The sequence below is a fragment of the Labeo rohita genome, chromosome 11, assembly GCF_022985175.1.
Source record: "Labeo rohita strain BAU-BD-2019 chromosome 11, IGBB_LRoh.1.0, whole genome shotgun sequence".
NCBI lineage: Eukaryota > Metazoa > Chordata > Actinopteri > Cypriniformes > Cyprinidae > Labeo > Labeo rohita.
In genome coordinates, this window is record NC_066879.1 from 10,939,346 (window position 1) to 11,227,703 (window position 288,358).

Below are 288,358 nucleotides of genomic sequence, written 5' to 3' on the forward strand. Positions count from 1 at the left end.
CTAAACTTAACAGATGGGTAAGTAACCCAGCTGCCTTAAAATTTGAAGTTGATTCAACTCAAATATCTAAGCTGTCACTTAGTATAAGTTAACATTTCAAGTTGAATAAACTTTTTTTGAGTTGACTGAACTCAAAATTTTAAGGCAGCCAGGTTACAAATTATTTTAAGTTGACTCAACAAATTGTTTTTTTACAGTGTACACTGAGATGGTACACTGAGACAAGTGGCAAAATAGAGACTGTTTCATAGTTCAAGCACAGTTTTATGGAGGAATTAATATAAATGTTTAAACCAAATTATGAACTGCACATTAACATCTCTGGAATGACTTTGTCTGTAAGCGTAGCGCTGTTTAATGTGGTGTTACCAGTAAACTGACTAGCACAAACCTTAGTAAATCATCTAGTGTGACTGATTTAAATACTCTACTCCCATTAATTTTCTTCAATTATTGCATTTTTTTTAGTGTGGTGAATGTGACTAGTGTCAGCTCAGAGACATCTTTTTAAGGCAGCAGCTCCAGATCTTAATGTGTAATGTCTAATGCTGCCTTCACGTCATGTCGTAATTACCGTAATTCCGAGATGACAGCACGTGACATTTTACTCAGAGCTTTCCATGTTGTCGGACTCAGAGATAGCACCTAAGTAGTGCCAAAATGAGCCTGGTGGTGGTCACGTGGTACATCTGTCACTGGTCCAAGTCGTAACTCTCAGAACATTCTGAGTTTACAAGTTAAAGGGCGTGAGGGCTTTGGCATTGATAGTGTTGCCATGGAAACTCATAATTCAGATTAGAATGTCACGTGTTTTCATCTCGGAATTACGAGATGGCGTGAATGCAGCATTATGCCATGAGCGGTACAGTTTTAAAGGAGAAGTCCACTTCCAGAACAACTATTTACAGATAATGTACTCACCACCTTCTTTAGTCGTAAAGAAAATATGTTTTTTGAGGAAAACATTTCAGGATTTTTCTCCACTGATATGGTGCCCCGAGTTTGAACTTTCAAAATGCAGTTTAAATGCGGCTTCAAATGATCCCAAATGCGGTTGTAAATGATCCCAGCCGAGGAAGAAGAGTCTTATCTAGCGAAACGATCGGTTATTTTCATAAAAATAATACAATTTATACTTTTTAATGTCAAACACTCGTCTTATCTTGCTCTTCCCGACCTCTGTTTTATTTTTCCGGTTCATGACAGTTAGGGTATGTCGAAAAACTCCAATCAAATGTTCTCCCTCAACTTCAAAATCATCCTATATCGCTGTTTTACTGTTTTTTTTTCTGTTAAGGATGTTTGATGATCTTTGCGTGTTCACTTTGCCAAGACTGGGTCGGAACTTCCGCAGTGATGTAGGATGATTTTGAAATGATTTTTGAAGTTGAGGGAGAAAATACGATCTGAGTTTTTCGACATACCCTAACTGTCTTGAGCCAGAATACACAGAGTTTAGGGAGAGAAAGGCAATTGTATTTTTTTAGATGAAAATAACCAGCCGTTTCACTAGTTCCTCGGCTGGGATCATTTGAAGCCGCATTTAAACTGCATTTTGGAGGTTCAAACTCGGGGCACCATAGCAGTCCATTATATGGAGCAAAATCCTGAAATGTTTTCCTCAAAAAACAAAATTTCTTTACGACCGAAGAAAGACCGACATGAACATCTTGGATGACAAGGGGGTGAGTCCATTATCTGTAAAAAATTTTTCTGGAAGTGGACTTCTCCTTTAAATGGGTCATCGGATGCCCATTTTCCACAAGTTGATATGATTGCTTAGGGTCTTAATGAAAAGTCTATAATATACTTTGGTTAAAAATTCTCAGTGGTAGTGTAAAACAACACCCTTTTTACCATATCAAAATAAGCTCTGCAAAAATCAACCCATTCTGAGGGGATTGTTCCTTTAAATGCAAATGATCTTTGCTCGACCCGCCCTTCTCTTCTCTCTGTGGAGTGACGAGCCTGTTTACTTTAGCCGCATTTAGCGCATTTAGTGCGTTTAGCCGCGAAACTTGCTAACTAGTACGTTATTAGGAAAGGTGATTGCAGAAAATCATAAAAAAAAACCTTATACTCACTTCTGCTGTAGGTGAAGCTGGATCACGAATGATTTGTGCGAACATAGACGCATTTATGTAGATCGGGAGGCGTATTCCCTTCGCAAACAAATGTAATCCACTGCATTTTCAGCTGCTCAGATGTCGGGAGTAAATGACGACCACTATGTATTATTACATCCAGCAACATAAGACCTCAATCGCTCTATGGGATATATTCTTGTCTAACTTACATCCTTGCTCCGGCATCGAAACAATGGAGGTCGGACTGTTACTGCTATTGTAGGACGGGTCTGAGGTAAGATGCTCATGTCAATCAACTATCGTGGGAGCGATAGGCCTCTGAGAATGGCTCGATTTGAAAAAGGTGATATTATTTTTGCAGATTAATTAAAAACCACTGCATGGATTTTTATCATTATAGGGTAGATTTGTACATACATTAATGTTCAAACAACATGTAAAAGTGAACTTTCCATCTGAGTGCAAGACACAGTGCCAAGTTCAAAACAGTTCAACCTTTACAAACTTGTCTGCAAGTGATACATACAGTACGCTGGTTTGGGAAACTCTAATTATTAAACACACAACAGCCAGTTAAACATATTTGACCATTTTTATAGGGTTGTTTTCAAAAACGTGTCTCTGCTGGGATGTGTCCCATGTTTACTTTCGATACTACGTCCTACTATGTGGCCACACTTACAGCCAGAGTGTTTGAGACAGGGTTCACAGCATTACTGGAATAATTTCTGAGCCTGTATGTGAAACAGTGCGAGCTGTAGATTAACACCTGCTTCACCTCCCAAAACAACTGCAGCTTTAATTCCTCCACACACAGTTCAGTGAGCGCATTCCATGACGGATTGAGAGCATTCTGACGCCACAGACCTGGCCTGCTCATTAACTCCACCATTACATTATGTTGCATTCAACTGTTATGTTATTGTTTTTGTACTGATTGTTCATTTTGTCTGATATTTTGTCCACTGTAATCAACATTTAGTTTTTAGTGGGATACAATGACATGAAATGAATAGCAATGTTGATGAAGAGCCAAAGTTAGTTATTGTTTAGTCAGTGATTGCTTGTTCACACAAGAGCATCAGCTTTGCGTTAATTTTCATATTTTATGCATTTTTTAATTTTTTTTTTTTTTTAAATGTTGGCATTATCAAACTGATTTGTTGCATTCCTGAAGGATGATATAATTAAAAATTAACTATTATTTATTTTATTTATTTATTGGTAGCTAAAAGGATTTCACAAAAGACTAACAGGATGAAAAAAAAAATATATATATTAAGATGAAAATTATATAAGCATGCTATATGTCACGTAACTGATCAGTCAGTCATTAAATACAACAGACGGGAAAATATTAGCACATTTTGACACCTTTAAAGCAACTGTATGTAGTTTTGTGTATTTTTATGACTTAGGAACACCCTACAACACTGTAAAACTATTTGTTGAGTCAACTTAAAATTTTAAGGCAGCTGGGTAACAAGCCCAGCTTTTAAGTTTAACAAACCAAAGTTTAGTTTAGTCTAAGTGACTTAGTAGAACTTAACATTTCAAGTTGACTAAATTTATTTGAGCTTACTTAACTTAAAATTTTAAGGCAACAGGGTAACAAATTATTTTAATTTGACTAAACAAATTGGGTTTCTATTTTTTTTTTTTTTTTTTTTTTTTTTTATTATTAAGTGAGTGTAATTCACTGTCATACATTTACCACAGCATTTGTTCATGCTGTAAAGAAACAAAAGCCATTGGCCTAAAAATAAATGATTTTGAACCTGATATTTCAAGGGAACTCCAAAATAATTAGTCACTGGTAAAACATGAATGATATACTTAAAAATAAAATACTTGATTGGAATATTTATATATAACTACAACAATAATTTAAAGAATTTACATTTAAATGATTTAAAATTCACCAGTATGTTCACAACATGTTAGTTGTGATTAAAGTATCCATGTGATTTTAATATATTATCCAATATGCAGTGTTGTGTAGTAACTGATTACATGTAATCTGAGTTACGTAATCAGATTCCAAAAATTAAGTACTTGTAATTACATTATATTACATTATAATATAATGTAAATACTTGTAATCAGACTACCGTTACTTTTTATTGATTACATGATTACATATTATTCACTCTTTACGTCTTTAAAAGGCTTTTACTTTTTAAACACATTAAAATGTAATAACTCATGTTATTTCTTATTTACAGGTAATGCAGGGATTCCCAAACTTTTGTTGTCAGCTGAACCTTTATCTTTTAATGTAACTTAAAGTACTCTTGAGATTTTAAGATAATAAATTAATAGTATATTTTAATGTTCACAGTTCTCTGACACTGGTTAATTATTACACAACATGCAGGTAAACATATAAAATATTACCTCTTTTTTTGTATTTTAAAATGTTTAATTTTACATTTTTATATTTAAATTAATTAGCTTTTCATAACTCACAAACCCCCTGCAATTCCTTCATGAACCCAAATGTTGAAAAAAATATAGTGTTAAGTGCACTTAATATTGTTAATAACAACAGACGGAATTAATTTGTCTTCTCTTTGTATTACTATATCAATATGGTACTATATTATGCTATTTAAAGGGGTCCTATTATGCTCTTTTACAACGTCTTGATTTTGTTTTGGAGGTGTACTACACTGTAAAAAACAATTTGTTGAGTCAACTTAAAATAATTTGTAACCTGGCTGCCTTAAAATTTTAAGTTCAGTCAACTCCAAAAAGTTTATTCAACTTGAAGTGTTAAATTATACTAAGTGACATCTTAGATATTTGAGTTGAATCAACTTAAAATGTTAAGGCAGCTGGGTTACTTACCAGTGATGCGCGGGTCAATGTATAAACAACCTGAACCCGACCGCCGTTTTCAACTAACCCGCCCGCAGCTCGGACCGCAAAAAAAAAAAAAAAAAAAAAAAATATTGTACCCGACCCGCTTCCTGACCCGCATTTTTTTTCAAATGGTGCGCTCGCTGACGTGGTGCGCTCAGAGGTGCGGTGGCGAGAGCAGGCAGTTCTTGAGGCGACCCATTACGACGGCGTTTTAGTGCCACCTTAAAAAAGAAAGAAAAAAAAAATCTAAGATTACGAGATTAAACTCGTAATATTTCGAGAATAAACTCGAAACAACGAGAATAAAGTCGAAATGTTAAGAGAATAAAGTCGAAAGTTTACGAGAATAAAATCGAAATGTTACGAGAAAAAAAGTCGAAATATTTCGAGAAGTCAAAATATTTCGAGAATAAAGTCGAAATGTTACGAGAATAAAGTCGAAATGTTATGAGAATAAAGTCGAAATGTTACAAGAAAAAAGTCGAAATATTTCGAGAAAAATCACAGAATTGCGAGAAACTATGGATGTGGAGGATCTGGTTAAATCCTACTTTAGGTTAGGATTTAGCAATAAGGAAATTCTTTATAAAAACGTATAAAAAATAAAATAAAGATGGCGACGACAGGTATAAGGTTACCAACAAATGCTGAGGGGATATGCATGCCAACGGAGACGGACAGCGTTCTAAGAACCGTTCGGTACGACAGTGGAAAAGCGGCTTATGAGGATGATGATCAAATAAAGCAATCGATCCTGAAGGAGTTGAACACCGGCACGCTCGACGTCTCCGACGTCGCCAGTACTTCAGCCGGGTTCCCAACGCATTGTGGCACACGGATTCATATGATAAACTCAAGCCGTACGGCATTGCAATTAATGGTTGCATTGACAGCTTGTCGGTTTGTGTTGTGGATGGAAGCGTACAATACATTCACGTAAAAATTCGACTTTATTTTCGTAATTTTGACTTTTTTTTTTTTTTCAAAATACTACGATTTTAATCTCGTATTACTACGACTTTATTCTCGTAACATTTCGACTTTATTCTCGTAACATTTCGACTTTATTCTCGTAACATTTCGACTTTATTCTCGTAAGCTTTCGACTTTATCCTCGTAGTTTCGAGTTTATTCTCGAAATATTATGAGTTTAATCTCGTAATCTTAGTTTTTTTTTTTTTTTTTTTTTTTTAAGGTGGCACTAAAACGCCATCGTAACCCATCATTTTCCATTTCAGCTGTCTAGATACTGATGAATGCCAGCTATCAAATGTGTAAATAGCATCACAAGAAGTACACATGACAAAGCCAGCACTTTGGTCATCATCTTTCATTATTTCGGCAAATGTCTCCCACACTTTGCTCTTTCTATTTGTGTATTTGCGGAGCTTCCACTCCCCAGTCTTCACCTTTTCTCTTGCCGCCTCCATCTCTACATGCAGACTGAGCTTGTGCGTCATCTTCGTGCCAGTAATATAGCCAATAAAGTGCAGGCCTATGTATTTCATAGAAAATTGTGTCTAGTACTATATAAATTACAAAGGTTTAATTGGCATCTTTATTTCAAACGACCCGACCGACCGCGACCCGAATATCATTAAAAATATTTTTGGATGACTCGTAACCGCGGGTGACCGCGGGTACCCGCTCATTTTGGATCAACCCGCGCATCACTGTTACTTACCCATCTGTTAAGTTTAGCAAACACAAATATCTAAGTTGTTATTTAGTACAACTTAACATTTCAAGCGATTGGCGAACAGCTTAGATGGTGTTTCAGTACTGCCACACCCCTTGTCAAAGAAGCAAGTTCTGTGTACAACTGTTAGCGCAAGCTAGATTAAAGGGATTCTTACATTTTAAATATGGATATTTTTCTTACAAAAACACATCGTTTCGCTACAGGAGGCCTTTATTAACCCCTGGAGCCGTGTGAGGCACTTTTTTATTATGGATGGATGCATATTATTGGACTTGTTTTGGACTGATGAGGAGAAACACTCGTCTATGCCATTCTAAAGCTTGGGGGTGCCAGGATAAATTTTAATATAACTCCGATTGCATTCGTCTGAAAGAAGGAAGTCATATATACCTAGGATGCATGGAGGGTGAGTAAATAATACGCTACAGTAGTGTTGGGTCCTATTGTCAGCCTGCGAGATCGCCAATACATTATATTATCGTGCTAATGTATTTAATTATTTACATACTTAGTTTCATTGCCGAAACCAGCTCCAGCATAAGGCTAAAAGCAGCCTAACATTACCAAAGAACATCATCACTGATTAGCCTAGCCTATTCTAGTGCAAGTTTATGCATTTAAAAAAAACACTTATAAGTGAAGCTATCTACACTGTATGATTAATAAATCTCTTACCACACACTGCACATGTCTGCGGCACGTCACAGCTCTCAAGTTTCCACTCTAGTCAATGCTCGTGTTAAATACCCGCCGCGCTGCGGCTCCTTGAAGCGGTTCTCCGTGCTGAATTGCTAAAGTTAGGCTAATCCCCCACCTCGTCCCTACCCACCTCCCAACAATTCGAATTTCCGTAGGCGGGACTTAATTTAATGGTATTCTAATGGGCCGCATTGTGACATCACTGCATGCGGAAAACAAACGTTGTAGTCCAAAGGAGCTGTTCGTTGTAGTTCTTGAAAAGGGACTTTTTAAAAACGAAAAATCTCCTTTTGGAGTTGACTTTGAGATTTGTAACTTTGTAGATCTTTTTTATGCCCAAAGATACACACCACACACTGACTAAAGTTCAAAAAGTGAAAAAGCATAAAAGCACCCCTTTAAATCAAAACGAGCTAAACCACAAGTAATCTAAAAGTATTCAAAAAGTAATCCGATTATAGTAGCCTACCTAAAATGACTAATGTAACGGATTACATTGGAGCTACATTTTTTTGTCATGTAGGAATCAGTAACCAACTACAGTTCATAAGTAATTTATCCAGCTCTGCCAATATGTTACATGATGGGGACAAACAAGTTGACTACTTGAGTTTAGTTAAAATCACAACGGTTTGCGCTCAAATAGCGCACTGTTGCTATGGTTACCTGTTCAGATTACCGCTAAAGACACGAACATCTAACTCTAGCAGTTAGCGAAACGTTGTCTAATACGTGGAAATCATCGTGTAACTAATATGCAAATCCTAACACGTTTAGCGCGCACCTTTTAGGACAGCAATAGTTTTTCTCTTTAGGTGTTTTAGGAGGGAGTGGGTGCAATTCACACTGCTCACAGATGAAGGGCATTTGTCTCTGTGAATGAATGAAAACTTCGCCATGTGTAGTGAGAGCTGCTTGCTTTCCCCCTCGGGGTAACATATAAGAGACGTAATGGAAAAATCTCAGTCACTTCAATCTACTCTCAGCCCCCGGATCTCCAGCAAACTCAATGCGCTGGAGCTCCAAACACACGCCAGAGGACCAAACGAGGTAAGTTTATATGGCTTTACCGCAACCGACGCGTAATTCTCGCTGCTGCGATCATATAATTGTTGACAGCATTGGCGTAATGCTGAGAAACACTGATGCTCCTCTGAGAGAGAAGGAGAGAGCGCGCGCAAGGTGATCGAGCATCATAAGAGACGAATACAAACCCTCACGAGTACATCAAGAGACAGAAAATAACTGTTCGAGGCTAAATATAAGTTGAGACGGCTGAAGTTTACGTTCAATGAATGAAGTCAGCAATACAGTATGTAAATAACTACAGACGAGCCACACTATGACTAAGTTTATGGTTTAATCTGTTTTCATGGCAGTGTTTGTTGTGTTTTCGTTGTGGGAATGAGAACAACATTGCGGATGTTTCACATTGGTTCTCGGGTTCTCGACGAAACAGTGTATTAAAATCAACATAATATATTTATCATAAATCAAGCTGGCTCTAATATGTCATTTTTTTTTACTGATGTGATGAGATGATGGAGGGCTTCCACTCTTTCTGAGAGTTGATGACAGTTGCATGCATGAGCTGCTCTGTTTCATTTTATTTCTTAAATGGTCCACCTATTAGGCTACATCTGTTAAGATATATTGTCCCATATTTTGGGTCGACGTATAGGTATGAAACAAGCAGTGACGTTTTAGAAGAGTGAATAGGCTTGTATATTAGGTGAAATTTCTCTTTGTGATTTTGCATGTTCTTTAAACTGAAAGAGAGAGAGAGTGCTAAAAGTTTCAACAGTGGTGTTTTCAGGACAATATTATTTAATAAATATCAGAACATTTGGCAGACATTCTTATCAAAAAGCAACTTGCGTTGCATTTCCTGGTATAGGTGCATTTTATCAGTTCATAGATTTTCTGGGAACTCAACCCATGACCTTGGTGTTGCAACTTGCTCTACTGTTTGGGCTGCAGGAACACTGCTGTAGTGCACAAAAATAATATTTCTGCTACTTACAAAACATCAAAACATTGTTTTGCCACCTGGATAACTGCTAACTTTTTGCAATTTTTGCGGTCATGAATTATTGCATTTCATAGTTGATTTGCTCATTCATTTTAAAAGCCTGTAATAGTTTATTCAATGGCATGTTGTCATTGTGGGCTGTATAGAGTGACAGCATGACCTGCTGTTGGATCAAGATGTGATTACAGAAATTATGCTGACTTTCATAAAGAAACCCACTCTCAGAAATACTGCGTAATGTGCTCAGGTTTGCTCTGTAGCACAGCATTAAAAGTACTTGTACATGTCCAAACAACCATGGCATTTCTAGAATATTCTAGAAAGTGTCTAGAATATTCTATTGGTGTAGTTTAGGCTTATTAAATATTTAGATCTGGAAGCTTGTTGTCCTCTTGAAATGGAGTGCTTGTTTTCATAATGCATAATGGAGTGAACCATGTCTTAATTTGACATGATGAACACGTCCTTTAAATGCACTGCTTCATCTTTATTGGCAGTACAGCACGGTGTTCTGCTAGGTTATATTTAATATTACCAAGAGAGTCATTCAGCTGTTCCTTTGTGTCATGTAGCCAAATGTAATCAAAGCAGAATTCATTTAAATTCCAAATGATTAGTATGCATTAGTGTGATTCACACTATACTGTATTTGAGCAATCAGGCTGATTTTGCTCATTTGTTGGCAGTGTACTTTTCAGGTGTACTTTGGTGTATTAGCATTACATTTACATTAAACCTAAAAGTCCTTAATTATTAATGATGGTTGTTTCAGCATAACATTATAAAACAAGAGCCAGAATTACAATTCATCAAAAGTACACTGGATCATTTTGATGTATTTCGACTCAAGAAGTGGAAGTAGAAAGAGTGAATATTGATGGGAAACACTCACAGTTTGAAGTAGATAAGCACACTTGTGTTTAAAATTTTGTTCCAACTTTATATTAGGCAACCTGTAGTAGGGTGACTTCAGCTACATTTCTGCAAAACTCCAAAAGTGTACCTATATATACAATTTACTGCAGTTTCCAGCTGAAATGCACACTAGTGGCTGTAAAACACCAACAACTTTTGTTCCTTTTCACAAGACATGATTAAAGGGGCAGATTATTGATTAATAAAAACTTATTTTCATAGGTTCTTGCACAATACGTTTTTATGAGCTCAAAAAGTTATCATAGGGCTGGGAATTGCACTTTTGGGAAAACACAAATTTCACGATTCGATTCAATTTCCATTCACAAACTTGTCATTTGAGTCAGATTTCAAATTGATTAGATTCAGTATTGATTGTTTTGGATTGATATCAGTAGGGCTGCAACGATTCCTCAATTCTATTTGAGTATTCGATTAAAAAAAAAAAAAAAATCCTCAATTGCATTTTGCCCGTGACGAGCAATCGGCAAAATACTGGAAGTGGGGCATTCCACACATTAAACCCATTTAAAAATCATAATAAAGCATAATGCTATTAAGAATTCACAATCGCTACGATTCCATTAAATAACTATATGCGACGCAGTCAATATATGCGCTTTATTTACATGCGTCGTGTAGGTTATGCACTTGCATCAGAGGGCTCCATTCACAGTAAATGCTGCTACACAAACTGTTATCATTTACATGTGTGGAGCTCTCAAACTCCATCTCTGTATGTTGCTGTGAGTTTGGGTTTATTATATTATAACATTAATCTGGAACACAACATGCGCTATTTCATCAAATTTGTAAGGTAAATCATTTATAAACCTAAGCAGACACAGGAGAATACATCAGTAGCTTTCTTAAAATGCTAACTGTTCATTGCAATTTCAAAATAAAAGTTTACACGTTCTGATGTCTAAATATTCAAGAAATTACTGAATTAAATTGCGCGGTAAAGCGTAAAAAACAATTGTCAGACCGTTGGCACCATCTGCAGGAACTTGTTATAATGCGTAATGTACATTGCCTCTATTGTTTATAATACATTATGTATTTTAACAGTTTTGTTCAATAAAACCATATGATTACTTGCTTTTAATACTTTATTTTAACTAATTATTATTGCCTCATTGCTATTATATATGTATTTTAAGTCATTTTAAAGGCTATTGTTCACTTAGGTCTATTTTTATTACTACAAATATATATATATATATATATGATTACGCAATTAATTGTCAGAATAATCAGTACTCGATTACCAAAATAATCGTTAGTGACAGCCCTACACTCTTAAAAATAAAGGTGCTTCACAATGCCATAGAATAACTTTTTTTGTGTAAATGGTTCCATAAAGAACCTTTAACCTCTGAAGAACCTTTCTGTTTCACAAAAGGTTCTTTGTCGTGAAAGAAGGTTCTTCAGATTATAAAAAGGTAAAAAAAGTGATGGTTCTTTAAAGAACCTTTAACTGAATGTTTTTTTTTTTTTTTTTTTTTTGTGGAACCAAAAATGGTTCTTTTATGCCATCACTGTGAAGAACCTTTTAAACCACCTTTATTTTTAAGAGTGTAGATATCAGGTACAGTACATGGAAACAAAATCTCTCAACTAATGCTGTAAAATATACGTGAGATTCAGCTGGTACTATAATATTGTTAAAATTAAACGTTAATTAAATATAAAAACAGTAAACTATAAAATGAATATGTTATATGACACATATATTTAGCAAATTCTCCTCTCTAGAGTTCATTTTTTTCTAGCTAACCAATGAGTTTATGGTTACTGAATATGCTTTTTTTTTAAAGGTAAATGTGACATTGTTTAAAAATGAGAATCAATTTAAATTGAGAAATCAGTATTTCTTACCCAGCCCTAGTGCATCTTATAACCAGCTCCATATGTTTGACTTTTCTGACAAAGTAAACTTGCTCAGTAGCATACCTGGTACAGCATTACACTTTGGATGAGAAGCACTCGGATATGAGTCCTGGGTCACAGTAAAAGAGCTCAAAGATTTATAGAAGCAAAAATGACATGGCTGTTTCAGTAATTCGTTTTTTATTCCATGATTGTTTTTGTTAACATCTTTCCTTGACAATGACATAAGTTTCCAGCTTTCCATGTTTTCACTGTTATACAGTAGGAGGCGCTGTTACACATCTTCTGTCTGAGTGCTTTAATGTCTGGATCAAATCAGTAAAGACGAATGAACTTTTGGCAACTTTTTTAACAATGCTGGCAAGGAAAGAGTTAACTATAGATTTTGTGTAGGGTTTATTGTAGGTGCTACATTATTTTGAAACATGATAGAGTTTTAACTAAACTGACATTTTGTTGCAAATATGCTGTGATGCGTACAAACACCAAAGCAATAAAACATTCCCAGATTTTTTTAAATCGGTTTCCTAGAAATTGAATGCATTTTTAGTGCCACTTACTGGACAATTTACTATGAAAGTAACAAAAACTTACAAGAACCACAGTAATGTCATTTTGCAGAAGTGTTGACACTGACACATTTTATTTATCTAATGTTGTGTAGTATTTCATACTACTCTTCTGCAGTTGAGACCAAGAGATAAGTCGGTTTATGGTTGGGCTACATTCAATGTAATTACGTGCAGAAAATGTACACAAAATAAATATTTTATCAGTTTTTATGCAAGTAAACAGTAGTGACAGACACCTCATATAATGGTTCCAAACGCTGAGTGCTTGTTGCTGAATAATCCCATATTCATGAAGATGGTGTGGTTGTACAAACACAGCAGAAATGAGCCATACTATGAAAAATAAGCAGAGATTTTCCAGAGCTCTTGAGTGGATGTATGAAATCCCAAGGACAAACAACAATAATCAGCCTTTTCCCACAATGTTTACACATGATCTCTATGACCCAACATCCATACACAACTGAGTGCTGGACATACACAGCACTTCTGCACTGCACATCACATCGCAGGAACACAACGCTTGTGCGTCAATCCAGATAAAGTCAGTACACTGTATCTGTGTGATTTCACTCATATCCCACACCATCAAAATGTCTCACAGGATACTAGTGCATTACCCAAGACTGAACCTTTGTGGATAAACACAAAATGTTTTATAACTTCTGCCTTGATGTACAGGCTATAGAGTGCAACACTCTGGTTCCGGAAGTAAAACTCAGAATTGCTGACTTTTTTTAAAAAAAATACAATTTTGATGTTTCTTCTCGCGATTGTGAGCTTATATCTCATAATTCTGACTTTTTTTCCTCAGAATTGTATATGAACTCGCAATTCTAACTTTTTTCTTTTGTCAATTTATATCTCATAATTCTGACTTTTTTTTTAAATTGTGAGGTATAAACTTGCAATTGTCTAATTCTGAACAAGTAAAAAGACTGATACTTTATCAGAATTGCAAGTTTATCTCACAATTCTGACTTAATAACTTGCAATTATGTTATAAAGTCAGAATTGTGAGATATAAATGTGTCAGGGCCTGTATTTATCAAGTTTCTCACAGTGCCATTTTAGTCTTAAGTGCTGAGAATTCATGAAATTTACTCCTACTTCCAAACTTAAGTATAAAAGCAAGTTATTAAATTTCTTAAAGCTAAGAATCACTCTTACTCTCCCAGTTATTTAAGACAGCTCCAGAGGTCTCTCAAGTGGTTAGGAGTTTCCAGTAGGGGTTTGTGACGGCACTGAGGAGACAGAGACGTGTGTGAATCTTTCAGGAGGTTTTTGAAATGTTTTACCACGAGCAGTTAATCAAACGGTTATATTTCCTCAGTAATTCAAAATGAGCAAAGAACGCCATAACAGACTTAAGTCTAGCGCGAGTATTATGCCCTTTAAAAACACTCCCGTTATAATCAGTGAAGCTATCTGCACTGTATGATGAATAAATGTTTACCCCTTATTTACACTGCTCACGTCTGTAGCGCGTCTTATAGCTCCGACACAGCAGCCGGAGCAGATTGCAGCCACACTAGTGCCACGGCATAGTTTCTGAAACGACTCTCTGCGCTGTATCAGTAAAGATATTCACCTATGCTCTTTTTTTGACGGCTAATAATAATGATAATGGTCTTGCTGTCGTCAAAGGCATCACCAACAGGCAATATCTCTGCCTATCATCAATACACAATAATATAGTTTGTCGGCACAAGCCTAAATTGAAGGTTGTGATGACGGTTTGTTTCCTTGCCGTAATTCTCTTGAAAATTCTTTATTGTCAAACGTGTGTTGAATGTGAACCATTCAATGTGAATTTATCTGTGAATATTCTTAAATAAGGAAATCTATTCAGTGATTGGGCCGTGTGTATTTCGTCATCCAAAATCCCATTTGTGGAACAACAAAGTGTCTTGAATAATCTTTAAGACTGACACTTAATATTTAGTCTTACACTTCACTTAAATTACGACTGAGATGCTTGATAACTAACTTTTAAATGCAGCTTTGAGCCAAGATTTGTTTACAGTTAAGTCAATTCTTAACAGAATTCTTGAGAGTTATTCTTAGAGGCTTGATAAATACGGGCCCAGAATTGCAAGTTTTTATCTCGCAATTCTGACTTTTTAACTTGCAATTGCAAATTTGTATCACCCAGTTCTGAGAAAAAAATCACAATTACCTTTTTAAATTTTTTACTCAGTGGCGAAAACACCTTTGCAGTCATTCGTGGGATTGTAATTTTTTTTCCCATATTAAAGTACACAGTCTTGTACTTTGTCTTTTTGTCCAAGTTTCAGATATGTGTTTTTTTTTTTTTTTTGTAGCACTGTAACATTGTTGTAACATTGTAACATTTGAAATGCCAGACTGATTTGTCTTTGTGTGATTTGTTTTTATCTCATCATTTAATTCCAAGAGATTTCCCAGTTGTTTCCCTGTTTGTGTGTTCAAATATATATTATGTCTACAGTAAACTACACTGTTCTGTCTATTGAATCAGAACATCAGTGACCTTTATAATTTATGCTGAGGTTTTGTGATGAAGATGTAGTTATATAAAGTGTAGAGATATATTCTGGGACTGGAGAGTCTGTCAGCAATCAGAAGATTTTGTATTGCCTCAAAAATGACAGCATGTTGAACTGAGTTAAATCATGTATCACCAATAATCACCAGCGTTAGTCGCAACTGCACAGTCCTGGAGAGCAATGCTTTATGAAACACCTGATCTGGCATTCGAAAGCAGATGATATATTCAGGCCCACACACAAGCTCAAAACAATACAGATATCATCCACTGACAGCTGCTGAAGCTACAGGAGCATACAGTAGAAAATCACTTATTATGAAAGATTATGAAACACATTGGTCTATTCTTGCTTTAACTGTATTTTTGCATGGGTTTGAGTGTGTTTACATGCATGATCTTACAATGAATTACCTGATTCCAGACCAGACAACGGGTGAGGTCTCAGCTCATTTTTGCTGAAGTCTGTCTAATGAAGCACATAAATGACTTGTCCACTCGCTTTAATCTAATGTATATGTTTGACAGTCATTACTGTCCCGGGACTTTATTCTGTGAACTGTCTCTGCAACTGTAAATAACTCAGTATCTATGTGACGTTACACTGGCCATGTATGATTTTGTAAAATGTACAGTATAAATGTCATCTGGTTTTCTCAGTGTCTGAGACTGTGAGAGTCATCGACTTATGACATATCATCACTGATTACTCACTAAGCGATCACTTCCTGTCCACACATTGTGGACTCACCATCCTCTTCCTGTCTGACCACAGCCACCAAACAGAAACGGCTGCATTCACACCACCATCACTGATTCCTGAATACAGAACTGAACAATAAAACCTTAATGTATGAAAGAATTATTCTGCATGAATGTGTTCAATGTGTTCAGAGCTCCTTTTTGTTTAACAACACCTTCATGTAGAAAAACAATGTGTAAAATATAATTTCTACTATTAAATACTGACAAATCAAGTGTTTAATAATCAATAACAGACAATACACTTTTAAAGCATGAATGAACTGAGAGGCCAGAATGCTTTTAAACCACATTTTGGCTCCACTAAAACAGATTAAAATAGCTGATATTAATGCAAAAAGTCAGATACGATTACTTCATACATATAATTGTGGGAGGGACTTTAGCTTCTTTATTTTACCGTTGGGAGATATTAACTTAATTTCAAATAATTTTTGATGGGACCCGAAGATTAAGATGAAATAGGGTTGCATTAATGATTAATCATCATATATAAACATAGTTATAATCTGTTGATATTATAATATCATGAATCAAGGCATCACTCATATCAGTTCTGATCATTCACATAAATCATGACACTTTTTGTTGGTTCATTCTAGCCAAATGTGTACAGATGTGAGCTAAGATATGGAAAGCAACAAGTACCATTGTAAAATGTCTAGGAGATGTTAGTCTGTTCATTTCCCTGCTGACTGAAGCTCTGCGAGTTTCCCACGATGCATTGTTCTGTAAGTCAATGGTTTCCATTGGAATGACCTCTTGAGCACTGGAAAATGAGCACGTTTGGCACAGTCATACAAAGATGCGACACAATGAGTCATGACATGTCAGCCAACAGAGCGCGATACAGGCCGATGAACAATAGCTGAAACTCTATCGCGATCACGCTGATCCTGTTCTGCTATTGGCTGCGTCCTCATCATGAATTATCTAATGCATTTGTTCTCTAACCTCAGGCCAATATCACATCTGATCACATCATAATTTGAATTAAATCTATCTATCTGTCTGTCTGTTTGTTTAGTTGCTTCAGAGACTCTACACTGTTGATAAGTCTATATAATTATTTCGATTTTAAATAACCAAACTAGATATGACAGAGTTTGATATGGCAGTAATCTCAGTGTTGTCAATGCTAATGACTTTAAGCTTACTTTATTCTTGAAATAGTTTGGTTGTTTGGTGAGAAATGAATGACCTCTAATTAAAAACCGCCAAACAATATCAGCAAGGGAGATATTGCAATTATACATATTGATTTGTTTCTCAGAATGATTTCCCTCCAATCTGTTTAGGGACCAAACAAGTGGTGCTTGCTTTCAAAAGGCCATCAGCTTCCTCTCATTGATTCAGTTATTCAGACCCAAATATTTCTGCACGCTTTAGTGGAAAAACATGGATTTTCTTTAGGCAAAGCCTGGCATGTTTGCACTGTGGCCTATTGGTATTCATGGCCTTTATGGATGTGGTAGAGTTGAATAATGCCTAGTCTTGTTAAAATAGATTTTTCTCAAGCATCAGCAGTTTTTTGCTGGTTTTATGATGTTTGGATGGGTCAACAATGATCTTTAGTGGAGGCTGACATACAGTTTTATGCAAAAGTTTGGGAACCCCTTGCAGAATCTGTGAAACATTTTAACAAAATAGGAGAGATCATACAAATATATTTGAACCCTTTCCAGCAGTGACTGTATGATTTTGACATCCATCTTTTCATACTGAGGACAATTAAACACAACTATTAAAAAAGGGTTCAAACTTTTATTGGGGGGGTGAAAACTTTTTGAATTTGAAGATCAAGGTAAATTGTACTTAATTTGTCTTCCAGGAAACATGCAAGTATCTAATCAGTACTAAAAGGGAAAAATATATATATATTTCAACAAAGTAAGAAAATTTTGAACATCTTCATTCTGTTCAAAAGTTTTCACCCCCTGGAGCACCGTGTTTCCTTCTGGAGCACCAGTGAGTGTTTGAAACTTTTTTAATAGTTGTGTTTGAGTCCTTCAATTGTCCTCAGATCTCAAAATCATACAGTCACTGATAGAAAGGGTTAAAATATGTAAAAAGATGCTGGAAAACTAAAGAATCTGCAAGACGTGGAGGATTTTTCTGAAGAACAGTGCTCAGTTTAACTGTTCAGAACAAACAAGGGACTCATGAACAACCATCACAAAACAAACAAACAAACAAACAAAAAAAAAAACAGTCGTAGATCATCCAGGTAACCACACACAGTGGTAATAAACCAAGGGTTCCCAAACTTTTGCAGGGGGTTATTTTAATAATTTCAGCTGTTTCTTTTTGTCTTGTGGACTATATGTAAACATCTTTTATGTAAAATATCTTACTCAGCACAGTACTAAATAAAAAAATAACATGCATTTTGTATGATCTCTCTTATTTTGTTAAAATTATTCACATTTTCATAGATTCTGCAAGGGGTTTCCAAACTTTTGCATAAAGCTGTACTGTACATGGTCATTGTACACATACATGTACTGTTAATGATTTAATTCTTCCATTGTGCAACTAACAAAAACGTTCAACAGAATGAAATGAGACATCATGTTCAGCATCAAGCAAACATCAGCTCTGAAAGGTCCTTTAACTGAACCACATGCATCGTGGTACTCTCATGAACACACAGTGGAGTAGTTATTTTTGGTTTCTTTCCGCACAAAAAGTATTCTCGTAGCTTCATGAATTAAGGTTGAACCATTGTCACATGGACTATTTTAACGATGTCCTTACCACCTTTCTGGGCCTTGAACGTGGTAGTTGCATTGCTGTCTATGCAGGGTCAGAAAGCTCTCGGATTTCATCAAAAACATCTTAATTTGTGTTCCAAAGATGAACGAAGATCTTACAGGAGTGAAATTTAAGGAGATTATTCCAATCAGACAAAGGGCACATCTCTGTGCTTTATCTGTGATTCTATCTTTATTTAGACTCACACTTAGAGGCTGTAGAGAGAGAGAATATTTCATCCAACAATTGTTTTAGACAAGAATGCTGAAAAAAGAGCTCATTCAAACTACAGTAAGTCCTGTGCTGCTGTATGCAAATATTATATGGCACACTGTAGGACTACAAATTAGCATGCTTCACAAATCATAAACCCAGGAGATTGAAAAAGGTCTGGGAAAGCAGTGTCTCAGAACCTAGTAAGCATCCTACCTAGACATAATTCTGGGTGTGTTTAACCTGAAAAGCTTAGAGAGCTGCCTAGTGTGTCCAAACATTTGAATCTCAAAATACAGTCAGCGTCCCAACACACCAGGGCCGGATTTATGCATAGGTGTTCTAAGCACGTGCCTATGCTTGCACGTTCAGGGGGAGGCCAATTTAGTAGGTAATATATTTGAAAAACATGTCTGCAACATTGGGAGCTTGTAAAAGGAAAAAAGAGAATATTAGAACATGACAAAGAAAAGCCATAGGGCAGTTTGTTTCATCATGGAAAAAAGATGAAAATAACAATGAAGAAGAACTCATTACGGTTGATTCGACGTCACCTGCTCAGCCCATCATGTCCATACCAGAAGTGTCAGAAGCTGATGTTAGCATTCCACGCGAACAAAGATCAAAAGCTACACCGACAGGCACTGAAAGCTTGGTAAGTTATTCATCTGACCCTGCAGAATGGCCAGCGAATGAACATGTTCAGGATTATTTTTGCTTCAACAAACCTGATTAAAATATCGGAGACTTCTCTGCGTCAGTTCGGAAATATGGATCTGTCAGCAAGAGTTTAACAAGGGAGCACTTCTACAGACAGATGACAAATGGAGAGGTTTATCTAAGGGAATGGTTAGTGTACTCCCCTTCAAACAGATCTGTCTTCTGCTGCTGTAAACTGTTTTCAAAAAAGAGACAGCATTTACTTCAGGATACAATGACTGGAAGAATATATAAAGTTGCTTATCAGTGCAGTACTAGCTTGTTCAGCACACGGGACTGTTGATTCTCGAATTGTCTCCAGTCTTGCAAAGGACGTCCTTGCGCAACAGACATACTGGCGTAATATACTAAAGCACATAATTGTCACAGTAAAATGTCTAGCCTCTTGCGGACTGCCTTTTTGTGGTGAGAATAAACAGCACGACTCACCTAGAAATTATAATTTTTTGGGATGCCTCAAGTTGATCAGCCAATTTGACCCCCTTTTATCTGAACATCTTACCAAGTATGGACACAAAGGTAGTGGAATTACAAATCTGTCTTCTACAATGTGCGATATGACTTTATTCGTGTCATGGCTGAAATGAAGTTTTGCAAGTTATTTTGGGTGAAGCACAAAGTATTTCTCTCTAGCTATGTTTCCATCTCTCGGTTTTAATGTGCATTTTTAAGTATCGCATCAGAAATGAGGGATAGAAATGCCAAATTTTTAATAAAAATCCCTTAATTTGCAAAAACGTTTTTTTGCTGGCTTGAGGTGGTTTTTGACTTATGCAAAAAAGGCTTAATGCTAATAATGGAACATGGAAACGCAATTGCCAAATAAATTCCTTCTATGCACATCGAAAAAGTCATGTGACTTATAGAACGGCAAAACCTGACTAACCAGTGGACCAATCTCATTCCAAATGATGAAATTCCAATTTTCTGCCTAAGTTAAATTCACAACTTTAGATGGAAACCCAGCTTGTGATTGCTGATTCTACTCTAGACATCACCCGCAACGATCAACTAACTCTAATCATTCGCTACATCAAACAGGACAGTGACAAACCTCTGGAACATTTTCTGCAGTTCATTCCAAAACACAGCCATACTGCAGAACGCATGACAAACGTGCTTATGTTGGCCATAAAAGAACATAACATTGAGTTGATGGATTGTCGCGGCCAAAGCTACGACAATGCTAATAACATGGCTGGCAGATATTCTGGACTTCAGGCCAGAATTAAAGACGCAAATCCGCTTGTGGAGTATGTCCCATGTTCGGCCCATTCTTTGAATTTGGTTGGATCGTATGCTGTGGAGTGCTGCACTGAAGCAGCATCATTTTTTGGATTTGTTCAAATGCTGTACAATTTCTTTTCAGCATCAACTAAACAATGGGAAATGATCATATCTTACCTTGTGAAGTGTGAAGAACTGACTCTGAAAAGCTTATCTGCCACTAGATGGTCAGTGAGAGCTGATGCAACTAGAGCTCTCAGAGTTGGATACGGAGCAATCAAAGAAGCTCTGGAGAGTATCCATGATGATCAAGAATTCCAAAAATGACACAATATGAAGCAGGACAGCTTTGTGCAATTATGGATAACCTGGAAATGGCAATTTTAACAGTTGTTTGGGAGGAAGTGCTTAAGATGGCCAATAAAGTAAGCGAAGCACTTCAGCAGGTTGACCTGGACCTGTGCACTGTCATCTGTGAAGTCAGGGAAATTGATATTTGATGAGTCTCAAGTGGCTAGTGAAGCTATGAATCGCACAGGGTGCGAGACATTTTTGATTGAAACCCATTACACCATATGCAACTGTCTTGTTGCTGAGCTGCATCGGTGTAATGAAGCTTATACATTATTGGACGGAAAATTCATATTTTTGTCAAAACTTCAGTCAATGAGCAAAAATTACATTCGCATGGCTGCAGATAATTTGAGAAGGCACTATCCTCGTGACCTGGATGAGAACTTTGGTGATGAATTCTGCCATTTTACCACTTTCATGCCCAGTGCAGGCTTTGGGACATCACCTGTACACTGTAAAAAATAAAATCAATTTGTTGAGTCAGCTTAAAATAATTTGTTACCCTGCTGCCTTAAAATTTTAAGTTCAGTCAACTAAAATAAGTTTATTCAACTTCAAGTTTATTCAAGTTGTACTAAGTAACAACTTAGATATTTGTGTTTGCTAAACTTAACAGATGGGTAAGTAACCCAGCTGCCTTCAAATTTTAAGTTGATTCAACTCAAATATTTAAGTTGTCACTTAGTATAATTTAATATTTCAAGTTGAATGAACTTTTTTTGAGTTGACTGAGCTTAAAATTTTAAGGCAGCCAAGTTACAAATTATTTTAAGTTGACTCAACAAATTGTTTTTTACAGTGTAGCAATGCTGAAAAAACTTGGTGTCCTGAAGGACACCTTCCCCAATGTGTACATTTGCCTACGACTGTATCTGACTCTACCCATTTCAAACTGGTCAGGAGAACAGTCTTTTTCTGTTCTCAAGCGAGTGAAAAACTACATTCGCTCTTCAGTGACTGAACGCATGCTGAACGACATTGCGCTGCTTGCCATAGAGAACACTTCCATGGATTACGAGGAAGAGGCAACTTTGAGTAAGTCTGAAACTTTTATTTATTAAACGTGTCATTGTTTAGCACCACACTACAATACAGATGAGCTGCAACCCAGCAGACTTTAGTGAGGTGGCTCTTTCTGGCCGCCGGACACTGTCTCCTGTGATGTATGAAAGTGTTTTTGGAGCAGGCAGCCGTAGGACCGCCGTGCTGCAGTCAGGAGCCTCTCTCATGGGGAGCGTTTGATTCCGGCTAATTAAATGAGCATCTGAGGGCCAATATTGATGTAGCAGGTGGTTGGACTCTGTTATAATGACTCGTTCCTGAGACAGCTGCAGCACCCCTGCACCTAATGAATAGTCAAAGTTAGACAGGAGTTTGTTTGTACAGAAGCGTCCAGATGTCGTCGAGCAGCCCTAGCCAAAGCAGCTGCCAGTACTCCCTGTCCAGGACATCACTAACCTGAGGTATTGGAGAAGACCCTTGTACTCACACTGCCATCCTGACCCAGACCAGAATGTGTGTGAACACTGAGCCTCCCTCAGTCTCATATGTTTTCTTGTTTGTCTCGTTTCTCGCTAAGTAGACTTTTCCCCCAATGTTAATGCCTTTAGAAACCTGCTGAGAGTTAATATCAAGAGCCAACAGGAGTCCGTTAAAGTTGTAGCCCACTAATGGTCCATTACAGAGTGCACAGGAGTGTGGGTTTATGGGTAAGGACATTCAGAAGGGGGCAGTGTGAATCTACAGGCGTCTCAGAAGATCTTCTCTGTTCAGGGGTTCTCAACTGGTGATCACAGGTCTGACCTGGTCTGGGATGCGTTTCCCGTACAACGACGTAACTCACTGATTAATCTCCGTAGTACGATGCATTGTTGTGGAGACGAACTAGCTAGTCACGACTGTTTACAGAACACGATCGCATCTCCGTCGTTTGAACCACATTAGTTCAACAGCATAGGGCCTTTGTTAATGACATCGCCGAGTAATAACGTCTGCTAGTTAACTGATTAGAGATCTCTAAATTGTAGCTATATTGAACATGGCACCTGATGACTAATTTACTATTTTTTTGTTTCCTGTCATTTCACTTTATTTGATGTTTGATTCATTGTGGGTTCCCTTTTACGTCATACTCCGGGTTTCCCTTAGGCAAGTATGCACATGCGCACTATTCAAAAACTGTGCTTACAGAGGATGTGCAAAAATATATCATTAAAATGCATTTATGTTTAGATAGAATGGAGGATATAGATTGCACTGCATGCTATCTTGCTTACTATGCCCAAGAGCATAATTTATTGAACCTATATGTCTTACTAACATGGAATTATGCTTCTAACCACAGGTTGAGAGCTGTAGTTCCAACCACGTAAGTTTGTGAAGCTGTTTGCAAATGTTCGTTTGAACTATGGTTTCGGGAAACACCGAAATGTTGAGCTATGTTGGTAATGATGGAACTTGCAACCATAGTTGGCTAACGATGCTTTTGGGAAATGCACCCCAGGTCGGAGACAACCAGAAAAAGACAATACTAAATGCATATGGGTTATTGATGTGACATGGCATTTTCATTGTCCCACAAGATAATATTGTTGTTATTTAAAATGCAGTAAATCGTTAAACATTTCTTTGTCCTACATGGACCTGTTGTTATAAAAGTGGCAGTGTTATTCGATGTTTTTTACATTTTTGAGCCAAATCTCAAAATTGTCCTATGGTGTGACTGTCTCAAGCATGGTTCAATAAATTACAACTTTTATAAATTAAAAAGAAAAGCTTAAAAATGTTACTAAATACCTCCGGCATAATTGTACAAGTGTCTGTTTCAGTAAATGGCAATACTGTTATTCATCCATATATTTCTGAAAGCATAGGAACTTGATTAGAAAATGTCATATGGTGTGACACCGTATCATCATTTTGAATCAGTCAATTCCAGAGAAAACTTTAATTACTTGAAGGACCCCATTCATGATCATGTTACTGAAGCCCCCTGTCAAGCCATGTGCACATGGACAGTTTTTTTCTCAGAATTGTTTAAATATTTAACTTTTATATTTTAACTTTTTTGGAACCACTAGAAAAGTATTACATTTTGTTGTCCTTTGGTGTGACACCCCTAAATTTTATTTTTTAATTAAAAACTGTATGTTAAACTACATAGTCATGGAAAATTATGCAAATGTGTCTTGCTAACCACTAATGACAGGTCAGCTTGGAATAGCAAGGTTATTAATTGACATTAAAAAGGCTGAAACATGCTATGGTGTGACAGATAACACCTGCATTGTCACACCACATGACAAAGATGTCACACTAGAGGACAAGGTTTCTTTAAGAATAATTTTAAATGAATAAATAAGATTTGTTTAGCAGGGGGGCTGGAGGAGTTTCAGTAACATATTGATTGACTAAGAGACAGAATTTTGTTGATGAATTTTTTTGTTTTGTTTTGTTTTGTTTAAAAAACATGTTGATATTGTTTGTGTCAAAATTAAACTGTCTTTCTTCTTTGGCATGTCGAAATTAAATAGAAATACTTTATTAACTACCATTTCTGTCCTTTAGTGTGACGTAATGTCCTATGGTGTGACACACATAAAAGAACCACAGATTTGTTTTTATCTCAAAATATCTTTAAAAAAAGGTTGAGTATTGCAATAGGGGAGATATAAATATCACTCATCATAAATTGGTATAATTTTAAGGGAGATAGAAGCCAACATGGACAGGCTATCCTGAAAACCTGATTTTTTGCAATCAATTAGGGTATGGCAGAGAAAACCAGGGTTTGCCAACTATTACACTCTGCCACATGCAAATGCTGCTGATTGCAGTTCAGATTTGTATGATTAACAGTTTTTGGTTGTTGGTTGTGTTGGATTGCCACATGATATCCAAAGTAAATCTGGGCCCTGAAGCAAAACTAGTTCCAAACACTGTTTACAGTCGTCTAAGAGGTGAACACAACTGATTCCAGGCCACTTGTTACAGATTTTTTTTTTTTTTTTTTTACTTCAGTTGTGTGAAGTAAAATTGATTAGGGTGATTAGGAATCCTTGTTTTAACCCTTTAACTGGATTGAAGGGTTAACAATTTGCATGCTCAAACTGCATGCAAATTGCAATGACACTAAAGGAGACAAAATTGTATTTTGTCAATAGTTATGAAAGTTAGTGTATAAATACAGATGGAATAATTCTGTATACTATACCTAATATTTTCTTTTTAAGGTCTTTGTTGAGTATTAGTGTGTTTCATCTGCTGTGCCATAACGGGACGCCTGTATCTGTGGGAAGTGTCAGAATGTCACAACACATTTGCATTGGCATGATGACTGATGTTTGTTTGATTGTCTGTGCTGGTTTAGTGTGTGGTGAGCAGATGCAGCTGACTGCATTATATCACTGTCTCACACACGTCTGTCTTCCTATCATTTATTCAGTGGCACATGAACAAGCACCTCACTTTGCCAAGGTCAGTGTCATGTGTTGAGACAGGAGCGTTCACTTCAGTTATGAGCTGTTAAACAACACATTTATTTAACTTTTGGTTTAATAATAATACATGTGCTTTCACAGTGACCTTTCAGATTTGCATGAGAGATTATGCAAGGTGATTTACTCAGCAAACACACAAGTCATATTTGCTATCTAAACAGATCAACACTAGTGCTGACAAACCCTGACCTGATCTTCTGCTGCCTAACACTTGCTAGTGTCCAATTCTGTCATTTATTATTTTTATGTTGTTTCAAGCACACATAATAATATTTGAAGGGTTTAACAGTCTTTTGAGGATCAGGCTCAGTTAAGTCATTAACTGCATCCCTATTTGCATTTTATCCATCCCAAATATGTGAGATTAGGATTAGTGTGTCCCAGTCATACTACGCTGAAAATAATAAGCCACTTTTCCCTGGATGCTATACTGTCAGAATTTTCTGAGCTTAGAAATCATATGTACATGCTTTGCACATGTGCAAAGTTGGCTGATACAATTGCAATTAATTCATAATGAACAATTACGTGTTTTTAATATACATATTTACATGTGAGTTGTTATTTTAAATGTACCAAGTAGAATCAAAGGGTTTTAAAGCCTGGATGTGACCCTGAAAATAACAATCTCTCTCTCCTTCGGCTTGCTCTTTTGATCAGGGGTCACCACAGCGGAGTGATCCGCACAGACGATTTGGCACGTTTTACACCAAATGCCCTTCTTGCACCCTGAAAATAACAATAATGAGCTGAAATATTATTATAATTCTACCTTAGGTTTAGATATACACCAGTGGAAACTGCGTTTTGGTATTAAATTAGTACTGTCAGGATTTACTAAAGACACAGTTAAGAATTAGCTTTGAAAAGGTTTGGGGACCGTTATTTTTGCACCTGACCTTGTTGAATATTCATTTGAAGGAGTTTCCCTTCTAGACGCAAACTTTATGGGAAGAGAGTATTAAAATGAATCATGCAACATGATTTACTAACGTTTGCGCTCGTCAAATAATAATAATGATGACATCATTATTCACTTGGAGCAGTTGATTGGTTCTTTTTCACATCAGCAGCCAATAAGCTTGCTGCTCAGCATTCAAATACTCAGCTAGCGCTTGTTGTGGCAGATTCAGCGTGTTTCAGAAACCCTCCACCGTCCCCAGCTCCACCTGTATAGATCTGCTATGGGGTGATTTCATGTATGTTATATATGAGAGTTATTTCATTTATGTTATATGTGCCACAGCAGTATTTCCTACACACGTCTTGGTACCAGCGTAGCAGGTCTATTCCACCAAGACTAAACACATTAACATTGTCATGTGCATTACCATGCTGATCGCTCTGAGAGTTGTCATGACAGAAATCATGTTTTTAAAATTAATGTATGGGTAGTTGACAAATATGCAGTAAAAAATGTAAAAAAAACATTTTTGAAAAAGAAATGCATATATTTATGTAGTATGAAGTCTGATCTTTGAGAAAATATATAGGGTCCTTAACTTTGTCAATTTTTTTTTTTTTACTGAACTGTACCATAAATTTGTCCTATGGTGTGACATAGCAAAAAAAAAAAAAAAAAAAAAAAAAAAAAAAAACTTAATAATATACAAATAGCATGAGAGAGATTTATCTTCATTGTTAGACACTTATTTTCATATAGTGTTATTTATTTAAAGGGGTCAACGGATGCAAACTTCACTTTTACATGTTGTTTGAACATTAATGTGTGTTGTCAGTGTATGTACAAATCTACCCTATAATGATACAAATCCATGCAGTGGTTTTTAATTAATCTGTAAAAATAATATCCCCTTTTTCAAATCGAGCCATTCTCATATGCCTGTCGGTGTGGCGTCACACCGACAGAGGCCGCTCTCATCAGTGGCGGCTACTGGTCTGTCAAATAGGGGAAGCTCATTTTCGGCCTACATCGTAAAATTGTCTATTTATTTATTCACAAGAATGTGCCTTATTGTCATAAGTAAGTCACAATGCAAACAATCGTAAAAAAAAAAAAAGCTTAGTTTTATTATGCAAAATATGATGTATTTTTTCTTTTAGTCAGATGCTACTATATAGTATAAATATTTTGCAATTTAAATAAGGTTATTATGGAGATTTATTTATTTATTTATTTCTAAAGTATTTTAATAGAAATATAAGGTTTCATTATGTTATGTTAAAATTTTTCAAGATTACTATATATATATATATATATATATATATTAATTTATAGTCATCCTCCATGTTAATATTTAATGTAGTAATCTATATATATATATTGATTACTACATTAAATATTAACATGAATGAATGAATGAACGATCTAAAAAAAATATTAAACTCTGTAAAAGTGAAACAAGGAATGTGGTGTATAATTGTGTGAAATGTATGATGAAAATCAAGCAATTTCGCCAAGCAAATATAAAAAAATAGGTTGCAGCAGTTTTATTTCGACTGAACTTGAGAAATCCACGATGGGACTGAGCGCGAATAGCTTCAGCGATTCCTTATAGTACAAAATCGCTGTCAGTCAAAAGGAGATGCAATCTTTCGACAGACCCTCCAATCATCATGCAGAAGCTCGGAGTCCAGGCCAGCCCACTCCTCATTTGCTCCTCATTCACCCCCAGAGACGCTGAGCGTCCGTGGGCGGGACATAATCGCAGCGTTTATCCAATGACCGTCTAGTTTCAAAGCACTGAAAAAAAAACGTTCAAAGCAGCCCCATTGAAGTCAATGGACGCTGGGCTTCAACGGGGGAAATGCACTGTGACGCTACGGGAATGTATGAGAAGAAAATCAAGTCAGCCGACCTGCTATATCTAACTGATTCTGAACGAACTCGTCTTTGAGATGAACGTTTTCTAACGCATTTTTAGTCAATAAAATGTTAATACAATAGTACATAATTTGACCATTAATTTTGTGACATTATAGGGGAAGCTGAGCTTCCCTTGCAGTCTTAAAGAAATCGCCACTGGCTCTCATGATAGTTGATTGACATGAGCGTCTTACCTCAGACCTGCCGTAAATCAGCTGTAACAGTCCGACTTCGATTGTTTCAATGCTGGAGCAGGGATGCAAGTTAGACAAGAATATCTCCGATTGAGCGAGGTGTTGTGTTGCTGGACGTAATAATGCACATAGTAGTCATCATTTACTCCCGACATGTGAGCTGCTGAAGATGCAGTGGATTATGTTTGTTTGTGAAGGGAATGTGCCTCCTGATCTACATAAATGCATCTATGTTTGCGCAAATCATTCATGATCCAGCTTCACCTACAGTAGAAGTGAGTATAAGGTTTTTTTTTTAATGAATCTCTGCAAACACCTTTCCTAATAATGTGCTAGTTAGCAAGTTCCGCAGCTAAATGCGCTAAATGTGGCTAAGGTAAACAATCTCTCAGAGCACAGCTCATCACTCTAGGGCTGGGAATCGATTCCAAAAAGAATCGATTCCTCAGTTCCAAGGTGTTGGGAATCGAGAGTCGATTCCGAAGGTTGGAATCCCATCAAGGGGAATCGACTCCCCATTCAGAGCCATTTTCAGTTCAGCAGAACTTATCTATGTGCGCTTCTCAAACGAAAGGCTGCATCATACGTAGGCTGCATATCTCGGCTGCTGTTATCAAACATCGCTGAACGTTAATTCGTGAAAATAAACTTAATGAAAAGAGTCAGTACTGAGCTCGTCTGAGTTTGAGAATGCACCCTTCCGTCGAGCATCCATTAATTTGTCTCTTGCTCGCTAATAGTGATTAGAAGTCTGATTCGTTTCCACGAAAAGGTTCTTTCGGATAGATCGTTTTAATGAACCAGTTCAAAAACGATTTAGAAGTTATCTTACGGTGGAACTGGCTTATATTGTTCCCAAATTCCAGCGCTGCACGACAGAATAGATCATGACGTACTGGAGGGTACTGATCCTATTTCCATCTTTAAAATAAAAAAAGCTATTTCTTAACTTTTCTATCAGCCAATCGTAATTCTGAAAGAAAACATTGAGAGCCTTGTGGCCGAGAGCACATCTGATTGACAGATAAACCTCAAACTCTTATATCTATGTTGTTGTTAATGTTCTGGTTTTGTTTGTGTACAGGAATCTATTCCTATCGATTCCAGAACCAGGAATCGGAATCAGACTCGATTCCAAAATTTTCGGAATCGAACAGCCCTACATCACTCCACAGAGAGAAGAGAGGGGCGGGGTGAGCAGAGCTCATTTGCATTTAAAGGAACAATCCATCAGAATGGGTTGAATTTTGCAGAGCTCATTTTGACAAGGTAAAAAGGGTGTTGTTTTACACTACCATTGACAATTTTTATCCAAAGTATGTTATAGACTTTTCATTAAGACCCTAAAGAATCATATCAACTTGTGGAAAATCAGCGTCCAATGAGTCCTTTAATATGAAATTATAATTAATATAATTTTCCCCATTACTTGTTGGACAATTTCAAGACAAACTGTGACAACAAGACAAACTTTGCTGTCATCTGCTCAAAACTGCTGAAAATTATACCATTTTAAGATGAGTGATATTTCTATCTCCCCTATTGTAGTACTCTGTTTTTTCACAAGTTCACGCTTACATATAATTAGCCGGAGTATAGTAATGCATATTGGGCGTGCTGTCCGGGGAAGGGCTCCAAGGTTGGGAACGGCCCGAACCCAGAGAACCCCCCCTAGGTGTAGTGAGAACTCGGAGTGAGGAGATGGAGTGGAGGAGGGATGCTGATAAACCGTCAAAAGGATAGAGGTAAGTCAGCTGTATTTGAATCTATAGCGTTGATTAACTCCTGTTGTGTTAATTAGGCTAGGTATCTGACGCGCTCCTCCCGAACCTTGTTAATAAAACATCATTTTGAGATACTGTGAGATAAAAACAAATCTGTCGTTCTTTTGTATGTGTCACACCATAGGACATTAGGTCACACTAAAGGACAGAAATGGTAACTAATAAAGTATTCCTTTTTAATTCTGAACGTCAAAGGAGAAAGAAAGTTTAATTTTGATACAAACAATATCAACATATTTTTTAAACAAAACAAAATAATTTTCATCAACAAAATTCAGTCTCTTAGTCAATCAGTATGTTACTAAAACTCTTCTAGCCCCCTCCACAGCATGTGCACAGATAAATATGATTGATATTCAAACTTTATTCATTAAGTTGTGAATTATTTTTTTTAAAACTGTATGGCCACTCTTTTTAGGGCATCATTTTGTTTCTATTTACTTTCTGCATTGCTCTCTTTGGCTCCCCTCCCTTCTGGTGGATCCCTGTAAATTTTCTGTCTATATTTCATGTCCTCGTTCTTCCAGTAATTTCTCTCCCTCAATTCTTTCTGTTTCAAAAACAAAGTATCACATTTTATACTTATTTTTATGACACTTTATAACAGTACAAGTTTTTTGCAAAAACATAAGAAAATAGTTTCATGAATGTAATTATTGCATTTAAGAACACTTAAAATGATCAAAAAAAGAATAAAAAGGAGTTAAATCTTATTTAATTATTTAAAATGCTTCTTAAAGAGACCTTGTCCTCTGGTGTGACATCTTTGCATCTTTGTTCTGTGGTGTGACAGTACATGTGTCACACTGGTGGACATTTTCAACTTTTTGTGTAAATGAATGACCTTAACCTAACCTGTCATTAGTAGATAGTAAGACACATTTGCTGATTTCCCATATACGTATGTAATTTACAACAAAACATAATACTTTTGTAGTGGTTCCAAAAAAGTTAAATATTTGGACAATTCTGAGACAAAAATTTACCAAGTGCACGTCATGAGCTTTACAGGGGGCTTCAGTAACATGATCATGAATGAGGTTTTCTCTGGAATTGGCTGATTTAAAGTCAGGACATGGTGTCACACCAGAGGACATGGTTTTCAGAGACAAAATGTATTAAGTTCCTACACTTTCAGAAATATATGGATGAAAAAAATGATTGCCGTTTACTAAAATAGACACTTGTACAATTATGCTGGAGGTATTTCTTAACATTTTTATGCTTTTGTTTTTAATTTATAAAAGTTGTATTTTACTGAACTATGCTTGAGACAGTCACACCATAGGACAAATTTAAGATTTGGTTCAAAATATTTAAAAAAATCGAATAGCACTGCAGCTTTTATAACAACAGGTCAACGTAGGACAATGAAATGTTTAACAATTTAATGCAATTAAAAAAAGACTATTAATTATATTGAATAATATGACTATTAGTATTAATTATATTCCTTTTTATCTTGTGGGACAGTGAAAACGCCATGTCACGTCAACAACCCATATGCTAATGCTGACCTGCAGACAGTTCCGCTCAGTGCTATCATGTAGCATCATGCTCTAATACATATTCTAAAGTATATACTTTCCCATCAGCAGAGGAGTACGTGTTTGTACGTGAACTGGGATGCAGCCATGACCATAAAGACACTTATTGAAGCACACTTAAGTTCCAGTGTTTATTCAGTGTATGCGATTGTGGGAAACGGTGTGTGGCTTTGCTTTTACTATAAAAGTAGATGGAGTCAGCGAGTGAGGAATTTGGGCTTATACAGACAGAAGTTCGGCCATGAGGAGGTCCTGGGTTTGTGTTTGCTCATGGTGAGCTCTGGACAGCACATGTAGCTTACTAATAATATCTGTGGAGGGAAGGCATGCTATTTAAAGCTGGCCTGGCCTGTGGGAGATGTCCAGCTCCAGCCCAAAGGGCATGGGAAGCCCAGTCCTACAGCTGCCTTCACATGTCTTCTCCATCAAGACCTCAGGACCTCACCGTAGGATGCTTTGTTTGAAACCTCCAGATCCAAGAAGAGCATGTCGTTAGGTTAAATACCTCAGGAATTTAGGAAGCCTCATATGATAGGTTTCTTGAAGATCTTGTACTGGGGAATCTCACAAAGAAATGTGTCACCAAAAAAATCTAATTGAAAAAAAATATATATATATATAAAATTATATTTTGAATGAATGAATGATTAAATAAACAACAACAAAAAAAAACAACAAAAAACTGTTATCTTGAAACTCAATCTATTCACATCATTTTAGAAAGAAGAAGGGTAATATGTGTCACAAACATCTCAGCAAGTCCTTCAATGAGAACACGCAGTTAAACAGAAAGAATGTGACATTTGTTATGCTGATAAACATTAAAACAGCTGAGCTTTTTTATGCCAATTACCCCCTTGACTCAAATAAGCTTTCGTGAATCCCTGGGATCCTTCTAAACAACCTGGACCTTTCCATATGATAGAGGACATCCTTCAGCGAGCGGGAGAGCGGGATTAGTTCTGAATAACCTTTTGCTCAATAGTTATGGCGTAATGACTTTTGAGGCACAGATTATGCAGGATTTGCGGGGATAATGCGGAGTCGTGTTTGCCAATGCAGACCCAGACGCTTTGATACACACTCTCCTGAGAGAAAACACCATCAGCCGTCACCTGCCAACCGACGGACGGATCCACACACAGCTGTTACTCCTGCTTGACCTCACATGATCTGAATGGACGTCTCTGGCTGAGTTCATCACTTCAGTCGTAATGTCACGGGCTGATGTCTGCTTGGGTCTTCCCAATGTGCCGCTCTCATGACAAATCCATTGGCTGCATGGAAAAGTGCAAACTGGCCCAGCCGCTCTATTTTTAGTCCTGCAGCCACAGGATGTTCATGTAAATGACATTATGGCTCTCAGATGTTCTAAAGTAAGTGCTTTTCTCACTTTCATGCTTTCTAGAAATAAGTTAGTTTGTTCTTGTTTGTAAGTTTAGGTTGATGAGAAGTTTAAAGAAGTGTGATCTTTTCCTTAATATCAGTGTTTGAGGATCAGTGTGTTAGTCAAAGATACAACAGCAAGCTCTGATCACACTGATGTCTTGTTAGAAAGCTAAATGATGAAATAGTGTTTGGTGCTGTTTTGTAGCTTCATGCTTAGCATACAGAGTTTTGATAACCCTGAGATAAGAAGATGTGCTCTTGTACAGTAAGACTATAGAATTTGAGAACTCTTTGTCTCAGGAGAAACATGAGAAGCAGGCGACTTTAAGTATCTCACTCTCTATTTAATCTCATTCGCAGATCATATATCTGTATGTGCTCCTGTGGTTTTATTTGCCTCCGTGTTCACGGATGCAAATACGTTTAGACTGCTGATTTAAGCAGCTCTAAATTCTTGTGGGCTCATGAAGAATCTTTTGGGAATCTAGAAATGTTTGGGATTGCGTAAGACATGCAGATTCACCAGTACAATTTCATAATGCCATTAAAATGAAAGCTTTGAGAGGTATGTGCTGTTTCCAAAGGTTGTGTGTCAGTCTCTGTGAGATGTTAGTTAGACGAGTAATCCACCACTAATACACTGTGTGTATGTCTGTGAATATGAGTCTGGACATCCTCTGGTGGAACTAGCACACCTTCCGAACGCAAACCCTAAATCTGACATTGTTTTATGCTGCTTTGGTAAATCAAAAGTAGTTTAATGCATTTTGTCTTTGCCAAAGGAAAAACAAATGTAAAGTAGAATTCCTGAAAACATGAATCTGACTGACCCCAAACAATGGGGGTGCTGAGGGATCCTAAGTATTTTTATAACCAAGAGCCATTGAAAAGACTGAGGCTGTCATCTGCCTCATTTTCATCCATTTATAGGCCCTAATTCAGTATGGTGTCTACCCTGACTAAGATCTACTGTATACAGACACCAACAGCAATCTGTAGTATATTTATTGTGATAAGGCCAGTTAACAATTGCTTTAAATAGCCATTTTTACACATTATTGTAGTTACATTATTACACTGTCATACTGTATTCTGTAGATATTTTTGAGCACTTAAAGGAGAAGTCTGGAACAAAAATGTACAGATAATGTACTCACCCCCTTGTCATCCAAGATGTTCATGTCTTTCTTTCTTCAGTCGTGAAGAAATGATGTTTTTTAAGGAAAACATTTCAGGATTTTTATCCATATAATGGACTGCTATGGTGCCCTGAGTTTGAACTTCCAAAATGTTGTTTAAATGCAGCTTCAAACAATCCCAAATGCGGTTGTAAACGATCCCAGCCGAGGAAGAAGGGTCATATCTAGCAAAACAATTGGTTATTTTCATTAAAAAAATACAGTTGAATACTTTTTAATCACCAGTGCTCGTCTTGTCTTTCTCTGCCTGAACTCTGTGTATTCTGGTTCAAGACAGCTAGGGTATGTTGTATTTTCTCCCTCAACTTCAAAAATAATTTCAAAATTATCCTACATCGCTGCAGAAGTACCGACCCAGTCTTTGCAAAGTGAACATGCAAAGAAGATCAAACACCCTTAACAAAAAAGGTAAAATAGCGATACAGGGTGATTTTGAAGTTGAGGGGGAACATGAGGTGGGGTTTTTCGACATACCCTAAGTGTCATGAACCGGAAAAAAACAGAGTTCAGGCAGAGTAAGACAACACGAGCGTTTGGCATCTTAAAAAAGTATTTCAATTTGATTATTTTTATGAAAATAACCGATCGTTTCACTAAATAAGACCCTTCTTCCTCGGCTGGGATTGTTTCTGCATTTGGGATTGTTTGAAGCCACTTTTAAACTGCATTTTGGAAGTTCAAACTCGGGGCACCATAGAAGTCCACTATATGGAGAAAAATGTTGAAATGTTTTCCTCAAAACACTATTTATTTACGACTGAAGAAAGAAAGACATGAACATCTTGGATGACAAAAGGGTGAGTACATTATCTGTACATTTTTGTTCTGGAAATGGACTTCTCCTTTAACTCAGGAATTGGAGTGAATGATATACTCACTGAGTCTCGTTTCGACGTCTGCTCTCTCCAGAGGTCACATATGGCAGTGGTAACAGTTTTTATTCCTTGTAAGAAATAAATGATTGTATTTTTTGAAATGTAATGGTTACTTTTCTGAAATGAAGCAGCCTGACTTATGTGGCCGACAGGTGTGACTTCCAAAATGTGCAGCCTTCAAAATGAGACACAGCAAGAAGTCAAACATTTGACAACTGAGGTTATGTTAACGTAACATTATAGTTCAGCGTTGTTGCGAACATTTATCATTTGCTTGCGTTTTACACTTTAAACACTCACACAACTTTTCTCGCACACTGTCTCAAGTCAATAGAAACATTTCTGAACACACACAGCCAAAGAATGGATTCAGAACACCACCTGTCACACAGCATATGAGCACACAGCTTTCATGTTTCCCAGAAGACAAAAGAAGTTAAATTTACCCTGATTTTCAAATTCAAAATGTTTTCACCCCCTGGCTCTTAATGCACTGTAGCATTAAGAAGCATCTTCTGAAGCATCAGTGAGCGTTTGAACCTTCTGTAATAGTTGCATATGAGTCCCTCAGTTGTCCTCAGTGTGAAAAGATGGATCTTCAAATCATACAGTCATTGTTGGAAAGGGTTCAAATACAGGACAGAATTAAGATTAAAGCATATGTAAACTTTTGAACGACGTATATGTAAACATCTTTTATGTAAAATATCTAATTCGTCAGTACTAAATAAAAAAATAACATGCATTTTGCATGATCTCTGTTTTTAATTAAACAGAGTATGTAAACTTTCAACCTGTATATTTTTTATTTATGAACTGATGTTCAGCTGTTCTTTTTCATAATAAACTTATTTTTGGATAAACAGTCATCAGAGCTCAGTAAAGAGTAAAGGGTACACAGAGATGTACCCTGAATTTCAACAAGCTGATTGCTCACTAAAAAACCCTGCAGATCATTTTTTCAGGCCATTTGAAGTTTGATTTTGACGTTTTTTTTTTCGTCATCATAATCACCATTATATTTTCCATTCAAACCGGTTTGCGAACGCAGAACACGCCTGAACACTAGAGGCAGGATTTGTCGTATGAACCAATCTTAGCCAATCATAACCAGTCATATCCAATCATATCGGATGGAGGCATTGCCTCCTCTCTCGTGACTTTCCCCCATTCATTCTCAGTTACCCCCCACCAAACTCACTGCACGCTTTAGGGGGTCTGTTAAAACTCAATAGACTTATGCGAGATGAGAGAGACAGTTGAATAGTTTTAGTTTAGAACAGCAAGTGATTTGTAAGCTTTTAATCTCATATTTTGTAATATTTGTGGTTTTATTTTTATACTATGACTTTTTCTCATTTAATTTCTTGAGGAGACACTGTCTTCCTTGCCTTGTTTTGGAGATTAATAGACAAATATTTATGATTACAATAACCATTTCTTCAACCATGTAATATAGTTCATTATCATAACTGTAGTCTTTTGTCATGCAGTGCATCAACCACAGAATTAATTGTGTTCAGATCAACTGTGATGTGCATTACAGGTGTGTGTTTATTGAGCTGTACTACTCTTAAACACCCCTGAGACTCGTGAACACACTGACTGAGAATGATCGTCAGCTGTAATATGAGCGTTGGGCAGAGAAACCTCTTTCAGCATGGCTGTGATCAAGCCAACATGAGAGGTTAGCGGAGGTTTGGTCAATATTTTCCTCCCTAGTGTGTGAAGGTGAATGGATCTGTTATGACATGACTAACCCCTCTGATGAGATCCAAGCGTCTGCGGTCTCAGCAGTCACACCTGTGTCAGAGGTCAACATCTGATCTTACTGATGACAGTACTGGTCTCACAGCAGTCGGTTGTACTGTCCCAGTCTGGAAAATAAAAATTGTACTTGAGTAATGGCAAGTATTCCAGAGTTTAAAGGGGTCATCAGATGCCCGTTATCCACAAGTTGATATTATTCTTTAGGGTCTTTATGAAAAGTCTATAATATACTTTGGTTAAAAATTCTCAGTGGTTGTGTAAAACAACACCCTTTTTACCTTGTCAAAATGAGCTCTGCAAAAAATCATCCCATTCTGAGGGATTGTTCCTTTAAATGCAAATGAGCTCTGCTCGCCCGCCCCTCTCTTCTCTCTGTGGAGTGACGAGCCTGTTTACTTTAGCCACATTTAGCGCGTTTAGCCGCTAAACTTGCTAACTAGCACATTATTAGGAAAGGAGATTGCAGAGATTCATAAAAAAACCCTTATATTCACTTCTGCTGTAGGTGAAGCTGGATCACGAATGATATGCGCGAACATAGACGCATGTAGAACGGGAGGCGCATTCCCTTCACAAACAAATGTAATCCACTGCATCTTCAGCAGCTCAGATGTCGGGAGTAAATGATGACCACTATGTTCATTATTACATCCAGCAACAGAACACCTCAATCATGGGCAGCACTTGACTCTTGAGTCGGGGGGGCAAGAAAAAAAATGGGGGGGGGGGGATTCGGGCCAGTTTGCATGTCATAGTTCAGACGCGGGACGGTCTTTGAGCCTGTTTTAGGCTGCTTCTTATTTTAGTGCACACAAATAAAAGTAGACCCTTTACAGTTTGGAATGATGTATTATTCTTTTAGCAGCAAAATTACAGAATATTTAAAGTGGTTTCCACTGAAAAAAGTTAGCAAGTTATGGCGCTGGCGCCTCCATGTTTAGCTTCCACTCTCCGCACAAATGACTGGTTATGCGCCTAATAGCACACATTTAACTAGGTTTAACGTTTAAACTAACATTGTTTTATATTTGAACTGTTTTATATCTATAGATATTTTATTTTAGGCAAGTCGTGATAATTTGAGAATGCAAAATTGATCAAACAGACTATGATCAGTCTTCCGCTGGCCACTTTCAGCATATAATCCATCATAAATACGCAGATGTCATCCTGAAACCTTGCACCGTATAAAAGGAATGTTTCATACAAATTCTGAACGGATTATAGCCTAGAAAGTGCGCAAAGCTCGCTCACTTTATTATCACGTAAAAGTGCCACTCATCTCAGTTCATCGTGATCTCACAAGTTCTGTTATAATCAATGAAGCTCTCTAAACTACACAGTCAATCCCTTATTTACATTGCATCTGCGCTTAGTTAGTCATGAGATGATTCACGAGCGCGCAAAACTGCACTTGAAAAAAAAAACGATCTGGCGCTTTCAGAGGCGAGTGAATTCTGACAAACTAAAACGTTTCTCATTGGCCATTGCATTCAAGAAATCAGCAAATTTGTCTGCATTCCTCAGTGCTGCAAAAACACGTTGCATAGTTTGTCAGATCTTCAGTTGCTTTTGCTTTCGTTTGAGGGTATTTAGCACCGTCTAGTACCTCCCTACAACCGGGCCTTGACATAGCAAACCGCTCCAACTGCACTGTGTCTGACAACGGGGATGACTAACCATCTGGGGGGGCAACTGCCCCCCCTTGCCCCCCCCCTAATGTCGCCCATGGCCTCAATCACTCAATCTGAGATATTCTTGTCTAACTTACATCCCTGGACTGTGACAGCTGATCTGAGGTAAGACGCTCATGTCAATCAACTATCATGGGAGCGGCCTCTGTCGGTGTGACGCCACATCTGAGAATGGCTCGATTTGAAAAAAGGATATTATTTTTATAGATTAATTAAAAAACACTGCATGGATTTTTATCATTATAGGGTACATTTGTACACACACTGCCAGCACACATTAATGTTCAAACAACATGTAAAAGTGAACTTTGCATCCGATGACCCCTTTATTGTTTCCCAATGGTAATGCTATGGTCATTCGATTATTTTCTTTGGCCCTCTAGTGGTTGAGGTGTAAAACTTACCAATGTAAGTTGTGCTTCTACTGTAAAGATGATGTAAAAACACTCTTTTACAGAGCTGTCAGCATTTTTGAAGAGCCAGTCTGATGTTGATATGATTTGTCACAGCCTCTTTCCCCTTTTCCCCTTTGTGATGACGTTGCAGGATGTTCAGAATGAACACATTTTGTCACGTGAAGTGAAATGTAACATATATCCCATGTTGAGCAGTGAACACTGTGTAGGGACCCTGTCAGTTGGAACACAGCTAGTGTGTGTGTGTTATGGACACACAGTGATCATCACATGACCTGTGTGCTGTGTGCTGGTTGGTGGCTCTGGGCTGTGTTAACATGCCTCCAGCACAGAATCACTCAATGCCAACACAACCATGGCAGCCGGAAGCTGTTCACACTTCCCAGGGCTAGAATATGTTTGGACAATACTGGTGCATTTCTTTATCCTGAAAATAGTCATTTTAAATATAACTAAAATCTGTTATATGTGGGTGATTCTTCACATGTGGGCACTTTTGGCTCTGTAGACATTTAAATATTAAATTCAGTTTAAAGCAGTAGTTCACTTCCAGAACCATCCAGGATGTCCATGTCTTTCTTGCTTTAGTCGTAAAGACATTTTTTTTGTTTGTTTTTTGTGGAAAACATTTCAGGAATTATCTCCATATAGTGGTCATCTATGGTGCTAGAGAGAACTTCCAAAATGCAGTTTAAATGCAGCTTCAAATGGCTCTAAACAATCCCAGCTGAGGAAGAAGTGTCTTATCAAGTAATTAATCAATGTAATTTTTTTTTAACGTCAGTTGCTCCTCTTGTCGTGCTCTGCCATGTGCACATGTGCTCTGTGTAATCCAGGTCAATACAGTTAGGGTATGTCAAAAAACTCTCATCTCATTTTCTCCTCCAACTTCAATCGTCCTACATCACTGCAGAAGTAGAGCCCTTTGAAACTGCATTTTGGAAGTTCAAACTCACGGGCACCATAGAAGTCCACTATATGGAGAAATATCCTGAAATGTTTTCCTCTAAAAACATAATTTCTTTACGACTGAAGAAAGAAAGGCATGAACATCATGACAAGGGGGTGAGTACATTAACTGTAAATCTTTGTTCTGGAAGTGTCCTACTCCTTTAACATCCTCACTATTTAGTCCGTCCAACAGTTTGTAGACAGGCATTACAGGACAATTTAGGCATTTTCCTCAGTAAGTTAAGTTCATAGTTATAATTTGATCTATCATATATACAGATATGTTAGCATCATTGCACAGTGCTTTTTAATTGAAAACCATACACAATAGGAAATTATATTATTATATATTAATAAAACTTTATTAGAGGCACAGTTGTTGGTCATGGTTTATTGACACTACAACTGTGGGTCATAATTTGTGTATATAATATTATTACATTTGACAATAAATTTTGATATAGTTTAGTCATATGATTTTGGTTATTTGTTTTTCAAAGTGCATTTTTGTACACTAAAAAATGATTTAAAATCATAAACAAAACAAAGATAAGAGTATGTTTTACAAGAAAATATTATTAAAAGCCTTATTAAATGTCTTGTTTTCATTCTCTTTGTGTGAAATTTTCTAGCAATTTCTGAGGGAAAATAGTTTCTACACCATTTTTTTCTAGCATAGTTTATTATTGAACTCTGTGCAGTTCTTACAAAGGCTCTGGCACATTTTTGCGCATGGAGTTGAAGAAATTTGTTGAGCAAATCTGAAGAAGCCTCATCAGATTATCATGCATTTCATGCTAAAGATGTTGGTGTAGCATGCGTTCATTGAATCAGGACAGGCGCCAGGCGCTGGATGCATAGTCTACAGTGTAGAGAATAATGGAAAATCACAGCTAGCGCTTTCTGACATTCAGAGCAATGGAAAATGCAGGCCAGTGGAAAGAGGCTCTGAGAATAAATAACTTGATAATGTTAATGGCCGACTCCACAGAACCGCTCAGAAAGCCTCTAAAGTGCCACGCTAGATGCTATCGACACATAGCCAGCAGACAGGACATGGACACGGGACTAACCAATGCACAACTGGACAGAGGAGGGCTACCTCCTAAAAATAGGACACAACTTGCGCTCTCTCGGGGTTACTCGGTTCAATTAGGCTGTTTAATTAATTGCCTGTTATAATAATTACATAAGTAGTGAAGTGGCGCTCCTGGGAGACTGAGAGCCGCATCCTGCAATATCATTTTGTGGTCCTATGGGGATGACTTTAATCATTATGATGAATACTCACTTCATTTGACATGTTGGGTTGTGTTAGGGCTTTTATGTTCATTTCTGATGCACCACAATTTAATTTAAATGCAGTGAGATATCGCAGTAACAACTAGCAATATTTATTATACAGTAGAAAGGTTATATTTTTACTAAGACATTTTAAAGTGATTTAAAGAGTTGCTCTTTCCAACACAAAGATACAATTTAAAGGAAGCATTATTATTGATTATGGACTTTGGAGTTTGAAGACATTGAAAACGTCTTAATGATCGATTCATTTCTTACTAATATTCAGGTTTTGGCTTCTCGAGACATTAACTGATGGACAGGAGTGGTGTTGATTACTTGTGGATTATTGTAATGTTTTTATCAGCTGTTTGGACTCTTATTCTGATGGCACCCATTCAGTGCAGAGGATCCTTTGGTGATGGAATGCTGTTCATTGTTAGCTTATGTCAACTAATGTACTTTAAAGGGTATTAAGACTTGTATGGCTTAATATAACATGATAATAAATTATGTCTATTACTGAAATATGTAGTAGAAAACCCATTAAAGATTATTAACATTTTCACAGATTCTGCAAGGGGTTCCCAAACTTTTGCGTAAAACTGTATGTGGGGGTGTTTAGACTCCTTGTGGGGAAAAACTGATGGTACAGCATTTGGTTCAAGTCTATGTTTATATCCATCGCCATCTGTAAGCTCTTTCAGTAGCTGTGGTTATCATATAAGTATTTTATTTTCCAAGTTGTGTTGCGGTAAAAATAGCAAGAGGTAGTGCCAGTAGCACACCGAGTGCAACCATTTCATGTTATAAAAATAAATGTGCCCCCAATAGTCCATAATATGTACAAAAAAATGTGGATGTTTTAAATAACGTAAATCTTTTCTACTACATATTCATTAAGAGACGTTTAGTCTTCATAACAGGGGTTCCCTTTAACTAATGTTACCAAATTCAAACCTTTTATTAAGTTTTACCAGGGTTCATTAAAATGATTCATTTGGTTAATTTGATATTATCAACCAAATAACAGTGAATGCATTAGCAATATTCTCTGGGCAGCTCCACTTGTAAGTGATGTGAAACCCATCTTTCTTCAGTCACTTCCTCTTCCTCACACCTGTAACGTTCACGTGCCGTTGTGCCTTTTGAGAATTACATGGATTGAGTGGGCACTGCATTGGAAACTAGCACCAGCCATTTATTTCAATTAAAAAGCATGCACCCTGACGTCTCAAATGTAGTGGGCATGAAACAAGCATAATTACATTTATTTGGCTTCTAAACACCCAGAGGGAGCCATTAAGTCCAGAAGACTGGATGCTCCGCTTGGTAGTAATAACTCTAAAAGGCGTTTGTGCTGAGAAGTGCCCTTAATTTTGCGATGACACTGCGGTTTTTAAAGTAAGGAACGCTTTCCCCTGCGTCTTGTCTTGAACACGCTGGCCCTCGCCTTACAGACACTGTGCAGCTTCCTCAAGGGGCCCCGTGGCCTGAAGGGGCCCTCCGGCGCTCATTGTGAAATTACATTTTCCAGTAAACTGTTTTTAGTGAGCATGTCCTGATTTGTAGCTGAAGACCTCTTAAGTGCTAGAGACATGGAAACAATTTGCAGTGTACAACATAAAGCCTGCACACTGCAGCTCATGTTGACATGGCACAGGCTGTTTGTTCTAATGCACATACTGTGCTGGAGGAAAGACAAGTAAACTTACTGGAGCAGAGCTGAATTGTAATGTGAATTATGTTTACTAGTCATGTGAATTTGTACCTCAATTTTGCATTTGGCCCCTGGTTAAGTATTAGAACACATAAATGCTAGACAGCCATCTTAAATAATGTTCTGTAATGTGGATGATCTCTGTCTGGATGGGTTTGTCTGAGATCACATAATAAAATTAGTGAGAGTGAATTTTAAAAAGACCAGACTTAGCCATTGAATTAGACCACAACAGAGATCAGCCAATTTTTATTTATTTTTATTATTATTTTTTTTTATAACCGATACAGATACTGATTAATTGTAGGTTTGTATGTTCGATAACCAATATGCAGAACCCATATTGATTTAATGGTTTATGTTTTTGTTCAATTTCATCTTCGTATTAACAAAAGGGATCTTTTTTTCCAAATGTAAATTTTTACTTCAGTGGTATCGCAATCAGTCATTTTAATTTCTACAGAGCTGTAAGTACATAGAAGCTGATTAATACTGAAATACTGCAAATAATAAATCTTAATATAATTTAGCATTTTTACACAAGTGGATCTTGTTTAAAGCTAGTTAGTACCATTCTGTTGAACATCCCTGAACATCATCATGGTGAACAGCAGCTTTATGAGACATAGGCAATAATTATGTAACATATCTCATGTGAGCATGAATGCCTGTTATGTTGGATACATTTTATTAAAGGAGAAGTCCACTTCCAGAACAAAGATTTACAGATAATGTACTTACCCCCTTGTCATCCAAGATGCTTGTTTCTTTCTTTCTTCAATCACAAATAAATTATGTTTTTTGAGGAAAACATTTTAGCATTTTTCTCCATATTACGGACTTCTATGGTGTCCCGAGTTTAAACTTCCAAAATGCAGTTTAAATGCAGCTCCAAACAATCCCAAATGCGGTTGTAAATGATCCCAGGCGAGGAAGAAGGGTCTTATCTAGCAAAACGATCAGTTATTTTCATAAAAATAATACAATTTATATACTTTTTAACGTCAAACTCTCATCTTGTCTTACTCTCCCTGAGCTCTGTTTTTTTCTGGTTCATGACAGTTAGCATATGTCGAAAAACTCCTATCTCATGTTCTCCCTCAATTTCAAAATCATCCTATATCGCTGTTTTACCTTTTTTCTTAAGGATGTTTGATCTTCTTTGCATGTTCACTTCTGCAGCAATGTAGGATGATTTTAAAATGATGTTCCAAGTTGAGGGAGAAAATACGATTGGATTTTTTCGACATACCCTAACTGTCTTGAGCCAGAATACACAGAGCTCAGGCAGCACAAGATAAGACGAACGTTTGAGATTAAGTATTTAAATTGTATTTTTTTAATGAAAATAACCAATTGTTTCGCTAGATAAGACCCTTCTTCCTCGGCTGGGATTGTTTACAACCACATTTGGGATCGTTTGAAGCCGCATTTAAACTGCATTTTCGAAGTTCAAACTCGGGGCACCATAGCAGTCCATTATATGGATTAAAAAATCTGAAATGTTTTCCTCAAAAAACATAATTTCTTTACGACTGAAGAAAGAAAGAACATGAACATGAACATCTTGGATGACAGGGGGGTGAGTACATTATCTGTATATTTTTGTTCTGGAAGTGGAGTTATCCTTTAAATAAAGCAAAGCAAGTTACTGTGCCTGTAAACACCCACCAGAAGGTGCCAATTATGGATGGTTCAGAATGTTTGAATATTGGTAAAACCGATTATCGGTTGATCTCTACCGCACAACCTTTTCTAAAGACCCCACCCTGACAATGTGATTGACATGCAGAAAACATTTCTGATGAGCTAAAATAGTGCGAGCAGAGATTTGGTTTTAAAATGTAAACAGTGGGTATGTTTCACATAACACAGGTGATTTGCGAAAGGCCAGTTTTATTAGGCAGATTTGCTAAACAGTCACACATGTGGCACAAGTGCTAGATAGTTTGTAAGTGGCTCCAGCATTTCAAGCGCCAGTGTGCTGAAATGCTCTAATTTGTATTATGTTTTAAACGGAGTGTCATGTAATGTGTGTGGATTGAGAGCTTATGTGGAGGTGTTGTAAGTAGGTCAGGGACATTGTGCATTTCGACTGCTCTCCAAACAAGAGCTCACTGTATGAACTACTCATATTCACATGTGGGGGAGGCTAATTTGCTCATTATTATACTATCAGATTATTACAAACAATAAATGTATCAAGTAGAACAATAGCAAAATAAAATCAATTAGCATAATTAGTCTAAGTCGTACCAGTAGTTCTGCCTGCAGTCGTGCTGGAAAGCAGTTTCCCCATCGCAGATCTGCGCTCAACATGACAGTCCTTAAGTATATTGAGAATTCTTTCAGTTTCACTTGTACATTTTCATACACATAACATGACCATATGACAGCTTAAAATGTTGTCGGATCTAATGAAAAAAATATACAAGACAAACTAAAATATTTTGTTAATAAAATAAAATTCTCAACTTTTTAAAGTAAAATAATGCATTATTTTTGAAAGTATTAAAATAGAATTTGGAGTTTGACAATGAACACATTGCAACCATGCTTTGGACGGCCCTGATCGCAAGACAAAACAATGTGCGCAAATGAAGAAACACATTCAGACATTCAGAAAAACACTTCCTTTCCTTCCACACACAACTCTCATAGAACACGAGACGCAAAAAAGAGCCAAAATGCTTTACATTTCTTGAAATAATAATTTCTGAACATTAAACACCAATTGTCAGTCTGTATTTACCTGTTTCTTGTGGTTTCTCATTAAGTAAGTAAGTAAGTAAGTAATGCTTTATTTTTATAGCGCCTTTCAAAAACCCAAGGACACTTTACATAAGGTTGATAGATAACATGAACAAAATACAAATGTACATGAACATAAATATACAATCATATGATCAAACAAATAAAGCAGACAAAGATCAACTTGTGCAACCGAAGATTAATGCGAGCAAGCAGGGAAATGAAAGTGAGGCAGACAGTCAATTAACAAAGCATATTTTAAATAAGTTTAAAGTGAAAATAAAAAATGAGTTTTGGGATCAGATTTAAAGGTCTGGAGTGAAGAGACAGTACGAAGGTTTTGAGGAAGTTTGTTCCAGAGCTTGGGTTCTGAAATGCTGAAAGCCCTGCCACCCACAGTAGACAGTCTATACTTGGGTACCGTAAGCAAATTGCCAGAACTCGATCTTAGAGTACGCGTAGGGACATAAGGGTGAACTAATTCTGAAAGGTACAAAGGTGTGGAACCATGACAAGCTTTGAAAACTAGGATGAGTATCTTAAACTGAATGTGATAGATAATGGGGAGCCAATGTAATTGCTGTAAAAGGAGTGATATGGGCAGATTTTTTGGTATATGTAAGGGCACGAGCAGCTGCATTTTGAATTAACTGTAGGTGATTAAGGGCTTTGTTAGGTAGGCCATATAACAAAGAGTTACAATAGTCTAGGCGCGAAGTTATAAAAGCATGAATAACAGTTTTGGCATCCTTGAAATTTAGTGATCGTCGTAAACGGACAATATTGCGAATGTGATAAAAACAGGACTTGATATGGGGTTCGAAGCCTGGTGAAGAATCACATAATACACCAAGATTACGTACAGCGGGGGATGGATGTACTATAACTCTATCAATATTAATAGAAAAGTCATGATGAGAGGAGACAAAGGATTTTGGGTGAACTGACAGAATCTCTGTTTTTTCAGTATTCAATTTTAAGAAATTCTGATCCATCCATACTTTCAGATCATGTAGGCAAGATATTAAAGAAGAGGGAGGAAAAACGGAGTTGGGCTGTGAAGTAAAATAAATTTGTGCAATCAGCATAACTGTGGTAATTTAGACCATGTCGTTTGATGATCTGACCCAGAGGAAGCATGTAGATTAAAAACAGAAGTGGACCAAGAACAGATCCTTGAGGCACTCCACGAGAGGAAGTGACAGAACGAGACTTGTGTTTATCAGTGCTAATGAACTGTTGCCTGTCTGAGAGATATGAACTTAGCCACTGCAGGACAGTTCCTGTAATGCCAACCGCAGAAAAACGAGACAGGAGTATAGAATGGCAAAAAGTATCAAAAGCTGCATTCAGGTCCAAAAGGACTAGGAGACTGACAACACCTGCATCAGAGGCAAGGAGAAGGTCATTCACTACTCTTAGAAGTGCAGTCTCTGTACTGTGGAGAGAACGGAATCCAGACTGAAAGGGATCATACAAATAATTTGTCTAGATGAGTCTGAAGTTGTGTGGCAACCACTTTTTCTAAGACCTTAGACACAAAGGGGAGGGTTGGAGATTGGTCTAAAATTACCCAGGCCAGTTTCATCAAGGCCAGGTTTTTTGAGTACCGGGGTTAATTAAAACTCATTAAAGTAAATAGTGTACATTACATTGCTAATGTCATAGTATAGCATAGTTTAATAAAACACAGTGTTACAACATTCCCCATCTGTGCAACTGGAATTTAAAACCGGTTAGTGTCTCCTGCTATTTAGCAAAGCATTAAAGAAAAAAAAAACTATCTAAACTGATAAATAACAGATGGAGATTAAAATAATAGCAGATTTGTCTCATTTTAAATGAATGCTAAAAACTGAGGTGAAAGAATTACTTCAGCCAGAAATTTACTTTCAGCAATATCTTCAAAAGAACAAGAACAGGAAACATAACCAAATAAGCAAACACAGGAACTAAACAGGAACATACATGTGACAGTTTTGAAAACATTTTTAAAGACGAGATATTTTTAAACATTGCCAGAACGTTAACCAAAGTTCTGAGATTGTTCCCTCTTAGCTGGATTGTTATTATGCAGTACACTAGCTATGTTTCCATTACCCTTCAAATTGCGCAAATTAATATTTCGAATTGAAAATCCACCCAATGGAAACATGGCAGCAGTGTTAGTTATAGTGACTACACTGACCAAAATTAAAAACACAACACTTGTGGTTTTTCCCCAAATTTTTCATGAGCCGAACTCAAATATCTCAGACTTTTTCTGTGTACACAAAAGGCCTATTTCTCTCAAATATTGTTCACAAGTCTGTCTAAATCTGTGTTAGTGAGCACTTCTCCTTTGCTGAGATAATCCATCCACCTCGCAGGTGTGGCATATCAAGATGCTGATTAGACAGCATGATTATTGCACAGGTGTGCCTGACCACCATTTGCCTCACGCAGTGCAACACATCTCCTTTACATAGAGTTGATCAGGTTGTTGATTGTGGCCTGTGGAATGTTGGTCCACTCCTCTTCAATGGCTGTGCGAAGTTGCTGGATATTGTCAGGAACTGGAACACGCTGTCACATAAGCTGATCCAGAGCATCACAAACATGCTCAATGGGTGACATGCCCGGTGAGTATGCTGGCCATGCAAGAACTGGGATGTTTTCAGCTTCCAGGAATTGTGTACAGATCCTTGCAACATGCATTATCATGCTGCAACATGAGGTGATGGTCGTGGATGAATGGCACAACACTGGGTCTCAGGATCTTGTCACGGTATCTCTGTGCATTCAAAATGCCATCAATAAAATGCACCTGTGTTCGTTGTCCATAACCTGTGTAGCCTGCCCATACCATAACCCCACCGCCAACATGGGAAACCGCTCACCCACACAACGCCATACACGCTGTCTGCCATCTAACCCCTCTACAGTGAAAACCAGAATTTATCAGTGAAGAGAACACCTCTCCAAAGTGCCAGACGCCATCGAATGTGAGCATTTGCCCACTCAAGTCGGTTATGATGACGAACTGCAGTCAGGTCGAGACCCTGATGAGGACGACGAGCATGCAGATGAGCTTCCCTGAGATGGTTTCTGACAATTTGTGCAGAAATTCTTTGGTTATGCAAATCGATTGTTGCAGCAGCTGTCTCGGTGGCTGGTCTCAGACGATCTTGGAGGTGAAGATACTGTGGAGGTCCTGGGCTGGTGTGGTTACATGTGGTCTGCAGTTGTGAGGCTGGATGTGCTGCCAAATTCTCTGAAATGCCTTTGGAGATGGCTTATGGTAGATAATTGAACATTGAATTCAAGGGCAGCAGCTCTGGTGGACATTCCTGCAGTCAGCATGCCAACTGCACTCTCCCTCAAAACTTGTGACATCTGTGGCATTGTGCTGTGTGATAAAGCTGCACATTTTAGAGTGGCCTTTTATTGTGGCCAGCCTAAGGCACACCTGTGCAATAATCATGCTGTCTAATCAGCATCTTGATATGCCACACCTGTGAGGTGGATGGATTATCCCAGCAAAGAAGAAGTGCTCACTAACACAAATTTAGACAGATTTGTGAACAATATTTAAGAGAGATATACCTTTTGTGTATATAGAAAAAGTCTTAGATCGTTGAGTTCAGCTCATGAAAGATGGGGGCAAAAGCAAAAGTGTTGCGTTTATAATTTTGGTCAGTGTTGTTACTTCTCACAAATAGTAACTGAGTTAGTAACTGAGTTACATCATTATAAAAGTAACTAATTACCAGGGAAAGTAACTATTGTGTAAATATGTGCCTCACAGACATGAGAAATATATGGATAGAAAGCTTAAGTCTAAAAGTCATGTCGAAAACAAATATTATCTGATGAAGTAATCCGTATGATACCAACACAAGCTCCAGTTTTTACAATCTAAACTCATCTCTAATGTAATCGCCCCCACGAGCGGCTCCACATTTCAAACAACCACGTGAGACACGCGGACATGTAGGTAAACCCTCATCACCTCCGTAAACAAACATGAACATTCATCAAGTTAATCTCGGCTACTTTTTTCTCACTTCCAGGTCACCTGGAATACGTAAAAGTCATATGAATATTCTTTAATGTATTATAGCCTCCAAGAAACACCTCATATGTAGCCGCTCTCAAGTATAAGGGGCTTTCCTTGCCATTAATGCTTGGATAACCCATTATTTAGCAGTACACACATCTCCGGCGAATTACAGCTCCGATCTGGCCACCGGTCTCTAGTCTACTTGTTTTTATACCAGCCGCTCTGAGGCTTTCCATGCTGCTTCGCTAAAGATACATCTCCTTCAATTAAAGATAATAGCTAGCGCTGTGGCTGCCATATGCATAAACCCAACATCCATCACCATGACTTATTGCGAGAGAAAACAAAAATGTAGTCGATAACATTGGTTAATGGAAACGGTGTCATTTCGCAATAGTTTTTTATCAACTTTTATAAAATATCACAACATTTTTGCGCAAATCAGTAATGGAAATGCAGCTAATCTTTCATTGACTTTCATTTACTAAATTTAAGCAATCATTTAGACCAGTTTGCAAACTGATTCAAACAGTTCAACTTAAAAGAACAATCGTTGGATAGAACTATATTGTATGACTTTACTTTTATGCCCTTTTTGAAGTTTCAGTTTTCATTTCTGTTTTCAGTTTTGTGCTTTCTGTTTTAATTGTAATAGCATGAAAAATAGTGACCAGCACAATTCTTTCACAATTCAGTTTGGAATGACACATTTCATTTTAGGTCGAACTTCTCTTTATCACTTTTTCACCAAACTATGGTTAGTATAAACAGCACTAATTAGCACACAGCTATCAACCAGCAATATAACACTTTTATATATAACCTGTCAGGATTTTTTATAAAAAACAAATGACGCACAAGAGACACTGAAGACAATGGATCCCTAATTAGACGGTCTAATTAGAACGGGGACGCAATGACAGATAAATATTAAAATTCATGTTAATTAAACTTGAACTTCTACAGAGACGCATGGACCCGCACTGACAGTCAACTCGTGAGCTGATATTATGGCAACTTGCTTACACAGGCACTTCCGAACGCTACTTATATGTGAGAAAGTTGCGACGGCCTTCAGTCATTACCCACCCACGCGAGCTCAGCACGCAGACCTTAGATCAGTGTATGCGGCTCTCAGACTCTTTCACATGCAGCGCGGCACCTTTGCCCAGTCTCTCTCTCTTTAATCACACGCTCCATTGTCATTTGGGCCGCAGCGCTGCGCTTTTTGGACCCAGCCAGACAGCATGAATGACGAATGCTTTTATGCCACAACTCTATGAAGATGGAGATCAGCACTTGCACTCTGTCTGCTCAGTGTGCCATTTTTAAGAGTACTTGAAAACAGTTAGGGTTGTATACATAATGCAGTAGATATAAATATAGCAAGACTTTGGAGGTTTTATCAGCCATGACACTTATGCAAAAAGAAAAATTATTAGTGGTCTTTGAGAACTGCAGTAATGTACAGAGTAGTTTTACAGCTAATTTATTTTTTTTTTTCTGTCTTAGATTCTCCAAACTTTATTTAATTAATTCCTGATTTATTTATTATTATGAAAGGTCATTTCCACCCCAGAATTAAATAAATAAATAAATAAATAGCATAAAAAAGGTAATTGTGAATTTGTATCTTTTTTTCCCTAATTGCAATTGTAAGTTAACATCTCAAAATTATTACAATTGTCTTACAATTCTGAGTTTAAAGGGTTAGTTCACCCAAAAATGAAAATACTGTCATTAATTACTCATGTCGTTCCAAACTCTTAAGACCTTCATTCTGTCACGGTCCACTGCTGGAAAGGCACGGAGACACAGAGAAACATTTAACAGTCTTTAATGGTACAAACACGGGTTAATCCACAACAGGAATGAGGAGAAGCACACAAACACATCAAGTAGACCCAACAAACATGAACTGAACAGACTGGGGCTTATAAACACCAGATAATTGGAACAGAGATGAGACACACCTGAAACATATGAATTAATATAGAGAAACTGGGTAATGGAGCACATGGGGATCAAAACACAACACAAAAACAGTCCGTAGTCCCAACATATTGCCCCACTCCCAGAAGGTATGTCCTCGCGCCGTAGAAACAACAGAGGGAGGCATGGGTGGGAACTTGGGAGGAGGCTCGGGAGGAGGACGATGGAGGAAGGAGCCAGGGAGATGACAGGAGGGACTTGGAGCAAGAGGAGCCAGGTGGGACGATGGCCCACGGTGGAGCCGATGGAGGGAGGAGCCATGGAGGAGGAATGGCCGCCAACTCCAGGGGGCTGACCAACGGCAGCAGAGCAGGTGGTGGAGGAGAGGCAGGGGGCTGCTGAGGATCCAGGAGGGCAGGGTGGAGCCGAGGGCTCTGGCGGCTGAGGTGGAGGGACGAGAGAACCTGGTGGAGCTGGTGGATTGACAGTGGAGGCGAGGGAGCTAGGAGCCGGTGGGTCTACGGGCTGAGGCGGAGTCCGGGCCAATGGAGGCTGGAGGTGGAAGTGAAGGATACTCCAGCAACAGCGACGATGGAGGATGGCAGACCCACAGGGCTGCCAGACGACAGAGGTGGAGGAGGGCGGAGCGGGCAGGTGGGTGAGCATTCGTGAGCCTTCTGGCTCACAGGTCTGCCCTCTGCAATCAGAGCCCACTCCTGCCTATACGTGGGAACAGGGGACGAAGGAGGGCTGGACGGGACCAGCAGGGACGAAGGAGAGAGGGCAAGTCTGCCTCCAGATCTGTTTCCCAGTCTATAAGGTCCCCCTCGAAGTCCCAAATGTATAATTAGCTCACCCTCAGCCGCGGTGCAGGGAGCGGAGCTTTACTCCGCACTCACACCGTCCACGGCTTGCTCCCTCGTGGCATGCATGGTCACCGGCTCTTGCACCTGGTCTGACGTGGGCTCTGCTTCCGGGGCAATCCTCCGCTCAATCGTTCGGCATTGCGCTGACTTGTTGATTGCGGCGGGAATGGGCTCTCTGTCATCGGTGGGCTCGGGCTTTAGCTCTGCACAGTGGGGAGATTTCGGGGTTGGGCTCTGGGTCGGGAGTGGACCTGGCGAGATCCTCCTCAGGACTGTTGGTGAACAGAGATCTGTTTATTGCCAGAGTCCACTCCACGAAGGCAGCGAAACTCTCCCGAGGACCATCTTTGGACGACGGCGCTCTGCAGGTGGTGGTGTTGTCCAGGCAGCTGGTGCAATTAGCTACTGCCAGAAACAGTTTTGCATGGTCCTCGAGAGATCTTTCCCCCTGCTCCAGCAGGAGAAGGAGGAATGTGGGAGGAATGAGGGGATCCATGAGGAGGAAACAAAAACGGGGTGCAAACATGGAGATATCTGTTTTTGGTCGGGTCTTCTGTTACGGTACACTGCTGGAAAGGATGCTGGAGACGAGGATAAATGTTTAATAGTCTTTAATGGTACAAACACGGGTTAATCCACAACAGGAACGAGAAGAAGAACACAAACACATCAAGTAGACCCGACAAACACGAACTGAACAGACTGGGGCTTATAAACAAGATAATTGGAACAGAGACGAGACATACCTGAAACATGAATTAATAACGAGAGGGAGAAACTGGGTCATAGAGCACATGGGGATCAAAACACAACACAAAAACAGTCCATAGTCCTGACACATTCATCTTCAGAACACAAATTAAGATATTTTTTATGAAATCCTAGAGCTTTCTGACCCTGCTGCATAGACAGCAACATAATTGACACATTCAAGGCCCAGAAAGGTAGTAAGGAATGTGCATCGAGGACTGACATGTAAGAGAAAAAAAAATGTTGAATAAAGTCATTATTTTTGTTTTCTTTGAACACAAAATGTATTCTCATAGCTTCGTAACATTATGGTTGAACCACTGATGTCACATGGACTATTTTAACAAAGTCCTTACTACCTTTCTGGGCCTTGAATGTGTCAGTTGTGTTGCTATCTACACGTTGTGTAAACTGTGTGGTTGCTGTGCAGTGAACATCTGTTAAATGCCTCCTTGTGAACAGACTCAGTTTACTCAGTCATGCAAAGAAAACAGTAGTTCTGCATCGGCAGATGTCCTTGACATGGGTTTCCCTCAAAGATGATCTGTTTTCACTGCAGTCGGGGCTTAAAGAGGAACTAGGTAGTTTAACATGCTGATGAAATTACTAAATCAATGAACAGATACAGATTTCAGACTAAAGTACTGACCATGTCAAATGCATAACTCTGTATGTGGATATTTGAAGCTAATCACATTTCCGTCAAAATGTAACATGTCAGTGAAGTGTAACTGTGATGACAGATGCTGTATTTACAGCCTCACGCAGTGACACAGTCAGTGATGGCAGGAGCTATTTCCATCTGTAAGGCAGATTCACTGACTGAAAGCCCCTGTCCCTGCACAGCTGTACTGTACATACAATGTATGTACATGTCTAGATGCAGATGTACAGTATGCTTGTGTATACGATTATTAGCTTTATGTGTTGCTGCTGTAAAGAGCCCCAGTTGAAATGTTCTCGAGCTGTGCCATGAGCATCATTCACTGTGCCGGCCTGGATGGTTGCTTAGCAACTGGATTTTGTTTTTTTTCATGACTCTGAACCTTTTCACCAGTGGAATGTGTCAAACCCATGAATATAAGTTGGATGAAAATCCCGCTGAGGACATTAGCTGTACATCTGTTATATGCTACATCAGTGCACCAATCATCATGTTACATTCATACAAGCGCTTATTGTTCCAAACTTTGCAGGCTGGGGCTTGGGTGACTTCTATTTCTTTAGAAGGAAACTCAGCTCTTACATTTACACATTTGACAGACACTTTCATCCAAAGCAACTTACATTGCATTCAATGTACACATTTGATCAGGGGGCCACAACATTGCATAAACTTAACTTAGCCTCTATAGAGTCTGTGTCTTAAGAACTAGTTTAGTTTACTAGTTTAAGACTAGTCCAAGCATTTTATGCAACTGTTGCAAAATGCTACAGGAAGGCATCGCCTTATTTCTTTGTTAGCTACTAGTAGATGTCAAAAGCACTGGCATTAAAATTACTCTTCAGCTTACATGAATAATTACTTTAATGAATTGCCTTGAAATGCTCAGTGTGATTTAATGTGTTGATGTAATTTCAGCTAAATAAGTGACCAATTTTAGACACAGCTTCAGCTTTTATTTATAGTGTAGGGGCGGGGCTCTATGGATTCTAGAAAGTATTTGATTGGACAGAAAATCTGATAAGAAGCTGTAGTGATGTCATCAAAATCGCTGATCCATACTGGTGGAAGTGAGAGACTGTAAGTCCTAAATGCTTATATCTACTAAATGTGAATTCTCTCATTGTTTCAGAGCACACTAGCTTATAGATAACCTTAAGGGTAACATTTTAATACTAAAAGCCAAAAAAACTTTTATTTAGGTTTCATGGGGACTTTAATTACTTGCAGCTTAATTGAGAAATACTTCAAGTAGTTATGTGTATATCGAGGGGTGAGAACCAGAAAGGCATAAGTGACATTTTACCAACTTTACAGGAGGGCCAAAACAAAAATTTATCATAGTTTGATCTGACCTTGTGTACTGATTTCAGTCATTTATAATAAAAATGTGTACACTCATGGATGACAGTATACTTTTGCCAGTAGAAAGAGCTCATCAAGAGCTTTCATTTGATATATATCTCCATTTCACCCAAAATGTCACTTACGCCCTTCTGGTTCTCACCTTTCAATATACAGTAGTTGGATCCATCACGATTTCTCTATTTTTAGTCATTTTTTTGCCTTGACTGGTTTGTTTGAGATAGTCCTATGGTGTGACAAATTAATTTTTAATAGTATCCCATCCAGTTTATGATTGAGCTTGTAAAACCTTTTTGCATAAACATGCCAAAACGATCAGTATGATGTCGTTTAGCATATCACGATGCAGGCCATGCCAACCCACTGGCATTCATATTTAACTGAGATGAAAATTGGTATTGAGTGAGATTTCACTGGTATTGTTATTAATTTATGTTTATATGAGCGGAAAATATTTGATTGAAAGTATTTGAAGGTTTTTGAAAGTTTCTGGTTATTCTGGTTATTTTCAGGATTTGATTCAGTCATTTCAGAGGAGTTTCCTGATCTTAACTGTTTAAAACTCATCTCATGCTGTCACGTGAGAGACTTGCGGGATCAGACTGATCAAAACATTCCTTTAGTTTTTTTTTTTTTTTTACTCGGTCTTGAACCGAGGCAGTTTAAAGAGATTAAGACTTGTATGGCTTAATATAACATAAATGATGTCTCGTACTGAAATATGTAGCAGAAAACCGATGAAAGATTTACGCTATTTAAAAAATACACATCGTTTTACACATATTTTGGACTATGGGGATGTGAAATGGCTGCACTCTGTGAACTACTGGCACTACCTGTTGTGATCTTTACCGCAACACAACTTGGAAAATAAAATACTGATGCAATATTTTTGGTTGTAAGTTTCAGTCGAAGGGCAGCAAGAGAAGCGATGCAAGTATTCACTGCTTTCCTACCGATAAGAAGAGGAGAAAAGAATGGGAAGATGCCTGTGGATGAATAAAACTTCCTAAGGACCTGTGTCTATGTTCTCTCCACTTTAGACCCAATGTCTTTAAGGTTGTTAGTGGACCACAGCTACTGAAAGAGCTTATTAACAGAAGAGACAAGAAATGCTAGATGCCATTCTGGCAGGATGTAAACATGCTGACGCTTGTTATGACCCCGCAGCTGCTGAAGGAGTTTCTCAGCAATGATTTCACATGATATCTGGGTGCGTTTAGACTCCTTGTGGGGAAAATCGATGGTACACCATTTGGTTTTAGCCTACGCTTATATCCTTTGCCACCTGTAAGCTCTTTCAGTAGCTGTGGTCATCGTATCAGTATTTTACTTTCAGAGTTGTGTATTCTGAGATGTGTTGCAGTAAAAATAACAACAGGTAGCGCCAGTTCACTCAGCGCATCCATTTAACATCATAATGGCACCCTGTTGCCAACCTTTAAAAAAAAAAAAAAAAAAAAAAAAAAAAATAGCTAAAAGTAGCTAGATGATGTCATGCGCTAATTATCATATTCATTATGTCATTCTGTTGTATTGCCTTTTACTTTTGTTTGCCTCTCTGTGCTGTTGCCAGCTCTCCCTTCCAAGATGTTAATCTGCACAAAAATCCTGATTTATAATTGAGCCATTGTCTGATTAATTCAAATACACATAAGATAAAGACAATGCCTGTGCTGTTAGCATGTAAAATTAGAGTTAGAAGCAACAAAATATCTAATTTATCTGAAAGCACTGCTCCTCTCAGCCACTCACTGAACAGATCAGACGCAGAGAGAAGTGTGTGTGTGCACAAGGAAAGCAAGACCTGACGCTCATGCAGCAGTACTGGCGAGTCCAGCACTATCTCATGATCAATTCGTACATATTTTACGAGGCGGCAAATTAGCCACTTCGTAAAATATGCACAAATTGCCATGAGATTGGGTTGGTGAGACGCAGAAACTAAATAAGCTTTGTCCAAGAAGTTGCTAGATTTGTCACTAGGCACTTTTTTGGAAAAAAGATGCTAAAGTGGTCTGAAAAGTCACCAAGTTGGCAACACTGCCCCCATAGTCCAAAATATGTATAAAATGATGTGGATTGTTAAAATAACGTAAATCTTTCATGGGTTTTCTACTACATATTTGAATAAGATACATAATTTATGTTACATTAAGCCATACAAATCTTAATACCCGGGGTTCCCTGTAAATCTGCAAAGTGTCATTTTTTGTGCCATTTGCAACTCCAAATGAAATGGCAGTCACACAGCAACACTGACTCAACCAATGATGTGAATGTAGGGTGGAACCGTTTGCGGTTCACAGAAATGACACAGAGCAGCTATAAATCCATCAGGATTGTGATGAATTGTGGATCACCTCTGCTTGGGATTGACCCTGTGAACTCTGACATGCCAGGACCTTCAGCAGTTGCTACCATCACCACAGAATGTACAAGTGTAGAAGAATTTCAAGCCCATAATCACTGGTTTTATTTCAATTCCCAGCAGTGGTCTGTACGTTATATGCTCACTTGCAATCACTGGATGCTTGAGAATTTCATTAATTTATGAGTGATTCTATAACCATGGGTAAATGTTTGTATTGTCTTTAAGAATAGCTAAATAATGCACTGGGTTTTAGTGCAATAATTCAAGATTTTTAAGCTATTTCATGGGTAAAATTCTACTACTTCTTCTTCCTCTACTTCTTTTTTTTATGTTCTTCTTCATACACACACACACCCATATATATATCAGTGGCGGCTACTGGTCTGTCAAATAGGGGAAGCTCATTTTCGGCCTACATCATAAAATTGTCTATTTATTTATTCACAAGAATGTGCCTTATTGTCATAAGTAAGTCACAATGCAAACAATCGTAAAAAAAAAAAGCTTTAGTTTTATTATGCAAAATAGGATGTATTTTTCTTTTAGTCAAATGCTACTATATAGTATAAATATTTTGCAATTTAAATAAGGTTATTATGGAGATTTATTTATTTATAAAGTATTTTAATAGAAATATAAGGTTTCATTATGTTATGTTAAAATTTTTCAAGATTACTATATATATATATATATATATATTAATTTATAGTCATCCTCCATGTTAATATTTAATGTAGTAATCTATATATATATACTGATTACTACATTAAATATTAACATGAATGAATGAATGAACGATCTAAAAAAAATATTAAACTCTGTAAAAGTGAAACAAGGAATGTGGTGTATAATTGTGTGATATGTATGATGAAAATCAAGCAATTTCGCCAAGCAAATATAAAGAAATAGGTTGCAGCAGTTTTTATTTCGACTCAACTTGAGAAATCCGCGATGGGACTGAGCGCGAATAGCTTCAGCGATTCCTTATAGTACAAAATCGCTGTCAGTCAAAAGGAGATGCAATCTTTCGACAGACCCTCCAATCATCACGCAGAAGCTCGGAGTCCAGGCCAGCCCACTCCTCATTTGCTCCTCATTCACCCCCAGAGACGCTGAGCGTCCGTGGGCGGGACATAATCGCAGCGTTTATCCAATGACCGTCTAGTTTCAAAGCACTGAAAAAAAACGTTCAAAGCAGCCGCATTGAAGTCAATGGACGCTGGGCTTCAACGGGGAAATGCACTGTGACGCTACGGGAATGTATGAGAAGAAAATCAAGTCAGCCGACCTGCTATATCTAACTGATTCTGAACGAACTCGTCTTTGAGATGAACGTTTTCTAACGCATTTTTAGTCAATAAAATGTTAATACAATAGTACATAATTTGACCATTAATTTTGTGACATTATAGGGGAAGCTGAGCTTCCCTTGCAGTCTTAAAGAAATCGCCACTGATATATATATATATATATATATATATATACACACACAGGGGTGCACATAAGTGGTCCACAGGTCCGCATGCACGACCAAAATAAGAAAATGCGCTGTGTAAATAAGTTCAGAGCGCGTACCGACATGGTTGACAGCTGGAAGGTAGTGCTGAAGTGCTGAACCCGATTGTAACACAGAAGAAGGAGGCGGGAACCGGTGAACATTTAAAGACTTTAATAATAAAATAAACAAACACAAAAGTAAAGCGACAGCCCCTCACAGATGACTGCCACACACAAAACACAAAATGAAGTCCAGGCCTGGGCCTCTCTCCTCTTCCACTGTCGTCACTCCTCCTTTAATCCTTCCAGAGCTCCTCCGTGGGACTCGAGACCGGAGAGTGGCACAGGTGTCGCTCATTATCATTAAACTCCACCGGCCTCGCCCCACTCCCATGGCTCTCGGCCCCACCGAGACAAAATAAAAGCTTGCTAGTTTTAGGTTAAAAAATTATGGAAATTCATATAAAAAATAAATAAATATCATTTTATTTTTAAAAGTACTATAAAATAATTGTATTTTTATTTAATACTCCCTTTTTATTTTAAAATATAATAGCATTACCACACTTTATTATTTTGTTTGTTATTTTATTTGAAAAAAAAACAAACAACAACAAAATAAATAAAGTCCAATGACATTATTATCACTATTATTAATTTATTTTTTTAGAGTTATATTTAGAGTTATATTTAATAGGTCACACTATTTGCAGTGTGCCCAACCGAATCTCCAGGTACTCCAGGTATGAGAACCAGGATAAAAAACATATGTGCATCCCTATATACATATATATATAATTGCAGCAACATGTTCGTCAATGTTAAAAGACATTCAATTCAGTTTAATTAAGCCAGCTACAAATTGTCAATGCAGCATCAACATACAATTTCGACCTTCAAAATCTTTTTACAGCGTTAATGAATTGTTGGAAACATATAATCCAGCATCTTTAGAAGGGTTAACCCTTGCCCCTTTTGGCTGTCATTAGCAGGGTCTCATTTCACTGGATCAGTGTAGTCCCTAAATGTTTCTTAATCAATACAAAATAAACGAGTTAATAGCGGATCAATAGTTTTTCTGTGTGACCTCTGAGTGGACCACATGTTCCCAACAGGAACTCTGAAATTTAATCCCAGGATAACAGCTGCTGGCTCCAGAATTCCTGGAGTGTGTGCGGCACAGCGAGGGTTAAAGCCAAAAATGCGCTCTCACTGGAGCCGCTTACAGTGCTTTTGATCTACACAACACCAGTCACATACACAACCATCAATACACATTTTTGATTTTATATACATGCTAATTTTATGCCATTTCTGATCCTGCTGTATTGACTAAAGGAGCTCTGGGACTGCTAATATAATCAGACTTAAAACGTTTCTAAATGCCAAATAACCCAAACATCACCGCATCTCTGTGTCAGTACTCACCAGACACGTTCAGATGTGTTGTGTGCATGTCATGGCTGACAGATACTCTATGTTTGCTTTTCCTGACATACGGCCATCAGTAAACACTTTCTGTCTGACATGCCGAGAGCTCAAATCCAGTGACTGGAGACAGTCCAGGCCAGTACGGGTGGGCTGACGGCAGTTTCTCTATCAATCGTGGCATGCAGCACTATTAAGCGGATTATTTTTAGCATATTGTTTACCGTCTAGATCTAAATCTACCCTAAGACTGCCTCGCAGCAGATACCTCTATATTTCGCCGCTATCCTCCACGTAAAGCGCTTGTCAGCGTGTAGGCGTGCAAACATTTTATAGTTTTACCGTGTGATTAGGACGTTCCTGTGTGCTCGGAGCGAGCGGGAGGGAGGCTGTTCTGGTCATTCGTCAGATACTGAATGTGACACAATTAGCCTCACAAATGCAGCAGAATCTAATGCCTGTACTTTGGCTGCCAAGATGTACCCAGCCGTCTGCATTTTGATCATTACAAATAATAGGCTCTCCTCAGGGTGAAATTAGCCTCACTGACAGGTTTGCAGAGATCTTGGGAAATGAGGCGTGCTAAAAGACTAATAGGTAGACGTCTGTGGAGCTGAAATTCACTGTTCTTTGTCTCTTAAGCTGTAGTTTTTCTACTAAGAGCATCTGCGTAGTGCTTCATTACAGGTTTGTGGGAATAGCTGTGGTATTTTAAGGTTTATTTGAGGGCTGACACTGGGTGTGGAAAAGGACTTTGGGAATCTGGTCATGGTCAAATGCAGTGAGGACAGTCTGTGGTTGATGTGGGGAAAAAGTGCCAGCATTGTTTGCATGAACTTTATGTATGTATGTGTATATATGTATATATATATATATATATATAGATCCGCATACCAAAACAAAATGCAAAGTTCAAGGTCCTTTGAACAAAAATGTATTACTTATTACTGAAGATTTACATAAAGGTGACAACAAAAACTAAAGTGCACAAACAAAAAAGTCTTTTCTTTTTTTTTTTCCTTTTCTTCAATTAATTGATCTAAAAGTTCATGCTTTTATATATTACATACTTTTTTCCTTGAAGTTAAGATTATTGGAGTACATTTTCAAGAAAATGTTATTGTAAAATACTATTTCAGTGTTTTTTCTTCAAAATTTCAAATTTCATTGAATGTGTTACCTGCTGTTTCTTTGTAATTATTTGTGAAATTTAAAATTTTGTGGTCATTGTACATTGGTTCTTGACCACATAAATGTATAATTAGTATTGTTACAGTACCTACATTTCTGTATTCAGTACCAGTACCAATAAAATCCCAAGGTTCTTTGTACCAATTCCAGTACTATAGCTAAAACTATTGTAATATTAATAATTATAAGTAAATATGTTAAAACATTAGCATGTGGCCTTCAAATATTGTTCAGTTATGTAAACATTATATTAAAAAGATCAAATGATAATAAAATAATATAATAAAATGATAAAGAAACATGTTACAGGTTGCAGGACAAGTGGGCAGTCTATTGCATTTACACTGCAAGAATTAAACGGATAGTTCACCTAAAAATGGAACTTACCCTATGATTTTCTCAAGCCATCCTAGATGTATATGACTTTCTTCTTTTTGTTGAATACAGTCGGAATTATATTAAAAAATGTCCTGGCTCTTCCAAGCTTCATAATGGCAGTGAATGGCTGTTGAGATTTTGAAGTCCAATAAAGCGCATCCATCCATTATAAAAAGTACTCCACACAGCTCAGTTAATAAGGGCATTCTGAAGCAAATCAATGTGACAAATATATAAAATTTTACAAAAAGCAGAAGCTAGAGATTACAGTTTATAAAGTTAAAAAAACTGATATTTTTCTTACTAAAAAGCATAAATTTTTGGGTGAACTATCCCTTTAAATGCACAGATCTAATCTGACACATCAGACTTGTTTTGTTTGTTATGCTGCTTTTTAATACAGTAGTCACTTCTGAAATTGGCAGTGTGTGCATATCAGCGTAAAAAATGAAACTCCTATCTTTTATTTATATTGTGTTTATATTTAGTGAAAGTATTTGCGAGAGTGCTGAACGAACTTTGGCGATTCTGAATTACACATCTCTGATTGGTCATTGCATTCACATGCTCAACAAACATATCTGCGATTGGCTACAATGCTCAGCGCTGCTGTAAATTGAAACCTTCGACACTCTTCACAGACACAAATACGGAGCATTTGAAAGCAGCTGGCTGTCAGTGGGTCAGTACTCGATATATGGGTACTGTGGAAAGGCTGGTATTGTTACATTTTAAAAATTTAGGTACTGACTTGGTGCCAGTACTTTTGACACTAGCTGTAATAAGCACAGAATGATTCTGCCAGTAGCCAAAACTATACAGGACAGACTGTGTTGTAGAGCATGAATAATTCCCAGTCTCATGCACCTAATGGTGAGAACTGGCACACTTGATTATTAATGTAACCACAGAGCTATGTGATGACAGGACGAATCAGCACAGACCCTTTGCTAAAAAAATCATTTGGCTCTATTAATAATGATTTGGTTCTTCTGCAGTTATTTCAGTTGCACACATTTTGTAAAGCACAAGCTGTTTTTAGTGCTCAATGGCTCATTTGGTCTTATGTGGAGCATGAGTTGAGCACATTGGGTGGTCTCACAGTGTCGAGAAAAGACACGGGTCATTATTGCTTTGCAAGTGAACCGTATGTTAAGCAATAACTATTAGCTTGATGCTGGCCGTAAAGCAAATACACTGCTCAGGATGATGAGTGATTAACATATTTGCCTGTATCCCAGCATCCGTGACTGAGACAATAAGCATGTCAGATGTTTCAGAGAGCTAGCTAACTACACATTTACAGCAAGAGTGAAATGATGACGCAGTCTGGTAATTCACATGCTTTAGATACGGCCGCTTGACCTGCTCTCGTTCTGTCGTTTGTCATCCTCTGGTGTGAACAGATCCATATGGACGCATTGCTTCAATTCAAAGTTCACAGCCAGTATTTGCTTTCGGTATGAATATTTTATGGTTTGCTAAGTCACAAGTTCTCAGAATTACATCTGAGCTTGTGTTAACAGGGTGGTGAGATCATGATGGGATGGAACGGAGGGAAGTGTCTATGATTTGTCTGTGTCACTGTCACATAGAGCATGCCAAGATTCAAAGTGCTGTGCTGGGCTTTAGTAAGTTTGGTGTCTTTTCCGATAAGTGACAAGTCAGCAAAATAAATGCAGCTTGTCCAGTGATTTTGCACAATTCAGCATTCAGGAAGAGACTGTCAGAGATGAACGGCACACATGTGAATGTCTGGACAGCCTCCAGTGTATTCTTGAAAGCTGTGATCACACTAGGACAACTATTTAAATTATCAGTTCATCTGTTATTAACTTCTGTCCAATAATTGGCAATTCTACATCTTAGCCAGCACTCTCCTTCAAAAACTGATATCTGTATAATACTGTAGATGCAAAAATGCTAACTAAAAGTCACACTATAAAGTTATTTCATGAGATCACCTGCTCACCCAGTCCTGATGGTTAATGGTAACCGAACTTGGCTTGCTGTCCTCAATGGTGGCACGAACCCGAGGCTCGGCTTGAGCTCAATAAAGGCCTCCTGTAGTGAATCGATGCATTTTTGTAAGAAAATTATCCATTTTTAATATGTAAGAATCACTTTAATCTAGCTTGCACTAACATTTGAACACGGAACTTGCTGCTTTGGCAAGGGGCGTGGCAGTACTAAAACACCGTCTAAGCTGTTTGCCAATCACAACGCACTGGGACAGGTAACCAATCACAACACATTTCGTTTTTTGGAAGGCGGGCCTTCATCAAGCCCGGAACTAATCGAGCCATTTGTGCCAGGCTGTGCCAGTGTTAAGTACTACTGTAACCCTGCCAGGTTTAAATGTTTGAAAATGATTATCAGTAGAAAACATTTGTTAGAAACTTAGAAAAGTAATTAAAGTAATTAAAATAGGTATATTACTTATTACATTTTAAATATGGTAACTTGTAATCTATAACCTATTACATTTCCAAAGTAATCTTCCCAACACAGTGTATCTGTTCTCAGTCTAAGGAAAACTGGTAACTCAGTTTAATTGAAACTGTTCTAAATCCCAGTACAACTGAACATTAATCACTATCAAGTCTCAAACACAATCAAAGAACAAAATCAAGTTTCCCCCTTTTCTCATCTTGCTTGAAAACACATGAAATGATACTTAATTTCAACATTTTTACTCTCCCACTTCAGTCCCATGCTAAGCATGGTAGGAACTACAGTTTTAGTAGTGAAAATTAATCTTTTATTATTTGGTTGGTCCACATTTGCCCTGCTTAGGTTTAGAAAAGAGACAATTTTGTTTTGCAGATCACAAATAATATGAGCAAAACAGGCAATCAGTGTTTACTGTTGAGTGCAGTATTATAATTTGATTTGCAAGTTTTCAGATTCTAAATATGGTTAAAAGTGCACTAAGCGATTTTTGCCTAACGATGTTGATATTTAAAAGCACCAAAACAAATCAAAACAAACACGCCCATACCATTTTGATATCTCCACCCCACACGTACGTATACAACCCTGGCATAATGACGAACACAGATAAGTTGTGTGAAGCAATGCAAAATCAACATTATTCACCAATCAAAAAGAAACAACACAACCTCAGCATCTGATTTCAGGCCTTCCCGCTCTTTAAATTCTCTCCACTGCGGGAAAGTCGCTCCGATATTTACGCGGGTCCTACCTCTTGCCTGATCGTAACCCTCCTTTTTAATGTTTTGTTCCTCCTGTAATTTTTTTTTATCTTCCATTTCTTTCCATCTATAGTCGATCTGCTAATAACCATCAAACTGAGAGCTCTCTTCTCTCAATCCTTACAAGACACGCCCCTTACTGCTGATTGGCTACAAGTGTGTTTTGGGACTCGGTCCGACACTGTGGTCAAACACGTGTTTTAAAAATTCCTTAGAGCACCTTTAAATCAAAACTTACATTGCACGTTTAACAAATGTTATTTGCATGTAAACAATTCTATGCATACTTTATGAAGTATTTGAAATTTATTAACAATAGCAATATTTAGTTGCTTGTTAGCTGTTAGGACATGCTTTTTTTCCCAACAATTTGAAGTGGCATCACTGACTACAGTTCAGAGATATCAGTAATTTAGTGCTAGATACTTTTTTTATGATGGATTTGCTGAATAGTTGTTGCAGTGTCAGTCGCAGATGAAGTTCTGCACATCTCAATTTAGTTCTTTAGAACGATAGTCCACAGTCTTCTCAGACCAGACAGAAGAAAGTTCACACCCTGCCGATTTTTAACAAGCATCCGCATGTCACTCAAAGATAAAAGTTAGCAACCCCGTCTCCATCACATTGTTACAAGGGATGATGGTTTGACTAGTGTGTGAAGTTGGCAGACGTGTGTGTGACTGCAGGCTGTCTCTGTGATCTGTTGAGATGAGCTTTCTGTCATTCTCCAGTGCAGATTTCTTTATCATTTGGCTGACAGTTTCCCTTGAGACCACAGATAAAGTGGGCAATAGCGGCGGTACTCATTTCCTCCTGCCCTACAGTATCACCGTCTTCAGCTGCAAGGTCACAGGAAGTGCTGCAGAGAAAGAGAGAGAGGGAGAGAGCGAGAGATTCTCTGAGCGGGTCATTACACATTGATCACTGTGCTGTTTGGCATAAGCAACGCACCTGCAGCAAAAGCCTCCTGATTTTACACACGTGTTTCTTAATAATGCAATACAGTACATGAACCTGCACTTCAGTACAGAACAGATTGTTTATTTGCCACAAGCCCAGGGCCGAGGGAAATTGTTTCCACTGCTTACAGTTTCCGTACACTGTACTGTAAACAACATGTTACCATAGCACAACACCATCTTAAGTTACCGGGACAGTCCCCGTGGTGTAATCTGAGGTTAAGTGTCTTACTCAAGGGCATGATGCTGATAGCTGTCACAACATCCCAATTTCAGTAGCCAATAACAATAGGAGAGACAATTCATTGTTCTCCATGCAGATTCATGTGTAGATTTACAAACTCATGTGCAACTGAATACATTATTTAAAACGGTTAAATTTAATTATGGTATGATGACTCATCAACTGTGTTTACATTCTGACCAAGGCCTTTTTCACACTAATACCGTTTAGTTTGAAAACACACATTTTCCTCTCCATTTTAGCTTTGTTTTCACACTGAGATGGCATTTTTGTTGACAAAAATGAAGCCTTTTGAAAACACTAAAGTGGATACATTTAAAAATTCCATTTTTGTAGTGTGGACTTTGAAAACGAAGGTATTCGAAAGGCAGCGGTTATTTGCACTTACTGCAAATAACAATAGATGTTATTTACACTAAGTGCAAATAGCAAATAGAATTAGATGCTATTTCACTAAGTAAAAATAGCATATTTTCTTAGCGATAGATGCTATAGTGCAAATAGCAATGGATTCTATTTACACTAAGTGAAAACAGCACTATTTTTTTTTAGCAATATGCTATGTACACTAAGTGCAGATAATGGTAGATTATATTTACACTATGTAAAAATAGCAGTATTTTCTTTGCAATAATATTAGTTAGATGCTATTTTTGCTACTTAGTGCAATTAGTGGCAGATATTTGTACCTCAGTATTGTAGTACACTATAAAACACTATGCAGTTATAACCTATTGAGTGTGATCATTTTTATTAAAATTATTAAATGAATGCTGCCTTATTGGGACAATAAAGCCCTCCCTACACCTACTCCTAACCCTAACTGTTAAACAGCAATGAGGCACTTTATTTTTCACTTTTTGATTATTTTCTTCATTTTATTGAAAATAAATGCCTTTCTGATCTGATATGTGATGGGTTTGGATCAAACATATGGGTTGTTGATGTGACATGGCATTTTCACTGTCCCACAAGAAAAAATGAATATAATTAATATTGTCAATATTTAAAATGCCGTAAATCATTAAACACTTTTTTTGTCCTACATGGAACGTTTTTTTTTTTTTAACATTTTTGAGCCAAATATCAAAATTGTCCTATGGTATGACTGTGACATAAAAATGTTAATAAATACCTCTGGCATAATTGTACAAGTGTCTATTTTAGTAAATTTTTTTTATCTATATATTTCTGAAAGTGTAGGAACTTGATACATTTTGTCTCTGAAAACCATGTCCTCCGGTGTGACACTATATCCTGATTTTAAATTGACCAATTCCAGAAAAAAACTTTTAATAGTTTAAGGACTCCATTCATGGTAGTGTTACTGAAGGCCCCTGTGAAGCCCATGACATTTACACATGGTAATGACACCCCTAAATTATATATATATATATATATATATATATGAATAGTTCAGATGCAAAACCAGCTAAAAGTCATCTCGGTCAAAAATGAGATAATGATACTGAGTGAATGCTCCTGACACATAGTATACGTCCATCAAATACTTTTAACTCGCTAAATTCCAGCCTCAGCCCAATCAGAAGTACCAGTATTTAAACCTAAACCTATACAAAGTAGTCAGAAAGAAATGCTTATTTTAAAGAAATACATTAGATGGATTTAGAGGCTTTTGCATCTGAACTCTTCACATATATATATATATATATATATATATATATATATATATATATATATATTTAAAATGCCGTAAATCATTAAACACTTTTTTTGTCCTACATGGAACGTTTTTTTTTTTTTTTTTTTTTTTTTTTTTTTTTTTACATTTTTGAGCCAAATATCAAAATTGTCCTATGGTGTGACATAAAAATGTTAATAAATACCTCTGGCATAATTGTACAAGTGTCTATTTTAGTAAATGGCAATCTTTTTTTTTTTTTTTATCTATATATTTCTGAAAGTGTAGGAACTTGATACATTTTGTCTCTGAAAACCATGTCCTCTGGTGTGACACTATATCCTGATTATATGTATATATATATATAATATATATATATATATATATATATATATTTTTTTTTTTTTAATTAAAAACTGTATGTTAAAGTACGTAATAATGGAAAATTATGCAAATGTGTCTTGCAAACCACTAATGACAGTTTAGTTCGGAATAGCTGGACACAAAAGGCTGAAACGTCTTATGGTTTGATAGAAAATGTCCTCTGGTGTGAAGCCTGTACTGTCACACCATAGGACAAAAAATAAAAAATAAAAATGCCACACCAGAGGACAAGGTCTTTTTAAGAAACATTTTTTAAATAACTCCTTTTTATTCTTTTTTTTTTTTTTTGATTGTTTTCAGTGTTCTTAAATGCAATAATTACATGAAAATTATCTTGTTGTCAAAGTTTGTCTTGAAATTATGCAACAAATCATGGGGAAAAATGATGCTAGTTATAAAATCATATTAAATAAATAACACAATATGAAAATAAGTGTCTAAAAATGAAGATAAATCTATTTTGTGCCATTTGTATATTATTAAGAGTTTTTTTTTTCAGATTTTTTTTTATATGTCACATCATAGGATAAATTTATTGTGCAGTTCAGTTAAAACGTTAAAATAAATAAATAAATAAATAAATAAATAAAAAGTAAAAGAATTGATGAAGTTAGTGACCCTTTATATTTTCTCAAAGATCAGACTTCACACTACATAAATAGTCAACTAAAATAAGTTTAGTCAACTTGAAATGTTAAGTTGTACTAAGTAACTATTATTTGTGATAACTAGATATTTGTGTTTGATAAACTTAACAGATGGGTAAGTAACCCAGCTCCTTAAAATTTTGATTCAACTCAAATATCTAAGTTGTCACTTAGTATAATTTAACATTTCAAGATGAATAAACTTTTTTTGACTTGACTGAACTTAAAATTTTAAGGCAGCCAGGTTACAAATTATTTTAAGTTGACTCAACAAATTGTTTTTACAGTGTATACATGCAAATATGCATATGAGCTTTGAACAACAGCTGCCTGTCAATCAGACATCAATCAGACATCACTTTTTAAAGCAAAGCTACTAATTTGTACTGTGTTTCTACTGTATTTTGTACCTTAAAAATTTACCAATTAAGTGGTGCTTTTGTCATCTCTAGTTGGATCTTACAGGGTTTGAGCATTCTGCCTTTTGGTTATCAGCATAAAATTTCAACCACTAGATTCATGATTAGCCGATTTCATTAGTCAACTCAATCACTTAGTCACCTTTCAAGAAAAGTTTAGACTTCACTCATGGATGATAGGTCAGAAAATCCATGGGAAAAAATCTATTGCAACAGTCGGTTAAGGTTAGGGACAGTAAGGTTAGCGTGATTGCATCATGATTGACATGACCAGTGAAATCTTTACAGTCGGCTGTAGTGAGTTTGTGCTTAACTGGTTTGGAAAAACCTGCTTACTCTGAATGCTCAACTCCACTGTTATTTATGTATTCTGGGTACATTCAAGGTCAGGGTGGACTATGTATTGAACCGACTGTGGCTGAAAGCAAAATTGTGAAGGACAGACTTACAGTCTTTACAATGGTTCTAGATCATGTTTTCACAACTCACAACTTTGAAACTGTTTTATGGAGTTTTTGTCTACTGGAAAGATGTTAGATCATCTGAACAGTCAATATGTTATTAAACAACAGTACAATCCATTGAACACACTGTGCGTTCTGTCCCTAAAACCAACACTGTTGCTGCAGAAATCATTTAGTTTGATTACATTCTACCACAAGCAGCTGTATCAGTTTTCAACACAATGATTCTTCAAGCAGTGCAGTTTTGTTTCAGTTGTGAATTGCTCATAGTGAGGTCTACTGTGGTTTGAGTGTGAAATGAGCAATTGTATCTTTTCCCAGAGTAGAGGTGTCTGTGTTTGAACCATCTTCAAACTCAAGTAGATTTTGACAAAGCACTGCCAAGATCGTTTTTTAACCAGTCCTCTGTTTCCAACGAGAGACTGCAGGATGATGATTACATTTACATAGAGAGCGAGAGAGAGAAATTCATCTGTGTTGTGTTGACAAACTGATCGTTTGGTGAAATTTTAAGGACAGTCCTTAAGTTTACCCTCAAAGAATTTTGATATGTTGATGTTGTGATGTTAAAGCTTTGAGAAGCTCTTCTCTGAGTAATACTTAATGTAGCTGAATCTGTTGACACTGGAAGTTGCAGTGGTGTGTGTGTTTTCCTCTCAGGGTCTTTACTGTGCTAAAGGTGAAATCATACTCATAATCTCTCTGGACACCCGCCATGCTTACCCAACACACTGCATTACAGCAGGTTGACGTAACTACATTCATCTGTTCTAAAATTTTTAAAATTCACATTGTTTGATTAAGATTTGGAATTAATATGAGACTCTCTAATATTAGTTTTATTACTATGTTTTAGTTGCTCAATCAATTGAAAGCCCAATGAAATTGAAGTACAACATGTCCACAAGCTCTAATGCGACACACTAATCCAGAGCCCAGGGGTACGAGAGATTAGCTCGGATTTACCGTTTTCATGAAGGCAAAAATGACATTATGAATAGAAATTCATTGGCTAGATCAGCGTGCCAGGGGGAGGATGGTGCAGCCGTGCTGTGTTTCTATATTCCTTGCTTTTAATGTTTTGCACTTTGATGAACCTACAGACAGTTTGAACCTGATGAATCTATCTCTGGTTTTCTGAAGTGATGTCGGATGGAGTAAAGGTACACACGCTCCTGTAAGCTCTTTAAAAATACTGGAATTATGAAAGTATTAGAGCCAACTCGACAAAACAATGCAATGACATCTGCGCTGCACTTCGTTAGATGAAAACAATAATCACACAACAGTGCCACTGGTGAATGAAGAACCTGAAACATGTTTTTTACTCAAGGCTGTATGTAATTTGTAGTATATGAGAGCACTTGAATAGTGCCGGTTCAGTCAAAGGTCATTTGTTATGCAATTGCGGTGGCATTTGTAACCTGTCCATCTGTAACGACTGGCCAGAATTCAAGTGGACGCAGAAGCATCCGAGGGCCAAAGCATTGTTTAATAGAAGAAGCACTGAGAGCCCATAACCCTGTCACATGATGGCTATTACTTTCGACAAGCTGTTAAGCAAAAGTGTTCAGTAAATCGGCCTTATGCCTTTCCTGGAAGCCCCAAAGGAGCAGACGCACTGAAAGTAGCTTTTGTACCTGCTAGCAGTGTGATTAAAGGCATTTTTTTCAGAGGTCAGATTTAAAAATATTTCAGTTATGTCATTAATGGGTGGAGTCTGGGACTAATACACAAATACAGGAGCTCTTTAGCTCCTATTATATGAATAATCCTCTGAAGTTATGAGTTTGCACTTTAAGGCAATAGCACAATGACACATGATTAAAGCAGCACATATAACGTGCCATATTTACATATATATAATAAAGTATTGTAATTATGTACACGCCACAGGGATATTCTGTTGGTTGATTGCATGATTGCATTAATAACTCTCATAATTCCTTGTTTAATGTATATAGGAGTACCTTTATAAGTCATTATTGTCTGAATGTTTGCAATCATGAGGGATAACTAAGAGCTAATGAAGATTTTCAGAATTAAGATAATTAAGATTTTTAATAACTCTCATTCTGTTCCTCACACAAAACTGTTATATGAACTACTGATACGGTGGTTATCATATTTTTTATTTAGAAGCTGACAGCTCCAACTGTGTGAAAAAGAAGTATGCTTATTATGGAAATAACACACTTAAAAATACTTAAGTGTGAACTGAATGTAAAGTTTTTTGACACTTAAATGCATGTTTATTAAAAGGAAATGAAAATGTATTATACTTTAAAAAAACATATAGTAATATCTTTGTGTAATTTCATAATTACTTCTGTTGTCTTTGAAATATCATTAAGGTGTACTGCTGAATGTACAAGCATTTATGGTAAACTAAAACACTTTAATTTCTATCAAACTTGTGTTTGTAATTACACATTTGTAATAATAAAGTTGCAGCTTATTACATTTAAAATATATTAACTTCAAATGTAATATCAAATAACAAAATGATAATCAAGTACTTTACATGTGCTTTAGATGTACGTTCTTTAACATAAAGCTTTAGAATGTACCTTTTAGTTCATTAATATTATATATTATATGTATACAAGTAGGTTTTGTTTATATGTGACCCTGGACCACAAAACCAGTCATAAGGGTCAATTTTGTTAGGATAGGACAATATTTAGGCAAGATACAAAGTTGAAAATTTGGAATCTGAGGGTGCAAACAAATCAAAATATTGAGAAAATATTCATAGCAATGCATATTACTAATCAGAAATCACGTTATGGTAGAACATTTACTAAATATCTTCATTAAAACATGATCTTTATTTAATATCCTAATGATTTTTGGCATAAAGGAAAAATGAATCATTTTGACCCATACAATGTATTTTTGGCTATTGCTACAAATATACCCGTGCTACTTAAGACTGGTTTTGTGGTTCAGGGTCACATATGTACTTTTAAAATTTGAAGTACACTACAAGTACACATTCAATACTTCTTTTTTACAAGACTTCGTCTTGAATGTCACGGAAAAAAGCGTATAACAAACCCCTGTCTGGTTTGTTCGAAAATAAATAATGAGAAATCAGTTACTTTAATAAAATAATTGAAATAGTTTCACTGCTTATTGCATTTCAAATATCCTAACTTGTAATCTGTAGCCTATTACATTTCCAAAGTAACCTTCCCAGCACTGGCTACTAACATACCTAAGCTTTGAGAAAGCTGTTGTTCGGAAATGTCTCCAGAAGGGGTCAAGGCAACTGTATGAAGTAACATTGCATTTTAAACTGTCCTTGTGAGCAAAATGAAGCTATCCATCTTGCGGTCATGTTTCTGGTGTCCTTGAAAGGCAGGATGGGGCTCCTCCAGTCTGAATTACACTGGTCAGAGGTCAAGTGCTACCAAAGTAAATGCTGCTGATTGTTTGAGATATTTTTGTGTTTACAACCCTGACCCTCATCGATGCAATTTATCACAGCAATAAACCTGTCTTCACAGCACAGGAGCGTGAATATTAATTACTTTCTCAAATCAGGGAGGGATAGAAAATCATACCGTATTGATGGTTTTGTCAACAGCAGATGTGTTTTAAGTATTATTAGTGAGGATGAAATAATCTGTGTCTTAATGAATATGTGCCATATGTTCATATCTTAAGGTATGTATGGCAAACCAACAGTTTAATTACTTTCATCATCTCTCAATAATGCTCATCCAAGATGACCACAAAAAGAAAAATCGTTTTTAAATGAAGCACAGAGGCAGAATAAATGTGTTTAAACACCATCATAATGATGGGAAACTTTCTTAAATGTGGATTGTTGATTTTTGTGCAAAGTCAACAGAAAACAACAGATGTTGATTAACTGCAGAGAGAAAACACAGACGCTCTGACTTTGGAAAAAGCCACTCCTTGCTTCAGACAAAAATCACACAACTCCACTCCACTTTCACTCACGCCACTTACATACTCTGATCTGGACCGGCACAAACATGGACATGTAGATTGTGAAATGTCCCACTGGTGTTGTGCTAAATCATGCAGAATATCTGTAAAAGCGTTAGTCTCAAGCTCAGTGGTTTCTAGTGCTTAAATGTGCCATATGTGGACAAGTGTAATCTTTAGGACTCTCTCCAATTATCTAAAACACACTAGTGCTGCATGTCATCATATAATGTACTCTGGAGATGCGGTTGAGCTTGCTGTGTGTAAAAGGTTAATGCTGGTCATGACCCTGTGTGGTGACTCTAGTGTGAATCTAGTGTTAATATCTCAGTGCATGAAAATGAGTATGGGCTATTTCTGTGGAAGCCAAACGGAATTTTTAATAGGAAACAGTATGTGATTGATTAGTGATCAATGACGATTCCTCTTTCACAAGAACATCCCCGTGTGTGTGTGTGTGAGCAATGCTTCTTAATGTTTCATTACATATGGGTGGTTGACATATAAGCCTGAAAAAAGTAAAAAAATAAAAAATAAAAATAAATAAAAAAAGAACATCAAATATTAGCCATAAAAAATATTAAATTGTGTTCTACTGACTCTTACATTTAATAAAATATATGGTCTTTTAGATGAAATTGGAATTTTTCACTTTTCAATTTGCTGAAACTTTCAACTTTGACTCTTGCTGATAATATTTCTCTTTTGTTCCATTGACTTTTCCATTGAACTAAAAAAGTATTTATTGTCACAATTCTGATTGTCACACCAAATTATATAGTGTCACACTGTATTATGAACTGCACCACACCACTTTGTCAGTGCAAAAAAAGTGTATTTCATATGCATTAAACATTCAATTAATTCAATTAACATTAATAAGAATAAAAATAATCAAACATGCTAACATTGTTTCAAAACTTTTAACATTTTATATATGAAACACTTTGAAATGTGAGTAAATTAAACATCATCTCACATCAAGAACCTTCAACATGAACATTTTAAAATTAGATTGAAAATTCATAGACATTTATAGTATTAGTAATAACGCATACCCATGGGATCTTTAAACATCAGTGAAAACTGAAGAGCCGAAAGACGAAAACGTCTTCACTCAGTAATGCTTCAACAAATGGAGGGGTCAGGTTCATAATGGCATTCACTTTTTTTTTCTTTTTCTGTATTTCTTTTGTGCATTTCTCCACATTTCTCTCATTTTCTCTTGTCTTGAAGGAGAAAGGGAGTGCACGCTGCCTTGAGTTGTCCTCTTCGTTTCTTCTCTTTATACCTGTTAATGAAAAAATATATAATGATTAAGCTTTTTTAACCATTCATTTCAGCTTCACCATGTTGATAATAGTATCCTGTGTTGAAGGATACATCATAATGATGTCCAAATCATAATGATGTCCAAATCTTTGCCCATTCAAAATATAGAATGTAATGTCACACCATATGATGCCCATTTTACGGACAAAATGTATTTGGCCAGAACGTGCTTTAAAATCATGCACAGACGTCAACGCTTTTTGGTGTCCATTAAAAATGCCTAATTCTGTTACTTAAACTGTAAATCTATCAATTATTTATACTTCGCTGAGATATACTGTCATATTAGTAAGGTCACACATAGCCCGGACAGTCACACCATGTGACAATTTTGATGTTTAGATAAAAATTTTGAAGTAGAGGTCTTTATACACCAACTAAAGCTATAATATGCTATAATAATACCTTGTCAGAGGCGCAACATATAGATTTATATATTTAACAAATTCCTATTTTTATTAGTATATGACATTATGGACAGGTAGAATTACATGTCATGTCATCCACCCATATATTTTTACTAAAACATACGTTTGTAGCATTTTACATGTTTTAAATGTTAAAGCTTGCATGCTGGGACTTGTTTGAGTTTTGAGCCAATGAACTGAAGTGTATCAAATATTAATAATAATCACACATAGAATAGATGCAAAAATGTTCTATGCATTGTTGTGCTTGTATGATTATTATTAATATTTTCTCTAACTGTTATTGGAGTCGGATGTGTGTGGTCTCTCCTGTGTTAACATGAATAGCATTATTGTGTGTGGTGTAGCTGTCTGTTAGGATGCTATCATTAGAAAGCAGCTGTCTATGTAGGCAGTAGAGGCAGCTGACGTGGTTTTTGAATTTGAGTTTCTATTTGAGCTTTTCTATTGCATTATATCAGTCATCAATCACACTGCTCTCTTTAGATTGACATCAGCCATTGAAAAACCCATATCTGCTAACTGCTTAGGCGTTAGTGGTTTGGGATTAGTTGTCATATGCTCTATATTTCAGTAACTATAAGGTTTTTACTCACATGTCCAATCTAATGACATCATGCAAAAGGTCAGTGTGTGTGCTATACACTTTCTGTAGTGTTTATCAAGTTGAGTGTTTTCTTGGTGAACAGACACACAAATAGTCCTGAAAATTAAGCGCTGAGTATTTTTTGTGCATCGGCTGGGATCATACTTGAGCACATCTGGCTTGTCAGTGACCTTGGATTGAGCGTTTCTTGTGTTCAGCACATAGCACACATCTCTGAAGCCTTCACATGTGGGTGTGTAGAACAGGAAGATGTGAAGCTGAGCTTCCTAATTTAGCCCAGCGCTGTATGATTCAGCTGAAATGCGTGCGGAGTGTCGAGGAGCAGCTGAAATCAGGCTCACGATAAATAAAATACACCTCGCTCTCCAATAATAGCCTGTGACATGAGGAATATGTGTCGTTGTTGAAGCTAGAGGCCGTGGAACAAAGATAATTTGGATTAGTGGATTTATAATTATTTTCCTATTGTGCTGTCAGAGAGCTAAATGATTTAATGCTAATGCCAGTCCATTGATAACCTGCATTTAACATAACATAATTAGCTGACTGATGTGTGCTAACGCTGCATCTTGCAGCGGGTGAGGAGGTGAAACAGGTGATGACTCACAGTGGGAGGAGGTGTGTGGGATTGTGGGACGGAGATGACGGGGCGGGTGAATGGACCCCTGGGCTTGATGACATCATTGGACTGACATACATTATGTGTGTGTGTGTGTTTGTGTGAAAGCATGTTATTTCAAACTCATACAGTATTGTTCTTTGGCTGCTCTTTTTCATACAGTAAAAGATTTGGATGGTTATTTTCACTGCAGAATCTCTCCATCCATCCACAGACTTATAAGTGTTGGGAACTTTGGCTTAGTGGTAAACACACGTACCGACACATAAACTGCGGTTCTGACGCTAGCGACATGGGTTTGGGTCTGTCCTGTTGTCTGTGTGCTGTGGGGTTTGGTGCACTGCAGCCCTGTGGTGCAGCATTGATATGCGGGGGCCGTCCCAATTCACAGGCACACACTCCATCTGTCCTGCAGCAGAACTCACACACACTCACACTGATCCCGTATGTGGTGAGGGGTCATGAGAACATGATTAATTTGTTATGATGCTCAGACACACGTGTTGTAGAGCACTGCATTCTGGACCTTGACCTGTGTAGTGTTTGGGCCAATCAGACACACAATTGTCCATAAATCAATTATTCATTAAATTAACAAATAATTACAGACTCCCTCACCCAATCCACAACACTGGCTGCCAGGACGTCTCGATGACCCACCAGGCCCCTGGTTACCATGGCAACCAGGATACCTCGGCCAGATCAGATAAACTTTACAACCTACAAGTATGTAGAGAGAATCTTCCCCTACTTAATTCTCTCTAAAACAGAAACATACTGCTATAGGAAATGACTTATGATTTATCTCTAGTGTAGTATAACTCACCTATGCCATGTTTGGTCTCTTTGAATTCATATTTTGATTATCTAAAAGATGGTGTATATTATATGTTGATACCTATGCAACATATTATTGTTTTAAAAATCCTTTTATAGTTTTTGCATTAACACCCAATCGAATTACATATGCAAAATACTATGCTCACAGACAAAAGTCTGTGTCGTAAACTTTTCCACCAAAAGTGAAAGTCACCATTGGCTCGTGGACTTCCTGGAGGTGTAGCCTCCAGAGACCTTAAAGGCATCACACGAGTGATCGCCCCTCTCTCTTCGGCAAAATCTTCCGATTGATGCCTGTGTGAGGGCCCCAACATATAGAGCTGTGGCTTTCGACCACAGAGAGTCAGACATTTTCACTCAACCCCAGAATTCATCTTCATGGAAATGCCCTTGAACAGACATGTCTCTCTTCAGCGTTTTTTTTTTTTTGTGTGTTTTCTTCACTCGTCTCACATGACTGAGTCACCTCAGTCAGTCAGGGGTTCTTTTAGAACCTAAGAGGATGAGGAGGATGAGCTAGAATTCTTCTGGACTTCTTTAAGTTGCACCAGGCCTTGTGGCCTTGTCTTTCCATTCCCCAAAGATCATAGAATTTCAGCTGGGTATCCCTCTCTCAGCTCTTGGTTCTTCTTCATTTTACACATGGGAAGAAACTTCCAGTCAGAACATCCTTGAAATTCATCACTCTTCAGACGTGGAAGAACGTGATTGCGATTCCAAAACCACTGCTCCAAACCATCAAGACTTTCACCTGAGACTGCATTCGGATGCTTGTTCAATGACCAAGGCAATGCAAGTATTGTACATGTAACTAAACAAAACAGAGGTTTAGTATAAGCTGTAGACGGCACTGATGGTTTCACTTAGGTGGTTAACTGACTCTTTTCATAGCTAAATTTTCTTGTCTCTCTAACTGCTTCTCACTTGCCCTTCTCCCATGTATGAGTGATTGTATGTTTGTTTGTTTAGATTAGTTATGTGTTAGTCCTTAGTTAATAAAACTCTTTTGCAAAATTACTTGAGTTTGATTCTGATTCTGCCTTGTAAAATTAATGTCCCTTTACGATTCCGATTCAAGCTACATGCTCTAATGCAATAGTACTTTAAGAAAATTAGTTTCTGTGGCCAAGAAAATATAATTTCTTAGAGTTTATAGAAAATTATACTGAATGTTCGCTGGACGAACAGATTAGTTGATGGAAAATTAATTCTGCTACTGTTACTACTGGCAGCTGATATAAATAATTGTAATTAATCACAATTAATTGTAATTATTTATATACATTTCCCTTTTGAGCTAATTCGCAACACCTGATGAAGGCTCTCTGAATGATACACTACCGGACTGTCCATTAAAAAAAAAACCTCAGCACAGGATACCAGCGATACCAGGATAATAGCACACGTAAGATTGGAACCTACCCAGCTTCCCATGTAAGCCCAATAGTCCTTCATACCATTAAAGGGACCAAATGGACAAAATATATAACATGGGGGCAGTCGTAGGCGTATTTCCTTCCCCTGTCTCTCTCACTTTCTCTTTATATATTATGAAAGCGTGTTTCTACAGCCAAGACCAGCAGATTTACACTGGGGAAGTGTGCCTAAGCCCAAGCGAGAAAGGGATAAACCTCTGCGGTAGGTACTACCTGAGGAGGGATGGAACTACTACAAATGCAAAGACTGGACAGAAGAGATTCTTTAACTAGCGGTAAACTGTATGTATGGTGGAAAAATAAAGATTTGGAATTTCCAGCAGGGAATCACTACGTCTCCACCACTGAGTCCGACTGCAGTGTGCCTGTGATTTAGTGTCCACCACCACCAGTTTTAGATCACTTAGGTCCTCCATGTGTTGGTCCAGACAGAGAGCACTGGGAAGGTTGCATACATCAACCACCAAGGCTGTGTACACTCATGTTGCTTGTCGCAACTCTCCCGCCATCAGCACTGGCACACAGTTGACTCTGTTTAAGGTTTAGGGAGGACAAGGAGCAGGTCTCACTGGTTCTGCCAAAGTGGCCCACCCGGACCTGGTTCACAGACCTCATGCTCCTTGCAACAGCCACTTAATGGCAGATCCCCTTAAGGAAGGACCTTCTTTCTCGGGGACTAGGCACCACCTGGCACCATGTCCAGACCTCTGAGACCACCACGTGTGGCACCTGGACAGGACGTGGGTGCCAGGTGGTGCCTAGTCCTTGAGAAAGAAGGTCCTTCCTTAGGGAGATGCCAGGAAGTGGCTGTTGCAAGAAGCATGAGGAAAGAAGACCTGAGAAAGAAGGCATTCGTGCTGATGACGGGAGAGTTGTGTCAAGCAACACAAGCGTACACGGCCTTGGTGGTTGATGTATGCAACCTTCACAGTGCTCTCTGTCTGGATCAACACATGCTTGCCCTGACGCAGTGGTCGAAACTGGCGAGAGCAAGCAGCACTTCTAGCAACTCCAGGCAACTGATATGCCATTGCAGTCAAAGTCTTGTCCAGGTGCCTGAAGCTGTGTGCTCTTTGTATACAGCGCCCCAGCCAGATCTGGAGGCATCTGTTGAAACAACAATGTGCATAGACACTTGTTCTAAGGGCCCTTCTGCCATAGAAGGGCAAGGTTTGACCACAGGGTGAAAGTCTGGTGACAGATTGGTGCGATCTCTATCTCTAGGAATCTCATATGGGACTAGTTAGAGTCACGTGAAGAAGCAACACATTTTTGGAACGCAAGCTCTTCATCTGTGGCAAAAGGGGGAGATCAGACTGGGTGTGAGGAAGAACAGCATTGCTGCATATTGCTGGCCCTTAAGCCAGCAGTAGAATTGAAACAAACAAAAACAAAAGATTTTCCGCCTAGTCCTCCTCCAGGGGAAGGTGCGATGCAGTCACCAGCTCCTGAGAAACAGTAGTTCTCTCTATCTCTGGTTTGCTTGTCTCAGGTCTGCTTCACTGTCTGTTTGCCAGCTTTGCCAGCCTGGGGGACAGGATGTGTCGTTTTCATGCTGGAAGCTCAACATTGTAGCTGAGGTTTTGTTAAGCAAATATGTAAGCAAATATGGTAATGAGTAGCAATGTTCCAAGCAGGGCAGAGGCTTCCACTCAAGCCTGGTGTTCCTGGCTGCCCGGGAAAGCATGGCTGTCAACTCAGAGTCGGACTCTGATTTAGCAGTCACCCCAGAAGGGGGAAATTCTAACCTGCCCTCTGATGCAACTATTTAGAGTTGGGGTACTTGGTCTCGGGACTTGGGACATAGCTGCAATTATGATTGAACTCAGACGTGGACAGTCCATAAGAAAACCAGAGTGTTGCCAGTCCCAGTGTGTAAGTGATCACATATACAATCCAACTGTAGCAATAATTCTGTGAGGACTGACCTAGCAGATGAGCTCCCACTGTAGCCCCCGGTTCTCTCCGAGCACTAACCACTAGGTCTGTGTGATGCAGAGGCACCGAGCTGAGTAGTAGCAGCAGAGGGGACCCCACCCCTCATGAGGAAGGTGAGCTGCAATCACTGCTTTGCTATGATCATATTCTTCCAATGAGGACATAAACCATCCCCAAAACACTTATCTTAGTCTGGTGATTAGAAGAGTGCCTGTGCAAACACACACACAACCACTTGACTCTGAGACAAAAATCTGAATGAGTGGAGCATGCTGGCCATCTTATATACCCATATGTCTGGGGGAGTCATTCTCATTTGCCGTTCACATACAATTCAGAGGTGATTGGGGATCCCAAGTGACCCCTAATGTTATTCGACATAACATCGAAAGTGAACGTGAGAAAGGGAACATTCTAACAAGCAATTCTTGCTGATTATTATCAATGTTGTGCTGCGGAATATTGGAAACCATGGAACATAGAAACATCTTGTAACATAAATGTCTTTACTGTCACTTTTGAGCTATTTAATGCATTTTTTTCTGAATAAAAATATCAATTTATCATCAGCATAAGCCTATCGCTGGTCAGCATCGGTCTACTTGTTTTTCACACACATCTTCGTGACTCTCACTGGCAGGCGAATCAGCTGTAAATTCAACTGACCCGGGTAACATGACGTCAGACACCTGTAATTGATTGTGCAGGATTGGCTCATCCAGCACTTGCGTCCCATGAGGATGCATGGTGTGCATGTGCTCCAAAACATCTGTGAGTATGAATGAAGTTGTGTGTGTGTGTGAACCAACTAAAATATATTGTAGTGATACATTTGTACCCAGAAGTGACCTAAATATCTGAAAAAATATATAAAACATAAAACAGTATAAGCTGTTATTTATTCATTTTTTTTTTTTTTTTAATAATTCTAAAAATGCAGATACTTTTTTTTTAGTCTTTTAGTATTTATAATAACTAGCTGTATATAAAAGCAAGAGAAGTCTATAGAATGTCCCTATAGAGACAGGAACCAGTTGTGTGTGTGTGTTATATAGAGGCATATCAGAAGTGTGCTCTGGGTAGGTTTATCTGTTTGTCTGAATGGAGTCTTGCTGCTGCTGTCTCTCTGTCTCCAGGGATGTGCTCAGTCACCAGAGAGAGAGACAGACAGTGAGGGAGGGGCACAGAGCAGCAAGATTAAAGATTCAAGTCTCTTTAAAGGGAACCCTGTGTATTAAGACTTGTATGGCTTAATATAACATAAATTATGTCTTTTACTGAAATATGTAGTAGAAAACCCATGAAAAATTTACGTTATTTAAAAAAATCCACATTGTTATATACAAAAATTACAACCGAAACGCAAAACGTCGTATCTGTATTTTATTTTCCAAGTTGTGTATTCCGAGTTGTGTTGCGGTAGAATTAGCAACAAATAGCATCAACAAGAGAGTGATGTAAGTTTTCACTGCATTCCTAGCAGTAAGAAGAGGAGAAGAGAATGAGAAGATGCCTGTGGACGAATAAAACTTCCTGAAGACCCACATCTTTGTTCTCTCCACTTTAGCTCTGATGCCTTTGAGGCTTTTTATGGACCACATCTACTGAAAGAGCTTACAAACAATGTAAACATGCCGATGCTTGTCATGGCGCCGCAGCCACTGAAGGAGTTTCTCACTGCAGATTTCACTCAATATCTGGCTTAAGTCTTTAATGGGTTTTCTACTACATATTTTAGTAAAAGACATCATTTATGTTATGCCATACATAACGTAAAACCTTAATACACAGGGTTCTCTTTAGATAACATTTAGTATATCTACAGTATTTTGTTGTTGTGTTTTCTAAGTAAGGTTTCTTACTGCAGATCAATCTATACATCCATCCGTCTGTGTGAACTATAGGGACCAAATTATTGGAACACACTTCTTAATTATTGAATTCAGGAGTTGAAATCAGACCCATCACCACAGGTTAGGGCAGGGATCTCCAACCCTGCTCCTGGAGAGCTACCATCCTGCAGACTTGATGACAGAATGTCTGGGAACTTTGGCCACTTTGAATGGCCAAGGTCCGCCCAAGAGGCCATATGGCTGACAGGTACAGCAACCAATCAGGTTTCCTTTTGTGGTGTGTCATGTTTAGGGGCGTGGAAATGTCAGCACAATAACAGACCGCTGTGTAAAACTATTTTGCGAACTTTACATTTTTTACGTACTTTTGAAAATTCAGCGTTTAGTTGATCATGATAAATGCCTGTTGTCACAATTGTAAAGATGACAACTTTCCTCTTTTGTGAGGGGGTTTGGCGCCATGGCATTTTTGTTTCCAGGCGGAATGTTAAAGAATGCGACACACACGTCTCCTGGAAATCCTGTATAATCTATCCAATCCGATGACGACTTCGAAACTCCTAAAGTGTTTCTAGCTAAGTGTGCCTTACTGTATGTATTAGATGTTTATCCAACATTCCGTGGGCGTGATGTCTGAGACTGAGATTAGCAGGACAGTAGCTCTCCAAGAGCAGGGTTGGAGACCACTAGGTCAGGGTGACCACTTGGTTATTTATGTCTCTAGAAGAAGGGTTGTGGGTACTGTGATAAGGATGTGGATTTGCAGTGAGTTAGTTTGTGAAATTTCATCTCAACTAGATATTCCACAATCAACTGTAAGTGGAATTTTTGGAAAGTGGAAGCATTTACGAATAACAAACAGTATACTCACAGAGTGGCTCACGGATTGGTGAGGTGCATGGTGTGAAAAAAAAATGCCAGTACTCTGCTGATTCCATAGCTAAAGATTTCTAACCTCCACTTGCATTAAAATCAGCACAAAAACTTTGCGGCGGGAGCTTCATGGAATCAATGTCCAGGCTGAGCAGCTGCAAGCCTAACATCACCAAGTACAATACCAAGGGTGGGATGCAGTGGTGTAAAGGATGGCAACAGTGGACTCTGGAGCAGTGGAAAACTGTTCTGTGGAGTGATGAATCATGCTTCTCTGTTTGGCAGTCTGATAGGTAGGTCTGGGTTTGGCAGATACCAGGAGAATATTACCTGCCTGACTGCATTGTGACAACTGTTTGGTGAAATTTGGTGGAGGAAGGATAATGGTATGGGGCTGTTTTTCAGGGCACAAAGCAAGGTCCATAAAGACATGGTTGGATGAGTTTAGTGTGGAAGAACTTGATTGGCCCGTACCCCTCTGGGTCCTACTTGCACCCGCGTCTCTGGCATGGGAGGCGGGCGCACTAACAAGGAGGCTAAAGACTGCAGCCACTAGAATCAGTTGCTAGTGCGCCTCTTGAGGTCAGGGGAGTGAGGTCTACCTGCACAGCACCTACCACTGGCCTCTGTTACACTTGCACAGATTCAAGAGGTCAACCCCATCCAACACCTTTGGTATGATCTGGAACAGAGATTGCGAACCAGGCCTTCTTATCCAACATCACTGTCTGACAAAATTACTGAATAAATAGGCAAAAATATTCTTACAGAAACACTCCAAAATCTTGCAGAAACAGTAGAAGCTGCTATCTATCTAACTATCTAACTATCTATCTATCTATCTATCTATCTATCTATCTATCTATCTATCTATCTCACTGTGTCTTGTTCCCATCTCTTCATGTCTCTCTCTCTCTGTGTTCTGCAGGGTTCACCCCCTCCCTTCACCTCTCTCTCTCTCTCTCGCTCGCTCCCTCTCTCTGTCAGTGTGTTGTGTAGTATGGTTGAGGCTGTGTGTGCGCGTCTCTCGGTACAGATGCTGAAGGGTGATTTCTCTTCTCTGTGACTCAACAGCATTGTGGATGTGACATGATCGTCTGGTTCAGTAAGTAAAACTCACCAATGCTACAAGTGCCGCATCATTTTACGGTTAATGCATGTTTGCGGCGGCGATTCTCAATGCGGCGTGCAGGAACGTGGAGCAGCTGCGCTGAAACGCATGTGTGTGTCTCTGTCCTTCACATGCAAAAGGTTGGCATGCTGGCAGGTGGGGACGCATTAAGTTTCATCCTGTGTCTCAAACGAGCCCGTGGAGCTCCTGACCAGTGTCATGGCTGTTTTTTCTCCTCTGGAATATCCAGTTACAGTTGAATGGGATTATGTCAAAGCTCTCCTGCATGGGTGCCCTCAGATACGCCTGAGCGCAGACAGATTTTGCTGCCGAGCGGTGGAAGGGACGGTTCCTGACATGGTGTCACGCTGTTGAGTTAGACCACTTCAGAGTGAGTCAGGCGCTGTAAAGTTTGTTGTGCGGATGTAGTATTTTGATGCGGACAGGGCGAGATCGTCTTCTGGGGATGTATGGCGGTGACCTCCAGAGTAGTAGCTTCACTGCGACAAAATTATTTTTTTGGAAGTGGTGGATGCGCTAGGTAAGAACATGAGGGCATCTCATCTGTACCGACGTCAGTGACATTGACAGTAGTGCTATGCACCGCAGATCATTATTGCATAGTTTCATAGCAGAAATGTACTAGTACAGCAAATACTTGTTATGAAGATAACATGCAATGTGCTTGTAAACATTATACTGAGTTCTATACAGCTATTTAATATTTGTACATAAACACAGACACTGATTTTATAAGTTGTAGACAGCTGCCTGCTCAGCATTTTAGTTGTACAGTAGGTGTCATATGTACAAGCGCTTCAGCTGTAAATGTGTGTCTGCTGTAATTACTGCAAAAATTGACTTCTGCTGCTGCTGTGGCTCGTCCTTCATCATGCCCGGCAGCGGGAGGCTCGCTCATTACTGGTGCGTGTGGGGGTGTATGATTGTATCTGTAGGGGATCAGGTTAGTGTATGTTGCATTCTGATGCGTCATCCCCGCGCACATGTGCCGGACGCTCACAAGCCCACAGCTGGGCTATGACAGACAGAAGTGCAGCCCCACGGTGTTGGATCATCTGTCACACTGAGTGAACGCACCACAGATGAGGTCAAATGGTTTGCGTTATCCTGGAGGGATCTTTTTCTCTTGTATTCACAGCTTGTCTTTGTGTTTGTGCACAGAGTACAGTATTAATCATTAGCTAGGGGACTGCAGGGTTTTAAGTGTGTGTGTGTGTGTGTGTGTGTGGTGGTGGTGGGGGGTGGCTTTGTGATCTACTGCTATTCTGTACAAATAAATCTGGCTAAGGCATGCTTCATTATTACATGCCGATAATGAATGGCTGTGTCGCCATGAATTTTGTAAAAAAAAAAAAAAAAAAAAAAAAAAACAGACTTTTATATAGTTAGGAACATTAAGCTCTAAAAGACTGGAAATACAGTACAATGCTAAGGGTTTTTTAAGGGTCATTGTTTCAAAAGTGTCACTAAATATAGCAGACATACAATAATGCAGCTTATTTATTATTAGTGTTAAACTTCAGTGTGTGTATGTGTGTGTGAAGTAGTATAAACTCTATAAACCAGAACATCACAGAGACTATTATGCTAGATAGATTGAAAATACTTCAATGGATAGTTCACCCAAAAATTAATGTTCTGTTGTTAATCACCCTCATATCATTCCAAATCCGTAAGACCCTCGTTCATCTTCGGAAGATATTTTTGATTAAATCTGAGAGCTTTCCGACCCAGCATAGAAAGCTACGCCACTAAAATGTTCAAACAGATCAGAAAGAATACTTTTACGTGCAATAATTCAACAATTTCTTCTCTTCCGTGTCAGTCTTCACCAGACATTCACGACCATGACACATCTTAATGAATTAGTTTTCCGAAAATGAACGACAGTCATGTCGGGTTTGGAATGACATGAGGGTGAGTAATTAATGACAGAATTTTAATTTTTGGGTGAATTAACTATACGTCAACCATCTGCTTTCCACATATGACAGCGCATGCGCAAGGTGAATGTCGAGACTGAAGAGTCCAGTAGGTGGCAGTACACACAAGGTGCATTTCCATTACAGTTTTGCACAAAACTTTTGTGATATTTTCTAAATTTCGATAAAAACTATTGCAAAATGACCAGTGATGGGAATGACGGCGTTATAAATAAATGGCATTACTAACGGCATTGCTTTTTTCAGTAACAAGTAATCAAACTAATTACCGTTAGTGACAATAAAATGTGGCGTTACTACTGTACAACTGAGCTCACTGAAGCGGTTTTCACCCGAGTAGACTCTCTCTCAGCCATAGGACCTGCAAAGCTGTCATCGCATTGCTTGCATTCTTCTTCTGAGGTAAATTCTGGCTTATTCCTCTCAGCACGTCTTCTTCCAGAAACGAAAAGTAGCCGAGATGAACTTGATGAATGTTCACGTTTGTTTATGGCTCATGGCCGTGATTACATTATAGATAATGAGTTTAGACGGAAAAAACTGGAGCTTGCGTTGGTATCAGACGGATTGCTTTATCAGAGAATATTTGTTTTCAACGTGACTTCATTTAAAAGTAGCCATTTCAAGCTGTCTATACATATAATCCAAGTCATTTGACATATTTGATTTTTTTTTTTAAGTAACGTAATTACTTTCCCTGATAATTAGTTGCTTTTATGATTATGTAACTATTTGTAAGAAGTAACGAGTAACTATAACTAATTACTAGTTTAAAGTAACTTGCCCAACGCTAGAAATAATGAAGTCATGAAGCCCAATGTTGGTAGGTTTATGTACATCGCAGCCACCGCACTAGCCATTATTTTTAATCGAAGGAGACGTTGATGTGTAGACGTATATCCTTAGCAAAGCAGCGTAGAAAGCCGCTACTGGGCACTTTTGAAACGTGCTGGTATAAACACAAGCATTGACTACAGTGGCCGATGTCAGATTGTGTTTTATTAACATTTATACCTACCACAACCCCAAACCTATTCTTACAGTAATGCAAATACAGTAATTAATTGTTGTTTAGCGTGACAAAAAATGATGCAGTATTGATGCATGCCCAGTAAGCCCATTTGGTCGTAGCTGTCCCCTTCTAACCCTAATCATGGCGGCATCCACTATTTTTCTTCTGCTGTGCGTCAGAGTGAATATGCTGTAAATGATATGGCTCAGTGCTGCCCTCTGATGTCTGGAAGAGTATAAAAAAGCTATTGTACTATCACATCGAACCCCCATCTGCCTTCAAGTGCAGTTTGGGTAAACTTTAAAAGCGGTGTGGACACAACATTGAGCGGAACCCAGAAAATGAAGTATAATCAGCCTAACAACAGCTAGCCACTAAAAAACTTCCTGGCATAGTGGCAGTGAGTTCTGCGTATTGTATGTCTTGGATTTTTAGTGTCACATAAGTTATTTTCTTAGATCACCTCATCACAGCATAGCAGCAGATGTTCGACAGTTTCTCCCCTCACACACATCCAAAGATGCAGCTCGTGACTCATCATCAACCTCAGATTCATGTGTTTAGCTGCCAATCTTACATACAAGCTAATGCTTTCAGCTTTGACACATGAATGTCATGTAGTTGTTGGAGTCTCGTTGGCTCTGCTCCAGATGTTGCACTTGATCTAGTGTTGGTACAGTGAACATCATGTCCCAGAAGGCTGCTCATGAGCGCCCCCCCATGTGTCATTTAGCCGAACCCCACAGAGGTCCACTACCCCACAGCTTGTGCGTTACGTCACCAAAGTGTGGACTTAGAGGAGGACTTGGCACCTGAGTGCTTAGGACGTTGCATTTTGTTTAATGGTATTGAAATGGACAGATAATAAGTTTGTTGCCAGCTTTGCTTATCTTCTGTGAGTAAAACTAAAACAGATTTAGATTAGATTAATGCAGAAGTGAAAATATCTACCGCTCTAAAGCCAGACTTTAGCCAGAAGCGATGCAAGTACAATACTATAAAAGTAGTCAATTCTATTTGTCTGTACACACTGATCGGTAGAGACACTGCTAACTAGCAGCATTGTTTAGTATTGTGAGAGCAGTAGCTGTTTTTAACGTTAACGGTAGCAGGCTTATTTTCCAGTGAGTAGTGGTGTAACATGACGTTGTTTTGTCACATTGAGTTTTGCCTGCAGCTTTATAGCCAAACAACCAGAGGCTATAGAAAAACAAGTTATCTTAAACTGTCCTCTGAAAGTCTGATTCAATATGTACTGACCATTCATTTGAGCAAACTGTTTACATAATAAAAATACTTTTTTAAAAGAATACCTTGTAACTTAGTTAGATACGGGTTCAGAGCAGCTTCCCAAACACTGTCAGCTTCATATGAGAATGAGAGACTTTCTGACATGTATCAGTACAGTAATTGTCATGTTAGTCTGTAAATGTACTGCATTACTGCACTGGAAATGGGCTAATCTCTCCTAACCTGCCATAAATCTTCATTTATCATTTATAACACATGACTCACTGAATGAAATATGATTCATGCAGCTGTTGTATAATACTTTATTAATGGCATTTGAACAGCTGCCTTATTGTGAAGTCATACTGCAGCGAAAAGAGACAAAGGTATTCGAGTCATTAGTAGCTGTTTGAATCATCATAGTGAAACCTTAACACTGCAAAAACTGTGCCTTTAATTAAACAGTAAGATTTACATTTACTGTGTAGACTTGATAGGTGCTTTTGTTGATAGTGATTTACAGTGCATTTAAGGTGTAGATAACCAGTATGATCACTGGCATTCAGTTCAACTGCTTTTTGACACAAGCAAAATGTGTTTGCGTGCAGCTATTTTATAACGGCAGCTCATCCAAGCAATGCTGTGCATTTTATTAATAATTTCATACTAAATTATCATTATACAAATCAATATAAGTAAGGAATAATTCATGACGGGCTGTTGAATTTGTAGAAAATAATGCAATAATCCGTTGCTAATTCCAAAACGTTATTTTAGACCTAGTAACGATAGCTGAGCCGTTGAGAACAGACTAATGCAGTTAATAATGAAGTTATTAGACAAACAGACAGACAGACCAGTGTTGCCAAGTCTGTGGTTTTCCCGCGGAATTGGGCTACTTTAACACTGTTGCCGCGGGTTGTTTTTCATGTCCGCTGGTTGAAGCAACACCAGTAATGTTACATTTATCCCCTGGAATGCAAACTGTACAAGGGGAACCCTGCCAAAAACATGTTTTTAGGAGCAATTGGGCATTTTTTGTGAAAACCTGGCAACCCTGAGACAGATGTGTGGAGAGAGAGACAGAGAGAAATTAAGTGTGTGAATTAGCCTACCTCTCTAAGTCTGTGCATCTCACAAATGTGTTCGGCAGCAGTGAAACTTTAGTCGGTGTCGTTGTGGGTTTTGGTTATTTTGCTGTTGTAAGACCTTTGAAATAAATGAAATTGTGTGGCGAAGTGATAAGCCAATCAGATTCAAGCATTCAACGGCCCTGTAGTATAAATAACTCTAAAATTTATAATAGTATCTATAGAATACACGCATAAGTAAATGTAACAGATCTCTTGTAGTGCGGCTAACTAAACGTGCAGCTTGATGGACTTAAATTGTGTGAGGAGATGAGTCTTGCGGACCAAATATAGCTTAGACATCATCTTTAATATTTCATGTGTTTTTCAGATCTGTGAGCATGCTTTGACATGTTACATAAGGCAGAGAGCACAGATGAGTCTGCATGGTCAGCCCTTCTGAAGCTCTCCTGCTGTAGAGACGCTGGATCAATATGTTGGTCTTCAGGCGCCCTGTCATGCTTTCTCACCTTATGTGTTCTCACCAATGGAAAACTTTAATAATATTATTGCAGTTTTTCTAGTAGAATAAAAATGACACACTATAACTGAGGTTGAAATGGGAGGAGAATGACTGACAGATGATTAGTGACAAGTCCTGCCCACTTACTAAAACTTTCATTAACCAAAGGGACTCTACTTTTGACTTCGGAATTTGGAGCTGGGTATAAAAAGATATAAAAAAAGCAGTATTTTCACACAGATGTACTGAAATATCATGTCCACAGATACTGTAGAAGTTAGATGGTGCTGTGTTTATTGAAACGCAGATGCATTTTTAAAGAATATATTACTACTGTTCCGCTTCTGTTGATGCGCTAAGTTGCCATGCCACTTCTGAAGTGAGGATTGTTGCGGTTCCTCTGAGTTTTCAAGTCACTTTGACTTGAGGGGGCGTTCCAGTGAAAAGTTCCTACTTCCTGAAGTGTAGTATACTATGAAGCATCCATCTTTACATTATTCCATAGTGGAAACAAGTTTCCATAGTAGGCATGATTATTAAAAAAAGAAATGAAAAAGAATAAATAAATAAATGAAAAGGTAATTGTGTTTTTTTTTAAATCTCATAATTCACTTTTTTTTGTGTCTCACAATAAGTTTATATCTTACTGTTCCTCTAAGAAAAACTCATAATTTTCATAAATAAATAAATAAATATCAGAAGTGTGAGATAAAAAGTTGCAATTGCCTATTGATTCATTTACAGTTTACCTAAAAAAAAAAAAAAAAAAAAAAAAAAAAAAAAAACAGTAGACAGTCTAGTGTATACTACATTTTATACATATGTACTGTATATATGAGATGGTAAATTTGAATATTTTTATGAATTGTACTAGTAATATTTGACATGCAGCTAAAGCAATGTGTACAGTATGAACTACTGTTATGACATGATTATGGTCCTTTGTGTCCATTTTGAAGCTTCAGTCCTCATGCATGTAAGTGAATGGAAAAGAGCAGCTGGCACATTTTTCAAAGCTTCTTTTGTTTTTCACAGAAGAATAAAAGTCATGTGAGTTGATTTTAGAGTAAACTCTTTTAAGCTGTCGATGATTCCCCTGATCAAAGATATTGCAGTGTCACTGCAGTTCATTCGGATGTTGCAGTGGACTGCAATCTGGATAATACTGAAAGTATATTTAATTACTTGTCAAATAGATCATCTGTTCTTTCCATTTACTTTACTGATGACATTCAGTCCATTTCAGTCGTGTTTTAGATGCAGTTCGCGTGTCGAATTGAATTGATTTTTCTGCCAAACCCAAAAGACATTTCGCCCCCACACAACACTGTGAGCGTCCTCCCATGCAGCCCGTATCTGCAAAGCAAAGGTGACATCCTCTGCGGTAGATCAATATGCACCGTCAGCACATAATGGAGCCCCGGGGACTCGCAGCGGTGGATCGCACACGGTGGACCTGGAGACGTGACATCTGAGAGGGCTTTCACTGAGTGCAGCCGCCGGAGGTCCCCTTACAGAGAGACTGACGGCAGCGGGGAGTCATGTGTGTGGCCAGGAAGTGACATGTCATCTGCTCTCTCTGAAACGGAACCCACCCATCGTATTAAAGGGCAGCGCGCCGTTTCTCCGCTCTCAAACCATCATCATCATGATGCTCCTCAGCTCATTCAAGCGTGGGTCTTTACACATTTGCATCCATTTTTTCTTGGTTTTCTAAATACCAACTATTTTAAATTCTGTGGCAGTCCTCGTAGGTTATTCTGGTTAAAAACAGCCACTGTACTTACAATATTTGGTAATACTTTAGCATAGGGATCAATTCTCACTATTATCAGCATATTGGCTGTTTATTACCGTATAAAGCACCTATTCTGCATGACCTTATTTTCCATCCCTAATCCTACCTAATATCTAAATTTAGGAGTTTATTGAGGCAAAAGTCATAGTTAATGGTTTGTTAATAGCGAGAATAGGACCTTAAAGTGAGAACCAATATTTTTAGGAAACACTTTACAGTAAGGTTCATTATTTAACATTAGTTAACATGAGCTAAGAATGAACAACACTTCTACAGCATTAATTTATTAATTTATTTAGTTCATGTTAATTTCAGCACTTACTAATGCATTAATAAAATCATAAGTTGTGTTTAAGTAATGCACTGTGAACCAACATGAACAAACAATGAACAACTGTATTTTTATTAACTAACATTAACAAAGATGAATAAATAGTGTAATAAATGTATTGTTCATTGTTCGCTCATGTTAGTTAATATGTTAATGTTATCAAATGACACCTTATTGCAAAGTTTTACCACTTTTTGTTTAATCTTGACTAATGTTCTTTTTATTTTGTTGTTCATTGCTTATTCGTGTTAGGGAAATCTTTAATTTTAAAAATCAGTATGTTAAAAAATGAACATTAACCATGATAAATAACTGCTGTATTGTTATTTATTATTACACTGATGTTTAAAAGTTTGGGGTCAGGATTAAATTAAATTGATTAAAAGTGACAGTGAAGATATTTATAATGTCACAAAAGAATACTATTTCTATATAACTGTACATTGATTAAAAAAAATGTACCATGTTTTCTAAAAAAAAATATGAAGTAGCAAAACTGTTTTCAACATTAACATTGAAAGTAAACAGAAATATTTATTAAGAAGCAAATCAGCATATTAGAATGATTTCTGAAGGATCGTGTGACATTGACTTGAATAATGATGCTGAAAATGCAGCTTTGATCACAGGAATAAATTACAATTGACATTATATTCACACAGAAAATAGCTGTTTGGAATTGTAATAATATTTCACTGTTTTTACTGTATTTTTGATCAAATAAAGCCTTGGTGAGCAGAAGAAACATCTTTCAAAAACATTAAAACACTTACAAACAGTAGTGTGCAGGTTAGTATTGTTCATTATTTGTTACATACTACATATTTATTGTACAGTATTACTGTAGAATTTTACCATGCTATTATTTGTTGATTCTCAAAATCATAAATTTACATTCTGAAATCAGAATGCAGTAGAACTGGAGGCACATAATTCTCTACAATGTCATTGCATGTGTAGAATTATCATTCATTGTCATCGAAGTTAAGGTTAAGATATGATGAATACAAATGTGATTCTGACATAATTAAGTATGTAAGCATTTATGATTCACACCGGCACCAATCTAAAGCATGTGAAGTAAATGTGACTTTGTCCATATGAACATGCTGTGTGAAATCCTCAGTGAGTCTCCTAGAGCGCTACGGATCAGTGCTGCAGTGTTCCTGGAGTTGGCACACCTTCACATGTTCGGGGCTGTTTTTTACCGGCAGCTCTTTCTCCAGCACTGGCATTGAGAGACAGGATGCATTAAGGTCTTGGCTGCAACAAAGGGCGATCGCTCAAGCCGTGGTTTGCGTGCAGTCATGTGAGAGACGTAGCGTGTAATATCCAGCACTCTCCGCAAAGGCCTGACAACCCCAGAGCGATCCGTGCCGCCATACTTCAAAAGACCCTCTCTCACCATGGACAAAGGAGGACTCTTGGGAAGAAAAGGCTGCGTGGCTCGCAATCTCTTTACCCTTTACACCAAAATGACTTTCAGTGACACCCTTTCATCCACAGCTATTTGTTTCAAAAATAGTCCTGTCTGTAGGGAGATCTTCACATTCACAAGATCACAACACAATTAAAAGTTGCCAAGCAGACAAAGAAAACCTTTTTTTGCAATTTGATGTTGAATTATGTTCATGGAAATACCCAAAGCAGATTTGAAAGACATTTGTGGTAGCGCGCACTTTGTATTGTTAAAAGAATCTATCACCCAAAAATGACAATTCTGTCATCATTTACTTGCCTTCATATTGTCCCAGCACTGTATGACTTTTTATTCTTCTGTGCAAGATAAAAGAAATTGTGAAGATGATTTTTTAAATCTTCTAAATTTCTGTCATGACAACTCTCTGAGAGTTTAGCATGGTAATATATACATGGTAATGTTAATGTGTTTGGTCTTGGCAGAATAAATCTACTACGTGGCTGCTGTGACAGAGCAAGTACGAAGACTTGCTACTGCTAATACATCCTCAGGCATGCTGCTGTGAGCAAAAAATACTGCTGCTGCACATGTAACATACATGAAATAACCCCATATTTAACATACATGAAATCCCCGTAGTAGATCTATACAGGTGGAGCTGGGGAAGGTGAAGGGTTTCTGAAGCGTGCTGCAACTGCTACAGCAAGCACTAGCCAAATATTTGAATATTAAGCAGCTCATCAGCAGCTGATACGAAAAGAAATCAATCAGCTGTATCATGTAAATAGTTTTAATCAGATTAAGTTAGAACCTGATTGGAAAAAGTGTGTGTGTGTCTATTTCTGCACTTTTAAAATAACATGTACAGTGAGTATTTTTTTTTTTTCTTTCAACAGACGAACATGAATCTGCCAAAATTCTGTTACTGTATGTTGGTTGTTGTACCTGTAGCAGTGTTGGGGAAAGATACTTTTAAAAGTAATGCGCTACAATTTTGTGTTACTCCCTAAAAAGTAACTAATTACGTTACTTAGTTACTTTTTACGGAAAGTAATGTGTTACATTTCTTTTGCGCTACTTTTTCAATCTGGGCAGGGCATGCTTGTTTGTTTTAATATAAAAAGTTATTTTTTTGGCAAATGTAAAAGCCCCTTCACACCAAAGCCTCAGGGTGAAGGAAAAGTAAATTCACGTCTTTACAGCAGAATGCAGAAGTTAAAAGTTCAACAATCTTCCAAAAAAAAAAGAACAAAATGTTAGTTTATCTTGAGTCATTTTTGCTTATTAATATGGTTGAATTTGATCATCGAAGGTCAGCAGCAAAGACGTTTATTAACCCCTTAGTGTTCCAACGTTTCACCCGCGGGATATTTTGCATTGAGTTAAATTTGACAGGAATGCTAACAAGTTAATAAATCAGGATTAAATACATAAAGCATATTTGTATTATTTAACATATTTAATAATTGCAGGTTTGCATCATATTCTGAGTTGCAAACTGTTTTTATTAATTTTGAGGAAAACTGAATTGCTGAATTATTCTAGAACTAAAGTAACATCTTACTCCTGATTTCTCTCATAACGGGAACAGGAAAGCTTTCAATCAATAAATGGGGAAAAAAGTAACTGGTATTACTCATCTGAAAAAGTAACTTACTTAAACGTAAGTTACTTTACTAGTTACCTGAACAAAATAATCTGAATATGTAACTCACGTTACTTGTAATGCATTATCACCAACTCTGGTACCTACTGTGGTACACATTTGGTGAAGCAACCATGTCTATGAATTTTTTGAGCTATTTAATTATGACTTGTGTTTCACGGGACTAATACCTTAGTGCTTCACATCACAAATTTAATGCTGTACCGGGTGCGCTACTGAGCACGTTCACTACGTCAGAAAAACAGTTATATGGAGCTGGTTATGCAATATAAAATCGAGATGTATTAGTTTACAAATCATATTCTGTCTGATCATATAGTGTTGTGCAAAGAACCACATGAAAATAAATCTTTATTAACAGATTAATCTGAAAAATAAATAAATAAATAAACCCTTGTTTATTTCAGTTGGAAACTGAATAGTATGAAAGCCTGTTTCTGCCTCTGAATTAAAAATAAATAAATATATAAAAAACGTAGTTGCAGTTTTTTATCTCACAATTCGGACTTTTTTTCTCACAATTGATAGTTTACATCCTTTTTTTCCTCAGAAATGCATTACAAAAACTCGCAATTCTGACTTTTTATCTGAATTTTGAGATATAAACTCACAATTCTTTAAAATAAAGGCAGAATTGTGTGATATAAACGCACAATTGCATGTGAGAATTGCAACTTTATATCTTGCAATTGTGACTTTTTTCTTAGAATGGCGAGTTAAGTCAGAATTGTGAGATATAAACTCACAATTCTGAGAACATATCAGTCTTTACCCCAAAACTGGACTTCATAACTCGCAATTGTGAGTTTATATCTCACAGTTCTAAGAAAAAAAGTCAGAATTGTAAGAAAACAAGTCGCAATAACCTTTTTTTTTTTCTGAAAACAGGCTTCCATAGAATTGCACTGTATGCAAAAGTTGTTAGAGTTGTGCAGAAATGTTTGTAGAGACACATTTTTCAAGTGATCCTGTGTTGCAGTTACAGTCAAGTAAGTTTCAAAAAGGACACCAGTCATGCTAAAAGTAGCATAAATGTTCTTTTTGTGACTCACGCAGTATGTTTCAAGTCTGTATATTCCAAGCTGTTGTATATCAGCATTCATTGTAATTGCATGGCAAGCAGTGGTCGGCACAATTCTTAAAATGTCATTTTTGGGTGAAATATTCCCTCTATGTTCAGGCAGGAAGTGAAAGGAGCAGAATGTTCTAGTTTCTGTATGTTGACAGTGCAGTGTTGAAGAGTTAGCAGTGACGGCTGTGCTCTGTCTGATCCCACACTCCCTTCTCCACTCGTCATTACCGCCATCATTAATGTCTTTCCTCATTTCACATGGTGCAAGGCGCGTCCTCACCATGTCGCCCCTTCTGCAGCTCAGCAGGGAATGATGATGCTCTGGCTTTCTTGAGTAGTTTATTCTACACTGTTACAGTAGGGGGCAGAGCTTTAAAAAGAACCTCTGAAGTTACTATCCAACACTAGACCTCCAACTCAAAATATCACCAAACACAACATAATAATCAAGTCAGTTATACATCCATGTGATGTTTGTCTTATGTGGGGAACATTGTCACTAGCTTGTAAATACTGTATATGCTTGACATCAGCAAAGCTGATGTAACTCCATTATTTAATGATTATTTTTTGGTTGTATTCTTTTTTACAACATTAATATGACTAATAATATTAACATGAATAATATTACACTAATGTAACAAATAAAACACAATTTATATATGTAATATATTTTGTAGGGCTGTCAGTCAATTACCTTTTTTAATCTAATGAATTACATGATGTTTCAATGAAAATAAACTGAAATAAATTTGACTGTGAAAATACCCACAAAAGATTATTTAAAGCTATTTTTGTATTAAATGAGAAAGTATCAAGTAGACATTACAAATTGTAGCTTTAGAAAGAAATATTTTATCTGATTCAGCATAAAATGTATTACACATAAACATTTAGGCTGCAACATAAAATGAAACACACAAGATAAAAGATAATTTGAGAAACATTTTTTTTTGTTCATACACTGAAAGTAATTAACCAAAACAGCTTTGTTACTAGCAGTCTTCAAAATACCTTCTTTTATGTTCCAAAAAAGAAAGGTTTGAAACGACATGAGGGTGAGTAAATGATGACAGAATTTTTTTTTTTTTTGGGTGAACTATCCCTTTAATGTTTTTATTATTATTATTATTATTAATATTATTATTATCTTAATGAAATTATACTCTAAATAAGAAACTAAATCTGCCAGCAGGTGGCGGCAAATGTCTATATGAGTCATTCATTCGATTCGTAAATCGCTCTCTTTATGAATGGGCCTGTGAATCATTGGTTCATGCGATTCGTTCAAAACGCGGATTCATTCAGAAATTAAACTCCACTGTTTTGCTCGAGACGCGCGACAATTCTGCTGTGGCTTCAAAGGTAATATGTTCTCTGCAAAAGATTGTGTTTAAAATACATACACATAATATATAAAATATAACACAATATGAATACTTTTTATTTACTGAACTGTTGTATAAAATGACATTTTAGCTCGTGATAGACAAAATCAACACTCGTTTCATATTTGCTCTTCCTGCCCATGTGATATCATGTGATATGTGATATAAATATGAAACAACAACTCATACAGGAGCATTTTAAATATCTTGAATTTCAGGGCATAACTGCATTTATGGAGATGTTGCCCTGCATCATATTTGTCAACAGTCAACAGTATGAAATATAAGAGGATGTACATGTCTGAGGGCGGGCCCAGCGCATTAACTGCGTTAAAATATTTTAATCGCCTTACTTTTCGTAACTACTTAATTAACGCGTTAAACTGACAGCCCTTATATTTTGATGTTTTTATTTAGATTTAAAAATTATCAACAACATTTCAATATTTTTTTTAAAAAAAGAAAAGCCACAAAGGCAATCTTTCCTATTTCTGTGATTTAAATGCCTGAATGACCCCATGGACTATGAATTACAGAGATTTCAGGCAAGTGCGCTTGATATTGCCTCATTTTGCTCAGCTGTAAAACTGTGGGAGCAATAAAATGTGACAAAATTAGCATTTTGCAATGTTAAACCACTACTCACTGCAAAATGTAGCTTGTTACTATGAGTTACAGTCACATTCATATTACATGCAGTTGAAATAGTGGCACTGCTCAACGCTGCAAAGTGCACAGAAATCATAATGTATCCCATACAGCCTGATTTAACATGTAGAGGTGTCTTTAAACTAAAAATGACATCTTCCTATTCATTTACAACAATTAAATGTGTCTCATTAAATAATTACAGGTCTGCATTAATAATGAAAATGCCTGCACTTCCTTGAATTGCTCTAGTATGTCAACTATTATATTACTCATTTGAGGATGGCTTAGGAAAGAGCAGATACTGAGAAAGAGATACTGGTCACAGACAGGAATCGAAAAGCACAGAGTGCTCTGATAGACCTTAGGCCATGTTCACACAGCAGCAGAATACGGTTGTCAATACCGTATATGAGTCCTTAATACGGTTACGTTCACACACAGTATGGTTAGTTACGGGTGTGACAACCGTATTCTATAACTCACACTCGTAAAATTTCAGGACTCACAACTGCATTCTTGGAACAGTTGCGCTGTGTGAACGGAACAGGAATAGACAACTAGTTGTCCATCACGTCAGATAGTACGAGAGAGCCGTTCTGCCGCACAAACGTGCATCTACAGTGTGCTGCGTTCTTTAATTTGTGGTTTTGGTAACTTACAGTGACGAAGAAATGAGCTGTGTGTCATCTGAAAGTTTTATATTCAGTATCCTCCAGAGATGCTCCCTCCCGTCAGTTGTGTGTTCTGCGCACGGCTCAAATGCTCTGCTCTCCACTTAAATTTAAAAGCTACTGTCGGTTAATAATGATTTGATGGATGAACTCACGGCACGATTGGACTATTGTCATGTCAGAAAGTGGTAATACTTTCAGTTTTACGGATGTCGCCCCTTTGATAATGCTTTGGCCTCTGTTGCTATGGTTATTCTTCATTTCCAGAACAACAATTTACAAATAATGTACTCACCCCCTTGTCATCCAAGATGTTCATGTCTTTCTGTCTTCAGTCGTAAAGAAATTATGGCTTTTGAGGAAAGCCTTTCAGGATTTTTCTGCATATAATGGACTTCATTGGTGCCCTGTATTTGAACTTCCAAAATGTAGTTTAAATACAGCTTCAAAGGGCTCTAAATGATCCCAGCCGAGGAAGAAGGGTCTTATCTAGCGAAACGATATGTCATTGTTTTCGAAAAATAAAAATTTGTATACTTTTTAAACACAAAAGCTTGTGTAGCACAGGCTCTGGGATACACATCCATGGGTCGTTCTTGAACGATTTGTTCATTTTGAACGAATCTTTAACGTGACTCGGGAAGAACGAGTCATCTCGGGGAGTAATTTGTTCAGTCACGCATGCGCAACATCCTATTAGGTTCTGTACTGAATTAGTTCACCTGTTTCGAGTCTTCGGGTTTTTCGAGCTCAAAAAAGGTAGAGTATGTCGAAAAACTCCATGTTATTTTCTCCTACAACTTCAGAATTGTCCAACATCATTGTACCTTTTTGTTTGTAAACAGCGTTTGACTTACTTGCACTTTCTTAGTCTTTGCACGCTCGCTTTGTAAACACTGGGTCTGTGGTTTTGCCTACGTTCGGCATGACCTTTCGACGTGATTCAGTAGCACGTGAATGTGCATCCCAGAGCCTGTGCTGCACAAGCTTTTGTGCTTAAAAAGTATAAAAGATTTTATTTTCCGAAAAAAATGACAGATCGTTTTGCTAGATAAGACCCTTCTTCCTCAGCTGGGATTGTTTAGAGCCCTTTGAAGCTGCATTTAAACTACATTTTGGAAGTTTAAAATCGGGGCACCAGTGAAGTCCATTATATGGAGAAAAATCCTGAACTGCTTTCCTCAAAAAACATAATTTCTTCAAGACATGAACATCTTGGATGACAAGGGGGTGAGTAAATTATTTGTGAATTGTTGTTCTGGAAGTGCGGTGTGAACGGGACATTTCGAGACTCACACCTGTAAGTAAATGCGGTTGTCAATCCCAAAAACTGACAGTGTGAACGTGGCCTATATATAATTGTTTGAAAAGGAATGAAAACAAGGGTTTGAAGGACAGAAGTTCAGCGTGTTCAGTGGACTGTACTATTCAAAAAACAACTAACTAACAACTTTAAGTAGACAATATCTCCATGTAACAGTTTTCAGGCTTTGAAGGTTGATAAAGTCTATTTCTCACAGCTTTTTTTTTTCTTTCTCCTTTCTTTTTGGTTCTGAGCACAATTCAATGCTGTTGATCATGACGAAGTTCTATAGTTGGAAGTATGCTAGTGTGAATAACTTTTTGTCTCATACTTGTTAAGAATCAGTATTTTATGCACGTTCATGTTTTTCAGCTCTAGCACATATGTTTATAAAACTGTACTGTTTCAAATAAAGTAGGGCATTTCATTAATGTACAAAATTCATGTTGTATTGATAATTACATATTAGTTAAACGTGACATTTTATCTTCAGCAGCACATCCTCTGCTCAACATCCAGATTTTTTTGTCATATTTGCCGTCTCTCATTAAACGTTATTGCTTTTTCAAAAGAACATATATAGACTAATTATATTATGGAAGCCACTAGTAACAAATACTGTAATTAATACACATAGTGAGCTATGCTCAGCCATTTCAACATTTTATAAATTAGAAGCAAACTGTTGTTTGATTACCAGCTAATCAAGGCAGCTTTTGGATGTTCTGAATGCAGTTTTATGTGTGAGCTCAGTAATATATTTAGCTGTGTGATTAGGCTCATGTACAGGTTTATGTTCAGTCATCGATTGTCACATTAGAAGCTGTTAGTTCGTGGGATTCACAAGCACAGTGTAGAAGAATCTCCCTGTACTATTATTACAAATAATGGAAATAAAACAGTCTTGATAAGACAACTTTTGGTTCATAGGCAAGTCTCTAGGGACAAGACTCACACTGCTTTGAAAGTTTAGACAACTTCCTAAAGGTCTGAAGTTTCAGCTTGTAACTTGTTTTATGCCGTGTTTACATTTTGAGCACATCATTTGTCTTTGTCAGTCTTTCCTCTACTTTCATAAATCAAAATGCAATTAGACTCAGAGTGCAGGTGCTCTTTGGGATGGGTTTGTCACCTCATTTACAGTGATAGCATCTTGTGGTGATAGTAATATCTCCTTGAAAGCATTGTTGAAATATTGCACATGGAGTTGTAGTCCTGTTGGGTAGTCTGTTCAAATTATGCGCAATGTTGTTTCACAGCAATGATGTGAGAGGATCTGTCAGAGCATCCAGATAGGAGCAGCTGCACATGTATTATTACCTGTAGTAACCTTCTGGAGGACTTCATTATGCCTCCTTGAGAGCCGTTACGTTAATGATCATTGGCACAGCTGGTGGATCTGATGTTGGGAACAGGAGTGGATATTGATTAGTCCTGAAGGCCCATGGAATGCAGGCCCATCCCATACGGGGCCAGTTGTTCCCACCATAATTTCAGCAAGAAACATGTCCTGCTTGGCAAAATCACAGCCCAACGATTCGTAAGGATTTGTCAGCATGGCAAGGTTTCACTAATAAATGTTTGGACAGAAATGAGCATGGAAAAACACGAGGTTGGGGGGTGAGCACCCACATCAAGCTGAGTGTTCTGACAGATAGTTACATGTTAATTTGTTCCTGACAAAGACACTCTCAGAGAAAAAAATGCAAATGTTTCTCTTTAGAAATGGTATTGATTGTCTGTCCCAGCTGTTTAGTCTTTCAGATAGATTCAGTCAATATCTGTATGTCTCCTGATGAATTATGGTTGTGTCAGGTTGATTTAAGTTAGCTTTTTTTTGTGTTAGCTTTCCAAACCAACCATATATAGCTGGTCTACAGCTGGTTTGGGAAGCTACAACAAGGAGTAATTAAATAAATGTACCTTCATATATCAGATTATGCTTTTTAATTGTGCAGAAGGAGCATAAAATATGTCAGTTAGGGTGACGTTAAACTGTACTCCATTTTGGGTCTTGAAGAGATGATAGAGAGGCTAAAATAATTTATTTAGAAGAGCGCATATGATCATATAGCCTCAGCTCGCTCTGCTGTAAAGCTGTCAGAACAACAACGTGATTCAAAATGCAGTGATGTAGTGTTTTGTCACGCTACACCGTTTTGAAGTTGGAAACAGTAGCTTGTTAGTGGAAAAGTGACACTATTTTGAAAACCACTAAGCTACTGTTACACTGCTGAAAAATGTAGCAGGTAGCGTCACTACCTTCAAATACTTACTCCCCAACAATGCTGCAGTTTGCAATGCATTTAACAACTTTTTGTGGCTTTGTGTGATTTCAGATACCAAAAGTGATAAATTGCCCTACAGGAGTCCATAAGCGTTAGTCAGCTGGTGCTCTATGCAGCACAAATGCATTAGCATGGATGAATTATATAATCCTTCACCATCGCTAGCTCCCCTCCAGCTAACCTTGCTGCAGTGTGGGATGCATTGCCCGCATTTCTTGATAGCGTCAAGCCCTTTGATGCGCACCGCAGTCTCGTTCAGATCACACGAGTGGTGTAAACACTCACATGTCCCTTCAGTATTTACATGGCTCTGTATTTAGTGAGAGAGCGATCAAAGCACAGCATGCCGTAGCTATGCATGTGACGGTGGCTGCCATATGACGAGGAGAATCACAGGAATAGATGGACACCCCCCACCTCTATGTGCAAGCGAAACGCAGATGTGTTGACGACACAATGCCGCGTGCCGTGCTTTCCTAGCGCCTCTCTCACTTTTGTGCTGCTCGCACCTCTGAGAAACACTCATGCTTATCTCTCCCTCTCTCTCTCTCCCTCCCTCCCCTTCTGTCCTCCGCTCTCTCTCTCTCCCTCTGTGTCTCTCTCTGTCTCTGAAGGAGTAATGGAGCGGATCACCATGTAGACAGCAGCCGACGGGAAGCAGGTAGAATGGGAAACCACGTATGGAGAGCCGCTGGTCTGCAGCCGTGGTGAGTGTAGACGTCCTCAGGACCTCAGCCGGGATCTCGCGGATGGCTGACGCGTCCCCGCTTGCGTAAAGCCGAGGAGCCTCTCTTCAATTGCAGACAGCGGACAGGATCTGTTTTTTTTTCATCCTCCTCTCTTACCTTCTGTTCTCTCCTGCATTGCTCTCGTTTTTTTAGACACCTGTTCTCCAGCCACACCAGGGACTCCTTCTCTGCCCGTGTGGCGTTTTCTCAGTTTTTCTTATCCGCTTTCAAGAAAAGCTACCAAGCAATACTCAGCCACCATGGGGGACATGACAAATAGCGATTTTTACACCAAGAACCAAAGAAATGACAGCAACCATGCGGGAGGATTTGGATGCTCGCTCATGGAGCTGCGTTCCCTCATGGAGCTCAGAGGAACGGAGGCAGTGGTCAAAATTCAGGAGGACTATGGAGGTGTCGAGGGACTGTGCCAGAGGCTGAAAACCTCGCCGACAGAGGGTGAGTGTGCGCTGTCTCATGCCGTCACACGCGCTGAACACAATCATCCTGCATAAACTCGCTTGCATACAGTGGCACTCTTTCAAATGATAATCATTTCCATTCCTGTATGCTGTGAGATTTCTCAGACAGGTTCTTCCCCCCTCAAACCTGCTGCTGATGCTGGTTGGCTGTCTTGCGGAGTTATTAACTAGGATGTGTCTCCCAGGCAACAGCGCAAGGGTCAAACTAAATTTGCTACTTTGTACAGCGATAGTGTTGCTGGGTAGAAGAAGGCATGCATGTATACAATTTTAATTACAAATCATTTCTCTACACTGACTGCAGGATCTGTTCTAGAGCATTTTCTTGCATTGAAAATCAGTCACATCAGCTTCAGTGCGGAAAGGAGCTTGCTCGCATCCATTGGAAAAATGGTGTGATTGGCGTCTTCATTGTGTCATGATTTGTTATGGTCTGACAGTGGTGTCTCTGTGCTATCCAACCCATGCACCATTTGAGCTTCTATTAGATGCGCTGACATTTAAAACACGTAGCTGTGTGCGATATAGGCGAGTAGACAGCTTGTTATAAATGTAATGGATTTCCAATACGCAACCATATTGTGAATCCAAGAGCTGGAATCCTTCTTTAGATTAAAACAAAATAACAATTCATATAAACTGACCTTCTCACCCATGACAGCACTAAAGCACTAGACTGATGGATCTGTCAGCCCTGGAGGACAGCATAATCTTGACTTCTCTGCAAACTATGTGTTTGGTGTGAGTGTTAGGAACATGTTTAGGAGCAGGCTGTTGCTCTGCTCTGCTCTGCTGGAGTGACTTGTGCTGACACCCCAAGTGTGACATGATAATGAAGACAAATGGTCACATCTAGTCTTGTTAATAAGCTGAGCAGTTATGCGTTCTCTCTCAGGACGCAGTCACCACTACCCAGCAATGACCATTTAGCACTATCATACACCATCATCTAAGATTCCTTCTTCTGTTTTTCTCTAGTTCAGCTCAACCTATGTGGTGGTATCATAAAAAGGTGCTTAAGAAAGGCTTAAACCACTCACAGACATACTCTCCTCAAATCTAAAAATGGCATTTACATATCTACATCTTTACAGTGAACCAGAGGAAACCTAAAAGCAAGAATTTGTAAAACCCTGTACTTGTATCCCAGTTTTATGACCTATTCAATCATTTCAAGAAAGGCATGCCGTTTTAGAAAAGCCAGGACATACCAGCTTAAGCTGGTGCAAGTTAACCAAATCCCCACCAACTGATCTACCACCCCTAACAAAGTTGACATCAGGCTGGTAATTCTTCTGGTCAACCCTCTGGACCAGCTGTCCAGTTTTGACCACCTGGAAACCATGCAAAAGTATCTAGCTGTAGCTGGATTTTCCTGCAGGGTGGGAGGCATCCAAACAGTGAACACGCTCCAGACACTAATGTGTAACTTTATCCCTCTTCGATTTCTTCAAGCTCTTCAATCAATACTTGTGCCTTTAATCTATGCTTACCTTACTCATACTACAATCAATGATAAACCAGGGCTGATGGTCAGTTTGTGTCTACCGAATAAAGAAATTGCTCAGTAAGGACAACACAGATCTTCCTGGATCCTCCTGGATGCTACGGCACATTATGTAGATATTATTGAGCCGCTAGAGCGCCCACTTTTCTCAAAGTTGTGGGTGTTGGCCACTCTCTCAGAGAGAGTTCCTGGCAGATGGGAGCTGAGCGAGATATGGAGGAGCCTGGCGACCTCCCAAAAAAGAGAAAGCATCTCCTTTAAGTCAGTTTGCTTCAGATAATGCTGCCGCTAGTGCCTGTAGTCAGGACGGATGCCACACACCATCTGAAAGCCCGCAGCTCGAGGTGCAGGTAACAAGAATTAATAAGAACTAGGGAAATCTATGAAGGACAGAGGAAGGGTTCCTATTTTTTGCACGGTACAATGAGCAGGAACAAATGACTAAGTCTCTGTGTTCAGAAACAGGGAAAGACACTTCTGTCGTCGCTGCAACCACGGTAAACAATTTGCTGTGGAGTTGGGCTAGGGAATGACAATGCGAAGCAGCTATTGTATGCTAATGGTCTCAGCGTGCTGTGCCCTAGCACCAGCTGCAAGCCGGCCAGAAGTGTCTGTTCGCTCACCGCGACTGTCCTCCCCCATGCCTTCCTCTGTTCTCATTTCTATTTCAGTCTGATGGCCCATCTCACTTCGACGCAGTGCACATCCTTACCCGAATTAGCCTGTTTAAAAGTAACCAACACTTAGACTGTCTCGCTAATCTCGCCGCTCACGTTTCGCACATCCTGATGTGTCTCCTGACTAATTCATAATGAAATGAGAGGTAAAATATCTCCTGAGCCTGACCCAGTGCAACTGAGGGGTATTAAAGGCACAGATGTGAGATTTTTAACCTTGGCGCTTAATAGCGCTCTCGCATTTAACGCAAATGCTTCTGCTGCTGAGGAGAAAACGTTAAATGCGGCTAATAGCCAATTTTTACAGCAATTAAAATGGAAAGAAACAGAAGGGCTGTGAATATTGGGAACGAGGCACTCCATGTAATCCGATGCCGCATTTAAACTGTAAGAGGCACTGAAGGTCAAAGCAAGCTGGCAAAACATCCAGAGCCAAGCTGCAAACACAACATGACCACAGCTCACACAATGATCATCATTGGGCCAGCTCCACTTATCGGAGCCACCGTTTTACCTGACCGATCCCTGGCGATGCTTTGACATTGCGCTGAAGGACCCAGTTCTGGAGCAATGACAACGGCTGTTGGCTAGCGGATCACATAGCTACTTAAACACTGTCCCACCTTAGCTAGGCTGTGCCCTCCTCCCATGCCCTTGATCAGCACGCTAATCTAGTCCGCCGGTCCGTGTTCTCATTCCCCTCTGACAAACCTATTTAGTCTTGGGTCCCAGCAGGAATTGCTCAGAAGGAGTACAATCTCCTCTAATAAGGACAGTAGTGCTGCCCTGATTCCAACAGCCATTCTTAAAAGGAGAAAGCATTTCCCTCAGAGGACAGATTATAAATAAGAGACCAGGCCACATTTCTCCTCTTCTGAGAGACAGATGCTCCTGAATGGATGACCTTGGTGGGTAGTTTGAGTCGTTGATGTTGGCACAGAAAAGTACGTAACGCGTGTAACATGATCAGGGGCTTTAGAGTGATCTAAAAAGGGGTGGAGACTCAACGCAAACCTCATTAGCCTGGCTCATGATTATTAAGTAGTAACGTCAATCAGCGCTACGCGTGTTAGGATTGCTGATTACGTTTCACACATTCATTTGTTCGACTCCTGATGCAGCTGGTTGGAGTTGCATCAGCTGGTCTTAATTTTGCCAATTTTATTATTATGCAAATAATTAACATGTACTCTTTCTTAGTGATACTCTCTTGGTTAATTGTCAGCAAAGTTTGATTTGTAGTTTTCACAAAAGCCTTGGAGCTGTCATAAGACTTTTAACAGCTCCAGGGCCTTGGTGAAAATACATACCTCTGCATTTTTGTGTCCCTACTCATGGACATTTGGATTGAGCCAGTGCATTATGGGTGTTTTTTGGTAGGGTAACAGCCTTTTCTCTGTTTTCTCTAGTCATGTAGCACTGATCTAAATTCTCATTTTATATGGCAATATTTTTCACTTTGCACTGCAGCCATGGAAAACAAAGCTCTTATATTATGAATTATAATAATTATTACCCCCAAAAAGTTGGGACATGTTTATAATGTTTGAGGCATCCCTGAATGATACACACAACCTACCGGGCTCGGTCAAGGTGCGTTCAGGGTCACGTAAATGTACGGTTCTTTGTCAGACGTGTGCTTGAAAGGGTCGGGCTGCTCTAAATGACACTGGCAATGGGCAGGTGTGCTTCCCCTTGTGAAACGTGACAGCTGACTCTCGCGATCGGTCACCGAATCGCACATTGGGCCTCCTCATCCGTCATGTCTGATGTCTGCCTAACACCGTTAACCAGAGCCAAGTTACTTGCTGATGTGTTGCTTTTTCATTTTGTCACTGTCTTGCTCGCCCTTTTGACCTGTACATCTATTTTTGCACCTGTGTGTGCATCCTGTAGCATGTGGCTTGATGCTGTGTCATCCATTCCCTGTCGTGACTTTGAGCTTAGGTGTTGGCACATTTCAGCAAAGTGAGCGATGTAGATGAGCACATTCTGGATTGTTTTCAGGGTGACCGCATTGACACATGCAGAAAAAGAGGAAACAGATTTTTGAATTTCACTTATAGACAGAAATAACCAAATCAAGCTAAATATTGTTTCTTTTTCTACTTCTCCAGGAAAAAGTATCTAAACACCTTTCACACTAAATAACATTTACTGACAAGAACAAGCGAAAAACTGTTTTTCATAGGGGTAAAAAAAATTACAGCTCCTAATTAACACAGTTTTGCTTGTCAATTAAATTTAGCTTGGTTTATGAACTTTTAGATGTTGCAGTAGAGAACAAGACAAATACTGATGATACTGATGAAGAAAGTGATTTGTCCACTTTGCAGTCACACAAACAGAATCATAGTGTTTAATATGTACATCACTGAATGCATAACTAAATTTTTTTACAATCTGAGTCACCTTGGTGTGATTGTGCTTCTTTTATTAAATCTTTCACTCTGAATAATTGTAAGATTTCAGACTAGTGACCTTTACTGTATGACATCAAGTGGAGTAAAATTAGACAGTATCGATTAATCAGTTATCTTTTTTAATCTAAAATTTAACTTGGTTCTGCTTTTGTTTGTAAACATCAAATCTGATGCAATTTTACCTTTACTTTACCTTTCCTAGTTACCTTTAAGAGACATTTTTGCCTGATTTAAAAGTGTTTGTGTAAATGAATCAATTTGGGTTGATTGCTAAATAATGCAGCTAAATGCTGCTTTTGATTATTTTAATAAAACCAGTTAATCTAGATGTTACAATTTTTAGGTTACCTTTATTCCAGTGCAGATGATCTTCCTATTCAGTTGTTGTCCAAACAAGCACAATTATTCTTTAACAACCTTGTCTTATAGAGACAATTTGTTCCCTGTTTTCCCCCCTAATTTAATATCCTGTTTCACTGGAGGAAACAGGATGAAAGTAAAATGGGTGAATACTGTTTGGTGTGGACTTGTGCACATGATTCATGGAATCAATTTCCTCAGAGCCACGGATAAACGGCTCTAATTCAGATGTATATGAAGTACCCACGTATATAACGTTAAATATAAGGAACGAAATATGAATAGGAAAACAGAAATCTATTAGGTTTCCAGGATGTAGTGCAGTGGCTTCACTATGACTTACACTATGACTTAATTTAGCCATGCTACCCTGCATATTAACATGATTGGGATGACCTTTACATTGGGTTTTAAAGGTAATGAGCATGAGATGTTGCTTAGCTATTGTTAATAAGCAAGATTACAGTAAGCCACATGCTATGTAAAATGTGCCTGTGCTCATCAATGACTCAAACTGAAAATCAAGCTAGTCGTGAAACAGAGTTCCTTTGTTCTGACAGCGCTGACAGCAGTAATGCTACATAGCACAGGGAAAGTTTTTAAAATGCTTTTCTATAGGCTAATTTCTCATATGTTTTTCATGAGTTTGGGGCTCCTGTGCATGTTAATTGGCAGCTTTGTGTTGGAGATTCATCTGAGCCCGGCATCAGAAACCTGACACTGACATCCCAGCTGAGAGAGAGAGGATGGTCACCAACACTCGGCCTAAACGCACACACACACTGTACCGCTGCCCACGGCTGCTGCGCTATCATTACTCCACACAGGAAGTATGTGAGCGTGGGTTTGAAGATCCATAAGCCTGTTCTTCAGGGGCGCTGGTGGATTGGGGGTGTTCACGTATAAAGAACAGACATTTCCTTACATCCACAGGATTCTAGTCTGAACAGGAAAAGCCCTTGTCAAAAACACGACTCCACCAGCACAATGTCTAATTAAGTTGCCCTCAAACAGCAAGCCGCCATGTTAACCACAGCATCATGACAGATGTTCAAGATTTATAATGAAGTCCCATGCTGAAATCTCACCGTCTATGTCCACCTACCTCTACAGAACAAGCTAAATTTACGTACTTTTGTAAATCACCTTGTCAGCTCAAACCTTTTTTATTTGTAAGTCACCTTGAAATCGCCAAAGCAGGATTGTATAAGGACAGGGGCATAATGTAGGGCCTTATGATTTCCACGATGCGGTAAATGTGGACGGAATTGAGGAATCCATTTTTTAGACAAATAAATTAAAAGTAGGTCAGTACACTTAAATCAAAACGCGATATGGACTAATGTCCATAAATACTAAATACTATTTAAATGTGAATTCTGCATGTTTTGTGTGATTGAATAACGCAGACGCACGGTTTCGTAAACTACGCACATACCCTAGCTTGCAAGCTCGCTCGCAATATTTTCAGCCTCTGCTGCCTCAAAATGAACACATGAACACATGAACACATAAACGTAATCTCTACAACTGCTTTGAGAGTCACTTCATGAACATTTTATCGTTTCTTTCAAGAAAAAAACTATTGTCTTATCATATACAAACAGAAATCGAAGTCTTCACAGCAACCTGTCATAATCAAAGTTAGGTTTAACTTGAAGAAACTGTGATAGAAACTATATTACTTAATGTAATGATAGTACAGCTACTAACAATAAAATTATTAAACCATTAGTTTTTAAGGAACATTTGGCAGAAAAATTATTTACCAGTTTATTTATCAGAAAAAAGGAAATACACAACACAGTATTTCAGTATTTCTAAATAAAATAATACTAAATATATTTAAAATAATAAAAACATATTTTATAGGGCCATAAAAATTTAATTTTGGTTAAACTGCTAAAAATTGCTGTTAAATTTGGTTTGTTTCATGATTTCAGTTAATTAGACATGTTTTTCATTATTATTTTTGTTTTAATTTAACCACTGAAACAGTTTAGAAAAAAAAAAACTGAATTTGGAAAAAAATAAAACAGATTTCATAGGGTCTTAATAACAGTAGTGCATATTAATATATTATATTACTGCTCATTAATCACGTCATACCCTATTATATAAGCTATATTAAACTGTATATAAAAAAGAAAAAAAAAAATCTATAGAAAATAGAAAAGGTACTGACAATTTACTGGACATTATTCTTTAAGATCACAAGCAAATAATTAAGAAAATTAAGAATAATTAAGAAAATTCCTATATATTAACAATACATTGAGGCCTATTTTTTATGGATGTTTATTACAGTTTATAAAGCCCTATTCGGATGGGACTAGTTTTCTAAACTAAGTTTGAGTTTCGATTCTTATCAACCGATGTCTGCGATTTTCATGTACCAGTTTGGATGGGACTAACATCTCCATGTTAAAGGAGAAGTCTACTTCCAGAGCAAAGATTTACAGATAATGTACTCGCCCCCTTGTCATCCAAGATGTTCATGTCTTTCTTTCTTCAGTCGTAAAGAAATTATGTTTTTTTTGAGGAAAACAATGCAGTTTAAATGCAGCTTTTTTTTGTTTGTTTGTATGTTTATCCAGCCCTAGCGTATTTTTTTGTTTTTAAACACTGCGCTGTCATCCTGTAGGTTCATGATTAAACATGAAAATGTAAACAAAAAATAAAAGCAATTAAATGTGTTATTCTGATTAAAATATGAAAATTAAAATGACGGGTAATATTAGATTATGACGGAATATGTCCCTGTCCTTCAAAATGATGGACAAAGTTAAAGTCTAGCGCAACCTCTGGGCTTAAGATATGAAAGGTTGTGCTATATTCTGAACATTTTGTCAAAGCAGACTGCACTGTAAGTGCCTTATTACATTTACGAAAACAGTTGCTGCATAATGATGTTGATGCAAATATTGATAAAACATTACACATAAGCATTTTGTATATTAAACTGATTGGCATCATCCTTCCACTAGTAGATCTAGTGATATCATGTAAACTGTAATAATCTTAATAGGGCATGTGTTTATGTTGTTCATGTACTACTGTCCTTGACTTAGTGTTTAATATGATACTATTGTTTTATTTGTAATAGTCTGTCAAACAAATGACTGATTTTAAAGAGTTACTGTAACACAGGGGTGCCCAGACTCTGTCCTGGAGGGTCCTGCAGTGTTTAGCTCCAACCCCAGTTAAACACATCTGAACCAGCTAATCAATCTCTTACTAGGCATACTAGAAACTTCCCTCCAGGACCGAGTTTGGGCACTGCTGTAACATAACATTCTGACCATGTAGCCAAGAAGTTTGGAATAAATACTCGTTCAAACAGTGATAAGGTAGTGTGATACAGTATATTTGAGCCTCAAATCAATTAAAGCAGAAAAGACTGTTTAGCTGAGACACAATGTTTGTCAGGTTTGATAAAGCTCGGTCATCACTTCATGGAAATTTAAAGAGTGTTGGGTCAGAAAATTAATTTAGCATATTTGTTTAGAAAAGGGATGCAGTGGGTGATGATTTCTGCCTGTAGGGCAGAATATGTTTCTGTTTAGAACATTTTAAGAAAGATCCTTGACCTGGTGGGAAAATAACCATAACATACACCCACTGAAGTCAAAACTGTTACATAGAGCTGCCAGATTATGTTCATTTAATGTACTGAAGAAATCTGTGAGTGGTTCTTTAAGTTAAACAAGTCTACTTGTCTGGTCACAGCACTTTCTATATTATTTTAGTAGTAAAGAATCCAGAGTTGTCACAAAATGTGACTCAGCAGTGAACTATATACACCTCTACAACATAGAAATATTGATTCAGCAAAATGCCATGGAAACTAGTTCTGGACAAAACGCTGCAAGCAAAGAACTGTTTTATCTCTTATATCTGGCAGAGACCGAGGAAACCCTAGAAAATATTAAAGGGATAGCTCACCCAAAAGTGAAAACCAATAAGACCTTTGTTCATCTTTGAAACACAAATTAAGATATTTTTGATTAAAATCCAAAAGCTTTCTGTTCTTACATAAACAGCAATACAACTGAAATGTTCCCAAACCCAGAAACGTAGTAAGGACATCTGTAAAATAGTTCATGTAACATCAGTGGTTCTTCTTCTCCTGGAGCCCAGGTAAGACGCCTCTGACGTTGTCTGTGGTTCAGGAGTGGCTTAACAAGAGGAATACGACAACTGTAGCCAAAATTCCTTGACATGTCTGTGTGTGGTGGCTTTTGATGCCTTGACCCCAGCCTCAGTCCATTCCTTGTGAAGTTCACCCAAATTCTTGAATCAATTTTGCTTGACAAGCCTCTCAAGGCTGCGGTTCTCTCGGTTGGTTGTGCATCCTTTTCTTCCACACTTTTTCCTTCCACTCTTTCTGTTAGCATGCTTGGATACTCTGTGAACAGTCAGCTTCTTTGGCAATGAATATTTGTGGCTTACCCTCCTTGTGAAGGGTGTCAATGATTGTCTTCTGGACAACTGTCAGATCATCAGTCTTTCCCATGATTGTGTAGCCTAGTGAACCAAACTGAGAGACCATTTTGAAGGCTCAGGGAACCTTTGCAGGTGTTTTGAGTTGATTAGCTGATTGGCATGTCACCATATTAATAATAATCTTTTTAACCTTCAGAAATACCGTGTTGTGTATTTACATATTTTTTTCTGGTAATTAAATTCTGGTAAATAATTTTTCTAGTAAATACTCTTTAAAAAATAATTATAATTTTATTATTAGCAGTAGCACTATCATTACATTAAGTAATATTATTCTGTCACGGTTTCTTCAAGTTAAACCAAACTTTTATTTTGACAGGTTGCTGTGAAGAACTTCAGTTTTTATGATTGGATTCCACGATTAAACAATACAAAAATATATTTAAATGATTATAGAACAATTACCATTACCATTTCATTGGCACAAGCCATATTCCCCCAGTCAGTCATCAGTTAGCTAGTTGATTTAAGAGATATACAGGCCACTAAAAGCACAATTAGCATGGGAGTCTAGAATGAGATACTATTTTTTTCATGTTTAAAATAATAATCATGTCTTTGTCCATATTTTGGCAACTGAACTGATATCAATTTCAGTTAATTTGTCACTGATGAAGTGGGAATTCAGTGTGGAAAGCAGCTTTCCGTACAAACTTTACACAGCGTATAATGCATTTGAATACTGTTATGCTGTCCACTTATTCATTTAGGGTTTGCTTTTTGGTTTAGCAGACTTGTCAGACCTGTCAGGCTTGTCTATTCCTTAAAGCCCCATTTTCATTTGTGTACAAATAAGTATGGCATTTAGCCATTCAGCTGTTCTATTGATTGAGAATTTATTTTGCAGTCCCACAGTGACATACAGATATGCATAAATGCAGGTGTTCTCATGTATTATCATCTGCATGTGCTGCAGTGCCCAGTCAATACCCACAGTGCTTAATGTGTAGGGTTTCCATGGTGATCTATTTTTATCCACAGTGAAAAAGCTAGGCATTAAAATATGTGATATTGTTGGCCCTCTCGCTCCCTCTCTGTTTTAAAAGGGTAATTTTTGAATATCATATCAAGCGTATAAGCATATGCAAATATCTCCACTGAAAACGTATCAAGATTCCAACATAGTTTGAGCTGCAGCTGTATAAATAGCGTGGATCAGATTGTCTGCGAGGGAGCTAGCGTTCACACAAAGTGCAAAAATCAATCTTTCATCATTTTTAAGCACTTATTCCCCGCTCTCCGTCTATATTCGTCCCAAAAATACAACGTTGCGTGATGAGTGTGTATGTGTCCTGGTTTTACACCCTAATTAATATGATATTCAGTGGTCTCATAAGTCCCCAGAGCGTGCCGATTCACACTTGTTCAGTGAGTAATGAGGTCAACTCCACTTCTGCAGTTTGCGCATCACTTCTTTATTCTTCGCTCTGTAGTTTGCTCTTTATCTTAATGCGGATTCCATTATTTCACACACTCATCTAAATACGCGGTGAGCTTTAAAATGCACAGTCTTTAGATATACAGGCGATGAACTGATTGTAGACAAAAACCAGCATATACACTACATTCTCATAGTGTACTGAAGTGAGATGTGCTTTGTGTGACAAACATTTGATATTTGGTGAACTTCTTCCCTTCCCTTGTGAAAAAATATGTGACTTATTGTGGAAATTAATATACACTGAATGTAATGCTATTTACGCTTACATAAAAATGTGTTATAGTTTACATTTATATTACATGCAAGTGGCTGAACTTAAAGAGTTCACCCAAAAATGAAAATTCAGTCATTAATTACTCACTCTCATATCATTCCAAAGCTGTAAGACCTTCGTTTATTTTCAGAACACAAACTAAGATATATTTGATTTTTATTAAAAAATGTATAAAGCTCTTGGATTTCATCAAAGATGTCTTAATTTGTGTCCTGAAGATGAACAAAGATCCCAAGGGTTTGGAACGACATGAAGGTGAGTAATTAATGACAGAATTTTCAGTTTTGGGTGAACTGTCCCTTTAAGAGTGCATTAGTGACCCACTTTAGCAGGACTTATGTACAACTTTATATGCAATTTCATAATTCTATTGTTTTTTAAATACAGTGTTACTATTAAAGTTACTGACAAGCATTCATGGTAAACTAAAATATACTTCAATGTCATTTTGAAACTTGTATATATGTAATTCATGTTTCTGTAATTACACATTTGTAATATGAAGTTGCAATTTTGTACATTTACAAAATGTTAGCTTTAAGTGCAATATCAAATAACACTACAGTTTAAATTATAGTTCTTTATATGTGCTTTTGTATGGCAAAGTAAAACTTTTAATTATGACATTATAACAAACTGTTTTTAAAAGTGTACATAAGTGTGTTAAGAAACATGGTCATGAAAGGGTCTCTCTTAAAAGGGATAGTTCACCAAAAAAGTCAATTCTGTCGTTTACTCACCCACAGGTTATTATAAGTTATTACACTTCTGCTGAACACAAAAGAGTATAATTTTGAAGAATGATGGTAACCGAAAAGTTGATGGTCCCTAAGGAAGCCAATGGCTACAAGCAACCCACATTCTTTAAAATAACTTGTGTGTGTGTGTAGCTTGTACAGGTTTGTAACAATTTGAGGGTGAATCATGAACGATGCCAGAATTTTCATTTTTGGGTGAACTATCCCTTTAAGTAGACTCAAGTAACATTTTATTTAATTAATTATTACATTATGTGCAAGTACAGTTTTTTTTTTTTTTTTTGAGGTATGCTACAATTTTTTGAAGTACACTACAAGTGCACATTCACTACAGTTTAGTGCACTTCTTTTTTTTTTATTGTTGCTTTAAAAGTTCAGTGATATGTGAAATATATGAATCATTCTATAACATTCATGTTACCTTTACTGTGTAACACAGTTGACAGGTAACTTAGTTGACATTTTTAGTGTTTTGGGCCTATACCCAACATGAAAGCCTAGAACTACTGAGCATGTGGTATGTTTAGAAATATATTTTCATAAACAAAACATAAGTTTTAGTTAAATTGTCTTGTTAAAATTTGCAGCAATAATACTTGTGTAACACTGTTGACAGTCAATTAATCCACTCTTAACACAGGTGTGCCAGTTTAACCAATATTAAAAAGAGAGAAAGAGAGAGAACGCAACTTCTAGTGTTTCATCCATGTGCTTCTAGAGAAAATATCATCATACTGTATCATCATTATGCGAGAGTGGGACAATCCATTCCTTTTTGAGGGAGGGATTTTTAGTGGGTAACTTAGTTGACAATGGTTTTTTGGACACAAATAAAACAAGTTATATCACAATAAACACTTATTATTTTTGCTATCACTCAAATGTCTTCATAACCTAATCTAAATGAGCAACTTTACAAAATCAGACAGCTGAATACAAGTGTCGCATGTGATATGAACATCATTTTTAAGCAAAAGATATGGCTTTTTCAACATATAGTAGTGTGATAGGGAAAAATATAATTGTGTACTAGAAAATTAAGCATCGGGGCTTTATATTGATGAAAATATATTAAAAATATACTTCACAGACATGAGATGTTCCCACAATTATATTGCAAGCATGTGATTTAGTTATACAAAACATGCATCGTAATATGTACAACTGATCCACAGTGCTATGCACATTTTTCCCTCTGCTTAATATCACGGAAAGCTATAAATAGAGTTGTAAACACTAAACACAATTGACAGACTTACGTGCTCTCTAATGTTCACAGGCTTCCTCATAGTCTAATAATAGCAGGCTCTGAAGTGCACAAGACACCTTTATGAATCCATGTTTGTGTCGCACATGCAGTGATTTATTTTCTTTTCACTGTGGTTTTTATCACTGCTGCATGTTTCAGTCGTTTGCTGACACCTGCTAATGACTGTGTTTATGATTCGCAGTCTAAACTGCATGAAACACTAACATATTTATATCTCCCCATGCTGTCTTCCTGTTCCTTTTAATAAAGTTTTAATGCCTTGATCACGTGATGACAAGCGCGTTTGTGTGCTCTGAACTCTGGCATTGCTCAAGTACATACATGCACAGCTCAGCGGCTGCGGTTGGTGGCGATCACAAGAACTGGGCTTGCGTTCATGGCCAGCGTGTAATGATGAAAGCGCCGCTGAGACCCTGGTTTGATGCTGCGCGGGTGGGACGGATGCTCCAGAGATCCCCTCCACACACACGCACTCAATTAAGATGGAATGTGTAATGAGTTTATTTTTAGCACACTGTGCTATTTGCAACCTGTGCATTCTTTCCCAGTGCTAGGAATGGTTTTGCGCTTGCCTTTCCCTCCTCGTGTCACCCGCTGCTACCTTCTCTTGTTCTCTCTGAACACAGTCTCTGGGCTGCTCTGGTTTCGTGTTCCCATGGAAGCAGCCACCATCTTATTTCTCGCTGCTTTAGCTCGGTGTTGACTTTGATGATAATTTTGGTGTCAGCCCTTGTCAGCTGAAGAATGTGTTTCCTCCGACCACAGGAGCTGTTGGCAGCATCACCTCAAAGTTATGCAGAAAATCTCAAGTCAAATATAATATATGAAAAAATGTCATTGTATGCATTTTTGTCATAATAAGTTTTGTCATTTTGGTGGGACAAAAAAAATAGCTAGGGGTTTGAAGACATGTTTATAGACAACTGTCTTTTTTTAATATAACAGTATCCTAAAAACAGTTTTTGTAGTGTTCGTACTACAGGTGCCTCTCAAAAAATTGTGAAAAAGTTCATTTTTTGTTTGTAACTTATTTCAAAAACGGAAACTTTCATATTTTATAGATTCTTTACATGTAAAGTAAAACATTTCCAAGGTTTTTTGTTTTCATTTTGATGATTAGAGCTTATGAAAGTCAAAAATCCAGTATCTCAAAATATTACAATATTTCCTAAGATCAATCAAAAAACGAATTTTCAAAACAGAAAAGTTAAAGTTCTTTAAAGTATGTTCATTAATGCACTCAATACTTGGCAGCACAAATTACAGCAAATGATTTGCTACTAGCCCAAATTACAGCATCAGTAAGGTGTGGCATAGAAGCGACCAGCCTTTGGCACTGCTGAGGCACTATTGAGCCTTCAGCTCGTCTATATATTGTTGGATCGACTGTTTCTCATCTTTCTCTTGAAAATGTCCCATAGATTCTCAATGGGTTTCAGGTCAGGCATGTTGGCTGGTCAGTCAAGCACAGTAAGATCACGGTCAGCAAGCCACTTGGAAGTGGTTTTGGCACTGTGGGAAGGTGCTAAAGTCCTGCTGGAAAAGGAAATGATCATCTCCATAAATCTTGTCAGCAGATGGAAGCATAAATTGCTCCAAAATCTCTTGGTAGATGGCTGCATTGACTTTATACTTGACAAACAGTCGACCAACACCAGCAGACATCACGACACCCCAAATCATCACTGACTTCAGAAACTTCACACTGGACTTCAAGCAGCTTGGATTCTGTGCCTCTCCAGTCTTCCTCCAGACTCTGGGATCATGATTTCAACATGATTTCAACTTTTATCTGAAAGGAGGACTTTGGGCCACTGAGCAACAGTCCAGTTAATTTTCTCCTTAGCTCAGGTAAGATGGTTCTGACATTTTTTTCTGTTTCAGAAGTGGCTTGGTAGCCATTTTCCTGAAGACGTCTGAGTGCAGTGACTCTTGATGCGCTGACTCCAGATACAGTCCACTCCTTGTGAAGCTCTCCCAAGTGTTGGAATTGACTTTGTGTGACAGTATTCTCAAGCTTGTGGTCATCCCTGTTGCTTGTGCACCTTTTCCTACCCAATTTCTTCCTTCCAGTCAACTTTGCATTTTATATGCTTTGATACAGCTCTCTGTAAACAGCCACCCCTAAATTACCTTCTCTTTGTGGAGGGTGTCAATGATTGTCTTCTGGACCACTGCCAAGTCAGCAGTCTTCCCCATTATTGTGGTTGCAAAGAACAAGAGAAACCTGGAATTTATACTGTAGGGATGAACATTTAATGAAACTCAAATGTAAATATTCTAATATTTTGAGATACTGGATTTTTGACTTTCATACTTTCATGAGCTGTAAGCTCTAATCATCAAAATTAAAACAAAATAAAACTTTTGAAATGTTTTACTTTTCATGTAATGAATCTAGAATATATGAAAGTTTCAATTTTGAAATAAATTACAAACAAAAAATTATGTTTTTTTTTTTTTATTATTTTTTTTTTACAATATTCTATGTTTTTTAGATGCACCTCTATGTGTTCTTTTTGGAACTAAAAATAGCAACCTCTGACACTTTTGTAGTATGGTCTTTTCCAGTAACAAGCTGCACTGCAAAAGTTGGGGTCAGTAACATTTTAAGAAACAAATTAATATTTTTTATTTGTCAGGGAGAAATTAAAATCATCAAAAGTGCCAGTAAAGACATTTATAATGTCACAAAATATTTCTGTTTTTAATAAGTGCTGGTTTTTTTTTTCTCTCACTTTCTATTCATCAAAAAAACCTGAAAAATATAATGTGACACTGTTGTCAACATTAATAATAATCAGAAATGTTTCTTGAGCAGCAAATCATCATGTTAGAAGGATTTCCGAAGGATCATGTGACACTGAAGACTGGAGTAATGATGCTGAAAATTCAGCTTTGATCACAGGAATAAATTAAATTTTTCAATATATTCGCATAAAAAAACAGTTATTGTAACAATATTTCACAATATTTCTGAAAAGCAAATGAACAAGGTGAAGTACTATACTTCCCTTTTGTAAATGATCCTGTTCAAGTGGCCAGTTCAAACAAGCAACTGACCAATTCTAGTTCTTTGAACTGCCTTTTTATTATTTTGTACTGTTCTCTGAGGTCCACTTTATAATCAAGTTATAATCAAGGTTTTTACATAAAAACTTCATAATTTAGAAGTAATAGGCTATTTCCTGACTTGTTATGACCCCCTCATTGGAATGCTGGGTGGTTTAAATATGCATGGCGGATTGTAAACTTGGAAGTAAATGCCCACTGCTATGACTGCTAACAGTTGTTTCACAGCCCACATCCTTCAAAGATGGACGTTGCTGTGATTTAGGTTAAAAAAAAAAAGCATAAATACTAAGTACATATCAAACGATCTGTAATAACAGACAAAGCAATAGTGACTACCTTATAAAAACAGTTACTCACACTTGTGTGGTATGACATTACTGTTGCATCCAATAAAGTCGGCACAGCAGTGTATTTTAGTTTCAGTATTTCTGAAAGTCCAGCATCGAACTGTGCTTTGTAAGCGAATCTGCGGTAAAATTAAGTGAACAAAGGACCAAATTCTTACTGATGTGATCTGGAACTTCATTCAAAATAAAGTTCATCCACTCTTTCCTAACTTTGGTATCAGAAGGAAGGCAATGCAAAGACTGTTTTTCCACAACTTGGCACTGCACCACATCTTGTTGTCGTCTCTGGAGCCATCTGTATCATTTGGTTTCTGCGTAGATCTGCGTTTGCCTCTTGTTATTTACACTACATGTACAAATTAGTGGGCGGGGCTAAACAGGCAGTGATGTAGAAGCCGCCACTGATCTTCTTCTGCGGAGGCGGTGTTTACACTATTATGTCACAAAGTGGCACATTTCACAACCTGTCGTTTTGGCATATTAGTTTTTAGACTAACAAGAAAGTTTTGAGTTCTGAAACTTACAGGATGTTTTTATAGTACAATGACGTATTATATGTCAGAAGATCAAGGAAATTTTGATTTCTCAGTTCCCTTTAAAAGGGAATCTTTATTATAGTCTACCTATTTCAGTAGCTTGTAGCTTAGCAGACTTCAGTTTCAGAACACTAAATATTGTTGTGCGTGACAACTGATACAGCAGTGTGTCGTCTGCCCGGCAGATCTTCAGAAGAGCAGCGCTCAATAACGAGCCGTATTGGATGAACAGTGCTAATGGATACACAAATGGTCACATAGAGAGGACAGCTGTTGGTAAATGTGGGCCAGGCTTCCGTTATACAGAGGGACTCGGAATCAGTGCTGCACAGCTGGATCCACAAACCGGCTGAACGAAAACACACGCAAACCCTGTTTATCAAGCACCCTGGAAAACAAGGCTTGGGCCAATCACGTTTGTCCAGCTGCCACTGCCAGCTCTGAGCTCGAGCTCCTGAACACACTCCAAGAGTTTGGAAAACCTCCGCGCCACAGGCCATGGCATGTGTTTGTCTGGAGTATAGAGCGATTGCTCTGCCGCAGGTCGCTGGACAGTCAGCCATATGGGCCACATCAGTGTTTTTGACTAGATTATCCACAGGATCCTAGAGTGTTTTGAAGTTTTCCAATATCATAATACCCAGCTTGCCCTTTGATTTGTTTTCTCACCAAACTGCATTACTTTTTGTTTTGTTTTTTGTCAGTTGCATTTTTTGTCACAGTTTAATACAATCTTTCTAATATCACAGTGCCTCTGGTTGACTTTTTCTGCTTAATTCCACTGTTGGTAAAGTATGTATTTAAACAAGTTGTAAAGGAAGTGGAATTGTTAAATTCCTCATGATCCCACCTCTAGTTTCCCTAATTTGTGATCGGTAAGATTTTTTAAAAATGTTTTTGAAAGAAGTCTCTTCTGCTCACCAATGCTGCACTTATTTGATCTAAAATACAGTAAAACTGAAGTGAAATATTACTACAAATTAAAATAGATGTTTTCTATGTGAATATGTGTTAATGTAATTACTTCAGTCATTAGTGTCACATGATCCTTCAGAAATCATTCTAATATGCTGATTTGCTGCTCAAGAAACATTTCTGATTATTATCATTGTTGAAAACTACAGAGCCTCACACATGACACACAAATTAAATGTTTTCCCATGACTTACTGTATTAATTAAATCCCTTGTTTTAGTTAAATCATGGCCACTTTGTAATAATTCATTCCCTTTCTTTGATTTGATTAAAATCAATGATTTAGTTCAACATCGCCACACATTTCTAAAACAGAGAAACAAATTATTACATGGCAATGATTTACTAAAACGAGGGAACAAATTCTCCATTTGTGGCCACAATTTAACTAAAATTAATTACGTTTAAATAACTTAATAGTGAAAAGCGCAAAACAAAAATGTCTTAAATGTCTTTTGTAAATGCCTAAGACATGCATTTAGTCAGAAGTAGATGAACTGAAACCAGCCTAATTATACAGGACTTCCTGCATATCGGTTGACTGGTGGTTGAAGCTGACTGTATTCTGCAGACGTGTTTCTCTGTAGTTGCAGTGCTGCTCAGAGTGTTAGTGCAGAAGGGCTTTATGTAAGTGTGTAGATCAGCCTGCGCTGTGAGTCAGCAGGGTAATTGGAGACTGTGGGTGACATGAGGGCCCAATCTTACGCAGAGAGATGGATTGCTCATTTTCCATTCGTGGGCACGGGATGTAAAGGCTTTTTCTGCCGCAGCAAAGAGAGACGTTACATTGCTCAACAGAAGCTGGGGACTGAGACGCTCAGAGAGCTGGAGAGTAGAGGCATCCGTTAGCATTCACACGCATCTCAATGGCAGCTGGTCAGGTGGCACAGGAACCTCTGGAAGTACAAAAGCTTTGTGCTGCTGGCTTTGCTCATGAACGCTCAGTTTCACACTAAGAAAGAAAAAGATAACACTTTAGTATAAAGAACAATCATCACTATTAACTAGTTGCTTTTTAGTATGCCTATTCATAACATATTGGCTATTTATTAGTACTTATAAAGCCTAAACTTACCAAATTACCTACACTTAAAGGAGAAGTCCACATTCAAAACAAAGATTCACATGTAATGTACTCACCCCATTGTCATCCAAGATGTTCATGTCTTTCTTTCTTCAGTCGTAGAGAAATTATGTTTTTTGAGGAAAACATTTCAGCATTTTTCTCCATATAATGGACTGATATGGTGCGCCGATTTTGAACTTCCAAAATGCAGTTTAAATGCGGCTTCAAATGATCCCAAATGCAGTTGTAAATGATCCCAGCCGAGAAAGAAGGGTCTTATCTAGCGAAATGATCGGTTATTTTCAATAAAAATATACAATTTAAACACTTTTTATTCTCAAATGCTCATCTTGCCTTCATCTCCCTGAACTCTCTGTATTCTGCCTCAAGACAGTTAGGGTATGTCGAAAAACTCAGATCGTATTTTCTCCCTCAACTTCAAAATACTTCATTTCTTCATTTCAAAATCATCCTACATCGCTGCAGAAGTACCGACCCAATCTTTGCAAAGTGAACATGCAAAGAAGATCAAACACCCTTAACAAAAAAGGTAAAACAGCGATATAGGACAATTTTAAAGTTGAGGGAGAACATGAGATGGGAGTTTTTCGAACTGTCATGAACCAGAAAAAAAACAGTCCAGGCAGAGTAAGACAAGACGAGCATTTGACATTAAAAAGTATATAAATTGTATTATTTTTATTAAAATAACCAATCGTTTCGCTAAATGAGACCCTTCTTTCTTGGCTGGGATTGTTTACAACTGCATTTGGGATCGTTTGAAGCCGCATTTAAACTGCATTTTGGAAGTTCATAATCAGGGCACCATAATCAGTCCATTATATGAAGAAAAATCCTGAAATGTTTTCCTCAAAAAACATAATTTCTTTACGACTGAAGAAAGAAAGACATGAACATCTTGGATGACAAGGGGGTGAGTACATTATATGTGAATCTTTGTTTTGGAAGTGGACTTCGCCTTTAACAACTACCTTACTAACTACTAATAAGCAGCAAATTAGTAGTTTACTGAGGCAAAAGTCATAGTTAATGGTTTGGTAATAGCGAGAATTGGACCTTAAACTAAAGTGCAGTTTGCCATCAGAATAGTGTAGTTACGGTGTCGACCAGCAGGGGCAAAACATCCCAACTCTGGCTGACTGACTGACTTTTCAAAGAGCCAACAGTTCAAATACCCAGTTGCCATGGCTACAAATGACCTTTTGACCTCATTCACACTGAAACCCAAGAACGTATCAAACTAGCTGTATACTCTTCTATGCCACAATCACTCATGTAGCTCGTGTTGTGTTTTCTGCTGAGTTGTAATGTTTGTCTTTGTTGTTTTTCCCCACAGGTTTGGATGGAGTTGCCACAGATCTAGATAAAAGAAAAGAAGTCTTCGGGCGAAATCTTATACCTCCAAAGAAGCCAAAAACTTTTTTACAGTTAGTGTGGGAAGCATTACAAGATGTGACCCTCATTATCCTGGAGATTGCAGCGCTGATCTCTTTGGGGCTCTCCTTTTATCAGCCGCCTGGAGAGGGCAGCGAGTGTGAGTATCTGTCTGTCATTACGCCTGATGAGGCAGCTTTATGTGTTTTATGTGCCTGACTTACCTTTGAAGTGAGCTGTTGTTTCTTGTATTTTGCAACAAATGACTTGCAAATATACAGTGTATTAGTCAAAGGGAAAATTCACCCATGTCGTTCTAAACCTGTATTAATTTAATTGTTCTGCTTGTACTTTTAAAAAAATGTCACAGTGTTTTTTTTTTGTTTGTTTTTTTTTTTAATCCTTGCAGTGTAATTTAGTGGTAGCCCTTTGTTTTGGACCCGTTTGATTTTCATTATGTGGACGAAAAAAGATAGAAACATTATGTTCCACAAAACAAAGCAAAGTCATACAGGTTCGAACTGAATTTGTATTTTGGGTTGGGTGAACCACTTTTAATGTTGAGGTTAGTTATTATTAACCAATAGTTCTTAAAACAGTTTAACTTAAAACAGGTGTTTTAATCTGCTTTTGTACTGCAATCAGACTTTCTAAAGCTTTAGGTAACAGATTAGGTGCCATTAGATAACAGAAATATAATGCTATAATTAATTTTTTCATGGTTTATAAATAGTTACTCATCCTCAGATGTGGAAATATAAAACTTTGTACATAGAGATTCATTTGAATCTGAGGTCATATGCTGTAAAAGTTTGGTTTAACACTGCTTTTATATATTCACAGTTGCACCAAAATGTATGTTGACACTTCAGCCATATATTTTATTGCCCTACAAACAAACCAAACCAATGGTTTACACTAGAATACAGATCCAACTTGACTTTCTGAGGCATTCTTACACTGACTTCTAACCAACTGATGTCAAGGTGGTTTTTAATGGATGCCAATTTCCAAACTTCCCTCCGGGCACATAATCTGGTGCTCATTGCACCATATTCTGGCCAGGTACCAAGAAACAAGTTTGACTGTCGTGAAAAGTGGTCAACCACTGTTTAGTTTTGACATGGTGTTTATGGACAGAGTTACTGTACTTGAAATAGAGGCGACCACAATATCAGAGCAACTAACAACATTAAACACAAATAATTACAGACTTCCTTATTTTTAAACACTACAATTTTTAGCATTTCAACCAGTACAAACGTCTGTTTGCCTAATTTTTAAATGAAAAGTGTGCCTGTGCATCTTTTCATTTTTTTATTAAATGACACATTTTGCAGGGTGTTTCTATTTTACATTCAATGACATTGAGACATTTTAAAGGAGAAGTTTACTTCCAAAACAAAAATTACAGATAATTTACTCACCCCCTTGTCATCCAAGATTTTCATGTCTTTCTTTTTTCAGTTGATAAGAAATTATGTTTTTTGAGGAAAGCATTTCAGGAATTATCTCCGTATAGTGGACTTTAATGGTGCCCCCAAGTTTGAAGATCCAAAATGCAGTTTAAATGCAGTTTCAAATGGCTCTAAACGATCCCAGCCAAGGAAGAAGGGTCTTATCTAGCGACACAATCAGTCATTTTCTAAACAAATTGACAATTTATATACTTTTTAACTTTAAATGCTCATCTTGTCTATTCTCTGCGATGTGTATGCACAACTCTGTGTAACCCAGGTCAAAACAAGTCAAGTCCAGTCAAGTAGAGCTTTATTGTCATTCCGCTACATGTGTGGACATACAGTTACAGGACAGGACAAAGGACAGGACAGGACAGGACAGTTACAGGACAAAACAGTTAGTTGTGTCGAAAAAAAAACTCCCTTCTCTTTTTCTCCTCCAACTTCAAAATCATCCTACATCGCTGCAGAAGTCCCGACCCAGTGTTTACAAAGTGAACATGCAAAGAAGATCAAACGCTCTTTACAAAAAAAGATAAAACAGCGATGTAGGATGATTTTGAAGTTGGAGAAGAAAACGAGATGGGAGTTTTCAAACGTACTCTAACTGTATTGACCCGGATTACACAGAGTTTGCATGCGCATCGCAGAGGACAGGCAAGACGAGCATTTGAGGTTAAATTGTCAATTTGTTTAGAAAATGACTGATTTTCGTTTTGCTAGACAAGACACTTCTTCCTCGGCTGGGGTCGTTTAGAGCCCTTTTAAAGTTCAAAATTGGGGGTACCACTGAAGTCCACAATATGGAGATAATTCCTGAAATGTTTTCTTCAAGAAAGAGTTATAGCGCCATTCAACATACATGGTGGTACGTATTTCGTGTTTTGCGAAAAAAAAATCCCACAAGGACATTTTCGTCATGTCAAATCTGGTAGAAATCACTTTTTAAGGTAACAGCTGCAAGTTACCACTTTTTACAGTATTTTAGGCCACGTTTAATACTGATGACAGAATGAAACATCCAAATGTGGCTTCTTTACTGGAGCTCTGATGGCTGAAGTGCACAATCTCCATCAGTAGTGGTCACCAGCTCTTGTCAGCAAGCATGACTGTGCATTCAGAGTGAGGGAATCCAGTGAAGGAACGCTTTCCAGGCCTTTAGAGTTAATGAAGTGTGCACTGGAAGAATAACCTTTAGGTGAAGGCCATACATCAAACCACTGGGCCATAAAATGTGCAATGAACACAAAACCATTAAAGCAGCATAAAGAAGCGAACAGAATGCTGAGCAAGTATTATCAATTACGATAATGCTCAGGGATTCAATTACTCCAAGAATGGAAAATGATCTTTTATTCCAGTGCTTTCAGAACGATGGAGCAGTCTAGATATGAGCAAGAATAACTCATGAAATCTTGGAACGCTGCTAAGTGAGAGCTGCGTTGAGGAACTGTAAGCTACTCGTCATTTTCATGTAGAAGTTTATGTACAGTGAAGCTGCTGTTAAAAACACAGCTGGATTACGTTACAAACAAAGCCAAACTGATTACAAAGGGGGCAAAGTTCTTTTAGCTAATATTCTGGCACAGTAACATCAAACCTATAGGAGTTGTTCACCCCAAAATGTGCTCACCCTCAAGCCATTCAGGGTGTGGATGAGTTTGTGCCTTCATCCGATTTAGAAAAATGTAGCACTCCTTCATTTGCTCACCAATGGATCATCTGCAGTAAATGGGTGCCGTCAGGATGAGTCCACACAGCTAATCAAAATAATCCATCAGTAATCCACACAACTCCAGTCCATCAGTTAACAACCTGTGAAGCCAAAAGCTGCGTTTGTAAGACACAAATCCATCATTAAGACACTTTTAATCTTCAAATGGTCGCCGTGATTTTGCCAAGTAAAACATGTTCCTGGATCAACATCTTTTGTTGATCCTGGATCAACATTACTGTCCAAAAATATAGACTTCCCTTGCCAAAAAGTAGTATACTTTAAGTTTATTTTATTAAGTATACTTAAGTAAAGTTCAAGTATATTTTTAAGTACACATTATGTAGTAAGTATACAAATAATAGTGTACTAGTAGTATACTTGTAAGTGTACTATTTCAGTATACTCTTTGGGACTAAATTTGCCCACTCTCTAGTATATAAAAGTATACTTTTAAGTATAGTTTAAGTATAACAGTAGTAAACTTTGAGTACACAACAAGTTTACATCAAAGCTTTTAGCTTGTACTGCAACTATACTAAAAGTGAACTTATGGATATACTGATAGTTTACTAATTAAATACTTGTAGTAGCATCTGTAGTACACTTTGAAGTATAGTCTCAGTAAACTACTAGTTTAGTAGTTTTATACTGCAGGTATACTCGTAAGTTTATACTTAAGTATCATACTTCATGTATACTACTATGTCCTTATTTAGGTATTAATTTGTATATGTTTTGTTATATGAATATCTGGACATACAAAGGAAAGAATATGGTATCTCCTTGTAAACAAAAACATTTTATTCTAGCTTCATGCATTCTTTTTTAAACACTTGTATGTGGGTAAGTTTCATAAATAAAAATAAAGAAATTATTGAAAAAAAGACCATGAATTGGATTCAGAATGATAATCAAAATGTAGATGGAGTCGATCAACACCCCAAAGCTTGACAGTCATTAGCTTAAATAGCTTAAATATATTTAGACTCCAGTATACTTAAATGTCATTTTAAGTATATTTCTGAGAAGTGCATAAAGCACGTCTCTGAGAAGTGCTTGAAAAGTAAAAAGCAAACTTTTTTAGTTTAAAATAAGTATACTAATAACATACTTGAATAAGCTTCTTTTTCGTAAGGGTTAACCCAATCCATACCCCTAAACCTATAACCTAAACCCTATCCATATACCCATAATTTATTCCTAAATTCAGAGGGAAGTGATAGCTGATTAACAAGGTTGTAGAAGCACGTAACCCTGATCATAAGCCTAAATGTTGTTCCAGTTGTGTTAATTACTTGTGAATTAGTCTGATGTTTTTATAAGCTGTTTGGTCTATTATTCTGACGGCACCTATTCACTGCAGAGGATTCATAGGCGAGCAAGTTATCTAATACTACATTTCTCCAAATCTGATGAAGAAACAAACTCATCTACATCTTAGATGGCCTGAGGGTGAGCACATTTTCAGCACAGTTTCCTTTTTGGGTAAACTATTTTTTTAATATAATAATATACATAAATGTGCACTAAACTAATGAAGCTAAGCAACACTGAATCAAAACCATAGACATAAGACTGTATACACTGCCCTCCAAAAGTTTGGAAACACCTCTGGCAAAGTGTAGTTTTGGACGATATCAGCATAAATCCTTATCATTTTTTGGTGCAAATACATTAAAGTAACTTGACATTATCATTGAAGACCAGCAATAATAATTTTCATTTTGATTACATAATAATGGCAATATATACATGTCAAAGTCAGACAAGCCCCTTTGCCAGCTGTGATGCCTGGTTACTGGTTTAAACTTGACCCAGGTTTTTAAAAGATTTTTGGGTCAGCACACCTTAATAGCTTCAACAATTGATTGCCAATTAAGTTTAGAATACAATGAATTTAGGTTCAGATTATGCAGAGCTGTAATAGCTGCTAATGGTGGAAATCGAAAATTTAAGTTTTTTTTATGTATAAACTGTTTATGTATTAAAATATGTTTTCGTAGTATGTGTTGTCCCTTATCAGTGCAAAATTATCACAAATTAAAAAGGATTCATGCCAATATTCTCAGATTCTCACATAATTTGCACATTATAATGATATTTCCTCTAGAAGCACATGGATGAAACACTAGAAGTTACGTTCTTTCTCTTTCCCCTAATATCAGTTAAGATAGCAAAACTGTGTCAAGAGTGGATTCATTGATGGTCAACAGTGTTACACAAGTATTATTGCTGCAGATTTTAACAAGACAGTTTAACTAAAACTTATGTTTTGTTTATGAAAATATATTTCTAAACATACCATATGCTCAGTAGTTTTAGTCTTCCATGTTGAGTATAGGCCCAAAAAATGTCAACTAAGTTACCTGTCAACTGTGTTACCCAGTAAAGGTAACATGGTGGACAGTAGCACACATAGATGGTATTTTATGCCCTATATGCCTACAGACCACCTTTATTTATGTAGCACTTTATACAATATAGATTGTTTCAAAGCAGCTATGTAAGGTCATGTCTGGGTTTTGGGGAAAAAGGAAAACTGTTCTAATTGTAGAATGACCCAGCAGATGATGCATCCACACAAACATAAGCTCCACTGGCGTCCACCTTGCCATTGACTTGAGATTTGTTACAGTTCTTCTAGTTTTTATGGAGAACGGCTCTGTCTGTGTCTCTTAAGGAAGATGAATTGTACTTCTGCTCAGTGTGTCCAGACATCTCTGCCGTTCAGATTGAATTATACACGTACAGATCTTCAACCTGCAGCTTCCAGTGCAAGATAAGCACAGGCACTGTACAGATCAATACAGGCAAAATCTCACTTTCCAGATGAAGTGTGAGGGGAGGAGAGCTGGCAGCAGCACATTACATTTCAAGAAGGATTTGTAGCTGAACATACATCATGAAGGTCATTTATTCACATACTGCATCATTTACTCACCCTCAGGTTGGTCCACACCTGCATGTTGGAGGTTTTCATGCAGTATACAAATAGGAGAATAAAAAAAAAAAAAAGCAAAAATATTTCTTTAAAAATGTCTACTATTTATTTATTCATTTATTTTTAACCTGGTGATCATGATGATACCACCGAACCTGTCAAATAAGCTTAAACTGGAAAGTCAGAAACGGGTAAAAAAACATGCATTTGTCTAAGTTCTGCCAAAATACGTAATAATTGAGCATGTGGCTCCTGCAGATTGGGCAGTTTTGGTAAAGTCTCAGTAGCATGTATCAGCACTAGTGTGTGTGCAGCTTGCGGAGTCACGAGCTGTTATCTAACGGGTGCTCAGCACCGCGGACAGCTCCACACACGCTGCCTGACATCCTGCACACAACCGCCATACACAGTGAAGCGGTTTGTTGCTGAATCAAATGAAGAGATTTACACAGGCCTGTTCCTGCACCGCTGCCATGAAACGGCCATCAGGAGATTCCATACCGCAGAGTCTAAAAATAGACTGAAACCCACGCACACTGGAGTTTAGCAATATTCATTAGTGGGCAGGAACACATTTAAAGGGATAGTTCACCCAATAAATTACATCCCATCTTGTTGTTTAAATCTTTCACATTTATCTAATCTAGTTCAGCTGAAATGACACTGTGGTGTGATGAATAAATTCCATGTATTCACTCAAGTAATATGAGCTCATAACAACAGAATTAATAACATTTATAAAAGGAAAAAGCCATAAAAAGTGTTTTAAGAAAAAAAAAAATTGGTTTGTCATTGTACAGTCACCTGGCATTTTTTCCCCCCATTTTTTTATTTTCTTTATTTTTTTGCAATCATTTGTTACATTTACCTGTTCTTTATTTGCAGAATTTTATTGCTTTATTTATTTCTGTAGTTACCTATTTCCATTTCTTTATTCCTGTGGTACTGAACAGTGTCAGGGAAGTTTATATAGTTAAACTGTGGTACAGATATCTTTTTTTTTCTTTTAAGAAAGGTAGTTAGGTAAACAGAAATGATCTAATTTACATAGAAGCTAATTAGGTGGTAAATGTATAGTATTTCTTAAAAAAAAAAAAAAAAGAACTATATACATAATTGCAAGATTAAATTATTTGTGTCATTATGCTGATTATCTGCAAGATATTTTTCTTGTTTTCATTTCTTTTTGCAGTCTCTTTTTTTCCAAACTCAAGTTCTTAAAAGCAATAAACAAATATATATATACATATATATATATATATATATATATATATATATATATATATATATTTATCTTGTTTTCTTTTCTTTTTTGCAATCTTTTTTCTCCAAACTCAAGTCCTTGCAAGCAAGCAAGCAAATAAATAAATAAATAAATAAATGTTTTATTTTATTATTGTTTTGTTTTGTTACTTAAATATTTTGTCTTGTTTTCTTTTTTTTTTTTGCACTCCTTTTTTCCAAACTCAAGTCCTCACTAGCGATAGATAGATAGGTAGACAGACAGACAGAGAGACAGACAGACAGATAGATAGATAGATAGATAGATAGAAACATTTAAAAAACAATATAAATAATAATATAGATTATAAATGATACAGTTTTGTTGTTGAAACTGATGAAAAATTGTTTACCAAGTTTGCTTTTTATGTGTACAGCATTATATTTAGTAAAATGTTGCTGATGGATTGGAATACTTCATGTGCCATGGAAATTCTACTTAAATGATGAATTATATTACATTTTTTTATGTTTATAATGAAATTGTTCCCTTAATAACCTTAATGTACTTAATTAAAGGTAGCTTTTCTGTAGCTTAATTACTTTCTAAGTAGCTTGTGGCTTACCTTGCATGGGTTTGTCATAAACATTAATATGCAAATTGCACGATATTATGCATAATACACCTGCAGTGGACTTTTAATGATCACTAACAGTGCAGCAATAGAGAAAATCACAGATGTGATGAGATGAGTCTGTAGACACCAAGATGCAACAGCTAAACATAAACTTCACTGTTTTTACCATTTGAAGTTTTTTTTCCCAGTGTATCCAGTGTATGGGGCATTTGGAGGCAGCAAAAAAAAAAAAAAACAAAAAAAACGCTATGATTTATTGAGCTAAGATGAGAGTTGCTGTTGCTGAAGAATAAGAGCCAGAACGGAAAGACTGAGATGTCAAATGTTGGGAACAGTGTGTGTTATTGCATTTTTTCCTGAATAAGGTGGCATTTCGTATGTCCTGGTGTATTCAGCAGTGACTGTGTCATTGTGACAGTGAACAGTGTGTCCATTTGAGCTAATGCTGCAAATAAACAGCTTACCCGAAATCATGGTGTCCCTGTGCTTACAGTAAGTATGTCTGCTGTTTTATCCTGCACAGCTGGAGCAGGTCTGGCCTCTGCTGTAGACAGACTCCCAGTGGAGTCAGTGCAGCCTCCATTCTAGATCACTCCAGCAAGAAATCATTGGAAATAATTAGACATGACTCAAATGTGTGTACATCGTAATACTGATTGATTTTTACCACTAGATGCATTTCCGTCAGTGCGTTGTTTAGAGTTATATAGTCGTGAATATGTTACCCAGTTCAGATGTGGGATTTGTCAGAATCTTTGTCAGTGTTTATCTAATATTATTCTGGTGTTATATAATATGCACTCAATGCATATGCAGTAATCACAGTTATTATGAATCATTGCATTTGTGCAGTATTCTGCATGAAGTGTCATGTTTAATCAGACGCATGTGATTCACTCCAAGTAAAAATACTTTAGCGAATGTAAAAAAAGTGGTCTTTACTTTTCAGTTTTATAAAAATGTACTTCCTGTGTCCTCATAAACAAAATGGTTTAAGCAAAACATACTTTTTTATTATTTTAAAAAAAAATTTAGCTGTCCCTGTTTGTCCCTGATTTTTTTTTCATCATAAATGGCTTCCAGTATCTTTTAGCCTTCAATCTCAAATTACAATGCAAAGATATGCTGTGAAATGATGTACTTTTGCAAAATACTTAAACAGAGTACTAAAATTATATCCCTTTCTTCTGACTGTTGTTTGTGGTGGTTAATGGGATTTGTACAATGTGTGTTTCCACCAGCATGTTTAAATCTCGTCTTTCTCTTTCTGCAGCCTGTGGGACGGCGAATGCGGGTGCGGAGGACGAAGGGGAATCGGAGGCTGGGTGGATTGAGGGGGCTGCTATTTTACTCTCAGTGGTCTGTGTTGTTCTGGTCACGGCCTTCAATGACTGGAGCAAGGAGAAACAGTTCAGGGGTTTACAGAGCCGCATCGAACAGGAACAGAAATTCCAGGTGGTGCGTGGAGGGCAGGTCATCCAACTTCCTGTGGCAGATATTCTAGTTGGCGATATTGCACAAATCAAATATGGTATGTGTCCTCATTTTTTTAAATACTTATCCTCTTTGTATTTATAATTGGATGGCACAGGCTGATAGATCATTTACATGCAGTCACATGACACTCGAGGGGCAATCTGATTGGCCGCTACTGATTCTGCAGCCAGTGAGATTGCTTGCTGATGGCTATGAGGTCCTGTTTACATCTGGTAGCTTTTGTTTCTGCCACAAAACTATGCCAAATGCTGTGGATTTGTGATCGAATCAGGAGTGGTAAGAAGAGAACATTGTCTTTTTTCGTCATCGATTTAAGGCTAGCAAAGTTTAAATTGTGTCCAGTCGGCTAGGGCACTTCAACAACATATCCAGTAATGTTTAAAAATTAGGGTAGTAGACAGAAAGGAGGTGGCCTTTTGTGGCTGTTGGAACGCGTTCAACCACATGACTGTTTACATTTGGAAAGCAATCAGCTACCTCTAAAGCTAAAATGGCTCAAAGTGGACAAACTCAAAATGTTTTAGACCTGTATTTGGCGTTGTGATCGGATTAACAAAAATGTATTTTAATACCAGGTGTAAGCAGGGCCTAGGTTGGTCCTGCAGCACACATTCAGAGTTCCTCTGAAACCCTCTACTTCCCCCAGCTCCACCTGTCTAGATCAGCTACAGGATCTGTGGACACCTATTCATACAGAAGCAGTATGAACTACATTAACAACCAACTACATTAACACTGTCATATTTTTCAAAATGTTAAAGCTACCTTAGTGCGTCATGATCGAAGTAACTAAAGTATATATTATATAGTATAGAGTATATAGTACAGTTGAAGTCAAAAGTTTACACACACCTTGCAGACTCTGCTAAATGTTAATTATATTTAAAATAATAGTGATCATAAAAAAAATGCATGTTATTTTTTATTTAGTACTGTCCTGAACAGATATTTCACATAAAACACATTTTCATATAGTCCACAAGAGAAAATATTACTTGAATTTATAAAAATGATGCTGTTTAAGTTACATACATTTGATTCTTAATACTTTGTTGCTACCTGAATGATCCACAGCTGTGTTTTATTTATGTATTTATTATTTTTGTTTAGTGATAGTTGTTCATGAGTCCCGTGTTTGTCCCGAACAGTTAAACTGCCTGCTGTTCTTCAGAAAAATCCCACAAATTCTGTGGTTTTCAACATTTTTGTGCATTTGAACCCTTTCCAACAATGACTGTATGACTCTGAGGTCTATCTTTTTTCACACTGAGGACAACTGAGGGACACAGTTCAAATGCACACTGATGCTCTAGAAGGAAAAACTATGCGTTAAGAGGCAGGGGTTTAAACTTTTGAACAAAATGAAGATTACATTTTTCTTATTTTGTCTAAATATAATATTTTGTTTTTTTTTGTATTTTTTATTTAGTACTGTCCTTCAGATGCAGAAGATACTTACATGTTTCCCAGAGGATAAAATAAGTGAAATTTACCCTTATCTTCAGATTCAAAAAGTTTTCACCCCCCAGCTCTGTTTCTCCATTTGGAGCATCAGGGAGTGTTTAGACCTTCTGTGAAAGTTGCATATGAGTCCCTCACTTGTCCTCAGTGTGGAGACAAGATGGACCTCAAAATCATACAGTCATTGTTGGAAAGGGTTTAAATACACACAAAATGCTAAAAAAACAGAATTTGTGTGATTTTTCTGAAGAACAGCAGGCAGTTTATCTGTTCAAGAAAAACAAGGGACTCATGAACAACTGTCACAAAACAAAAAAAAAACAAAAAAAAACTGCTGTGGATCATTTAGGTAACAACAGTATTAAGAATCAAGCATATGTAAACTTTCACACTGTAATATTTTCTCTTGTGGACTATATGAAAATGTCTTTTATGTGAAACATCTTATTCAGGTCAGTACTAAATAAAAAAATAACATGCATTTTGATCCCTCTGATTTTGGTAAAATAATTAACATTTAGCAGATTCAGCAAGGTGTATGTAAACTTTTGACTTCAACTGTATATAGTACACTATATATGGGTGATTCTAAAATAAAGGTAATGTTTCTGTCTTCTATGAAAACTATAACTATAATAGAACGAAAGAAAGAAAGAAAGAAAGAAAGAAAGAAAGAAAGAAAGAAAAAAAGAAAGAAAATTTATAAGGACAGATGGACTTTTTAACTCTTTAACCCTCATATAATACATTGATGAAAATTTTAAAATGAGGGACCTGTGTGACATACTAAACTTTAATCTAAAACATTTTAATCAGTATTGAGCTCAGTCTTTTTTAATTATCATTCATGCAGCTTTTATGAGCTCATATTAGTTGAGAGACTACAGTACATTACATATTTGTACTACAATTCATGTCACACTACAGAACCATTTAAAATGATTTATTGAAGGCATAAAGGTAGTGAAAAATGTGTAAAAACATTCTAAAATACTTACCACCTAAATCTTGATTTTAAAAAGTCCATGTACATGTGTCAGTGTATAAATCTATAATATGCATTAACGTAGATTAAAATGTAATTTTACAAAGTAAATTTTTCAAGATTCATAATTGAAGATTCACCCATATGTAATCTGAAGGTTACTAATTAAGTGGAGCGTTAACAAGAGAGCTTTTACACACGACTGGACATCATCTCTGTGTAATGAAGCAAGACTGGTCTGTGTCATTAATTACAGTTTGATTATGAGAGTTGATCAAGCTGATCAACGCTTTCTAGTCAGGAGATTTTATCATACTAAAGGGCTATGCTGGTTCTGCAGCGTTGGAGAGGTTCCGGTTGTTATTTCGGATCTCATGAACAAGTGGGAGGCAGATAATGTAGCTGTTGACAGTGACGGAGTGATCCTGTGGGTGAGAGCGTTTGGCAGGCTGGAAGAGGGGTTCCATCTCCTTGACTAGTACAGTGATGGTTAGCAGTCCCATGCTTACCGTTATTTTTGAATATGTGTGGGAGTTGATGTGTTGCATTGAAAAGATGTAAAATGAAAGCAAAATTATCCTTGAAAAAAATTACATTCTCTTGATATATAAAACAACAGAAGGGCCAAATACCGAACCCTGGGGAGCACCTACAATATAGTGTTGCCTTATTGAACACAACATACTGCAGGCCTTGTCATTGTCATACTGACTCAGTTAGGCCTTAAACTCAGAAATATTGGAGAGAGATTCTGTTGTGAAATGCCTGACAAGTGCCATCTTAGAGGATCAACTTTGGAATTCTTTGGAGACAGTGATATTGATCCAAACTTGTTGTTTGGAGAAACTGGAGGGATTATTGGAAGGAACACAAAGGCACTAGAAAGAGCTTTGTAGATTAGATTTTGAAATATGCTCTATTCCTGAGTGGCTGCCTGTGTTCAGAAACATTTGTTGTCCCTGTTCTGCACTTGACCATTGAGTTTACAAGTTAAGCTGAAGAAAGACACAGATGTACTTGCTATCGGTCACTTTGAATATCATATACATGATAACATCTTTTCCCATTTAATAGCACATACTAGCTCTAACACTAATAGACAAAATACATTTACAGTTTGATTAACAGAAAAAAAGGTTCCTCAATATACAGTATAACTTGATTTCTTATGGCTTTTTAATCCTTTTGTTCACTGGCAGCTGTTAACATAAAGCCGTTTAGCCTGTTAACGGCTACTTAGACGTCCTAGTTCCTCATTATACCAATATAAATTGGAATTATTGTATATGTTATTTTTAGAGCTATTAGTAGCAATTAAAAAAATTATTCTGACAGACAAGTAAATTATTGAATATCCAAAAAGTGGCTTTAAAAATCAATATATTGTTAATTTCATCATTGATATCAACATTAGCCTATGACTGAGCTACTGTAGCAGTCAGTCAAACTTTCTGAGGTACAGTATGTCACAGACACCTTCTGTATTATTTTTTAAACGTTTTATCTAGATGCTCGTCTTTGGCTCCTGTGTCCCATATTGCTGTTTTTTAGCGCCTCACGCCATGAGTGCTGTCCTTTTAAGATGCTATTGTGTTTGATTATGTTGCACTTCATCCAGCTGTTTCATTATACAGTACTGTGTGTCAGCTCCTCATTGGTTTTGTACTGCTGCTCTTGTTAAATGTGTTAAGTTTGGTGAGAATTAGGGTGCATGACTACATTTTTTTCTTAATAATTGTCCTGAATGTACATGTTAAATAGACAGCCATACTCCTTTTGAACATCAACTAATGCTGAATTACTATGTTCAGGTGACCTGCTTCCAGCTGATGGGGTCTTGATACAAGGCAATGATCTGAAGATTGATGAGAGTTCTCTGACAGGAGAATCTGATCATGTGCGCAAATCTGCAGATAAAGACCCAATGCTTCTCTCTGGTGAATGCACACTTTACTACTATATTCATTTGATTGTTTTGAACTTCTGAACACTTTGATTGTTTTGAACTTCTGAACACTTAGTACATACTTTAGTTTTGTGTTTATTTGTTTTGATTTATTAATAATGTTGTGGTAATATAACACATGCAAAAATGTAGGTGGTACTTTCCACAATAAAAGGGCCTAAAATGTATAAAAAGTATGACCTTTTAACAAGTTATTGAAAAGAGGTGCTTAACCCTTAGAAAACTGTATATTATTTATTAGTTTTCCCATCATGCTATAGAAAGCACCCAAAAGATGTCACTTCTTGGGTGTCATAGTCTTAAAACTTTGATTCTGTAAGTTTATAATGAAAAAGACAATAATGACAAACTAGTCCTCTGTGTTTGTTCATTGACTCATTGATAACAGTCTAGTCAGGTGTGTATGAGGGATGGATGTTGAGAAACAGCAGTCTGTGGTGTCCATGTCAGTTGTGCTGAGGTCAGAGCAGCCTGCTATTATTTACAGTTTCTCCATGACTTACTGCTCGGTTAACTGAATCACCAGGCACCCATGTGATGGAGGGCTCAGGTCGAATGGTGGTCACGGCTGTCGGAGTGAACTCCCAGACTGGGATCATCTTCACTTTGCTCGGTGCTGGTGGAGAGGAGGAAGAGAAAAAAGAGAAGAAAGGTGCGTAACTAAAGCTCAGCTTGGCAAAACTTCAACAGAGTTGCGTTACATCTGCCCAGGACACTTTTGTACGGGGTTCAACATGTAATTCCTGCCAAATGATATGCAACTATTATTGTATAAAAATATTTAGACTTACATTTAAGATGTGTGTATATTAACTGCATATAAAATGTACATCCATTTGGATTACACAGTTTTAACATATATAACATACAAATAAATAAGCTCAATCATACATAAATGAAGTAAGAAAAAACCATGTCATATGTGACCCTGGACCACAAAACCAGTCATAAGGGCCAACTTATTGAAACTGATTTATGTATTACCTGAATAAATAAGCTTTCCATTGATGTGTGGTTTGTTAGAACAGGACAAAATTTGGCCAAGATACAAATATAATAAATATATAATATATAATATAATAAATAATATGTTTTGATATATTTACAGTAGGAAATTTACAAAATATCTTCATGGAACATGATCTTTGCTTAGTATTCTAATGATTTTTGGCATAAAAGAAAAATCAATAATTTTGACCCATACAATGTATTTTTGGCTATTACTGCAAATATGCTATTTAAGACTGGTTTTTGTGATCCAGGGTCACATATTTGCACCTATATGATCTTTTTTAAATCATAAAATAAAATAAAATAAAATAAATATATATATATATATATATATATATATATATTATTTTTTTTTTTTATTTTATTTATATATATATATATATATATAATTAAATTGCATTTATTCCATTTTAGAATCAGCATAATTCTGTCCATTGTAAAAACTACATTTATTTAATTAACAAGTATGAACATGGTTAAAATATGACTAAATGAACAAGGTTTAACTAATTGGATTTACTGATAATAAATATATCTGGTTGTTGCATATTTATAACACATTCAGTTTGTTAGTAAGCTACTATTTCAGAAATTTCATGTTTCATTCATGTATGGCTGACACATACGCATCACAAGCATCACAAGTTTATTAATAAGTCTATGTAAAAACAGTGCAATCCAAAAAGATGGAAATTTGATACACAATTCAAATGCCTACATCTGAAATTAAGGTCTGTTTTGGTAAATCTTTGATTGAAAACTGTAAAAACAAGACACTGGGGTAAAATTGTCATTGTCTTAATATTACGATTGACAAAACTAGTAAATGTATTTACTTTTGCTCATTGATTTCATTATTTGAACAAACCTCTAAGTATTAAAGTATGGTGTGTAACTCATCCCACAGGTTTGATACCTCAAATTGAGGAGTTACGATTGGACTTACTTAAGAAAACCCTAGCAGCACCCTGCTAAACACTCATGTGGTGATGAGTTTTGCACAGTAGAGATTAGAAGACGTGCAGCTCATTTTCCCCCAATCAGAGATTGCTTTTGGGTAGAACGTGTGTTGTTGTTTTCCCAGCGGCTACTTCAGACTGACACATAATATGTGCTGTTTATGGTTGGGCAGCATGTGCTGCCCACACCGTTTGTCAGCATAAGGCCTTATGTGTGTGTTATTCTGCAAACTGCCACAGGTCAGGCTCTGGAGGATGGCCATCAGCTGGCAGGTAGAGTATGAATCTCTGTACCCGGGGATATCCGCAGTAATGGTCATTTATTACCCCACTAAACCCGCTCTGCCCTCCCAAACCCCGCTTTAGTAAGCGCGATCTTTCACTTAAAAAGAAGCTCTTTTTAAGTATTTAAAGAAAAGCATTTCATCCATGATCCTGCATAGATGACGATCAGGAGGTTGTGATGTAACCCCGGGTTATTCCCTCAAGAGCGGATAGATTGATTGCGGTTTCGTAGCCTCGTAGTCTGATACCCTACAGCTTGTAGTGTTTTGATTAAAGCACTTGGATTTGATTTCGAAGCATGTGTTTATTTGGTTGTTTTATTTTTTTGAATCACCTGTTCATATTTACTTAATTGGTAGTGAACATATAAATTCCAATTTTCTCTCAAATGACGGGTATCTGTCAGTGCTAGCTAGTTGTGCCATTGATCATTGTGTCGTTTTGTGCCTCGACTTTGTTTTGTCTCCCATATTATGTGTAACCTGTCTTATGTTGCAGTGTTTTTTCCCATCAATGTCATTCTTTTAAAGTCGCCTTTCAGTTGACAGCAGTATATTGAGAGAATACTAATCGTGGTAACGACGCTCTTAACCATGCTACTTTTGTTCATTATTACGGCTAGACTGCTCCCATCTCTCCTCACACCCCATCGCAACAATAGCTACCGATGGTGCGGCAAGTGCAAATGCCCCTGGTAATACCAGCCTAGTCAATGGTAGGTTGAGCAGCCTTCCGCTGTCCGTCCCTTACTGGTTCCGCCTCTCCTCCTCTTTCTCCTCCTCCAGTTGTCTTGATCTTCCTTTCCTGCTGACCGTGCGTTCCTCTCAGTGCATGTCAACTCTAATCGTGCACTCCTTTTCTGTTCTCCTTCTGCTTTTACCCTTTCTGTACTTTTATTTCTATGTATACCAACAGGAATAACACAAAGTGGATTGTCCCACTGATTGAGATAGGTCAAATAAATATTAAAGGGATAGTTCACTCAAAAATGGAAATTCTGTCATTAATTGCTCACCCTCATGTCTTTCCAGATCCGTAAGATCTTTATTTATCTTCAGAGCACAAATTAAGATATTGTTGATGAAATCCAAGAGCTTTCTGACCCTTTATAGACACAACTGACATGTTCAAGGTCTAGAAAGATAGTCCATGTGACATCTGTGGTTCAACCTTAATTTTATTACACGGAAGAGAAGAAAACAAAAAGTATTCTTGTAGCTTCATAACATTATACTTGGCATTGATGTCACATGGACTGTTTTAACAATGTCCTTACTACCTTTCTGGGCTTTGAACATAGTTGTGTTGCTGTCTATGCAGGGACAGAAAGCTCTTGGGTTTTATTAAAAATATCTTAATTTATGTTCCGACGATGAACGAAGGTCTTACGGGTTTGGAACAACATAAGGGTGAGTAATGAATGACCTAATTTTATTTTTTGGGTGAACTATCCTTTTAAAGGATTAGTTTACTTCCAGAGCAAAAAATTACAGATAATGTACCCCCTTGTCATGCACAATGTTTATGTTTTTCTTTCTTCAGTCGTAAAGAAATTATGTTTTTTGATGAAAACATTTTTCTCCATGTAATGGATTTCTGTGGTGACCCCAAATTTGAACTTACAAAATGCAATTTAAATGCAGCTTCAAAGGGCTCTAAATGATCAGTTATTTTCCAAAAAAATTTACAATTTATATACTTTTTAACCTCAAACGCTCGTCCTGTCTAGCTTTGTGTGAGCTAGTTTTTTTTCCCCGGTCACTACATTTTGGGTATGTCAAAAAACTCCCATCTCATTTTCTCCTTCAACTTCAAAATCAAACAGTTTTACCTTTTTCTGTAAAGGGTGTTTGGTCTTTGTTGCATGTTCACTTTGTAAACACTGGGTTGGTACTTCTGCAGCGATGTACCCTACCTGTCATGACTGGAAAAAATAACACACCGATCAAGACAAGATGAGTGTTTGAGGTTAAAAAGTATATAAATAGTAATTAAAAAATAAATAAATAAAGAACCGATTGTTTCGCTAGAAAAGACCCTTCTTCCTTGGCTGGGATCATTTAGAGCCCTTTGAAGCTGCATTTAAACTGCATTTTGGAAGTTCAAATTTGGGGGCACCATAAAAGTCCATTACATGGAGAAAAATCCTGAAATGTTTTTCTCAAAAAACATAATTACTTTACGACTGATGAAAGAAAGACATAAACATCTTGAATATGCTCAAGGGGGTGACTACATTATCTATACATTTTTGTTCTGGAAGTGAACTAATCTTTTAATGATAGTGGACAAACCAGAGCATAAGTAACATAACAATTGCACTTTAATAGATTGTAAATTTCCCGTTTTGATAAGAAGATCATAACTCATTATGTAGTGTTTTAGTATGCTGGAATACGGTGTATAATACAAGTGTAAATTTTAACATGGTTTGACATAAAATATAATTAAAATTTGTGATTTTACAACATGATCTCAGTATTGGTGTCATTAGTATCTTTCATATTGCTACAAAATTTTAACATATATTCGCATAGAAAATAGTTCTTTTAAAATGCAATAATATTGTTTTTACTGTATTTTGATCAAATAAATGCAGCCTTGGGGAGCAGATAGATCTCATATACTCATACAGTATGATGTGGTTTTTCGTTTTTCTTGTTTTAACCCTGTGCGGTGATAAAGTCGTTCTCCTCTCTGCTCCTGTGGTGTTGCATGGCTGTTCCTCCTGCATGTCCAGTAGATTTGTGCTGTTCCTCTAGTCCTCATTGTGTTGAGTGTTTCTCTTCCATTGATCCTCCATGGAATATCTGAATGACTACTTCTCAATTCTAACACTATGACAAATCACAGTGACAAACTTAGATACAGTATGACCTAGAAAGACTTTGAAATGATGTACAGATTATAAATATATTAGATATTCCATGGCATTCCTGTCAAAAAAAAACAACACGAAAACACATACTGCATATACCAAGGCAGGAGATCTAAATACATGCATTCAAGACAGTAATTAAGTGGTAATAACACATCATTTATACCTTAACAGAGTAAATGAACTCTGATATTTTATGTCACTGATCAATTTGATTTTAACCCTAATACACCTCAGAACTTCATTATGACACAACTCTGTGTTATGTATGTGACTCACAATGATGTTGATAAATTACTCATTCTTTGTCTTCCTTTTTAATTTGATTTCACTGTAATGTCCATGTGATGAATGTTTTATCGTCTGCTTTCTGTTATTTTTGTCCTGTGTCTGTGGATGCCTTCATCTTAGGTAAAATGCAGGATGGAAATATGGAGAACAACCAGACCAAAGGTAACCTGCTTTCACTTTACCGCTGGTTTGAGCGCTCACCATTATTTTATTCCTCCTTTCCTTGCGACGGGTTCAGATGTCAGCTCGTCTGTTTGTGCTGCTTCTCATGTGTGCGTCAGGGTCTCTCGATAAACTCACACTTCCTGTCTGTGTCAAAATCTTGATTCATCTGAATTCTTAACAGAGTTCTAGCAGTCTATAGCCTAACTGGTTTTGCTCTTTGGTTATTTACTCTTTATGAATAAGCACAGAAATATCCGGAGGTTTCTATTCATTTCAAATAATGCTGAAAATAAATTACTCTCAGCAAATATTGACAACAGAAATTTATGTATTCAGCCAGTAGCTTCATATTTTACAAATGGCTTTAATTTTATTATTAATACTTTGCAATTTCTTTCACATAATAGAGTCTGGCTGAGGCATTGTGTATGAGTACTGAACGCTCATTACGTTTCTGATCATTTGCAGGTCTCCAGAGTTGCATATATTCAAAAGGTTTTATATTTTAGAGTTAGTCCATATGTTGAACATATCAGTGCCTTTCTTAACACGAAAAACAGTTCATATAAACATGTTTGAGTAACTGACTATGAGCTCTGTATACATTCTAAATAGATTTAGACAGCAGATATTGGAGTCATATTTTGCTTACTGTAACAAAAGTTTTAGCTGTGGATCTATTACTGGTTTATATAGCTGGGGTTACATTTGACATCTTTAAAATGTGAGAAAAAAAATTGCATAAGAAACATTAAGCAGTGTTAAACTGTGTCTTTTTTCTTAAAGGAACAGTTCACCCAAATGTATAAATAAGCAGCTCTTTTTCATTCAGTTACAAAGAATAGTCCACATAGTTGCAATATCCGCTTTCTATGACATTATTAATTGAGTCCCACCCTAATTTAGAGTAGAAAAGTTGGTCCCAATTTCTGTATCATGCCGACCTTATTATACACTAAAAATTCTGACATCTGTTCTAGCTCTAGGTGCATTTAAGAGAGTTAATGAGAGAATTAGCTATATCTGATTTATAAACGATTATTTTCTGATTCAACTTTGAGTCAACAGGTATAGAGGTTAAGAGAAGAAAACGACTAAATTTCAGCCTGCTCTTACATGAGCATCATATGACTTCAGGAGACTTTGAATGCAGTGTGCTAGTCATATAGACCACAGTTATGATACTTTTTGTGTGTTAGTTTTTTTGAAAGCCTCATTCATTGTAATTGTATGGAAAAGAGTAACCAGCAAACCTCTTTAAAATCTCTACATTTTCAGTCCACAGAAGAAACTCATGCATGAGGGTGAATGATGACAGAACTTTAATTTTTGGGTGACCTATCCCTTTAAATAAAGGGACTTCAAGATGTTTTGTCCCTTTTAAACTTGATACGGCGCTTCTGTCATTAGATCCCATGAAAAGGCTTTTCAGTAGAGCAGACGTCTCTCAACCATGTAATGATACCAGGATTGGGGTTTAATTGAGTTCCTGTATAAATGTGAAAATCATTCACTGGCTCATGTTTTCTTTTAGATAGATCAATGTAGATATACAAGATAACATTCATTTGGTGGTTTGCTGATTTTGTTGCCTGAAGTAATTGAAGATTAATGGTTCTTTTGAAATATTGACTTCTATTGGAATTTTAAGTCTTTAGTCGCCAACATGTTCATTTTCCTATTTATATTCAAACAAACATTCAAAATGTGTATTCTCATATTGTGATTCTCTACATACCCAGTACAGTCAAGGTCCAGCACTACCTATAGTTCTGAGCAAAGGTCAGACGCCCCATAACCCACGTCTTTCCTATAATCATTACAGTGAAGAAGCAAGATGGTGCTGCGGCAATGGAGATGCAGCCGTTGAAGAGCGCAGAGGGTGGAGAAGCCGATGACAAAGAGAAAAAGAAAGCCAGTGTCTCCAAGAAAGAGAAATCTGTTCTGCAAGGAAAACTGACAAAGCTGGCTGTACAAATCGGCAAAGCAGGTGCTACATGTTTTTAGGTTGTTTGTGTTTTGTAGTGTTTCATTATTGTTGTGGAGCACAATGGACTAATGCAGTTTGCTGTGATTTTGTCCTCAGGATTGGTGATGTCTGCCATTACAGTCATCATCCTGGTGCTTTACTTTGCAATTGATAACTTTGTGCTTCAGAAGAGGCCGTGGCTGCCAGAGTGTACGCCAATCTACATTCAGTATTTTGTCAAATTCTTTATCATTGGCGTCACAGTGCTGGTGGTGGCTGTTCCTGAAGGCCTTCCCCTTGCTGTTACCATTTCTCTGGCCTACTCTGTGAAGGTAAACTTGTTCAACATGAAAAGCATTTAGAATGTACCATATTTAGATCTTTATTAGATCTTCAATTATTTTCAGTGAACCTGTTAAACCAGTTGTTGATTAAATCACACTGAACAGTTAATTTTGCAATCACATCAGAGATTTTTATAAATGTTTATCTCATTTCTGCTTTCCTCCAGCAGAAATTGACTCCCACGTCCTGTGCATGCTCTCTTTAAAGTCAGCATAAAATGAAAATTGATCTTTTTGTGAATGATTTTATCCATGCATGTTTTATTTATTTATTTTAATATTTGACTTTGTTATTTTTAATAAAATGGCATAACTTGTCACTTACAAAATAAACGGCAGACTTCATTGAGAGTGCCATCTCCACATCTTAAAATCTAATCAGCTGCCAATGTTGAACCAATCCATGTTGAAATTACCATACTTCTGTGTTTTATGACTTCATATTCATGTCATGGTCAAATGTATGAACACTGAAACACTGAATTTCATGAAATTCTCATCTTAGTGTAACATAAACTCAACCAAAATGGCAGCAATTTCAATTGGTAAAGATTGTTGCATAGCTATTATCTTTACACAGGAGTATTTTATTACCAATAAAGCTGCATATGGATCCATGTTGACATTATGGATGTTGCCATAACAAATTAATATTTTCTGCCTGGTTGTGTGAACAGAGTTATTCCACCATGTCGTGAACACATTAGTTAAGTTCGTCATGCGATAGATGAAAAAGTAACAGCCTTTTTATGTCTCATTTCAGTTAGAAGGTAATTTATGTAGACATATACTCATACAGTGTAGTTTTCAGACATATCCAGAATAGTCTCAATATGTTGTATTAGCTAGTTATATGTATTTGTATTTTTTGTCTGTGCTGATAGAAAATGATGAAGGATAACAATTTGGTACGCCATCTGGACGCTTGCGAGACCATGGGCAATGCCACCGCTATCTGCTCAGACAAGACTGGCACACTGACCACCAACCGAATGACGGCAGTGCAGTGCTATGTGGGCGATGTCCATTACAAGGAGATACCAGACCCCAGCTCCATCCCACCCAAAACTCTGGAAATACTGGTCAACGCTATATCCCTCAACAGTGCTTATACTACTAAAATACTGGTAAGATATAAAAACCACTGGTGTTAATTCAGTAACAATAGACTTTAATGTTCATGTGTAAACACAAGCTTTCATCTATATATACTGCCTGGCATAAAAGTCACACACTTTTATTTGTAGGATTTCCTTTATCTTTGATTACATTGAGCATTCATTGTGGCATTGTTTTGACAACCTGATGCAACGTTGCAATATTTATTTCCATGAAACGTTGCATTATTTTTTGGCTAAGATCTTGTATCGAGGCAAGCCATTCTGTAAAGTTGACTCCAGAACATCCTAAAGACTTTTAGTGGGGTTAAGCTCAGGATTCTGAGGTGAAATTGATTCCTCATGTTTTCTGAGCAACTCTTTCACATTTTGGGCCTGCTGAGTCTTGGCATTGTCACCCTGGAATACGGCCATGAGATACATCTTCCAGCATGCTTGTTTAGGAAACAAACTGCTACGCACTGCATCAGATAGCGTTAAAAGAATTGTTGCAAAACATATGCCAGAAACATTCATTTAGTTCAAGTCACCATTATTTCCATATCGCTTTATACAATATAGATTATATCAAAGCAGTTTCACAGTGATAAACAAGAAAATTGCGGAATCAGTTTTTGAAACTCAACTATGAAGAACTATGCTCAGTGCCATAATTTAGCTCAAGTCAGTTCAGTGTTGGATTCAATTTTAATCACTGCAATGATGATCCAGTCAAAGACTCTTTAGTGTTTGCTTTTTTAATCCAAACAATGTTTTTTTGATCAGTCAGTGCAATACACTAGAGTCACAAGATAGAACAAGGTCAGCAGAAATATATGTGACTCTGGACCACAAAAATTGAAATTCAATCAAGTTTTTTTTATACAGCGCTTTTTAACAAAACAGGTTGTGTTAAAGCAACTTTACAGTATTAAATAGGACAATAGTGCGTCAATAATGCAAAAGTTTCATATTGCAGCAAACTCATCTAGTGGACATAGTCCCCGCTGACATGCAGGGATGTAGAGGTCGTCTCTAGGTGCTGATCCACCATCTGGGCTGGGTACGGACTGGATCCAGGGGACTGCAGTGACCCTCTGATCTGGATACAGACTGGATCTGGTGGCTACAGTGACCTCGGAATAAGAAAGAAACCAACTAATATTAGCGTAGATGCCATTCTTCTTACAATGCAACGAGTACATGAGGTGTTATGGGAAGTGTTCCTGGTTCCAGTTGACCTAATTAATGCAGCCTAACAATCCTTTAACGGATTTGGATTATAGAAATGAGTTATGTGTGGGCCAAGTTAAAGAGATGGGTCATAATCTAGATTTAAACTGACAGAGTGTGCCTGCCTCCCGAAGAGTGTTAGGTAGATTGTTCCAGAGTTTGGGCGTTAAATAAGAAAATGATCTGCCGCCCGCAGTTGATCTTGATATTATAGGTATTATCAAATTGCCAGAGTTTTGAGAATGCAGCGGACGTAAGGGACTATAATGTGATAAGAGCTCGCTCAAGTACTGAGGAGCTAAACCGTTCAGGGCTTTATAAGTACTTAGCAAGATTTTAAAATCTATACGATGTTTAATAGGGAGCCAGTGCAGTGTTGACAGAACCGGGCTAATATGGTCATACTTTCTGGTTCTAGTAAGAACTCTAGCTGCTGCATTTTGGACCAGCTGGAGTTTGTTTATTAAGCGAGCAGAACAACCACCCAATAAAGCATTACAATAACCTTGAGGTCATAAACGCATGAATTAACGTTTTGGCATTTGACATTGAGAGTATAGGTCGTAATTTAGATATATTTTTGAGATGGAAAAATGCGGTTTTACAAATGCTAGAGATGTGGCTTTCGAAGGAAAGATTGCTATCAAATAGCACACCTAGGTTCCTAACTGATGAGGAAGAACTGACAGAACAGCCATCAAGTATTAGTACAGTGTTTTAGGCTGTTGTACGTGGAGGTTTTAGGTCCAGTAATTAACACATCTGTTTTTTCAGAATTTAGTAGTAAGAAATTACTCATCATCCAGTTTTTTTTAATCTCAACTACACAATCTGTTAGTTTTTCAAATTGGTATGTTTTGCTGGGCCACGATGAAATATACAGCTAAGTATCATCAGCATAACAGTGAAAGCTAATACCATGTTTCCTAATGATAAATTGAGGGAATCGAGGGAAACTTTCAGTGTTAAAGTTGTTCAAAAGAGAAAAAGATGGTGAAGGTGTCCTACATAGAGTAACCCACTAATGAAATCCTAGTTCATTGCAATCAGGACTGTGTTTGCGCTAAGCCTTTTCATGTGTGCGTTTCCATATGTGCTTTGTGTTCTTTCAAGACCAAGAACAGAATAATCACTGTGTATTTTGAAGTGCAACTTTAGGTTGGTTTCCAAAAATGAACAGTCTGCAAGAATACAGTTGAGACAATGAGTTAGGAACGATAGTCACAACATGTGAGTTCCTCTAGGTTCTGGGAGCTGAAATCAGATCTATTCTGTATCTCAGTGTAAGATGCCTAGGAGCTAAAAGCAGCCCCTTGAACGCCCCCTCCCAGCACACTAACACAACTCACAGAACCCGTCCCTGGAGACCAGTACTGAGAGCTTTCATAACCATACAAAGCAATACTTGGATAAGCATATCATTCCAGACATCTTGTTTTAACATAGACTGAAATGAGCAGAACTCTTTATCCCTGGAGAGATCCCCCAAGCTACTGTGCTTTGCTGCTCCATTATGTAATTAATGAATGCACTTCTCCTCACCCAACACTCAAAAGCTCCAGCAAACTTTCCAAAATCTCCTTCCCAACTCAATCCTTCTAGATTTACGTTTAAAGGAATTTCGTGCTCTTAGCTAATTTGCGCTGTTAAATGAAACTTTTACCTGTATTTGATACAGATTTGCCATTCATAATTTAGAGTGGTTCTGTAGCATGTCTCGGTAGTACGACCGGCTGGTGCTCAGCCACGAAAGAGTTAGTGGAATTCTGAAATTGGAGTAGGACACACAGTACAGGTGATGCTGCTGGCATGTACACTGATACTTCAGCCGGTAGTCTGAGCTCTGCGGAGACTTCCTGTCGCACTGATCTCAGGTTGCTTTTACCACCTGTTCCGTCAGACCTTCTGGCCCTCTGATTGGAGAGGTCAGGTCCTACACTGATGTCATGTTCCCCAGCTCCCATCAATTCTTGATTGGAGATTACATGTCCGTATGTGGCAGATGTGTGTGTTAGACGACTGTTCTGTAGGTCGCCCGCTGTAAGCTTTGGATTCTTAGTTACACCAAAGACAGATGCAGTTATTACTTCTTGTGTGTTTTTTGAGTAGGTTTGTTTGAGTATCAGTTAGCGATTAACACATTGGTGTATGTGTTTTATTCATGCTTGATGTGTTTTTAATTGGCTTCTGCTTGGGGATCTGGGAAGAGGTCCATTATGTTTAACAAAGTGGTGAATGTCCATTTAGTGACGCCATACAGGCACTCTGGTTTTGTCATTTAGATGATGAATGACTCTATGAATAGAACCACAAGATTCCATTCAAATGCCTGTTACCTGCAATAAAAAGGTACCATGGTACATGAATATAATCATCATTCAGCACTGTGGTACATGTTCCAGGATGTCATTTCATGAACAACATTACTGTCAAACAAGCATAGTACTAACCAAGCCAGAACAATCTGGAATTGCTTTCAGTCAGGACCTACTTGGCAAAGCCACAGACTTCTTCATATTGTATATCAGGGATGGGCGACTTTGGTCCTATAAGGGTTACTGTCCCACAGAGTTTAGTTCTATTCCTGATCAAACACACCTGCCTGTAATTTTCAACAAACTAGTGTTAAGTCAAGTACAGGGGTACCCAAACTTGGTCCTGGAGGGCCAGTGTCCTGCAGAGTTTAGCTCCAACCCCAGTTAGAAACACCTGAACCAGCTAATCAAGCTCTTACTAGGCATACTAGACACTTCCTGGCAGGTGTGTTGAGGCAATTTGGAGCTGAACTCTGCAGGACACCAGCCCTCCAGGACAGAGTTTGGGCACCTCTGCTCAAGTCTTTAATCCAGGGGTCCCCAAACTTGGGCCTGGACTGAGTTTGGAGACCCCTGCTTTAACCAACTGAGTTTGAGTTTGCAACATTTATTATTGTCTTGTTATCTTAATTTTAATTCTTTCTTCTTTTTTTATCTTGCATGTCTAAAATGTCTGAGTCTGTAAGTGTCCAAACACACCAGCCTGTAATTTTCAGGCAATCCTGAAGACTTAAGTTAGATTTCACAGGTGTGTTTTATTAGGGATTGAGTTACAGTCTGTAAGACAGTGGCCCTCCAGGACCAGAGTTCCCTTTCCCTGGTTTTACCATCTGATACCATCATGGTTTTGTAATGGTTATGCTTAAACAATGTCTGCTACTAGCCATATGTAGAGGGTACTCGATGCCAAACCTGGAGTCAAGCCTGAACACGAGTGCAATTATGAATGAACTTTGACTTGTCACACGCTTGGGTAAATTTGTTCTAAGACTTGGTACAAAATAAGGAACAACATAATATTAATATAACAAGGCATTAACAAATGTCTCCGATTCAAACTCGATTGGTTAAGGACTTGGACACGACCAGGTGGACTTGGACCCAACATTAGCCTATATTCTGGAACGAACACTGCCCTGTGAGGCTTCTCTGTAAAATGAATGCTATTTTGGGAGCAGTTTTTTCATTGCGCACATGACAAGGTGAAATATCTCGCTGTCTCGTGTTTGATAAGTTGTGACTCATTTTGGGCAAAGTCGTTTGTCCGGCTGCAGCCGCTCCATGTGGCTCAGGGTCTCTGCCAAAGTCTCTCTGCGATGCCTCGGGCTGCCACTCATTCATTTAAGCCAATCAGCTTTGGCAAAGCGCTCACCTCATGGCCTGAGGCAGGGGCTGTCACTGTCAGTGTAGGTAACACTGTGAAATCAAAGAGGTGCTATGAAAATGACCTTCTAGGGGACACAAGAGGGCGTCCTTGGCCCCTGCAGTGAGAAGGAGAATAGAGCGAGGGCCCGTGTGGAGTGCAGGAGCCGAATAGGGCCATAAAGAGGAAGTAGTGCTGCCAGTGCATGTTTTGCCATATGCCGTGGTTCGTAGGAGTGCGTGCTGACCAGGGAGAAGACAGCTGTTCAGGACAGCATTGTGTGCCAGCGCCTCTCTGAGGGGTGCTATGAAATCCGCATCAAATGCATGAGCAGTCTTGAATGACCCAGGTGAGCAAATATGAGATACTTTTTTTTAATGTATTCTCGTCCCCTGAGGTACAGTTAGTGAAGTTAGTAAAGCTCTTGTGGCAAAAACATAATTTAGCTTTAGTCATAATTTAGTTTTGCCACCCTCTGTCTACCCTGGGAATTAAATGGTCTGGTTTCGATTACCCAGTAGGCCATTGACGTGCAAACAGAGCAGTCACATGTATCCGTCTGTCTGATGCCAGATAGTTGTTAGTCATAAATCAAAATGCATAACCTGTACACCTGCTTTATTGTTGAAATTTCTAATTTTCTCAGTTATTGCTTACAAAAATTCCATCGCATACACATTATGAGTCATCTTGCATATGTTACATCACAGTGCAGCATGTGGTGTTCTGTCAAGCCTAGTTATGAGAAATGCTGGAAAAGTAAAGCAGAAAGTGAATTTACAATCAAGGTCTCTATGGGCATTTCAGCATTTCTTCTCATAAATAAATGAACAGATAATGAAATTAAATTCCCTGAAGTAAGTCTAGCAGGGTATTGTTTGCTGGATATTGTTCGAGCAAACTGCAGACAATGAGATTTGAATTGGTTTTTGTGATCTGAAATTATTATGGATCTCTCGTTTCTTTGCGTTTGAATCTTTTTCAGGTTTTCATACTGTGTATATGTAGGCACTTGCTCTTTAAAAGACTATTTGGATCACATGTTTGAAGGAATGATTGAATGAATGCTGATTTAACTGCAGATGTTTAATACTCCAGTCTTTGAGATATATAACAATCCCAAACCAAGAGTATTAATACTGAGCTTCTACACAAAACACTATAAAAAAAGTACATAAATAATAAAAAATGTAAAAAAAAAAATACCTTTCTTTAGGCATCCAAGCTATTGATACGGCTTTGATGAATTGCAGTGAAACTTCGTAAACGACTTCAGGAAACATATCAAAAGGATTTATAATGCTCAATGCAGCATAGCTCACCATGTGTGCAGGTTGCTAAGCAATAGTTGCTATTACCTGTAGACAGGTGGTCAGTTATGCAACCCTTAACAATCATGAGCATTCATAGAACAGCATAGAGTGCACAATTTGACTTGTTACCGTGCAGCAGGTATCTGAGTTCTCTTTGGCTTTTTACCATCCCAGCCTCCAGACAAGGAAGGAGGTCTTCCCAAACAAGTGGGCAACAAAACCGAGTGTGGCCTGCTGGGACTGGTCCTGGACCTGAAACGAGACTACCAGACCATTCGGAACCAGATCCCAGAGGAGAAACTCTACAAAGTGTACACATTTAACTCTGTGAGGAAATCAATGAGCACCGTCATCAAGCTTCCAGATGGCAGCTTCAGAATGTACAGCAAAGGAGCGTCCGAAATCGTCCTAAAAAAGTGAGCGCCTTTCATCTGCTCTCTGATGCTTCTGCTCTTCTATCTGCAATTTTTCATAAAAGCATTTTTGTGTCTCAATAGCAGATGGAGGGACATCATGTTAAATTACTGTAGCTTCATGTGCCTGGAATCATTTAGATATGCTCTTTGCAGAATAGCATAATGAAGAAATGTCCTCAGAAAGACAAAAATTGCTGTAATGAAGGGAACGTGCATATTGCTGCAAACATACAACCTTGTTTCATGTGAATATGTGACTTTGGTTTGTTGGCTTCAGGTGTACTCGGATTCTGAACGAGACGGGTGAACCCCGTGTCTTCAGACCGAGGGACAGGGATGAGATGGTGAAGAAAGTAATCGAACCCATGGCCTGCGACGGACTCAGAACCATCTGCGTGGGTTACCGTGACTTTCCTGCAGACCCTGAGCCCAACTGGGAGGATGAAAACAACATTTTAGCTGACCTGACCGCAATATGTGTCGTTGGAATTGAGGATCCTGTCAGACCTGAGGTGAGAACTTTATTTCTGTTTCAACATGTTGTATTTTAGGATTTTTATTTGAAATTTTTATATAATGTATTTCATTTTACGCATGAGGACACACCTGTAATGTGAGCTCAGCCTCATTCAAAATGGACTACTTAAACAACTATTTGTAAAGGATTAGTTCACTTCCAGAATTAAAATTTCCTGATAATTTACTCACCCCCATGCCATCCAAGATGTTCAAGTCTTTCTATGTTCAGTCAAAAAGAAATCAAGGTTTTTGAAGAAAACATTCCAGGATTTTTCTTCATATAGTGGACTTCAATAGGAACCAACGGCTTTAAGGTCCAAATCGCAGTTTCAGTGCAGCTTTAAAGGGCTCTACACAATCCTGAGGAAATGGGTATTACGTAGTCAAACAATGTCATTTTCTGAAAAAAAAAAGTATATACTTTTTAACCAGAAATGCTTGTCTTGCACTAGCTCGACATTATGTAGTCAAGTTGGAAAGGTCACGCGTGATGTAGGCGGAAGTACTGACCAAGTGCAAGACAAGCATTTGTGGTTAAAAAGTATATAATTTTTTTTTTTTTGAAAAAGACTGATCGTTTTGATAGATAAGATGGCTTATATAGTATGATATAGTGAGAATATGAAGATCATACTCAAGGAGAAAAAGCAGCTCAGTTTTATTCAGAGGCCCAAATTGCAAAAATATGCAGTTTGGTGCGGATTTTATTTATATGGGCAAACAATAAGATAACATTTTGATAGCTTGTCATCACTCTATATCTCCAATAATGTCTTAGTTAGATGATATTTAAATGATCCAAACATGTAATGCAATGCAATACAATGATGATTGAATGATGAAAGATCTCTAAAAAAATTTAAATGTTTTGGAGGCTTGGAAAGATCATTCCTCCACTGAGAAACAGTGAAAGTAAAAGTTCTGGAAACAAATGTTCCTCAAAAGTCTGATGATCATATTTGAGACTCACTGATTTTTCTTACAAAATTATGTCTGGATAATCAAGTAAAACCAAGCTGCTTTAGTCCACTAAGTGTTCATCTTGAAATTTTACTAACAATATCAAAGTTATTCTTGCGTTTACTTTATAAATATCACTAAAGATTTCACAGCACAAAGACACGTGAATCATGAGATGAAGGTGGATGTTTGTACAATTAGATAAAGTCTTTTACTTGATAAAAAGTATGAACTATTCATCAAACGATAGAAGGCATGTAGACTGTATGCAACAGGTTTTTCAGTTTTTTTCTTTGCTTGTGTAGATAGAAATTTGATACAGTAGGCTTCATAGGGTTAAAAGCGCAACACTCATACAGTATCAGAATCTCAATAAACATATGAGACACAGATGCTTTCTAGTAGGGACAAACTTTAACTGTGCAAACTGTTTAACAACTAAGGGTGTATCCACACTTGTCTTGTTTGGTTTGATTGAATCAAACTACAATTTGTTTCCCCCCTTACCAAAAAGTAGTATACTTCAAGTTTATTTTATTAAGTATAACTAAGTAAAGTTTAAGTATATTTTTAAGTATACTTTATGTACTAAGAATACAAATATTAGTGTACTAGAAGTGTACTCGTAAATGTACTATTTCAATACTCCTTGGGACTAAATTTCTATTTTCTAGTATTACAAATATACTTTTAAGTATAGTTTAAGTATAACAGTAGTAAACTTTGAGTACACAACAAGTTTACATCAAAGTTTTTAGCCTGTACTGCAGCTACACTAAAAGTGAACTTATAGGTATACTGATAGTTTACTAATTAAATATGATAGAATAGTAGAATTTTTAGTAGACTTTAAAGTAGAGTCTCAGTAAACTACTGGTTTAATAGTTTTATACTGCAAGTATACTCAGAAATTTTCTTTAAGTGAACTTTACATCATACTTCAAGTATACTACTATGTCCCTATTTAGGTATTAATTTGTATATACAGTCATGTGAAAAAGTTAGGACACCCTATTGAATTCCATGGTTTTACGTATCAGGACATCATTAAAAAAAACTGGTCCTTGGCTGGTCTTAAAATTTTGAAAATAAAACCTCAGATGAACAACAACACACGACAAATTACACCCTGTCATTATTTACTGAACCAAAATAAAGCCAAAATGGAAAAGCCATGTGTGACAAAGTTAGGACGCCCTTACTGTTAACATTGGAATTAAGAGGGTAAATAACAGTAAAGCACTGCTAATCAAGTACTTTTGATTAACTTATCATCAGCAAGTCTGAGCGCCTCTATAAAAGCATAAGCTTTGGCAGTTTGCTGGTTTGGAGCCTTCAGGTGTGTGTTAATACAATGCCAAGGAGGTTAGACATCAGCAATCATCTTAGAGAAGCAATTGTTGCTGCCATCAATCTGAGAAGAGTAATACGGCCATTTCCAAACAATTTGAAGTTTATTCACAAGTGGAAGACATTTAAAACAGACACCTCTCCTTCCAGAAGTGGACGTCCCAGAAAATTCACCCCAAGATCAGAGCGTGTAAAGTTCAGAGAAAATGGCAGACAATTCAAGAACTACACCTCAGACTCTACAGGCCTCAGTTAACATGTTAAATGATAAAGTTAATGACAATACCATTAGAAAAATATGGGACAAAATGGCATGTTTGGAAGGCTTGGCAGAAGAAAGCCTCTTCTATCTAAAAAAAAAAACATTGCTGCACAGTTTAGGTCTGCAAAGTTGCATCTGAACAAAACACAAGTCTTCTAGAATAATGTCCTTTGAACAGATGAGACCAATGTGGAGATGTTTGGCCATAATGCACAGCGCCAAGTTTGGTGAAAACCTAAAGAGCATGTCAACACAAACACCTCATACCAAAAGACAAGCATGCTGGAGAAGGGCTGATCATTTTGGACTTGTTTTGTAGCCACAGGACCTGGGCACCTCACAGTCATTGAGTTGGCCATGAACTCCTCTGTATGTCAAAGTATTCTAGAGTCAAATGCGAGGGCATCTGTCCGACATCTAAAGTTGGGCCAAAATTGGGTCATGCAGCAGGACAATGATCCCAAGCACACCAGCAAATCTACAACAGAATGGCTGAAAAGAAAAGAATCAAGGTGTAGCAATAGCCCAGTCCACGTCCAGAGCTCATTCTGACTCAAATGCTGTGGTGAAAGCTGTGCATAAGCAAATGCCCACAAACCTCAATAAACTGGCGCAACGCTGAAAAGAAGAGTGGTCCAAATTCCTCCGGAACGGTGTGAGAGACTGATAAAGTCACACAGAAAATGAATGCTTCCAGTTATTGCTGCTAAAAGTGGTTCTGCAGGCAACTGACTCATAGTGTGTCCTAACTTTGTCACACATGGCCTTTCCCTCTTGGCTGTATTTTTGTTAAATAAATAATGACACTGTGTGATATGTCATGTGATGATGTTGATCTGAGGATTTATTTTTCAAATTTTAAGACCTGCCAAGGACCAGATAATTTTTTATGTCCTGATACAGAAAACCATGAAATTCAATAGGGTGTCCTAACTTTTTCACATGACTGTAATGTCTTATATGAATATCTGAACCTACAAAACATCAAAAGAAAAAAACAGGGTATCTGCATTCTTGAATGTGGGTAAGTTTTATAAATATATATATAAAAAAAAATAAAAAGAAACAACATTTTGAACAAAAAGCTGAAAAAAGACTATGAATTGGATTCAGAATGATAATCAAAGTGTAGATGGAGTCGATCAACACCCCAAATCTATTTTATTCCATAATGTTACAGTTTTGATGCTGTTTTATGTCTGAAGATCATGTAAGATTAAATGTGGAAGCTTGTTGTTTAGGTTTCTTCTTCACTTGTGTTTTTTGGAAATTCTGTACAGAAGATCAGTAATAGCACCCCCCTAACTTATAACAATGAAAACGCGAATTCTAGGAACACAAGTATATCTCAAATATATTTAGACTTTTTCTAATTATAAGTCAAGTATACTTAAATGTCATTTAAGTACATGAAGCCCATTTCTGACAAGTATGTAAAAAGTAGACTTTCCTATGTTTTAGTTTAAAAGAAGTATACTTGAATAAACTTCTTTTTCGTAAGGGTCTTCTTGGTGCGGATCCTTTGGGCAGGTGCGAATACAGCAATCACACTCAGGTGTGGACCAAACAACCATATCGAGACCCAGCTGAAAAGGATGACCTTAAGCACACATGTGGTTTTGATTACAGTTTCTGGTTCACTTGCAAAAAAGGCAGTGTGAAAGCAAACCACACCAAATAAACAAACAAACAAAAAAATGAACATTGTATTTGGTCCAGACCAAAGCAAGTGAACTAGTGGACTTTTCTGGTGTGAATACACCCTTAATCAGAGCGCTCTGTCAGCACACTAATTGAAGCAGCACCGTTAAAGTCACTAAATAAAAGAATCCAGATAAACCAGTCAACTAGGTGACAGATCTGTGGAAGACCCCTAAAAATAAATATAGTCTGCTAGTAATATTTAAAGGTTTTGGAATCCAATTCAGTTCCAGGTTTGTGCCACCTGAGGACACTCCACAGCTCACAGCTCACCTCATATCATCGCTTTTATACATCTGTATCTAGTTTACTGTTAAAATACATTGCAAGGTGTTTCTGGCCCAGGTGCTTTTGAGATTACAGGAAAATATCAGGAATTGGAGAGCTTGCATCAGATACACATGCAAGGTTGTGAAAGAGAGGCATGCTTTAAAAACACGTCCTCAAATGATCAAACATCTAAACGCACATGGACTGAAGAAGCGTCTATACTGCTGCATTATTTAACCTCCTACTTTTTATCCCGCTGTTTCTCTGCTCTGGCATTCATTCTCTGTCTCTAGAGCCACGCTCAGTAATTGTCAGTTTGTTGAAGGCTTCTTACAGAAAGCAACATCTGCGGTAAAACAGAATAACAGCAGGAACATTCGTGAAGTTCTGGCTGTAGAATCAACCTGCTGTTGTCCTTCTTTAGAATCAAACAAAAGCCATTCTGTATCTGTTTGTTTTTGAAAACTCAGATGACACAGATTTGGTGTGTTTGATCTCAGCGTTCTGTTACCTGACGGGCCACATGAGCCATTCCTTTTCCTAATAAACAGCTGAAACTTAAGAATCCGTAAACAAATCCATTAGTCTTAAGTGTCTAATGTTACCACGTTACCTTCCTCTGCCGTGGTGTTTTATTGATGAGGCTCTTCCTCTTCTCCTGATGAGTTAAGTAGGACTGGGTTGTCTTTACGTTTCTCAGAAATACTTGGACGTCTAGTCAAGCAGATATCATCTCTCGCTTTAGTGTCTAGACCGGCCCCCATTTCCATAACGTCTGTGCCAAGACCCTACTGCAAAACAAGTGTGTGTCATAATACATTATCAACAAGTTACTGAGTTACACATGAAAAAATATCAATAGCTTGAAACTTCCTAACAGCGATTAAAATTTAATAAAGCAAGGTATGCTTATTTTGTCCTATGGTGAGTCTCACAAAAACAGAACTGTTCAGATCACATTTCACCCAAAAATCAATTGAAAAATATTTAGTATTGCAAAATAAAGTCTGCTTTTTTACTTTTGTTGTTGCATTAATAAAATAAAGCCTACCAGTTTTTATTCTGCGTTGTTCAAAATATTATTTTAATCAAATAAACCCATTTCCAAAAGTCTCATTATGTGAGACACACATATACAGTGCTGCTTGAAAGTTTGTAAACCCTTTAGAATTTTCTATATTTCTGCATAAATATAATGCAAACCAGATTTTTTATTCTTAAGTCCTCAAAGTTGACAAAGAAAATCCAATCAAACAAACAAGACAAAAACGAATACTTTATCATTTAGTTATTGAAAAAAATGATCCAGTGTTAAATATTTGTGAGGTGCAAAAATATGTGAATCTTTCCTTACAGTATCTGTTGTGACCCCTTTTTGAATGAATAACTGCCGGTAACGTTTTTTGTAACTGCTGATCAGTCCTGTGCAATGACTTGTAGGAATTTTAGCCCATTGTTTAGTACAGAAACACTTGAACCCTGTAATGTTGGTGGGTTTCCTCCTAAGAACTGCTTGCTTTAGGACCTTCCACAACAATTTAATTAGATTGAGGTCCGGACTTTGACTCGGTTATTCCAAAACATTACCTTTGTTCTTGTTTAACCATTTTTTGGTAGAATGACTTCTGCACTTGGGGTCGTTGTCTTGCTGCATGACCCATTTCTCTTTAGATTTTAGTTCATTGACAGATGTCCTGACATTTTCCTTTAGAATTTGCTGGTATAATTCATAATTTATTGTTTCATCAATGATGGCAAATCGTCCTGGCCCAGATGCAGCAAAACAGGATCAAACCATGATACTACCACCACCATGTTTCACAGATGGGATAAGGTTCTTCTTATGCTGGAATGCAGTGTTTTTCTTTCTCCAAACATAACACTTTTTATTTAAACCAAAAAATTATATTTTGGTCTCGTCTGTCCACAAAACATTTCTCCAATAGCCTTCTGACTTGTCCACATGATCTTTATGAAACTGCAGACAGGCAGCAGTGTTTTTTTTCTCCTTGCAGCCCTGCCATGCACACCATGGTTGTTCATTGTTCTCCTGATGATGGGCTCATTAACTTCAACATTAACCAATGTGAGAAAGGCCTTTAGCTGCTTAGAAGTTATCCTGCGGTTCTTTGCAGCCTCAGAAACTATTATACATCTTGCTTTGGAGTAAACTTTGTTGGTCGACCACTCCTAGGGAAGGTAATAGTAGTCTTGAATTTCCTCCATTTGTACACAATCTGTCTGACTGTGGATTTGTGGAGTCCAAACTCTTTAGAGATGGTTTTGTAACCTTTTCCAGCCTGATGAGCACAACTCTTTTTCTGAGGTCCTCAGAGATCTCCTTTGTTTGTGCCATGATTCACTTTCACAAACATGATCAGACTTTAATAGATCCTTGTTCTTTAAATAAAATAGGGCATAAACGGACAACTAATTGTCATCCTATTGACTGAAAACACTTATGAATAGATATGAATAGAACTGCTAATCCTAGAAATTCACATACTTTCGCAACTCTCAAATATTTAACGCTGGATAATTTTTCATAAAAAATAAATGACAGTATATATTTTCATGTCATTTGTTTAACTGGGTTCTCTTGTTAATTTTCAAAACTTGTGTGAAAATCTGATGAACTTTTTGGTCATATTTAGAAAATTCTATATAAGTTCACAAACTTTCAAGCAGCACTGTATATATATATATATGCAAATTGTATAATATTCAAGGTACACATTTCTAGTACATGTGCAGTTAATTTTCATATTTTATTTCCAGAAAGTTTTGGAATATTTGTCCTTTCCCTAAATTTGTCACTCTTCTCGAAACACAGTAATATATTATTTAAAAGAAAGGGTTATATTGACCTATTAATATACGTACATCTTCCTTGCAAATATATATATATATATATATAATAGCAATTATAATTTTAACAATATATCAAGTGTGATTGATAAGATTTGTTGTATTTTGAATCCAATTTTTCTTTGTAAAAGGCAAAAGGTTGATCCTACTGATTTCAAACTTGAGTATTTAGTAGTTTAAATATGCATTTAACCAAACACTACCATAACATCTTAGCTGATAATTCAATATACTTTGTTTTTGACAAAACATCCCATGTTTTGGTTGTGAAAGTAATGTTTTGGTAGTGACCACATCACATTAATAAATTCTGTCCCACATACTAAAATACTACTAAAACTAAATTGCATAACTGCACTAACATTTTGTTTATTTCCCCCAAATAAAGGATTATTTGTTTTTTTGTTTTTTTTGTCACTACTGAAACGATGACATGTTTCGTTCGTGACTGAAAAAAAAACAAAACTTCACCAAATGTTTCGGCTGTGACTGTTTCAGTAGTGACAATTTTAGATACTTTTGAACCTTGTTTAAAGTTGCTAATCAGCACATGGTTAGCTAGAACAGCTCTGAACGGTTGTACACACACACACACACACACACACACACACATATATATATATATAAATGTTATGGAATAACTTCCAAAAAAGTGTTTAATTATTGAAAAAATGGTGTTCGGTTGTGATGATAGCTCGCATTATTGTATGATGCAACTTACATTTGAATTCAGTTGACTGTAAAACTCTTATTAAATAAGAGTCTGTTGGCTGGTTTTAGGAGGGTTTAGACAATTTTCAGCTGGTCACTCTGAACCTGGTCTGGTTTTTCAGCAGGGAAATTAAACCTTCATATGAATAATTTTGTCTTTTGTTGCATGAGAAATCACCTCCACCGCTGCATAATTACAGCAGGAGCCCTTTGAATTCCTCCTAATGAGCTCTCACTTGTTTCACTGGAGCATCTGAAAGTGCCAAATCGCCACAAAGAGAGAGATTAGAGGATTCTGGAGAACTGAGTGAATCCCGTGTGTTTTGCGGTGGTGTTCTCATTTACTGCTGCGCTGGGCTGTAGGCGTGGGCTTGCGGTTTGCAGAGGGCCCTGCGCTAACCTTTCCTCTGGTGTGGAACGGAGCGAGGCAAGTCGAGGCGAGGCGGTGCGTGTGGAATTAATGCCTGCTGTTCAAACTGCAGTCTTGTGCCCGCAGGTGCCCGATGCCATCCGGAAATGCCAACGTGCTGGAATCACTGTTCGTATGGTGACAGGAGACAACATCAACACGGCGCGAGCCATCGCTATCAAATGCGGCATCATCCACCCCGGAGAAGACTTCCTGTGCATCGACGGGAAAGAGTTCAACAGGAGGATCAGGAATGAGAAGGGAGAGGTACAGTACTGCATACTTAGTAGAGGCACTAAGTCTACAGCAGACATAGATGGCTCACAAATCATAAGTTTGACTGGAAGTAAATAGTGCAGCACAATAAATGTTGAAATACTGTCAAAGACACCACAAGACATAAATATTATACATGAAAGGCTATATTAAATGGCTTTACAAGCAATGTTTTCTCTTCTGATTTGACATTGACATTCTTCCATTGGTTGTAATGGTTTTGTAAGAAGTCTCTTCTGCTGATTCAGGCTGCATTTATTTGATCAAAAATTCAATAAAATCAGTAATATTCTGAAATATTATTACAATTTAAAATAGCCATTTTCCATGTGAATATATGGTAAAATGTAATTTATTCTTGTGATGAAAGCTGAATTTTCAGCATCATTACTCCAGTCTTCAATGTCACATGACCCTTCAGAAGTCATTCTAATATGCTGATTTGCTGTTCAAGAAACATTTATTATTATTATCAGAATTGAAAACAGTTGTGCTGCTGAATATTTTTGTGGAAATCATGATACATTTCAAGTGTTTCAAGATTTCTTGATGAACAGAAGGTTCAAAAGAGCAGCATTTATTTGACAAAGAAAATGTTAATGCAGAACAGTGGTACGTTTGCATATGAAACAAATATGCTTTAATTATGTCAGTTATGAAACATGATTTGCTGCACCTACAGTATCTGGTGGCAGCTGGTATTTTTGGAAGAGACTTTCACATTCAGAGACTGAAATCTGTGTAGTGCAGGATGAGTCAGCATTATTTTTCCTGTGTTTTTCTTCAACAGAATGACTAGTCGTATGCATTTAATTTTACATAAAGCCCCTTGGTTCTACATACTGAACTGTATTTTGAAAGAATCATTCCTCATAGTCACATAGGCAGTTAGGAGCTATAAATGCTAGTAGGGTGTGGGAATTAAACTTCATTTGTTAACAGATGCGTGTAGCTCGAACAAAGCATTTGCCTGACAACTGCACATAATGAGGCGCTGATACCGCACTGCAGATCAAGACAGAAGCTTATGCGCTATTCAAGTCTGTTTCACGAGTGATGAAATCTCACCGTTTGTGTTTGTTGCTCTTGGCTTCCAGGAAAAAGAATTTACTGTTATCAGAGGTTTTTGGTATGCAAGGTCCTAAGCAGTATACTCACAAATTACAACAGTGATCATGTACAAATTACAACATTAAAGGAAAAGATCACATACATATTTGTTTGAGTAGGGCACGTGATAGTTCACTCATAAATGAAAACTCTGTCATTAATTACTCACCCTCATGTCGTTCCAAACCTGTAAGACCTTCGTTTATCTTTGGAACACAAATTAAAATATTTTTGATGAAATCCGAAAGCTGACCCCGCATAGACAGCAACATAACTGACACATTCAAGGCCAAGAAAGGTAGTAAGGACATCTTTAAAATAGTCCATGTGACATCAGCGGTTTAACTGCAATGTTATAAAGCTAACGACTCTATTCAACTATTTCTTCTCTTCTGTGTCAGTGTTCGACATGCGTTCACGAGAGTACCACAACGCATGCGTGTTCTGATGTAGAACCCGGATGCACTGCACCTTACAAGCAGAAGAAGACACACGCTGTACATAAAACTTCATAAACATGTCTGAAAATTTCGACAGAGAGGATGACTTGCAATTTTTTAGTCCAGCCTTATTTATTTGAACTAGAATATACAAATAATGAACTAAAAAGATAGACGTTCTACGTCAAAACGGCAGCTCCTGTGTCAATTGCTTGATCGGGGGATATAAGAGATACGGCACAATGATTATACAGTGCCTTGCGAAAGTATTCATACTACTTCATTTTTTCACATTTTGTCATGTTGCAATATGAATGCCCCTGAGCTAAATTTCAACTGGCCCAGATATGTATGAATACTTATGCAATGGTATCATTTAAGTTTTTTATTTAAAAAAAATAAATAAAATAAATTTGTTAAAATAAATATGTTAAAGACTTTTGCTTTGCCATTATGGTGTATTTAGTGTAGATTAATGTGGAACTTTAAAGTAATTTAAAGCAGTTTAACATAAGGCAGCAACATAACAAAATGTGGAAAAAATGAAGGGGTATGAATATTTTCGCAAGGCACTGTAACTAGAATAAATGAGGAAAAAGTGTCAACTTCTAGAGACTGGAAGTTACTTCTTATATGTGACCCTGGATCACAAAACCAGTCATAAGGGTCAATTTTTGGAAATTGAATAAAGCTTTCCATTGATGTGTGGTTTGTTAGTATAGGACAAATTTTGGTTGGAAAACAACAATTTGAAAATATGGAATCTGAGGGTGCAAAAAAAAAAAAAAAATATTGAGAAAACTGTCCAAATGAAGTTCTTAGCAATGCATATTACTAATCAAAAATTAAGTTTTGATATATTTACAGTAGGAAATGTACAAAATATCTTCATGGAACATCTTTACTTAATATCCTAATGATTTTTGGCAATAAAGAAAACTCAATAATTTTGACCCATACAGTGTATTGTTGGCTATTGCTACAAATATACCCGTGCTACTTATGACCGGTTTTGTGGTCCCATAAGTTTCGAAGTCTCTGTGCTTTTAAAACCTCACTTACAGTCATTATACGGTACGTCAGTAGGCTTTACATTTCTGCGTTTAAAGCCTTAAGAATGCTGACCTTCATTGTACATGCATTACTGTACACATGATTTTTGCAGTAAACAACGAGTTGAAATGATTTCCTGTGGTAATGAACATTGTGGCACGAATTCTGTTGAGAGCTTAATGTATATTGAACCCAGAGTGTTGCTTCATATAACTGTCTGTGGCCCTGATGTTGCTGCCTTCCAGTACTCTGATAATTTATGGGGCTTTTTTATTATGCCGTAATTACATTAGTCACATGTGTACTCTCTGCTACCAATGCAATGTCGTTATTGATGTGGACAGTTATTGAACACATTTGATGGCTGGCTAGTCTAACAAACACCCCACATGTGAACACAGTTTGATTTAATACGCAGCCACATAATTTATATGTAAATGCAATGTTTTCTCTGATGAATGTTTACACTCATTACAAGAAAAAAGATGTTTTAGTGCCAGATTACTTTTTTTTTTTATGTTATATGCAATTGGTTGTTTTATGTATTCCTTTAGATGGGTGTATAGACACTTTTTGGCAGCTCTAATGCGCATCTTTGTGATGATGGATGTCTGTTTGATATCTCTGGCAGGTTGAGCAGGAACGCATAGATAAAGTGTGGCCTAAACTGCGAGTGCTTGCCAGATCCTCACCGACAGATAAACACACACTGGTCAAAGGTGAGGGATCCTGATCTTACAGTATCAGTCACAAAAATTTCATGTTTAATTAAACGCATTATTTGGCATTTCTTTGTAATATTTTGTTAGCAGTTTCTGAGTGAAAAATGTTTTACCACCAAATGCTTTTTTTGTTGTTGTTGTTTTTTGTTTAGCATATAATAAATATGTAACCACATTTCAACAGAAATTATGCAGTTATGATCCAAAAACATTACAAAACATGTCAATTAGCTGATGAACAAGGACTGACATTTTTAGATGAATAATCTACTAGACATATTCAAGTTCATGTCCATTGGCATTTACGCACAGCAGCCAGAGTGTTTTAGTAAAGCACTCTGGAATCAGATCTGTGTTACGTAAGACTGAACGTCATGGCTGAAGTTACAGGATAATTAACATACTGTAAGTAAATGTTTTACTGTAATTACATCACTAGTGTATTTAATTAGTTATTTCCAGACGTTATCACTTGATTATCCCTGATGTTTTGCTATCACATAGCTTTAATGCTGGCAACATATTGCTGTTCATTGTAAGTGTTAAATGAGTCATTCCAGTAAACATTTTATGAAGTGCCCTAAACACACAAGTCTGCTATTATGTAATCCGCAAGCCTAAATATATACATTTAAACTTAATTATATGACTATTCGGTTAATATTTGTGAGCAGTCATTTTGATGACCCTTTAATCTTAATGATAGGAGAGCATTGGTAACATTTACTTTAAGAAAAGACAGTTAAGCTTAAGTTAAGTGTCTTTGATCAAATGTCTCCAGTTCTTGCAGAAATCTTCTTTTAAAGCAGCGTTTCACAGAATGTGTGATCTTCCTGTCATACAGGTATTATTGACAGCACATTGGTTGACCAGCGGCAGGTGGTTGCCGTAACTGGTGATGGAACCAACGACGGACCAGCCCTTAAGAAGGCGGATGTCGGTTTTGCCATGGTGAGAACTGAATTCCATTCCTTGAGTTGCTGAAACACAGGCTGTCCTCATTTTAGCAGCATGCAAAATCACGCCACCTCGTGCAGCTCAAAAACAGATCCAGAGCGCCCCCTAGTGTGAGCCGTTGCTTTTTACTCCTGACATATGTCAATTTACTTGCATGAGGTGAAAAAACAGCTTGTGTCAGCACCGCCCCACCATTTCTATTTTCATAAGTTCAACCGTAGCAGAGAGCATATTCTTGTATTCCTGCTTATCAAACTGACATGAGCTGCCTGCGGGCAGCTTCCTCTCTGTGGTATTTACCATGATTTTACTGTCAGCCGTGTCTTAAGGGAGAACAGTCCCTCAGGCTAGTCTTTAAAAACACAAATACAGTGTGAGCAGAAGCATCTTTACCCAGACACAAATAAGATTTTATGATCACTCTGTCCACATGAGGGTTTGATCCCACTTCAGTGTTATTTCATCAAAACGGTATGTGAATGTGCTTAATTGTCATGAAAATAATGTCAGCAATTTAAAAAAATCCTCTAATATTTTCTTACCGTAAAACATAATATCTTTGTGTTCTTTTGCTGTTCATGGTGATTTTAATGAGTGGATTAATGATTTTGATTTAAAGGACATTTTTGGCACTTGATGTCATTTGACACAAAAGACTGATGTGAAATGGACTTCTGTCTTGGCAGGGAATTGCAGGGACCGATGTGGCCAAAGAGGCATCTGACATCATCCTGACAGATGATAACTTCTCCAGCATCGTGAAGGCCGTGATGTGGGGACGCAACGTCTATGACAGCATCTCAAAGTTCCTCCAGTTCCAGCTTACCGTTAACGTGGTGGCTGTGATCGTTGCCTTTACCGGAGCCTGTATTACACAGGTTTGTGCCTCTGTCCACACACAGGGAAAGGTTCTCACAGTGAGCCTTTAAGTGAGCATTTACTGTATTTCTGAGTGTGTAATGCTATTTGCTCAGGCAAGTATCAGTATTATTATTGCTGAAACCTGGCATTAGTGATTTGAACAAGCTTTTAACCCTAAGTAATAGACTTCAGCACGTATATTATCATTCAAAAGTTTGGGGTCAGTAAGATTTGTATTATTTCTTAGAAATTATTACTTCTGCTCAGGAAGTATGCATTGCATTTATTGAAAGTGACAGTAAAGGTTTTATATGTTACTTGTTTTAGTTCTTTTGAACTTTCTATTCATCAAAGAATCATGAAAAATGAAATGTCTGATGGTTTCCACACAAATATAAAGCAGCACAACTGTTTTCAGCATTGATAATAATCAGAGCAGCAAATCAACATATTAGAATGATTTCTAAAGGATCATGTGACACTGAAGACTGGAGTAATGATGCTGAGAATGCAGCTTTGATCACAGGAATAAATGACATTTTACTATATAGTCACACAGAAAACAGTTTTTAAAGTTGTAACAGTGTTTTTACTGTTTTTACTCTATTTTTAATTTAAATAATGCAGCCTTGCGAGCAGAAAAGACTTCTTTCAGAAACTTATCAACCCCAAACTTTTAAACTGCAGTATAGCACATCCTCTACCATTCATGCATGAATAATCCCTCAAGGCGTCTTACTTTTTTACCTGACAGTTGATAAAACAGGTGAAAGATCCCACACGATTTACATTAAAAGAGAGACCAGAGACCAAAAATTTTATTAAGGGTGGAATCAAAGCATCTTAGCAACCTCATAGTAACACCCTGGCAAACATCCAACTCACTAGCATTGTAGCAGTGAGTTTTGTACAGGATACTCACATTTTCTTCATGAAATACACAAAGCTAGTTATTAATTTAGAACCACTGCCATTACATATGTGATGTCTTCTACAAGACGATAGATCTGACCTACTATGAAATCTTAAATTAGACTTTGCAGAGACATGCCGCAATGGCAGAGAATCCATATTAGATTACTAGGCCAAGGCCAAAGACTTCATCCCTGTGATCTAAAATAGCATTGTTTAATTTCCTAGAGGATCGCTAACCTAATAAATGATGCAGCACTTCTAAGAGAAAGAGGCTAGACTGCGTGAAGTTACCGGCATGAGAAATGAACATCCAGAAAGCTTTAGACTAACAAGGACACTCAAACATATACTGTGATAATAAGTGAGATCTCAGTTTCAGGGTCTTCTTATCAATATTTTAATACACAAGCATGATGCCAGTAACATCTTACTCAGGTCAGCGTGTTTTATTGGTCTCATTTCATGAATTGTGATGATAAAGTCCGTTTGAACCAGACTGTATGTTCTTGCAGGATTCTCCTCTTAAAGCAGTGCAGATGTTGTGGGTAAACCTGATCATGGACACATTTGCATCTCTGGCTTTGGCCACTGAACCGCCCACTGAGTCTCTGTTGATGAGGAAACCCTATGGCCGAAACAAACCCCTGATCTCCAGTACCATGACCAAGAACATCCTGGGTCATGGTGTGTACCAGCTCATTATCATCTTCACACTGCTGTTTGTGGGTAAGTTATCTTATACTGTAGGAAATACATTTATGCTTTCATGCCTGGAAAATTTACCTCATGTAGTTGAAGAAGCATCTAATTCACGTCAATCTTCACTCCTGTCTTATGATCTTATTGTGATCCAGGTGAGCAGATCTTTGACATCGACAGTGGCAGGAACGCACCGCTGCATTCTCCTCCATCTGAGCACTACACCATCATCTTCAACACCTTTGTCATGATGCAGCTTTTCAACGAGATTAACGCCCGCAAGATCCATGGAGAGAGAAACGTGTTCGATGGCATTTTTAGAAACCCCATCTTCTGCTCCATTGTTCTAGGCACTTTCGCCATTCAGGTACCAAAACCTCAGAATTTTTTTTGTTCAAACTAGTTGGTCAGACAAATTGGCATTGGTTGTGGCATTGCGTTTCCCAAAAGCATTTTTAGCCAACTAATATTGGAGATTCCATCATTATCAGCATAGTTTAACACATTGGTGTTTTCCAAAACCATGGTTCCAATGAGCAATGGCAAACAGCATTGCAAAGTTGTGTGGTTGGATAAGAGAAGATCATGCAAAATACGCAAAATACTTTTATTATATACTTTTTTGAAGAGCATGCATGTGTATGGAGGATGTGTTCTAGAACCCTAGGGAACTCCTGACAGACAGTAAGAGGGAACCTGTGATTCAAAATAAAACCTGGTTTAAGCAGTGAGTGTTATAGTGTGAGCATAGTTGGTTTATGATGGAAATGTTGCAAAACGAATAGAAGACAAAGTATCTGCACAATCAGTCGTATGTACCTCTCAGTAAGTTAAGCTTCAAGTTTGTTTAAAACTCTTTTCCAGATTTCATTCAAAGATTATGAATGATTTGAAATAATACAGTCATAAATATACTTTGACATGCCCATCTACATGCCCGTGTACTTTATCTTTACATTTTATTTTAGATTGTGATTGTTCAGTTTGGAGGGAAACCGTTCAGTTGTTCTCCTCTGGACCTGGAGAAGTGGATGTGGTGTGTTTTCCTGGGAATGGGAGAACTAGTCTGGGGACAGGTAATGCAACTATTTCCATTATATTAAAGAAAATGTATTCAATAATTAAACCTGCTGAAATGTATTAAGTAATTTACTTCCTTTCTCATCTCATATGAGTTCTTCATTAAAGGGATGGGTCACTGAGAAATGATTTCAGTCTGCCATCATTTACTCTTCTCGTGTCATTCCAAACATTTATGACTTTATTTCTTTAATTAAACACAAAATATGTTGTTTTGAAAAGCTTCTCAATGTGGCTTTTTTTTTTTTCTCAAGGTCATTGAGATCTAACATTATTTTGTATCCTAATTTTGTTCCTGAGTTTTGTTGTATGGACAAAACAGCTGAAGATTCCATCAAAATATCTTCTTTTGTGTTCTAGTAGGAAAAAAAGTCTGGAACAACATAAAAGAGAGAAACGTATGACAGAATATTAATCTCTTTACTTACTGTAGTATTTAGGGTTATGAACCAGGGTTACAAACCACAATATCCCATATTTTCCATGGGTGAAAAATAGGAAAATGTTTTTTTTTTGCCATCAGAGTTAAAGAAGTTCACTTCCAGAACAAAAATTTACAGATAATTTACTCGCCCCCTTGTCATCCAAGATGTTCATGTCTTTCTTTCTTTGGTCGTAAAGAAAGATGTTTTTTGAGGAAAACATTTCAGGATTTCTCTCCATATAGTGGACTTCTATGGGGCCACCAACTTCCAAAATGCAGTTTAAATGCAGTTTCAATGGGATCTAAATGATCCCAGCTGAGGAAGTAGGTCTTATCCAGTGAAACGATCGGTTATTTTCTAAAAAAATTGACAATTTGTATACCTTTTAACCTCAAATGCTCATCTTGTCTAGCTCTGCGAGAACTCTGTGTATTCCGGTTTAAGACAGTTAGGGTCATTTTCTTCTCCAACTTCAAAATCGTCCCACATCGCTGCAGAATTACCAACCTGGTATTTACAAAGTGAACATGCAAAAGAAGATCAAACGCCCTTTACAAAAAAAAAAAAAAAAAAAAAAACTATTTACAATAAAACAGTGATGCAGGACGAGTTTGAAATTGGAGAAGAAAATGGGATGGGAGTTTTTCGACCTACCCTAACTGTCTTGAACTGTAATACACAGAGTTCTCGCAGGGCTAGACAAGATGAGCATTTGAGGTTAAAAAGTATATAAATTTTATTGTTTTTTAGAAAATGACCAATCGTTTCCCTAGATAAGACCCTTCTTCCTCGGCTGGGATCATTTAGAGCCCTTTGAAACTGCACTGAAACTGCATTTTGGAAGTTCAAAATCACAGGCACCATTGAAGTCACTATATCGTCACTATATAGTCACTATATAGAGAAATCCTGAAATGTTTTCAACAAAAAAACAATTTCTTTACAACTGAAGAAAGAAAGACATGAACATCTTAGATGACAAGGGGGTGAATAAATTATCTGTAAATTTTTGTTCTGGAAGTGAACTTCTCCTTTAACAGTATCTGCCAGCATAACTATACAATTATCCAGGTGTTCCACAAACAATACACAGGGCTCGTTCTTCACATGAAGCTTTGAGGATGGAGCTCTGAAATGTTTTGTGTGCTCTCCTGTTCTAAAATCCATGCATGTGTTTCATGCACATCCTCACTCTGGATCAGGTTATATCAACAATCCCAAACAGCAAGCTGAGGTTCCTCAAAGGGGCTGGTCAGTTGACGCAAAAGGATGAAATGCCCGAGGAGGAGATGAACGAGGACCAGGAGGAGATTGATCATGCTGAGAGAGAGTTGCGGCGAGGGCAGATCCTCTGGTTCAGAGGGCTCAACAGAATCCAGACTCAGGTTAGAACCTCTGATAATCTTTGGGAAGTTACAACTGCCTGAAATATTCAGCATGAATTCTGCACTAAAATGGCATCTGTAGGAAGTAACTATACTTATGCTTGTACATCAATTGTGTTTGTAATTATGTACTTGTGATCCAACCATCTGCATGGCTGTCAGTATGTTTTATGGCCAGATTTAGAACAGTGTGGAGGTTGAACCGCAGCTCAGCTCTGCCAAACGCCATTACTGGCACAAACATCAGCACCGATCGCAAGACTTTAGTACTGTTGCATTAATCATGGGCTGTCAGTACACCTTTCATAAAAAACACTTTATATTTCAACCGACTAATCATTTATTGAATAGTGATTTGGATTATTAGATCCAGATTACATTGAAAATCTCATGATAAAACTAGGTACAATTCTGGATGTTGTCAATTTTAGGAACAACATAATTGCACTACTAAAACTCTGTCTACTGTGGAAATGATGGCTCTGTAGACATGAAATGCCAAAAATACTAACATTTTATAAAGCGTTCAGTACACCGCAGATCAAACAAAATACTAGGGCTGGGTTTTGACACAAATTTCACGATCCATGTCTGATTCATAAGCTTGAGTTTTGATTCGATTTTCAATACGATTTGATTCGATTCAGTATCAATTATTTTGGATATATACCAGGTACAGTACATGACAAATTTTCTTGAAGGAAAACAAAAAAATCTCAATAAATGCTGTAAAGTATACACAAGAGTTAGATATTACAAATTTATATTGAAGATTAAAATGTTTTAACTGTTATAACTGTTTTGTATACAAATGGTTAAATTAAACTCAATGAAGTTTTATAATTAAGTTACAGTTACATAGTTATATTTCTACTCCAATTTGTTTTTTTGAAATATAAACATTTAAATCGTGGCTGTTTATTTAAACATACATTCAACTTTGAAAAACAGTAAAAATATTATAATGAATATGTTATTGTGACAGATCAGCGGAAGCGTTTGGATCCATTTGCAGCTTTTATTAACGAAGTCGGGTACAGGCAGGGTCAAATCAACAGCAAACAGGGTCCACAGGGAATAGACAGACTCAGAAACGAAAACCAGGCGGGGTGTCGGGGCAGGCGGCAGAGATACAAATCCAATAAACAATCCAAGGGTCGAGGTACACAGAGAACAATCACAATCGAGTAACAGTCCAGGTGAGCAACGAGAAAGCAGTCCAGTAATACACAAACAACGCTCAGAAATGACAGCCGTGGCAAATCAAGACTTCGCGGGGAGGTGATTTGTGCGTGTGTGTTTTATACTGTGTGATTTGTGTGTGACGTGTCAGTCCCAGGTATGGGGTTATGGGAGTTGGAGTCCGAATGAGACTGTATTCTGGCGAGGAGGAGGCGGTAGCCTCCTCTGTAACAGTTATATGGTGCATACATTTAGCAAGATACTTCTCTGTAGAATTAATTTTTCTAGCTGACTAATGAGTTTATCATCACCGAATATGTTTTTTTTTTTTTTTTTTCTGAGGTAAATGTGACGTTTCTTGACATTGTTTAGGCTGTATAAGCTGTTATATTGACGTCTTTGTGTGGTTGAGGCCCTGATTGAGCAATTATATTTTTAGTAAGTTTTACTCTTTCCTTTAACTTACTTTGGAAGTTTTTTCATGTTTATTTTGTGCTGAAACTGGTATTAAAGCAGAGGAGATGATCATTTCACGTCCGTTTTGCGCTACCACTTCTCTTGATCTGTCACTCCACATTAAACAGTGCCAAAAAGACTTTGTTAAATATTAAAAGTAACAGAGTGCAAAGCGTATAACGATTTATTGTTTTATCATTTTGTAAAAATGGCCATGTTCACACTGTCAGTTTTTGGAATTGACAACCGCATTTACTTCAGGTGTTAGTCTCGAAATGTCCTGTTCACACAGCAGCTTACAATCGCTTTTCAAATAATCTATCTATAAACGTGCAACAGGACTCAAGCCCATATTCCTTACAAGTAGCAACACAGACCAGAAATATCAAAGATGGTGATGTTTGTAAAACTGAAAGTATTGCCGGTTTCTGACATGACATAAATCCAATCTAGCTGTGAGTTCATCCATCAAATCACCATTAGCTGACAGCAACTTTTTGAGTGGAGAGTGGAGCATTTGAGCCGCGCGAAGAACGCAAAACTGACGGGAGGGAGTGGCTCCAGTGGAGACTGGATATAAAACTTTCAGATGACACACAGCTCATTTCTCTGTCACTGTAAGTTACCGAAACCACACATGAAAGCACACAACAAATGGTAGACTTGCGTTTGTGCAGCGCTTGTGTTGTGCGGCTCTCTCACACTGAATGACGTGACAGACAACTAGTTGTCCAGTCATGTTCCGTTCACACAGGGCGTTTGTTCAAGAATGTGGTTTTGAGTCCTGAAAATTTACGGGTGTGAGTTTGGTTATAGAAACAATAATGACTACTCACATATTATTTATGACAAATAGTAAGTGGAATCAGTTGGTAATAATTGTATTATTATTATTATTATAATACAGCATTCTATTCTAAATATAACCTATGGTTTGTGCTTATTTTTATATTTATATATATATTTTTTTTTTTATTGAGCAAAGCCAGTAAGTTTATATAGCCCCCCTTTTACAACTCAGATCACTCCCACGCCACTGTTAATATTTCACTTCAGTGAAGTTTAAATGTCTACAATAACGTCATTAAGCAATTTCACAATCACTAGCATGTTGTGGTAATCTGAAATTCAGACCGACAGCATCATTGTGAGTGTCATTATGTTTTTATACAACAGTTCAATGAACCAGAAATGGGCGTTAAGACAAGTTGAAAACTGCAACATCCAGACTGGATTAGCATATGTGAGTGAAGCGAAGAGACAGCAATTTCCCCAACCTGTTCAAAGGCTTGGGATTTTCGAGATTTTTAAATTGCTCAGGCAAATTCGCACAACTACGCTCACATACTTTGATCTGGAATGCCACAAACACAGACAAGCAGCAAACCAGTGAACAGGAGAAACTGTCCAATCAGATTAGAAGAATAGAACTAACTGTTGTATAATGCACCGCATGTGACAGAGATTGCATGCTGCAGTTGCTGCGTTTTGGTAATGGCATGCAAATCATTTACAGTAAATTGTTATTGCCTGTTGTTTGTCATGTGATACGATAACAGTGCTCTTCTAGGCACAATGATGCAGTCCTGCGGCAAGGCTCTCGAAGGTGTTTGGGCGTTCATCATGCCTGCTGTCAAACCTGCAGCAGCAGGGAGGAGGAACTTTCTAAAGCCATCAAAGCCTCAGTGCTAATTTAAGATGAAGTGTTTAATGTGTGATAAGGGCCTGTCATAGTCTTCTGAACCATGTCCATGTGATGATGCATTGGTCACGTCTTTGACACACTGTGCTCCATGTATTTCTCTCCCCCTTCCTGCAGATCGAGGTAGTGAACACGTTCAAGAGCGGGACTTCCTTTCAGGGGGCTCTGAGACGCCAGTCCTCCACCACCAGTCAAAATCAGGATGTAACCAATGTTTCTAGTCCTAGTCACGTGTCCTTGTGCAATGCTCTTTCCTCTCCTACCAGCACTGCTGCTGCTCCCTCTGGGCGTGAGTGACACTCTTCTTTGGGTGTTTGTCAGGGATGCCCTTGGACCCCAGACCTGAAGTGGGTCAATCATAACAAAACTAGTTTTATGAATCCAAAATATGACAGGATGCAAAGAGATTTGAGCTATTTTAAAACAATTACTCCAAAACATTGCAAAATACATGATGCGGTCCCTACATGCTGTAAATATGTTCACGTATGTTCAAGTCATGAAAGTTCAAAACTGAGCACTAAACAGTAAACATGAAAAAGGCATCACAGGGAAGAAGCTCTGCAGCAGAGATTCTAGAAAGACGCTTTGTTGTTTCAAATATAATGTCGCATTAATGTTCTGTGAGGGTTACCATAATTACGAGACAACAGCTACTCAGAGCTGTTCACATTCTCAGAAATTATTTGTTTCTATGGCAACACCAAAATGGATCCATGTACAGCTTTGTTATTGACAACAAAATCCTTAATCACTACATGAGTTCACCTCTATACACTCTCACAAAGTAAATGAAATGAAAAACAAGGCACAGACCGTATTATGAGCTGTAAATGTCATAGAATTTACAGTTTTAAAAGTACAAGCTTTTGATAAAGACATGATTTCTTTTAAGTAGATGAAACCTTTTAACTGCAGTAATGGTGAATTTACAGGTCCTTGGATAATTATGAAGCATGAAGATGTTTAGCACCATTTAGTGTGCTGTTTCATTTTTAAAAATGTGCTCAGGGTGCAGATAAGGGGCGATAACTCCAATCAACCAAGGGCATTGATTCATAACATAATATAATATGTTATACTGGTTTACCAATTGTTTTTGGAGGCTCTTAAAAGTGTAAAATGGATTTTGCTTCCTGGGGTTCTAGACTCTAGATCTGTTACGATATATGGCTCAGATGATTGGCTCGAAAAATTCTGTGGTTCCATTCCTTCTCTTGGCTGTTAAAATTTCAGGCTTTTCAACTTTATTTAATACGACAGTGTAGGGAGACACAAGAGTCAATGTGAGAAGTAACCGGACCAGGAAAACACCTAAAAATCCAGTCACCCAAGGTGTAGCTGCACCTTATGTCAGAGCACAAGGCTATGGCTCTGACAGCTACAGCAGAAAGATATGACAGACAATTCTAATCAGGCATTAACCGTCAGGTCCAACAGAGATATGGCATGACACCAGAGCTCTCAAACTGTTTCTTAATCTTTAAGACATAGATGATCGGTGTAAAATATTGTCAAAGGGCATCCCTGAAAATCTGCTTTGCTTCTGATTTCCTCTTACTCTTCATGTCAGTGTTTATCAGATCATCTTTAACCCGCTTCTCAGAAGAACATGTGTTTCAATGTACCATGTGTTTGTTTTCCCCAGAGTGCTAAGAGCCCTGGACTAAGGCCTACGAAGTGAATTTCAGGTTGTGAGTCCCTCCATTGTCCGTCGCAAAATTGATGTGAACTAATATTCCACCAACAAACTCACCAGGCTGGGTAAACATTCAAGTATAGCCAACGGTACCATTCCCCACTCAGTTGTAGCCTGACATGTTTTCCAAAATGCTGTAGGCTGCATTGTTGAAGTTACTCTATTGATCACGGGAGGCTGTTTTGTTCTCCTTTTTTTACATTTTTTCTCTCCACACAGCTACGGAGACATGTGAAGAGAGTGGCGCTTTCTCCCCATAGTCTTGTCTTATTTGTCATCTGTGTGATGTAGATCCGAAGCCCACAGCGACCCATTATGTCTCGTGGCTTTACTCTGTTGGTCATGTAGTCTGCTGTGTGATGCTGAGAGTTGCAGAATCTCACTAAACGTTAGGCCGGTCTTCATCTATGTGATTCCTTCTGACATTTGTTCCCATCTGTCATTCAGACCAGTTTGTGTTGGCTTTGTAAGTTTTCTCTTAGCTAGGTTAAAAGTATTTGCAACCAGGAAAGGTTAGAGTCGAGTTTGATGGATATTAGAGGTAGATGATTCTGATCATTTTATGTTCAGCACGTTAGTAGTTGGTGGTATCATAGAGGCTCTGTTCCAAACCCTAGTGAGCTCCTCACCTTTTCTTTGCTTGGTTAGCTCCCTTCAAAAGGGTGGTTTACACGGACAGTGACAAAGGGCCTCAAGTCATTAATTTTCTATTGGGCAAATTCATAGAAGCAGGGATACAGTTTGAGTAGAAACATCTGCTACTAACCAGCAGTATGGACCCTTTAGGCAGGATTAGGCAGGAGAGTTTTGCTCTAACTTGCCCCCAAAACACTTGCCTGGATGTTTCTTCCTGAAGATCTTGATTAGCTGTGTTTAACTGGGATTGGAGTTCAACTCTGCAGGACAGTGGCCCTTCAGGAGCAGGACTGGACACCCCTGCCCTAAGGCAGCAACCTAAACCAAATAGAACCTCATATATAACACTTGAAACTCTCATGTGAAATTCCTTACATGAATTAAAGAATAAATCACAATGCTAGTCTGATATCGCTGAGATATCAAATCAATAATCTAATACAGAGTTGTCCAAGCTTCTTCCTTGAGGGCCACTGTCTTGCAGAGTTTAGTTCTAACCCTAATTAAACACACCTGAGCCAGCTAATCAAAGTCTTCAGCCTCACTAGAAACATCTAGGCCAGGGCTGCGTTTCCCAAAAGCATTAAGGTCCATTGGTTTCAATGGGTCCAGCCCAGTGCTGGGCAACTTTGGTCCTAGAGGGCCACTGTCCTGCAAAGTTTAGCTCCAAACCTAATAAAACACACCTGCCTGTAGCTTTCTTGTGATCTTGAAGACATTAATTTGGTTCAGGTGTGTTTGATTAGGGTTGAATCTAAACTCTGCAGGACAGTGGCCCTCCAGGACCGAAGTTGCCCAGCCGTGTTCTAGGCCAATGTCTTAGAGCTGGCTGGTGCTAAACTCAGCAAGACATTGACACTCCAGGAACAGGTTTGGACACTCCTGGTCTGATTAGTAGCCTAGACCAGTGATTCCCAACCACGTTCCTGGAGCCCTCCAACACTGCTCACTATCTCCTTTGTCTGACACACCCATTTGACTAATAAGCTAATGATCTGAATCAGGTGTGTTTGATTAAGGAGACATGGAAAAATTGCAGTGTTTGGCGGGGGTTTTGTTATGCTGAAAATAGTATGGCAGAAGTCCCTGGGTGGTCTACTATTTCAGGTTGATTTTTGAAGTGTGGATCCACGCACACTCTAATGGCTAATATTGCCCACAATCCATTGCACTTTGGTAAAGGATTCGGTCCAGAACTACAAACACAAATAAAACGTGTTAAAAAACTACAAACATGGCGGATATGCATGACCGGTGGTTAGGTAGAAATGTTAAGAAGAAGGGGTTTGAGTTACTAATAATCGAAACATCCGTTTGGTCATTTGGTCATTGGTTGTAATGCATCATTATGCAGAAAATATCGGCATGAAAGACCCGCGACTGGCAGATCATCATGCTACTTCTTTTTTCTCCCCAGTACCGTAGGAAGTAAATGAAGTGAAATGTGGAGGATGTTAACTGTGACAGGATGATTGATAGGCCAGTTTACAGTGACAGGGTGTGTGTATCAATGCGACAAAGCATCCGTTAAAGACGCAGTTGTGTGATGTGATAGTATGTCCCAAAGCTTGCCTACTCTTCTACTTTTTCTTCATTACACACTTTAAGGGCGTAGTATAAAGGAAAGGATGTGACGTGAGGCCGAGTATGGTGACCCATACTCAGAATTTGTGCTTTGTATTTAACCCATCCAAGTGCACACACACAGTAGTGAGTAGTGAACAAACACGCATACACACGCACACCCGGAGCAGTGGGCAGCCATATTGCTATCGCTGCGGCCCCGGGGAGCAGTTGGGGGTTCGTGCCTTGCTCAAGGAACTCACCTCAGTCATGGTATTGAGGGTGGAGAGAGGGCTGGTTATTCACTCCCCCCACCTTCAATCCCTGCCGGACATGGGACTCGAACCCGCAACCTTTCAGTTACAAGCCCAAACCATTAGGCCACGGCTGCCCCCTACAAGTAGGCATAGTGGGATGCAGCAAGATATTAGCTATCTTGCTAGTGGCAGTACATTCTGGGATTGCCTTATCTGTGAAGGACACATGTAATGCTGCCTTAGAATTTGGCCAGAACAAGTTGTCATCTTGCTGTCTAGGTAGGTAGCACACTAGGTTGTGGAACAGGACCACCGATTGTATTCATAAAATTAGATTACTGTGAGAATTATGCCTAGATTATCGTACTTGCTTGTTTGTAACTGTAACCTTTGAAGCGGAATATTAGCTACTCCCAACTACTACAGTAAAATATTTCTAGGAAGTCTCAATTCCACACAGTAATAAACTTATTAAGGGCTTCTCTTATTTTTTAGCGTAGTTCTGTGAATCTGAACCAAACTTTTCGGCCTATACTTGAGTGTTTACACAGAGACGCATGGAGTTGTTGAAAGAACAGACTTTTGTTTGTTCTCGTTTCTTTTCTTATTCCACAGTCTGTGTGCCTGTGTTCATCTCCACATGGTGTTGTCCCGAGCTGCATGTTGTGTGTAGTCGTTGAGTTGGCTTGTCAAGCTTTTGGTTCGCTTCCATCATCGTGTTGTGACTCTATGCTCTCGGAGCATAGGATCTCCTGTCCCTGTCATCCTCTATTGAGTGTTTGTAGACTTCTTCTCTTTTGTTTGCCTTTGACTTTGTGTTTACCTTGAAACTCATCCTGGATCTCAATATCTAATCTATTCCTCTTACCAACTTTCCACGAGATGTGTTCAACTTGCATGACTTTTTGTTTTTCCTTTGTTGTTTTTCCTTTGGTTTTGTTCATTTTCTGTTGAATTAACAATGCTTGTCTCTAGGTATACAACACTTTGGACCTTACACTGTATATTGTATTGTGTACTGTACGGGACATAAGAGCATTGCCTACGTTTTCTTTTACAGTCTGTTTATTTTATCATGAGTTTGAGTTACGTTCTTTTCAATGCAATCCTTAAACTGTCTCAGTGCACAGTAGAATTACGGACTCTTTCCAAATGTTTTTGAATTTTTGGTGGGTCCACGGCCTTTCCCTCCTCCTGTTGTCACTGTACCACTGGGGGGTCTTCCAGCTCACATTCCAACCCTTTGACACTGGTCTCTTTCCTCACGCAGATACGTGTTGTGAACGCATTTCGTAGCTCCCTGTACGAAGGCTTGGAAAAACCTGAATCCAGAACCTCCATCCACAATTTCATGACTCATCCAGAGTTTAGAATAGAGGACTCCACACCTCACATCCCTCTAATAGACGACACCGACATTGACGACGAGGCGGCCAGGAAGAACTCCAGTCAGCCCTCATCTCCTAACAAGAACAACAATGCCATCGATAGCGGTATAAACCTGACGACCGACACGAGTAAATCTGCTGCTTCCTCCAGTCCCGGGAGCCCGCTTCATAGTCTGGAGACATCGCTTTAGCCACCTCACGCGAGAGATCGCTCAATAATCATCTTAGACTCTACGTTTAAAGGCGCTCCGGATTGCACGCCAACACGGATCGTGTACCGCTGACTGTACGTGTGGTCGCGCCACATTCTTTTATTGAACGCATGAATGACGACCGACTCGGATGATCGTGGAGCGACTCGAGAAACAATACAAGAACCACGAGCGCAAGCGCACCGCTCCCATTTTCTGAGGAAACGACAGACTATTACGAGTAATTTAAATCAGCTATTATCGTTGCTCCTGCATGAATGTACATTACCCAGGTTTTTATTTGGAAACCTTTATTTTTATTTAAACGGTTTGATTTGATTTGGTGGGACGTGCGGTGGACTGCTATTTTAAGACAGCTTATCTGATTCACTGATCTGTGAGTATTGTGTGTGGCATGTATCTAATTGTATAGATTTATTTGGATATTGATTAAGGTGTATCCAGGTCGCAGGGCTCAACTTGCACAGTAGATTTGCACCTGTCGGAAAAAGAGAAACCCATGGAAATTAGAATTTATTAAGCGTACATATATATTTATAGACATATTATAAATATATATTTACAGAGTTTATCTTTATTTGTTGGCATGTTGCCTTGTTCTGCTTCAATAACTACTTTAACTTATTTATGTCCTAAAGAGAATGTAATTTGTTTACAAACCTGTAGATACGTCCTGGTTTCTTTGTAGGGTTTAAAACTTCTTTGTAGGGTTCAAAACCACGCAGCAGACGTAGTTGGAACAGCTCACGTTGTTCATTACTCCTGTAATATCGGACTCTAGGTGTTTTATTACCAATTGTGCGCTGGACTTGCCTGCTATTTTGTCAAATACTGTAGATATTTTTAGATGATAACAAAAGAAACCAAAACATAGTGGGATATATCATTAACGTGGCATCGTAGTATTAAACGAGTGTCGGGATCGACGGCTCTGAGCACCCCCGGAAAAAAAAAATCCAATCGGTTTTGGCTGGTGTTGAGATGGTTTCGGAGACGAACTTGTGGTCGGCCTCAAATGTGAGCAGATATATCAGGTTGGATTTAAATATCTTCTTTAGAAGTACATACTATTTAACATAAAATAGTTTCAGTTCCGTGTGACCATCAAAAGCTGCGATGGGTTTTTTTATGTTGGAAACATGTAAACTAAGTTATATCTGGCATCTCTGTATGGAAATCAAAATTGTGTTCAAATATTGTGATTTATTGTGTTGATTCTTCTTTTTGACATTTAATTTGTAGATTTCTTTCGGTTAAAGGAAATGAACCCAGCTCCTGAGCTGACGACACTTTGAACAACTGAATTATGTAATGTAAAGAAACAAGGAGGAATGTTGCTTTTGACTCTTTTCTTAAAAAAAAGAAAAAAAAAAGAAAAACCCAAACCAAAAAAAAAAAAAAAAAAAAAAAAAACACTAAAATATATCTATATATACATTTATGATCCTTTTCTGCACTATCCGGATATGAATGAATTTCTGTGGTGTAAATTTAGATGTGCTTCTGTGTTCAAATCAAGCTTGTCTTCCTGCAGTCAGTAAATATACTCTAGCATCTCAACAGTATTCACTAGTCGTTAACTATTTATTGTACTCTAGAAGCGAAAGGAGAAACGGGGGTCTATCGGAAGGCACACTTACAAAGTCACCCATGTATTCATTGATATTCTTTGCAATTGGAGAAGCATGATGTCATACACTTATATGCAACTCATTTTCTCCATCAGTCTTATATTTTAACTTTTTTTGGACAATTTTACTCATCAAGATAAGGTGCACAAGCTTTAACTGTTAGCTCAGGCATACTCGATAAGAGAAATATACGGAAAACTGAGACCAATTTTTTTTTTTTTTTTTTTACAGAAATATTTTGCCTTTTATCACGTTAAAGGGATAGTTTATTCACCCTCATGCCGTTCCAAAAGCACCGTGCGGCCGCATGACTTCCAGTCTTCTGAAGTCATATGAAATGGAAGCAGATTGAAGTAAAGTCATTATCTACTAAAAATCACTACATCAACTGATAGGTCAATCAGGTCTGAAAACCAGTCTGACTGATGAGTGAACTGTCCCTTTAACACATTTCAAAGCCTCATTTACAATCATTCTCACAAATGTTGTACACTGACCAAAAGAATCACCTCTGAAACGTTGAAAGGCGCCGCAGGAGAGTTTGTCTGAAATGTGTGTGGACTGCAATGACTCCGGATGAGATCTTTTACGGTATGACTGGCCACTTCAGTTTAATTCAGTTTAGTTCTGCGCCCTGTGTCGACGGGCCAAATAACGGATGCAGTTTAAAATGTTTAACCAATAAATCGGAAGGATGACAGCGTTCTAATAATCACGAATAATAATATTTCTTGCAATACATCAGCTTCTATGTACTGTACTTAGCAGCATGCGTTTTGTGGAACAAAGAGCATACGACGCCACAGGTACTTTTGGCGCACTAGCAATTTATGGGTAAATGAAAAGTGTTCATCCATCTTGTTTTTATGAATTTTATAATCTATACAATAATTGTAAATAAAAAACTCAATGTCTTTGTTCATTTAATACTATGCAAAAAGTCAAGCTTTCTGATTGTTTCTCATCTACCCTAGAGTGTGTTGCTGGAATGTTTGTGGTCTCAAAGTCAGTAAAACAAAACAAAAAAAATTGTGATGTAAATGATTTTCTAGCCTGAGAACATGAACTGACTCTTGTTGCTTCACTGTCCATACCACGATTCCAGACAGGAGCGCAAGTGATACAAATGAAATGAAAGGAAAAATGACAACAAAAAAAAAAGCACTTAATAAATTCCCCCGAGGAGCATGAACCTGTGTGTCCCGTGAGCAGTGTGCGTGTGTGTGATCTTTCATCTGTGGCACGTGTTAGATGTGCTGGGTTCGGCGCAGACGTTTCAGAGCTGCAGCATCATTACAGTGTATGAAAGTTAAAGCTAAAGTATGTGCTTCAGTCTATCCATCTGCTTTAGTTTATTGAGACATTTAATGATGATATCATGTGGCTCCACATGCTGAAACACTCTTCAAACACTGTGTAGCCGTATGTGGGGCCACTGTGGATTCTGCTGTGAACAGCTGCATTTGTAGTCAGTTTGAGTACCAAAGCTAAGATGTGTTTATGATTTTTTTTGTTATCATAATCAGCTAAATCAGTTAAATGTATGAACATCTTATTAAATGTATTACATGCTTTTTTAACCCAATATTAAAACAACAAATACAGCACACATTACAGTCCCAATACATCTCAAAGATGCTAAAACTGCAGATTTGGAACTATAGTCCTTTGGTTCCTGTGCTACAGGACACCGGTGTGAACTTCATATATCAAATAAAAAACACATAAAACTTGAGCACAAATAAAAGTAAAGATAGTGACACACTTACAGGCACTTGATCCTGTTAATCACATTCAGACCAGTGTTATTTCAGTATCATGGAGAAACTGTTTTTAATATTATTATTTTTAATACTTTGAATCAGTTTTTGTTGTTAGATTATCTACTTTCATTCTCAGTGTTTTTCAAGTTTTAGTAATTTTGCTGTGTTTTTGTAATTTTTATTATTTTTTTATACAGTTTAATGCAAAAGTTTGGTAACCCGTTTGCAGAATCTGTGAAAATGTGAACAAATGTAACAAAATAAGAGAGATCATACAAAATGCATGTTATTTTTTTATTTAGGACTGTCCTGAGTAAGATATTTTACAGATATTTTAAAGATGTTTACATATAGTCAACGAGACAAAAAAAAAAAAAAAAATATTAAATTATTCAAATAACCCCTTGCAAAATTTGGGAACCCTTGGTTCTTAATATTGTGTGTGGTTACCTGGATGATATATGACTTTTTTTTTTTTTTTTTTTTTTTTGGTTTTGTGAAAAATTCTCCAGGTCCTGCAGATTCTTCAGTTTTCCAGCATCTTTTGCATATTTGAACCCTTTCCAGCAGTGACTGTATGATTTTGAGATCCATCTTTTCACACTGACAACAACTGAGGGACTCAAACACAACTATTAAAAAAGGTTCAAACATTTACTGGTGCTCCAGAAGGAAACACTATGCATTAAGAGCCAGGGGTTGAAAACTTTTTGAATTAGAAGATCAAGGTAAATTGTACTTAATTTGTCTTCCAGGAAACATGCAAGTGTCTTCTGTTGCTTCCGAAGGGCAGTAATAAATGGAGAAAAAAATTATATTTCAACAAAATAAGAAAAAGTTGGATATCTTCATCCATTAATGCATCAAGTTTCCTTCTGAAGCATCAGTGAATGTTTGAAACTTTTTTAACAGTTGTGTTTGAGTCCTTCGGTTGTCGTCAGTGTGAAAAGATGGCTCTCAAAATCATACAGGCACTGCTGGAAAGGGTTCAAGTATGCAAAAGAAGCTGGAAAACAGAAGAATTTTGTCTTGTGGACTGTAAAGGTCTGTGTAAAATTGATTAATAACAGTTTGAAATTGCAAATATCACAATGCTACACCTCATTATTTTTAATCTAACAGTTCAACCTGCTCAGACCAATATAGTGTAGGCATTACTGACCTTTTTGATGGTGTTGAGATGGTTTCAGAGATGAACTTGTGGTTAACTTCAAATGTGAGCAGATATATCAGATTGGATTCAAATATCTTGTTTAGAAGTACATACTATTTAACATAAAATAGTTTCAGTTTCAGTGATTGAGTCATTACATAAAAATAAAAACCCACATCATTTATAATAAGTGTTTCTGAATGCAATGGTTATTTTGGAGTACAATAGTAGTCTCAAATGAAAGCCCAGTAACATTATATCTATCCATTCTCCAAACTGCTTTTCCTCTGTAGGGTTGCAGGGATAGTGGAGCGTATCCCAGCATCTCAAGCCGCAGACGGATGATCCATGGGTCAGCCGGTTGACAATATATATTTTATATCATATTACATTATGTGAATTAAAAATTCATTCGTTGATATGACAGTAAATTCTGGTGCACACTGTATAATTCTACAGTCTGAGAACATGACTGATAGCAGAGATGGAACTTCTTGTCTTCCCAGCATCTCCAGCTGTATAGCACAATTTCACCATCCAGCTAAGACCTTTAACAATAATCAGTCAGAAACCCTGAGCTAATCTTTGATGACTAGGTGACAACACAGTCATGCAGGTTTGCATTGCACAGCATCAGGAAGATCAGGTCCTTCCTTAACCCTTAAAGACCTAGGATATTTTCGGGGCACCTGACACGCCAGCACTTTTCTTTGTTTTTTTCAGACCTATTCTAGCAGTCAGCATCAAGTGCTATATATCATTGTAAACAGGAGAACTTGAAGTTTCAGTCTAGCTAATTTGCCCAATTTGCCTTTTGTCTTCTCTAAGAATAAATTAATTCCAAAATTTTAAGAAAATCGTAAGCAACACATGGAGGTTTTTTTTACTGTGTACTCAAACAGAAACCTTCTCCTGAAGTTTGAAGTTTTTTTTTTCTTTAGAAAGTTGTATTTGGGTGTTTTACACTTCCAAATAAAATTTGGAAAGTTATAGCCATTTATTACAATATTGTTAAAGGCGCTTTTCAGTGAAAAATAGGTCTATTTAGTTTGACAATATAGATGTGTTCAAAAATGGAAGTAAATGGAAACAGTATTATGTAATAACAAAATACAGTAAAATAAATAAATACATAAAAGAGTGAGTTTTTTTTTCTTCAGAGAAATGTATTTTCAATCAGAATATGAACAACAAACGTAAATAGTGCAGCAAGTAGTGAAAACAACTGCACAAGTGGTCTTGTGCAACAAATATACAAACCGTGCAAATGATTCACAAACTACACACAAAATGAGAGAAAAATATACAGTGTAATAGAAAAAAATAGTGCAAATGATCTTTATAAACTATATAAGAAGATTTTCCATAATATAACAGCCAAATGGATCGATCCGCTGGCTGTATTCCGTGTTTTACTGGGACAGCGCATAGCCACGTAAAAACTTAAATTTCAGTGCTTTATCCAATATGTACCGCTGTTTCATCCTTGTTTTTGTTTTGTTTTATGTCAGAGTGCTCTGTTGTGTGTTTATCTGTGCTTTTTCCAGAGTTCTGTCATGCAAATGTGTTATTTTGTTTGTTTTTATGCACGCACGACGTTTGTTTATTGGTTGAATAGATGACAGTTTGAACCAATCGTTCCTGCTTGGCTGAGAGGAACGAAATGCATTGGTCTCCTCTGACAAATCAATGCAATCAAAATGTGATGAAGTAATCAGGTTCACAAGAGAGCCGCTGAATATCCAAATGAGACAAACGTGATACAGGAAAAAAGCTTTGCAGTACTTTTTAAATATTTAAGAACAATAGTTATTTTTTTAGCCACGGACGGCTGTCTCGGTCTTGCACAACTCCTGGTCCAGGCCCTGCTCATTTCTAGACTGGACTACTCCAATGCTCTTTTGGCTGGACTTCTGACATGTCCAATCAAATCTCTACAAGTGTTCCAGAATGCAGTGTTCCTTCTCTTCAATGAGACGAAGAGAGCCTATGTTGCACCTCTCTTTGTCTCACTGCACTGGCTACTGGTTGCTGCTGCCATCAAGTTCAAGATATTAATGAAGAACCAATAAGAAAGCAGCAACTGATGACACAGGTGTGTGAGTGTGTGTGTGTGTGTACTTGTTTTTGCTACATTGTGGGGACCAAATGTCCCCACAAGGATAGTAAAACCTGAAATTTTTGACATTGTGGGGACCAGCCTGCGGTGTGTGTGTGTGTGTGTGTGTGTGTGTGTACAGGAGAGATATTCAGTTTAAACTGTTTATACTGTCAATATAATATGTAACACAACTGTCTTGTTATTTAGTGTTCTCTTCACATTTGTATTAGAGACTGCCCAGTCATCACTATCATTCATAACCAAACTTAACCAGAACAAAAGTCCACTGTCTTAATTAGTATCTTTCAACCTGACTATCGTAAAAAAACAGTGATCTCTTCTGTGCATTACAGGCTACAATGGGTTTCATAGGGCAGCCGCATATATATTCATGTATTTCTCATTTCACTGGTTTCATGTGCCATTGTCTGTTGTTCTTCATATTGAGAACAGCAGAGGGCAGAGTTGAGTATAAAACAACACTCAAAGATTAAGACGCAGGCATGATGCAGTCTTTGTCTGATGGCTGAAAATACAACAAAAATGATCTGTGGAGTGAAATCAGGTGACCTCCTCTGGAAGTGTGCATCCCTAGCCTTTGTCAAACAAATGTATGATGACATACATGTGTTTTACTCAGGACTATAAAGATGTCTTTATGATGTGAATGAAAACGCAATAAAGATGTGTTGGAACTCACCTTTTTTTTTTAGCCCCTAATAAAAGCCACTGAACATCACAATTACGTGATAACAAGGATCAGGCTCCAACAGGAACCCAGTACTCAGCATCATTCTGACGCTCTACTTTAGCACAGCACTACCTCTTGAATAAGGTTGGATTGTTCTTGGAAATATATGTGTTGACTTTCTTCGAAGTCCATTGTACAACATTTGTATTTTATTTAAATATACAATACTAGATTTGAAAGGAAATTTTATTTGTGACAATTCATTTGTGACTATCAGTCACAAAAAAATAATTCTGTCACCTGAGTATGCCTTTGGTTAAATGTATTTAAAAAAAAAAAAGAAGAAAATTTTATATTTTGCTTTTGAGCAGCTTGATTATCTCATAATGTAATTATCACACTCATGAATGTATCATGGTGATTCATTATTAATTATTGTTATTTAAAGGTCATATTCATGGTCTGTTTATTCCCACTGTATCAAATAAGAATATACGCATGTATTGAAGCCATTACTAGGTTGAAACTGTAAAGAAAAAGATCAGAAACCTTCTCTGAAAGTGGCTAGGGCTGCGAAGAAGCCTTAAAGGAGAAGTTCACTTCCAGAACAAAAATGTACAGATAATTTACTTACCTCGTTGTCATCCAAGATGTTCATGTCTTTCTTTCTTCATTTGATAAGAAATTGTTTCTTGAGGAAAACATTTCAGGAATTATCTCCATATAGTGGACTTAAATGGTGCCCCTAAGTTTGAACTTCCAAAATGCAGTTTAAATGCAGCTTCAAATGGCTCTAAACGATCCCAGCCAAGGAAGAAGGGTCTTATCTAGCAAAACGATCCGTAATTTTTAAAACAAATTGACAATTTATATACTTTTTAACTTTTAATGCTCGTCTTGTCTAGTTCTACGTAAACTCTGTTTTTCCGGTTCAAGACAGTTAGGGTATGTCCGAAAACTCCCATCTCGTTTTCTTCCCCAACTTCCGCCCTACATCTTTGCAGAAGTACCGACTCAGTGTTTACAAAGTGAACATGCAAAGAGGATCAAACGCCCTTTACAAAAAAAGGTAAAACAGCAATGTAGGATGATTTTGAAATTGAAGAAGAAAACGAGATGGGAGTTTTTTGACATACCCTAACTGTATTGACCCGGATTACACAGACTACGCATGCGCATCGCAAAGACAAGACAAGACAAGCATTTGAGGTTAAAAGTATATAAATTGTCAATTTGTTTTGAAAATGACCGATCCTTTCACTAGCTAAGACCCTTCTTCCTCGGTTGGGATCGTTTAGAGCCATTTGAAGCTGCATTTAAACTGCATTTTGGAATTTCAAACTTAGGGGCACGACAGAAGTCCACAATATGGAGATAACTGCTGAAATGTTTTCCTCAAGAAACATAATTTCTTCATGACTGAAGAAAGGAAGATACGAACATCTTGGATGACAAAGGGGTGTAGGGGGTAAACTTATCCTTTAATCATATAACATCAATTGCTTCCAAAGAAGAATTCAGGGTGAGAGTGGTAACACTCCAACGTAAAGGTGCCCCAGAGATAGGTGGTCAGGAGCATGAAAAAATGGTCTGAGCTTTGTGCACATATAGTCCCATATCCTCTTCTATGTATTCTTGTCTCTTCTTCTGACTGTCCTATCATATAAAGCCCAAAAAGGAGAGAGAGAAAGAAAAAGAACAGAACCACAAAGACACGCATGCCAAAGAAGGCTGTTCTGCAAGTAGAGTTTTGGCTGTGCCATAGTGATCTATAACCAGTATAAGCAAGGCTAGAAACTTTCAACTTCTCAGTTTAACATTATAGAAGGTAAAGAGAGACAGACGCTGGTCCAGGTTTGGGTAGTGCTGCATGAGGTGAAGTACAGCTTTAAACATAAAAAATTGCAACAGGCTTGGGTGACCTAGGAGCAGGCGCTGACAGATTAGCACCTTGGATTCCTGAACTAGGCAGTGTACATTGTGCTCTCCAGTCACATCTTTAAGTGGGGCAAAGTGGTAAGAAAGTAGCTCCTTTTGTAAATCTTAGTAGTGACCAGGGACAGGATCCAGATTACTACCAGGGCAGCTTACATCTGAGAACGTGAAAAGTGATTGAAGTTCCGGCAGCACATTTTTAGGACTAATTTGAGACTAGACATACTTCTGGTCTCTTAGTCAACTAAGAGCTTCCTCCTTTTAGAGGAATCCTCCTTGGGAGGAGTGCTGGGAGGGCGCCCATGAGAGGAAGAGGGCCAAGTATGAAGCTCTGGCCAGTGACTGTCAAGGCTGGACGTAGTGTATGCCAGTTGGGGTTGAGTGTAGCAGTTCTACAGGGCAATCTGTCTTTATGATAATCAGTGCATTGCAGGAGTGATGGCAAGAGTCACTGCCATCTGCAACATCAAAGAGGCCATTGAAAAATCCTCAAGGTGACAGCGTAGAGCCACTTGAACACTGGAAGAGTTTGATCAACCACCACTATAAGGTCAAGCAAGTAATATGAAGCAAAACTAGATGAAGATATCTAACACAGTGTCCTAACTACACGCGATGCCGCGACATACGATAAAAGGTGTCTTTTTGATGTTTTTGTCCTAAATAGCCACAACAATGATACGTGAAATTTCTAATTTAGAAACAGTTTCTATTTCCGTGACATCGCGGCTGGAACAACAACATACAAACTATGACAGTGATAATCTCAGGTGCTGATTATGTGCTTTATTCAATGTTAGAAGTGTCTAATGTGAGTTTGAATATCATATTGTGTGACATTCATAGCCATACTGAAAGCAACAACAGACAGTTTACTTCAGGTCTTGAAAATAAATTAAAGCAAACATAGAGGCTCAAAACTGCGAACTCAATGCAAACCAACAAGTGTATTCCATAACAAATATGGCATCAGTCACTCAGTATGTAGTTTTAAGTATGTTTAAAAGGTTTTTAATATTTATCAATTAGATATTAGGGAGTGCAGTGCACTTAAGCGGTTGTGAATGGCTGTGATATCTGTCACATCGCAGTGTGGCGTTGCATCTTATGTGGACATGGCTGACTTCAGTAAAAACTGGTCCACACCTTAAATGTTCTTGAACACATCATTCCACAAGCAGTCTCCATTCTGTCCTTGTCAGTCAAGACAATGTGGCTCAGAAAATGTTAAAGACATGTTGTACTAAAGTACACAAGCCCACAGTTACATAAGTTTAGTCTCAAAGAATATTAGCCTTCCCATCATGCTGTTCTCCCTGATCTCTAAGTTAAACAGCTTTTATCATGGATCTTGAGGTGACCTACAAGCTGTGTCTAGTTTTTGTATAGGTGAAGTTGGTGGTAGTAAACTCTCAGAATAAAACACAACTTAGAGCAGTGAAAACTTAAGAAGTGTCTAAAACAGAGAGAGATAGAGTACCCGAGGAAGAGGGAGAATACTGAAGTATCTCCACGTCAGGAATGCTAGATTTGCATGCAGTGATGTGCCTGGCACTGCTGATGAATATTTAGTGAGCTCCCACAGGCGGCCACAGATTAATGCAGAATGAATTCAAGTCCATGCGCAGGCTGATTTCCTGAAAGAATGGCCCTTTATCTGGGCCTGGTTGAATCATGCTGCTTTCCTTTTGCAGAATGGAGAGAGAAGTAATTGACAGTCCTTTAGAAAGTGCCAACACTGGTGCTTTTTTGGAAAGGGTTGATTTTGAAATTACATTGCCCTGGGGTCTTTAAAGGCTGGGCTGGAAAATGCAGGCCTTTAGTAATTGTTCTAATGAGATCAGCATACCTATGGTTCCTGTTAGGGAAGCCCGTTTGTAGGAATGACATGGGAAACTACGAGAACGCCCCAACAGCTCCCTCCCTTCCTCACTCGCTCTCCATCACACCCTACACCAACCAAAACTGAGAGGGTGAAAAACAAAGCCACAGTATCAAGAATCCTGTTGCAATTTTGCATCCAGTATTCATTGTAGCTTCTCTTTTTTTAACAGTTTCGTTTTTTTTAACACTATTGCACCGAAGGACGATGCTGATAACTGAGTGAGGAGATTTATAGAAGTTCACTCAATTTTTCAGCTTTGCTCAGGGAATTATTGGCTTTTGATTTTACAAAAGATTTTATCTGAACCGCTAATGTTTTTGTCATCTAATTATTTCATCAGTGTTTTCAACTGAACAGTTTTGCAAAGCAAATAACATTCATTCAACAAAATTTTCAAGGATTTAATTACAAATACTTGTTATCAGGTATCCACTATCGGCAAAACACAAATTCTGATCCTGATTGCATTGGCCAAGAACTGCCTGATAGAACAGAAGGCGGCTGCCTTATGTAAAGTGACCAACCATAGCTTGTTTTGTTTTTATATGCAGTTCATGGGAGGAGTTATCTAAAATAGCTGATTCAACAGCAATAGACTGACATGAAGTAATTAATCTTACGACAATGTTTACTTAAGAGTTCACTTCCAGAACAAAAATGTAAAGATAATTTACTCACCCCCTTGTCATCCAAGATGCTTGTGTCTTTCTTTCTTCAGTCGTAAAGAAATTATGTTTCTTGAGGAAAACATTCCAGAATTATTCTTCATATAGTGGACTTCTATGGTGCCAGTGAGTTTGAACTTTCAAAATGCAGTTTCAGTGCAGCTTCAGAGGGCTCTAAACGATCCGAGGAAGAAGGGTCTTATCTATTAAAATGATTGGCGATACTCGGATGTAAACAACAGCATGGATTGCACGGTTAATGTACTATTGAACATGCTGTTCTGCTAACATATGCTGTCTAAACCATGGGGAAAAAGCGTGTGGACGCTGTTAAATCATGTAGATATTAGCCTAATATTTCACCTACCTGAATGGAAATAAATAGAACAAACACAAATGTTGTCAGAATTCTTGCCCTGAAAATCTTGGTTCAGTTTGGCCAACCACAAACACCTTTCCTCAGACAGTTTTTTTGCACTCTTCTCCTTGAATTGTTATAACTTTTGGCAGTCTATAGTACTCCAAATGTTTTTTTGTTTTTTTTTCTGGTCCAACCGATTAGTACAGCCCAAATCATGACAATAATTGATCGTTTTCAGCAGCAATAATCAGCAAAATATGCAAGTTTCATTCGGTTCAGTGGAATTATTTACGTTCAGTGCTGCCAATATGGCCGACTGATGACGCGTCATGAAAACACTCTATACTGTGCTCGTAGTTTAATTGCCCGCGTAAATGCAGTGGTGTGCGCTGTGTAGGAGCGCAAATCAAACTACAAGCATGCAATGTCATAGTTAAGTCAGTTAAGTCACGAAGTTACCAAAAAAGGCAAGTAAAGCTGCCTTAAAACTGTGCATGCATGTAATATTTGTTATATATGAGTCCGATTTAAGAACATGTCTCTGTGTATTATATATATATATATATTATAATAATGGATTTATGTTATGATTGTTTTAGGTTCAATTAAATTAGTTTTTTTGTTTGTTTGTTTTAGGTTAAATTATTTTTTGATAGCTCTTAGGTATACTGTAATGTTGAATGGCTATAGTCAATAGTTAAATATTGGAAAAAAAAAATACTGTATTCATGTTGCTTCTACATTAATTTGAAGATTAATTTGAAAATTATTGCAATATAAAAGTTTTTTCAAAACTTTGTTAGGTGGGGCAATTAATTAGTTTTTTTTTTTTAATCGATTAACAGCACTAAGAATAACCAGTAGCAGATCTATACAAGTGGAGCTGGGGAAGGTGGAGGGTTTCAGATCAACTCTAAAAGCACATTGCGAACTGCTCTAGTGAATGCTAACCAGACATTTAAATGTAAAGCAGCAAGCTCACTGGCTGCGTATGCAGCATGAACCAATCAGCTTGTGCCAAGTAGTTTAATGCTGTGAATATCATCAGTTTGCCTTGGGGAACCATCAGCCTGCACCATTTAGAGTTTCCTGACAGGACTTTGCATTTAAAGGAATTCGCCAAATAAAAGAAGGTTTGTGTCCAACTGTTCAGTAAAGCGTGATGGACAAAATGGTGGATAGCAACAAGACTATTTGCGCTGTCACTTATTTATCAACCCCATTTATCACAGCCTTGTCAGACTCACTGATAAGCCTGACTCTCATTATCTCACTCCTCTAGTTCTGCCTAAACACTCACCTTTCGCACAAACACATTGCCTGGTCTTGTGGATGTTCACACCCAAGGATTGCACCGACCTCTAGAGAACATACCTCAGCCTACTTTGTTGATTTTCCATGGTCCACTAATTGTTATCTTTGTGTGTGCCCTCCTGTGTGTTCTCTGCTTATTGACTGTCCTGAAAATACTTAAATAAATTTCCACCCACTTAAAAATTTAAGGCAGTAACTGAACTTAAGTATAATCAAATTGCCTGTACAAGTCATTTTCACTTAAATTGTATTTAACTGATAATAATAATAATAATAATAAATAAATAAATATATAAATAATCTAGTTGTAAACATATACTGCCGTGACTTATTGATCATATATTTTTTTACACTGTATTATCTTTCATTTCGGCAATAAACTCCCTGCAATTTAAAAAATGTACTAATATTAATTACAAAATGGTAAATGCATACTCTTGAGGTACTAATATGTAACTTGAAAGTACTAATATGCACTCTTTGGGTGCACCTTTTGAAAGTCTACAACCCTAATAACGTATTTATTGGCTACAAGTAACCTCAAATGTGTTTATGTCAGCTAGGATAAAGATATTACAATTCGGTGTTGAGGAAGCTCTTAAAAGTAAAAGAGTACCTGCATAAAAAGCATGTCTAGTATGTGTATGTTATTGAGTGTACCTCTGATACCATGAGAAAACAATAATGACTAAAGCCCCTGGTGGGGTAATTAAGTGATAATATCTGCAGGGGGAACGTCAGTCTCATGAGGGAAGAGGAACATGGCAGCTGATCCCCGGACCACCTGCTGAACTCAAGCTGCCATTACTGACACATACTGTATCTCACAACAGTACAACTATGTACAGTATGGACAAAGATACATTTTCTATCTACTAGTACCTAGAGAGTTTGATGAAATTACATATTATTTTACAGGGCTAAATCTTTACTGAACTAATCTGCATATAGTAAGTGCTCTGCATAAAAGGATTTGATCCAAAAACTAGAGATATATAAACACAGGAAGTAATTTATTTATTTATGTTTTTTTTAGTACGTAATTTTTAACTAAAGTGTAGCCTGGGGAAAGTGTTGCCAAGTCTGCAGTTTTCCCGCAGATTGAAGCGACCCCAATAACGTGATATTTAACCCCCAGAATACGATGTTTTAACAGGGGACCACCCTCGAAACACAATTGGGCTAGATTTGATTAACAATTGGGCGTGTTTTGTTGTAAAGACCTGGCAACCCTGCATGGGGGAAACTAGTGGAATTCCCTGAAATTAGCTGAATACAACACTTTCTTTATGAGAACTGAAGTACATTTTGGTTTTCATGTCAACAAATTGGTCCAGTTGTTGTAGGAAGACATCATCATGTCTAAGTTTCTCAGCTGTTCGCACACACATTTTCCTTAGGTTTTACTTCCTAACACTTCCTTTTCTGCTCACCCCACCACTCCTAAACAGCCTGAGAGAATGAGAGAACACAAGGGCCAGTTATTCTCCTCCCTGGAAGCAACATCGCCATAGAGACTTGCCCTGTTTGTATTGCTCAACCTTGTTTTCAACTTTGCGTGTTTCCAAAGCCTTCAAAGGGGCTATTTTAAATGCTTAGCAAGGGGCCACCTTTTATGCATCGCATCAACGTGATATATGTGTGTTTTCCGTCCATCCTTTTCACAGGCTCGGTTACACAATGAAAAGAGGATACGTCCAGATTGTAATTGTCCCTAATTACATCTGATTGAAGGAGAGAACTTTATGGCTGAGGATGTCCATTTCTCTGACTCTTTATTCCAAAGCACCCCAGCAGTGGTCAGGCAGGGGCCCCGACTCTTTTAGAAAAGATCACAGAGTCAGTCACAAATTCTTATCCAAGTCACATAACCCTAAACCATCTCTGAAAGTAGTATGTGAAGGAAATAACCTATTGATCAGTCGTACAGATCTCAAATTTAATTGTTGTGTATGCAGTTAAATAAGGTAAATAATAATAATAAGTGTAAGCGTACAGCTGCTATCAAACCAGTCTGTAAGCCCACATGGAAGCTCTGAAGATTTCCACAGAGTTAGAACTGATTGTCATTCACAAGGTTCTACACATCCACTGCCCTGATTTCTGTGTGTGTGTTTATAAAACGTATATTGGCTAATTTGACTTTCTCAGTTCTTATTTCTCAACACTGTTTAACACATTTTACAATATTTTGATCCATACGGCAGATTTGGTGCAAAAATTTCATGTCATTTTCCTTGTGAGCTTTACCATATGCAGACTTTAAAGATTAAATTATTAGTATTATAACATTTTTCAAGAGATTTGATAATCCAAACCACACAGACAATTAGGCTAAAAGTTATTTCCTTCACCTCATAGTTCTGTTTCCAAGACCAGACAGACAGGATTTATGTAAGTGGCTGTTATCATCATCAGACAGGTAGCAGTAGCTGCTGGGAAGCAAAAGTGCTGCTTGCTGCTGTCATACAAGGTACATGTATACAGCGCCTCCTGGAGGACGACTAGATAAGACACTTTTTTTAAAATCCAGGATCAGACAAATTAATTTAGCTGCCAATGGTCAAATTTCTTATTATATTAACTGCTCCATCTACATGCATTTCTCTGCCAAATGTTTATCTGTAAATTATATTAGACCACACATATTAAATAATAACCAATGACTGTCCATAAGATGAGAGAGCAAGTCAGTTCAGTTTTATTTATACAGTCTTGTGCACAACAGCTTTACAGGAAAATGTTACAGCAAGCACTGTCTTTAGTTTCATAAGGCCCTCATTTAGGAAGTCAAAAGAAGAAAAAAAGGTAACAACTCTAATAACTCTAAAAACTCTGTTTTTAGATGAACGTTGGTGTCGAAAAAAGAGAAGAAAAGAAAAAAATAAAACAGTCCCAGCTGGCAGGGCCAATTACACTTCGCCGCCTTGGAATTATAAGGTTCTATCTGACATATTTGTCAAAATTTAGTTATTCACATTTTCTTATTCTGTGACAACTTAAGTCTATGGAACGCAAAAACTTTTAAGCTCAATATCTCAAAAGTGCTCAGAATGCAGATAGAACCATATAATTCTAAGGCGGCGACTTACATAGTGTCTGTGCTTAAGCTAGATAAGTGATTTTTCACTCTAAGAACTGTACAGTATGTATGTTTCTTTTACCTTGAAATATCAGGTTTGAAACCATTATGCTGGTTCACTTATTTCTAAAATTCCGCGAAAGGTTAAGATGGCTTTATGGCAAAAACAAATGCTCGTGTACAGCTAACAAAACAGTGAATTCCATTCACTTAACTGTAGGGGGCTCTAAAGTCACAAAATTTTTTCTAACTTCACTAACTATAGGGTTGAATTCAGGTTGGGACTCTTGCCATTGAAATGCTTAAAATGCTTTGTGTACTGTACTGCATATGTGAATGATGGAATGTGAATGGGGTTCTGCTGTCAAAAAAAAAAAAAAAAAAAAAAAAAAAAAAAACCTTTGCAACTCCTTACAACTTATTTGCAATATATATTGTAGCCCTGACAACCAGTTGAAGGGATATGCCATCATTTACTCACCCTCAAACCTGAATGAGTTTTTTTTCTTCCGTTGAACACAAAAGAAGATATTCTAAAGAACGTTGGTAACCGAACAGTTGCTATTCCCCATTCACTTCAGCATGAGGGTGAGTAAATGATGGCAAAATGTTTATTTGTGGGTGAACTATCCCTTTAACATCAAACATGTAAATGAAGTATATAAGCTTATATAAAGATGTTCAATTCATTTCAGCAACTCATTTTCACAGCAAAGGCAAACAAATAAAACATTATAATTTATATATGGCCTAAAGTAAATTGGAAAAAAAAAAAAAAAAGTTCTTATATCCCAAAATGTAAAATTATTCAATAAGGTGAATGTATAAATTACTGTTGATATCATTTTAATTAATTTTTAAGTGTCGTTAATGCAAAATACTAAATCAACAATTTAAAATTGTGTTTTCAAATAATTAAATAACCAATGATAGTTAAAGCTGTTCTGAAATTTACAGCTAATCACATCGCATTAAATTTAAAAATAAATAACACTGGTAACAACATGCCACTTAGGCTTTCCTGTGGTAGCCTGTTTCCGCCACTGAATATTGCAAGTTGTTATCTCACAGTTCTGACTTATTCTTCTCAGAATTGCGTAATACAAACTCGCAATTCTAAGAAATAAAGTCACAAAGAAAAAAAAGAGTTTATTTGACACAATTCTGAGGAAAAAAGTTAGACTTGCGAGATGTTAACTCAAAACTGCGAGAAAAAAAAGTCACAATTACCTTTTTTTTATGTTTTTTATTCAGTGGCGGAAACGGGCTTCCATAGCTTTCTGTGTCAATTCAGGTAGTCTAATTTTATCTTTTCACTTTAAAAGAAAATTGATTTGACAAACTGATTTGACAGATTATATCTTATGAATGTTGAAACTGAAATGAAATAACAGAATTAAGAAGGGTGAAACCAAGCATTAAATGTGTTGAGATGAGATTTTGTACCGTCTATGATCAAAAGAAAAATGTGTGTAAGGTGTGTGTGTCTTATTGCCCTAGAGTGCATTGGTGCTGGTTAGTTGGTAGCTTTTCACTGTTTTCTTAAATTGTCATGTGCATTAAGTTAAAATATTCCATGAATCTCTCAATCACTATGAGCTCATAAAAATATGTGTATGATAACTTTGAACAAATTATACAAATGTTGTTTGTTGACTATAGGTTTCTCATTATGTTACCAAAATGCAAATATCAGCTAATTGTGTCTCAAGGGAGCCCTTGCCAGCATCTTTGGTGGCCTCTCTCTATGCAGTGTCCTGCTTCATTCAGGTTAAAATGACAACTGACCCTTAATTGAGGGGTGTATAGTGAGTAGGTCACTCTTTTCCATGCTACTCAGAACACTAGGGGAGCTAAGAGCTCCCGCCATCCAAGCAATTCTTCCTGTTGAGAGACCAAGCAAGTGAGTGTGAAAAAAAAAAATAAATTTAAAAAAATCCATGAGACTCATTAAGCTGCATGGAGAAAGCCTTTGTAGCAGTTTGCAGCTTGAGGCTAGTTGTCCTTGAGAATTACCGGACTATGTCAAGGCAGTAATAGTGAATGAAAAACACAGAGGCTTTGTCACATAATACACAAAATTCAGTACAATAACTGTACTAATTTACACAGTTCAGTGTTTCAATGTAATTCCAAATGCAACAGTAATAACCTGCTATAATGTTTGCATAAAAACACTAACACAGAGAGCTAATAAAATTCAAAACAACAGCTGTAAAACCATATGCCAAAGACCCCTTACTGATTCTTTCATGAGTGATTACATTAATGCTGATAATCTACAAGTCACTTAAAGCTAAACCTTCATTTGGTTGTCAAATTAAGCAGTGGGCTAGAACAACGCTATAGAGCTAGAACTAATATTCTGAGTCACTTATATTCTGAGACAAAAATAAAGATTAATACAAACCATAATAAAAAATAATAATACACATGCAACCAATTAATAATATGAAATTATATTATGAGAGCAAATATTAAGATTCAACACAACATTGAGAAAATATAGTAACAAATAAACAACCAATACCATTAGTAATACTCCCAATAATGCCCATGTATAAATATTACAACCAGCTGAAGAACAAAAATATCAATAAACGCATAAATACATAAGGTTTGTTTACAAACACACAGCTGGTATAAATGGTAAGGAGTTTGGTGCTGAGTGCGTGTTTTGAGGAGGTGTGAGCTTTAGAGGTACTGTAGACTCCAGTGCTGGTGGACATATGGCTCTTGTCCAGTGAGAGGCGGTGGAGATCAGATCTGAGCTCTGATCACAGCAGTAGTGAGCTGCTCACTGCCACAGTCACAACACTGTGACATCCATCAGGGATTTTCACTTTTCTTCTTTTTGTCTTTTTTTCCTATCAAACGGGTTCAGACTGAAGCATCCCTTAAAGCAGGTGGTTATTGGGTGATCTGAGGAGGTTCACTGCACCACCTATACCGGTAAGTGAGGTTCAGCTCAGTCACTAAAAGGGGAGAGGGGGCTCATGAATGAGGGTTTGCTCACAGATGGAACTATGTAAATCGACACACTTTGTTTATCTAAATTCGCTAAATTACTTTTGGTGATACTGCTGCTGCTTAGCTTTGCTGCTATTCAAACAAAGAACACTCCGTGTACAATAGCCAAAACACAGAACATAACGCTCCCGTTACAATCAACTGACGCGACAAACCGGAACGCTTGTAATTTAATTAGGACGTGACGCGACAAGCCGGAACGCTTTAATTACAATTACATTCAATTGCATTTACCGAGTCAAGTAAGGGCTGTTTACAAAAGCAAGGAGATGCGTCGCAGCAGAATGGAACAGAACGCAGGGGTCCAAAGACGCGCTTTTAAACTTAACTTCTTTCAAGGCGTCTTGGCGTCGCAATAACAAAACAGCACACTGCCATAACGCAGGCATTTTCGTTATGTCGCTTCGCTAAAGTGAAAACGCGTCCTGTGTTTTGTTCCATATGGCGCTCCATCTAGCCGTAACGTTACTCGAGCGCAAAAAGGCAACCTGTGCGAACGGGCCCTAAGGCGTCTTTTCTCGACAGCTGTAAAATAAAATACTCCCACTTCCAGTGCTGACAGTGTGCTTCAGCTACAGGTGTAATCCATGTGTTTCAGGCTGTAGGACGTCATGACAGCCGAAAAGACGATTCCCATAATAAATGGAAAAGCAGACGATACGATGGACCCCGAAGCGGCGAACCCGAGCGCAGTGCGCAGCAATGATAAGAAGGTGGTGAACGAGAGAGGACAGTGGAATAATAAGGTTGAGTTTGTGCTGTCAGTGGCTGGAGAGATTATCGGCCTTGGCAACGTTTGGAGGTTCCCATATCTGTGTTACAAGAACGGAGGAGGTGAGAGATTATTCATTCATTCTCATTCAGTGACACACTTCACCTTCTGTCAAAGGCTGATGGAGGTTTTTTTTTTTTTTCCACTTCATGAGATATATGAACAAGCATCCTATTTATACTTTTTTCCCCCACTCATGCTTTGAAATTTGCTTTTAAGTTTTGCTTTGGGTCAACTCCTGTGGTGTTATAAGTAAACTTGACAAAAACATGGTAGTGGCATGGTACTACTTTTTGGTTGTAGATGCAATTTGTTTTAAAAGGGCAGCTATGAAGCTGTAGATTGCAAATACATACAGAGGGGAAATAAACAATTTGTCCTGGGTTGCATGAATTTTAGTTGCAGCAATGTGATATATTACTAAAGTCAGAAAAGGCAACTTCCAAAAGTGCAAGAGCAGTAGAAATACATTTGAGAGACATTAGCACACAATGCACTAATACAACTACACCGCTTGGGAAACATCCAACAACTAATGGAACTTCGCAAATATTTCTTGCTATAATTTGATTGTCACTCTTATAGTTTAAAAAAAAAAAAAAAAAAAAAAAAAAAAACACACATCTACTGTTTATTTTGGTTAGTTGTTATGTAATTAATAGTTATGAATTCATTAAATAAATTTACTAAGTCTCATAGATGCACATGGGTTGAAAGCTATAACTTTATGTGTCTGTTTTAGGTGCTTTCTTTGTGCCTTATGTCATCTTTTTCGTCTGCTGTGGGATCCCAGTCTTCTTCCTGGAAACAGCGCTAGGTCAGTTCACTAGTGAAGGAGGCATCACATGTTGGCGAAAAGTCTGCCCGCTCTTTGAAGGTAAGGCCTAAGTCACTCTAGTTCATTTTACAACTATATTTTTCTCATTATTGACAGTGAATGAGAAAAGGCATACAACGCCGCATGGTTTCCTGTCTTTACGTATTGGTTATGTGTCCTCTGATAGGCATTGGTTATGCGACCCAAGTCATCGAAGCCCACCTGAATGTTTATTATGTGGTTATATTGGCCTGGGCCATTTTCTACCTGTTCAACTGTTTTACAACAGAGCTGCCCTGGGCATCGTGTGGTCACTACTGGAACACGGGTTGGTTTATTTGAGGATTAATGAAAGCATTTCTAAGCGCTAAGTAAAACATTGTACTGCATCAATGGAAAACTGGAAAAAAAGTGTAACAACATTGTTTAACTTTCTAGAAAACTGTGTGGATTTTAACAATGAAAGCATTGCCAACCTCACCAACCCATATGCCACATCACCAGTCATGGAGTTTTGGGAGTGAGTATAATTCTGACTGTTTATTAGAATTACATATTGTATATATTCCTAGGAACATCAGTATTTGGCAGCTGTTTGGGGCAAAGTCCTAAAGAGAAAAACTCTGGCATCAGCAGCAATTCACAACAACAACAAAAATTAATATGCACAGTAACACATTGGCTTTCCAGGCAACTTTTGGCACAGTTCATGTGCAGAGCAATCGACCACTGCTTATTATCCATGGAAATCCATAACCTTTTTCACTGATAATTTGTCATTCTTTTTGCATTGCTGTTGTCAACAAGCATCAAAAGGCACTTGCACAGCTAGGAATGGTATGGGCACAAATTTGGCCACAGTTGGCTTGTTTTTTTCTCCACACAGTTTCATATTGAAGGCCAAATACAGAGGAAGCAGTCAAGTCCTAGCAGTCAGACAGTTCTCGCATGTTGTTGGCCTCAGTCTCACACATTGAGCATGCGGGCCTCTAGTACTGAGAGAAGCTGTCAGTTTTGAGGTTGAATGGCGAAGGTTTGTTCAAAGGGGGCATGGCTTAGGCAGTGGATGTCACCCAAGAACATGTCAAAGATGATAAATGGCATTGCAAGAAAGAGAACTGTGGCTGTCCCTCGCAAATCTCACAATTCATTGCGTCACTACCAGTCAATGTTAAACAAAACTTTAGACCACCTTAAAGTTAGGATGAACTCATGTGGAGTTGACTCCCCTGGAAGTCAGAGGCTCTTGGAATTTTGATGGATGTCATTGTAACTGTATCATTGTTTCATGGCCATTGTACACCGTGTACATCAGAAAGTGTCATGGGATTCACATAACTTATAACTTAGAGCTAACCTTAAACCCTACTCATATAAACCTTGCAGAATGTAATTGTCCTCTTGACTTGTGTTCATGTGTTGCATGACTGAGAGAAAAGTAATTAATTTCAGAATGTTTTCCCTTCTAGACGCCGTGTTCTCAGCATATCCTCTGGAATTGAAGAAGTTGGCAGCCTTCGCTGGGAACTTGCTATCTGTCTACTTATAGCCTGGGTCATATGTTATTTCTGCATTTGGAAAGGTCCGAAATCAACTGGAAAGGTAAAAACAAAAGGTCCAGTGACTACAAAATGGTGGTGAATGTGTGTAGATGTTAACCAAAGAGTGAAAAGTCGAGTTGGAGATGTCTCAATGAGAGACTTGAATGAATGGGGGAACTTAGCGCCCCGATGTTATGCGGTCAATTCAGCTCGGAATCAATTGGGTGAGTGAGACGCGCATTCCGTCCTCGCAAATGATGTCATCGGCGCGACTCTGACATGTGGAGCGCCCATACAGTATGTGTCACTACAATGTGGATCCAGCAATTTGAAAGGGCACAAATGTAGACATTATCTGCATAAAGTGTCGAGTCTTTGCAGGGACAATGGCACTTTGAGACTTTAGATGTAGGTTGAGTGAATGTCAGCTGTCAATATTACAGACCTGCATATTAGACAGACAGGCATCAAAAAGAGCATTGAACAGAAATTGGCAGGCATCCAGAAAGCGAACGGAAATGTAGGTGCACGAATGTGCGTCTTCACAATAACCAAATGGTTTATTGGTAAACTCAAACCAACCTACTGTGAAAAAGTGCCTTTGGAAAACAAACAGTTTGCATTATTCCTGTGTCTGGACCGCAAAATGAAGCTCTGGCCTTCCTCTACCTTCGCCTTGTACCCACAATCCATTGCATTATGAGGGCCTGTGTCCCTCTGCCAATCTCTGCAACTCAGTCACTAGCCTTCCTCTGGATTCTATTCTTCTAGGAGCCTTTAAGAAAGTCTAACAGACTCAATGAGCCAGAAAGAAAGTGGAAAGAAAGGAAGAGGGATGTGTGGGGAAAAATAAATGGGTTCACATTGTACAGGTCCAGGAGAAAAGCTCGGCAGCCGGGCCTATATCTCCTGAAGTGGCTTTTGTTTGGCCGTGAAGCAAGGGGAAAGAATGCTCCTTCATGGCAAGGCTTTAGCAGCCTGTCCAAGATTGATTTCTGTATTCACAAGGGGAAAGTGGAGCGTTCATGAGGAGCATGCAGAGTTCCTCCGCTCGCCTCTTCCCTTCTGTGAGGAATTATGTCTGGCAGATAGCAAACTGCTTTCTTCCTTTCCTTTGACCGCTATACAGATTGCAGCATTCAAGACATTTGCTAAGCTGTTCACCGCAGGTCTTTTGTGGCTGTTTGCGATTCTCCCATAAGCCAGCGGTAGATTTATGGCATGGGGCTGACCTGTGAATGTGGGGCTTAAATGTTTGACCAGGGAGAGTTGGGAGAAAGTCAGCGTGTGTCAAAGTCTCACGGCGAGTTTAAACATTGCCCCATTCATTGAGAAAAACCACACACATGCATCTGAAAGCCTAGCAGGGGATTCACTCATTGCAGTGGCCATGGTTTTTGGATATGGATATGTAATCATTTTACGAGACTAATTGAAAAGGGTGTGAATTAGTGAGCTGGACGAGCTTTGCCTCGCTCATACTGTGAGGTGCATTTGGATTAAAGGATTTCCTTTGTCAAAGCGCTCACTCTTACAGATCTCTGCTTATCACGGTCGGTTTGTTTTATTCCACCGGATTACTTGGTTAAGCAACATTAATGAAGATTTACATCGATCTCACATTGCAATCCAAAGCATGTTGGCGCGAACGAGGGACAATGATTGATTTGGGTAAGGAAGCATTTTAAACAAAAAAAGCTTCCTATCTCTCCATTTTATTCACTTTGAAGTGTTGACACATTTGTTAACCGACACGAAGACGTGTTTGTTGTCATTTAGTACAGTAAATTACCCAGGTCAGTTTGAAACCATCAGCAATTGTACGTTTCTGTGCCACACATTTTCCCACACTGCCAACACAACTCAGTTGGGCTCCTTCTAGAGGGAAACAGGGTAAAAGCTTTTGTGTCCGAACCCTGTCTTGTCCTCGTATGGTCTTGACCGGGTGCCAGAGGAACAAGAACCTAGTGCCGCCCCCAAGGGTGGTTTTGTTCATGGGTTTGAAAGAGCTTCAAAATGTTGAACTCATTTCTGTGGACCATGAATGGCTTTTTGCAAAAGCATCTTGGGTTCTAGAACTTGAATGTATAGTGGAGAAGAATCATGGCGTGATGTTCCAACGCTGTTGGCGTGATTGCGCCGAGAATTCAAACCTCTGTGTGCCTTGGGAGACAAAGCTCTTACACTAGTTGGTTGAGACTTTGGTAATAATTCAAGACTGTGAACATCATGTTGACAAGTCACAACATGATGGTGGCCTGGCTATTCTATTTTTGTCTTTTTGATGTGCTGTGTTGCACTGTTGAGTCTTTTCTCCATCAAAACTCCTGGCTCAGACCTGCATCCCTTCCTCCCCCTGAGAGTAACTCTTTCAATCGGCCCCCAATTAAGGCTTTGGGAGAGTACCTGCCCCCTCTGGCAGACCCTCAGAGCATTCCGTAACCCCTTCACGTTAAGTGCACTGCTTCATTCACTCATTCATTCATTTTCTTGGACCCTTCTTTTGAAAGATATACTAGTTGCACAGCTAGACACCTGATTTGCACATCATAGCCCATCAGAAAGGAGGGTAAAAAAAAATCATGTGTTCGGTCTTCAGATCACAGACAGTTCGCCCCATTAACTTAACTTTAAAGGAATACTTCAAAAATAAGATGCCATTGAGGCATCAAGACTGTATAGCACTTTTTACAATACACATGGTTTCAAAGCAGCTTCCCAGAAAGTCATACTGCTATATCTGTAGTGCCTTAGTGCTTTACCATAGAGAAGGGGTTCTTAACTCTGGCACTCTGGGTCCACTGTCCTGTAGCTTGCTAGCAGTAGCCTGTTACATTACAGTGCATACAATTTCACTTACTGTATAAACAGCATAATGAGAGATGACTGATAGGACGGTGGTAAATGATTTGCGAATCCTAAGCACGAAAGAATCTTGAAAGTGAAAGTAAAAAGTGAGCGCGTATTCAAAAGCGATTTTAATTGCCTGCACATCAATAGCGGCTCCCTGCAATTTATATGCAGTATAATTAAACAACAATATAATTGCGAGAGAAAGGATTAAAATATATTTTTCCTCTCATCACGTATTTATTTCCTTTAGGGGTTCCGAAGTACACGTCATTTCCTTTCTGGGCACAGTATTCGGATTCAGGCACGTCCCTAACTTTGTAGTAATCCTGAAGACCTTGATTATCTTGTTCAGGTGCAATTGATAAGGGTTGGAGTGAAACTCTGCAGGTAAGTAGACCTTGAGGGCCAGAGTTGAGAACCCCTGGCATAGAGCAAGTTTTAGAGCTGGGCGATATGGTGGTACATAACATTTATATGAATTAAAAAAAAATTAACCTAGCTATATTGTTTAGCAGTTATATACATGCCACAGTGTCATGAGCACATTCGACTGTAATTTTAAAGGGTTCTCTAACCCAAAATGAAAATTTTGTCATTAATTACTTACTTTCATGTCGTTCCAAACTCGTAAAAGCTTTGTTCATTTTCGGGAACACAAATTAAGATATTTTTGATGAATTCTGACAGCTCTCTGACCCTCCCATAGACAGCAATGTAATGAACATGATCAATGTCTAGAAATTTAGCAAGGAGATCAGTAAAATAATCCATGTGACATCAGGGGTTCAACCGTAATTTTACAAAGCTAAGAGAATACTTATTGTTCACAAAGAAAACAACGATAACGACTTTATTCAACAATTCGTCTCCTTCATGTCACTTTTTGGAGCGTATCAACTAATGCAAATAGCTGTTCTGTGTCAGCTGCGTCACGTTGTTTTAATTCAAATCAAAGCATAAACAATGCAAACAGTGTATCTGTGTGTCAAGTTGTGATGAAATGTAAGTATCATCTGTTGTTTTCACCAGACTGAGTTTTACCAGATTTTGATGAAACATTACACGGTTCCTTATATTTGTAACCAATTTGTCTCACATACAGTTTGCTATTTTATCACTTCCATCAAATCACTTCATAACCCTCAAAAACTTTTTATTGATATTTGGACACTTCTTGTCAGGAATGAATGACAACATAGGTACACACTGTTAGATGTGCAGAGAGCAAATATGTGGTTCTAGAAAATATATTAATGCTTAATAACTTTTCGTTAGGTCATTGCTTCAGTGCAAAGAAAACCATTGCGCCTGCCACGCCGGCATTTGTTGCATAGTGACGGGTATGTTCAAGTAAGCTAGATATGCGCAAATATTGCATTTAATACATCATGATGAGTCACGAGTTAAGTATTTGCACTAAATATGCGCTGATTTGGCTTACATGAACTTCCCCAAGAGATTAATTAGTGAACATAGTTTCCGAAAAGTAAACTTTTTAAGGTTTACAGACCTATAAACTGGTCACTATAAACTGTTGTTGTATGGAAAAGAGCTGCATGATGATACTAATTTTCTGTTATACATAATGACGCATATAATAAAGAATAAATAATAAGTTTGGGTTAACTGTTCCTTTGTTTGGATAGAACCAGTGTCTACAAATTTTATCTAAATGTTTATATGCAGAATGTGAACATGTTGATCCAACTTTTTTGACCTTTAGTATACCCATGGAAACTAAGCCTTGTTTTCCCCTCTGCAGGTGGTGTATGTCACTGCAACCTTTCCTTATTTCATGCTGTTGATCCTCCTTCTTCGAGGAATCACACTGCCAGGAGCTGCTAATGGAATTAAATTCTACCTGTATCCTGACATCTCTCGTCTGTCAGACCCTCAGGTACGAACAATTTTATCCGGTGTCACTGTAATTCATATGGATTTTACATCCAGATGTTTTTTTTTTATTGCTAAATCAACTGTATGTACAGGGGTTTTGTGTATTTTTGCAACTTTGGAGCCCCGTGCAGTTTAGTGAGTGGCATCCGCTGTTGTAAAAACGCCACTGCCGTAATTGCAGTGATAGCTTTACGTGTGCATTTGTTTAAGGCAATCTGCTTTTTCGTGTAATTTTATACCCACTCAGCAAATTTGCACTTTCCCAGAACAGACTTCTGCATTTTTTACACTTCTCATTGTTCGTTATACTTCTTCCATTGCATATCAAACGAACAAAAATGGAAACTGTGGTGGCTTAGTGCATTTAAAAATGCAAAAATGTGTCATTTAATTAAATAAGCATAGGCTATAGTTAGTTGCATTGCGTGTCTCAGAACAAATTATGTTTTATTAACAAGGTTCCGGAGGAACGTGTCAGATACCTAGCTTAATTAACACAAGAGGAACTCACTCAAGTTAATCAACGCTATAGATTCAAATACAGCTGACTTACCTCTATCCTTTTGACGGTTGATCAGCATCCCTCCACCACCCTATCTCCTCTCACCCTATCGAGTTCTCACTACACCTAGTGGGGTTCTCTGGGTTCGGGCCATTGCCAAGCTATGCCTTTCTTTCTTCTGTGGAACATAAAAGGTGAAAATTGGAAAGATTTAGGCCCATTCATACCATAAAGAAACTCAATAACCAGAACATTTTAAAAATGGCTTTAACTTTACAAATCAAAATCTATATTAATAGTTACAAACAGGAACAATATAGTTGCAATCACTTTCAGAGCATTTTTCCCAACTGAGAAACTATAAAAGCATTGACAGCCAATGAAAATCTTTCCTGCTTTAAAGCGTGCACCCTGCACTGCGATTATATAAATTGAACATAACTGAGGCATTCATTTAGAATTAACACAATGTTATCATCTGTTGGTGTCTGCATCAAAATAGTTACCATTATAGGTATTAAGAATGACTATTATTAAGAAAGATTATTATTATGCAGTGAGCACACGTTACCAATGTCATAAACTCTGGATCATAAACAATAATTGTTATCTCAGACAACACTACTCATTTAACCTGGTTTAATAGGTGACAGGTGTATAACCAAAATTTATTTCTCATACTGCTTTTCCTTTGGCTGCATTAGAGCCAAAAAAAGAAAAAAAAAATGCTGCGAAATGAAAGAAAAAACAAAGAAATATGAAATCGTCCTATGTGTTCATTTCATTGACTAAAATTACTTAAATGCACATTGCATCAAAAACAGCATAAGCTTGAACTTTTCAAGTGGAGGTCTTTCATTCAGAATAAATAAATGCATAAATAAATTTAAGATTTGATCCCCTGAGTGAATATCTAAAGTTGTTAAATTGAGAAAATGTTTTCTGCTTTTTGAGATCCAGACTTATTAATAAGACCAGTGTCTTATTAAGCTGTCATGTAAATGTAGCTTTACCTAGACTAAAATGACAAAGAAATCAAAGATAACCACAACATCTACAACTTAAACCTTCTGAAAGCCACAAACTTATCATGGAAAATGTAACAAGAAATCTGTTTATTACTCAGAACTAAACAAGAGTTGTCCATCTAAAATGGATTTAGAATGACATAAAAAAAAAAAAAAGTTTGCTTTCCAAATCCAAATGAATAGACGTACTACAAAGAAGTGGTGCCAAGTTCTCCAGGAAGTAGGGAGCTCTCAGGTCATTTGCTGGGATTACAGGAGGTCCACACATGGCTGAACTTCAGACGTGGAGATCAATGTGTCATGCTCCACAGTTTCATCATCCCAGTGAACAGAAAGCAGGACTGAAGGAATGTATGTGAAGTAGCATCGATAGCCTGAGAGAGCGAGCGACATAAAGGAAACGCGGAGAAAGAGAAAGGGTGATAAAGGACTGCTGTTTGGCGATGGGGGTGCCTCCGACACCAATGTTTAATTAGCTTTCATGCCACACAATAAGAGGTCTGTTCACATTCTCTATGCTCCGTTGTTTTATTCACCATCTTCCTTTACAATCTCACCACGCAATTCAGTTTTCTGTGCCAGAGAGTTTCCATCTCTGTTTGAAACTGCATGTTTAGAGAACAGAAAACTATAACAGTATGCCTGGTTTAGACAAAATCAACTTCATGACGTGTAGTCATCAGAAACACAGTACCGTATTAAGACTTCTGTTGCTGTTAGTTATATTACAAGGCTGTTTTTCTAATATTTTACAAGGCAGAAGCTGTTTTATGTATAGAAATGTGAGCTTCAAAACCCACATTTTCTATTTGCCATGAAGTGACAATCGAGCATAATGTCACAAGTGCTTTAAATTAAACACTGAAGTTTACTAATATTGCCATGAACTTTATAGACCCAACAATATGCAAGATAGCACACAGCCTGTCCATTTTGGCATCTGTGCGATTTGGCTTGATTCTAAGTGAGAGATGAATTTGCGCCAGAATGCCATAGTGTTGGACGCACAGCCCTTGACATCAACAGAAAATATATGGGAAACATTTTTTTCCCCTTCTTTTTTAAAATCATTAACTGATAACTATATAGTTAGCTGCATTTTTTTGAACAGAATTTAGCATTGATTTTTCCCTCATTGATGGCAGTCTAGTGTTAGAATCAGATTTGGGAATCATAATCAGATATTTTAACTGATGACCAGAGACAAGTTTGCAATCAAAATGTTCCTTTAGGATGCACTTCCTGGCTAAAACAAGACAAAACAAACCTCCAAATTAGCCACAACATCAATAAGCAGCTTTTAAAGAATGTAGCGGCATGTCCGAGTACAGCCAAATCAGAGCATTCGCACTGGCCGAATGTTAAACAGAAAAGACGTAAATGACCGTCCCCATCGAATGGATGTTCTTGGAGGGAAGTTGCTCTGTGTTTGTGAGGTCAGAGGGGTTACCCTGGTTACCCGCTGGAGGAAGCAAATACTGTGAGTTGTCAATTGTTTTCCCAGTAAAGGAGATTAGTGGCTCAATGGTTATGTGAGAGCATTTTAAAGAGGTGCTGGCTTCGTTTCCACCGACTCACATGGATCCCCTATGGCCACGTTTTTACACATAGCCTCTATGGGGCAGAATGACTCTATTCAGAGCGTTCAAGCTCTACGAGGACATTTTAGCCTATTTTAGGTGAGAGAATTTCACTTTAGAATCAGAAGCCAGGTTTCCAAAAAAGTGGTTGTTCTCGAAAGTCAGTGACTGTTGTGTGCATTGATGTAGGTAGGAGCGTGAAGCTTCCTGTTTCCCATGTAAACCTAAATTAAATGTCCCAAATCTATCTTCAGTTCTACGCTGTCCAAGAGATAACATTATAATTATCTTGCATGTTATAGGAATAGTTCACCTAAGAAAATGCACTCAGTGATTTATATTACGTTTCATTTTATACATTGATGAGTCACGATATTGAGACCAGTCACAGATGAAGCGACTATCGCTGATCATCTCCTAACAAAGGCCGCATATTAAAGGAGAACTCCACTTCCAGAACAACAATTTACTAGGCAGAATTGTTATGGCATGGCGACTGGGTTAGAGGATCTCTGAAATGGCAGTGCTTGTGCCATCAGTTAAAATCTTAAAATAAAATCTCAATTTTTTTCAGAACGTTTGACCGATTCTCAGTTTTTTTAGTCAGCCTAAAAATGTAACTACAACATGGTTTAAGTAGATTCTATTCCAAGTGCACCACACATGAAGTTGTCAAAATGATGTACATGTTAAACAAATCACTTGTTAAATATCTTTGCAGAAAATATGCATGAACTACAACTACATCTTGTACAACCTTGTCTTATAAATATTAAATATTCAGAAATAATGCTAGGAAAATTCAAATTCAAAATGACTGAAGGTGTAACACCAGTAGACTATTAATAACTATAAAGCTTCTGTAAAAACAATGAACAGCAGTTTCAGCCTGCCACCATGATGCAAACATGAAATATCAGACATACAGTAGTTCTTCACAGGTTTCTTATTTGATTCCACTGCTTTTCCATTGTTTTTTCTATGTAACATAGACGCGTTTGACTGTTGCACTCACATCTCTTGCAGCGTCTAATGCATGAAACAGCATTCTAAAAATGCAACGCTCAATTTAAAAGAAGTTCACTTCCATGTCTTGCATGTTTTTCCTATTCCACCGCCCACGTTGCATCTTTGTCAATGCAAAAGCACATTCTGTGTGAATGGCGCCTAGCGATATGACATGCGGTTGGATCGTTCTTTTTTCTTTACTGTTATCATTGGAATATTGTCAAACTGTCTAATTCTAATGTTTGGTAATATTTCTATTCAAAATCGTGTTTCCTCAGTTTCTAAAAATAAAATCGTGGCAAAACATTACATTCAAATTAATCAATAAAATCGGGAAAATCGCCCTGCTTTAGCCATCAGTGGTGCAAATTTACCAACAGTGGTTCAAGGAGGGACAAACCAGAAAGTATCACATGCGAAATTTGAATGATTTGGATGATTTGAAGAGCATGAACTCTTCATGAACTCTTGAAGAGCATGATGAAGAGTACAAGGTGTTAAAAAAATCATGAGATGCATAAAAAAGGATACAGAAAATATATAATCATAAGCAGATGTCTATTTGCTTTCATATTTCGTGTGTAGAAAAATGTTTCTCTTTAATTTTTTTTCATACGGAAGGGCAAGAACTAGAGTGAATGCACTCTGACTTAAGACGCTTGCGCCTTGAGTGCTCTTCAAATCACATAATTCAGTGGAGAATTAATTGAAATTATATTCTGTATAAAGAAGATGAACACTTTTCAGTGTGAAAAGGTCTTTAGACAGGTGATCACTGTTTGGCTAATCTGTGTATTATTTGCCGCTAACTGGGAAAGTGAAACTATTATTACTTGTAGTGGAATTGCGGCCAGTAATTGCATAATTTTGGTAAATTTGCTTTGCATTTTTGTGTGGATACATTAACCACTCTAATGGAAAGTCACCTGTTTTTCTATAGTGCTTTATAAAATACAGATTATTTCAAAGTAGCTTCATGATAAATCAGAATCACATTCTTCAAATGTGAGACAAATTCAGATTCTGCTGTAAAAAAGCCAATAATGTCATTATTCAGTTTCAGTAATTTTAGTGTTGGTTTAGTTCAGTTCAATAAAAGTTAATCAATTTTGGAACTAGTCCTATTCAACTATTAACAGGTCTAGTAAAGGAGCAGTGTTGTTGTTCAGCTCGAGTCAGTTCAATGTTGATACAATTCATTTGATAGTGATAGTGTTGATGTTGCAAGAGGACAATTGTCTTCAATGGTTGTAAGTCTACCAAAAAGCTTTTACTCAAGTCAGCGTGTCAGAATATGATAATACATATCATGTTGTGTAGTGTTTGGACTTGTTAGGGGTTCAAGAGTACTAAACGTACTAAAACATAATTGTTAGAAAGGCCAAGGATCAGCAATCAATATGTAAAACTGATCGTGCAGACCAAACTGTAAGCTGTAGAGACTTGAAACTTGGAGGGATGGTATGTACTCACACCGGCAACAACGTCACCAAGGTTCGCCTCAATCAGCCTGACAGGGGCGCTACAGCGATCAAAAGTACAAAATCGCTTATAACTCCTAAACTGTAAGTCGCAGGCTCAAGTGTCTTATGTCGTTGGAATCCTTGGCAAAACATTAGATTGTGAGCCTGGCAAAATTTTCTGGTATTTTGGATTTAAAAAAAAAAAAATATATATATATATATATTTTTTTTTTTTTTTGTTTGTTTGTTTGTTTGTTTGTTTGTTTGTTTTTTTTTTTTTTTTTTGTTTTTGTTTTTTGCAAACTAGTCCTAGATTTTTCACCTGATCAGAACCAAACCAGTGCAGGAAGATTCTTTGGAGAGTGAATATCAATAATTATTAAAAAAAAAAATTGACCTTTTGACTCACCATCGCAAAGGGATGCCAAAACATTTGAAATGGGCAGGCCACTTTTAGTAAAATGCCTAGAACTGGATGAAGAACAGAATGAAGATATCCTTGCCAAACTCAGAACATATACGTAAGAGCTCAATCTGAGGTCACAGGAAAAAAAAAAAAAATCAGCGCTTAGCAATTTGGTGGCTATAATAGCTATAACTACATGAAACTCAACATGAAAATCGCTGGCGGTTATCATTTGTCATATCAACATGAAAACATTTGGTGGTTACAGGCTTGCTAAATTATTGTGTTCTGCAAGTAATGATATGCCATTTTTGATATTCTGTTTGTTTCAATGCCACATCCATAATATAACTTCACATTCCTATCTATGATGTATATATATTCACACTAAATAATATTGATATAGGGTCACATTTTATTGATCCATTGAAAGTGATCTTGGAAGCCCAAATATGTAGAAAGAAGATCATGCAACTTTAGTATGACATCTAATTAGCTATCTGCTCCAGTCGAGAGGATTAAAATGTAAATACAAAAAGTAAAATTATGGGTCGTAAGTGTCAGAAAGAACTGATAATCAATCATCAATGATCTGACAATTAATATTTGACCACATCTTCTCAATCAGAATAGAGCATGTGTTTTATAACCTCATGGCAAAACCAGTATAATAAATAACAGCAGTTATGGTTGGGTTTTTAATTTGTGATTGTTGCAGGTGTGGGTGGATGCAGGAACTCAGATCTTCTTCTCATATGCTATATGTCTTGGCTGTCTTACGGCTCTCGGCAGCTACAACAGCTACAACAACAACTGCTACAGGTGAGAGTCCAGTCAAGTCATAACAAATTTAAAGTGCCTACACAACCTCCTTGAACTTTTATATGAAATTTGAATGGTTGAATGAAACTCCTTGAATTTTTTTATAACCTATAACTACTTTAGTCAACAGGGGGAAAAAAGTTCTTTCATGTCAAAGTGAAACAAATTTCTACAAAAACTACAATAAGTCTTCTTCATTTTAATGTGGGTATTTAGCAGTTGAACGATTGGCAGCATGGTTTGCATCTATCAGCTTTGCTCTGGTCACTTCAGTGATCCTCCACTCTCTGAAAAACTGCTCAAGCTCTGTCACGTTTCAGAGATTGCAAGTAGACAAACTTTTACTTGTCCACCCATAAACTAGACTGAGATCTGGACTTCACTGATTTTGTGCTCATCAGATCATAGAAACCCTTCTCACATGCCCTCTGGCAAACTATTGCTGAGATGTGACATTTTAATGTTGGCTTCACTTTGCCAATTTCTCAGAAAGCTGGCAACTGTCTCTCCAGTCTCTGCCACTAACTCCTCATTGGCTTTCTTGTAGTTTCCCTCGCAATTGTGATTCAATCATTCAGTTTTTCTGCTTGGAAATCTTTTCTACATCCCCAACCTTGTCTTATTTGTGTTAAGTTTTCTTCATGGTACAAGTTCTGACACAAAACTAAAACTGACTCATCAGAAAGTGGACATTCCAGTTTTATCCATTCCAATTAATTAATTTAAAAAGATGATCTCCATTTCAATATTCATGTGATTTTCAAAAACTAATTGGCTCCAGGGATGATTTAGGTGTGTTATATTAACTAAGAAAAGAAGTTCACTGTGATTCAGTGCTGAAAGTCAAAAGAGGGTGAATACTTATGCATTTGTTCAGTGGATGTGAAATGCAGCGTGTTGTTTTTGCAGGGACTGCATCATGCTGTGCTGTTTGAACAGTGGCACGAGTTTTGTGGCGGGATTTGCCATCTTCTCTGTCTTGGGCTTCATGGCATATGAACAGAATGTGCCGATAGAGGCAGTGGCAGAGTCAGGTGAGTGTGAATTTTTGAGTTAAATCTTTTAAAATCTTTTGGGAACATTTTTAATAATAATAATAATAAAAATGTTTCATAGTTTGTAAAATGCAAATTGGATTGATCTATGGTAATTCTGCTTAGCTTTAGCTCATATAGAAACAGTATGTGTGAGAGAGAGTGGGAAAGTGTTTTATTTGAGATACAGTAGACTACAGTGGGATGTGTAAGTGTGGTGTGTTTGGACTCATGCAATTTAAAGCACTTCTCAGAAAAGCTTTTTATTGTATGACTTATTTAACAATTCAACATTACTTATTTACTACAATAGAGCAAGGCTGACAGTAAGAGTGACTGAAATACACTTTGAAGGGTTTTGGAATTGATCGGACATTATTATTAAGATAAGTTAAGGTTCAGTTTTGAGCCACCAAACTATAAGCTTAGAGCTGTGTTTCTCAGACATGTTCCTGTACAATATAGAAAGCCATGTGTTCCACCACTACGCTTACAGAAAGTAATTGATTAACATTATTTAATGAGCTTTTACTAAAGCCCCGCTCTTGGTATTTTTCTGCAGCCAGTATTATTTGAAGAGCTGTGTCTCTAAGCCGATAATATAGCATATTACTGTAGCAATATGGGACAGTGATCTCTGCTCTTGGCCTGCTTATTTTGGACAGGTGTCTATGTACTGCAAAACCAGAGCCAAGCCACATGGCTTCTAGGCTAGGCTGTTTCACCAGGACTGTCATTGAGACTTAAATCTAATGCATGCTCACTAGTACCCCACCAGTGCTAACTTAATGTCTTTCTAACAAACGTAAGATAGTTATTTAGAAAGAATTATTTTATTGTGAAATGTATTTCAGGTCCTGGTCTAGCATTCATAGCATATCCTAAGGCTGTAACCATGATGCCGTGGTCTCCACTGTGGGCCTGCCTCTTCTTCATGATGCTTATCTTCCTTGGACTTGACAGTCAGGTGACAAACGCACACATTTTGTATACAATTCATTCAAATGAATAATTCATCCAAGAATAAAAATGCTGCCACTCAGTGTGTTTGTCAAACCTGTACACTGTTGTATTTTTTTTTTTCTGTCAAACACGCTCACAATAATTTAGGGGTACATTTTCATTTAATATTTACATTAACATTTAATATCTGATTATTTCAAACATTAATTAGTTGTGTTCTATAATGTTGCAGCAGAATTTCTGTGGTGATTGTTTATAGAGGTCACACTTAATGAATATCACGATATTATAATTAGTAAGTAAGTAAGTGCGTAAAATTTATTTATGTAGCACCTTTCACAGACAAGGACAAAGTGCTTTACAATAAAATATAACCAAAACAAATAAAATACCAACTGTACAAATACCACAAAAATTCAATAACAGTCAAACCATATTGTTAATTAAAAGCTTGTCCAAAAAGATGTGTCTGTAAGTGTTTTTTAAAAGGTTCTACAGAACCCATAGATTTCAGTGTTAAAGGAAGTGAGTCCCAGAGCCTTGGAGCCACAACACAAAACACAAAAAGTGAGGAGAAATGATTATGTGGCATATGTGACACTTGAGTGTTATTTTAGTACCACTGATAGACTATTATATTTTTGGTTAATATTTTGAACATTTTTATTTTGATCACACTTTAGTTTGGGGACCACTTCTAACTATAAATAAAGGGATAGTTTACCCCAAAATTAAAATTATCCCATGATTTACCGTTGCCGTGATGGGTTCTTTAGAAACCACTTTACCACTAAGTGGCGCTTTAGCTAAAGACTTCGAAAAGTTAGAACGTAAACGCTCATTCCCTCACCTATTGCACTCTGCCAATGGGCTCGTTGATGGCTGCGGAAGTGGATAAATTGGTTGCAGTTGGTCTATAATCTAAGATAAACTAGCAAATTTGGTACTTTAGTGCATTTGTTATTCAGAACGAACATTAAAACATAAAATTTAAATTTAATAATTCCTACAATAAATGTCACAGTTTCTACATGTCACGGACATACGCACACACACATCTGGGAGACGTCTATTTGACGTCTGCATTTTTATATCTGGAAGATGTATTTTTTAGAGTGTTTGCTCATCTGCAATATGTCTATAGGATGTTTCCTAACAGATGTCAAATAGATGTCAATTAGATGTCTTTAAGATGTTTGTGATTTAGAATGTATCTAAAACAGACATCTTGCAGACGTACATGCGCTATCTGGGTTGTTATCTGTCCCCAGATAGCACATATACATCTGCAAGATGTCTGTTAAAGATCACTTAATCTGGAAAGCATCTGACAGACATCTGTAAGATGTCATTTTTACAAACATTCTAAATCATAAACATCTTAAAGACATCTTATAGACATCTATTTGACATCTGATAGGAAATGTCCTATAGACATTTACGTCTTGCAGATGTAAATGCAGATGTCAAATAGATGTCTCCGAGATGTACGTGTGCTATCACTGTTATTTACAGTGCACAAAACCAGAAGCAACAATAGCCTTCTGCCGAATAGAGAAGTGCTGACTATTTACAAAACCCAAAATATCAATTTTGTTTAAATTTCCTTTTTTGTGTTTCAGAGGAAAAATCAATACGGCCATGACAGTTGTCTGTTAAGGACGTGACAGTTCTTTTTTTTAAGGTTTTAGTTTTAATTAATGATAATAACTCATGTTCCTCTCTTTTTAGTTTGTGTGTGTGGAGAGTCTTGTGACTGCAATCGTGGACATGTATCCTAAAACCTTCCGCGTGGGCTATCGGCGAGAGCTTCTCATCCTGGGAATGTCTGTGGCCTCGTTCCTCGTGGGTCTAATAATGTTGACAGAGGTAAAGTCATATTGTTGTGTACAAACCATGTTCTTTCCAGTGGCTAAATATTACCCTCGATTTACGTTTCTCAGATTAACACAGTCTTCCATCACCAGATCTTCACCAGATGGATTTGCTGAAAGCATGTGTTGACACAATAATTGATCTCAAAAAAAAAAAAAGCATAATACATAATCATAAAAAATCCAGGTGTCTTAGTCATCAATGATGAACAGATTTGCTTGTCTTGCCAGACATGCTTGGATTAATTTAGTTAAATGTTAAACTGGAACCCATGCCAGTACCCATACTGGTAAACAGTTGTAAAAAAGACATGATTTGTAGTGAATTTTCCCAGTATTGACGGTGTATAGCTGCAGTGTCTTGGCATATTGCTGTAAGCACCTGGCATGTTACTCTGGTTTCCTGTTTTGCATTTATGGCTGGAGTGAGGGTAAAAATAGGCCTGCATTCAGGCTGAGACAGGAGGACGCTCTCCGCCAGTAATGTGCAGTCAGGTGAACACTTTCACTCTGTGTCTCATGAATAAAGCCATCCGACTGTGGAAAGAAACCTCTCTAGTGTGGAACGTCAGACATTCTCTGTTACTAGGATGAGAGGGAGATGAAGATGCTTTTAAAGCCATTTTCCATATGCCAGTAGTGCTCTTCTAGATCCATAAAATGCATATGTGCTTATGTGAGCATCCTGATATTGTCTTGATATTCTGTGTGTTTGTCCTGTATATCTCTGACTGTGCGTGACTCTGCTCTGTTAGGGTGGCATGTATGTGTTCCAGCTATTTGATTCGTATGCAGCCAGTGGCATGTGTCTGTTGTTTGTGGCCATCTTTGAGTCCATCTGCATTGGCTGGATTTATGGTAAGAGATTGTGTTGTTTTGGTGTGTAACAATGTTCATCTCTTCACATCTTTATTACTAAGCATCTATAGTCTTTGTGTAAGTGTTATGTGTCACATTAAGATTTAAATACATATCTGTTTGAAATAAGAGAGAGCCTGAGATAAATCCATTAAATTAGTATTAAATAAGGTCATACAGCACATTATGTAAGTAGACGCTTTTGTGTTCATGGTGTCATCACATTTCTTTGACCATAATGCCACCTCCTGGCAAGAGTCAGGCAGTGCATGGAAAGAATTATTACATTTTTTTGGCAGCAGAAAGAAATACAGTGAAATTCTGTGTGTCAGTTTTATATCTGGAATAGATAAATGCATTACAAGTGAAGAATGTCATCCTTGCTCTTTATCCTCAGGTAGCGACAGGTTTTATTTGAACATTGAGGACATGATTGGATACAAGCCCATCTTCTTCATCAAATGGTGCTGGAAGTTCTTCACCCCAGGCATCTGCGCTGTGAGTTGAATTTGATGTACCGAGAGTCAAGATATTTGCAGTCTGAGTGATAAATTGTAATTACTGGCCGTATGATTGTCTTTTCAGGGCATCTTCCTGTTCTTCTTAATCAAGTACAAGCCGCTGAAGTATAATAATGTCTACACATATCCAGATTGGGGTTATGGCATTGGCTGGATGATGGCTATGTCCTCTATGGTTTGCATCCCTCTGGGAATCTTATTTCAGATCTGGAAGACGGAAGGAACTTTCCGTGAGGTAAAAGCCTATTTGTTTTGTTTTTTTCGTAAGCCTGGACATTCTGTGTGTGCTATAATATAGATTGTCCTTCCTGTGCAGTATGGTCAAAGTCTGAGACCACTGGTTGAAATTAGGTAACACTGTAGATTATTGAACACATTTTCCCTCAATAAACTGGTATTTGGCCGCATATTGATAGTAAGTTAGTTAGTTGGTAAGTTTAACGATCTAGAATGTGGCCATGCAGAATAAGGTATCAATATGTGCTTTATAAGCACCAGCAAACAGACAATATGCTAGTAATATGCATGCCACTAAGCAGCTAGTTAATAGTGAATAGCATACCCTTTTTTGACATTTTTAATGTCTTTTCAGTGGGTCCTTAAAAAGTGTTAAAATGTCTTAAATATTATTTTCCTAATAAAAGGCCTTAAAAAGTCTTAAAATGTCTTAAATTCAGATTCAGATGTAATTCAGATGTATTTTTGGTCACATTACCACTAAAATATCTTCAGTTTGACGGACCTAATTACTGTTTACAATCATTGGACAGACCAAAGATTTTTTTTCTCCCTCCGCGGTAGTTACTGCGTCATCATCAGACAGAATCGCAGTAGCCCCTGTTGAAAAAACCAGCATATGCTGGTTAGGTAGGTTTTGATGCTGGAATGCTGGTTTTAGCTGGTCCTTAGCTGGTTTATGGTGGCTCTTTGCTAATCCTTAGCTGGTTTAAGCTGGTCCTGGACCAGCACATGGCCAGCTAAAGACCAGCATAAACCAGCTAAGGACCAGCATAAACCAGCTAAAACCAGCATCCCAGCATCAAAACCTGCCTAACCAGCATTTGCTGCTTTTTTCAACAGGGGGCAGAATACAGGTAGAACTACCTTTTTTCTTTATGTTCTCAATAATTATAATAATACAGGTCAAGCTAGTATTATTGACCACCAGCCTTCGAGCTAGTTTAAAATGTTTTTAATTTTTCTGTTTGCCCGACCAGACATATCACCTGATTAAAACTTAAGTGACAAAAAAAAAAAAAAAAAAAAAAGTGAAGCATCGAAACGCAAGAATGATTCTTCTGATTTTAATACATGCAACATAAACAGCGATTGATAATGCCTGTCTCTTTGTGAGAGACTTTTAAAACTAATGAGCATAACAGCACACAAATAAACTCAAAACAAACACTGAGGTAAAACTTCTTATGTATAACATGATATAGTTCAGTAACATACCAAGGGAGCTATTTTGCTGAATATTCTCACAATTGGAAATGTTACATTGATTTTAGTTCAATAAACAAGTAGTTAGTACAGTATAGTTACTTACATTTTAGACACAATATTTACTGTTTTGTTCTGTTTCACAAACGAAAATAGTTCCAAACAAGGATCACAGCAGTATCGCACAAGTATCGCACATTCTCCAAGCAACACTTTGTGGTGTTTTGTTACTGAACGATTCAGCGTTTTTGAAGGAATCAGTTATATGAATGACTTAATGCTCACTCATTAAGTGACTTACCACCATCTACTGGTAGTTTAGTATGTCTAAAAGTGTGCATTTCTTATTTGTATATTTGTATATGTATTTAAAACATTAATCTAATAACATTATTTATTGCAGCTGTAATTTTGCAGTGTAAATTATTTAATCTGGTTGGTAACCCCTCTATAGAATGTATTGATAAATTGTAATAATTTGACATGAAAGGTGATGCGTACATTTAAAAAGTAAAAAAAAAAAAAAAAAAAAAAAAAAGGCAGATTTAAGTATGCAAAAGATGATAGAACACTGATGAAAATATTGCTTTAGAATAAATTGTTTACACCACCAAAAATATTACATATATGTATGTAATACATGTATTTACATGACAGGCTTAGGTCTTAAATTTCGTATAATATTAAAAAGGTATTAAAAAGTCTTAAATTTCACTTCTTCGTATCTGTAGAAACCCTGATTGCAAATTATAGTATCAGCATAACATTTGAGAGAAAAATTGAACTGAAAAATGAACATTAATTTGAGAATGTCTCAGTATTTAGTTTGTCTTTTGCTTTAATGACTCTAGAGTGATATGATCAAATGATAATCATGATTTGAGAAGTTCTAAAGAGCATCTTGAGCTTCAATGGAAACAAGAATGTCTGACTGTCTGGACAAAAAATGACATGATATATGACACCCTTTTACTTACATTTGATTAGCCACTGTTAAGTGGAACACGTTATGAACACGTAATGTTCATTTTACGTAATGTTTCTTTCTGTACTGTCAGTTAGGAGCATGTATTCTTTAATTCATTCATTCGTTTAGCTTATATTCAGCTTTCTGCTCTGCATTGCTCTTTGTACCCGATAAACATCTTTGAAGGCATGAGTCATCATTTTTTATCTCCCTCACTTGTCATTGATTCACCCGACTGAACCTCTCATACTGCTGCCAACAATTTTAGATAGGAGCTAGAAAGTGCACATATTTCAGTGTGCACTTGAGAAAAAAAAAAACACAAAAAAACATCATATTTCTTGAGGTGCCATGACATGCCAAAGATGAAAGTTGTTCTGGCACATCGGGAGTGTGGAGACATTGTGGTGTAGTGCAGAATTGATGCCACAGTGTGGGCGTGACACGGGCGCTGCCCTGACGTGACCCCATTGTGCCATGTCTTATTGATTGTGTCTGCTTCTGAAAGCATGTGATGAGGTTAGTGTAGTACACCGCAGATATATTTTTCTTAATCACTACTTTTACATTGATTTACACCAAAAATCTAAAGATCTTTAAAACAAGCTTGAAAACAAACAAAAAACTTCTTTAAAACAAATCTTTAAAACAAACAGTAACACTTTAGTTTAGTACAGGGAACAATTCTCACAATTTACTAATTATTAGCATGCCTATTATTAACATATTGGCTGTTTATTAGTACTTACAAAGCACCATGACCATATTCTACATCCCTAATCCTGAACTTAACAATCACTTTACTAACTATTAACTATCTTAAGTTTATTTTTTAGTCATACTTTAGTTTGGAGACCAATTCTCCGTACTAATTGACTATTAACAATGGCTTTTGCCTCAATAAACTCGTAATTTTCTGCTTATTAATAGATGATAAGGTAGTTGTTAAGTTTAGGTATAGGGTAGATTAAGGGACCTAAAATATGGTCATGCAGAATAAGACATTAATATGTGCTTTATAAGTAATAATAAAAAAGCAGTACACTAGTAATATGCATGCAATTAGTTAATAGTGAGAAGTGGTCCTTAAAATAAAGTGTTACCTATTTTTCTTAGTCCATTGGAAACTTTTTTGACATATTTATGCTTAAACCAAGGTGGAAAAGGTGATTTATCAAATCAAATCAAAAATAAAATAAAATAATATAAATTACTCATTTACTCGTTTTTTTGTGTAAAAAAAAAAGTGTTGGAAAAAAAAAGCATGGAAGGATAGTGAAATAATAATCTAGTAGGTCTATGATACCCAGAGAAGCAATCCAGTGCATTTCAGTGGCACTTAGGCTACGTTTACACAACAATAATATAGTCAAAAGCTGAAAATTTTCCCTTGTGTTTTTAAAAAGTTTCACATATACACGACAACATTTTCAAAACGATTTGCATTTACACATATCCGCAAAAACACTGTATTATGTACACTGTAAAAAAAAAAAAAAACATTTGTAGTTGTTTCAACTTAAAAAAAGTGTTCAAGCTGCCTTAAAATTTTAAGTTCACTCAACTCAAATGTCCATGTTTTCATGTAGTACAACTTAACATTTCATGTTGACGAAAAAATTTTTAAGGTGGCATGAACACTTATTTTTTAAGTTAATACAACTTTTTTTTTAAAGGTGTTTTTTTTTTTTTTTTACAGTGTACGCAAGGCCAGTAGTCAGTGCGCTGCTTGTTTCCAATTGCCTAAAATCGACATGTACTGCGCATGTCTACATACCTAACATGTACTATGCACATGCATGACGTCATGACACGCATTCCCTGTATACTATAACGTTGGCGTTTAAAAAATGTGCACTTTGAAACCCATTTTCAAAATTTTGTGTTTTCAGTCCTCAAAACACTGTTGTCAAAAGACGCATAAAAAGTTTTCCGTTGTTGGCTGAAATGTAAACGGCCCTGGTGCATGAATCCAGCATCTTTGCTTATGGGACCACAAATTGTTTTGAGCCAATCACTATTGCTGTAAATGTCATGTGATTATTCACTCTGGAGTACCAGGAAAATGGCAGGACAAAATTAAATGGTTGAAGGCAGCACAAACAATGTTACCAACCGTTCGCTACTAACTATCCAAAATTAAAGACAGAGGAATATACTGTAGTTTTCCCCCTCAAAAAGCATCAGAGCATCAAAACAGTAGGGGCTAATGGGACCATATGAATCACTTGGAACATTTGGTTATACAGTAAAATATTCTTGTTACATCTCACAAATGTGACCCTGGACCACAAAACCAGTCATAAGGGTCCCCTTTTTGAAATTGAGGTTTATACAAGCTTTCTATTGATGTATGGTTTGTTTGGATAGGACAATATTTGGCCAAGATACAACTATAAATCTGAAATCTAAGTTCTTAGCAATGCATATTACTAATCAAACATTACGTTTTGGTATATTTACAGTAGAAAATTTATAAAATATCTTCATAGAGCATGATCTTTTCTTAATATCCTAATGATTTTTTGACCCATACAACGTATTTTTGCTATTGCTACAAATATACCTTTGCTACTTAAGACTGGTTTTGTGGTCCAGGGTGACATATGTTAGTTACTCTACTGTAAGAACAGGACGATAGCTTCTGTGTGCTTCGTTCAACTGTAATGTTACTCAAACTTACTCACACTTCTTATTATCATACACATGTAATTGCAGAGGATCAAAAAGCTGACCACACCCAGCTCTGACCTGAGAATGAGGGGACGCCTCAGCTCCAGGGGTCCCTGTGCTATCAATGATGCTGATGCCAAAATGAGGGCGGATGGCAAGATCTCCACCATCACAGAGAAGGAGACGCATTTCTAAACCCAAGACACGGACATCACCGGCACAACAGACAGAAAAGTGAAGAAACAAATATGTTTGCCTTTATTTTTAAAGAGAGATCTATTATCACATTTGTAGTGTTGCTTTTTTGCACAAACAGGTAACACATCACAATTTAACGTCATGATTAAAACCTGTTTCGTATCAGAGTGTATCTAAATCTAGATAAAAAATATTGTCTGTATCGCGTCACTCTTTGTCACATTAGTCATTTCTGTACTTGTAGATTGAGGCCAAGGCATAATGTGCTGTGAAATGTGTTTACACATTGGCTCTTGGCTCTGTGCAGATTACTGTAGAGTATTATTCTAATGGATAGGAGATGTATTGATGACCACTCCAAACGTTGGCTGTATGTTTGTAGATGAGGCTCAGTGTTGTCAGATACGCTGTGATTCGCTGTCCTTCAGCTAGCATTGACTCGCGGGGCGAGCATGACGTAGCAAGCTCATTCGCCACGGTGTCTTACGCGGCTCGTATTCTTGGCCATTTCACACCAATTAAACTGAGTTTAATTGAAGGTGACAGACCAAACGCAGTTTATCACTTTGATTTTTTTTATTTTTTATTTTTTTTTATTTTAGGCTGGTGGTTCAGAGAGTCATCTGGGCACACTTGTCATAAACCCCTCATTAATGTTCATAAGCATTCTGTCTTAATAGTGTGATTTTGCATTATGATGTTTAAGGGGAAGTCTGATGGTAAAAGAAGTGTAGCTTTCGCGTTCGTGTGAGGACAGCATTAAAGCGATGCTGTGGAACACAACAGTGCACATTTTAAACAGTTCATACAGTTATTTGTATAACAGTACCATAAAATTAAATCATACACTCAACTATGTTCACTTATAATATAGTCTGCTTTCATGTTACAATTAAAAAATGGCATGTCAAAGTCATTATTGATAAAATTATGCACCATTATGCAACGTGCACAATTATTGATTTTGCATTATGATGTTTAAGGGGAAGTCTGATGGTAAAAGAAGTGTAGCTTTCGAGTTTGTATGTGAGGACAGCATTAAAGCGATGCTGTGGAACACAGTAGTGCACATTTTAAACCGTTCATGCAGTTATTTTTATAACAGTACCATAAAATTAATTCATACACTCAACTATGTTTACTTATAATATAGCTTTCATGTTACAATTAAAAAATGACATGTCAAAGTCATTATTGATAAAATTATACACCATTATGCAACGTGCGCAAACATAGGCTATGCGTGAGGGTTTGTGTATTATGGCCCACTGTAGAGAATATTTGGTTCAACTGTTAATTTAATGGTATCGATTCAGTAATAGATTTGATGTGAAAATATTCTATATTTCTGATACGGTCCAAAAGCTATTAATCAGATGCTAGCTCATTCCCTAAGAGAAAGTGCAAACGACAAAGAAGCAGCTTGTCATGTCTATTTTAGGCGATTGTAGCCCAGGTACTGACATCCATTAAGTCATTAGGAAGCAGTGGAAATGTGTTCGAATGACCCTTGCAATTCAACAGCCATAAGTACTTTGATCAAACTGTGCTGGATCTGTAATGTACTATCACAGTTAAGAGCACTTTTTGTTCGTAGTATACTCAGGATGCACTTTGAGCCCTGTGCACATGCATGCAATCTTTGGTCTGGTCGGTTTCATCGTGACATCATCAGTTTGTGCAAGTAAACTTGTTTGTGTTTTAATAGCCCTGTTAACTTTTGAGATATATGTATATTTTTACATTTCTTTAGTTGTTTTGTGTACTGTTTCTTGATGAAAAAACTGTTTCTCTGAGGACTTTTGATATGTCATTCAACAATCAAGTTCTAGGTATATGATGGAATTGTTATATGTGCTGTTTACACAGATTTTGGTATTCACAGGACATATGAATTGTGTGCTTACTCATTTTTAAAAATAAAAGTTAAAAACGGACATATCTGTTTGGGTGTCTCAGTCATTTTGACTACTGTTAAAAGTAAACATCAGTGATTTTTGTAGTAATGTAAGTGTACAGAATTTAGGAAAATATATAAATATATGTGATAGTTTTTTTTGTTTGTTTGTTTTTGTTTTTTGACATGGTAACAGACATAGATTTGAGAAAAAGGTCTTCAGTTTTAAGAATACCACCAACATTTAAGGATGTTTATGCATAACTTGTAGCTTGGCAACAGTTTTACATTCACCTACAGTTAAGCTACCCTCTTAAAATTATATTTTTGCTACGTAAACTGCCCAAAAAAATTAAATAATTATACACTGTTCATGTCTTTCTTTCTTCAGTTGTAAAGAAATTATGTTTTTTTTTTTTTTTTTTTTTTGCGGTAAACATTTCAGGATTTTTCTCCATTTAGTGGACTTTAGTGGTGCCCGTGAGTTTGAGCTTCCGAAATGCAGTTTAAATGCGACTTCAAAGGGCTCTAGACCATCCCAGCTGAGAAAGAAGGGTCTTATCTAGCAAAAAGATTGGTTATTTTCTAAAAAAAGACGTATAATTTATATACTTTTTAACCTCAAATGCTCATCTTTAGCTCTGTGTGAACTCTGTGCATACCGGGTCAGTACAGTTAGGGTATGTTGAAAAACTCCCATCTCATTTCCTCCTCCAACTTCAAAATCGTCCTAAATCACTGAAGTACCGACCCAGTGTTGACAAAGTAAACACGCAAGGTGGGTCAAACACCCTTAACAAAAAAGGTAAAACAGCGATGTAGGATGATTTTGAAGTTGGTGGAAAAAATGAGATGGGAGTTTTTTGACATACCCTAACTGTCAAGAACTGGAATTTTGTAATTTTTTTTTTTTTAGAAAATAGCTGATTGTTTTGTTATAGAAGACCCTTCTTCTTAGGCTGTGATGGTTTAGAGCCCTTTGAAGTTGCATTTTGGAAGTTCAAACTCACGGGCACCATAGAAGTCTACTATATGGAGAACATTCCTGAATTTTTTTCCTCAAAAAACAATTTCTTTATAACCGAAGAAAGTAAGACATGAACATCTTGGATGAGGAAATGAGGAAATTATCTGTAAATTTTAGTTCTGGAAGTGAACACTTCCTTTAACTTCAGTGTATATTTATTTAATTTTTTTTTGGCAGTTTACATAGCAAAAATATCATTTTAATGATATGGTTTACTCACCCTCAAGCCATTAGCCAGCTTCATAATGGCAGTGAATTGTGGCTCAGAATTCAAAGCCCAAAAAAGCGCATCCATCCATCCTAAAATATGCTCCACACGGCTCTGGGGGGTTAATAAAGGCCTTCTGAAGTGAATCAATGCATTTGTGTGAGAAAAATATCCATGTTTAAAACTCTACAAACTGTGATCTCTGGCTTCCACTCTAGTGGATGATGTAGGACGTACAGTAGGTGTTGCGTAAGCTCTGGTGAGAATTTGCTAAATCTCACGAGGACGAAGTTTTGTTTACAGCAAAGGAAAACCTGTCTCCTTTTGGCTTATATTGAAATCATCCAACATTCTTTTTTTTTTTTTTTTCAAAATCCTCATTTTGTACTTTTAATTCATGATCGGAGTTTTGTTTTATTCTCTCCTCTGTACGTCCACGTTCATGTCTTCTTACGGGAGCTTACGCTATGCCTACACCCTCTCTCATGAACGTGCATACTGTACTACAGTCAGTGGAAGCTAGAGATTATGATTTATATAGGTTTAAAATGAATATCTTTCTTACACAAACACATCAGTTCACTTCAGAAGGGAGTAATTAAAGAGGTCATATGATGTTGCTAAAAAGAAAATTATTTTGTGTATTTGGTGTAATGTAATGTGTTGCACACACACATTGTTTGAGGCTCAAAAACCACATTATTTTCTACATATACTGTACATTATTGTTGCTCCTCTCTGCCCTGCCTTTCTGAAATGCGCCGATTTTTACACAGCTCATTGTTCTGTAAAGCACAGTATGCTCTGATTAGCCAGCTATCCAGTATTTTGTGATTTGCCGAAAACCTCAAGCGTGTGACGGAAATGTTACGCCCCTTACCACGTTGTGATGACGTGTCCTGGCGCAATGGGACAAAAACTAAACCCATTATAAATTAGCCATTTGTTGCATCCAGTGATGACATAATTACTGATTATAATGACTCATACTGTCTAAACATAACACCATGTCTGAGACATGTCCGACATAACACCAAGACGAGTGTTTGAAATTACAGTATTTATATATATATTTTTTTAATAAAAATAATTGATTGTTTCGCTCGATAAGACCCTTCTTCCTCGGCTGGGATCGTTTACAACCAGATTTTGGATTGTTTGAAGCCGCATTTAAACTACATTTTGGAAGTTCAAAATCGGGGCACCACCATATCAGTTTCTTCATCAGGTTTCTTGCTGCTAAATACAAACATTTTGGAGGCAAAAGACTAAATATAATGTAAATATAAATTAAATCCGTACATACAAACAAAAACAAATACAAAGCAGAGCATACTTATTTCCATTGCGTATGTTTATCAAGGAGAATGATCACATGAGCTCTACCGTCTTCTGTCCTATTGGCTGTCAGTCCCAAAAGTCGCTCTTCATTTGCTTTTTTTCCTCATTTGCGTGGTATTAAGAGGTAGCTGGCAGAGTGTGTAGCAACCTGCAGAATTTTCAAACTGTATGACGCACAGAGATAATTGTGAGATTGTGGGTGATAATTTTTGAGGCAATCAGTACAATGAATCCATTAACTTTGACCTCTGCTGAGCTGTGGACTTGTGTAAAAATGTGATACACATCACACAGACATTGATCATTCTTAGTGGATCTAGTGTCTGCATGCATGTGTGAGGAGGACAGCCTAAAGCAAAAGAGTACACAAATTGTTTCAATCTGAACTCAAAACACAGAAACAATGTGTAATAAGGAAAAATTTACACATGGAATATTCAAGTAATGAGACCCAAAGCAGTTGTTCAATACACATCTTGGATGTCTCATCTGACACAAACATTTTAGTTCAGTTCTGTACTAATAAGCTGATGAGTTGAATCAGGTGTGTTTTATTAGGAACACACTGAAAATGTGCAGAGCTGGGGGTACTCCAGGACCAGAAATGGGAACTGCCCTAGAGCAGCTGGTTTTCTCCTTTGAATTTAACCAGTGATTACTACTGTTTCCTGAGGTGCAATTACAATGTTAGCAGGATTTTACATTCCAAAACTGAATAAATAAAATAAAATATTTTAAGCTCATGTAATCTTTAAGGAAGGGAAGGTAAACATGTTTAACTTGCTGTCTATGAAGGGTTCATTTACAATGCTTGAACCAAGCCTGAAGTACCCCAACTCCATAGGACTTTCTTGACTGGTTTTATTGGTATCCAGTCAGGAAGGTGGAGATATAATTGAATATACAGTGTGTTTTTGATATGATTGGGTAGGAATAGGCAGGTTGAAAATGTAATGTACCCTGATAGCACACATACATCATGGAGACGTCTATTTATATCTATCTGGAAGACGTATTTTTTAGAGTGTTTCCTGTTAGATGTCAAATAGATGTCTATTAGATGTCTTTAAGATGTTTATGATTTAGAATGTATATAAAATTGACATCTTATAGACAACTATCAGATGTTTATACAACAAATGCTTTCCAGATCAAGTGATCTTAAACAGACATCTTGCAGACGTACGTGTGATATCTTTGTAGTGGCCTTTTTTACTTGATCTGTTTGATAATAAGTATCTGTTTGATACTTAAGGGCTGTCTAGTGCTGGAATGAATAGGTTGGGATTTTTGAATGCCTTTGATGAGAAGCGAGGTCTAGAAATTTCTTATTGTGGGGGACAGCTAGCCAAAAATCAGTTTATAAAAGTGGATGCTGCCTAAATACCTTTGAAATGGTTGTGATATGAAATGAAGGAAGTGATTTACAGAAGAAATAAATCAGGAAACACTCATTTGTAGGATAGGTGGAATAGTAGAAAGCATTTCCAAGTGGCTCAGCAAGTTTGAATGTTTCTCTTGGAGGTTGCATGCATTGTGGAGTCAAGTGATCCATTACAGAGAGATTTAAGATGTGATTTATGGAAAGACGGAACTGATGGAACCCTGGAGGAACCAGGGTTGGCAATTAGTCCACTTCAGGTGCCAACATTTTTAATTTCTGAAATGAGTCAGGCAGTCAGCTATTTTATTCTTAGACCCTGGAGTGTGTTTTACTGCCATAATGAATTGGTCACAGGCTGAGATCCAGATTAGGTGCCAGGAACAAGTCTGAAAACCACTGGAATAGAATGTTTTTGAAGACCAACCTTTTCCCCACAAAAAAAAAAAAAAGCTGTGATGACGAAAGGGTACAGTTCATGTAGGGTAGAACAGGATACATTCACTTTAACCTTTGACATCTGGCACACCTGTAAAAATGACACAGATAAACTCCAGTCCTGGAGAGCCGCAGCTCTGTAGAGTTCAGCTCCAACCCTAATAAAAACTCACCTGCCTGTAGCTTCCTAGTAACCCTTCAGACCTTGATTAGCTTGTTCAGGTGTGTTTGATTAGGGTTGAAGTAAAACTCTGCAGGACTGCAGCTCTCCAGGACCGACGTTCACCACCCTTGGTGTAGACCTTTCATCCCAGGATGTTTACGCTGGCATTTTAGTGACTAAAGCATCTAGGGGTTCAGTTCATTCGTCCGGACAGGTCCAGTCCTCTAACAATACTGTGGCTGTGCTCCAAATAGTAATTACTTGTCTGGGGCTTGACAAGTCACCTGCCCAACTGCCCAATCTGCCAAGCCCATTTTTTTTTTTTAGTCAGCTCTCAGCTGCCATGACACCGTGCAACACTTTTGTGGCAGAAGTGCCTTCATACCCTGATAGCACACATACATCACAGAGACGTCTATTTGATGTCTGCATTTACATCTGGAAGACATATTTTTAGAGTGTTTGCTCATCTGCAATACATCTATAAGACATTTCCTATCAGATGTCAAATAGACGTCTATTAGATGTCTTTAAGATGTTTATGATTTAGAATGTATGTAAAACTCACATTTTACAGACGTCTGTCAGATGCTTGTACACCGCAGATGCTTAACAGACATCTTGGAGAATAAGCAATCAAATATTACAGATATACAGATAAGCAATCAAAGATTGTTTATACCCCAGATAGCACACGTATGTCTGCAAGAGGTGTGTTTTAAACCATAAAATCTTAAACACATCTAATAGACATCTATTTGACATCTGATAGAAAACGTCCTATAGATGTATTGCAGATGAGCAAACACTCAAAATACGTCTTGCAGATGTAAATGCAGATGTCAAACAGACGTCTCCGTGATGTACGTGTGCTATCAGGAACACTAGCTTCCATGGCTAAAGATGTTTGATTGAGTTGTGCTCCAGAAATAGAAAAGCCCATTGCAGCTTTGCTGGTGTCCCCCTGGCAAACCTATGTGGGGTAATTATGCGGGTACATGGATTCACTTCCAAAACAGGGATACTTTTCTGTCATTCATATAACTCATACAGAAAATACCCAAATAGCACACATGTGTCTGCAAGATGTCTGTTAAAGACTAGTTGATCTGGAAAGCATCTGCTGTGTCATAAACATCTTAAAGATATCTAATAGACATCTCTGTGATGTACGTGTGCTATCAGGGTATGATCTGTCAAATACTTCTTGGTGCCACCACTACACTGAAATCAGCAAACAAATGGTTCCTCTGCCAATAACTTTACCGTTATGTTTCTGCCAGTATGCAACCAAGTATGGTTTGCCCAAACACGACAGCTGAAGGACTGTAAGAAAACCTTGAGAGACCTTCCAAACATTTTTGAGCACCTCTTTAGGCCTAATGCCCTGGAACTGTTGAAAAAGAGAGCAAAGCTGTCTTTGAGGCTACTTGACATATAGTAGGTACAGCATAAACCTACTTTTAAGATGGCAGCAGTTCAGGCTGAACATTTCTGTGTGACATAAGAGCAACATTTCTGGAAGCACACTACACCACAGTCACAGGCCCTTAGAGACCTTGTGTTGTTAAAGATGCTCAAGGCTTTTTTCAACCTCATTGGCAGTCACCAGGGGGTCCACATCAAGGGGTCCAAACAGTAAGGGTACTGGAGCAATGACTTTGCAGACCCCTGGGTTTTGACAACTCTGAGCATGGGGTGTACCCAATAATTATCATCAAGTGTATAGCATCAGTTCTGGCAGACCATGTTAGTCAAGGTCACTTTAGCTGATGCTCACTGTCCACAAGAAGATATATTACAGACATCATTAACCTTTGCTCTTGCATGGTTGGATGGGGAATTCTTGTGCAGAACAGAATCATACCAACCAAACCAAACTGTATTTATTTGTTTGTTATTTTATTAGATGAGCCAGTGTATTCCAGGCTTAAAACAGATAATTTATTGTCACAGTGGTTCACCAACTGATTGCTGCTGTGAAAATACAATTCCTAAAATATTGCCTAAATATGTTGGCAAATTGCATCCTAATAACTATTTAAATTTCAGTCTGTTTTTCACATGATGCTTTCATATGACTTCAGAAGACATGGAATATATTTGTATTATATTTATTATATTGTCCGAAGAGAGTGGCCAGAACTAATAAAACATACAAATAAAAACAAAAACAATAAAACAGACCACACAGAGCGATGTGTGGTCATCATCCATTCCTTTATGAATAAAAGAAGGAATGAATTATATTGTGCCTTAGCATCTTTTGAAAAGATTAAATAATCCAGTCCCTATTTTTTTGTAACTGCAAAAGAGCTACCAGTACAATTCTCAAAATGTCTTTTGTGTTCTAAAGAAGAAAGAAACTCATACAAGACATGAGAATCAGTTATAATGATAACAGAATTGAGATTATTGGGTGAACTATTCCTTTCAAATTTATGCAACATATTGATATTGAAACAGGTTTGTATTTTTCAAAAAAAACGGATCAATTGCACATGCATTTGAAAAATTTCTATATCTGCTTCTTGGTTTAATTTTTTACACTTATATCCAGGAAGGGTGCTCTGTCTACATTTTAGTACAAAGCATCAAAATCCACACATCCAGGCTCTAATCATACATAATCGCTAATCAGAGCATTTCCTCCCTTTTTTCCTCCGGAAACATGTGCTTGATTTGGCACTGCGTATTCGGAGCGGCTGGCGTACGCAGAGGCGTATGAAATGATTCTGCTGCATAATGCAAGTGATGAGGCTTTGGCTGCAGAAAGAGGCAGAGAAAGGGAGAATGAGTGAGCTCTAATGGAATGCAAATGACATCCAACAGAGATGATAAGCAGGCAGAGGGTCAGCAGGACGAGTCTGTCCCAGTGCCTTTTACATCGCTTTAGAGTGTGACTGCCCTTGAGCTCAGCAAAGTTCGTGCAGAACAGGGTAGAGAATAGACAGAAACATGCAAAAAAGAAAATGTAGTAAGTCTTTTTCAGAATTTCGAGCATATAAATTTAAGAAATAAGACTAAAACCAATGTTCAAATTGGTTCAGTGTACATGACGTGCTAAATATGTAATCAGATAAACCACATATGTGACCCTGGACCACAAAAGCAGTCATAAGTGTCAGTTTTTTTAAAAAATTGAGATTTATACTACACCTGAAATCTGAATAATTAAGATTTCCACTGATGTATGGTCTGTTACAATAGGACAATATTTGGCCAAGATACAACTATTTGAAAATCTGGAATCTGAGGATGCAAAGAAATTAAAATACTGAGAAAATCACCTTTAAAGTTGTCCAAGTGAAGTTTTTAGCAATACATATTACTAATCAAAAATTACGTTTTATTTTTGATACATTTATATTTTATCAAATTTTATCAAATTAAGATAATTCAAGGACATAATTGAGGTGGACGATAAAACATTAAATAGAAAATGAATACCTGGTATTAAAGATCCATGTTTTTTAGCATCTCACACCATGAACGCTGTAATTTAAAGATATGATGTCAAGAAATTCATCTTTGAAAGCATAAGACCTGCTTTCTGTTCCATCCCACTGCTGCGTCCCAGCTGTTTTTGTTATTGTGAGGAAAAAAAAAATCATTCTGTGCTGCCTGCTCTCGGCAAGTCTTGCAAAAACATGAAAGTGACATGAAGAGTCAGTGTCATTGCTTCAGTCACAAAACATGGGGCTTACTGTCTTCGCAGAGCTCTAGTAGGAAAACATGCTTATGTTAGCAAAAGACCACCTGATTTGGAATTCAGCAAGTTCCACCTCAGACTTATAAGAAACAATGGAATTCTCAAACATTTGGAATTCTGTTTGGCTTATGGAATGCTGTTTGGTCAATTGTGGCACGGAATAGTTGCTCTGATCTCTCTTTTCATATTGCTTTCAAGTTCCATTTAATCTTATTTTGATCTATGTTTCTAAAGAATTTAGGGTTGTAAAGATATCCAAATGTCTTTTTGATTCCCAGACCTGACCTAAATTCTCAAGAGGGCGAAATGATTTGTATTTTGTATGGACGCTGAGCTGAATTAATTACACAAGTTAACAGTGTTTGATTTATTCATACGCTAATGTCTGTTGGCAAACCAAAGCCTCTGTGCAGGTTTGACAGTAATGTCTCTGCTCACCTCAGAAATGGGGCCAACTCATCCAGAGAGAAAAGAGAGAGAGAGAAAGACAGAGAGGATGGAGGACTTACGTCAGCAAACTGAGAAAATAAGATTCAGTCTCTTTTGTTAACCAGCAATATCTCACAGAAAGATGACTTGCTATTATTCCAATGATTATCATCCATCCATTATTATTATCTTTCAAACCTATTATAATGAAGATGTTGATGGTTACATTTGCTGACAGTCACGTTGATAATCACAATGGCTACTGATAAACATTCCGAAATTTTACAGATTTAATTTTCCACTTGGGAACCCAAATTAGCATTATATTTTAATGATGACGAAAACTGCTAAACTAGCTATTCAATATTTTTCTAATTATTATTATTATTATTTTGTCCTTGTTTAAGCTAAAGATTTACACAAATGCGGAACATATCGACTGCCAATTATTCTGTCTGAATACTGAGGTGTGTGTCCATCAACGTTGGTTACGGCGCTGGATTTGTGTTCCGTTTCATTACAACTCCGTTCTCCAAAGGAAAACTGTGGGCTCCAGAGAAAGCAGTGCAAACCAGCCAGCAGAGGGCAGCAAACACAAAAAATGTTGTTGTTAAAAAGCAGGTTTTTTGGGGGAGACAATCTTGTCAAGCCTGCAGTGGCAACATCAAAGGCATAAACGCAATACTATTTTCTCCAGTGACATCCTAAGTATTTTATTTCACATTAAAGCCTCCCTTAACGCCTCTACGTGTCTGAAACTCTGAAATTATTCCTGGATTTCAAAGCCATGCATTTGAAGGACATTACTATCCGTGCAGTGTTGCTATAGTAACTCCAGGGCATGGAGTGTGTCAGGTAATGAATTGCTGATGAACAGCAGAACAGAAAAGCAAACTTGAATTTGGAGAGGGGCTTACCAAATTTAGGCTCCAGAGCTATTTATAATCCTTCCTGCCCATGCTCCAACTCATGACCATAAATGTTACAGAAAATGACGGCATCGTTGTATCTTGACTTCAGAAATGTGTTAAAATGAAAAATATATTCCAAATGTGCACATTTAGTTGGCATAAACAACCATTTTGAGACACTTCAGGTTGGTTGATTGTTCTAATACTGGTGTCTGTCAGCCTTCAGTTTGCAGTGAATTCACCGGCTCAGGTTTCTATAGTAACTAAACAATGTGTGGGGGAAAAAGGGGAAAAAGACAATTTACCACATAATGGAAAAAATGCCAACGCGTTGAGTGTGCGCTTGAGATTTAAAATGTGGTCCTGAAGGCACATGCTCATATGGATTGGTTGGCATAAGAATGAACGATTTTACCAGCAAGAAAGAAGAAAATTCAAATGCCACCCAACCTATTAGTTATTTACACACATTCTCCCACATGACAGCTGTGGCGCATTACGCTGTCCAATGCAGTCCATTGACAGCCAATCTATAGAAGTTATTACACGATCAGGTGAACTATGGATCTGTGGGTCAGAAGAATAAAAGGATGGAGACGTATTGTAGCAACAAGGTCATTTGGTGTCTTGTTGCCCGCAGTGCTTCTGAAGAGGCGGGTGAAATGTCTACAGGCCCCTAACCTCCTCTCCGCCTCCTGAGAGAAGTGCCGTTTCATGGGTCAAAGGCAAAGCAGCCCTAGGGACACCAGCGTTTTCCTTAGAAATCTCCGGTTTGAGGCTGCTAGCCATTCTTATTGGAGGTCTATTTTTAAGTGAATGAAAGCAAGAGGTCTCAAAGGATTGCACAAAGAGATGGCTTTTGATAGACATAGTTAAAGACTAGAAGCAGATAGTGAGGAACATTAGAAAAATGACATGTTATAGCAGATGCATAAATTCAGCTCTGTCATGGAGAGTTAGTCAGATGCATATTAAAGAACTGAATGTTTATGCTTATCATCATTCCTACATTTGTGAACTGTGCAAATTACCACAGATGTCATTTAGGTATTTCAAGTTTATGATGAACAACCGTAAGTGCCAGCTCTTCATATCAGCTCTACTTATAAGTTAACATGAACTAACAATGAACAATATTTCTACAGCATTTATTAATCTTAGTTAATATTAATATCAACATTTACTACACTTTTAAACTCTAAAGTGGGTTTGTTAACGTTAATGCATTGTGAACTAACACTAACATCAATATTTCTTATACTTTATTTTCAGGACCAGTTCTTATATTAATTATTTGCTTACTAGCATGCATATTAATAGCACATTGGCTGTTTATTAGTACTTATAAAGCACATATTAATACTTTATTCTGCATGACCGTATTCTACATACCTAAACTTAACAACTACCGTACTAACTATAACTGCAATTATTAGTTAATAGTGAGAATCGGTCCCCAAACTAAAGCGTGTCCAAAAAGGAATGATAAAATGGAGACAAAAATACTAAAAATGTAACTAAAATTAAAATGAAAGCAGAAAATAAAAATAAAACCGTATTCAAAATAGTAACCAAAACTATAATAGTATAGCAGTGAATCGCACTTTATTTTAAGGTCCAGTTCTCATTAACTATGACATTTGCCTCAATAAACTAGTAATTTGCTGCTTATTAGTTAGTAAGATAGTTGTTATTTTTAGGTATTGGGTAGGATTAGGGATGTAGAATATGGTGCAGAATATCTGCTTTATAAGGACAAATAAATAGCCAACATGTTATGAATAGGCATGCTAATAAGCAACTAGTTAATAGTGAGAATTGGTCCCTATACTAAAGTGTTACCTAACGGTGATACTAAATTAACACCGAAGTGACTCAAATGTCAAGTTTATTGAGGCAAAAGTCATAGTTAATCATGAGAATTGTACTGTAAACTAAAGTGTGACCAAATATTTTTATTAACTAATGATAACAAAGTTGGTAATATTTGTTCATTAGTTAACGTGAACATAAGAATGAACAATAATTTTAAAGCATCTATCAATTTACTAATGCATTATTAACATCACAAATTGTGTTAACATTAGTTAATGCTCTGTGAACTAACATAAACAAACTATGAACAACTGTATTTTTATTAACTAACATTAACAATGATTAACATATAGAGTAATAAATGTACTGTCCATTGTTCATTCATGTTAGTTAATACATTAACTGTTAACAAATGACACTTTATTGTAAAGTGCTACCACAAAGTTTAATAAATGCTGTAAAATACATGACTCATTGGTAGTTCATGTTATTTATTGCATTGGTTAACAAATTATCTTCGGGTTACCAAAATGGTAATGTTATTCACCCAATCAGTACATTATTATGCTGAAGAATCAAGTGTAATAATATTATGCTGAAATATGAAGTGTAATATCAAGAGGTCAGGCAGATATTAAACAGGTCACCCTGTGATATTTTCACGTAGTACCTTTGCGATACAATGTCACTGATAATGATTTCCATTGATGATATTGATCTTGAATATGGATTGTCACTATTATTATGATTAATTTAAAAAGAAAGAAAGAAAGAAAGAAAGAAAGAAAGAAAGAAAGAAAAAAAAGATCACCATCAATACCATCATCATCATCTTTTTTCAGATCTGTTCATGCTCCTAAACAATCCTTAACATACAGCAATATGTATTATTGATTGCAGATATGGATATTACACTAATTGAGGACTTGATCCATTAATAGCCCTTCAAATGATTTTTCTTAGATTGTATGGGGGAGCTTATTGATTTTTCTTCTGTTAAAATTGATTCACCTTGAGGTAATAAACAGTTTATCAGTGGTTGAGGGTGGAAGGATACTTGAAAACAACGAACAAAGGAATCCAATTTAGAGTGGTTTTGCTGTGGGGAATGGCAGCTTATTGTGTTGATTTAAACCAAATCCTCTCTGTTTCTGCTCTCAGTATCTTATCATGCTAATAACACTGCACAGGTCACACACTCAACACCTTTAATTCCCAACGAGAGACATTCAGATTGTTGAATCTGTAGACAAGGGCTGAAAAATACACACACACGCACATAATCTTAATCTTAAATGTCAGTCCTTATCACCTTTTACTGTATGTATTTGTGTGTTCGCACACTGAATTTCGAGTATATTTACCTCTGCTCTGCTGAAGTAATGGGCTTTGGCAGCTGTGTAATTCTTTTTGATTTACTCTTGACCTATGACGAGTTCTGCTGCACATCCAATCTCGAAAAAATGAATGCGGACCTCTGTCTGCAGTGTCACATTTTCCGTCCGATAGACACATCAGCGGCCGCCCCCTATGATAATGCCATCCTCTCTGTGTCTCTGTGGGCCGTGCTGTCATAAGCGATAAGGGCTGAGGGGAGATACGGACACTAGACACGTGCCTTCAGCCGCAAACCGGGGAATTATGCACTAATGATTAGCGGGATTTGCTACATAAGCCCGAATAGCTCAAATAAAATGGCACGAAAAAGATGGAGTGAGCAAGTTCATATTCTGATGTGGACAGTGATTTTTGGTGAATGCTAAAGTCGTGTTCTTCCTACTCTGATGCTCGAATCACACTCATGCAGATATAGTATATGGCACATCTTTGTGAGCTACTACTAATATAATAAACAGTGTATAAAAAATACATTTAAAAATTATATATATATATATATATATATATATATATAATTGTTTTATTTAAATGTGTTATGCTTTCTGTGCAAATATGCATATTTTTATTTGTTTTTGTTCCTCACATCTGTCTTATCTCTGTTATGCTGTGACATTTACTCTTTCAAAAATAATGTTTTTTTATCTTTTTTTGACAGCATACAATATTATATAAATTGGGTTATATATCTTTTTTATGTATCTCTTACAGTCTTAATTATGTCACATCAAGCTTAATAATTCAAATGTTATGGGGGAAAGAAGTATAATGATGAGGTTAGTTGAATAAAAATGATTGTTAGCAAAACTAAACAAGAATATCAGACTGTAACTAATGTGATGTGCAATGATATTTGAGACTAAATCTTTAGAAAGAGAAATGTCATGGGTTGTTAATATTTGTTTTTACTTATGTTGTGTGATTTATTTCATTTTAAGGCAAACCAAAACGTTGAATGCTATCAGAATTAATCAGCAGGCTTTTTATTCAAATGATAGATTCCAAACATACTGTGACAGGGTTGAAATAATGTAGTTTTTAAGCTTTGTGTGAAATTATTCATTTCTATTGATACTGTGCAAACCACATTTGATGTCCTGTAGCATGTGAGTATATATCCAGCTGCCTTGCTATTCCAGGAATGAGATGTGACTTGTATTACCATAGACTGAAATATGCCTTTCATATGAACTCAACTGCTTTCCATTCCATTCACAAATGCAGATGCAAAAGCCGTCATTGTGTTTTGACACGTGACAGTGTTGCTGCTCCCACATCAAGGGCTGTTCATGCCCAAGTGCATCCGATGCACAAGCCTCTTTTATGATGAAACAATACAAGGGTGAGATGTGTTAAAGTCTTTATGTTTAAGCATCCTTCTGTGTCTTATCCATAAAGGTGTCTTGAAAATGGTAGCACCTTTGTTGTGGTAATACATTAGCTGTCGACCTCAAGAAATGGATTTGTGGTCTCTTGTCTTTTATCTCACACCGATTCACAGCAAAATCCATCAAATGGCGATGAACACAACACTGAGCGCAGGAAAAGCGCTCTGGTGACAGCTATGGTTTCCGAAGCACTGAGGGGTAGAAAAGATTTATAAGGGGATGTTTGCAGCCTGTATGCTTTTATTGAAACCACAGCAGCTGTCAAGTGGAAAATATCTAAAACAAATACAAGACAGAGCTTTGTCAGACTGTATATCTTATCCGCCACTTAATGTATCATGACAGTTCTGGTTTTTAAACAATAACATGAAAAATAAATAAAATGAATTCTTGTTTTTAGCATGGTGCTACATGATTGCTAAGATGTTCTGCTTGTTGTAGCATGTTACTATGCAAATACTGCGGAAGGTGTTTAACACAGTGGAAAAGCATGGAAAATGATGATTAAAATACAGTCTGACTATCTGACAAATCAAGAAAGGGTTGCAAAACAAGTGACAGAATTTCAGTAAAATGTATGTATCAGGGGCATTTTCTCAGAGGATCCCTGATAGCACACATACATCATGGAGACGTCTGTTTGACATCTGCATTTACATCTGCAAGACATATTTTTTTAGAGTGTTTGCTCGTCTGTAGGAATTTTCCTATCAGATGTCAAATAGATGTCTACTAGATGTCTTTAAGATGTTTATGATTTAGAATGATTTAGATTTAGTATGTAAAACTGATATTTGTACACAGAAGATGCTTTCCAGATCAAGTGATCTTTAACAGACATCCTGCAAACATACGTGTGTTATCTGGGGAGTTTGGTGGGGGGTATTTGAGAATGAATGCCTCCGTCGCAATATAATTCGATACTGGTTATGTTCGGCTGTGATTGGTTCATGCAATAAATCCCACCTCTTGTCTTCGTTTGCATTTGCAAATCAGTTGGAATTAACAATATAATGATCTCAGTGGGAAGAGTAATTTAAAAAAGTAAGTAAACAACACATTTTGATATAACCACTTTGTTACATTGAAATAAGACTAAGAAATAGCATGAAAACAGGATCTGAGGGAATTTATAGTGAGTAATCATCTCGGTGATATTTAAAGTAAATCTCTGTGTCTGTGACTAATATTTACCAGTCTGACTGATGATTCAAAAGTAGTTCAAAGTTAACCATTGAAAAGAATAACTGAACATAATTTCACAAATAAAATATATTATTTAAATTGTTACTGCCTTGAGTTATTATTTTAATAAATGTAAAATACTTAAAAACGCTAACTTGACAAGAGTCATACATGGCTTTAACAAACATAAGAATATTGATTACATTATAAAACATAAATGTTAAACCCAGATAGCACACGTACATCTGCAAGATGTCTGTTAAAGATCACTTGATCTGGAAAGCATCTGCTGTGTACAAACACCTGACAGATGTCTGTAAGATGTCAGTTTTACATACATTCTAAATCATAAACATCTTAAAGACATCTAATAAACATCTGTTTGATATCTGATAGGAAACATCCTATAGACGTTTTGCAGATCAGCAAAAACCTCAGATAGCACATGTGCGTCTGCAAGATGTCTGTTAAAGATCACTTTATCTGGAAAGCATCTGCTGTGTACAAACACCTGACAGATGTCTGTAAGATGTCAGTTTTACATACATTCTAAATCATAAACATCTTAAAGACATCTAATAAACATCTGTTTGATATCTGATAGGAAACATCCTATAGACGTTTTGCAGATCAGCAAAAACCTCAGATAGCACATGTGCGTCTGCAAGATGTCTGTTAAAGATCACTTGATCTGGAAAGCATCTGCTATGTACAAACATCTGACAGATGTCTGTAGGATATCAGTTTTACATACATTCTAAATAGTAAACATCTTAAAGATATCTAATAAACATCTGTTTGATATCTGATAGGAAACATCCTATAGACGTTTTGCAGATAAGCAAGCACCTCCGATAGCACATGTGTCTGCAAGATGTCTGTTAAAGATCAGTTGATCTGGAATGCATCTGCTGTGTACAAACATCTGACAGATGTCTGTAAGATGTCAGTTTTACATACATTCTAAATAGTAAACATCTTGAAGACATCTAACAGACGTCTATTTGACATCTGATAGGAAATGTCCTAGACATATTGCAGATGAGCAAACACTCTAAAAAATACGTCTTCCAGATGTAAATGCAGACGTCAAATAGACATCTCAAAGATGTATGTGTCCTATCAGGGACTCTAAAAAATATGTCTTGCAGATATAAATGCAGACGTCAAATAGACACATCAAAGTAATCTCAAGACACTTCATTTAAAATCTTTCATATGAATTTTAAACAATGAAAGCATCTCTGCTGGCCCCCTCGTTTCATCCCTTAAGGCAAGTTGTCTAGTATTAAACTGGCCTGTATTTGTTTATCCAAATCCTCATGGTATATGTTGTGTGCATATTCTAATCGCCAAGTGCCTCTTTCCACGGCTGACACCCTCTCCTACTCAAGTGTGAAATGTTATTAATCTCTTGCAGATTCCATCCCACTAGACTAAGAGGATAATGTAACAAATGCAACCCCACCGCAGTTAAAAGCTCTCTGAAAGCATCTTGGAAAAGCCTGTGGCATGTTATTAAGTTTGGCAAGAGGGCTGTTTGATTAACTTTGGATTATTTGAAGGTGTGAGCTGTCTCTTGTATTAACAAACCCCAGTTTGACATTCAGTGCACTGTAAGTCACATATTCATAGACATCTAAAGACTCCAAACCTGTGCTTTAACAAAGAGTCCATGAAATAACCATGTTGATGATTTCCTAACCGACTGTACTTTGGCCAGTGTATGTTTTTAATTCCTCTCTATGCCCTCTGGCATGGACTGTAGATTCAATCTCTTGACAATACTTTGATCCTAGAGACATCAAATGCACAGTAAAATAATATATTTCTAAACACATGGCTGGTCTTCATCTGAAACTGCAGCTCTGCAAAAGAATAAACACCAAACAATGTGAACATTGGAGGCCAGCTGAATGCACTTGAAGTGAAGACAATGGTTTTGTTCAAATGCATCTTGGCAGATGATTTAGTCGAAAAAGCCTGCTTCTCGTGAATCATCTTGGTCGGTCAGCCTTGTGTAACAAACAGGACTGGGGGAGGGCAGATAATACTGGAGACAGACTTTGGCTGGAAGCACGGGGTGTGTGGTGAGGTGAGGTACACTCGACAGGACAGTTCAAAGACTAAGCCTTCAGGAACTGAAGTTTACTATAGTGCTCGTCACAACACATATTATTTCAAAGCAGCTTTACAGTGAATGACTGTGAAGACTATATAGCCTTGTTCCAAAATCTATTAAGCTGTCTTGCAATCTACTGACTACTGTACATATTCCCTTCTAAGGAAGCATCATAACCCATATAGAACCTCAACAGTCACTGATTTGGATTTTTCTGAACCAGTCTACATGTCAAACAAATGCACAAAGCATGTGAGAGTCTCAACTTCATATATGTGACCCTGGACCACAAAACCAGTCATACAGTCATTTTTTTAAAAAAAACTGAGATTATATGCATCATCTGAAAGCAGAATAAATAAGCATTCCATTGATGTATGAAAATCTGGAGTCTGAGGGTGCAAAAAAATCTAAATATTGAGAAAATCGCCTTTAAAGTTGTTCAAATTAAGTTCTTAGCAATGCATATTACTAATCAAAAACTAAGTTTTGATATATTTACAAAGGAAATTTACAAAATACCTTCTTGGAACATGATCTTTACTTAATACCCTAATGATTTTTGGCATAAAATAAAAATCTATAATTTTGACCCATACAATATATTTTTGGCTTTTGCTACAAATATACCTGTGCTTAAGACTGGTTTTGTGGTCCAGGGTCACATATAGGTATTAAACGTATATTTAATTTCTTCACTTTTTTTTTTTTTTCACCAAGCTCCAAGTTCTTTGTGATGCCTACTTTTTGGACACAGCTTGATGTTGGGATCATGACTATGATGCCTTCAAATGCTTAAATCTGTCATATATGGGTTTTACTTTCAAAAATGCTTAAAGGATTAGTTAATCCAAAACTGAATATTTATTCAGTGTCAGGCCATCCAAGATGTAGATGAGTTTTGGAGATTTGGAGAAATTTAGCATTACATCACTTGCTGATGAACAAATCCACCATTAAGACATTTTAAAAACGAAGACAATATTTAATTTTACTTTCTTTTTTTAATATATGCATAAAACAAACATAAAAGAGACACTTAACAACACATTATATTGTATTGTATTGTATTGTAAAAACTTTATTGTCCCTCTTAGGGGCAATTTGTTCTGCAGCATGATTTTGTGTTTACGCCACATACAAGACAGACAATACACAACATTAGTAACACATAAGAAAAACTAAATAAAAAAAACCTACCTCTTCCTGTTTGAATTAAGCAGATTAATAGCACGTGGGACAAACGAAAATTCAAATCTCTTTGTCTTAGCTAAAGGGACCCTATACAAAGATCCTGAGGGAAGGGTCTGAAATAAATCATAAAGAGGGTGAGATATATCAGATATAATATGATGCGCTTTCTTTAGCACCTGAATATCAAACAACTCTGATAACCCAGTCAAATTCACACCCAATACTTTGCTGCAGTTATTTACAACCTTTGATAATGAATTCTTTTGTTTGGCATTTAGAGAGGCAAACCAACAAATCAATGAAAATGTTAAAATCGATTCAACATAAGCTTTATAAAAAACAATCATCAATGTCCTATCAATATTTAAATTGAGTTAATGAATTACATTACAGTGAGATCAGAAACCTGACAGCGACGTCAAATCAAATCTGTCTCAATAATCAATGCAGTGCCCCCTACCTCGACAACCACGCAACATTATAGAGAAGACATACTCTCTCTCACTCTGTTCAGCTTGGTGGACTAATTTATCCATGTACGCATCTTAACGTGTTCCTCGTCCAGTCTTGCATCACACGCTACCAAAGTTTCTGGGCTGATGGTGGTTCTATGTGGGTTGTGTTGTTCGTAAATTACGAACCAAAAAGTTTGAATTAGTCTAGTTTGACTAGAGAGAATATCTTATGACAGTAAACATTTTAACATTTTTATAAAACCACACTGTATCTGAAAAACATTCATCTGAGTACTAAATTTATAAAGGTTGTTTTGGGACCTAAAATTATACCAGCTCCTGTTTGAAAAGAAATAATAAGAACACAAGACCAATTACCAATTACCAAGCTCTGTATTAAAGAAACAAAAATCATTAGTAGAATATAGAAAAATTAAGAAACTTTTGAAATAGCTTTTCCGGCTTTAAAATTCCTGGTAAAACTCCTTTGAATATATATATATATATATATATATATATATATATAAAAAAATAAATTTCCTACCATAAATATATAAAACTTCATTTTTTATTAGTAGTATGCATTGCTAAGAACTTCATTTGGACAACTTTAAAGGCAATTTTCTCAATATTTATTTATTTATTTATTTGCACCCTCAGAATCCATATTTTCAAATAGTTGTATCTCTGCTTAATATTGTCATATTCTAACAAACCATACATTAATGGAAACCTTATTTATTCAGCTTTCATGTGATGTATAAACCTCAAGTTCATAAAATTTACCCTTATGACTGGTTTTGTGGTCCAGGGTCACATGTTTCCATCTTTTAAAATTTCAGTTTAACATTTCTAATCTAATCTAATCTATCTAATACATCAAGACATATAAAAAAGAAAATGCCCTGCTTAGTAGGAATGACCCATTTAACAGCAGAAATGAATGAGAAATAAAACAAACAACATTTCTGTAATAGCACTTCAAGACTGAATCCACTGACGTAGACAAAGACATAATTTAAAACTAAAGTCAAATGTAAGCCATGTTCAATCAAACATGCAGCTTACAAGAACATGAGTCAGATGCCCTAAAAACAAGCATGCTACAGCACACATCCTCTGGTCCTGAAACCCAGGGTGATGACAGCTTCAGTAATGAAATGACCCCATTGAGGATCTTCCATGCATCCGGGGCAGTTCAAGAGGACAGCCTTGCAGGGCTTTTCATAGGAATCAGTGAAGTCAGCTCTCCATGCGACCCACAAAGAACCACCATCAGCCCGAAACCTCGGTTGCGTGCGGTGCAAGACTGGACAAGGAGCACGTTAAGATGCGTACATGGGTAGATTAGTCCGCCAAGCTGAACAGAGTGAGAGAGAGTATGTCTTCTCTATAATGTTGCGTGGTTGTCGAGGTAGGGGGCACTGCATTGATTATTGAGACAGATTTGATTTGACGTCGCTGTCAGGTTTCTGATCTCACTGTAATTCAGGATGTCATCTGCAGATAAATGAGAGAGCTAGCTGAGACGTAACAGAGGGAGAGCAGCTGCCACAGACGCCGTAGATCCATTCCACCATGCCTGAGGACGTCCAGCCGCTGAGGTCCTAGACAATAACATCTTTCTGAAGGACATTGGTTTTGTCTCCGGCTCACAGAACTCTACCGAGAAAAGCAAACTCAACAGTATAAGATGTGAATTTTGTACAAAGACCCTGTAATGTGATGCAAAATACATTATATTATAATTATTAAAAATAACTTAGATGATTTTAAATAGTTATATATTTCAATAAACATCTGCACTGGAGCAGTAGTTTATTTATAGGGTGTATGGAACAGGGTCATGCTGCAATTCAATCTAGAATGACTTTTAAATTCAGTTTGAATTGGATTTAGAATTCTAAGTTCTGAAACTAGAATTAAAATGGAATGAAATTGAATGAAACAACTATAAGGCACTACAGTACATATGGAGAATTTCTAGGAAACATTAGATGATGTTAATTAATAATGGTGGAAAATCACATCATTTCCAGGTAATGTTCTAATTTGCCTATTTTGTACATAAATTCGTTTTTTGGTGTCTTTGTGAACTGTTTTGTGTCAATATTTTGTTAAGTTAAAAAACGTAACAAAACATTTATGTATAAGCTTCTCTTTAATGTATCTGTGTCATCAACTGTTCATATTTTTATTTGTGTGTAGTTCTGACATGTACTCTGGATCATTCAGTAATATTTCTTTCTAGCACTAATGCCATCGTTAAACATGTTGTCAATTAATATTTGGCCTGTTATGCAAAATTGCACTTAAGCCAAGTAAAACAAAAACACTTTAAATTGATCTATCAAATATGTTGCCCCCCAGATATCAAAATATTAGCGATTTGATTCACTTTGGAGGCATGGCCATGATTAATTTTGTTTGGTCTGCACAGTTGAGTGAGGTTCATACAACTTAATTTATTGTGAGAAACATTTTACAGCATAAGTGCAATTTCCATGATTTTCCCTCCAAACTCCCTAAACAGAGGCATTTTCCACTCTAGTTATCAGACGGGTGATTGATGACAATAATTAATCCTTTCAGTGGCAAAGACTCATTTGCGGCAGTGTACCGCACAGCAGCATGATGCATTTACTGACCTGACTTCATCATTCCTCCATAATTCACTCCTTGCCAATGCTATTTCTCTTTGCTAACATCTAAATATCAGGACAACCACTTGATAAAGCTATTTAAGCAATGCCACTTTGCCAAAAGGAAAAGGAGGAGGAGGCAGATGAATGGAGAAGGGGAGGACATAGAGAGCTGGAAGTGCTGGCGGCCGCAGTCATCACATGTCTCCATCAGGGAAAGGTTAACATGATGGGTTGTGACAATCTCTCCTGGCAGACTTGCAAATAGCTCCCTTACAACCAGGAAACTAAATAGGACAAAAAGATAGATTCAGAGTGTTGGGATTTTAACAGAAGAATCCACCTGGGCCTTTTTATGATGATGATAATGAGCTTTATGTTCATTTTAGGTAAATGTTTTAGTATGCACCATACACAAACATACTAAGTATGCACAGAATACGCAGAGTTAACAACTGGTTCATTGTCATTAGTGGTGCTTTCTAAGGGAGGCATCTGTTACTATTTTCACCTGCTGAACCATAAAACAGCAACAACCCACAACACCATGCATTCCAGTTTGGCATTTCAGCATTACATTCTAGAATACAATGCTTGATAGCAACCATTTCTATAATGTGTATACAAAATTGCCTGTCACAGCACAGAAACAAATAAAATCTATTACATAAACTATTCCCAAATGCCATTCAGTGAGCATTTTAATATGAACAGAACAATAACAATAAAATCTTGCTACAAGTAAATTGAGAAATGAATTTTGCTAGCTTGAGGGTTGAATGCGGTGATAGATTAAAAGAAAACAGTAAGAATGACAGGATGCATCATGATGCAGTGAGGTTGGAAGTAGAGGAGTGGTTAAGATTGCACTGGTAATCCATTGGTTGTAGGCTCAATCCCTAGCAGATATGAGGTTCTCTATCACCACTGAGCCTTTGAGCAAGGCATTTAACCTCAGGTGAGGCCAAGAGGGATTGTGGCTATAAGTATACTTGCTTGAGTTAAAGGAGAAGTCCACTTCCAGAACAAAAATTGACAGATAATGTACTCATCCCTTGTCATCCAAGATGTTCATGTCTTTCTTTCTTCGGTTGTAAAGAGATTATGTTTTTTGAGGAAAACATTTGCATTTTTCTAAACTTCTATGGTGCTCCAAGTTTGAACTTCCAAAATGCAGTTTAAATGCGGCTTCAAACTATCCCAAATGCGGTTGTAAACGATCCCAGCCAAGGAAGAAGGGTTTTATCTAGCGAAACCATTGGTTATTTTCATAAAAATAATACAATTTATATACTTTTTTAATATCAAACGCTCACCTTGTCTTACTCTGAATGTTTTTTTTTCCAGTTCATGACAGTTAGGATTTGTCAGAAAACTCCCATCTCATGTTCTCCCTCAACTTCAAAATCACCCTATCGCTGTTTTACCTTTTTTTGTTTAAGGTGTTTGATCTCCTTTGCATGTTCACTTTGCAAAGACTGGGTCGGTACTTCTGCAGTGATGTAGGATGATTTTGAAATGATTTTTGAAGTTGAGGGAGAAAATACGATTGGAGTTTTTCGACATACCCTAACTGTCTTGAGCCAGAATACACAGAGTTCAGGGAGAGCAAAAGACGAGCGTTTGAGATTAAAAAAAGCATTTAAATAGTTTTGTTTTTGTTTTTTGTTTTTTATGAAAATAACCGACCCTTCTTCCTCAATTAGGATTGTTTACAACCACATTTAAATTGCATTTTGGAAACATCCTGTAATGTTTCCCACAAAAAACATAATTTCTTTATGGCTGAAGAAAGAAAGACATGAACATCTTGGATGACAATTGGGTGAGTACATTATCTGTAAATTTTTGTTCTGAAAGTGGACTTCTCCTTTAAGAAAGATCAGCTAGATAACCATTTTGCATTTAAAATCATTTAAAGGAATAGTTCATTCACAAAATAAAAGATAAATGAAAATGTACTCACCCTCAGGCCATCCAAGATGTAGATGAGTTTGTTTTTTTCTTGGGAAAAGATTTGGAGAAATTTAGCATTACATCACTTACTGATAAACAAATCCATTATTAAGGAGTTTTTAACTTCAAACTTTTGCTTCTGGCTACAATACAAGTTCTCTATTTATAATATTGCTTTCTCTATTGAAAAAAGTTTTCTTAGATGAATCAGGATAGAAATACGCAATAATTAATCATTAGAGCATTTTAACTTTAAGTGGTCACTTCTGGCTTAAAGGAGTCATCGGATGACCATTTTCCACAAGTTGATATGATTCTTTCGGGTCTTAATGAAAAGTCTATATTATACTTTGGTTAAAAATTCTCAATGGTAGTGTAAAACAACACCCTTTTTACCTTCCAAAATGAGCTCTGCAAAAATCAACCCATTCTGGGGGATTGTTCCTCTAAATACAAATGAGCTCTGCTCCCCGCCCCTCTCTTCTCTCTGTGGAGTGACAAGCTGCTCTGAGAGATTTTAGCCGCAATTAGCACGTTTAGCCATGAAACTTGCTAACTAGCTCGTTATTAGAAAAGGTGATTGCAGAGATTCATAAAAAAAAAAAAAAACCTTATACTCACTTCTGCTGTATGTGAAGCTGGATCACGAATGATTTGTGCGAACATAGACACATTTCTGTAGATCGGGAGGCGCATTTTTATCATTATAGGGTAGATGTGTACATACACACTGCCAAGACACATTAATGTTCAAACAACAAATAAAAGTGAACTTAGCAGTCGATGTCTGAAATTAACTGGACAGCAATATATTCAGTTATGTATTATTACTGACAAATATGTTTTCTGTAAATAGAATATTTATAAAATGAACCTACTATTTAATGATATGGTTATGTTAGAGATTACAGGTTTCTTTGCAAACTAATTTTATTAAACTATATACTGTGGTTGCAGAACTTACTTTCTTTGCATTATTTTTATTGTTTGTGAAGTTACCAAACCACAATGATGCCAAGACCACCAAGACCTATCAAAAAACCATGAGACCTGTGAGAAAAGGATTTCTTATCACTCTGATGGTCAACATTGTGTTTTCTCATAATGTCCTGTTTTTCATGTGTACCTAGTTTTGTGACGTTTGTTCATTGTGTTTACAAGACATAGGCCAGTTAATCATTACAGACCCACCGCCACACACAGAAAATGTATTATCCATATCTGCCATACAATTACATGAATCAATGTGATCAAAATCAAAAGTAGCTTTTTGCTAGCTTTTTGTTAGAAGTGTCTCAAGCTACTAAATTTTGCACCACATGGTCAAACCAACTGGCCAGAGGCCAGCCAGGACGAGACCTCACGGTGGAGATTAAGGTGGAAACAACAATATGGAATGCACCCTGGGGATGACCGACAGAGATGAAGCCACCACTGATGGAAACCAGGTGGAGGAGAAGAGCCGACACAATGCCGATGGTATTGGAGACCAAGATGGAGCTACGGCAACAAGCAACCGAGGTGGAGCCGGATAACCAAAGGAAAAAGGTGGAGTCAGTTTGACTGAGGACGGAGGTGTTAGAAGAGGAAGCACAGAAGATTCAGGGCTGAGCAGACCAGCTGGAACACAGGAGATTCAGGGTTGGGCTGAATCAGCAGGAACACAGGAGTTCCAGGGTGGGGCAGAACCAGCAAGAATGCAGGAAATTCAGGGCTGGGTGGAACCACCAGGAAAATAGGAGATTCAGGGTTGGGCAGAATCAGTGCAAATTCAGGAGATTCAGGGCTGGGCAGAACCAGCAGGAACATAGGAGTTTCAGGGTTGGGCAGAACCAGCAGAAATGCAGGAGATTCAGGGCTAGGCAGAACCAGCAGGAATATAGGAGATTCAGTGCTGGGCGGAACCAGCAGGAATGCAGGAGATTCAGGGCTGGGCAGAACCAGCAGGAACATAGGAGATTCAGTGCTGGGCGGAACCAGCTGGAACACAGGAAATGTAAGTTTGAGCAGAATCAGCAAGAACATACAAGATTCAGGGCTGGGTGGAACCAGTGGGAACCATAGGAAATTCAGGGCTGGGCAGATCCAGCAGAAACACAGGAGATTCAGGGTAGGCGGAACCAGCAGAAATATAGGAGATTCAGAGCTGGGCGGAACCAGCAGGAATACAGAAGATTCAGGGACGGGGCGGAATCAGCGATAATATGGGAGATTCAGGGCTGGACAGACATTCTGAACAGACAGGAACTGGGGATACTAGAGCATAGGGCATCATCTCTCCAAAACAGTCTATCAGATCCTCCTCAAAGAATTCCTTTAATTAATCTAAATATCCTCCAGAGACCGTTTCAGAATTACATACAGCAGCGGGAGTGTGGGCTGGACAATCTTCCAAATCCTCAAGTCCCACTAACACTCCCTATGCAACCAACGATGTTGCTGGCTCGTGCACTTGGTCAGAAACTCCCTGTGGCTCAGGCTCTGTGGCGATGTCATACTCTGTCCTCATTACAGGCTTGGACTCATCCATCATGGCACCCCGGTCTGCAGTGGGCACAGGTAACTCCATGTTGGTCATGGTCGGTGGTGAATGGCTGATCTCTGGTTGGTGCTGGAGTGGGGCTGTAATGCTGTGATCCTGAGGGTGGTCGATGGTAAATGGGGAGTTGTTGTTTACCAGCACCCACACCACGAAGGTGGCAAAATCTAAGTGCTACACACCCTCAAACGAAATCAGTAGCACTCTCAGTTAAAACTGTAATAATGGCATTTAATTGCAGATTTAACAAACTATCCAGTGCATTATGGTTTGCGCTCTGGGGATCGGTTTCTGTTTCAGTGTGTTTTTGCTGCATTGAGCAATGTAACGAATCACGCATATACTGTTGATTTCTTGAATCAGAGACATTTAAATTAGAATCCACTCACCGCTCAAATTGCTGGAGTTTTTGTTGAGGTAACGTTATTGTGTTCAGCACGAATCATCTCATTATAATAACGTAGATGTGATGTAAATAAGAGAGATTCAAACGTCATTGATTATATAGGTAATTGATATATATATATAGGTATAAGGTTAGAGCAACCTCACCAATTTAAGAAGCACCCTCTGTGATTTGATTTTGGAGCCGGGGCTGGTGTCTCGTTTCGCAAATCCAGTGACGTTTGTAGTAGTGATTCTCTTTGACCAATCAGTGATCTGCAGCGTTTACACATCAGATTTTAGTATCAGTACGGCTCGCTTGGAACCTCAACCGAGGTGGTACTAAAAAAGTACCGGATACTAGATACTGTACGCAGTGGAAAACCCCCTAAAAGTGAGTTGTACCAAGTCATACCATGCAGTGGAAAAGTGTAATTCTCAGAGTTCAGGCTGGAAAAAAAGAAGGTGCTCAGTAAAAGATCCAGGAATGTGGTTCGGCATGCCAGGTCAAAACACACAGGTGTGAGCCTTGAGGGTAAGAGTCTTCTGTTCCAGAGAAAGAAGCTGGACTGCTGCTAAGTCCATAGTATATACTCAGTTTGATGGTCAGTCTTTCAGTCATGATACGGTGTGCAGTCACATGAGGAAGAGAGAACAGAAAACAGGATCTTCAATAACAAAACTTAGGAGATAATCACAGATAGAAATTCACACTCGTTAAACATTGATGATTAGACAACCAAGTGCAAAAAAACTCAGAACTTAAGTAGACAGATCAAACAAAGGGAACTAATGAGATAATTAATGAACACTAGGTGCACTGAGTACAGCAATCAAAGGAGCATGCTTGAAACTAGGTCACAAAGAAAACACAATGAGACAGAACATACATGTTACAGCTGCGAAAAATACAAGGAAAGAAATGCTAATTTTAAAGAAAAACATCAGATGGATTTAAAGGCTTTTGCATCTTAACTCTTCAAATATACTGTAGGTCAAGTAGTCAAAATGGGTGAAACAAAACCATTTACTGGCTTATATTGGCTTACATATTATACAAAGCAGTGACCTTTGCTTTTTATTTCTATCATGATTATTTTTCGTGCAGTAGTGTAAATAATCAAGTTATAATTAATAGTGTCTGAGCTTGACTAAAGCATATTTCTGAAAGTAAACATATAAGTAAACATATCCTTAAAGGGGTCATTGGATGCAAAATTCACTTTTACATGTTGAACATAAATGTGTGTTGGTAGTATTTATACACATCCACCCTATAATGATAAAAATCCTCCCAGTGATGTTTATTTAATCCCTAAAAATAATATACCCTTTTCCAAATCTGGCCATTCTCTGATTCTTGTCTGTGCACACAGACCAATGCCACTCTCACGATAGTTGATTGACACTGCCATCTTACCTTAGACTCGCCCTGAGTGAGCTGCGAACAGTCCGGCCACCACTGTTTCAAGCAGGAGCAGGAGTAGACAAGAATGTCTCCATAGCAATTGAGGTGTTCTGTTGTTGGATGCAACAATGAATATACCAGTTGTCATTTACTCCAACATCTGAACTGCTGAAGACGCAGAGGATTACATTTGTTTGTGAAGGGAATGCGCTTCCCGATATACCAAAAGGCGTCTATGTTGGCTCAAATCATTCGTGATTCAGCTTAATCTACAGAAGAAGTGAGTATAAGGGTTTTTTAATGAATCTTTGCAGTCCGTCTTTCCTAATAATGTACTAGTAAGCAAGTTGTGAGGCTAAATGAAGCAAAGTAAACAGTCTCACGAGAACGGCTCATCACCCCACAGAAGAGAGGGGCGGGGTGAGCAGAGCTCATTAGCATTTAAAGGAACGTGCAACAAAATAGACTGCTGTGAACAATGCTGATTTTGACAAGGTGAAACTGGTGTTTTTTACACTACCATTGAGAAATTTGAACCAACGCATGTTATAGACTTTTTATTAAGGCCCTTATTATTTATTAAGTTGTAGAAAATGGGCATCCAATGACCCCTTTAAATTTTACAATCATGCAAAGTTTAAAAGGTAGAGCAAAACAGAATGACCTATTTATCATGTTTGCTATAATACAGTATATGTATGATGATGTAATATGTTGCATGCAATATACAGAATGCAGAGTCTGCAGATTTTAGCATCACCTGGTTGTTACTTTAAGGCCTTTTCCCTGTTTTTGCTGACAGTACAAGACTACCTACAGCTTGGGAAAACTGTCATGGTTTTGGTACTTGTTAACAGTTGGAAAACAGCAGCTATTTTAAATAAAACTATTTGTTTCCACATAGTTTAGCAATCTAAATGTTGTATCTTTTGAACATCCTCATACATAAATGCATTAATGCAAACACGAGCCATTTTGTATCAGTGTACCTTCTTTAATCCTTTACATCCAGAATGACCTTTTCTACTTCCTCTGGGTTAAGTGTAAATTCATTTCATACTATCTCTTAGATCTCTCCTTAGAGAGTTTCTTTCCCATGGCTACTAGAAAAAAAGTGGTATAAAGCAATTAAAATCTATAGATCTTGAGTTAGTGTCACCAGTGCCAGTGACCACAACATGTACTTTGCTATACTGTGCATTGTGACAGCTGAAGGATGGTGATGATAGCATTTTTCTGTGTTCTACAACCACACTAATTACTGCAGCTGCTCGCGCTAGTTCCTGCAAGGCTAGATTGTTACACTGGGATCTTCAATTGCCTCTGCCACAGCTTATCAATCAACGACGAAGACCTGTAATTGACCTGGCAGAAATTACAGCAGTCAATTGTTATAATTTCAAGCGTTCTCTAATTTGCAAGCGTTGCATTTTAAAGTAAAACTTTCTAGAGCCTTCAAAATTCTGATATTTAGTGACAATATTTTATTGTAAGAGAATTTTCTGGTTAGAGCTATAAAACACAATCTATGCATCTCAAAATTTCCCTGGTTAACCTGGGGACCTGCTGGTCGCATAAAAGCTGAATGTACCAAGTCATGATTCTTGCACTGTCATTTGTGGCGTCATACCAATCACTGAGCAATCGAGCAATCTATCCAGACCGTTTCCATAGTGATGAATAGGCTGAAAGCAAGATGAGTGGAGGAGAGTGAAGAACAGATTGCCGACACCTGTGCTTGAAAAAGAGACTTAATTGCAGTACAGCATATGTCTGTATTCTGTTAATTATGTCACTGAGGCATGACACTAATCAATATTAATCTTAAAATCTTCAAAAATATAATGAAGACCAAAAGTCTTTAGATTCCATTTGTACAATTATACATAAGGAACTGTAGCATTTTTTCATGTTTCTTTTTCTAATATACACATTTAAAACTAATTATATAAACATATATAAGCATAACGTTTCTCATGATTTGTAATGAAAACTGCATAATCAATGTCATTAAATTTACATACATTAATTCAGTGACCTACAAAATTATTTACAGATTTAGATTCCTTTTTTAATGTGGTCTCAGACCTCTGCTACCCACAGTATGTCCATGACGATATCATTTCACAGCATATTTAAGTATACGTTTTTAATACATGCATCATGTGTATATGAACACTAGTGCATTCTAACCATTTTACAGATGAACTGAACTCTGACTGGGCTGACTTCAGTCACTGTATCTCCTCATGCATGGCTTTGGTTCATTCAGATCACTCTCTGTGGAAGCAGGGTTAGGTTGAATCATTACATGGCCAATTAACCAGACCAGAAGTGGAAATAGCTGAAAACATCAAACACCTGCCCATGACGTTGCATATAACAGAATGATGTGAAAATGGACAAAATATTAGCGAGAGCTGATGAAACAGCAGATATAATAATTTGACAAAGGGCAGGCAGGTGTTGAGAACATAATAGGTGAAATAACTTGAAGTGTATTTCCCATTATTTTTACGTACAAAATTCAAATGGCTATAAAGGCATTGTTCGTGCAACACATTGTCCTTTTAAACAAGCTCTAAAATAGCAATTAAAGAGTGGAAAGGGTCAGAGAAGAGACCCTTCAACAAGAGGACACAAGAGGCATATAAAGCAGAGGACAGTCTTTTGTGTGAGAATTTATGATGGTAAGAACCAGTGAAATTTATGTCATCCTAAATGCATGTTCTACAAGCAATTACTGAAGGCCTATGTATGGAGCATAGTTGGCTGACACAAATTGTAAAAGCCTAAGACTAACATCAAGTATTAACCTTAAAGGATGGATCTCATCAGTTAAATATCTAAGAGGAAATTGCAAATTGTAAAATTTTAGTAGCTGCAACCCTGTAATTTATCTCTACTATCATAAAGCATCATAAAGTAATTTTGGAACATTCCTTCTATTTAGAAGATAAATTGGTAACACTTTAGAATATGGTTCCTTCATTAGTAAGTAACTACACAGGAATAAATGACTAATTCACTATTAACGTTCTAGTAACTGCTGTTAACTAACAAGAAACTATGATTAATGAATCAGTAAGTAATAGTGCTCATTTGAAAGTAGTACACTGTAAAAAACAAAAAACACAATTTGTTGAGTCAGCTTAAAATAATTTGCCTTAAAATTTTAAGTTTAGTCAACTTGAAATGTTAAGTTGTACTAAGTAACAACTTAGATATTTGTGTTATAACTTAACAGTAACTTAACAGATGGTAAGTAACCCAGCTGCCTTAAAATTTTAAGTTGAATCAATATCTAAGTTGTCACTTAGTATAATTTAACATTTCAAGTTGAGTAAACTTTTTTTAAGTTGACTGAACTTAAAATTTTAAGGCAGCAAGGTAACAAATTATTTTAAGTTGACTCAAATTGTTTTTTTTTTACAGTGTAGTTCACTGTTAGCTAATCAGTAACTACTTTTTTTTTCATATCTCCCAAAGAAGAACTACTGTATACAGGTTCATTAATGACGGAACCGTATTCCAAAGTGAAGATCATGGTAACTCCTTAGTAATGACTGAAATCATTGTAAGCTATTGAGGTATATGTAAGGTTTTGGATAGTAATGACTCAAATATTACTACATACTTCTAAAGGAATTACTAATTATTTGGATCCGTATTCTAAAGTGAAGATCATGGTTACCCATTAGTAATGACTCAAGTGTTACCAAAGCCATCAGAAGTATGACTGTCTAGAACCTTACAAAAACCTCAATAGTTTTTAATGACTTTTGTCATTACTAAGGAGTTATCATGATCTTCTCCTTAGAATACGGATCCAAATGATTAGTAATTCCTTCTTAAGTATTTGGTAATACCGGAGTCATTACTAGTGGGTTACCATGATCTTTACTTTAGAATTAATTATACATTTTGCATTATTTACATTGATTATGAACATGTATATCGTAGTTCTTAGTAGTTCTCTGGGAGATATGAAAAAAATAGTAGTTACTGATTAGCTAATAGTGAACTACCACGTTCAACTGAGTGCTATGACTTACTGATTCATTAATCAGAATTTCTTGTTAGTTAATAGTAGTTACTAGAATGTTAATAGTGCATTAGTCATTTGTTCCTGTGTAGTTATTCATTAATGACGGAACCGTATTCTAAAGTGTTACTGATGAATTGTAGAGACCATGTAGAGAAAATTTCAGAATTTTTTTTCCCAAATTATTAAAAGCTACATATTGTGAATAAAAGTGGTCGCAGCACTGAACCATGGGGAATGCAAATCTGACTTAATTTGCAACAAATCCTAATCAAACTAATTAAAAGTGGAATTACCAAAATCAATCAGGCTACATTCATCCTTTTATTACAAGTGTAAATGACAGTCTTCGTTTACTCGGTTATTCAAGGGAACCAAGTACCAAGTAGACCTCACAGGTTCTGTATAGGTTAAAGAGTGCCTAAAGACTGTGCTGTTCTCTGGAGTTCTGCCAGAGAGACGCCTCTGGCTGCTAGTCAGTGCCTGAGTCCTCAGTCAGTTGCCGGAGCTGATGATAATGTTGATGGTCAATGGGTGGTGTAACTGCAAAAAAAGAGAAGCTTCCTCACAGAGGCAGTGACCTAAAATGATTGCGCAAGGATTATGTGGACACCTCTAGCCGAGGGATCTGAGCTCTCACTGCTGAACTAGCCAAAGGACCTACTTTTGCGGTATACTGTAAAATCTGAAAATGTGAAGTTAGCTATTTCTACCTGACCTGACAGTTATAATTTATTCAGCGCTTTTTTACATCCACCTTCTGTTTATTCAGTCATATTTAATAATAATCTTAACTTGAATAAAACCAGGTAATGTCATTGTAGTTTTGCATTGTATGTGTACATTAGAAAAGTAAAAGGCTATCAAGACAAACTTTGATGTTGATCTTTGAGGTCCAGTATCTTCTGTGATGTTCCATAGAAGAAAGAAACGCTTGGAGGTTTTGAACAAAGTGTGGGTGAGTAAGTAATAACAAATTGCATTTATGGGTGAGCTATCTCTGATAATCTATACAGTGTTAAAGAATTAATTCACTTTCAGAACACAGAATTTACAGATAATTAAATCACCCCCCTTGTCATCCAAGATGTTTATGTCTTTCTTTCTTCAGTCGTAAAGACTGAAAGTTTTGAGGAAAACATTTTATGAATTTTCTCCAGTGCACTTTTATGGTTTAAATGCAGCTTCAAAGGGCTCTAAACAATCCCAGCTGAGGAAAAGGGGTCTTATCTAGCTAAATGATCGGTTATTTTCTAAAAAAGAAATTACAATTTTTATACTTTTTATCCACAAATGCTCGTCTTGTCTAGCTCTGCAATGTACACTCTGTGCACTCGAGTTCATGACAGTTAGGGTATGTCGCAAAAATTCAATACAACTTCAAAATCACCCTACATCGCTGTTTTACCTTTTTTGTTTTATAGCTTTGTTGGTATTTCTGCAGCAATGTAGGACGATTTTGAAGTTGGAGGAGAAAATGAGATGGGAGTTTTTCGACATACCCTATTGAACCAGGGTGCAGAGAGTACGCATGTGCATCGCGGACCTAGACAAGATGAGCATTTGAGGTTAAAAAGTGTACATTTATTTTTTTTAGAAAATAACCAATTGATTCACTAGATTCCTTAGCTGAGATTGTTTAGAGCCCTTTGAAGCTGCATTTAAACTGCATTTTGGAAGTTCAAAATTCCTGAAATGTTTTCCTCAAAAAACATAGTTTTTTTACAACTGAAGAAAGAAAGACATGAACATCTTGGATGACAAGGGGGTGAGTAAATGATCTGTAAATTTTTATTCTGGAAGTGAACTAATCCTTTAAGAGTTGGATAAAATAGATAGATGTGGAATGGACAGGGGAAAAAATGACAAGTTTCAATAGATGTGGAAACCTGCATCAGAACAGTTTGGTGGATGCCGTTTGAAAGCTAAAGGAGAATTTAGAATGAAAAATTTTGGTCTCTTAAATTCACTATTAGTGTATTGGCTTTGTCAGGCCCACGTAGCATTACAACAGACTCACAGAGAAACATTGTCACAAACATTTAATATTTAAACATCTACACATCTCCTGTGGTCATTCTCAGGGTATTACATAGGAAAATTAGTGCATATCTTGAAGACGATTAATTGCAAATAGAAGAAAGACAAAAAATGTACATATGTCAATGCATTATTATAGAAAGAGTGAGTATTTCAAAGGCTTATCTGAATGTGTATTAACCTCTGAGCTCTAATCTAGGCATTTAGCGGGATTCTATAAAACTTAATGAACCTATTTGAGCAGCTGCGGTGGAGGCCATCCACAGGAGGCCACAGATTGGATCACATGCACTGAAGTTGAGTGGTCTGTTGCCTAGCAACCCATTCACAAATATTTCAAATGTAGTGTCTGCTTTTCTGTGGCTGTTTTGTTAGCTAATGTTTACTCTTTTTCATTATTAAATGTGAACGCATAGAGTTATAATGCTTTGGATTGGAAAAAAAAAAAGTCTAATCTGTGTGGCATGACATCATATAATATAATATAATATAATATAATATAATATAATATAATATAATATAATATAATAAGAAAAATACCAGGAAAGAACAGCATTTTTCCCACCTGCTGTGTCTGTTTCCCTCCATCAAGCTGTGAGGGCAGGTGGATGTGGGGTGGATCTGGGAAAGTCATTAACTCCTGATATTCGCCTTGACTGGTGAATTTATTTCTGCCCACCTCCATTACCCCAAATAGAGCAACCAGACAAGACTCACCCAGGGGAAGCTGTGTGTCAACCATCAAATGTGCACATGCTTTGTGGGGAAAAAAAAAAAGAAAAAAAAAGAAAAACCTGCTTGTTATTGCAGCATGGCGGACTGGTGTTTTATATATATATATTGCATCCTGCTGCATTTATTGTAATATATATATATATATATATATTTACAATAAATGCAGCAGGATGCAATATATATATATATATATATATATATATATATATATTTTTTTTTTTTTTTTTTTTTTTTTTTTTTTTGCCACATGCCACAAAAAGAGAGGAGGAATCTAATACAAGTATATTTATATATTGGTAGCTTTGTCCTGTTTTTGTGTGTGATTTGTAATTCATCTTGTGAGGTGAGGCCAAAGGCATATTTCCACATGAGTGGCCAATGATTTTTTTTTTACTTCTCCAAAAATTATTCAATTCATGTTTAATCTAATAGAAAACTTGGCTATATATATATATGAAGAGTTCAGATGCAAAACCAGCTAAAAGCCATCTCGGTCAAAAATAAGATAATGATACTGAGTGAACGCTCTCGACACATATTATAAGTCCATCGAATACTTTTTCTTCAAATTCGCAAAAATACCAGCCTCAGCCCAATCAGAATACCGGTACTTACATAGAAACCCATACATCTGAGCCTGATAAAATTGCATTTTTTAAAGAAAGACGTCAGATGGATTTAGCTGGTTTTGCATCTGAACTCTTCATATATAAACCAAGTTTTCATTAAGTTTTCATTATATATATATATATATAAACCAAGTTTTCTATTAGATTAAACATGAATTGAATTATTTTTGGAGAAGTAAAAAAAATCATTGGCCACTCATGTGGAATTGTGCCTTTGGCCTCACCCAACAAGATGAATTACAAATCACATACAAAAACAGGACAAAGCTACCAATATATAAATATACTTGTATTAGATTCCTCCTCTCTTGTTGTGGCATGACATGTAAATAATAATAAAAATAAAATATATATATATATATACGTTACAATAAATGCAGCAGGATGCAATGATCAATGGGTGCAGTATAATAAAGTCCGAAATAATCAGCTCAGTAAAAATAAACAAAAATACATAAGAAATGAGATAATGACCAATCAGTCTGATTTATTTTGCTGAGTATGCAGCAATTTTAATTCATTACATACTTTTCTCTTATTATTGTGTGGTTGAAAGAACACAAACTGTCATATACAATCATTGTAAATGTCGTTTACATCTAGATGTATGATTTTGGTACATGCTTTCATTCAAAGTGCCTTATAAATGGGGAATACAAACAGATTCAGCTGAAGAAAGCAGTAATATGAGAAATGCTCAGTTCCCAAATTGCTCAGAATAGTACAGGCTAGAGATGAAAGTGAGAGATAGTTTGACAGCAGAGAAAGGATAGTTTTATATTGTATTATTAAGAAAGATTCTGTACATTAACAGCATTAAATCAATGGTTTATGGAAGAAAGGATGTTCAGCAGGAGTAGTACAATCATTCCAGTAACGAGAAACAGTACAGTGAAAGTTAGGGAAAATGCTTTTGTCTTTATGTTGGCACCAGCAGGCTGCCCTGGATGGCTTTATGAAGTCTACAGAGTGGTTGTATTGCATTGGTGGAATAGTTGGGAAGAAGAGAAGCGAGATGTGGGACAGACAGGCAAAAACAAGACATGCAGCATCATTCGTGTAGCAGTGGTTGAAAAGTCTGTGTGAATGACCTTGACCTGAAAAAGGCCAGACTTAATGAACACTTTCAGGAATCTGGAACTCTTACCATGTACGATATAATGGCTGCAATTATAGTGTGTGGCATTTATAGGTTAACTATTATCCCAATAAATCTTAGTGGTTTGTAAAAATCATGCAAGCTGGCATGTATTAAACTTGAGGTCACACATTCCAAATAAAGAAAACCAGGTCATTATGACTTCCAACTTGTAACTTATTGACAATTGGTCAGGATCCTACAGTGTCTCTTTTTAACACACAGGGCACAAGTCTTTTTGTCAATGTGCAGGATGCTTTACTGCTTTCAGCTGTTTGCCTTCTGCATCAGATCACAATGCATGTAATTCTTTGCATATGAAAAAGTACAAAAGTTATATATTTCAGACTTGAACTCTCAGACCTGCACTATCAGACACCTGCACTTCCGCAAGTGACGTCAGTTCCAGTCTATTTTATTTTTATTTTATTATATTTATTTAGTATTTTTGTAATTGAATCTCTCAACATTTTAACATTTTTGAGAGTGCAAGTCTGAAAATGCAAGTGCATTTTTTTTAACCCAGCTCTTGTTTTTAAACACTGCGCTGTCGTCATGTAGGTTCATGATTAAAAATGGAAATGTGAGCAAAAATAAAATCAGTTAAAGGTCTTATTATAATTAAATTATAAAAATTAAAACAACGGGTAATAATAGATTATGACAGAATTTTTACGACCCTGTCCATCAAAATGACGGACAATGTTAAAGTCTATCGCAACCTCTGATATATATATATATATATATATATATATATATATATGCAGTGCAGCCTGAAAGTCTGTGGATCCTTTAGAATTTTCTATATTTCTGCAAAAATATGACCAAAGAGTTAATTCACAGAAGTCCTGAAAGTTGACAAAGAGAACCCAATCAAACAAATGAGATGAAAATATAATTTGTCATTTATTTACTGAGAAAAAAATGGTCCAGTGTTAAATATTTGTGAGTTTCAAAAATATGTGAATCTCTAGGATTAGCAGTTCATTTTTAGGTGAAATTAGAGTCCATTTGTTTAGATGTGTTATCAATCAATAAGATGACTTTCAGGTGCCAGTGTATGCCCTGTTTTAATTAAAGATCAGGAAAGTCTATTGGAGAAATGTTTTGTGGACAGATGAGACCAAAATAAAACTTTCTGGGATTAAATGAGAAGTGTTGCGTTTGGAAAAAGAAAAACACTTCATTCCAGCATAAGAACCTTATTCCATCTGTGAAACATGGTGGTTGTAGTATCATGGTTTGGGCCTGCTTTGCTGCATCTTGGCCAGAATGGCTTACCATCATTGATGGAACACTGAATTCTGAATTATACCAGCAAATTCTAAAAGAAAATGTCAGAACATCTGTCCGAGAACTGAATCTCAGAAGAAAGTGGGTCATGCAGCAAGACAATGACCACAAGCACACAAGTCATTATACCAAAAAATGGTATAAATTTGGATAAAGAAAAACAAGGTTAATGATTTGGAATGCCTGAGTCAAAGTCTGGACCTTAATCTAATTGAAATATTCTGGAAGGAGGTGAAGCAAGCAGTTCATAGGAGGAACCCCACCAATAACCCACCAATATCACAGGGTTCAAGTGTTTCTGTATGGAAGAATGGGCTAAATTCCTACAAGCTGTTGTGCAGGACTGATCAGCAGTTATTGCAAATTGCATATGTTACATATTGCATATGTTACCTGCCGTTATTGCTTCAAAAAGGGGTCACACCAGATACTGAAAGCAAAGATTCACACACTTTTGCAACTCACAAATATTTAAAACTGGATCATTTTTCTAAGTAAATAAATTGCAAAGTGATTGGGTTGATTTGTCAACTTTCTTGTGTGAAAATCTGATGATGTTTTGTGCTATATTTATGCAAAAATTTAGAAAATTCACAAATTTTTAAGCAGCACTGTATATATTTCTTATTGAAAGCAATGGTGGACCCTTAATGTCAAAAATTGATACTAAAGGGGTATCCTGAGCATTAAAAAAATGGTGCAGAGGAATCCTGACCTAAAGTTGGGGTACTTGGACTAGGACTCAGACTGCAGTTGTGAATGAACTTGGACTCGGACAAACTTGGACGAATCCACGTCATTTATAATGTAAAATATATATAAAAAAGTAACAACAAAAAAAATATAAAGACAAAAAAGACATTAATAAACGTCTCCCACTCAAATTCAATTGATTAAAAACTAGGACTTGACTCGGACTCAACAAGGTGGACTGGGACCCAACACTATGAGTTGGGAGTGAGAATGTGTTGAGAAAACACACTGCATACCACATTTACAATGGCAATAACGTCCCAAAGTCAAAAGAAAAGCATCTTTAAAGCAAGTTTACCATCGCACTCATATTCCCATTACTACATTGTGGGAAGAGGTATCTGTTTGTTTTGTGCCCATTCCCAGTTTTTTTTTTTTTCTTTTTCTTTTTTTCTCTATTGAACTGGCCCCTGACCACCTTGTTGATCACCCAGCAACAGACACGCCAGTCTGTCCCTAGTCTTTCAGCCAGAGCGGAAACCCAGCACTGAGCCTCTTCTGCGGGACTCCATGCAGCCTACCTGACTGCCCTACCAATGAAGAGAGTCCACATTCTGTGGCCTGGGGTGTCACGCATAAAGAGATGTGACATCTCAAGCCTTGTTTTCTCTGCCTGAATGGGTGAAAGAAGTAATGTTGTCTGGATCTAGTCCCCTTGCAAACATCCCAAACGTATATTGTGTATGACCAGATGAAAACTGAAAAAGGGGGCAAATGTAATGTATCGTTGTTCCCACTATGGCTAATTTTCTGATGCCTTGCTTGATACCAGCTTGCTAGACTTGATTCTGTTGATTACAGACTTGACTTGCAGGTTGTAGAAACACTTCCATTATTTTGATGTTATACATCTTGTATCTGTTTTTATAAGAGAACACTGAATGAATCTGTCTTTTCTTGCCGAGAATCTCAAATCATGCTCAGCACACAGAAATTAACCTTTTTATCATAATCAAAACAACAGAGAAAATAACCATTGTAGCACAACAACACTCTGCTTGACCATATTTACATCATTTTCAAGTCACTAGTTTTAAAAACCTTCATGTCTACTCAAATCTCTTTCTAATCTCTTCATGTCTAACACTTTTGCTACTGAACCACTCAACCCGTAAATAGATCAAGTATTAGATCACATAATTACAGGGATATAATTTCAGATCCTAACTGTATACAGTAGAAAGCATGAAGCATTCACTGATGTAGAATGAATTGCTTCTCAATGCAGAAGGATAGATATCCCGGTCCAGAAGGTGGAAATTACTGCCACCCTTTGCTGTTATAAGATTCATTGCACAGTTGAGTAACCATGTGTGCCACCAACAATTGCCAGACACTCTGATTCTCACTACAGGTCCACAAATGTGTGGCTATGTCTGAGCTCTTCATCCCCAGAGGGTGAATAAACCAGATGGGTTCTAAATGCAAAATTTCATTTTGTATCATTAGTAGGTTAGTTCACCCCTCATTGGCTCACCATCTGCCATCAGCTCGGGCTTTTCATCCCTCCACTACACTGTTGTGTTGAGTATGAAACACAGAAGTTTGATCTTCGATGCCTCTCAAAGACACTACCGGATTTCTGCAACAGCATTTCTGCATGGTTATTACTAAACAAGATGACGTGGCCATTGTTATGAAGCCATACTAGAAATAACTGGTGAACAGTTACGTTTTTACATGTTTAATTTTAGTCATGAATTACCTTTGCGTGTGTGAAATGTGTATCTATTTTATTTCATTCTTGTCCAGGGCTCTGTTTCCTAAAAGCAAGTCATCAATGGCACCAAATAGTCTCCACCATCTTTGTAGGCTTACAATGCTTTTGGAAAATGCACCCTAGGTCGATGTCAAGCTTCATTGGCGTATTTAACTATAAAGTTACATAGAATGAAATTAAATTACATAATCTGATTTCTGTGCCAGTAGCATTACCAAACAGAACTGCAAAAATAATGATTGTTTCCAAACATGTATCCTGAACACCAAGACTGTTTGTCAGTTTTTACACGTTTAGCAATGTTCAATATTCTTATCAAGATTTATTGATTATTAAAACTTTATAATTATAGTTATTCTTATAGTCCTTTGGGCTTTTACACTTTTCTGAAGAATCAGCCTGTTGTCTTATACCTATTCTCTTAAGTCTTATAGTTCTCAAACATACTGACAAAATATATGCCCTGAATGTGCTGTAAGTCACTTTGGATAAAAACATATGCCAAATGCATGCATAGTTGTCTCTGCCAATTTAGTTGAGGTTAAGAGTATATTAACACTGAAAACATGATATGTCATTACACTATGTACCATGATAATGTTTTTTCTTTTTTTTTTCACCCCTCTGATTTGATTTCTTACACTATGAAGCATCAAAGATGGATGACGTGAACATCAGCAGTGGTGGAAATGACAGGTCCTAAAGATGCCATGTTTAAGTTGGACCTACTTCTGTCTATTTTCATTGTCATCCTTAATCAGTGATTATCATCTTGTCTGAAGACTTCTTGATCTGTGAATGCTTTAACATCTAATTACAGACTCCTAAATTATCGTTGTATAGGAGTTAACTTCTATGCAGTGTGTTCCTTTAGGTTTCGCCGCAAGGGTATTTTATTTCTGGAGACAGTCAGCTAAGAAGATTATAAGACCAGTTTTCAATTTATCTCCCACCCCCAGACTCTACTTATTGACTGACTTCCTTATCACTGTTTACCAGAATCCAGAGAATGACTGGCATCGTCATCCCAATCTGACACTTTGGAAACTGCTGTTTTTCGGAGAGTAAATTAGTTCAGGCCTTTTTCAACCCAAAGCGCGTTTGCTGTTGTGCATTGTTTTAGCTTAATTCTATCCAGCTTTGAACTGTGAAAATGTATGAGGAGAAGTAAATTCAGGTCAGAGATGCTGTGTGGGCACAAATAATCTTGAGATATTCACATGCTTTATACTTATTATGGGTGTACATAATTAAATCACACACACACACACACACACACAACATTGAACAATTAAAATAGATAAATGATTTGCAAAAAGTAATTACAGTGAATGTCAGTCATCTGATAAAATGCATGATCGTTCACAAACATGCAAAAAATTAAATAAAATAAATAAAATTAAATAAAATTAAATAAAATAACCACCTGGTGTCATTTTGTGATTTATTTATTTTAAATGAGTCATCCTGATATGTAGATAGCAGAGTGTCTAGTGGCTGATATAATGTCAGTACCTCATGATTAAATGGGAGCAAACAGATAAATAAATAAACACATAAATAAATAAATAAATATGTAATCTATTGACCAGTCTGTTATAGTATTTGGAACTTGACAGACCACGCTGTCAGTGCATAGATCTAAAAAAAAAAAATCGGTCTGGCCAGTATATTAGCCTATCTTTATTTGTGACAACCATAAAGATATTTTATCTAGCAAATTAGTTTAGTAACATGAGACTGTGATTTAAAATAGCATTCTGTAACATACTGCAAAATACACCTGCTTATATTTTGGTGTACTTTGGTCTGCAATTCCGCATTCACAGACTTATTACAGCAATATGCATAATACTGAGAAGAGTAACATTATTGTACAAATAGATGAATGAATAAATGAATTGTAAAAGTAATTACAGTGAATGAGCAGTGTCAGTCATCTGATAAAACACATGATCTCTGTCACGCAAAGACCAATGAAAAAAAAAAAACATATACAAAGCTTATAAAAAGCGTTGAGAAGAGAAGGTGCCCAGTGTCTGGGATCTCAGTGGTGGAGATGTTGTGTTCGGGGAGGGTCGACTTTGAGCTGACATTGAGAGTGACGGTCTGTGCTTCATGTAACATCTCTGGACGCTCATGGTAGACGGAGCTGCTCCTGTCTCTGGCTCATTCCCCCTGTCCTTCAGCACCACAGAATTGGACAGCACCAGGCAACCAGACCCTCATTCACCTTACCCCTCAGGATAGCTGTTTGCATCACTTGACTTTATGGAAACATTTTGCACGGGTTTGGACAAGTAAAAACCCAAGTGTTCGAATTGGAGAGGAACCAACGGATACGCACCGCCAAAACCAAACTGGCAGGAAAACTGTTCCAGTGTAAGTAGATCTCATTTGACTGAAATAAAACGAATGCGTTTGTTTTCGTAGTTTTGGTAGAATATGCATGGACAGGCACCTGCAAAGTTGTTTAAAAGTTAAACAATTAAAACGAACTGTTTTAATGCGCGTCTGCCTTCGACTTCTGTGCTTGTGAAACGCGATGTTTTGCGCGCATATCAAACTAAACAGTCTACAACACTATGGAGCACGTTAGTATGATGTATTTGAGCTATTTTTGCGTTGTTATCGATATATCAGTCTCGCAATCGTCAAATGGTCATTGTGATAATCACCGTTGACAGTTTGCTCGACTTTTTGAGCCCGCATTTCAGCGTGAGCACATTGACGGCGCGCGCACAGTTCTGGGCTCTTGCAAACGCTCCGCGAGCTTAGATCTTGGCTGTTTTTTTTAACATGGCTGTTTAGTTAAACAAAATAATAAACTGACGAGATTTTTCGAACTGTTTGACATAACCAAAGAGATATTTTATTTGGATTCGAGAGAGAGCGAGAAAAAAAAAAAATCTAAACTTCATCCGTTGAATAATTTAAATTCAGTAAGAAATGCAAATACTTTGCTTTTTAGTAAACTATTTTGCTATACACCACAGGCACCGTTAAAGTTTAAGATAACATAAATGTACAAAATTGTTTCTTTCAGATATTTTAAATAAATGTTGACACGCGTTTTGTCTGAGCCCTTTTATGCCGCGCGCCAAACGCACATGTGCCAATAGGCATTTCATTTTAGCCTATTTGTATCTTACTTAATTCAGTCATTTTTAATGTATTATTGTGCTGATAAATTGACATTAAATGCATTTGACAAACACCAAGCACACGTGAAATAATGTGTAAAACTAAACGCACTTTCTCTTAATCATTTTCAGGTCATTGTCAAGCTTCTTTGGCGATTTTTGACTCTTGTCGTTGGTTACCCGAACCGCGAAGCTGCTGTCTACGTGGACCGGTGCTGAACTCTCCCGTCCGACTGCCAGGACCAAACCCAGAGACATGGCCACGAACGGCACGAAAGCATCCGATGGACACGTTTTAACAGAGCTGAACGAAGCGCCCACCGCCAATGACAAACCAAAAACTCTGGTGGTTAAAGTTCAGAAGAAAAAGGAACTTCCCGACAGAGAAACATGGCAGGGAAAATTTGACTTTCTTCTGTCTTGTGTTGGCTATGCCATTGGACTTGGCAATGTCTGGAGATTTCCATATCTTTGTGGAAAAAACGGAGGAGGTAAAGAAAAAAAAATCCTGGTTGTTTTTACCATGCATTTTCCCCTCTCTAAACAAAAGGAGTAAAAGAAAAGAAAAGAAAAAAAAAAAAAGATTTCGTAATGAACGAAAATCATTCTGCAGATTGAATAGCATGTACAAAATATACGCTTTTTTGTCCAGGAAATGCGCGAAGTGCGCAATCATTGGACGCGCAAAGATCAGTGGATTTTAAAAACGGATACGTATTTGAATGTGTCTCATAATATTGCTCTTCTGTCTGTATAGGGGCGTTCTTGATTCCTTACTTTTTGACCCTCATATTTGCCGGGGTCCCGTTGTTTCTTCTGGAAACGGCCCTCGGTCAATACACGTCCATTGGTGGTCTTGGAGTGTGGAAACTGGCCCCTATGTTCAAAGGTAATAATGAAACCAAACTGGACCGCAAATAACCCTCAGAATAATTATTGCTGTTTAGAAGTGTGTAAATGATGGAGTCACTCTACAATAGCGCCGGTGTAAATTTCAGTCCTACTGTGTCCTTGCCAAAAATGTGAATCTGAAATACGGAGTTATTTTAGCGCACATATTTCCGTAGGTGTTGGCCTGGCAGCAGCAGTCCTGTCGTTCTGGCTTAACATTTACTACATAGTCATAATCGCTTGGGCAATTTACTATCTGTATAACTCATTCACCACAGTAAGTACACGTTTTCCACTTTAGGTATCAAATGTGAAATTGATAAACATACCAATGAGTATTGCCTAGATTCTTGAACTGCTGTCTCAGGGATTGTCCTGTTTGAAATGTCCTATTTCAGGAGCTCCCCTGGAAATCTTGTGACAACCCTTGGAATACAGACAAATGTTTCTCAAACTACAGCATGGCAAATGCCAATATGACAAGCGCCGTCGTGGAGTTCTGGGAGTAAGGATTTTTTTTTTCTCGAAACACTCTGGAATTTCGTATTCTAGCAACATGCAAACACTTTCCTTTTGTCCTCGGCTGTGTAAAAGAACCACTGTTGTTTCTCAAAAATGCGGCTATTGTGCTATTTTTGGCAAACAACCCTAGCTGAATGTTTTGCATCAGCAATTAGACGAGCTCTTTTTCAAACTGTTTGTGGGTTACGTGGGCTGACAGATATAAATTCTACATCTACATTCTTTAATAATGTTTATTCCCCTTTCTCGCTCAGACGTAACATGCATCAACTGACTGATGGTTTGGAAAAGCCGGGAGAGATAAGACTGCCACTAGCAATAACACTGGCCATTGCCTGGGTTCTGGTCTATTTTTGTATCTGGAAGGGTGTAGGCTGGACTGGAAAGGTAAGAATGCCCTTGAACAGCACACATATGACATTGAGCCATGCTATTGTTTTCAACAAATTCAGAAAAATCAATAAAGCTCTGGAAATTCCAAATCAGGCCTGTAATTTAGGCTTTGGGATTAGAATCTCCAAAATAATGAAAGTCTGTCATGCATTACAGGGGTTTCTAATTGCGATTTTTATCATATCAAAGCAGACATGCTTTTTTTTTTCTTAAGGCTGATAATGTGTCTTTCAGGTGGTATATTTTTCAGCAACATACCCGTACTTCATGCTATTTATCCTGTTCATCCGTGGAGTGACACTGCCTGGAGCGAAAGAAGGCATTTTGTTCTATGTCACGCCTGAGTTCAGCAAGCTGAAAGAGTCAGAGGTAGAGCGCTTTGTAATTATCATACGGTAATAGACGTGTGTTCACAGGCGTATAATTTGGTGAATTTCTACCATGTCTCGTCTCTTCTCCTAGGTGTGGCTTGATGCAGCCACTCAGATCTTCTTCTCGTATGGTCTAGGCCTGGGCTCTCTGATCGCCCTTGGGAGCTACAACCCTTTCAACAATAATGTTTACAAGTATGCAGCAATTGTAAGATTTATCAAGGGGCGTTCAAATGTTATCTTTAATCGGTACAGACACGTGCATGAAAATTTTGTATTTCAGAACAGTCAAGCATTTTTTTTTTGCCTGCACAAAATGCTTCCTTGTCACTCTCAATGTGACAGATAGATAATAGGATAAAATAATGACTGATTACTAAACAATTACGTGCTTTCGTCTGCTCCTCAGAGATTCTATCATCGTCTGCTGCATCAATTCCTTCACCAGTATGTTCGCTGGATTCGTCATTTTCTCTATCGTAGGTTTCATGGCCCACATCACACAGCGGCCCATAGCAGACGTGGCTGCATCAGGTAATTATGACGGATTTTAGTTTGATCACATGGATAAAGACCTATTATTATTCTACTAATACTATATCATACTATACTACTGTAATATGTTACACAGTGTCAATTGTTACGAGCAGTTTTCATGGTAGCAAAAAAATACTCTATTGCACTTTCCTTGAATATGGTGTATGCCTTTTTTTTAGCATTTAAACAAATACTAAATTATAGCAAATTAACCTACTGTAGCACAGTAGCTAGTCAATATTTTTGAATACATCAAATGTCATACTGTCCAAAATGGTGACCAAAATCCATCCAAACTTCTCGACTGTATCTAGTAAACAAAACTTATAATGTGATGTTTACTCTGCTGAACTGATATTAAGTTCATCGAAATTAATATAAAATAAACAATTACTGTAATAAACAAAAACATAATGTTCAACTCTGTCCTACATAATCTGCATACTGTAACCCTGTTACGTGATTTATTCACATTACACTTGAAGTAAATAAATAACATTTCCACAGGCAGTGCTATGCATAAAAGTTATAAAATTTGACATTAGAGCTTTATTTTTACAATATCATGTCATATTTATTTGTGTCTATGTCATATACGGATATTATAAAGCTGATTAAACGTGTTTTGATCTCAGGTCCAGGGCTGGCGTTCTTAGCCTACCCGGAGGCAGTCACACAACTGCCCATTTCACCTCTCTGGGCAATCCTGTTTTTCTCCATGTTGCTTATGCTTGGAATTGACAGTCAGGTAAGGTGCATATTTCTAACATGCATATGGGTGTTTTCAGGCATCCATACTGTATATGGCCTAGCCATTCTTTATCAACAGCATTTATTTTTTCTATAGAAGCTGAGCTAGATAGACATGTACAGTAACATGCTTTTTCAAAAATATCCAGCATTTCTGAATTGAACACAACCAATCCATTTAGAGACCCATTTAGTGTTCATTTTATTTTTATATAATTATAAAAAAGTGATCGGAAATGCTTTATATTCTTTGTAGTTCTGTACGGTGGAGGGATTCATCACTGCCCTTGTGGACGAGTTCCCCCGCTTGCTACGAGGAAGACGAGAGATCTTTATCGCCGTTGTCTGCATCGTGTCTTATGTGATTGGCCTGTCAAACATCACGCAGGTAAATGCACCCCACTACATCTCCACATAATTATTCTCATCTTTCTATGGATGTCACATCTCCTTATAAAAAGAGATGGATCACGATTTTATTCTAAACCTTTGTGTGTAATGGAATATATGGTAAAAATACATACTCAGCTCTTTGCTGAATAGGAGCTCTTGAAGTTGCATTAAGTAGGACAGAAACATCTGAGTGTTTTTCTGGGATATGTAATGACTCTGGAGTGTTCAACCACTATATAACCTCATGATGTTATTATATAAAAGCTAGAGTTGACTAGAGAAGACTTGAACACTCTGCAGGACAAAATACTATTATTTAACAGATAATACACAAAATAAATAAGAATAATAGTAAACAGACTATTTTATGCACAGAAAAATGATAGAATAAGGCTTTTTGGGTTTGTCTTGGGTTAGACTGTGTATATGGTCTCATCATACACGATTCATCAGTAATCTGACTCTTTTCATGATCTAATCCATTTGCTGCCCAAGTATCTTAACTTTGAAATACTTCACATTATAGAAGTAAAATGGGTTTTGAAGGTAATTTCATCTTGACCTTAATAAAGAGCACAAGTGCTTGTGGTAAAACAGCAATTCGCTAAGATGCTCACAACAATTTGAATTACTGAATGTGCAATTATGTATAATCCTAACCCAAATTCTACATCCTTCTCAGGCCAATCTTGTGACTCAAAGCAGAGAAGAGAAAGCTTGTGTCGCTAATGCTCATTGCTGCTACCATGCCTTTGAACCCAAACACTGCTAACTAGATGAGAGAGCTGGTTTTGGAAACCAATGTTAATGAACCACGTCTCTCGCTAATCATGGTAATTCTTTTCTCGACAGGGTGGCCTCTATGTTTTCAAACTGTTCGACTACTATTCTGCCAGTGGAATGTGTCTGCTGTTCCTGGTGTTCTTTGAATGCATCTCCATATCCTGGTTCTACGGTAATTATGCAACTTTATCTAATAATTCTAATATCCAAGCGGATATTAGGTTTTCGAGGTGTTGGTATTGTCTGTAGTGTCCTGTGGTGTGATATTTAACATGCATTTACTAACTAACTAAATTAAAAAAAAAAAAAAGAAATGGCATATTTACATGTTTGTTCACACCACATGATCGTTTAAAGTGAATCATTGAAATCAAAAGGCTTATGTTTCGCTTATAGATTTTGTAGTTATTAATCCATTTGCTTTTTATTCTTCACATCCAGACATAGCACATAACACATGCTAATTATTATCAAAGATCTTTATAATTCATGCTAATCTCGCTGCCAGACTCATTTCCACACTCAGTTGATTTGAATGAATATGAACCTGTAGAATCTTAATTGTTGTGCGTGGCAGCCTTGATTATGCAAACTACCGCATGATTCTCTATTTGCATTTATGAAGGGGGCGCACATACAGCAGACCTCCACCCGGCAGTAATCCTCAGCGAATCGCTCATGCATTGTTTTTCAATACCGTATGACTCTGCCCTTAATTCTTGTTTTGTGCCTCCTGCAGGTGTCAATAAATTCTACAGCAATATTGAGGAGATGATCGGATACAAGCCCTGCATTTGGTGGAAGCTATGCTGGGTCGCATTCACCCCTCTCATTGTGGCGGTAGGTGGTTTCACTGCGCCTTGTGCACTGGAAGCGTTTTCAAGATGGAAATACAGTCTGACTGTGTGTTACTTCTGTTGTAGGGTGTGTTCCTCTTCAGCGCCATTCAGATGGTCCCGCTTACAATGAACAATTACGTGTTCCCAAAGTGGGGGCAAGGTGTAGGCTGGTGCATGGCCCTGTCATCCATGGTTCTTATCCCGGGATACATGGGTTACATGTTCCTCACCCTGAAGGGCTCATATAAAGAGGTAACACTTGCATTTTTAAGTCCTCGCAGCCACAGGTGCATCTGTCAGGGAACATGAAAGTATCTCCACTGACGACAGAGTAATTGATTTAGATTGCGTGCATTATTAATGCAGATGTTTCAGCATGGGGTGAAGCATGCACTGTTCCTATTTCGTGGCTATTGGATTCATTCTAATTGCATCAATTAGTCTTCAGTTCTTGGCATTTGAGCATGCAATCAGTGACTTGGAGAGGAGTTTTTGCTGAAGGTGTTTTTCGCTGCACGAATCATACCTCTCTATCTCTGAATCATGTTTCTGAGACTAGTAATTAGGAACAAAGAGCCCCAGTCTCAATTCAATGTGAATGTAGCTTGTAATAATCCTGACACACTTGAATCACAGGTTCCCACCAGGGAAGCAAAAGTTTAGATTTGGCTTCAATTACATCTTGATTTCCAAATTGTACCAATCAAGGGTCATGATTCTACGCTTTCGCACTTGCATTTGTGCTTTCTTTGCTCAGCAGGAATAGCTGATGATTTTCCTTCCCTTTCGCAGCGACTTCGGATAATGATTCAGCCCACGTCAGTGGTTCGGACTCAAGAGAACGGGCCAGAACAGCAACCGGAAAATCCCACCCCAGCCAATGACGAGGCGTACATCTAACCGCCCTCCCCCTGCTTCACCCCGTATGATCAAAGGTCAACGTTCTGAGAGAGAATAAAAGAGTAATCACGGTTGATCACAACCAAGGACTTCCATGTCTAAACTATATTCACCTACCTCCGAGGGAAAACCAACCTGATTACAGTTTGAATTGTTTTGGTACATATATACATAGGGTTAAAAATATATATCCAGCAATGTTCTAGGGTTAATCTATATTTCATATGCAAGATATTAGTCTTTCTAAAAAAGAATAAGGAGGAAACGAAGAAGGGTCACAGCGTAAACAGAGGATATGATTTAAATGATAATTCAAGATTTGGCATCCCAACCGTGTTAATTTGATATTACATGTAATTAATGTATTAAAATATAAAAATACAGTTGTAGGTTAGAATCGAATTGTATCTGATTGTATCTGAAATATATATATATATATACACATCTATATATCTTTATAAAAGCAGGGAGCGAGAATATGGGAGCGTGCAACAGGGCGAGATGAACCTTGGATGTCAAGGTTACGTAGCCAGACTACACTTTTCAAGACTCCACAATTTCAAACAGCCCTTCTCCCATTTAGCCTTCGGGCAAACCCTGAAAAGCACAAGACCAGTATGGATTTGGGTTTACAAACGTCCCAGGCAGTGACGAATTACCAGCCGCAGGGGCAAATTGACATCAAAAAAGACTGTTACTATTTTTTTCCTCTTTTTTTTCTAAGACAAAAAAATAACTTTGTATGTGTTTTTTAGAATCATTTTAGTACATGTTTTCTATGTAAGAGTAAGAAGGACCAAATTCATGTTTATGCTACTGACAGATCTGAAAAACTGTTTTACGTCGAACCGTATCACTGCACAGGGTCCGAAAAGTCATTTTTTGGGGGCAGACGTACCCCGTGAAACCACTGTTAATCCTGCTCACCACATTTGCATGCCACTCCTCAGGAAAAATGGCGAAAGTGACCAAAATTTGCTCTCCTGGATCAAAAACGATTATAGCTGTGAGCAGCCTTCAGCAAATAATCACTTCTGAGCAGAAGCTATAGTCTGTTGCCATGGTTGCTAGTGTCATTTTGTCAGACATCATTGACAAACCAGCACTCTGTGTCAAAAAAACTGACAGAGCCGTTGTTTGAATGGAAATGTGTCAAGGAGAAATAATGTTTTCTTTTTAAATATACAGACTAGCTGGGCAATAAATAATTTACGTGAAATCATATAAAGGGATGTGCGTGTGTGCGTGTGTGTGAGTGTGTGAGACAGAGGAAGTGACTGTTTTATTTCCACTGTTCTATATTTTGAAATGCCACTGGTGAAAAGCACAGAGCTTTAAGTTCACAAGCCACAAAGGTATCCGAAAAAGAGCACTGTTAGTTTGCTTCTATGGCAGCTACATGTGACAGAGATCTGGATTAATTAGTCGATTTATTCTCTGCAAGACGTCTGATGAAAAAAAAAAAAAAGAAAGTGCAATCAATAAGAGTTTTTCGTGAAATTGTATAAATTTACCATTCATCAGATTTCTCTCTGAAAAAAATGTTGTAAAACTGTACCGTGTAAAAGTACCTGTGAATGTCCGTTTTGAGGTTTTTGTCTTGTTGAAGAACCTTATATTATTTGCTGTTTACTGCAATAATGCATCGATCTCAGAAACTATATAAAGCACATATCTTTCTGAAATGTAAAAAAAAGAATAGTAATAATAACAAATCAATAACAATAATGGGAGATTATAAGAGAATAGATCATATGTTAGTCAAAGAAAATATTGTTTTGTATATTTCTAACTGTTTGGGCCTAATGTAAAATATTGATATGTAAAAAAAAAATATATATATATATAATAAATGTCTTTAGATGGTGTTATATAAAAGCATGATTGCCATGTGTTATCTGATTAAAAAAAAAAATAAAGTATTATAGATTATCATGTGTGCTGTCTCGTGTCCATAATTATTTGGTGCTTGTCTTAACGTGATAGATATAGGAATAATTAATTCTTGATCATAAAAGAAAAAAAAATCCAATTATTCTGATATACAGACATTTAAGAGGACAAAATATCATTCAAAATAAGAAAAATCTATTTTTACATTACATTTCACAGCATGAGAGATTATGCACAGGAGACAGGAATCTTACACATAATGGTTTCCTATGACCTGTTCTTGGATTAATAGATTCCCTGATGGATTCTGTCCAGAGAGGATAATTAATCTCCTTCAGCAATTAACCCTTTAATAGTCCCAATGGAGCTCCATCATTAAACTCTGACTGTCAGATTGAATGAATAAACAAATTATTTATTTACCAGTTTTGATGATAAAATTCAATTATTAAATTCACACTTACAGTCATAAATTAATTTACGTAATATATTCAGCATAAACCTTTCATTTTTTAACAGCAATCACAAATGTAATTTTATTGCAAAAATGTTCCTCAACTGTTTGATGTTTAACCGATACCCATATGATCAAGCCCAGAGGTTACATTGTAGATTTCCATATTCTGAAATTCCCTGTGGCCTGCATATACTACCGCTGTGATGTAATAGCTTGTGCTTGTGGATCCAATTGGCATGTTAAATCTAGTCTGGGTAGGGGGTTGATCAGGGACGAGACATTCGGAGGAGGCCTCATGTCGGAGTCTTTCCCTGGAGCCTTCAATGCTGAACCAATGACAGATGTGCTGGAGGTAATTTACTTCAGGCAGTGCGTGAAGTATAATTGTAAATCTGTTTCACAAAAAGCCAAGCTTAGAAGCTTAATAACTAAGACTTTAGTAGTAGTAGTAGTAGTAGTAGTAGTAGTAGCCGTAAATCACAAAATATATAGCCATATCATAGCTGTCTGCAATATATTTTTCACATTTGTTTTACTCAAATCGAAATCATATTTTAAGCAGCAGTAATGATAGCCATTGCCGCCATCGGTCCTAAATGTTGTGTAGATAATGAACTGGGTCCGTCCAAACACACACACTCACACACAGACTGGATGTATGCTCTTATCAGTGTTTTGCACATGGTAGGCCAGGATATTCACTGTTAGCAATGGCATTTATTCAGATTATTTCAATTGTATCTTGATGTTACACACATGCCTTGTAAAATGCATTTATTTGAAATCAGTAAAACTGACAGCTGCTGAATATCTAATCTGTTCTTTTCCTACAGTATGTTTCATGATGGCACTACAGAGGACGAATGAGTGAAAAAAGGATAATAATTTAGCATCAGTACTGGCAGAGCCTCTGTGGTGTGTCAAAGTGGGATGAAATAGCTTTTTTTTTTTGCCATGTCACATTTCTGTAAGTATCTTTTTCATTAATTAGCATTTTGAATGGGTCTGTCATTATGTTTTTGATAGTTTCTTTATTTCAGGCATTATGGGTTCCGTGTCATTACAGGTTTTTCATTTCCTTTTATTTGACAAATCTATTTTTCTGCTTTTCACAGCCAATTCTGTAAAAGCTAGGATGAAGAAGTCTCCTTATTTTCTACTGCCTTTGTTGATGCTGAATGGACCAGTACTGTTTCTAATAATATGTTAGTTATTGCAGATTATCTTCTTGTTCTGTAAGTATTCCTTTTTTTTCATATGTCCATTCATCAATTTTTATGAAGTCGTCATTTTAAAAGCATACGTATGCTGTATAAATATAGATAGGGTGCGTTAACCTGAAGGTGACAAGGTTTTATTTTTAAAGGAATGACTCATTTTCATTCATACTGGGGGAGAGGAAGGCACTTACACAAAAATTTATATTCCAGGAAGCGCTCAAGCCCATTTTGAGAGGCTCAGATTTCTCTCATGTGTTGTTCTGTTTTTACAGGCAATTACCTCACATTATGACTGTAGCTCAGGCAATGACGGCCAATCAGAAGCATTCCAGTCTTTTGTTTATTATTCAAGTTAGATGAACTGAGCACTGGATGAATCCAAAAATTTTACAAGATTTGCTGTGTGAACGCTTAACAGAAAGCAGTGAATGCAGAAAATGTGTTGTGCCATGGCATGTTACATGACAAAAAAATATGGCTCGTTGTTAATCCAGTAATTTAAAATACATGTTGGCCCAGATTTTAACTGAGCAATTGACTTATGTGCAATGCTTGTCTTATTATTTGGCACCCCAGGCGAGACCAGCCACCTCCAGTAATGTTATTTCATATATATTTTACATTAGCAGTAGCAAAAAATAAAAAAAATAAAATAAATAAATCAGCACTGCAGTTGTTTGTTCAAAAGGCTAGCACTGCAAGATAATCTAGTGTTGTGGTTAGCCAGATTCTGTGGTGGCAGTAAAAACCAACAGAAGGTGCAACTGGGTATGTGTATCACATATTTTTTAAAAATTAAAGGTTAAAAGGTAGAATTAAAGGTTTTAAATCTATTTATTTTTATTAGACAAAATAAAATTGTAGGGGTGTGTAATGGAAATCTGTTGCGATAATAAAAATTTCTAAAGTTCTAAATTTCTAAGTTTCTAATCAATCAGAATCAAGGATCTGAACTATCCGTTTTATAGCTAATATCTGATCGAATATTCATCATTGATCTATATAATCTCTGGTTATGTTAATGGTATTTATATAGAATCAGGGTGGGTGGGGCTTAAATAAACGTCAAATCTAAATACAATTTTTTTTTTTTTTTTTTTTTTTGACTCTAGACCATGGGTGTCCAGTCCTGCTCCAGAAGGGCCAAAGTCCATTAAAGTTTAGCTGCAACAAGCTCCAACATACTTGTCTGTTAATTTCTAGTGAGTCTAAAGACCTGGGTTAACTGGTTCAGTGTTTTTAATTAGGGTTAAAGCTAAACAATGCAGAGCAGTGGCCCTCCAGGAGCAGATTTGTGCATCCCTGCTATAGACCCTTATTTATTTCTTTAAAATCCAAACCTTTATTTAAAATAAAGCTGATGTTTTAAAATAAATATTGTTTTCCACAACTTTTTCAGCATTTAGTAAAAAACCAGTCATTCCATACCGAAATAAGTGACTCCGGAATTTTTTTTCTTTGGATTTCATTCACAATTTGTTTATATGAATATTTGTTCTTAAACACTGATTCCTTGAAAGGTAAAATTGGGATTTATAAGATGTTTATAGAGATGTTCATAAATGTCTACTAACTCATTTACAAATGCTTTATAAATAATTGATAACCAGTTATAAATGCATGAATATATTTTGCAATACCTGCAAAATATTGAGCCATTTTTAACTTACTTGTTATAAATGATTAATAAATATATTTGTTCATAATTATTTCACTCAAAACCAGATTTCTGATTTATTTTATGGTACGGCAAAATAGACTATTGTATTTATGGTTTTCTCATTTATATCTCATGACTCGTGTAAATTTTCATACTATGTTGATTACCAGAAGCAACTCTGTATCCACGATACTCAGCGAAAGTTCATGATGATATATTTTGCTAATCATGAAGAAATTATCAATCTTTATATATGTGTGTGTGGGGGGGATCCAACATTAGTTACCTTTAAAACTTATGTAGGGTGAATTATAGATGTTAATAACCTGTGAACATGAACCTTAATGTAAAGTGAACACCAGTGAACCATTTATAAATAATGTACAAATGTTAATAACCTGTAAAAGGGAGGCTTATGTAAAATGAACATATTTGAAGCATTTGTTAATGAATTATAAACTTCAATAACAAGTGGACATTAAAAACTAATTTATTTTTATTTTAATAATTTATTTTTATTTATTATATTTTAGCTACTACTATTATTACTACTATTACTACTACTAATAATAATAATAAAAAAGAAGACATTGCATATAATACATATTTATTATACTGTTTTTGAAGTTGCCTGTAAGTCACCAAAGCCTGTAGTTGGCGACGGTGAGCATCCAATATAAAGCCACTTTTATAAACCCTTTACAAATGGAACCTTAATGTAAATTATTACAATATAAAATCAGAATGTTTGTCATATGTATACACTATAAAATCAGTGTATTTTTGATACTGGTCTTCTGTGTTTCTTCTATGCTTGACTTTTTTATGAAATAAATGTATGTCCAGTTTTGCCACTTAGGAGCTCTGAGGTACTCATACACAACTACATCACAACAGCCTTAAAAAATAATCAGGAATGTGTTTTTAGAGCTCTTTGGTAGGATTGTACAACAGCAGACTGTGTGTAACATTCTATATCTACATTCTGATATCATGCATTGGAATACAGTATAGTGTTGTTGTAATCTGTAGTCTTTACTTCTTGTGTACAACTGGGGCTAACAAAGTCTTCCCATGAAGGTAATTCCATATAAAATTATTCTGTTTAAATTAAAAACAAAAACATGCCTTTCATATATTTCTGTGTAAAATCAGAATCAGAATGTGTTTCATTTGAATACACCATAAAATCGATGTATGACTCTTGACTTCTTGCATGCTACTGTTTGAGCCCTTACCATGGTAAATGTGGGTCATGTGACAACATGAAAGTAACAAAATGCAGCAAAAAATAGACTACTGTATTTAGTGTTTTCCAATTTAAATATCTATCAATAGATAGTCTATATCTATTTATATAAAATTTATGTCAAAATTAATATGTTTCTTACCAGAAGTTACTCTGTATCTTACCCATAATACTCTGCAAACGTTCATGATGCCTATCCACGGTAATGATTAAAAATTGATATATTTTGCTTATCAAGATGAAATGATCAAACTTTATTCTAGGGGAAAAATCCAGTATAAGCTACTTGTAAACCTTAATGTAAGGTGAACCATTTATTCATGAAATTAAAGATGTTAATAACCTGTGAAAATGAACCTTAATGTAACGTGAACACTTGTGATCCATTTATTGATGAGTTATAAACATTAATTTCCTGTGAAAGGAAACCTTAACGTAAAGTAAATACCTGTGTATCATGGGTAAGCTACAGAGTAGTTTCTGGTAAGCAACATAGTAAGAAAATTTACATGGACCATGAAATATAAATTAGAAACCTTAAATGCAATAGTCTAATTTTGCTGCATCATGAAATAGAAATCTGGTTTTAAGTGAAATAAGTATGAACAAATATATTTATTAAGCATTTATAACATTATATAATGTTAGTTAAAAATGGCTCACTATTTTGCAAGTATTGCATTAAACATTTATTTATATTTATGCATTTATAACTGCTTATTAATGATTTATAATGTATTTGTAAACAAGTTAGTCATTTATGAAAACCTTTATAAACCCTTTTCAAAGGAAACCTTAATGTAAGTGTTACGATTCAATAATCATTAACCACTTTTGTGTGCGTATTGCTTTATACATAGAGACATATAATTTAACACATAGTTTCAAAAAGTAAAATACATGATATAGCATAGTATAGTATCTTTTTAATAGTACCTACTATTGACAAGTTTGGATACACCTGTGCACTTATGTAGAACTAAAGCAGAAAGATATATAGTAAACATGTCAACTGCAAAACCATGCCTTGCTTTAAAGACCAGACTGGGGGCCAAAAAAGCTAATCCCCCTATAGGCCAGCTCTCTGCAGTCCACTCACACTTTCTACTCCTACTGTATTTTGCTCCAAAGTTATATTAGCAGTGAGTCTTTCATTTTAAATTATACATGAAAAGAGAAAAAATGATTAACATAAACAACACTCCTCTGAACAAGGCCTTTAGAAAATCTAAATACCAAGAGCACAAACAACCACCATTTATCTCAGGAGTATGGAGTCATAAAAAGCACATCTTGCAAGAATCCTGGCTCTCTAAATTAGATTTATGAAGTTTAAATATTACAGTTAGGATAAATCCCACTTTGTAATGAATAGCTTACTAGTTTACTAAGGTCTGGTCAAGCTTGATACTGCAGCTCAGTAAATAAATCACTTGTATCTGACATTATTTGAAAGTTCATAAACTTGACCTTTTAATGAATAAACTGCTTACAGTATGCTATCTGTACATTTTCCACTTGAATAGTTGGTCACACTTTATTTTAAGCTCCGGTTCTCGCTATTAAAGGAGAAGTGCACTTCCAAAACAAAGATTCACATATAATGTACTCACCCCCTTGTCATCCAAGATGTTCATGTCTTTCTTTCTTCAGTCGTAAAGAAATTATGTTTTTTGAGGAAAACATTTCAGCATTTTTCTCCATATA

The 288,358-nt window shown here is 37.2% G+C and overlaps 3 protein-coding genes and 1 long non-coding RNA gene across 14 annotated transcripts; 3 read left to right on the top strand and 1 right to left on the bottom strand.

The window, feature by feature from the left end:
- The first annotated feature begins 8,232 nt into the window (after window positions 1-8,232).
- Window positions 8,233-185,332, top strand: atp2b2 (ATPase plasma membrane Ca2+ transporting 2). 11 transcript variants are annotated; one of them, XR_007828723.1, is made up of 25 exons: window positions 8,234-8,403; window positions 104,679-105,251; window positions 125,847-126,044; window positions 135,135-135,392; window positions 139,616-139,741; window positions 140,297-140,422; window positions 141,981-142,013; window positions 142,648-142,740; window positions 145,315-145,356; window positions 147,185-147,349; window positions 147,446-147,660; window positions 148,557-148,799; window positions 155,168-155,409; window positions 155,687-155,921; window positions 164,547-164,726; window positions 167,970-168,057; window positions 168,905-169,011; window positions 169,704-169,895; window positions 171,306-171,519; window positions 171,648-171,859; window positions 172,461-172,568; window positions 174,200-174,382; window positions 177,840-177,926; window positions 179,371-179,510; window positions 183,148-183,250. XR_007828723.1 is itself a non-coding variant. In XM_051122854.1 (25 exons), exons 2-24 carry the CDS (start codon window positions 105,053-105,055, stop codon window positions 179,404-179,406), a joined length of 3,582 nt encoding a protein of 1,193 aa, XP_050978811.1. In that variant the 5' UTR covers window positions 8,234-8,403; window positions 104,679-105,052; the 3' UTR covers window positions 179,407-179,413; window positions 183,148-183,290. The 11 variants fall into 11 exon arrangements, 10 of the variants coding, with proteins under 10 accessions (XP_050978814.1, XP_050978809.1, XP_050978811.1 ...); XM_051122854.1 differs by having other exon boundaries at window positions 179,371-179,413; window positions 183,148-183,290; XM_051122851.1 differs by having other exon boundaries at window positions 177,840-178,011; window positions 179,371-179,413; window positions 183,148-183,243.
- On the bottom strand, window positions 177,940-213,435 carry LOC127173165 (uncharacterized). The gene is made up of 3 exons (XR_007828724.1): window positions 212,687-213,435; window positions 211,521-211,647; window positions 177,940-178,064 (listed from the first exon to the last, which is right to left on the bottom strand). It is a non-coding gene; the product is annotated as an uncharacterized LOC127173165 (long non-coding RNA).
- Window positions 202,746-230,244, top strand: slc6a11b (solute carrier family 6 member 11b). The gene is made up of 15 exons (XM_051122858.1): window positions 202,746-203,010; window positions 203,687-203,922; window positions 204,603-204,737; window positions 204,865-205,005; window positions 205,116-205,197; window positions 206,147-206,279; window positions 210,834-210,968; window positions 217,673-217,776; window positions 218,686-218,810; window positions 219,665-219,777; window positions 221,505-221,642; window positions 222,403-222,505; window positions 222,903-223,003; window positions 223,091-223,261; window positions 228,155-230,244. The coding sequence occupies exons 2-15, from the start codon at window positions 203,700-203,702 to the stop codon at window positions 228,302-228,304; spliced, it is 1,854 nt and encodes a 617-aa protein (XP_050978815.1). The 5' UTR covers window positions 202,746-203,010; window positions 203,687-203,699; the 3' UTR covers window positions 228,305-230,244.
- A 42,429-nt stretch (window positions 230,245-272,673) lies between these two features.
- On the top strand, window positions 272,674-281,644 carry slc6a1b (solute carrier family 6 member 1b). The gene is made up of 15 exons (XM_051122859.1): window positions 272,674-273,032; window positions 273,926-274,284; window positions 274,551-274,682; window positions 274,861-274,961; window positions 275,083-275,189; window positions 275,461-275,593; window positions 275,834-275,968; window positions 276,062-276,165; window positions 276,380-276,504; window positions 277,143-277,255; window positions 277,514-277,645; window positions 278,503-278,605; window positions 279,173-279,273; window positions 279,357-279,524; window positions 280,065-281,644. Exons 2-15 carry the CDS (start codon window positions 274,050-274,052, stop codon window positions 280,170-280,172), a joined length of 1,797 nt encoding a protein of 598 aa, XP_050978816.1. The 5' UTR covers window positions 272,674-273,032; window positions 273,926-274,049; the 3' UTR covers window positions 280,173-281,644.
- Window positions 281,645-288,358: the final 6,714 nt, after the last annotated feature.

Coding starts and splice junctions, on each gene's coding strand:
- atp2b2 (XM_051122857.1), top strand. CDS start 105,053: ATGGGGGACATGACAAATAGCGATTTTTACACCAAGAACCAAAGAAAT. Junction 126,045..135,134: donor GCCTGGAGAGGGCAGCGAGT/GTGAGTATCTGT, acceptor CTCTTTCTGCAG/CCTGTGGGACGGCGAATGCG. Junction 171,520..171,647: donor CTTCACACTGCTGTTTGTGG/GTAAGTTATCTT, acceptor ATTGTGATCCAG/GTGAGCAGATCTTTGACATC.
- slc6a11b (XM_051122858.1), top strand. CDS start 203,700: ATGACAGCCGAAAAGACGATTCCCATAATAAATGGAAAAGCAGACGAT. Junction 222,506..222,902: donor CTGCATTGGCTGGATTTATG/GTAAGAGATTGT, acceptor CTTTATCCTCAG/GTAGCGACAGGTTTTATTTG. Junction 223,262..228,154: donor CGGAAGGAACTTTCCGTGAG/GTAAAAGCCTAT, acceptor ATGTAATTGCAG/AGGATCAAAAAGCTGACCAC.
- slc6a1b (XM_051122859.1), top strand. CDS start 274,050: ATGGCCACGAACGGCACGAAAGCATCCGATGGACACGTTTTAACAGAG. Junction 274,285..274,550: donor TTGTGGAAAAAACGGAGGAG/GTAAAGAAAAAA, acceptor CTGTCTGTATAG/GGGCGTTCTTGATTCCTTAC. Junction 279,525..280,064: donor TGAAGGGCTCATATAAAGAG/GTAACACTTGCA, acceptor TCCCTTTCGCAG/CGACTTCGGATAATGATTCA.